Source organism: Anastrepha obliqua, chromosome 1, assembly GCF_027943255.1.
Source record: "Anastrepha obliqua isolate idAnaObli1 chromosome 1, idAnaObli1_1.0, whole genome shotgun sequence".
Lineage (NCBI taxonomy): Eukaryota > Metazoa > Arthropoda > Insecta > Diptera > Tephritidae > Anastrepha > Anastrepha obliqua.
The window spans coordinates 145,460,061-145,748,418 of record NC_072892.1 but is presented as its reverse complement, the minus strand read 5'-3'; the positions used below and the strand labels follow the sequence as shown (position 1 = coordinate 145,748,418).

General features: G+C 37.7%; 1 protein-coding gene across 1 annotated transcript; it reads left to right on the top strand.

Annotated features, from left to right (window-relative positions):
* Positions 1-72,752: 72,752 nt before the first annotated feature.
* Positions 72,753-229,867, top strand: LOC129237636 (polyhomeotic-proximal chromatin protein-like). The gene is made up of 6 exons (XM_054872513.1): positions 72,753-72,842; positions 72,965-73,786; positions 195,677-195,830; positions 197,073-197,187; positions 221,055-221,629; positions 229,698-229,867. Exons 1-6 carry the CDS (start codon positions 72,753-72,755, stop codon positions 229,865-229,867), a joined length of 1,926 nt encoding a protein of 641 aa, XP_054728488.1.
* The last annotated feature ends 58,491 nt before the right edge of the window (positions 229,868-288,358 follow it).

Here is a 288,358-nt window from a genome sequence, read left to right as displayed (position 1 = left end):
ATTCGATTAGTATAATTTTTGACTACTTTTTCCAATAAATCTGATTAATAAAATGTGTCCAATCTGCACAAATGCGACGCAAATGATGGTTATTTGGCTTCAATTCATGCAAACACCGCCTTTTACAGGCATGTAAGCCAAGATCTTTACGTAAAATTTTCCACGTAGTCGAAGGACAAATACAAACACATTGAGAATGACGACGAATCATCACATTTCGAGTGTGGAAGAATACTTCTCTCTATAAATTTCGCGAAAGTTTTTTTCCGAAGTAAATTTCCACAACTTGAAAGCTTTGTACTGGCATCAAACGTTTCACGGTGACTTGGCCAAACCCTACTAAATACAAATGTCAGCACAGTTCGCGATTCTCAGTTGTCAGACCATAGTTATCGATATCGAAAAAAGAAAATTTTTAGAATTGTTTTACCTTATAAGAAAATATCAACGCAGCCTGGGCTTATGATACTTCGCTTACATTTTAAAATTGCCAGATAAAAATTCGTTGAATGTATTTCGCATATGTTTGATTACCCGGAAATTAGCACAACTTACGAAAAATTAGCTGTTTGCGGAATTTAGATTTCTCGTGCGAAGTAGACCTTAAAAATACGCGCAAACACATCCATTTATAATTATTTTAATGATTAAGCTCTTGGCTGTACTCTCCCGAACGCATTTTCCGCAAAAATTCTTCAAAAATTATTCTTCGTATTCCCAAAACAAAATTTGTATATCAGTGCTGTCAACACCCGTAAAAATGATTCGGATTGTTCCACTGGGATTTGCTCCTCATACTAAAGAAACACCAAGGAAACAACCTGAGTGATTGCCGCTTTATCTCAACGTACTTTTTCTTGTCTATTTTATGGTCTCGCCAGTATTTTTAAGTAGCTTTTTAACCATTCACACCACTGTATTCCTGTCATCTGACAGCTTTATGAATTCAAAGTGGAATTGTTGCTCCCAGCAAACCGGCAATGTGGACTCGCTAAAAGCTCGTGTGTGCATGCCTGTGTCTGTATTTGATTGCGGGTTATGTTCAAGGGATTTCCATCATTTGCACTGTCGTTTGTTTGTCGAGGTTGATGTCTTAGTTTCTTTTTTGTTGTTTTCTTTTTTTGTTTTAGGTTTGCTGTTTGCGTTCAAGCAGCCTTTGTCTCTGCCATTTATCACCCTGCTATTGCAACGTCCAAGCCTTTTCCAACGACATTTGTTTATGTGCCTCTTTTTCGCGCATGAATCCATTGCTTTGGAATAACAATATTTGTTCTTGTTAATTAAATTGTGTGAATATTACAATTTTCCATATGACTGCCTGTTCCATTTATTGTCTTTCAATTTGTTTGAAATAACAGTGAAGTGCATGAAAAGAATAACAAGCGCTTTGCGCCTAATGGCAAACAATTCAGGGATACGAGTGTGTGTGTGTGTTTGTATGAGTGCTGTTGTTTGTATTGCGCCTGCAATAATTGTTTTGTTTATGTTATAAAAAAGTTTCTAATAATTTGCATACTCGTACATTTATTTGATCATAAAATATTTAGAGGAGTATTATAAAGTATTAAGAGAGAATTTGTTATTTCGGTGATGCTTCTCAATGGAGGACGATATTATCAGTTGTAAATCGGAAGGAATGGCATATAATAGCCATAGCCAAACAGCTGTTACGCGAAATCAGGAAAAATTGCAGAAATCACTGGAAATGTAATCGTTCGTGTTATTTGTTGCTGCACTTTGACAACTGCTTTTATTTTCATCGCCCATGGTATCATCTTCATTATGAAATCGACATACATTCTGCCAAAAAAATATAGGGAATTGTTCGCTTAAAAAGCGCGCGTTACACATATAACATACATTTTTTGCTGAATTGTTGGTACAACTGTCCTCTATAGTGTCGCAGAGCTTGAACGTGATATGTCAATTTGCTTGTTATTGGCATTTAATTATATCAGTTAACCACAGGTGTACTCTGCGATTTTCACTATGGATAAAAATATCGAACAAAGAATTTGTATTAAATTTTGTGTTTTGAACGGGATTTCGTGTGCCGAATGGTTGAAAATGTTGCAAAAAGTCTATGGCGAGTATGCTTTATCAAAAACATGGATCTACGAGTGGTATAAGACTTTTGCAGAGAGCCGAGAAATCGTGAAAGATTTCTCCCGTTCTGGTCGCCCATAATCATCTTTAACGGATGAAAACGTCGACAAAGTCAAGGAAATGGTGCTGGAAAATCATCACTTAAGGTTGAAGGAGGTAGCTTGTGACCATAGCGTGTCATTTTATATCATCAATTGGACATGAGATGCGTGGTTGCTCGACTCGTTCCAAGAGAGTTGAATTTCTTTCAAAAAAATCATTGAAACAAGGTGGCTGAAGACATGCTTGAGCAAGTGAATTCGGACCTAACGTTTACCCAGCGCTTCATAACAGGTGATGAGACGTGGGTATATGAGTTTGACATGCAAGCCAGTCAACAGTCAACAGGTGGCTGAATGGCACTATCCACATGAACCGAAACTCAAGGAATCACCGACCGACTTTGACGGTCAAAAGTGAAAGCTATGCTACTCGTTTTCTTTGATTATCAGGGTATTGTGCACTCGGAATTCGATACGATGGTTATACGTTAAATAAACAATATTATTTGAGAGAGAATATGCGTAGGAAACGGCTCAATTTGCGGAAAGAAAACTCATGGATCTTGCACCATGGTAACGCACCGTCTCACAAGGTTCATATTGTGAACACTTTTTTGACCAAAAACTCGACAAATATCATCTAACAACCACCGTATTCACCGGATTTAGCCTTCTGTGACTTCCTTTTTCCTTTTCCCAAAACTTAAATTGCCAGTAAACGGAAGCCGCTTTGAGTCGATAGAGGAAATTAAGGAGAATTCGCTGAAGGATCTGAAGAATATCTCCTTAAACGCGTTTAAAAGAGGCTTTGATGACGGGACTAATCTTTGGCATACGTGTATTGTTTCGAAGGTAGCCTATTTTGAAATGTTGATGAGTAAACAATTATTTTACGTTCTATTGAACAATTCCCGTACTTTTTTGACAGAATGTATGTACAGTAAATGTCAAAAGAAAGTATGTGGTGGTGGTGCAGATGTTGTTTGAGTGACACAGCCCAGACCCAATTAGCACAAAAGATGCTATTTTGATACACCACTGCTTTTTATTAGTTGACCCACCTTGATTTGACTCTGAATCAGCCTATGTTGTCTATTTTATTATTTTGAGCAATTTCTTTCAAGTTAACCTTCGGGAATTCAAACAGCAGTCTATATCGTAGAGCACCCAGACTTGGGTTCTTCTTGATTGTAGTTTCTACATTTAGCAGTACACGGCCACCCTATCTTCCTGGCATCGTCTCCCAAGGGCCAGTGGCCGATTATTGTTGACGTAATTCTGAATGTGTCTGCTCGTGGCTTTTATAACAACTCGTCAATTCTAGGTTTGTTGAAATTGGGCCACGTGTTAGTCCATATGCCACTGGCCTGCTTCTGGTACAGTGAGCACAACTCCTTTTTATGCACGCCTTGGGGATAGCCTCTTTCTATATCTTCGGACTCGTTATGGGATGCCCTCTGTTTTGCCAGTTCATCAGATTTCTCATTTCTTTCTATGTTTCTGTGGCCAGGTACCCAGATGAGAGTGATGTCTAAAAGTATATACCTTCGTTCAAAATTTATAGAAATTCAGGAAATTTTCATCAAAATTTTAAACTTTTTATCAGAATTTATCGAAAAAACTCAAGTAGCAGTTACGCGAAGTATATTGAGTATAAGCAATCTCAACTTTTTTTATAAAAATTGAAGATTGATTTGAAAGATTGATTGAGTAACTTATCCAAGAGTACATCGATTCCAAATTATCTCCAGCGCAGCATACTTACCTCAAGGGGCAATCCGCGGAAATAGTCCTACACGAGTTTTTAGTGACTTTGGAAAAATCTTTGGAGGGAAAGCACTTCACTTTGGATATAGAGGAAGCACCCATAATAACATTAGGGCGGAGTCAATTGTCACTGCGTTACATAGAATAGAGATGGAAAGACCTATCTGTCTCCGGATCTCGTCACTGCTTGCTGCAGGAAAGTTAATGCAGTCGCAAGAGGGGCTAAAATCACTAGATTCTTTCACATGGGGACGCCGCAGGGTGCTGTCCTTTCGCCCTTTCTTTGGCTATTTGCTATTGACGAAGTCCTGATAAGGGTGGGGTTAAGTTAGTAGCATACGCCGATGACTGGGTCCTAATGGTATCGGAGCCGTTTACCTCAGTTATGGCCGCGATTTTAGAAAAGTCACAGATTTTGGAAAGGCCTCAGCGTCAACTCTGACAAAACGAAGCTGGTGCTACTTACCAGAAAAAATCGGTTAGAGGAATTCAGTATAGGCTTATATCCCTGCAATGCTATGTTCGGAAAAAAATGGGGTCTCAAGCAACAGGTCGTGCTGGGGTTCTACCAATTTTAAACTGGTTAAATTTGCCTGGTTTGTTGTGAAGCTCTTCGGAAGGGTTATAATGAAGGGTGTAAATGACTGCCTGTATTGGAATTCCCGGAGCATGTAAAACTTGCCTCAGTGCTGTTCTGAATGTCATTTTGCTCATACTTCTCATCGACTTTTACGTTATTTACATCGCAGCCCAAAGCACAACCAGGTTAAAGGCGGTTGGTCTTTGGAGATAAACTTTCAAGGGACATGCTAGCATTTTTAGGCAGTTAACACGACATTTCTCTGAACTTTGTACAGATCCCACAATCCAGTATGGCCGACCCAGTTTGCAAAAGGAAAAAATTATATTTCATTAGGCCAATGCACCTGGTCAGAAGAGCCATTACGACAAAATCCATGAATTAAATTTCCAGTTGTTGGAGCATCAGCGGGACAGATGCATATTCTTCCTGTTTATCATTTGTGCTCTTATACCATGAAATATTCGTATTTCTGAGAATAGTGACTTGTTTGCTCATCATCAACTAGTTTTCTTTATTTGTTGTGGTCTGTAAGACTTTAAGCTCGTCAATTTTAAATTAGATGTGTGCTGTAATATTTTATAAATCGTATGACCTTTTTAATTCCTCTCAACAAATTTCTTGAGTTTTGTGAATTTCATGAATTTCTTCAATATTTATGACACTCACTTTTTTCTCGCTTTCCAAATACGAGCACGCAATATTAAAAGCTTTTTGATTTGTACTTTTACTAAAATTGCTTTTTGACAAATCAAATTTATGTGGGCAAAAAATACAAGAAAATGGCTAAATTGAATGGCCATGCATAAGCAACAATTTCATTGAGTTGTTTGACCATTAAATTTCCCAAAGTGCAACAACGGCATTAAGCAGCACAGAACAATGCAAAGGGGCAGGCAAAAGAGAAGAACCAAATATTATACTTTTATGTACTTATAAGCAGTGGGCACCAGCAGAGTGTTAGAGGTGGCGGCAAAGTAATTGCGTAATGCCCAAAAATTGTCGACATGTTGGCGACTATTGCTGTTGCAATTACAATTGTGCTACAAACACAAAACGCATACACTAAATGTTGTGTGTTGTGGCAATTGTATGTGTGCATGTATGTGTGTGGGGATTTGTGCATGTGTCAGCATCGAAGTGTGTAAGCACTTACTAAGCAGATAATGCATTGCAGCGGCAACAAAGCAACAAAAGCAGCACACACACACACACAGCAACTGGATGACAACATAATTTGAAAGCAATTTTCTCGCCAAAATGCATTGGGGAATTGAATTCAACTACTGCTGGTGCAAGAAATGCCAAAAGCAGGAGCAGTCGTGCACTGAGTAGAAGCCGTTGCAGCTATAAGAAATTGGAATGCATGATACAAGAACAATGCAAAAACCTTTGAATGAAACAAGTGAAAAAGCTAAAAATTAGAAAATGTTGTTTTTTTTGAGTTTTTTTTTTTCTTATGATGCGAAACACTTCTTTGTTTTGTTGATTGTGCGTGCATTGCCATGTGTGAGGATGCCCAGGATGTACTAAATTCACTTGATCTAGATAGTCCCTTTAATACATGTGTAAGCGCATAAGTAAACACATACATATGCACACAGACATACACACGCACGTGTGTGAATGTAATTTGCCAAAAATTCAAATTTTATCGAAATTGTTGCGATAATTTCCCCAAAGAATGTATGCAAGAGTGCAGATGCGATTAGCCTGTAACGGTTTTGACACGCAAGCCAACTCACACACACCATTACAATACAGTTTTAATCCTTTTTTTTTGTGTGTGTTTACTTTTATATTATTGCTATTGTTGTTGTTATAGATTTTTGTGCTACATACTGAATATTTGCTTTGCTGCGTTGTTGCTTGGTGGAAATAGTCACTTTTATTGTCGGTTCCACAAGTATTGACTGCTGGCCTGTGGGGCATGAAATGCAAATGTGGTAATGCAAAATTGCTGTAAATTGCAAGTGCATTAGTGTATTAGTGTGTACATTACATATTGGCTTATTGACTGATGCCACAATAGTTGAACTGTTGGGCACTTAAGCCCCTACAGCCAATGGAAAATTGGTTGTGGCAATAATTTTTTGATACCTCCAAGGATGCTGGATACTCTGTGGTAGTAGTTTATGCTGCGCTGGTAATGCATTTGTGCTACAGTTGCATCCACATGTGCATGTGTAGATACGCATGTGTAAAAAGGTGTGCACATATCCATACATATTTATATTTACACGTATGAGTGCCGCATTAGAGTACTAAGCAAGAATTCTTTATCTGAATGTGGCGCATGAAATTGTGCTGAAGGCTCTCTTGCAATAACTATACAATTTTTAGAAAAATTACTCAAATGCCAGTATTTTTACTGCTCTCTTATGGAAGAAAACACAAATAAAAGTGCAAGGTAGCATACGGGGAAATAGAAACAAAAAAGAGAGGAAACTAATACAAAAAACATACAAATTGCAACATGCCACATGTCACCATACTTTATGCGCTCTTAAATGCCTTTATACAAATACGCACATATGAACATACATTTGCAGATATGTACAAATTTACCTGCTGCAGGCATCTGTAGTAGGTAGAATAATAAGTCTCAAAGGAAGCGGTAAGCGCATGCGCAAATTTATGACAGGCTAATGCATCTCTGCATTGAAAATGACAACAGCAACTGTTATGTTATCAACTGAACACGACAGGGCTTTGAAAAAATATTATAAAATGCTATACAGGGTGACTGAAAAAAATTTTAAAAGGTGCTATAAAAAAAAATAGTATGCAGGGTAACTGAAAATATGTGAAAAAGTATTATAAAATATTATACAGGGTCACTGTATTATAAAATATTATACAGGGTCACTGAAAAAATGTGATAAAGTATTACAAAGGACTTTGAAAAAACGAATATATAATACTATACAGGGTCACTGAAAAAATTTAAAAACACATTATAAAATATTATACAGGGGCTTTGAAAAAAAAATTATATAACATTATAATGCCGGTTAACTTTGATTATTTCTATGATTGTATCTACATTTTCTTTAGCATCAAAACTATATATATATATATATATAATATATATTATACAGGGTTTACTGACAAAGGACTTTGAAAAAAAAAATATATAATACTATACAGGGTCACTGAAAAAATTTAAAAACACATTATAAAATATTATAAAGGGGCTTTGAAAAAAAAAATATTATGCAGGGTAACTGAAAAAAATTTGAAAAATATTATACAGGGTCACTGAAAAAATGTGAAAAAGTATAAATATATATTATACAGGGTTTACTGACAAAGGACTTTGAAAAAAAAAATATATAATACTATACAGGGTCACTGAAAAAATTTAAAAACACATTATAAAATATTATAAAGGGGCTTTGAAAAAAAAAATATTATGCAGGGTAACTGAAAAAAATTTGAAAAATATTATACAGGGTCACTGAAAAAATGTGAAAAAGTATTATAAAATATTATACAGGGCCACTGACAAAATGTGATAAAGTATTACAAAGGACTTTGAAAAAAAATATATATAATACTATACAGGGTTACTGAAAAAATTTAAAAACACATTATAAAATATTATACAGGGGCTTTGAAAAAAAAATTATATAACATTATAATGCCGGTTAACTTTGATTATTTCTATGATTGTATCTACATTTTCTTTAGCATCAAAAATGCCTGAACGAAATCGGAGAAACCAAAAATTTGCAATTAAAATTAAGCCCATTCGACTCCATTGGGGTTCCCTTTTTAATTTTCTTTAAGTCTACCCGACCTCCGAAGAAATATGAGTAGATTTGGTGGTGCCAAGGAGCCAAGGTGGTCGCATCTTGGTGGCTGCAGAAGAGAGTGACAGATCGAGCTCCTGACCAAGGAAGTTGGGCTCAGAGGTCAAGTTTTTCCCAAAGATACCCTTGTACTGCTAGAAAGCTGTCAGTGCTTTGGATGTTTTTGTTTCAACGTGTGACTTCCAAAGGAGTTTACTATCGAGGACTACTCCAAGAGATTTCATTTCTTGGATAGCTGGATTGTGACTCCTTTTAGCTTTGGCAGAACGAATTAATCAAGTTTACTTCTTCTGGTAAAGAGGGCAATACCAGTCAGCCTATAGCCCATTCACACAGCACCAAGTGTCAATCATATCCAGAGTTCTCTGCACTTTTTTATAGAGGTTCTGAAACGAAGGCCCTGCTAGCAAACAGGCAAAGTCGTCTGCATTTGCTTGTGCGTAGACTCCAGCACCATTTAAGGTGGTGAGTAGAGGATCGACCATGCACCAGAACAATGGAGACAGCACACCGCCCTGGGGTCAGCCTCTTGTAGGCCGGATGACACCAACAGATCTTCCTCTGCTCGCACTCTGACGATTCTTTGAGCCAGCATCGAACGAATCCAATTCACTAGCACCCAGTATACGCCGTGCCCACTTGCAGAGCTGCACATACTATCAAAAGTGATTGATAATGTCACGCGCCCTCTATGTTCAAGAAGATGCCCATAGTGTAGTCCCTCCTGTCGATGGCTAGCTTAACCTTAGCAATAAGGTTTTGTAGTGCCAACTCGCAGGATTTTCCACTTTGGTAGCCCTGCTGAAATAAAGACAGAGGTTGAGCCTTCAGACGTATGCGCAATTCCACAAGTCGTTCGAGACTTTTCAGCATGAAAGAAGTCATATTATTGGGGCTGGGATGAAGGCGACTCTCACCATCTTTAGGGATGAAGCCGACCCTCACCATCCTCCAAGAGCGTGGTATATAGGCCTGTGCCAAGTATTCAGGGAAAATTTTCTTCAAGACTGCAGTCACGGACTCTATGCCTTCCTTAAGCATGACAGGATATATGCCAACTGGTCCCAACGACTTGTAGCCGCTAAAAGATTTCCTGGCAAATCGAATGCCGGCCTCATTTAGTACAGATCTGGCAACGTACCAGCCATGACGAGAAGGTTTAGCAGCTCTAACCACAACTTCTTTCAATAAGGGCTGTTGCCGGCGGACGTTTACCTGGTTAACTGGAAAGTGAGAGCTGAGTGCCTCTCCGTGAAGCAGCCATCAGATTACTTAAGTGACCCCAGCTTTGCGGTTGGATCCTGAAAAGTGGAGCCGTGTCACTCAGCGACTCAATACCGCTGCAAAATTCCCTATAAGAAGCTCTTTTCGATTCCCGAATAAGCCTCTTGTAGTTTTTCTGAGCATTACGGTATCGCTCCTAGTCCTCAGCAAGATTAGTCTTGCATTTTCGCCTTTATCAAAGAAAACCTGTAAAATGTACCGAATTTTCTCTTTGTTGACTTCCATTGTTAACACCCTGTAACTCACAACTGCATGGAACAAACAAAACACGGCGAAAGAATTTCTTTAGTGTGAAATGTCATTTTAAAACGATCATAAACTTTCCATTGTTTGATGCACACTTTATGAGTTATCGATTGCTACAGCCAACTAACGAAAAAATAATGGATTTTTTTTCTCCAAACGAATAAAGGGTAGTTAAATTTCAAGGGCCGATGTTGAATGTGAACCACACCTAAACGTCAACGACACCGTTGGACTTCTTTCTTTGGGGTTATTTGAAAGAAAAGATGTACGTCGATAAGCCAGCAACAACTCAAGAGCTAAAGGATGAGATAATTCGGCACATTAACGGCATAGAACCTCAATTATGCCTCAGCGTCATCGAAAATTTGGACCATCGAATGGAGGTGTGCTGCCAAAGACGCGGCGGCCATTTGACCAATATTTTGTTCAATACGTAATTGAGCCATACCAATATTATCATAATAAAGAGAAATGATAATAATTTCTTAAAAAAATGGTATGTTATTCAAAATCAACACCGGCCCTTAAAACTTAACTACTCTTTATATACAGGGAGGTATGTATGTATGTTTATATTGTATAATTTGATTGATATTGACCAAAATCTTTTTCTGGCAAAATGATTCATCTAATTTTGTTTTTGAGTATCTTTTTTACTATATTAAAAAAAATAATAATTTTGAGTGATTGAAATCTTTATAAAATCCTAATACTTCGATCTTTGCCCGGTGTATTGCACGCCTGTTTATACTGCAGCTGTCTACATCATAGGTGCGAAATATGAGCGTAAAAATTATAAATTTTCTGACAAGGTGATTAATTTTGTACCACCTCGTATTTATTTTTATTTATGTATTAATAATTAGTTGTAAATAAGATTTGCAAAATAAATATATTTGTAAGGGAGACTAACTACTCAGGCTTTCAAACAAACGGCAAGCTATTTGACCCCCCACAATCTTTCAACACTAAAGACTCTATTTGATATTGCTCAAAATCATCCACAAATTTGCTTGAGTAATAAAGCTCTATTGGCGTATTTAACAACTTCTTTTCATGTTATTGAAAACACCCCAAAAATCTATATAAATGGAACTATTCTATCCAATTTTCTTAAGTCTCTTTATCTGTCTGATGGCATATTTACTCTTTTTCCTGGTATTTAAATTTCTTGTTCTGAAATTGGTCAAGCATTAATTCGTATTTGTGTTCGAGTATGTTTTTGGCTAACATATTGATAACACAGAATAAAATATTTACGAGCAAGTAAGTGAAAAACGAAAAAAAAACTCAATTTTTCGCAGCTACAACTACTGTCCTAAGACCGCTTGAGTGTGTGCTGCAACTCCTCTTTGCCACATACAAGTAGTCAGTGCCTTTAGAAGTTGCTGCACGAAGTCCATACTTTCTTCAAACATATTTACTAACATATGTAGATATGTATGAGCGAAGTAACTTGCCTTTCTGAACCGAATAAACTTCGACTGGTCTAACTGGGTAAAAGACTGGAGTTTCAACTATATAAGAGTACATCACCGTCGCAAATATCACTTTTACGTAAATACGTATTTGTGCCTTAAAAAAGTTGCTTCACTTCTAAATACTGCTTTGTGCTTATTTTTTCCCCAGCCAGTCCAATAATAGTCAAAGTGTGAAGTTATTGCCAAGCAAGTGAACATCGCACACTGGGGGTTTCTAAGCGCTTTTATGCTCGATTTAAAATAAAACAAACCAAAAAACAAAAAAAAAATTATGTACAAAATTTCTTATTATAGCTGCTTGAAGACGATTAGAAAAAAATGTTGTCCTAAGTAAAAAACAAAATATTTTTCTACATTAACTGCTTCGTAATTGAGTGTCACTGAGTACTAATATCACTTATCAGTCGGCTTCAAAAAATCGATTTTTTTTACTGCAATCCATAGATAATAGGACTATGGTTAAGTTCGTGCGGTTTTTTTTTCGAAATTTGAAACTTTATTGACGTAAAATGGTTACAAATTTAATATTCAAAGTATTGTCCATCGCTTACTACTACTTTTTCCCATCTTTCTGGCAATTCACGGATTCCCTTTGTGAAAAATTCGGTCGGTTTTGCCGCAATCCACGAATCGATCCATTTTTTGACTTCATCGTAATTACGGAAGTGCTGGTCAGCCAGGCCATGTTGCATCGATCGGAAGAGATAGTAATCGGATGGCGCAAGGTCTGGACTATACGGCGGGTGGGGTAGGACATCCCATTTGAGCGTTTCTAAGTATGTTTTGACCACTTGTGCAACATGTGACCGAGCATTGTCATGTTGCAAAATAACTTTGTCGTGTCTATCGGCGTATTGCGGCCGTTTTTCTCGCAGTGCTCGGCTCAAACGCATCAATTGTCGTCGGTAGACATCCCCCGTAATCGTTTCATTCGGTTTCAGTAGCTCATAATACACAACACCCAGCTGGTCCCACCAGATACACAGCATAACCTTCAGGTCATGAATATTCTGCGCCGACGTCGATGTTGAAGCATGGCCAGGGTATCCATACGTTGCCCGACGTTTGGATTGTCGTAATGGACCCACTTTTCATCGCCAGTCACAATTCGATGCAAAAAACCTTTTCTTTTCTGCCGTTGAAGCAGTTGTTCGCATGCCATAAAACGGCGTTCAACGTCTCTTGGCTTCAATTCATACGGCACCCAATGGCCTACCTTTCGGATCATTCCCATGGCTTTTAAACGTTTGGAAATGGTTGATTGATCAACTCCCAAAGTTTTTGCAACCTCTTCTTGCGTTTGAGCCGGATCTTGATCGAGCAATTCCTCCAATTCGGTATCCATGAACTTTGGCGGCGCACCCTCGCGTTCTTCGTCTTCCAAGCCAAAATCACCACTTTTAAAGCGTGCAAACCACTTCTGGCACGTTCGCTCAGCTAGAGCATGCTCACCATAAACTTCCACCAAGATACGATGACTTTCGGCTGCTTTTTTCTTCATATTAAAGAATTCCCCGCAAAAACACATTATTTGGCACGAAATTCGACATTTTCAAGTGTGGTAAAAATATTGTTGTTTACGCTTCAAATAAAAAACTTATACTGACGTTTGTGCCTTACGACAGTAGCTCTCCAATGAATGTTTGGAAATGTGGATCGATAGAATAATAATCAAGTTACGCCATCTGTTGTAAAACCGCAAGGAACTTATTCATAGTCCTATTATGTTATAGGAGAATGTGCCCTCAAAATTTTATAGCGGAATTCAAAGTGATTTCGGAGTTACAAGCCTGTGTACCGTCCGTCGTGTGAGTCTACTGTCTACCTTCTGAAAACTTTGAAACATGTTTTCTCAAAACCATGTTTTTGAAAATGGGGTATAAGATTTAAAAAAGACGTCGAAAGTTATCGTTTCAAACCTGTAATCTATATAAAGGTAATTAAAATGCGCAACTAATTAAATAACAAAATACAAAAATAAAAAAATTATTTTTTAATATTATTTAACACCTTTTTTGAAAAAAAATAGCGAAAAAAACCCTTTTTTCAATAATTAATTGTGTGTTCATTTTTTCATATTTTTATACAATAGACTACCTATTATATGTGGGAAAGCCTTCTGAATAAGACAATGTATTTCTTTTGTGTTTAAGGTGAAAACTACGCCCGCTATCTTATACGCCGTTTTACTAGCGCACAATGAATGAACGCGAGATCCCTCATATGTCCGCCGTTTTGTTTTTTTATTTATGTTAAAAAATTGTTTATTACTCTTCGACTATTACAATTCGATTATTCCTGTGTGTCGCTTTTTTCGCCTCGAAACAAAATTGAGAAAAAACACCTTTTGTTGAAACAACTGATAAGAGGCCTCCCTTAAGTATTATGAGCTATCAAACTTAACCTTGTGTTGCATGCGTAAGAATCGTAATTTTTTCTATGTTGCAAAATGAAAGCTCATATAATAAACTATTTATTGTGAAATTGAGGTAATTTTGCTTAGCTTCTTGCGCTGAAAAGGCGCAACTTGCCATTTTCTTTAGACTGGCGATGGAGTGCAATGTACGCCTGCTGAATGAACTGTAAATAAAAAATAGTTTAAAAAAACTAAAAAACACGATTTTATTGCCAATCGAACTAAAAAGTATAAAATAAATTTTAATGACAAAGAGACCTATAATGAAGTAATAGCAAATCGAACGATCAGTCATAGTCAACTACCTCAGAACAGAATTATAAGAAAAATTAGGTTACAAATAGAATAATTTAAATTAGAGTTAAAAGCGTGGGATGCCTGATATAGTAAATATTACAATCATTCTATTGGCAACTACCTATGTACAGAAGGTTATGAAAGTGAAGCAAAATGCATTCCACGCTTTTAACTCTAATTTAAATTATTCTATTTGTAACCTAATTTTTCTTATAATTCTGTTCTGAGGTAGTTGACTATGACTGATCGTTCGATTTGCTATTACTTCATTATAGGTCTCTTTGTCATTAAAATTTATTTTCTACTTTTTAGTTCGATTGGCAATAAAAGCGTGTTTTTTAGTTTTTCTAAACTATTTTTTATTTTCTACTTTTTAGTTCGATTAGCAAAAAAGCATGTTTTTTAGTTTTTTTTTAAACTATTTTTTATTATGAATGAAAATTATTGTTATCATTGCAGTCAGTGAATTAATGATTCGATATATTCGTGTTATATTTAATTCCTTTCTTATCGACTGTGAGTCTAAAGCTATGCAGTTATCGGCCGTGATAAAGAAGTAATCGGGATGAAGAACTTATTTCGTGGAGGGAGCCTGAGAAACGGCTACCCCACTCCATTGGCCAGTTTTTTTCGATTTTCGTGGTGTGGTGCACTATGAATTCCTTCCACCTGGCCAAACTGTTAATAAGGAATATAATTTGAGCGTTATGCGTCGTTTACGTGAAGCAATTCGTCTAAAAAGACCAGAATTATGGGCCAACAACTCTTGGTTTTTGCATCACGATAATGCACCGTCTCACACTGCACTCGTTCTTTGTGATCATTTCGCCAAAAGTTCCACGCATATCGTTCTGCAACCACCGTATTCGCCTGATTTGGCTCCGTGTGACTTCTGGCTATTCCCAAAACTCAAGAGACCACTCCGGGGAACGCGTTTCGAGTCGATTGAGGAGATAAAAGCTGAATCGAAGAAGGTGCTGATCTCTATACCGGAAATGGACTATTTGGCATGTTTCGGGGATTGGAAAAATCGTTGGCATAAGTGTTTTTAATCGAGAGGGGATTATTTTGAAGGGGATGAAATTGATTTACAAGAATAAATAAAGATTTTTCATTTTACAACCAAATTCACCTTACTTTTTTCCCACAGGTAAAAAAAAGAAAATATTAATCCTGGCAATCCTAATAAGGATAATGGAAAACTTTTATCAAATTATTGCATTGTCATCGGTCCTTGATAGGTGTGCAAAATTCCACGTCGATCAGATTTTTAGAAGCCAGTGAAAATTAAGCTCAAAGATTCCGTTACATACATACATACAACCCGACCTAATAAAAGTTTGTTAAAAAGCATGTTAATTTTTTCGAAAGGCAAAATAAATTCTAAATTCTAAGAAATATTAATTTTCAAAATTTTAGCAGGGCATTGCGGAACAAATAATTCTACAGGCAGAAGAACTTCTTTAGAAAACACACTATAGTGTTTGCGGGCAAGACAGCGGGGACATTTCCCAAGAAAAATTCCTCCCACAGAAGATTCTTCAAGAGTCCGTCTTGGCCTTCCTAATTTTGGACTTATAGATTCCCAGCCCTGCTTTATACAGTTCCCTCCTGAGGGAGACTTAATTCTTTTAGCCCTATTAAAGAGGCGTCTGCACGAATCCCTGAACTCAGATAGCTCAGCTCCACCAACGCGGTTTCTCCTTCTTAGGGAGCGTTCTAAGTGGACAGGAGCTTTTGACAGCCTTATTACAAGCTGAAGTGAAGGTCTCCACCAGATCATCGATCGCTCCCTCCGAGAGATCTAAATTTTCCCTTGGTGCTTCGGGGAGAAGGTTCAGCAGATTCCTGCCGTATGTATCCCAGTCCGTTCTCCTTAAATTCCTGTAGGAGCGTCTTTTTGGACGGGTTTCAGTGAGAGAAAATTGAATATACCTGTGATTCCCTGGTTGCAGTAATGAAAGTGGGGTCCTTACCACTGTTGCAATTAAACAAATCTTCGTTTAAAATAAAATCAAAAAGTGATTCACCTCTTGCATTTATGTTGGAACTTCCCCAACAGGTGTGGTCGGAGGTGGCTCCACCTCGTTTTCATGCGCCATATAGGCCAATATCAGCCACAGCTTTCCCGCAGGGCCCTCTAGGCTCACAGTCACAATGTCGTCATTGCTAAAATTAGGCAAAATAAATGCGTTAAGTTTCTTCCTGAAGAGCATACAAGATCTTGGTTTACCTAACCCGCTATACGCCACCAGTTTATATCTTCTCGTTCTGAGTCCGAAAATACCACTGCTGCTCAGCCACGCCTCCTGGATCAGAACTATATCCACTCCACCTTGTTCAAGGTGGAGCAGTAGATTGGCCGACGCCCCCTTAGAATGCTGAAGATTTATCTAAAGATTAATCATCTTCAATAATCCTCTCCAGCATCCCAAGATCGGTGTCCTTACTTTCCGAGGCCAGAAGCCCCTCCTCCGCCCTATCGAAGAATGACCCGATGCTTATGGCGGACCCTGGTCGTGGGGGGGGGGGGGGGCGTCACCAGCACTGCCAAACCTCCGATGTGATGGAGTCTATCTCCATGTCCACAGGAGCTTCCTCAACTGTGCACCCCCCATCCTCCAGCACCTCCGGATGTGCAGAGGCATCCGCTCTGGCATCGCTTTCCTAGACCTTAAGGACTACCTTTTCGAAACCACAGCTGATAACCCCCTTTGTTTCAGCGAGAGGACCAAGACCTCATTCAGCAGAATCAGCGCTTGCCGATAAGCTCCCTCAGCCCTCTCCACCTTAACCACTTTCCAATTGTGCGTGGGGAGTTTCGGGTTGCATTACCGGAGGATTTCCTCCATTTCCTCTGAAGTAGTAGGTTCGGAAGGGAGCCAGACACGTGCTCGCGGACGCATAGGTAGCTCCTTTTTATCTACCGCCTTCAGTTTATCTCCTTTCCATACCTCTCTTACCAAGGCCACTGCCGCCCGTTCAGTGCAAATGATTCTTTTAAACGTGCCATAGTGCCATCAGGCACACTCACAGCAAGGGGGGGGGGGGGGGGGGTCCAGGGTTTTCCCTTACTACCCTAATACTACTACTATAAAAAGCCTAAATGATTTAAATATTGTTTTTCATTTTTTATTGTAAAACAGATTTTTAAAACACCCTAAATTTTCGAACTCTAATGCACATTTGTTTTTTGTATTTTTTATTTTTTTTGTTTTTGAATTATTCAACTCTTATTAAAAAACCCTTATGAAGTAATTTTTGTGTTATGGCTAAGTAAAAACACTGCAAAAGACTATGGCTTATTTGTGTATAATAAGACAAAAATAATTGCTTTTATTTTTATTTGAAATGATTTTAACTGAAAAAAAAAAAAAAATAACTCTCTTCACCTTCCCGCTGAATTGATTTCGTGTTTCACGGTACAACACCCCACTGTGCGCTGTCTGGCTGCTGGTTATGGTAGCCACTTAACTCTTTGGCTACTTCGCTGCCTAACAACTTGACTTGTTGGCTTAAATGTGTAGAGATGAATTATGGTCTAAACGGGCATGTCTGCTGATGTAAAAATTGGAAAAAAAATTGTGAATTCACTTTAAAGCAAATTATGGCCAAATGCCCTATGCGGATGGTTTATACGACTCTGTATACTTTGATAAAAATATAAAAATTTTAAATTCGAATAAGTTAAGTTTATTTTTTTTATTTTTCGTACTTACTAAATTATGTTTATCTTCTACTAAGAAGCAATTTTCGCTACATGAAATTCGAGTGTGGAATAATCACAAAAATTACTTTCGTTGCCTATAAAATAAAATAAAGTTTCCCTAAAGTACTAAACGTAAATGTTGGTTTTGGCATAGCTGAACAAATATCTTGATAAGGAACACCTGTCCAGTGCCTGTAAGAAGGCTCTATAAAATTTTAGCAAACAAGCATAAAGTTTTAGTCATAGTTTGTGTTGAAATTCACGTACTTTTTCCCAGAATTTTATGTGGCTATTAACTAAGAAAATATTTTCTACTCGAAAGGTAATTGGCGTCCTCTTATCATCAGCAGTAGATTTCTCTCTTTTTCCGAATTTTCATGAATTTAAAATATATTTGTTATTGCTACTTATACAACAGTGCTTTTGACCGTAATGAATTAGCATACAAAGCTTTATATTAATTTTTTTTTTTTTGTATATTTTGCGAGCATTTTAAATGTTAGTTATTGTAAAAAAAAACAGCAATGGCGCTTATCTTTGTTTGAAATAAAGTGCGACTATAGCACTTGATTGGTTTACATCGCTAAGTAGCCAGCTTAAGAACTTGCGCTTACATTGAGCTGCACTGCAATGAAAACTGAACTGAAGCATTGAAATGCTGAGCTGTAGAAATGCACAAGCAGTGGATACACCTGGGTAAATATTAAAAATTGTTCTTGTGCTTTATATTTTGTAATATGCATTAACTTATTTCAGTGTCCGATATTTAAATCTTACCGACCAGACAATTTAATTAAATAACATAAACATAATCAGTTGAAATTTAATTAAAATCAAAAGAGCAGCTGTATAAATTACATAAAATAACATATCTGCTAATTGATTTCTTTAATGGATAATTTGTTGCGTAAAATGTAGAAATATTAGCTAAGTATGACGTGACCCTATCGAAAGATGTTACAATGTTTGCAAATGGAGGCATACGTCAATCGAATTTGACACTTCTTAACTAGACTACTGCAGTATACAAACAGATAAGCGACGGATCACGAGACGTTCCCCGAGAGTATCGCCGCTGTTAGTCCGTAAGCCAGCGACAGATTTTCACGACCAAGTTCCTCTCAGTCGATAATTCGTAAAATGCCTCAGATAGTTGCATTATGGAACGTTGTAAACGTCAGCTGCGGCTCCGAGGGTGGGTGCAGTGGTAGCCGCCCACTCACGTAAAAAAAAAAATTATTTTTAGTCATTTCCTCCCGATTAAAACATTGATCAAATTAAAGTTAGACTAATATTTTGAAGAAATAAAATTGTCACCTAATTATAAAGTGGTGGATTATACGTCAGCTGGTCACACAAATATGAAAAAATATATATTTTTTCAGTGATTTCCTTCCAAAGGAAAATTTATCAGATGATAGTTTATGTATTGTTTTTAATAAATAAATAAGTCAGCTGGCTATAAGTAGGTGGAATGTGTGTCAGCTGATGCCCTGAAGGTGTAACGTAGGAGCTAGTCGGAAGCATTTATAGCCTAAGTAAATGTATCAGCTGACGAGTTTTCCCCCAATATACTGCCAGCTGATTTGTTTTATTATTTACAGGATCATTTCAACAATCCGCATAAACATTTTTTTTCGGGAGGAAATGACGTACTTGAAGTTATTCAACATAACATTTAATGTGCAAACTGAAATGTATAATTTTATGGCAATGTTTCGATTAAATCAAATTTTGTATGGGAACTTTCCGATTCTTAAGAATAGAAATAAATAAATATTTTGTTAAGCAAATCAACTAATTTATAATTTTTCAGTACTTAAATTAATAATGTTTAAGATTTAATACAAAAAGTTATTTAATTATGTTTGGTAATTTTATCATTTTATTTTTTGCTTCTGCTCATCTCACTTTCTTCTCTTTCTGACTCACTGTCAGAGTCGCTGTCAGAGCTGTTTTCCACCATGTCTTCATAATCGTCATCTGTTTTTTTATATTTGTGTGACCAGCTGACGTATAATCCACGACTTTATAATTAGCTGACAATTTTATTTCTTCAAAATATAAGTCTAACTTTAATTTGATCAATGTTTTAATCGGGAGGAAATGACTAAAAATATTTTTTTTTTTTTACGTGAGTGGGCGGCTACCACTGCTGAACCCACCCTCGGAGCCGCAGCTGATGTTTACAACGCTTCATAATGCAACTATCTGAGGCATTTTACGAATTATCGACTGAGAGGAAATAACTGACAAAAATTAGCGCCTGGCTCGCAGACTATGTGGCTCCTGGTGCCGCTGAGAACGAAGAAATATTAACCAGATGACGGGTCACGCTATGGGGCATCACCAGACGGACCATACAACAAATTTTATAAATGTTTCCGTACAAAGTGCAAGTAGTGAATGAGTTAATTCCTACTGACATCAGTCGCATGTGATTTACTGTCAAGCCATTCTCAATCTCAACAAAGAAGAAGACGATTTTCCTTTCATTTCATTTCATTTATTGCCCAAAATCATTTTAACATAGGAGTTTACAAAGTTATGATAAAATTAGATTGTTTAGCATTATTAAAACTTATTTATATTCCCCCAAAAAGAGCTCAAAAAGAGATAATAATAAGAGAATTTTGTGTAACAAATTAATATTTTTTAGTATTTTTAAGTATATTGGTGATAAATATTTTTCTGTTAGAGGTAGTGATATTTCCCTTGCCTTTGACACATATTTATTTACCAGTTCATTTTCTAGGAGTGTCATTTTATCAACAAATCTTATTGACGATTTCATTAAGAAAAAGTCTATGCGTGATATTTTACATTTGTCATATAATATAAGCTTTTATTAGAAATGCTTTCCGAAAAGTACCACTTCTGTAAGGTTGGCGGTTGAGACCGCAACAAATTCTTAAGACATATCATTCAAATCGTGTTGTTCTCTCCATTTTGGTTCGACGAAATGTTGAACCATATCAGATGAGCATAAGATATGATTTGTCTAATTATTTGTTTGTAAATATTTATTTTAATGCAGTTCGATAGGCCACCCTGCCTTCTTACTAAATTACAATAGCTAAAGAACATTTTTTTTGCTTTTGTCAAAATGATATCTACATGTCTTACAAAGGTGAATTTGCTATCCAAAATTACGCCCAAGTATCATATTTAATTTGTTCTTTGTTTTTTACAATATGTTGAGTCCATTCATTGTAATTTCATTTGTATTTGAAAGTATGTATTTAATTCATTTAGGTATGAGTTAACGGCTTCGTTGGCTTTGGTTACGCGTGGGTGAGATCCCAATATAATTATATCATCTGCGTAATTTTGGAACTTAATGGTGGGTCAGGGAGAAGACGATTTTGTGTCGAGCAGTGGGGCTTGGTGAATATGTGGTTTCAACAAGGCGGTGCAACTGGACACACGGAACGGGCCACAATGGATAGTTTGAAGGAAGCGTCTCCTGATCGGTTTTGGCGATCTGGAATATCCTTAAGGAGGGTATTCTACAGGAATGTGGAAATATAGAATGCCGTAAATTTTGCGGCAAATCATGGAAAACATGATAAAATGGGCAGAAATGTGTACCAACACTAGCGGCAGCCACTTGACGGATATCATCTTTTCCACTAAACAGAAAAAATTCTAAAAGTCAAAGTAAAGACTCTTATAATTCAAAATCTTTTTATTATTCAAAGTCATTTTGTTTTATTTACTTATAAAGGGTTTTCCAATAACATTTGTCATTTTGAATAGCCCACTATATATGTCACTTTTTTTAACCCTTTATTAATTGTTTTTATTTCAACTTAAAATATTTACAATTTCTCTTTCCAGTACCACTATATACATTTTTTTTTAATTAATTCGTTATTTAATTATAGATTTATTCATTCTTATTCATATCATTGTAACACCATTTAAATGTGCAGTTCAGTTGGTCGTTTGCGCTTAAGTCACCTCGTCTCGGTTTCCTCTTTTAATGGAAGTTGCCGAATTTCCCTGTTAGAATGTTCTAGTAGCCGATTTGTGTGTCTTAAGGGGTAACACCACTGTAGAAATTTCAAAAAATTGATTTTTTTTTTATAAGCTTAAAAATTCTTTGAACCTTTTAAAATACAGAACAAAAAGTTTTATACGTTACCGAAGTCTATTTCATAAATATTTTAAGTTTTTAACCAAGCGTTAGTGACTGCTACCTAACGATTTCTCCAAATTTTTTCCAAACTTTAAACGCGTTTTTCTCAAAACACGTTTTCTGAAATTGGCACGCAGCATAACTCAAACAATTTTAAATATTTTTAATCAGGTTTTTCACTACGTCTGTATAATAACCTTCTTAAGAGAAGAGCGTAGGGGATTTTCGATAGAATAATTTAAACGATTGTTATAATTATTTAAGTGCCGTTTTTTTAGTCCAAAGTAGAGTTTCTTTCTTCAAATGCTTGCTAATTCCACAAAATAAATATTTTTTAAATCCCCTACGTGTTTCTCTAGCTATTCTTATCTAGATTAAGAAAAAATAAATTTCCTTGTTCCAGATTAAAATTTGCACCCTCTGTGCTGCGTGCCGCGGAGCTCCTTCAAGAGAAACCACATTACAAAAATGTCTCCAATACCGCCATTTTGTAAAATTTTTCGATCAAACTTTGTAGTTTTGTATTTTAGTATATAAGTAATAACTTCCCAAATCAGAGTGATTGTTTTCCCTTTCTTTCTATACAAAAAAATTCTTTTAAAATCGTGTTTATTTTACGCGTGTAGAGTGGTGTTACCCCTTAAGCTGTTGTTGCGTATTTCTTCATGGACTGTCTTTACTTTAAGTTCTCGATGGATATTATCATTTAGTATATACCATTCTGCTTTTGATATTATACTAAGTATCTTATTTTGCGTTTGTTGTATAATTTTTATATTTGTACTGCTCGCAGTTCCCCAAAGCTCTGAGCCATATTTCCATATTGGTATTATAATTACTTTGTATATTAGTATTTTATTTTCTAGTGAGAGCGTTGAATTTTTTCTCAAACTCCAATGAAGTTGTTTAAACTAGTCTTGATTTCGCGTCGTTTTTGTCAAATGTGTAACTTCCAGTTGAGTTTATTATCTATAAACATACCCAAGTATTTTGCCCCTGTGTCGTGGTGGATTTGCTTATTCTCTATGAATATTGGATTGTATTGTTGTTTTCTCTTGTTAGTGTATGTGACGTGGGCGGTTTTATCTTCGTTTATTTTAGTTCTCCGTTTTTCGAAACATTGAGTGGTGTTGTCAAGTAATTCCTGAAGTTTATAAGCAGCCGTTCTTGGATCTTTGTCTGATGCTAGCAAGACAGTGTCGTCTGCAAATGCTGCAATTGGAGAGTTCTTAGTTGCCGGTGTAGGGATGTCAGTTGCATAAAGAAGGTAAAGAAGCGGCCCAAGGACACTACCTTGCGGTAGACCTGCTTCCGTTGTTAATATATCACAATACTTATCTTCGAATTTAACATAAAATTGTCTTCCAGTTATATAACTTTAAATTAATTTGTAGTAGTCTGTTGGTAAATAAGTCAAGAGTTTTTGTAGAAGTCCTGCGTGCCATACTGCGTCAAAAGCTTTGGCTACGTCGAGATATACTGCTTCACACGTTCGTTTTTATTCGTTGTCTCTTTTCGATGCCACTTTTGAAGCTGTAACTTTCTGATATTTGACAAGTAGAAACTACGCTTAAACAAAGCATATAAATAATTAAAACTCACTATAAAAACGGTGAACATTTGGCAGAGGCGGTTCGTAAAACTGAACATTTTTGGGTCATCGTGAAGCACCTTGTCGAACCGCAATACAGAAATTGGTGAAAAAATTCGAGCTGTTGGGACAAATTAGTGATGTGAAGAACAAAACCCGTGCACGTTGCTCAAGAACAGCCGAAAATATTGCTGTTGTAGCCGAAAGTGTTGAAGAAAACCCAGGTTTATCCATTCCGCGTCGTTCTTTGGAATTAGGCATTCCACAAACGTCATTACACCGTATTTTGCATAAAGATTTGGGTCTTAAGGCTTATAAAATCCAGTCAAGCCGGTCGATCATCAACAACGTCGTGTCTTTGCTGATTGGGTCGTTGAAATGCATGAAAATGATCCGGTGGCTTTGTGAACAGCAAAATTGTCAGATCATGATCGTCAGATCGGTTTATGGTCCGACGGAGTCATTGGATCTTACTTTTTCGAAAATAAAGCTGGAACAACAGTTACGGTTAATGGTTAATGGTAGTAAAGGGTTAAGGTATGGCCCTTTAGCACTGCGACCATATTGATCTATTGTGCACCCTATGCTGTCTATTATGCTGTTAAGTATGCTTATGAATTGTACCAGCTCCTTCTGAGGGAGTGATTGAAGGTCTTCATCTGTAAGCATGAACTTGTTTAAAAACCTTTTCCTTCTATGCGTCAACCCCGGACATTCGATGATGAGATGTCTGCAGGTGCTGGTGTTAGTTATGCCTAATTTATGTAGGTGTTTGTTGCAGGTGAAGTGACCCGTGAGGGCGCCTGTGGGAGTGCGAATGCTCTTTTTGTTTAACGTGACCGTGACATGTTAGCTCTTTTAGCGTTGAAACTTAGGAACTTTTTAGAGTGTCTAAGACCCTGTACATTGTTCCAATGCTGATTTAATAGAGTTTTGGCCCAGTATTTTACTTTTTGTTTTAGGCTGTTTTTGTTGAATCCAAACATGGGGCTAGGTCCGATGAAGTTTACATCTGCCCCTTTTTTGGCTTGAAAGTCTGCCTTTTCGTTGCCGTCATATCCCTCATGTCGTGGTCTCAAATTAATGAGACATCGTTTTTGAATGCAGGTTATTGAGTGCTTTATGGTATTCTAAGAGAGTTTTTGCGTTGTAGGCATAGCTATCTAAAGCTTTTAGAACTGATTGGCTGTCCGAGAGTATTTTAATCTTTACTCTCTTGTGGTTTCTACGTTGCATGATGTTTGCTGCTTCCATTATTGCGTAAAATTCCAGTTACGGTAAATGGATTGCGCTATCGATGATTAACGATTTTGTATGGCCGGAATTGGATAGTATTGATCTGGACAACGTTTATTTTCAACAAGACGGCGCTACGTGTCACACAAGCAACGAAACCATTGATCTTTTATGGGAAAAGTTTCCGGATAACACCTCTTATTGGAAAACCCTTTAGTAAAAAAGTGGTTCAAAAACAAAACTCAATAATTAATTTTGTTTGTGTATTTTTGGCGGCTGGGATCTTTTTTTTCTACGGTAAGTTGAAACCACTCTAACTATACTAAATGCTCTTACATTGAGAGCTTGAAAACAAGGGGAAACATTCTCAGATTCTTTGGCTTTCGATTTTTTCTCTTCAAACTTAGTAAAACTTAGCTGAAAGACAGATTTTAATTCCAAGTTCATTATGTTTAAGAATTGCTGTTTATTTTTAGTTTACTATTCGAATCAATAAATAAAAGCTGAACAATTCATTGCGTTTTAAGTTGGAAGATGAAATATTAGACACATGCAATATTGAGTTAAACACTTGTTCTGTCTTTTAAGGGGACAGATACCAGTAAACGGTCATATTTTCCCTGATTTTCAATAAAATTATTTAAAATGAAGAAGTCAATATATATTTTTTTTCAAATGTACACTCAATTCTCAATTCTCATTCAGCCGGCATTGTAGCATCGGCGTCAGTGACCCGAATACAAAAAACCAAAAATATTTTTGTTTACTAATGTCATAATTTCTATATGAATGAAAACAAAATGGGAAAAAAAATCGCGGAATAAAATGCTTCAAAAAAAATAAATTTTGCGGCGAATTTTCCTACTATTTTTGCTTCGAAAAAATTATTTTTTCGAAAAATTTTCGAATTGTAAATTCACATAGAAAGTAATATTATAAAAAAGATGTGTGCAAAATTTCAGGGAGATCGGTCAAGAACTTATCGAGTACGCCAATCCGATGGATTATTCTCTTTGGGCAATTTTGGAGAGCAAGGTCCGAATTAAAAGATTCATCAGTCTCGATGCGCTGAAAAAAGCCATTGTCCGCGAGTGGGTCAAAATACCTGCAAGTCACGTTCGGGCAGCTTGCGATTCGTTCCTGGACCGTCTCATGGCCATAAGCAAGGCAAAAGGGTTATATCGAACAGAAGAAAATTGATTCTTAATTTTGCATTACTTTTCACATACTTTTTAATTTGAGTTGAATAAACGTAATTTTCCAAACTAAATGTATAGCCTTTTTAATTGGTTACACTTCGAGGGCCGGACTGTGTAATTTGTTTGACATTTTCTCGATAAAAAATTTGCTTTTAAATATTAGCGACGCATCAAGAAGGATAGAAATAAGATTGCGCCATCAGACAGTGTGTGACGTCATATTAGTGTAGTTATGCAGTGTTGCCAACTCTTTGCTCTTCGCTATAAATTAAGTGCTTTTTTATTGGGTCTAAACTTAAAGTGCGAACATTTGTGAATTTGGTGTTTTTTTAATTTGAAGCTGCCAAAATTGGAACTTAAAGAAATATATATAAGTAAAAAAAGGCAAAAGGCCACTCTGAGAAGTTTTTAGTGCTATGTTTTATAAAATTTGGTGCTTAGAAATTGCAAATTTCATTTTTGCTCCTTTTGAAGTTAAGCAAGAATATTGGATCTTCTTCTCGTCAACTCTGGTTAACCTTTAAGACCTTTTTATAAACTTTAAAAAGCCTTTGAATTAACTGAATATGAATTACCACTAAGATGTACTCAAATGAAAAAAATAGCTCTCCCTCCTAAGGGTTTTCCAATAACAGGTGTTATTTTGAATGGGATTGCACTATCGAGAGATGACTAACGTTTTTTTATGGCCGGAATTGGATGGTATTGATCTAGACAATGTTTATTTTCACCAGAACGGTGCTACGTGCCACACAAGCACCGAAAATATTGATCTTTTACGCGAAAAGTTTCCGCACCGTGTTATCACTCAAAGAGGTGCTCACAATTGGCCACCGAGATCTTGTGATTTAACACCTTGTGACTTTATTCTTTAAGGCCACGTGAAAGAGAAGGTCTACGCTAACAGCTCAGGGTCGATTCGAGACCTCAAACATGGGAATTGTGAGGCTATCGAGGACATAGGGCACTTTGAAATTCGGTTATGGAAAATTTCATGAAAAGGATATTGTCCTGTAAGCGTGGCCGTGGTGGTCATTTGTTTGATGTTATTTGCCGTTATTAACGACACATCTTCCTCTTTATAATGAAATAAACATCCGATCATTTATATTAAAAAATAGCATTTTTCTTTGAATATAAAAATAACACCTCTGTTTGAAAAACCCTATATTTGTGGCGTGCGCTCTGATGTTGTTCCTCACCTGGAGGGAGTTGCAGTTTTAAGCCGACTCCGAATGGCGCATATTTTTATAAGGTTAAAACTCCGTTATTTCAAACTCTAAATAACACAAAATTAGAGGGAATATAACGGACAATTTTACTAATCACAAATCTTTATTATTGCACTTAAGCACTGGAATGCTGACTCTCTGGCGAAAAAAAAGCTAACCATAGAAATCGGGAGGCACTTGATGGTATTTGAAAGATTAGGTTTAACATTGAACAGCTGGTGGGGCGTGGCATAAATTAGTGCACTCTTCCTCTATAGCAGCGTCAATCTTGTTATACAATAGTTGTACCTCGTATATATCTATGTAAGTAGTCGCTCGTAAGACCTGACAGCGGATTTCTTTGGAGTTTATTACGCCTTCTTCCGTATTTGAACTCCCACCAAATTACACTAGATTTTAGTAATGTACTTTAATTTTAAGTTATCTGCTTTGTCAGTCCACTTGCTCTAGAAGCGATTATTCGCTAGACCATAAGCTTGTTGCTCATAAATTTCGCTAATCTACATGTATTTAATTCCTCATTCCAAGCAACCAGTTTTTTTTTTATTTGTTTTGCATTTTTACACATGGCTAATTCACCTAGTCGCCGTAAGACAGGTTCTTGTGCATCTCAACTTTCCAGCTCCCCATTAAATTGTGTTCCTCAGCACGCAGCTAGGCTATGATGTTTGCCTACAATCACCACCTGTTCGACTGGTAGTCTACCAGCTGTCTGCTATTGGTATTGTAGCTGTACTTTGCTATCGCACAATGAAATTGAATGGAGGTATGAGAGTTGAGCTTCAGCGGAGCAGATACACTGAATTAAATTCCGTACAACAGTTGGGTTTGAGTGGATTTACTGGATTAATGCGTAGCTACTAGACGACACAAAAGTATGGAAACTGTAAACTTCGCCAGGGTGGCGGAAGCAGCGCAGTGAGATTTTGTTATTTTTGTATTTGTGCGCCAATGTCAACTGTCTCTGTTTGCTTTTCATTTCCGCCTCCATTTCAGGATGCAGTTGAGTAGAGGCAATGCGAAAAAAAACACGTCACGACACATTGAAAAAAAGTTCACTTAGACGTAAGAGTATGCGTACATTTGCCTTAGGAAAGGTCGATTTTTTAGTGACAATACTGGCACAAATTCTCTATAAAATTTGTTGGTAGCGAAAATTTCAAGACAATTAGAAAGGCGACTAGACAGACGCGCTAATGATTATGACCGATAAGCAGAGACAAAAATTAATGGTTGGCTGAGTCGAGTCAAGCGGAGACAACTGGGCTTTGTTGTCTCACTATGCTGCCGCTTTGAACGGGTGGCGTGGGCGTATGGACGGTCGATGGTTGATAGTCTGAACGCCTGCAGCGACGACCCGCATCTCTTTTGAAGTGTGCACAAAATAAATGTTTACATTAAAAATCCTTATTTGTATAAATTGCTAAAGGAACCCAAGGCAAGGACAAAGAAAGGCATTGGCGTAAGCGTAAAAGGCGAAGGAGTGCACGCTTATTTAGCTGCAAGTAGAATTCACCAGAAACTTTATCTATTTAAAAGTGTTGCATTGTCTTCTTGTTCTTCTTACTCAAAGCTCCCTTTCCATTTCACCGAATTGCGTTCGTTTTACGACCTAATAAAAATAGAAAATTCATGTACCAGACCAAGAAAATTCTATATTTTGTGGCATACCTGAGATTCCACGCAATTTATGCACCACCTATGGCACAATCAGCAATTTATTGCATGCAATTTTTACTGCTACATATTTTGCTCGGCGTCTTCATTTAACGAGTGATTTCGATACTCCTCGCGTGGATTCAATTAATGGTTGCTGTTTCGTTTGCATTCAATTGCATTGAATTTCATATGTGATTGCATTGCATACTTGCCGTTCAATCTCAGCATCGGTCTCGTGCTTGTTGGAATGTGAAAAATGTGTGCCATGTAATTAATTACGTACCATTTTCTGATTGAATTCCTTGCAAGTTCTACTTCACTACACCCCACTGCTGTTTTTTCCCCCAAAATTGACTCAACAAATATGCGTTAGTATTGGCCTTGCTTCAGTTGCGTAGTTGTATTCTCTTTTTTCCTGGCTTAACAATTTCTATAGTCAACTTCACATTTGTTCGGTTGCTAATAGAATTTTTTATTTCAAACTCCAAGCCCTTCCGGCTTAAAAATGTACTTCTTCGAATTGCGTTTACGAACTACTGTGATTGAGTTGCGTTTGTTTGCGACCGACACAGAAATGGTTTGCTGGCGAATGTGGGCTGCTTCAGCTATTCATGGGCGCTGGTAGTGGCAAAGTGCATGATTACTTGCTTCATTTCAAGGTGAGCAGAAGCACATAAATTTCTGCATTGATTTCAATCCATTTGCTATTATTTTTCGCATCGGTAATAAATTTTATCTTCGAAATTAGCTAATGTGAATATTTTCGCATGGTGCAGGAATTTAAGAACCTACGAGTAACCATTGATTATAAAAACGAAATTTATGCAGAAGTGGCAAACCGCTGCTATTTTCCTTTGTGCAACCACCGTCTATACATGAGAATGAAGATTTCTCTGTACCGCGCAATTAATATTACCACCTGCCAACGCCGGTGGTGAAATCTGGTCACTCAGAGATGCGGACAAGCAGAAGCTGCTGATCTTTGAAAGGAGAATTCTACAAAAAATCGTTGGCGCAATATGTCATAAATACGAATAACGGAATCGCTACAATCACGAACTCGAAAAACTGTGCGCGTCCCGTCTGTAATATCCACAAAATTGATCCACAGGCTGAGATGGGCAGGTCACATATTACTTGCTAATACCGATTACACACCCCAAGAAGGGACACCCGCCGATCAGATGGATTGACGGTGTAGATAAAGACCTTTCCGGCGATGGGGCTGTCTTCGTCTTTTTTGGAGCAGATACACCGGGAGAAATCCATTACTTTGATTGTTGCTTAGTATCTGGTGTGAAATGACGATCCAGGTCTCATCAAGTGGCTCCAAACACTGCTTCGAAGTTAACAGCCGCATTCGTTTGATGCTGCTTGTGAGCAATCGTGGCATCCACCGGACCGACAGTTTTTTTCATCGCCAACTTATCATGTAAAACACTAATTACCGTTTCGGTCGACGCACCTATGACAACTGCTACTTTGCGCACTTTCGTTCGTCGATCAGCATGAATCATGTCGCGGATTTTTTGAATGATTTCCTCGGTAACCAAGTTTGACAGGCGTTTTGGTCACTCCTCATCAAAAATGGATGTTCGCCACGTCTTTCCCCAGCGATGAAGGGGTTAGAATATGCCCGAGGTAAGGTATGCCTGTGGTAAAAGGCGACTAAAATCGAGGTCCACTAGTGTCTGAGTAGCATGGGTACTCAATTGGCAGTGTCTTCGGGTACGTTGTCTCACCGAAGACCATAACTCGGTACCACGGGGAACAGGAGCCCTCAGAGTTCGCTCTGACATGTTCTTTGGGAACGGCCCTTTGAGGAGGTTTTCGTGGTGGCTGTGGTTAAGACCTAAAGCGCGAGTGGGTTTTAGGCCGATATGGAGAGGCATTGCAACCGGGTGCCGAGACCCATAGAACGGCAGAGATATGGGTAGGCCTCGAGCCTTACCAAGGCGGTTAGTGTGTCCATGCCATACTGCCAATTGCTACCAACATTTGTTTAGGTCCTGATCATTGATTATTGATTTTGATCCGTTTGCCTTTGGGTACCGTGGGTTAGAGCTGTCGCCAGCAGGTATATTACAAACATTGGATGTTCGCCACATCTATTCAAAAAATAAAAACAAATTACCGAACGATTCTGCTCTTTTTCCATTTTAGCGAAAATCACGAAACCCGTCTTACTCGAATAGCTGCTAAATCCAAACTAACCTATCAATCAGTCTGAAATTTGTTTTGCCGTCGATTGATAGGTACTAAAATCAACTTACCTCAGAAACGGCCTCTGTCATCAAGCGCGGGCACTCATTGAACCGGCTTCGCATGCGGGGTGATATTGACAACGTCGGCTTTAATATCCGCGCTGTTAGTTCGGCCTTTCCCAAACTGAATAAAAAAAGCAAAGTTAATGGGTCTGGTGGTGAACGAGGACGAAACGAAGTACCTGCTGTCATCAAACAAACAGTCGGCGCACTCGCGTATCGGCACCCACGTCACTGTTGACAGCTATGATTTCGATGTTGTAAAGGACTTGGTATGCTAAGGTGCACGCATTAACACCGATAACAACGTCAGCCTTGAAATCCAACGTAGAATCTCTCAAGCCAACAAGTGCTACTTTGGACTAAGTAGGCAATTGAGTAGTGTAAGGTCATCCCTCCCAAAACTAACACTGTACAAGTCTCTCATCGTGCCCTCCCTAGTGTATGACGTAGAAGCATGGACGATGAAGTATCCCTTGGAGTCTTTGAGAGAAACATTCTGCGAAAGATTTTTGGATAGTTGCACGCTGGTGAAGGAGAGACACTTGCGATGCTTCAGTGAACTGTATGCGCTTTACGGCTTAATAATCAGCAGCTCATAGTGTAACAAATAAAGATCCATGTCGTCCGAATGGATACAAACGCTCCGGCTCTGAGAGTATGCGATGCGGTACCAGCTGGTGGTAGCAGAGGAAGGAGATGCCCTCTGCTTGGTTGGAAACAACTGGCACCGGTTAGCACGAGAAAGAAACGCGCTTTGTTAAACTGGGTCCAAATCAAAAGGAGTAATATTTTCATCCTAGAGCTGAAATTTATTTATAAAAGTATATATATATATGTATATAGATACATGTACATATAATTGGAACTTGCACCCGTTTGCGTGTTTGGCCGAGCTCCTCCTCCTATTTGTGGTTTGAGTCTTGATTTTGTTCTACAAATGGAGGGACCTACAGTTTCAAGCCGACTCCGAAAGGCAGTTATTTTTTTATGAGGGTTTTTTCATGGCAGAAATACTCTCGGAGGTTTGCCATTGCCTGCCGAGGGGCGACCGCAATTCGAAAAAATATTTTGTTTTATTTGGTGTTTCACCGAGATTCGAACCAACGTTCTCTCTTGATTCCGAATGGTAGTCACTCACCAGCTCATTCGGCGGTCGTCGTAGCCTCTTTGAAGACCCTTTATTTCAGATTAAAAACAAGTAGTGCAACTTTTTACCATGGAGCAGATTTTTAATGACAAATTAGAAAAAGGAAGTATTTGGGCATAAGACCTTGCGCAAAAATTAACTTTTGTTTTGTTATCCATAAAAAATTTCTTATGCACGTGAAATGGTATAGATACGATACCGGAAAGTGGTAACAGCGAAAGAGGAGGTCTCCCCTGCATAGGAAGGCCAAGTGGCCATGGACTTTGTTTTACTTGGCATGTCTAATTGCGTTTGTTAACACGTGAAATAAATGACTGGCGCCCTTTGTTGGAGTCAGCCAAAGCAGCTTAAGCGGCTACCTCTCCAATAGAGAAAAACAATTCTGCATACTCAGTTTTTCATTTTCTCGTCAATTTAGTGAAAAAAATAAAATTTCATAGGGGAATAGAGGTAGCCATTGCGTGTACTTCATTTCATAGGAGCAATGTGTATTTATTTTTTTATGTTTTTATAAAACCGAAAAATGAAAGAAACTGGGGTTTCTATATACTTATAATATTCATAAATTTTGTCTCGGGCGATGGTCTTGATGCAGGAAATATCACATTTCAAGGATTTGCATTTATAAAAATTTCAACGATGTAGACGTTGAGAGTTTGCCAGCAAAAGTTTTTAAGAAATACTCCTCTCTATTTTTGCCTTTAACGGTAATTTTTTCATAAGTCTCTATCTTTATTATAGTTTACTGACCACTGAAAAATTGTCTCAAGAATTCCTGTCAATGAAACCAATGTTACTAACGATATATATATATATATATATATATATAAACTATATCACAATTGCCCACTGTTTCGAAATTTTTCGAGTGCATCATTAAAACGAAGCTAACGTTTTTAGTTAAAAGCGTAATTTCCTAAGCAGGCACGGTTTTGTTTTCTCTGAAGACTGCTTTACGATTTTTAAATCTGTGCAGATTTTTCAAAAGCATTCGACAGAGTCTCTCCAAAAAATCTGCTACACATAGTATTCATTATCTAAGTTAGACTCTTATTCGAATTTTCTTGAATATATCCAACCGTGTATGTGCAACAAATGCTCTGTGGTAACATTTGATAATGTAGCTTCCTAATATTTGGAACTATGTACCAATTTAGGACTTTTATTTCTTTTGTTATTTATTAATAACATTTCCCCTTCCAAATTTTGTTCATTCACAGGCGATTTTAAGATATACTCGATAATTAAGAGTTTTGGAGACTGCCAAGTGCCTCAGTGAGAGCTTGCTAAACTAAGCTCTTGGTGTTCACGGAAACTTATGTTCTAGAATATTAAAGAGTATTTTCATTGTACCTTTACTAGAAGGTGTCATCCAATACCTTCGAGGTATTTTATATAGAAGTCAAGCAAGTTACTATAGTTAAAGACTTAGGTCCTTTTATTGAGACAAAATTAAGTTTTTCGACTCATATCAGTTATATCGTTCCTACAGCGTACGCTAATTTAACTTTCGTTCGACGCAATAGTTTACATTTTTAGACCCACATACAGTTAGTAACAGAAGAAAGTATACACCGGATACGTTTTGAATTTTCCCTCAATCGATTCCTTCCAACAACCTAAGTTATAACAAAATTGTGTTTTATTTACATGAATGAAATACAAAAATCATATTTAATCCAAATAATGACAAAATTTTAAAAAGGAACAAAATTATAGCTTTTTATATTAAACTTTATAAAAATTCATGTCTCAAAAGTAAGTATACAGTTCATCATATTATTAATTTGTGAAATCAAAAACATAATTAAAATCAAATCCTAGTATTTGGTAGGATAACCATTAGACTTTACAATCGCTTTAAGTCGTGATGACATTGATTTCACCAAGTTTTCAGTTACAGCTGGTAGTATTTTATTCCATTCCTCTTGAAAGAAGTTTTTCAGTTGTTCCTTATTTCTAATCGGATGTTTACGTATTTGCCGCTTTAAATATTCCTATAAATGTTCGATTGGGTTGGTATTCGGGGACTGTGGCGGTGTTTTCAGCTGTTTTCGCACATTGTATAACAGCCACTCTCGTACAATGTTGGATGTGTGCTTGAGGTCATTATCCTGCTGGAAGATAAACGTTCCTCCAAGGCCCAATTTCGTAGCGCTTTCTTTTAAAATATTTTTCAAAATATGTAAGTAACCATATCGGTGCATAATATTTTCCTTAAATACCATGTTTCCAACCCCGTTCGCAGAAATATATCCCCAAACCATCACAGAGGCCCCTCCATGCTTCACAGTGCCTGTCATATTGTTTTGATTCAATTCCGCGTTAATTTTTCCCCAAACTTTTTCAAGGCCATCAGATCCATAGATACTGAACTTACACTCATCAGAAAATATGACTTGGTTCCAAAACGTTTGGTCATATTTTTCATGAACTTTTACGAATGAAATCCGTTTACTCCGATTGACACTTCACACGATTTTCCTTACGACTACGATTTTTTCTCTGGGACATAAGAGCGGTGGACGCCCACAATGCTCTTTATTAGTGATGTTCCCGCACTTTTATATTTATTCACAATCTTTTGAACTGTAGTAAAACTCCTATCTATCAAACGACCGATTTCTCGCAATGATTTATATTCCTTGTGATATATTATAATCAAATTTTGTAAATAATCAGAAAGCTCTTTTCCTCTTATATATATATAACTGGCGTGTACACCCTTTTTGGGTGTTTGGCCGAGCTCTTCCTCCTATTTGTAGTGTGCGTCTTGATGTTGTTCCACAAATGGAGGGACCTACAGTTTCCAGCCGACTCCGAACGACAGATATTTTTTATGAGGAGCTTTTTCATGGCAGAAATACATTCGGAGGTTTGCCATTGCCTGCCGAGGGGCGACCGCTATTAGACATTTTTTTTCTTAATTTTGGTGTTTACCGAGATCCGGACCGACGTTCTCTCTGTGATTTCCGAATGGTAGTCACGCACCAACCCATTCGGCTACGGCGGCCGCCGTATTTTACTTTAATTATTTCCTTTCAATAGCTTTAACTTTTTTAATCAATACGTAAAAATGAATGTTATGCTAACTGAACAATCGTTTGCTGTATACTAACTTTTGAATGTATACTAACATGAATTTCGCTGCCATCAAAGACAAACCAAAGCGTGGATAACGGTACCTAAAATTTATAGCTAAACTAAGGCGCATATGAAAGCTTATCCCAGTACACAATTACCATGTGTAAAATACAGGGTAGCTGATGAAAGCCGCTACCAAAAAAAATTGAATAACTTTTTTTCTTTTTAAGTTATCTGTTCCATTTTTATTTTAATTTGCAGATTGATCTTTAAAATTTATTAAAATGGATAACTGGGACACGCAAACAAGAATTTGGATAGTCCGCCGCTATCACGCACTGGAGTCCGTAGTTTTGGTACAGAGAGAGTACAGACGGATGTTTGGCGGCGATCCCCCGAACAGATGGACCATAATGAGACTGGTGAATAATTTTGCTGAGCAAGGAACAGTCGCAAGAAGGCCTTATCATCGAAACCCACCAGTTCGGACGGAGGAAACGATCGCTGCTGTAGCTGCAGCTATACAAAGCAATCCAAGGGTTTCAACAAGAAGCTTATCTGCTCAACTTGGTGTCAGCCGACAGTCTTTGCAAACAATAATGCACAAAGATTTAGACTTATTTCCCTACAAAATTCAAATGGTTAACAAACTGAATGCAGCAGACTTGCCGATTCGCTTGGAATTTTGCCAGAAGATCCTGCAAATGGTGGAAGAAGACCAAAACATGTTAAACTGCCTTTTCATGTCTGATGAGGCCCATTTCGATTTAAACGGCAATGTGAACAAACAAAATTGTCGAATATGGAGTACTTCTAACCCACAGATACTCCACGAGACGGAATTGCATCCTCTTCGCGTGACAGCGTGGTGTGCGGTTTCTTCACGCTGTATTGTCGGGCCTTATTTTAAGAAAATGGTCACACCGTTACGGTTACTGGAGACCGTTATTTGAAAATGCTGAAAGAATTTTTCTATCCAGAACTACGCCGAAAGAGAATTCCTTTCAACTCTGTGTGGTTTCAACAAGATGGGGCAACGTCTCACATAGCCCAGACTGTTATGACAGAGTTGCGACGAAAATTTCCCAATAAACTGATTTGAAGAAACTCCGAATTTCGTTGGCCCCCCAGGTCGCCTGACCTTACTGCACCTGACTTTTTCTTGTGGGGTTTATGTAAACAAGAAGTTTATAAAACAAAGCCAACAAATTTGGATGAACTAAAACAATCCATTCGGGCAACAATTGCGGCTATTCCTGTCGCAACTCTCAAAGCAGCAATGAACAACTTTTTACTAAGATGCCGCACTTGTGTCAACGAGCATGGGGGGCATTTAAATTCAATTATTTTTAAAACTAGTTAAGCTACATTTAATAAAATTTAATGATCTTCAACTTGAAAAAGTAAATGAATTCCATACACTAAAAAAAAGTTATTTGAGTTTCTTAATGTAGCAAAATTCATCAGCCACCCTGTATTTTGATTACATATTAAGGAAAGCGGTAGCGTCATACAATTCCATAAAGCAGGCTCCTGTATACTTATTTATGTTACTAACTGTATATATGTATGTATGTATGTTAAAGCTCCTTTGCAGAACTTTAGTAAGATCAAAATTAGATTATACTTCCTCTATCTCGAGACTTTACCGTTCATCAAATTTTACTGAACACCTATCTCTCTGCTGAATCAAGTTGTCAGTTTGATAATCTCGATTTTTTTTTTTGTAGTAATATCCTAAATATTTTAAAAATAAACATTTCAATGTTCCAACTCGTAGCCTTAGACATTTTTCAAAATTTTATGTAGGAACACCCAGTTCAAATTACTCTAAAAATGGTTTTTTAATGAAAATTCTTTCTGAAGCAAATAATATTTCGAATTTTATTATTTTATTACTGATTATTTTAGCACTCATTTTATCAGTAGTGGACTATTGTTCGGTGTACTGTAATAAAACCAAATGCATTTGCGCATTTTGCTTCTCGCTTGGTGCGATAAATGTTTAAGGGGACATATAGCTCTAAACGGCCATATTTGCCCTGATTTTCATTAAAATTATTTAAAATGAAGAAGTTAATATATTTTTCTCAAAATTGGTATACAGTTTATTTATACATTAAAATAATATACAATTTTTTATTTAATTTTAATAATTTAAAATGGCGGATGCACACTCAATTCTTTCAATAATGTCGGGGTTTCTCAATCTCAGCATTGTAGCATCGGCGCCAGTGACCTGAATACAAAAAAACAAAATTTTTGTTTGTTTATTAATGTCATAATTTCTAAATGAATTAAACAAAAATGAGAAAAAAATTCGCGGAATAAAATGCTTAAAAAAATGAGTTTTGGCGCGAATTTTTCTATTACTTTTGCTCCGAAAAAATTAATTTTTTCAAAATATTTTCAAAAAATTGTAAATTCAAATAGAAAGTAATATCAAAAAAAAGGTGTGTGAAAAATTTCAGGAAGATCGGTCAATAACTTTTCGTCACGTCGTCACGGTTCACTATCTATAATATAAGAAATACTTAAATTTACGTTCTAAAATTTTTTTGACATATTTTTAAAGGATTATATTAACATTTTATGAAAAAAAAATAACATTTTTTTGAAGTTTTACAGGTATCTGCCCCCTAAGCGATTTAGCCCGCGACTGGCGCACTTTGAGCCACATTAAGTGAAGCTTTTTCTTGCCAATTCTGAAAAAAATATGTAGTGACGCGTGATCTGTCAAAAAAGCCATATTTTAAAAATTACCTCCAATCACCCCTTAAATGCGCTTGATAAATATATGTATCTAAAAAAATTTAAGAAGGTACACTTTCAATTAATCTTTATAAGCCTTATAGGTGATTGAGGCTGCTACTCATAAATTTTTTTCAACAGCGTACAACTTCTTTATTGTGCCATCGAATACAGCAAACCAGATTTTTTTTTCTTGAAAACTTCTGCTCTATTGTGGCTGTGCCATTGTCACTGGCGGACGCGCCTAGATATCACCATTGATAATGTCATAGTGTCAACGTGGACGCCGGTTTTGTGATGTTGTGAATGTCAAAAGTTTTAGCGACATTGTGGTACACACACACACACACACAAACAATGGCACAGCCACACAAACACATCCATACGTAGTAGTGGCTCAGGAAAGTAAAAACACCTGAACGCGGGCGCAACCGGCTCTAAGCAACGGCCGCCAACCGCATTTCCAGTTGTCCACAAAATCGTCACTGCTGCTATTCACCCAATTCCATTGTCACATTGTCGGCACGAATCGGGCTCGTTGCTGCTGCTGTTGCGGTCACGTGAATGAGTTGTATTGCATTTGCCCGAAACACCTCTTCCCTCACCCCCGCTACTGGCATTTGTCATCACAAAGCAAGCGAAGAACTTCTAAATTGTTGCTGCTTTGTATCGCATGCAATAAGCAAAGCCACGTGTTGGTCGTCGCTGCATTAGCGATACAACGAAACAAGCGAAGCAATAACACAAAAAAACACGGAAAAATCGAAACAAGGACTTGCCAGTCTTACTCTCCCATGAAGCACACGATATTTATACTCGTGTTGCGCTCTCACAGTATTGCTTTCGCCTCGCTTGTATCGTTGTATCGTAGTTGAGGCTGCTGTGTTTATATTTTTTTTTTTACCTCGTCAGCTGTCATCAAAGCCTACGACTATACACTGCACGCTGTTGTTGCTCTGTATCGCTCTTAATAACGTAGTTGTTGTTGCTCTACTGCTATGCCCGAGTACTGAGTGTTATTTATGAATAAACAGAATGTAAACAAAATACAGTGCCGCCATGGTATAATTTTGCTAAAGGGATTTTTTGAAAAATATATAAAAATTTTAAATTTTCCTTCAAATTAATTTACTGCTTTTAAAGTCAAAAGACGCCATTTTCTTTCATTAGATATGTACATCCTTATATACTAAATGCTTTGCCTTATGTACATCGTACAAATTCCACATGAATTGCAAGCACCTCCCCATTTTGTGTATACAATCAAATTCATATGCTTTTCGGATGCTGACTCCGCCTCTGGTGCGCGCGCTGGTGTGTGGCTATGTATTAGTGCTGTGCTTCACAGCCTTTTGCAAAGTCTGCTGTTGGACTAGAGAGAGAGCGTAAAATGTTCGTGCGCTCTCTCAAAGTCTGCAGTGGTGTGAGGGTTTCACTGTTTGAGAAACCATGCGAACTTTAATAGTAGAATATAAAAAAAAACAACAAATATGATGTCACGCTATGCGCGGTCTACACGAAATGAGTAGCATACAAAAGTGCTCTCGTGCTAAGAAAATTAAAAAATGTTTTTTTTTATTATTAAATTAAAGATAGAAGAAAACGTGAAATGCATATAAGAACTTTGTACTACCATTTGCCAAATTTAATTTTCATGTAGCGAAATTCATAAAAGGTGACAGGGGTGCACGAGATAATTACAGAGCAATAACTATCTCGAGTGCAATCCTAAAGTTTTTCCCAAAAGAACTTGCCAATAGAATTGAAAAAAGTGGAATATCAGAAGAACAATAAAATTTTAGTAAAAATATGCCTATGATTGATGCCATTTTTGTGCTTTGGTAAATAATTGGAAAAGCGATAGAATAGAACAAGCCAGCTTATATCTGTTTCGTAGAGCTCTCTAAAGCTTTTGACACGGTTGTCTTGAAAGACATAATTAGAATTCTGCAAAAACGGAAAATACGAGGGGCGTTCACTAAGTACCCGAGCTAGAAACATGGACACAATTTTTCCCAATTTTTTTTTATTTTCCTCTTTCAGAAAGATACAAACCTCTCAACACTCCGACCATTTTTTGAATCGCTCCAAAAAATAGGATTTGTCGAACTCTCCATAACACGCCTCTGGATTGGCGATGACTTTTTCGGTGGAACTAAAAATTTTCCCGCGTGCCATTTCTTCAGGTTAAGGAAAATGAAAAGAAAAAGTTGCGGAGATACAGATCGGGTGAATACGGGGGGTGCGGCAGCAACTCATAAGTTAGCGGCGACAACTCCGGGTAAGTGCTGGATCGTTATCGTGATGAAACAACACCTCCTTTTTCGCCAAGTGTCCGTGTGTCTGCTTAATTTTTTTGTGAAAGCGGTCCAATAACTCACTGTAGGATTGTCCAGTGATCGTTCTTCCTTTTTGTAGAAAATCCATGAGGATGGTGCCGTGGGCATCCCAAAAAACAGTGGCCAAGACCTTTCCTTCCATTGTTTGGATTGTTGCTTAGTTTCTGGTGTGAACCAACGTTGAATGATGAATCCAGGTTTCATCAACGGTAGCAACTCGATGCAAAAATTCCACCGATTCTCGCTTAAACTGCGCCAAACACTGCTTCAAAGGAAACAGCCGCATCCATTTGCTGTTGCTTGTGAGCAATCGCGTCACCCATCGGACCGACAATTTTCTCAATGCCAACTTATCATGTAAAACATTAATTACCGTGTCGGTCGACACATCTGCTAAAAATTCTTGAATCAATGTCTAACTGTGGTCATAGATGGCGAAGCGTCCAAATAGACAACATCCAACTTTGCTTTCATCTCCTCGCATGTTTTCCTATCCCAAAACAAAAAGCGAATTATTAGTAACCTCTGGGATAAGCTGACAGCTTAAGCCCTATGCTCCTTAACTTACTCTTGGAGATGAGATAATAGCAAAGGTCAAAAATGTAGCTCACAAATAATTTACTATGCGGGTGCCCCAGTACTAATATCCGACAATGAAGACGACTCACAACGTCTCCTCTGTGGAGAAACTTTTATTATGAAAAACCCGCATCAACCACAAAATCGCTTACAGTCTCAAGACATACGCCAAGGGACAGGCTAGCGGTGTACTCGTATGACATAGTAATCGGTGCCAATATAACTTCTTCTTCTTCTAAAGAACTTAGTTCTGAATTAATCACGCAAACAAACGAACTAGCGCGTGTAGCAGAGTGATGATTAGAGGCACTATAGGGCGCAATAAACACACCATCACCAAAGCCAAAGTCAGAATATACAAAACGTGCGTTAGATCTACATATATTGACACATGCTATTGAGGCGAGAGCGGATATGAAAACAACTGTTTCCATTTATGACGGGATAACCCTCCGTTAGGAATTCGGATCTGGACAGACTTTTTGGGCCACACTTTTTCAAATTTGCACGTATATTTAACATATTTCTATTATAGCTAAGGACTTAATAAAATTTTACTTTCTAGCGACTTATGGATATCACCTTTTAAAAATTGTCCGGACGATTAAAAAACGGACGATACAACGAAACAAGTGAAGCAATAACACACAAAAAACGTTCTCGAACAGGACGAAAAAAGGCCAGACCCCGGTGCTCAACCCAATCTTTTAAAAAAGGTATCCAAGGGAGGGTAAGGCTAGTTTAAGTTATAGTAATTGTGCAACATGGGACACTCCCAGCCTCGCAGCCTACTTCACAATGTATCAGTGTTTAAACCGTATGGATAACTTCTTCTCATCTGTCCTAAAACCAAAGTAAACAGTTCTGAAAATTTAGAAGATTTCAGATTACCAACGCGCTGGGGTCTCCCGAATCAATGATGCCATACCTATCTTAAGTGGTGAGTCTACGTCTGAATAAAGCATACATAAGGTGCTCTCTGGGCCCAACCTGTTGCAACAGCATGTATCCTGGGCCTACCGTTAGTTGAGTTAGACGACGATGATATGTGACTACATCGCACTGGCAAGGCTGAATTAACTGTTACAACAACAGCAGCAGGTGCATACTCAGTTATTCCTCTTTCCTATTTAGATAGCTTCTGTAGAAGACATGTATGTTCGCGCCTCTCCTCTGGACGTGTCTGCATATTAGACAATTTTCCGTTATAACAGAAAACTGTGAGCCAAGGTTTATGCTTATTTTGGCTTAGCAGGTATGATTTGTGTTTAGCATTGAGAGCCGGCCATAAATGTCGGGCGATTCCACAAATGGATTCATTGCGCCATCTCTCATTCGATATTCTTACAATTTTCCCAAGCTTACATGTAAGTATATGTCTATGTCATTCTCTCATCACTCAGCTTGGTGCTAGGCCGTGCTTCTTAATCTGCCTTACAATCACCATCGATGACGCGGTGAAACAATTAAGCTATCTCGTTAAGAGATGTGCAGCATTTCATGGCATGTGAGGGATTTTATCGACGTCTGGCTATTAGTGAGGATGGCTGTCGCACTGTACCAGATTTCAGTAGTTGGGGAGACGAAAGCTGTAAGATATTTACAGATTTTCAGAATATACACCTCTACCCATCCTCTCATCGAGCTTTGTACGATCCGTGCAAATCTGGATGTACTCACCCTGTCTGAAATCCCATTGTTATTCTTCCCTTAAAGGTAGGTAGATTGTCAGCATTGAAGTTTTAGCTGCAGTCGGAAGTGTATACATAGTTCACCAGCTTGGGAAGCTCCGAATACCGGTTAGGATCTTACTTAAAGTTTACAAACTTATTGAAATTTCAAGACGTACATAGTGGAATGCCAAATGCCTGAATACCCTCATAGATTTGCAAATCCGACTGCAAGGAAATTTTTAGAAATGAATATTCCATAAGTTATTTTCACCAAGTTCAGTTAGTTGTCTAGAACTTTAGCTCAATTTCATTGGCTAAAGAATATTGAAATCAAAGGCTGTATAGCTTATCGTTTCTATGCCTGCTTAAGTCGAATATAAAAAATTGAATAAACATGAAATAAATATAGCCGGACGATATTGTGCTGTTAGCAGATAGTCCAAGGATCATGCAAGGGGAATATATATAAAAAAAGGATTAGCTAAAATATAAACTGCAGGAGCTTTATTCAGATAACTTCAAGTTTATTTATTCAAAATAGTCCCCTCTGGCCTCGATATACTGTATTGCGCGATCTAAAAGCTTTTAGAAAGAGTGTTTCAGTTCGTTGACCGGTACCAGCCTTTTGGATGGCCTCTACATACGCAAAACGTTTTCCTTTCATGGCCCAATACCATTTTCCTAACAAGTAGAAGTCATAGAGAGTCATATCAGGCGGTGAGTGATTGATGTTTAAAATGCGATTTCTAGTCAAAAAATCAATCACATGAGAGGATAGATGAGATGGTGCATTATCATGCAATAAGCGCCACCTTGCGCCTTCGCGATATTCAGGGCGAATTCGACGAATGCGATGCAACACACACTTGAAAACGGCAAGATAGAAAATTGCGTTGACGATTGGGCCCATTGGCACGAACTCCTCGTGAACATTTCCCTTGGAATCGTAAAAACAAATGAGCATCGACTGCATTTTTGACTTCTCCAAACGCGATTTTTTGGTTGGGGGCTTATCTGGGGCACTTTGATGCTTAGTTTCAGATTCATGTTGAAAGCATCACGTTTCATCACTAATTGCAATGTTTTAAAGGAAGTTTTCGTCTTTTCTCATCTCTTTAATGAGGTCTTTCGAATGTTGAACTCTGAGCAGTTTGTAGTCCTCAGTTAACTTGTGCGGAATGAAACGTGCACAGACCTTTCGTAAGCCCAAATGATTAGTTAAAATGTGATGAATCTATGTTTTGCAGATATTCAACTCCGATTCTATGAATTTCAACGATGATCTCGGTTCATTTTTGATAAATTTACGAACAATTTCGATGGAGTTTTCGGTGATTACTGATTTTGGGCGGCTCGTTATATCCTCACAACCATCTCTGAAACGTGTGAACCACTGACGAACTCTGGCACGAGATAGACAATCATCGCCATAAACTTTTTTGATTAATTCAAATATCTCGGTAAACGTTTTACCTATTTTAAAACCAAATTCGACTTGCAGCTCTTTGTTCGAAGCCTTATTTTGTACCGATGACATAGAAGCAATAACTTCGCTTCTACTGAACCGATTGTCATAAAGCTTGCACTGGAAGTCAGCTATGGATGTAACTTCCAACGCACTCATTCATTAAAAAGATGGTGCCATCAAAAATATGTATTTTTATAACACCAGTCTTGTTCATTTTGAACTTCACCTTGTAGACTAGAAAAATATTGCACCGAATGAAATATGGAAGCTAATCCCAGTAAATCGGAAGTTATTATTTTGAGAAAAGACTGCCGGATATCGCAGTTAGTAAAGTGGTGATGCAATGGCGAAGATGTAAGGATTGTAGTGGAATATCGCTATTTGGGTGTCATACTCACACCAAAAATGACATTTGAAAAACATTCGTAAGCCAGAAACAACGCAGCTAAGGCAAGCATTAATTATAACTGGAAGCACTTTCTTGCTAAATCGTCAGCATCGCTAAAAAATGGAAACTTTTTAAGCTGTCTATAGATCCATACAATTTTATATAGCACAATAAACTGCAAGTATACTTCATCAAACCAATCCTAAGAATACCAAACTTCACGCCAAGCTATGCAATTTTGCTGAAACAACAAGTGAAGATTTTACATTGGGTCTTCACATGAAATAAATTTTTAAAGCTTTTGAGGAATATAAATAGAGCAGACATTTTCCGGTATAAACATCTAAATGAAATGAGCTCAGCGTTCGCATTAACTCTCGACAAATGCCTCAAAAGTACACAGTGGCACAGGTTTTGCTTAAAGTTGCTGACAAAATTCAAGGCCAAACACACCAAGTGCATCACGCATTTACAAATACTTAGACTAAACAAAGGGTTCAACCTTACGGATTAGAATATTCGATCCAAATCGTAACAAAGTTTGAAACAAATTTAGCTTTCAAGACGATGTTGTACCATTGCATGCAGGTTGACCAATTTTCACGAAATGCTACTAAGATTGGGACATACAAGTTGCGGTTTCTAAATAACGAGATTACGAGCCCTATGTTTGTATAGAAGAAGTGTGTTTGGATCAAAAGCCCATGAGAGCCAATTCCCTGGCGTGGAGTCCTTTCTATTGAAGTGTGTGCACCTCTCACTTCTGTAATTTTTAGTTATATACTGCTTTCGCTTTGCTTAGTTGTAGGTTAAAAAAAGGATTTTTATATTTTTTGACATTTTCTCAAATTATATAAAAATATGCTATATAGGACCTTAACTTACTTTCTCTTAGGTATCCATTTTTGGTACGATTTTATAATTTTTTTCTCGGATGACACCGCAAATATTTATGGGTAGTAGCATTTTTGAAGGAGTCATAAGTAAGCGTGACATGTGATAAATAAATTAATATTAAAATATTAAATGCCGAAACAAAATAATTCTTTCAGATCGATTCCTGGATTTTTTCGGAAATGTCAGCGAGTCCTCAGCTGCCGTGAATTCATCGTACAGCCTTCGTCGCCATTATACTTTGGGTCGACCATTACGGCGTAAGCCTTCTGGATTCCAGTCTATGCACATTGTGCTGATGTCAGTCGCAAATTTGCGCAATATATGACCAATCCATCTTCACTTTCGCTCGCAAATCTCAACTTCAAAGGTCCTTTGCCTACCTCGGTGGAGGAGCTCATCATTTGACATTCAGTTACCGGGTCACCATTTGCGCAGGATGACTCTAAGGCAGCGATTAAGAAATTCTGAAGCTGTTTTGTTGTTGGTCACAGCCATATAGGCGTACTGATTTTTCGTTGGAGTTAAAAATCCCTAACTTTGTTTGTATAGTTGGCTGTTTGGAATACCAATAACTTTGGAGTGAGGCAAAGGATGCACTGGCTTTAATTATTCTGGATTCATTGTCAGCTGCAGTGCTACACTCAGGGGTTATTTGGCTACCTGAGTTGGTAAAATTGTTGACATCTTCAATAGGTCGTTCAGACAACGTGAATGCGCCAAGTCTGGAATCTTTAATGGCCATTGACTTTGCCTTTCTAACATAACAGATATACGCAACCCAACGCATTCTGATTGTGGAGCTACATCGTTGAGCTTGCATAACGCATGTTCTCTTTGTTGCATTATTAAAACAATGTCATCAGGCTAATTGATATCTTTTAAATGTTCCACACTAATTGAGTTCCAGATAGTGCCTCTGCTATATTGAGCGTACAAGACATTGCCAAGCCTCCGAGAGTATTTCTGCCATGAAAAAGCTCCTAATGAAAAAAAATATCTGCTGTTCGGGTTTTTATTTCTGGAGATGGCTAAACGCATTGAAAGCCGAAAATTGAGGGACTTATCTTCTGACTCACCCACTATAAATCTACCCCTGCCTCGCGCGCCAACCATTAAGTGGTACTTCACGGGTGAGGGAGCGGCCTATTGCCTCTTCAGGAAAATCTGCGCTGTTGTTCAGTGCGACACAGTTTGGTACTAACATGTTTGCCATATTAGTGATAGCGGACCAATGTTCTTCTGAGTTAAGCATGATATCTAGGTTACTAACCATTATTGGCTTCTCAACCCTATCAGTCAAATATTCCCTTTCCAGCTTAAACCGGGGGCAGACAAAGAAGACATGCTCTCCATCTTCAACTAGACTGCCACAAAGATCTGAAACTTGAAGTCCCTCCATTTGTGGAACAACATCAAGACGTACGCCACAAATAGGGTGTACGGGCCAATTATATATATATATGTATTAGGCCGGGTCGATTTGTGGGGAGGCAAAAAAATCGCCCATTGCTCTGTGAAAATCGTATTCTAGGGATCAAAATAAGAAACTTTGCCGAAGGAACCATACCCCTAAAATGAATTCTGATGTCCCCCAATTTGGGACGAACTTTTTAGTTTCTTTTCTCATGTAAAGGTCAAAAATGGTGATATTTTGAAATGATTGTATGGGGAACCCCACAGGGAAGTTCCAGGGGGTGTGCCACTGGCATGGGTGGATCGGCCGTCCAAAGTTAGTGGGGGTCGGTCATACATTTGGACTCGATTGGAGCAAATTGGGGGACATCAGAATTCGTTTTAGAGGTATGGATCCTTCGGCAAAGTTTCTTATTTTGTTCCCTAGAATACGATTTTCACAGAGCAATGAGCGATTTTTAAATCGAGCCGCCCTAATGCATGTATGTATATATGGTCTATAAAATCAGAGAAATAATCAAAGTTGACCGGTTAGTAGTCGTAGCATCGCCTAGAAGCTAAAGATCACCCAATAAATATTAAACCATTTCCGAAAAAAATAATAAATAATGAATTTAAACTTAATACATATAAAAAAATTTAAGGTGCACATCTTCCTATTTTGCCATTTTAGAAACGCTAATGAAAAGAAGCTGGATGTAATATTTTTGTTTAAATGCTGAGGAGTTTATGGTCTCTCTGGTACGGAGTTTATGGTACGGTATGTCTTTTCCAAGTTATTCAACAATCGATTTAACTCTAAAACTAAAATTGTATCACCTTAGGTTTGGTTAGGTTTTGAGAGAAATATCCTACTCTAACCATCGTTACATAGAATTTGTCATTGATCATAAGCTTCTCCAAATTTTGGAATATCTGGAAAACGGACTTGAGAATGTACAACACAAATTAAGGTCAAGATCCCACCACATACGGCGAACTGGATAGATTGGTTAATCGGGTATTGAAAGCCGTGGATAGTTCTTCAGAAAATGGGCGCCCGATTGTACGTCATGGAGGAAAGGTAAAACCACTTTGGTGTATAAAAGAAACAACCTCGTTAGAGAAATTCTATTGTATTCTATGCAATTTGGCCAAGGCAACGAGAAGGTCCGAAGACTGGTTAGCCTACAAAGTTGACTTAAAGATCTTCAAACAAGCAGTTGAACTGTGCAATGCGAATTATGGCAAAAATATTATAAGGGAATTGAAGAAACTACAGAAGCGGCCAGAGTAAGAAGAATTCTTACAAAGACATCACACAACCTATGCTATCTCAAGCGTCCCGGCCTCGGTAGTCGCGGTAATAGCGCAGACACACGAAATTTAGCGAAGTCCTCAACCATCTGTCCGATGCCTCTGTCAGAAAAATGTGAAACACAGATGGCGCGTAGTTAGAAGGCGTTGTTTTTAAGCAACGACAGGTGGGAATTCCCACTAATTAGGACTGGTAGCAGCAGGCTAATCACCTACTCTGTTAGAAATCAAAATAGATTAACGAAACCAACGCAAGACCGAGTCTTGTCAGGGCTCTATGCTCCCTAGAGGAGAGAACAAGAAAAAAAATCTCAAGGGTCTGGGAAGTACATGTACCATGTCAAGTAGGGAAACTTCAGGTCGTCTCCTAGACGCACACTTCCTACGCCACAAGCCGGTAGAGCAAAATTACTTCGCTAAAAATGAGGGGTAATCAAATCTAGAGAAACAAATGGTTTCAAATGAGAAAATTTAAGGGCTATTAGCACTTTTCGTAATGTAAATCACCGAAATCAGATGACATTTATCCAGCAAAGCTACAGTAATGACGGATTATAATTGTGTTTGGTTTAGTTAACATCGAGATTTTTATTTTATAAGAAATCCTAAAAAATGTTGTTTATTTTTTTCTTTTTTATTTCTTCGATTATTATATTAAGGGTCGAGTGGATTCGTTTGATTTTTTTGGTTTCAAATGCAGCGAAATGTTGGTGGCCACAAAACGCATATTTTATAACTATAGATTACATAATTGAGGGTTATTAGGAAATATTTTAATATATCTTTGTATTTGAATAAACAATTTTCCATAAAAGTATTTCAGTAAAAATTTTTCTATAAAAGTATTTCAATAAAAAATTTTCAATAAAAGTATTTGAATATAAATTCCCTTACACCTTCTCTTGGGTATTTGGGGGACTCCTCGTCTTATTAGTGGTGTGCGACTTGGTATTTTCCCATAAATGGAGGGCCCTACAATTTTATGGCGCCTCCGAACGGCAGATGTTTTTTCATGAGAAAATAGCGAAAATACACTCCCTCACTCCCTAGGTTCCTCCATTTGAGGAACAACATCAAGACCCAAGTCACAAATAGGAGGAGCAGCACAGCAAAACTCCTAACAGAAGTATACGCGCCAATTATTTATTTATTTTTATTTTATTTTTTTTATGAATTTCAATAAAAATTGCAGCAAATTGTATTTATTTTGCTTCACTTAATTTTTTTTTATTCTTAAAAAGGCATTTGTGATTTTGGTAAAAAAAATATTCAAAGAAAGGCTTTCTCTATGTCGCTCCTCGTATAATTAGACTCGCAATTTTTCAAGGAATACTCGAATAATTTGAATTGACAACTTGACGCGCCTAAAATTCTATGAAAATATAGGGTACTCGTATCGCCATACGAAATAGTATTTTCTTTTTAAGTAGCAACTGCTCGAAAATTAGTAAAAAAATTAAATAAAAAACTTCTCACTTAAAGTACTGCACTGAAATTTGTGCTACATTACTTTCCTCAACTTTCATCCAGCCACTTGCAAAAGTATTTTTCCATAGTCTCGCAACTAAACGTCGATTCTCAAAATTCAACCACTCAACAGAGAGCGGCGCTGTTTGCATTGAGAGTATAAAAGTTAACATTCAACGATTATACAACAATTTTGTAACCGATATACTCATAAGCCAGCTCTGTGTGCCATAGGAGTAGCAACCAGCAACCGAAGCTGACCACCAACACCAACATAGCCACAGTGGGACGTTCAGCGTGAGCGCTATAACCGGTCGCATTAGCGCCACTTAGTGTTGCGTACATTGTTGAAAATACCTAAAACCACAGCAAAGTAAAGGCACAAGACAATGCTGGTGTCGCGTTCATTTGCATGTCGCGCTCTGCAGTTGGTGGACATACTTTGAACTGGCACAGCAGAAATTAGCATATCTGCTGTGGCTGCTACGCGCAAAAGAGTGCAACGTTAACTCACACGCACACTCGCACACATACCTGTACATATGCAATGCATACTCTCATATGCACAATAATTCGAGCAATTGTTGCTGGCATGTGTTTGTATGTGTGTGTGTGTGCGCGTGTGCCGTGTGAAAGTGGTGGGGTGGTGGTGGTGGTGCGACTGTGGCGTGGCTACACGTAGTAGCTCATATTTTCTATTATTCTATGAGCACAAAATGTGTTTTTGGGTTGGTTACGTATACGCAACGTCGACCTGTCCATCTACATGCACAAGTATGCATGCATCTCAGCTCTACTCAGCTCAGCGCGGCTCTATGGCACTTATGCACAGTTGCGTGTTAAAAGTGGGCGGCGCGCTACTTTATTTTCTCATATTTTTCACTACTCATATTTCTATGGAATTTGATTTGCCTTTTCTTCGTCTGCTGCTTCTGCTTCGTTTTCCTCTGGGTTTTAGTGACGTAGGTATTTTTACTCTTTCACAACATCAGCTACGGCAATAACTGGCGGCAACTTACAGTATTTTATTATGCATTTGAATGTAATTGTAAATGCGTGTAAGTGTGTGTGTGTGTGTGTGTGTACATGTATACTGGGGCTGAGCGAATGAATTTCGCCGCACTGTAAGTAATGTCAACCTCGGTGCGGCATTTTATATGCTCACTCTGTTTCAAGCTTTTTTGGTTTGGTCCTTGCCTAGCGGCCTGTGAATGGTCTGCGTGTATTCCGTTCTTGTTTTTGTTTTTATGTTTGCTTCAGTTGCTCACTTTCTATTATATACCATGTGCGCGCTAGTAGATGTGTGCCGGTGTGTGTGTGTGTATGCGCGCGCGAGTGTGTGCGTGTGCATATTATTGCAGACATCTGTGTTTGTGCGCTTAGCTCAGCATTTGCCCAGCAACATTTCAGTGTTAATTCGTCGATTCGAGACGGCTCAGTTGCGCTCAGATTCATACGTGTGACTATTTGTATCGGATTTTTAGCGTTGCGCTATTTTATGATATCAGTGCATTTTAACGGTAAAAAAGTGTAGTGAAAACTTACGAGTGTAGCTTGTGAATAAAGCTAAAACATTTATTTGATATTCGTGCGCCTCTTAGGCTCCACAAAGCTGCATAGTACGTATCGTATTGCGTTTACAGTGAACTGTTGTTGTTGTGTATGAAGAAATTCGATACAGCTGTTTTGCTGGTGTTAATGTATTTACCGGCGTTGTTGTTGGTGTTGCTAGTCTTGTTGTTTAATATTGCCTTGAGTCAGCCACTGAGTGCCAAGTGTATTTGTGTGCGTGTGTATGTGTGTGTGGTAGTGTGAGTGAGATCAGCGCCTTTTGCTGCAGCGAAATTTTATTTTAATTTGTTTTTGGCACCACTTCGTCGTCTTGACAGCTGGCCATGTGCGCTTTGTTTACTATAAAGTTTTTGTTATTGTTTTGTATTGCAGAATGTTTTGTTTTTTATGTTATTTGTCTTGGTGCCATGTTCAGATACAGAACGAAGAGCAGCGTGTTGAGAATATTCTTCCAAGTGATGCATTATTACTGACGCCGCTATATGTGGAACTCTCTGTTTGTACGCCACTGCGCATGAGTGACTTATATTGCAGTGTAACTTTGTTTTGCCAAACATAATTGAAATTTTACTAATGGCGTGGTTTCATTAATTTGAAGAGAGTATCTTGCAATTAAAAAAAAAGAAAATTCATATAAATTAATTCAATAACCTTTTAAAAAGTTATAAAATAAAGTCGCTGTTCTGAGACCAGCTTTCTAACAACGGCACTACAGCTGATTATAATAACTCAGCTTAGCGCACAAATACCTGTACTTTAATGAAATTTCTGGCCTGACATGTTATTGAAATTCTCTAGCTGAAACAAAACATCATAGGAATCAATGCCTCATTTTAAACCAAACTGAGCAATAAAGGTTTTACAGCCTGGACTGTCGACAAAGATGTTATTTCCAGCAGCTCTTTTACAAATCTTATACCCTATTCTCATTATTTGTGGCTACATTTACTTATTGTCAACTAAGCGCGCTTTATTTGGTCCATTCTTTTGCTTGCCTAATCACTGTAGTGTCTTTCAGGCAGAAGTTATCGACATAAGAGAGGGCTTCTTGCTCCTAAAGGAGAGACACCTAACTACGAGGGCAGTGTGTCCAAAATATAAGGTGACATTTGATTTTAAACTGCGCGCTTTGAAGGATTAGGAGAATTCTTTTTTTTTTTAGGTTGGTAGTACTGTGAGTGACATCTATGTCAAATTTCATGTGAAATATTCATTTACTGTTTGAGATACGCGTCGTTTTGTGAGCTGCTAAAAGTGAGTTTCTCGTTTTTTGCAATGTCGAAATTTGTTGAGCAAAGAATTTGCATTAAATTTTGTTTGCGGAATCAATTTTCGGATACGTTGAGGATGGTGCAGAAAGCCTTTGGTGATGAGGCTATGTCTAAAAAAAATGTTTACAAGTGGTATAGTGAGTTCCAAGCCGGTCGTGAACGTGTCGAAGACGAAGAGCGTCCTGGGCGACCATCAACCTCAACTGACGAAGCTCACGTCCAACAAATCAAAGATTTGGTGTTGAAAAACCGTCGATTAACGATTAGAGACCTTGCTGATGATGTTGGCATATCGAAAGGCTCAGTCAATACCATTTTGAAGGATGTTTTGGGCCTCAAGCGCGTCAAATCTCGACTGGTACCGAAAACATTGAATTTTTTGGACTCGTAATTCGTGATCATTTCATCAAAAACTCAACCCATATCGTTCCGCAACCACCGTATTCACCTGATCTGGCACCGTGCGACTTCTGGCTGTTCAGCAGGCTCAAAAGACCGCTCCGGGGACACCGTTTTGACACGATAGAGGAGATTCAAGCCGCAACGAAGACGGAACTGAAGGCCATCCCGGAAAGTGACTACAACCAGTGTTTCGAAAATTGGAAAAAACGTTGGCATAAGTGCATTGTGTCGGGAGGGGATTACTTTGAAGGGGATGAAATTGATTTGGAAGAATAAATAAAGAATTTTCAAAATAAATACAATGTCACCTTATTTTTTGGACACAGTATTATATATACTTGGATAGTCAGGCAGCGCTGATATCGTTAGAGTCAGTAAAAAACACGAAAAAAATCGCAGTTTAATGCCACAAATTTTTATGCGAAGTATCGCAATATTTTAAAATAAACCTGATCTGGGTGCCAGCCCATAGAAATATGAAGGTAATTGCAAATCAGATGAGCCTACAAGGAAAGGTACAACGCGAAATCTTCATTCAGAAAATGTACTAATAGCGACTCCGTTAGCTACGTGAAAATTAATGTGCTAACATCCGTTAGGGCAATCACCTTTTTGCCAAATAAGCAGGCAAACCGGACTAGAATGAAACCATGTCCACACAAAATCGCTACTGAATTTTAGGAAACAAGGTATGAAAAATACGATAGGACAATAAAGGTTTTACAAAGCATTGTCTAATTGAAGCCATGTAAATAGACTGAGGATAACATATAAAGGCTTCTGTCGAAGCTCTCAGGATATTGAAGAAGAGCAAACCATGTAAACTTGTGTACATGCATTGCTCTATACAGAAAAAGGCCTTCGACGCTCGGATTTACCTCTCTTGACAGCACTAAAGAGGTCTCTCAAATGTGGTTGCCGAAATTAACAAAATTTATTAAATCTGCGGGTTGGTTTAGATAAGATTCAGGAGTGTAAATGACGAGCTACAGTAATATCACAGTGGCTTCAGGCCTAAGTGTGTCGGATGGCAGCCACTCATCCTAATCTAACCTAATCTATTTGATACAGGGATATTTATATTTTTTGTATATTTACTGTTTTTTCTTTGATCCATTGATATTTACATTTTTTGTCTTTGATCCAGGGATATTTACATTATTTTGTATTAAATTAGCTGACGAGATGAAGATGTGTTTCACTACGAAAAAGTACATTGCATAAAACGACGTTCAATAGACCCTCTATTGCTCATAATTGTCTGAAGTGACAGTTATAGTATCATCTTTTTTTAAAACCCCAAAACACACACACAAAAAAAAGTGGCCCAGTAGCACAATTACCACTCTAATTACTTTCTGCGGGTATCTTGTCAGATGCGTTCTTCCAATATCTGCGGGCGACTAATTAATCATTTCATGGGGGTTACATGTGGAAAAATGCAACAAGCTTATCAAGGTGATTGATACGCCAAATTTAGCATTCAAACTGAGCTACCCTAAGATTCAAACAGAGAAGCTGATGATTGTTTTCTCGCAGGTGCTGAGATAATATATGCCCCAGTAATCAAATAATCCGTCGTCGGATGATGGCAATATCCGATGAGGCATCCATTGCAGTGTTTGAATGAAAGAAGAGAGAAGAGTGCAGAAGATTTTTGAATCCATGAACGTTAGCAATGGGAAGTATCGTAGACGAGTGCATAGCAAGCCTACTAGTATATTTCTGCCATGTAAAAGTTCTTCGACATAAACATCTGCCGTTCGGATTGGCTAACAATAGTTGGTCACTCCATTCATAGAAAACATTTTGCAGTTTGTAGAAACAGCTAAACAAGTTTTAAGTGCGAATTATATGTATATATTATCATGATTATGGTCATTATTATTTGCACCATTAGCTTATATGATGTTGTCTAATGGTCCTTCAGAAGCTCTAATAAAGAATACACTTTATGAAAATGAGCAAGAGTCGATTTAAGAGTTCAAACATTAAAGCATAAAGCTCTTGTTGATTGACCGAAAATATTTTGGTAACAGGAGTGACTGTAAAATGTCTGCCACAGCAGTACTAGAAGAATTATTGCGAGCTTTGAGGGGTTATACACTTCGGAAGCCATTTACATTCGCTGTTCTTGCAATTTCTTTAAAGAGAGGTAGGCTACATGCATATATAAGGTTGTCAAAAAAGTCTTGCGGTATTTGTCTTTGCAAGCGCGTAGTTCTAGTTGTATTCGTCGTATCGGTTCACGCTAGAGCTTTTTGGAAAGCTCTTTTCACGTGCTAACACGTGTTCGATTAATTGTTGTTTGCTTTTAGTCGTTCGTGAGTTATAGCGTCGCAAACATGGAGCAAAATAAAGAGAAAATACAGCATATTTTACAGTACTACTACGATAAAGGCAAAAATGCATCCCATGCTGCCAATAAAATTTGTGCAGTTTATGGACCCGATACAGTTTCCATTTCCACCGCACAACGATGGTTTCAATGTTTTCGTTCTAGTGCAGAGGTGATCGAAGATGCGCCACGGTCCGGAAGGCCTGTCGTCGAAAATTGCGATAAAATCGCTGAATTGATCGAAAGAGACCGGCATAGTAGCAGCCATAGCATCGGCCAAGAGCTGGGTATGAGTCATCAAACCGTTATAAACCATTTGAAGAAGCTTGGATTCAAAAAAAGCTCGATGTATGGGTGCCACACGACTTGACGCAAAAAAAACATTTTTGCCCGTATGGATGCATGCGAATCGCTTCTGAATCGCAACAAAAGCGACCCGTTATTGAAGCGGATGGTGACTGGCGATGAAAAGTGGGTCACTTACGACTTACGGTCGTGGTCGAAAAGCGGTGAAGCTGCCCAGACGGTGGCCAAGCCTGGATTGACGGCCAGGAAGGTTCTTCTGTATGTTTGGTGGGATTGGCAGGGAATCATCCACTATGAGCTGCTCCCCTATGGCCAAACTCTCAATTCGGACCTGTACTGCCAACAACTGGACCGCTTGAATGCAGCACTCATGCAGAAGAGGCCATCTTTGATCAACAGAGGTCGAATTGTCTTCCATCAGGACAACACCAGGCCACACACATCTTTGGTGACGCGCCAGAAGCTCCGGGAGCTCGGATGGGAGGTTCTTTTGCATCAACCGTATAGTCCGGATCTCGCACCAAGTGATTACCACCTATTTCTGTCCATGGCGAACGAGCTTGGTAGTCGGAAGTTGTCCACAAGAGAGTCCTGTGAAAATTGGCTCTCCGAGTTTTTTGACAATAGGGAAGCGAGCTTCTATAAGAGGGGCATTATGAAATTGGCATCTCGTTGGGAACTCGTCATCGAACAAAACGGCGCATATTTGACTTAAATCGCATTATTATAACCAATTTTATGAACAATTGAAAATTCAATAAAAATACCGCAAGACTTTTTTGACAACCTTATATTACAATATTACCAGTGTAGTCATCAGTCAACTTGGTGCCAAGTCTCGCTAGTTGATCGGCCTTGCAGTTCCCCTCTATGTAGCATTGGGCAAGATCCATTGATACCTTTGGGTGAGATGACTCAGTCATCTCGCTAAGGGATATGCGCAATATGAATGTCCACGTTATAGGTTGTCGACTGATTTGCGAGGCATTTTATCGCCACCTGGCTATCGCTGAAAATGTAGATATCATCTCCAGGTATCACATGACACTGTACCAGTGACACGGCTTTTATTATTGCCATCAGTTCAGCTTGTATACAGTTTGTTTTACAACGGTCCAATTTCACTCCTCTCTTTAGAGTATGAGGATCGTGCGTGTTGCAGTGGTAGTTGTAGGTGGTAGAGCTTAGTCCACCAGCCTGGGAAGCTTTGAAATTCTTGTTATGGTCATAGCCACTTACTAACTGTTAAAACTTGTTGTTGCGATATATTTTGGAAGGAGCTTAGTGTCGCATATAGTGGTTACGACGGCGTGGTTGACATTACACCGGTTATGAGAACAGATGCGAGTCTTTGAACCTTTTCAGCCCTTTTGATGTTAACACCCTTCTCAAGGGCATTCCATCATACTACACCCTTTTTGGGTATTTGGCCGAGTTCCTCCTCCTATTTGTGGTTTGCGTCTCGATGTTGTTCCACAAATGGAGGGAATTAGAGTTTCAAGCCGATCAGCTTTTTCATAGCAAAAATACCCTCGGAAGTTTGCCATCGAGGGCCGACCGCTATTAGACAAAACTTTTTAATTTCATTCATTTTGGTGTTTCATTGATATTCGAACCTACGTTCTCTCTGAATTCCAAAGGGTAGTCACGCTCCAGCCTACTCGGCTACGGCGGCCACCCATACAATACCTTATTAGTATAGGGTTTTTCAGTAAGGGCGCTTCAACTTTTGAACTTTTTTGAATAAAACACAAACGGTTTGACTTTTTTTTCTATTTTTTTTTTATTATTTAAGTATGAAATTCGATTTCCTTTGCATGACCACCGCGTGCACGTTTACGAAGTCCAATCGTTGAACCCAATTTTCGACCACTCTTTTGCATAAATCGGCCGAAATTCCAGCAATTTCGCGTTCAATATTGGATCTGAGCTCACAAATCGTCGCCGACTTGTTACTGTAGACCAATGACTTCACATAACCCCAAAACGGGACGGCTTGTTAAATGGACCGTAAAATGGCCGTAATGCTCTTAAAGTAGCAGCAACAGAACAATTATTTTCATAAAAAATTTGCACGATTTTCAATCGTTGCTCAAGTGTGTAGCGTTTCATGATGAAATGTATACTAATGAAGTTTACAAATGACATGCGAAAAATAAAAAATATTGCGTCGTTCGCCCTCCCTATCGGAAAAAAGTTGAAGCGCACCTATTGAAAGACCCTATATATAGCAGAGTATTGGCATGTGTAGAACCAATGTATTATTCTGGGTTCCGTCCCCCATTTTTTCCCAATTGCCTTTCTGCAGAAGATTACCTCTTTATGTTACTCTTAGCGATATTTGTTTAGGAACAGAAGTCCTATGTCTTCTATTAAAAAGTGCCATGTCCGTTTTTTCCGGATTTGATTGATTGCTATAGCAAAGTAATAGTTTGTTCAGGCATCTTTGTTTAAGATCCCACAGTGTTGGAAGGTGCTTATCCAATATTATTATTCAAGACCATCAAAGCCGGCGTATTACAGTCGGAATTGCTAGCAGTCAGGTAAACAAGTAAAGCCATCTTTAAAATCATGGAAGTAGGAGCCAAGATAAGTAGCTATCTCCAAGGATAGTCAGCCTGCTATATAGGCGCAACCTTAGAAAATATAACTTTCTAGTATGTAATGGAGTGAATAGAGCAACTCAACTCACTCAGCCAATGACTCGATATCCCTTCAGTATGGGTTCCCGCCCAGAGAGCCACTGAGGATAACGAGAAGGCGAATGAGTTTGGTACAATAGTACTCTTTAATTTCGACTGGAGCGGAACCAGAAGAAGTTCCTTTCAGTGGGATTAAGGCGTCTAGAAGACTTTATCGTATCAAAGGCCAAACAGTTGTTTGGACATAGAGGATCCAATATCTGAAGACTAATCTCTGTTCTCACAAGTCCTTGGAAAGTAATGAAGTACTCAGCGATCACTATCTTTTCCATTGTACAAATTTAGTGCAAGATCACAAGGTGTTGGCGAATCATTTCAATAACCTTTTCTTTTTTTTCTAGACAGAATGAAGTGGAAATAACACTACCAAAATAACAGAAGTGTGGTGTTACAACAGGACTAAAAGCTAGCTAAGTGTCTCCAAATTCACAAAACACAGCCACTCCTCAACTACAACAAACTTCAAAGTGAAATCAAGGGCATTAATATGAAGTTAAGGTCAAAAATAGTTTTTTATAAAGTTTTCCAATAAAGCAGTCTGTGTGTGAGCTATTAGACAAACTCTTTTTTTTTGTTGAAAGGCCCATGCATGCTATTGAATATAGAACAAGGCGGAATAAGGCATCGTTCACTTGCCTATCTCAGCCTTGTGGACTGCAATTTGAAAAAGGGGAGCCAAGAAGCAGCTAGGGATTGGTAACTCTTAAAACACTCAGACTAAAAAGCCAATAGCATTCGAAGCTCTGAAAAACAAAAGGGTTGATAATCAACGAGGATGGAGAGAAGTGACAGAGAGAAAGAGAGAGGATAGAAGCGAAACAGAGACAGAGATAGTTAGTCCTGTGAGAATTTTCCGGGCTCTTTGGTAAATCTGAAAATATCCTCCACTTTCTATAAGCAAGACAGGCAAATCGGGTCCTCAATGAATGCAATGGTGCTCATATGCTGACCCCATAGATTGTGTCCTGCAAATGATACCGACCATCAACTGAACGTCTTTCCTACCAAGTTTTAAAAGAAAGTCCGACAGTTTTGTATTCGGGCTTGTTATAAAACTCTTTGCAGCTCGGCAACATTCTAGACTGGCCCATCGCTTTTTATAGAAACTGTCGACATAATCGCTGATACAATTCATGATTACTGTGGAAATGATTCCGATTAATGGCTCTGGTCCCTGTTGGGGAACCGCAGATCCACGTTTGGCCAATTCAGCGGCGATTTCATTCCCTTGAACACCGGAATGTCCTGGAACTGATATAAGTATGAGCTTATTCTATCTTGCAACATAATTAAGCTTCCTTTTACATTCTTGAACAATTTTTTAGGTTTACTTTGTGTTCTCGAGAGCCTTTAGTGCAGCCTGACTGTCACTAAAGATTCCAATCTGTTTCCCGCTCCATCTCGTCTCGACTTTCAGTATGGCAAAAATTTCCATTTGGAAAACAGTTGCCATTCCTCCCATTGCGGAATGATTTTATTACTATCGTTGAAGTACCATCCGACTTCAGAACTTATTTCATTCTTGGACCCATCGGTAAAGAAATAGCCGTCGAGCCTTCCTGAATACATTCTGTATCAAACTTCCTTCCAAATGAAACTGTGGGTTAATACCCAAGTATTGAGCAGTATCCTTAGGTGCCAAAAACAGTGGATACTGATCAGATAGCATCTTAAAAATTTCTCTGTGACCCGAAGTTCCCTCTTCGTGCCAGAAACCATATTTATGGAGTCTACAAATTGCATTTATTGCTTCCTGATGTATCTTAAGGTCCAAGGGGAGGAAATGAAGCATAGCATTTCGGGCATAGTCAGAAGTTATGATCATGGCACCCGTAAACAAAAGCATCTTTGCAGTCTGTATAGTTCCTGACGTGTGGACTTAACCATTGTCCGTCGCCACCAAACCACAGAGCCATAAGCGATGATTGGTATTATAAGTGCAGTGTAAATCTACAGGACCACAGCAGGTTTCAGATCTCAGGCTGCAGCCTTGTACACTGTCCCTTAGGACACCTGAGGCGATTATGGCATATTGCCATAATTCTGCGATTTCCACATTACACCATGACCACGCAATGTTGCACAGTGCCATGATTATCCATGAATTTTGGACCAATAACGAAACGAATACCATCCAACAGCCATCGAATTCTCCTGATATGGCTCCCTCCGATTTTTTTTTGTTTGATTGAGATAAAAAATCACTACGGCGAAAGCGTTTTAAAAGCCGAAAAGGTGTAACAGAAAAATCGAAGACGGCTCTGGGGGCTATACCAAGGATTCCAGAAACGAGAGCTGTCTCGAACACTGGCATAAGTGCGTTCCAGTTGATAGGGAGTACTTTGGAGGCGATAATATCACTTTTGAGGACTAACTTGTATATAATTTTTCTGAATATATTACAAACTTTTTGATCAAAGTTATGTATACGAATTTATGTAGGCATAGGAAAATACGCCCTAAGGGTTTTTTATCTCATCTCGGTAAAGCCCACCCACTTTAGACTGCCTGTAAAATGTTAACTTTTGGTAAAATTGTATCCTTCTCTCCAGAAGTCTCTCACATTAAATTTTATTTTTGAAAAGCGCCATTATTGATAAGTTCTTTTCAAGACATAGCTTTTATTTTGCTATCAAGCATTGATTTTCTGTGCTCAAGGGATTGGACTGGCTTGTTTGTTAAATTAGTATAAAAATAAGCAACACATTCTCCTCCCTTAGTCGCTTCTGTTCAATAGGTAGTGCTCTATCCCAATTGAAAATATTTAAATTTTGTATATATCATTTTTTTTCTTTCCATAAATAAAATAATAACATAAATAATTAATTGTTTTTCTCTCTACCGAAAGCTATATAGTCTTTAAAGACTAAATTCTCACCCATTAAAAATTCAAACGAAATCCGCCTCGAAAGTAGGAAAAAGCGACGATGAAAAGTGCGGGTACCCGCACTTAACACTTCAAACAAAAAACAACGAAAAGGCCTCTTTGTCAGCGACAATCTGTTGCAGGGTTAATTTTGTGTCGGGCAAAGCAAATGCCGACGGTCAACGGCTGGCAATTGTATGAGCGGATGAATGAGAGCTTTGCGAGCGAGCACACAAAAAGTGTCAAAAACTGTTGGCCAAAAAACATATGGCAATTATTCAGCACAATTGAAGATGAAGTGCGTCAAATGAACAACAACCCACTTGAAATCAGCTACAACAACAACAACAACAATTACAACAAAGTAGTGATAACAACAATAAATAATTGTGTGAAGTAGTAATTGTGTTCCAAAGGGTAGGCAGCACCATGCAAATATACACCAACACACGCGTATGCATACTCACACATACCTATATTATGTTTATGTGCATGTGAACACACATACATACGTAATTTGTACGAAAACATACGTACTTGTATGTGCAAATGTTTGTGTTTGAACTCCGCACTACCTATGGCACTCTCTACCCCTTCCAGCTCATCAACCGGCGCATTGGGGCTGTCCGCCACAGAGCGACCGCCGACCGGTTCGGTGAACGGTCTGTGCTATTTGTCTGGCAACATTGCTGCCGCCACCGCCGCCGCCATTGTGGTTCTACACCTCACTACCCTCAGCACCTTTACCACCACCGAAGTGCTTGTGTAGACACCCGTTGCCACTACTTTGTTGCTTTGGCCAGCAGTTGCTGCCATTTCATATTCAGCTTTTTGCACTGGCACAACGCTATGTTTTTGTTGTTGCAACAAACAATTTTTCGGTGATAAAATATTTAAATTTAATTAAGGGCAACGAACAATGCCAACGCGCGCAAAACATACCCGTTTGCTGACGTGTTGGTGTTGTGAACAGTTGAGTGGGGCAGGGAGAAGAGGATGATTGGTCAGGAGAATATGAAATGTCAGGAGCGGGGCGGCTTATGTCCGACTAAGTTTCACTGTATAACACCACCGCTTTTGAGGTAATTTTCGTGCTCCTTCCGCTACTTTCTGTTTGTCTGTGCTGGATTTATGGTCATTTTTTGCGATTTGCCTTCATTACTTTTGTTTCGGAATATTATTTGTTTTTGTTGTTTTTCGGTACAAATTTTTTGTTTTTACTTATTTTTAAAGTGTTTGCTTTTTAGTTTCTGTCAAAAGAAAGTCTATTTTAAAATGTTCTTTTTTAGGAAATTCCTTTTGATGATTTGCCCTAAAGCTTTTTGTATTCCCTTTGGTTGTTTTTCAAATTTAAAATTCATGGAGATCAAAGGTATTCATTGCTGCAGTGGCTCTAGTTGTAGTAATGGAAACAAACAGCAAGAAATTAAAAGTTTTACTGTTATGATATTAAATAAATATAAGATCAGTGCTATACTTGGTTGGTCGTTACCTCAGACAAACTCTTGGAATCTCTCTTCCGTGTCCCGTGCCACACGCTGGAGAAGTGATGTCGGGATGCTATTAACCTCGCGAACGATATATTTTTTTAGTGCTGAGATGGTCGCTAGGTTTGATTCATAAACTCTATTTTAGAGTTGCCTTCATAGCATAAAATCCATAGGCGTAAGACCGGGCGACCTGGTTGGCCAAGATATGTCACCGAAACTGCTTATCAGTTTGTCAGCAGTATTGCCATGGTATCTCTGATCATATACGGCGTGGCGCCTTCTTGCTGAAACCCTGAGTGTGTGTACTGAAGGAAGGATGTTCTCTTATTATTGGCAGAAAAGAGGCGTTTACAGACACCATGTATACCAAAAATTGCCTGCCCTTGACAATTTAAATAAATGGTCCAATTATTCCAGTACTTGAAAATGCACACCAAATAGACACACTGTCACTTTGGGCCTGCGGCTGTTTGCGAAGTGGCTGTTGATCTTTTAGTAGCAGGTTCTGTCTCTTAAGTAATCAGTAAACACAATTTTGGAATATTTTCATTAAAATGAAAAATCGCTTCAGCTCTCCAAAAGATAATTTTTAACACAGAAAAACAGAAATTTTGGCACGAACTGTAAACCTTCGGCTTGATTAGTAACCTTAAGTGCTTGCATGGTTTGAATTTCGAAGCTGTGAAGTATTAGATTCTTCTCCAATATTTCATGCACAAAAGTTTTTGGAAGATCCACGGCAGTCGCTGTATTGCGCACAGACTGACGCGGATTGTCATGAAAACTAGTAGCGCCGAGTCTAATATTTTCATGCTCTGAATGTTTGGCTAGGTCTCGGCCGTGAGCTGTTTGCCACCGCGCTTGTTGCTCGGATCCTTAGCACACATGAACGAATCAAAACTTCACTTGTGGCAACACGTAAACGTCGAAAATTGTAACGCCAAATAATGTACGATGAGCACACCAGTTGCATACAAATCATTGGCCTGAATAGGCTTTGACTACAAACGCACGTTGTTCACCAGTTAGCTGCGACTTCATGACTAAATAAATTGCTCGAATAACGAAGATAATGCGGCCCCCTACCAGCTCATGCGCTCAGCGGGTAGGAAGAAACTTTATATTTTAAACTTAGTTCTGCTAACGGACAACCTGTAGAAGAATAACTGCTTTTAGCCGGGTTTTCCAACGGACCGAATGGAAGTTACTCACCAATCCATTGGTGTGGACGTTGCAAATACTTCACACTAAGAGAACTATACCAGGAAAACTAAGGTCAAGAGAAGCAGATACTAGTGTTGACTGGGCTATAGTGAGCAAAAGCAAACCGGATCGTTCTTAGATAGGTGAAGTGATTGAAGTATCACTCTAGCAAGTACCACTGCCCAAGTAGCACTAAAGCGCCGTTTTGATACGGTTATGAGACCTCCATCAGGCAGATATCTACAGCCAGCCACAGCTGTTGATGTAATTGAGACGGTTTTGGTTGGAGCTCTGTCCCAGGCTGTCGAAGAAAGGAGCATCCAGTGGCCAGCTGCTAAACCCGTTCATATTTACAGAGAAAGTGCTCAACAGTCTCCATTTCTGAAATGTCTCCAAATCTTCTGCAATGAGGTTTATATGGTAAACTTAGCTTTTCCGCATATGTGTCGGTCATTCAATGACTGGTAAGTACAGCCACAACTCAGAAAATTGAATTGCGTGGAGTCCCTAGGATTTTCTGAGTCCTTCTATTGTACTGAGTCGGAATTGCACATGAACAAATAGAGCTCCATCTTATCTGCACTCTCCTGAGAAATAAGTTTTTCACTCGCCCTTTAACAACAGTCAGGGGGATGCTGTTGACTGGGTAGGAGGTTCTTGAGACCAATTTAGTTACCTTCTTGGGAAGCTCATCAGTAATTCCATTTCTTTCTATGTTCCTATGTCCAGGAACCCAGATCAGAGAAATGTGCAGCTGTATCCAAGAGATTTGATCTCCTCCTCACAGGAGTTGATAAGTATAGATCTGCCCCTTGGCGACATCAGAGCCTTGATCGCCGCTTGACTATCGGAAAAATGTTAATATCTCCCTGCTCCACGTTTCCTAAGCATTTTCCATGCCTGCAGGATCGCAAAGACTTCTGCATGAAAAATACTTGCAGTATTCGTCTGTTTAATCAGTAGATAAATTGTTTCATTTAGAGAAAATCTCTGCTCCGACCTCCGATACCATCGTGGAACCGTCAGTGAAGACGGAAGTACCAGCATCGGTACAGATATTCTCCACGTTCCAATCCTGGCCACTTGGAAAGACTTCCCTGGCACGAACCTTGAGCTCCAGTTCGTGGGTAAAGAGATCTGGAAGAAGTTCAGAGAAATACCGTATTAACTGCCTAAAAATACTACTATGCGCCTTGAGGGATTTCCTCTAAAGTCCAACCTCCTTTAACCTTATTGCACTTTCAGCAGCGAAGGAAATAACAGGGAAGTGGATCGTTCTTAGTCGGGAAGCCAAATAATGATCGCGATAAATTAAAAATGTAGTCTGGCTGTTGTCCGGAGACAACAATGCACAACTCTTGCCAAAAAAGACCGCCTTGTGTTTGCAAAAGCTTTCGAAGCCAAAAGTTTTAAATTTTGGAAAAATGTTCGTTAATCGACGAAACCAAGGTAGATAAAACTGATCGAGATGGACAAACTTTTGTACGTCACCCATCCAATCTAAAGCATATGCTGCACGGTGCGGACGTGATTATTGTCGTTCTCCGCTTATGTTGCATTTTTTCTGCGTCGTGAAGTTAATGTGTCTTTATTTTTGTCCTTCACTTCTGCACATATTCCTCGTCATATTTTTTCTAACTCAAACCTGCGTCATTATTTTACTTTGCATTTTTTAAACTCCCCATAAAGCCATGTGTTTGCGGGCATAAAGTCGAGCGTCATCAGCTCAAAGTGCAATGTATAAAGTGTAAACATTTCACCGACTGATGCGGAGTTCTTGCTAAAATTTAATAATCCCTTCTATTGAAATTCGTGCTTCTCTCACTGTCCCGGATAAAAGTGCTATCTCTACAAGCACTAATGATTTGATATAAGAATCTGCTACTTCTATTAATCAGAGAAGTGCGCATTTAACTACTAAAGAAAATTTTACTCCGCGGCCGACGGTGGTGAAACCGAACTCTTCGACTCATCTTTCCGAATTGGATACTTTGCATAAAGAAAGTAATTTGCATTATGAAGAGCTGACCTCTGCATTTGTTGCGCTCACTGCTGAAATAAAATACCTCCAGGGGAATTTGTGTAGATCTTGTAAAAGTGACAAAACTTCAAGCGAAAAATTGCAAGCCGATGCTCATGTCCAGTCGTTAAGTGTGGATATTTCATCTCTTCTTCGCACCATTACTTCCTTCATTTCTGGTGCAATTATCACCTCTGCTGAGCAATCATGACCTACGCAGTTCTGGTCTGGTGGTCAACTCTTGAGAAAGAAACTTAGATCAAGCAGCTAGACGGCATTCAAAGAGCAGTTAACTTTTGTATTAGTGGGGATTCTGAGGAAAGCACCAACATCTGAGTTAAATGTAATGTTGCTTTTATGCCGACTGACCTATTTTGTAAACAATAAGCCGTTAAAGCGGCTCTAAGATTGAGTGAATCATTAAAGCTTAGAACGAATTACAAGGGACTGGGCATTATGCACTAAACTATTCAAGACAAAGTTGATATGCCTACGCTCTTGACAACATGTAAGCTGCAAAACGATGGATACACCTTAAGTATTGCCAACAATCGGCCAGAATATGAGTCGTACTAGAAGTTTACTTAAATTTCATAGGAATGACATAAGAATAATAGTAGGAGTCATATCTGGGCCCTGTCTTATAGGAAAGCATGCCAGTAGAATTGGGGCATTGAATAAAATTAGCTAGAGCAACCAGATTTATAAAGCCCACCGGAGGGTTTAAAGAGGACCATGTGGAGTAGGGATGGGTTTGTTCCTGTGATAACATAAAGAGCCTCCATGTGCCCTAGGTGCGTCGTAAGACAACCAATTTGTCTAACCTAACCCGACCTTTCATCTCTGCTCAATCACTGCTCACTGGGGAAATAATACTTAAAAATTTAAAAAGGTTAGTCCTCTGGATCTCTGAGAGATCCTTGGCTTTGATTACCCGGATTTTTATATGAAAAACTATCCCGAAAATGTATACTGTATTGTTTGCTCTTATACCATTCTGAATTCAGAGAGAGATCGTAGGTTCGAGTCTCTGTGAAACACCAAAATTATGAAAAACGTTTTTCTAATAGCGGTCGCCCCTCGGCAGGCAATGGCAAACCTCCGACTGTATTTCTGCCATGAAAAAGCTCCTCATAAAAATATCTGCCGTTCGGAGTCGGCTTGAAACTGTAGGTCCCTCCATTTGTGGAACAACATCAAGACGCACACCACAAATATGAGAAGGAGCTCGGCCACACATCCAAGATGGGTGTACACAAAAATCGCCCATTGCTCTGTGAAAATTATATTCTAGGGATCAAATAAGAAACTTTGCCGAAGGAACCATACCTCTAAAACGAGTTCTGATGTCCCCCAATTTCGGTCGAACTTTTTAGTTTCTTTTCTCATGTAAAGGCCAAAAATGGTGATATTTCGAAATAATTATATGGGGAACCCCCCAGGGTAGTTCCAGGGGGTGTACCACTGGCATGGGTGGATCGGCCGTCCAAAGTTAATGGGGGTCGGTCATACATTTGGACTCGATTGGAGCACTCTAAATGGGTCAAAGTGGGATTTTTCGTTCGACCCAAATTGGGGGACATCAGAATTCGTTTAAGGGGTATGGTTCTTTCGGCAAAGTTTCTTATTTTGATCACTAGAATACGATTTTCACAGAGCAATGAGCGATTTTTAAATCGACCCGCCCTAATAGGTAAATAGTTTGCCCTTCTAGTTTATATTTGCGGAGAAGCAGAGAATGACTTTATAACACTTCCAAAATTTGAAAAAGTCCAGTTGAAAAAGCATGAATTAGTATTGGGGTTTTTTACAAATTTCATCATTAATGTAAATTAGTGTTATTGAAAATCGTTTATTAATCAATCAATAATCTCAAAGAAAGTTTAAAAAATTATCAAAAATCAACACCATTGGCTTGAGACTTGCACTTTATTATACCAAAATGGAATGCGCTATAAAACTGCATATCCCAATTTTTTTAGAAATTCTGACTAAAAAGAGTCAAATTTTTATAAAATTGACCATGTCTGAAACTTAGATTTAAATGCTTTTCGTAGGATAATAAACTATATTTTCATAACAAAGTTTTACATTATTAAAATAAGTTGTCAAAAATAGCTCGTAGGTCCCTTGTAGTTATTTAACGCAGTGTACTTGCCTACCTATTTTATAGTTTTTATTGAAACCTCTTTTTTACTCCGAACATTTGATGGCAAAATTATAAGTGAAAAACAATTTACTAAGAACGGTTGCAATCGGAAAGGAATGACGAATATGACAGCCTAATTCTACCTTGAAAGGCCTAACGTTTTTAAGAAAGATAAAAATAAAAATAAAATACTCCCACTATTACACGGCCCGCCCTCCCTAGAGCTTTGCTTGTGAATTGCTGTCTCATCTCGTGTGAGTTTACTAAGCAAACAATTTGCAATGTGGCAAGAATTGTGAAGCAGCCTATCGGGTATCTTTCGCATACATGCCACCTTATTTGTTTTTCTGCTGCCGTCTTGCAACCCCTTTTCGACATACCCTAAACGCACAAATTTTGCAATTTTTGTTTACCAAAGTTTCCATCTGTACTTTGTTTGTTGTTTAATACTTATACGCCCGCTTGTTGCATTGTAACTAGTACTCGCCAATACTTACGCATGAGTTGTGGCAACTTGATTGGCAGCAAAGTTAGCAGAGAGGGCGGCATCGAATATTCGCAACAAGCCTCAAAACAAGTTGAAATCTATTCGAAAATGTCGACGAATTGTTTCAACCAGAGTTTTACAATTGCATTGCGGCTAGTCGTTGAACATTTGTTGTTGTTTGTTTCATAGTTATTGCATTGATTGTTGTTTTTGTGCTTGTCGTTGCATTCATGGTATTTGCTTTGTACGCCGTCTGTTGCTTGACATGAAATGCTGTTCGCTGTTCGCTGTTGCACGACGAATTGCGTTGCCAACGAATGCGCCCCAATGCGTCTTGCCGAAATTTCTTTCCCTCTTTGTATTTGGGTTTTATTCTCCATTTAAATGGAATCGGACTCTTTTGCTTCTGCCGTGGTGAGAAATATATTTAGTGTGTGTTGTGGTGCGTATGTGTGTGTGTGTGTATGAAAGACACATCATCGCAGGTTCTTTAAATTAAAATTCACTCAACTGAAAAATTGGTTTCTTGTTTCTTGGTAAACTTTTCAATGAACTCGCCTTAACGCTGATACTTTGAACAGCGCGTCGGTGTTAACAACAAAAAAATAAACACAGCAATTTGCAATGTATTGTTTTTCTTATTTATTTATGAAAATGATGTGATGAAATGATCACATCACAATGGCTATTATGAAGGGTGATGTGATTGTGTGATGGTAATGCGCTAAGTTTATATCATGGCTTGATGTTATGATGACGTGATAATATTGGGATGCAATGAAATAATGATATGATGATGCGACGATGCGATAATATACAAACGAAATGATTTGATGTCAATGTGATGTATGATAATATCCTCAATGTGATGTGTGATAATATCCTCATACACATTACATTAAATAAATAAATATATAATTGGCACGTACACTTCTGTTAGGTGTTTGGCCGAGCTCCTCCTCCTATTTGTGGTGTGCGTCTTGATGTTGTTCGACAAATGGAGGGACCTACAGTTTCAAGCCGACTCCGAACGGCAGATATTTTTATGAGGAGCTTTTTCATGGCAGAAATACACTCGGAGGTTTGCCATTGCCTGCCGAGGGGCGACCGCTATTAGAAAAATGTTTTTATTAATTTTGCTTTCACCGAGATTCGAACCAACGACCTCTCTGTGAATTCCGAATGGTAATCACGCACCAACCCATTCGGCTACGGCGGCCGCCACAGTACATTAGGTGTAGAAATATGTTGGCGCCACTTTTCCAGACAGCAGCAGTGGTAAGGGCTAGTCTGAATAAGTGCTTTTAAAATATTATACAGAAAGAATTGACAATTGTGACTACAATACCACATAAATGACTTTGCTTGGTCAAAAATTTTAGTTTTTATTCCAGATTTCCGTCATTTATGGATAATTTTGATTTTTTGTTTAATTCGAAGAAACCAGCAGCTGACCTTCACCGTATGTTACTACATTATTATGATGAGGCTGTAATTAAAGAAAAAAATTCTTAAATGAGACATTTTTTTCCACCCACTATACCTCCAAACGTTTCTCCATCCGACTGTTTCACTTAGATCTGACTAACAACAAAACCGATGAATGAAAAAAAGTGGCGAAAATAAGTTCAATCTGGATGGATCGGATGAATATAATTACTAATTCTAAAACTTCAGAAAGGATGAAAGGTACTTCGGTCGACATCACAGCGTTCAAATTGAAAATTGTAGACTACAAAATGACGGGGAAAGAGCTATAAAGCCTTTTTGGAATCATCTTTTCCCGAGATTCGTAAAACATTGGTACCTATTAATTGTGACTTTCAGCAGGATAATGCACCTGTACACACTTCAAGTGTGGTCAAAACTTGGATTGCCCCATATCTGCACTTTGTTCAAAATCTACGGGGATGGCTTGTTCGTAAGGTTTATGGCAATGGGCAAAAATTTTAATACAAATTAATACAAAATTAAGGAACTTTTGTATACGAATCACTAAAACGGCTTGATCCGAAAGGAGGCAGCACGAACTAATAGGTTTTTAATAATAAATGTAGAAAAAACAGTTCGATTGTTTTTTTTTTATTTTTATATTTTATTTTTTTTTGGTTAGTGCCTTTATTTAAGTAAATCATGTAGTTTTTCTGCTAGTTTACCGCTAGATGGAATAATATTTTGATGTATGCTTATTTGGTTGAAGAGTGGTCTTCTACTTTCTAAGAATCTACATTTAAGATTAATTAGAAGTGAGCGGCATTTATATGATGGAACAGGAACATAAAAATTCAGGGAAGAGAGTAGTAGTAATTTTTTCCTTATTTGTGGTGCGTGATGACGTTGGGATACTTTGGTATTCCTCTAACATTTTTTGGAAAAAATTACCCATTTCTCACAACCTTCTCTGATATTCTAATTTTACGGCTAATTTCTCTATTCAAACCTCCATTTCCCTTCAGAATTTTAATTCGACCCTTTTCAACATCATTTAAAAACTGTTTCTTGCTATTAGACTTATTATTAAGTGATAAAATAGTAAAGTAAGCTTAAGTGTAAAAGATGTTCACAAAAAAAAACTCAAAAAGAATGGATAACTTACCACCAGAAGAAATGAATGAGACTTATGATACACTTTTCAGAATTTCGATGCAGTTAGGTTCTTGTTTGGGCTAATATTTGTACTCACTGCTGATTATTTACTAATATGCTTTAAAACATAACAACACTACATAAACAGTTTTTTTTCTCGTTCTGTGTTCGCACTAACCAAATTTCGCTCACTGTATGATGACGTAATGATATGGTGATATGATCATATGATGGTATGATGATAATAAGGCGATATGATATATAATGATACGATGATGTGATGATATGACGACGCGATGATGTGATTATATGACGATTAGATACTATGGTAATATGGTGATATGACGATAAGAGGATATAAAAATATGATGATATGATGATGTGATGATTTGTTGTTATGATGGTGTCGTAATATAATGATACGATTTTAAGATGATTTCATAATATGAAAATATGATGATACGATGATAAGATGCTATAGTAATACGCTGATGTGATGATAAGAGGATATAAAAATATGATGATATGATTATATGATGATAAGATGCTATGGTAATAAGGTGATGTGATGATGTAATGTTGAACGGATATAAAAATATGATGATGTGATGAAATGATTATATTATATAATAATATGATGGTAGAGTGATATTATAAAATGATCAAATGAAGAAATGAGGATATACAAATATGATGATATGATGATGTGATGATTTATTGTTATGATGGTATGGTAATATAATGATACGATGATAAGATGCTATAGTAATACGGTGATGTGATGATGTAATGATGAAAGGATTTAAAAATATGATGAAGTGATGATATGATTATATTATAATATGATCATATGAGGAAAGGAGGATATACAAATATGAGGATATGATGATGTGATTATGTGATGCTATGGTAATATGGTGGTATGATGGTATGATGATGATATGATGATGTGATGGTATGGTGATATGGCGATATGATATGTTATGGTATGATTATATGACGATAAGGTGCTATGGTAATACGGTGATGTGATGATATGATGATGAGAGGATATAAAAATATGATGATATGATGATGTGATGATGAGACGATTTGTTGTTATGATGGTACGGTAATATAATGATACGATGATGAGATGCTATAGTAATACGGTGATGTGATGATGTAATGATGAAAGGATTTAAAAATATGATGATGTGATGATATGATTATATTATAATATGATGGTAGAGTGATATTATAATATGATCAAATGAAGAAATGAGGATATACAAATATGATGATATGATGATGTGATGATTTGTTGTTATGATGGTATGGTAATATAATGATACGATGATAAGATGCTATGGTAATACGGTGATGTGATGATGTAATGATGAAAGGACATAAAAATATGATGATATGATGTTGTGACGATGTGATGATTTGATGTTATGCTGTTATGATGGTATGATAATATGATGATATGATTTTAAGATGATATCATAATATGACAATATGATGATAAGATGCTATAGTAATATGATATTATGATGATATTATAATAAGGGATGTGATGAATAATATAATTAAAAAAATTGAGTGACGTAATGCTGTAGTATTACTAATGCTTGATATCCTTCCTTTTCACTTATAGAGTAAAGTCCTAAGTCAGCGCCGTTGATAATTGCTTCAAAATAGCGACGTCAAATTTTAACGAATCCAGCCCCTTGGGCGGCATGCATCTAGTGGGCTTAGTGCCCTGTGCACTCCAATGTTGGCATGGCCCGAAAGCGCCGAAGGTGAACAATGTCACCGCTGAATCACGCACCAACGCAGCACCCTACACGCTGCGAAATGGCAACCGGACCACTGCTGCAACAAATAAGCCCACAACATGTGCGCAATGCAAAGAGAAGCAACAACAAAAACAACAACAACAACAACAACAACAGCAGCAGCAGCAACACCAACAGCAACAACAACAACAACTACAATCACATGCACAACATCAATCACAGACACAGCAACAATTTCAGCCGCTTCAGTTGCAACAACAGCAACATCAACATGTACATCAGCAGTTACCCTCATTTCATCCACAAATAAATTGCGTTGCTACGCTAGCGTCTGCAAATCACAGTGCCACCTGTTTTGGTGGACACTGCACGGCTGCAACGGCAGTTGCACCGGCAATGTCCACAACGCTCCTTACAATGCCTACTTCATTTACTGTGCCGCCGCCACCTACACCTCCACAGGCTCCGTCTATGCTAGCGATGTCGCAAATACCTTCAAATGCACTTATGCCGAGCAACAACACTTCAACAACACCTACAACCTCAGCTACGACTTTAGCCACATCAGGCCAAACACAACAATACGCCGCTTCAAACTGGTTATGTGGCAGCTACCCTACGCCTGTCACGTCGACCTTGTGTTCGACAGTGGCGACTACTACAAATGCATCAACGAACAATCAAATGTATTTGTTACCCATTAGTTGTCAGATGCCTAACTTTATGCAGGTGCCTACGATGACACCAACAGCGGCGCCCACAGCGGGTGCAACATTTGGTTGTGCGCCACTGGTATCGAACAATGCAGTGCCACCTACTGCTGCGCCTGCGTCGACTCCGCCACATTCGACTGAACATTCCTGTCCGCATGTGCAGCGCCCTGTAGCACCACGGTTACCACGTACGTTACCGCACGTGCGTCCTTTTGCCTCCACACCGATTAAAGGTATAAAGGGTGTATTTGCTCAGCGTTCCAAGGAAGTTAAGCGCAAAGTATTGCCTTTGCGTGAAATTGCAGCAGCTGCCATATCAAAATTTCAAAAGGTAAGCTTCTAATTATTATGAATTTACAGTTTTAGGTGATTGTCAAAATGAGTGAACGTCTGATGAATGCACTTTAGCTGGTGTGAATTTATATAAGCCTGTGTTGCTAGTAATAAAGCTTCGGACAATGTGGCATACTTGAACATTTTCTTTTTTTATAAGATAGTTATTTTTGAAGAAAGAAAGATTATCCTTCTGGAACAACTTTTTTCTCATTACAAATTTTGTGTTTGTGCTACTTCTATCAACCCACCCACTATTGGCATAATCCTTTATTAGTGATAAATACTCCACCGAATTGTCGGCTCTAATTGTAGGCTGATAATAAAGAATAAGTTTATGTACATCTTTAGCGTGTCGAAGCATAAAAGACACTACGAAATCTTGTTTATAGTACAGGAGGGGGAATGAGGAAAGATCCGCAGGCAACAATTTTTTATTGAAAAGAGGAAAAATCGATGGTTTAACTTCTGAGTTAGTACTCAGATGAAGTGTGTGAAATGTGTCATACCCCACCGGCAAGAATATCATAGTGGCGGATGATAGAGTTTCACATCTGCTTGATTTATTACGTACCCAGTTATATCGTTCGATAGAAGGCACTGTAGAACTCTAGTTTGTGTACTAACAGGGCATCACCTAGTTGCAGCGCATGCTTGCACGCTAAATCTAACTCTTAATGATGCTTGCAGGAAATGTAATGAGTCGTGTACAAGAAAAACCTTAGAGCATCTCCTTTGCAACTGTCCGGCTTTCTCGAAAGCTAGACTACATCGGTGCCTTCAGTTTCGAAAGACTAGAATGTATCCCAAACTGATGCTTGAGCGACTCCGAAAATTCGCTAACCGTATACGCATTGTGAGTGATGCATATTTGCGTTAAAATGCTTGGACTTGGACTCTGATCTGATATCGCTATGGACCAAAATGGCATCTGCGTGGCTTCGGCCAGCCAGCATAACCTTACCTGATACATTTCTACTTCTGAGCTCAATTTTTTTTTCCAAATATCGAGCCAATTTAACTCTTATTTTCCTTTGGCTATACACCATTTTGCTTCAGTCGTGAAACCTTGTCATGGCAGTTATAGTACAAGATCTGTTACAAAGAGGAGGAACAAAGAATTAAGAATAACCTCTAAGCGCTTATCGCAATCACTCAAAAAGTAATGCACGAAGAGAAGCAGACTCGGTTGGATAATTCAAATTGCATATTATCCTTTTCACACTCAAGCAAATAAAGTTCCATAATCTGCATTTACTTCGGGAATGCGCAATACCTACATGACTTACACTTAACGAAATTACTTGCAGCTGAGTCCCTTCCCGTACAATCAAATATTAATTTTGTGTACACACTTTTTGAGAGAAAAATAAGGGACTTAAGAGCTTCTGACGGCAATGTGCCCTTGACGTCCCAAATTTAGTCATATCCAAATTTCTGCTGAATTTGTTCAAAATATGGTTTAAGAAGCATTGCTAACTTAAATACGAGATACTTAATCTCATGGGTGGGTTATCTAAGACTTGGATTAAAGACTTAACATTTTATGGCATAAGGCTTTAATACTATGAATGGCTGAATGCTTGCCAATAATGTTTATCTTATTGCGTTGAACAAATTGGTTTTAAAGATACTTTATAATTAGTCTATTACTTTAAGAAACTTGGTGACTTGACGTTCTTTTCCAAATGGGGGATCTGCCGTTTTACACCGTCTTCGAACGGCAGATGGTTTTTTATGAGTAGTTTTTTAATGACAGAAATGTACACGGGGATTGCCATTGTCTACCGAAGGGCGACAGCTATTCGAAAAAAGGGTTTCTACCAATTGGCGTTTCATGTCCGGGGTTTCGAACCTGTGCACATCCAAATGGTAGGTATGTACCTACCTACCTACGGTAACCGCTTAATGCTTAATGGGCATATAAAAAGTCGACTTGGATGGTGTCTATGATCTTAAGGAAGAACAAGTAGAGAAGGATAGAATAGGTGATAATGAAGATTTCAACTAAATGTGGTCTAAGGGAATTTCTAGTTCGCTTAAAAGTCACAAAACCGTCGTTCGAAACGAAGGCGGTACCACTTCGCGACGATGAGAGTTTGCTACCAAAATCAAGCATTTTGATTCTGTTGAATTTCTTTTTATGGAGCTTCTTGAAAGGTTGGGTTTATGCTGATAACCCAAGAGAGGTTTCTGAAGTAAGAAGCGATGCTTGATATTTCATTGATGGGAGTGAGTCAAGACTATTATGAAATTGCACCGTAAATCTCATGAAGAAGATCAGTATCATAAAACGCCTTGCATCTAATATTGTCTCCTACACATAACTTCGATTTTTGTACTGTTTATTAGAGTAATAACATCGGAATTAGGTAATCAAACATTGATGTTTAAGCGACTTCCACTTCGGCGTCCGACTTCGCCATCTTCATATCGTATCAAGTTCTTCCAATAAGACCAACTCTTCGAGTCTTCGAACCACAAGACTAAATACATTTATTCAAAAGTTTTTAGCCCTTCCACACTGAGGTGCACTAACAAACCTTATGAAATTTTTCCTCTTTTTGATTGGCGCGATGACCGCTTACGCCATCGTGGCCCATTTCAACAAAGCGCGCTAGTCGTTTCTTTCTCGTGCTAACCGCCTCCAGTTGGAAACACCAAGTGAAGCCAAGTTCTTCTCCACCTGATCTTTGCGACGTCACCAGCGTGAAAAAGTCCCAAAATCTTCCGCAGGACCTTTCTCTCGCCTCTTCGGATATTATCATCGTCTAAGCTTCTGCGCCATAAAATATGACGGAAATGACGAGAACCTTATAGATTGTTAGTTTTGTTCGCCGTGATAGGAATTTACTACCCAGTTGCCTACTTAGTTCAAAATAGCACTTGTGGGAAAGGCAGATTCTTCGTTGGATTTCAGGGCTGACATTATTTTCGGTGTTAAAACTGGTGCTCGGATAAACTTATAAACTATGAAGCTCAAACAAACAAGTACGCAAAGGCGCTCAGCTCGAAATTCAGGTAACATTTCCGCTATCTTTGGTTCCCTCACTCGCCCTCAGCTAATCAACTCTTAGCTTTGTGTTACACTCTACAGCTAGCAGGGCTCGACGTGTTGATGTCGTTAGGTCAAATGCTTTGTTTGCAGCTGATGTATGAATGAAGGCTAGCAATGTTTATTTTAACGCTTTATATTTTATTCACGTGAGGTGGTCTTGAGCATCATTCACATTTGCTGGATCACCAGTTGAATACCCACTAAAGGCACGAAATATCAGCTGTCTTGCCAAACAGTAGCAAATTTCTGAGCTACTTTCTTTCTTTACTTTATGAAGTTTCTTAGAAAAACTAACTGTTTTTTGGAGGAGGTATACAATTGTGTGGCCTCTTCATGTGTAGTTGATCAATCAGATGCACTACAAAAATTGTTGAAGAAAAGGTTTAGTTCAACACCGAGCGGAAGTTGCATGCACCAATCGACAAGACCAAAGTATTTAAAACAAATAAAAGTAATAATTGGCGCGTACACTTCTTTTAGATGTGGCCGAGCTCCTCTCTTATTCTAGGAGTGGGTCCTGATGTTGTTCCACGAATGGAGGGAGCAGTTCTAAGTCTACTCCGAACGGCAAATGGTTTTTATTTCAAATACAGAAATTATTTAATGTCCTTAGTATGCCTTATTTTCCATTGTAAGTTTAAACCGATTATTTTCATATACTCGTATTTATTCTAGTAGCAACACAAAGCAACAACTTAAAGTTAAAGAAAAAAAAATATTAAAAAATTTTACATGAATAAAAATGTCCAAGAAATTTATTAAAAATTCTACAAGTTTGCAATCTGCATAATTTGTTGCATGGAACAAGAGGTGTTTGTTATTAAATGACATTGCAACACCTGCAGCAAACTCAACGATTGTTGGCTGATGTGTACCTTGAAAGGGGCTGCCGTTGCCGCTGCCGAATATGGAAATGCATGAGAACGGATGAGAATGAGAAAACAAGTTAATGCATATCCGAGTAAGAACATCAACACGATTTTTTACGAACGCGTCAAGTGTACGCCATGCATAGCAAAATGGTCAAAGTGAGGCAAGTGTCTAGGGAAGCACATACGTACACACACACACAAGCACTCACACAAACATACAGACGAGATGTAAACCCGCTAATACCATCCAATGGACAACGGAGCCCTACCTGTGAGCCTCAGTAATGCGATAGCTTGGAAAATGTTTTGAAAATGCCATACGCTTGTTGTTTCTTAATTGTTGTTGCTACTATTTTTGTTGTTTCCCTCTTTTTTCTCTCCACTTTTTGCTACCTACCGGACAGTGTCGCACTCAATGACTTTTGCATTTCATATGAATGGCAGACAAGAATGGCTGACAGCAATGTTCATTGTTGACGCTAGAAATTTAGTAGGCGACGCTAAGTTGTAGAAAGAGCATAACGAAGGAGTAAAACTACTACAGGCGAAAGGGTGAAATGAAGAAGAGGAATTAGTAATAGATGGCCCGAAAAACGTACAAGAAAAAAATCTATATATCTCATGGAAATCTTTGCCCTTAGATTAAGAGTACAGCTTGACACTTTTGTGCAGCGACTTTAGCGTCACTCGGCAATATTTTGTCATTTGCAAGCAAACGGACACAACAGAGTATGCGAAAAATAAAAATGCTACAAGCTATATGAAAGATTTTGTAGGACGCTTCACTGCTTCAACTGAACAGGGTATCTAGAGAGTCACGAGCGACCCAGTCGACGCTGGTCATTGTAAGTACATTTTTTCTTCTTTTTTTCAAGTGTTTCTTAAAAGTGCCCGGTCGGCTTGCTGCCTGGCAAGCTAACTGGCTGATGGTCTTTGCTAGCATTCTGCCTCTTAAGCCAGTTGAGGAAATTTTTTTCTGCTGTTGCTGTTATTGTTGCAGTTGTGCATAGCAGATAAGCATCTATTAGAGGTGAATAACAGGCAACAAAAAAAAAAAAAAAAAAAAAAATAAACAAAAAAAAATAACATCGTCTCTTTTGCCGTGCAAGATCTTCTGCTTAGTGCAGCGAAAGCTCATCAACGGCTCTGCGGGAATGTCGCTCGTGTTGCATTTATTAAGGCGTCATAGTTGTAGGCTATCCAAAGCGGACATTTTGCAACAAATGAAGTGAAATTGCAACGAAATAAAAATATTGGCGTATGACAATGACAGTCAAAATGTGATGAATATACTCGCGAAATGGTTATATAGGGTTCTCAAAACAGAGGTGTTATTTTGATATTCAAAGAAAAATGCTATTTTTTGATATAAATGATCGGATGTTTATTTCATTATAAAGAGGAAATAACATCAGGCAAATGACCACCACGAGCACGCTTATATGGCAATACTCTTTTAATGAAAATTTCCATAATCGAATTGCAAAGTAGCGGCCCTATGTCCTCGATAGCCTCACGAATTCCATCTTTGAGGCCTTGAATTGACCCTGGGCTGTTGTTGTAGACCTTCTCTTTCACGTAGCCCCAAAGAAAAAAGTCACAAGGTGTTAAATCACAAAATCTCGGTGGCCAAATGTGATCACCGCTTGGAGAGATAACACGGTCCGTTGCTTGTGTGGCACGTAGCGTCGTCTTGTTGAAAATAAACGTTGTTCAGATCAATACCATCCAATTTCGGCTATAAAAAGTCGTTAATCATCTCTCCTGTTTAACACCTAACACCCGTTATTGGAAAGCCCTTTTTATAAGTAAGGCTTTGAAGCTTGTAGTCGGATGCAATATAAGAACCCCTAAGTCTAGCAATAACAGCAAAGCGCTCTTTGCTTTGCTCTTTTTCTTTCAGAGCCACTAAGCTTAAGAAAAAGCGTAAAAGTTTCGGCTTCGAAACACTGTGGGGCAGCACAAATGAACACTTCAACTTAGATCACTTTTAAACTCCCAACTTCTGCTCACGCTGGAGCTGTTGTTGACCTAGTCAAGTGATCTATTCCGTCGAATGAGTACCTGCACAGAATTGATATAAGAGGCTTGAGTTAATGTGGAATTTATGTGAGTGAGACAGGATGTAAGTAATTAGACATATACACTCCGCAAACAAAGCGATAGCACATCAACTGTTCCAGCACATCTTGCCCTCCTTTCTGAGCTGTACAGTTAATTCCATTAAAGGTTCACAATGCCCATATTCAATGGGTTTTTGACCAAGCCTACGTAAAGCAAATAGAGGACACTTTCCAAGAATTAAACCACTCATTTACACTGATGTTTTAATGGCTGTACGCGACAAAATGGCTAAAGATTATTGATAAAATTTACTAATACTTGGTTTAATAAAGTTCGTTAAAGCAACGATTAATACTTTCTGGGTTATCATAAATTATAGATATTAAAATAAATTATAAAAATGTATAAAATTTAATAGTCTTTCTTCGTCTTACTTGGTACGATAACCGATTAAACAGTTTTGGGCGCGCTTAAAATCTCCTTAGCGATAAAATTTTATATAAAAAAAAGATAACAGTAATGTGAGCTCAACTTTCAGTAATTCGATAATAGTGGATTTCATTGCAGGTTCTTGAAACACTGTTTCTGAATATGGTTGATTTTACTTTCCCAAAACATTTTGTTTAAAAAAAGATGAAAAAAAACTGTATTTAAACTCATTAATGTTAAAGTATTAATGAAGAAACGAGAAATCGAAATACGTTAGTGCAAGGAACTGGGGATGCTGGCCAATAGGAGAAACGCCAGACAATTCTACCAGAAATTTCGGCGGCTTAGGTGTCAAGGTGTCAAAACCAGGGCGTTTTCTTGTAAGAGCAAAGACGGCGATCTGGTGACTGATATCCAGATAGTGCTTGAATTATGGATGGCACACTTCTCGAACCTGTTAAATAGTGACAACTGCGCACGTCACAGGCGACGGGACTGTCGCCCCACCACCCGACTATGCCGAGGTGCCAATAGTGATAACGCGGCTAAAGAACAACAAAGCCGCATGAGCCGACAGACTGCTGGCTGCAAGGGGCTGGTAAGGTTCAAGCATCAGCTCCTATGCAAAATATGGTTGGATGAATTTAATTATGATCTGCCCAATTCATAAGAAGGATGATTCTACAATTTGTGCATTTGAATCGCTGAATTCATCTTCTAAATATCGCGTATAAGGTCCTAGCAAGCGTATTGTGTGAAAGGCAACTGAATGGACTTTACCATTAGATCTGAAAAATCCACCATAGATCAGATACTCACAATTTGCCAAGTATTAGAAAAGACTCATGTAGGGAAAATCGACACACAATCATATTTTTGTGGAATTTAAAGCTGAACACGACCGCATGAAAAGGAGTGGGTTTCACGGCGAGATATTTGGACTTGGTACCCCCGCAAAACTAAAACGTCTAAGCAGCAGTGCTGACAAAATTGGGAAGGAGCTCTCCGAGCCGTTTGATACCAAACGAGGTTTCAGACAGAGTGACTCGCTGTCGTCTGATTTCTTTAACCTGATGCTGGAAGAGATCATGCGAGCCGAAGAAGTTAATCGCTCAGGCACAGTTTTTTATAAGAGCGGCCTTAACTGTTAACTGCGGCGCTGCTAGCTCTGCCTTTTCCAAACTGTATAAAGAGGCAAAACGAATGGATTTGGTGCTGAAGGAGGACAAATCGGAGTACCTCCTGCCATCAACCAAACAGTCGGCGCACTCGCGTATCGGCACCCACGTCACTGTTGACAGTTATGATTTCGAGGTTGTAAAATACTTCGCATATTTAAGAACCAGCATTAATACCTATAATAACGTCAGCCTGGAAATCCAACGTAGAATCTCTCTTGCGAACAAGTGCTACTTTGGACTAAGTAGGCAACTGAGCAGTAAAGTCCTCTCTCGCCAAACAAAGGTAACATTCTATAAGGTTCTCCTCATGCCAGTCCTAACGCGGAATCTTAGACGTCGACAATATCCGATGAGGCGTCACTTGGCGTGTTTGAGAGAAAGATTTTTTGACGTTGGCGATGGAACAATTCGCTATATGAGCTTTACGACGACATAGACATAGCGCAGCGAATAAAGATCCTGCGGCTACTGATAATTTTCGACGCGGTATTAGCTGGTAGTAGCAGAAGAAGGGGATGACCTCCTCTGCGTTGGAAAGATCAGGTGGAAAAGGACTTGGTTTCATATGGTGTATCAACCAGATCCATGACAAGACTAATCAGAGATGGTCTCCAGATGAAAACTTTCCATCGCTCTACTGGTCATCTTTTGACAATGCGTTTGGAAAGAATTAGTCTCAACAGTTGCCGCACGGCTATGAAAATATTATTTTTACAGACAAAGAAATTTTCACTCTGGAAGAAGTTTTTAATAAGCAAAACGATAAAATCTATACTAAAACTTCTAAGGACGCAAAAAATGTTGTTCCAAAGATTCAGTGTGACCATCACCCAGCCTTCGTAATGGTTTGTTGGGGAGTGTCTTGTAAAGGCGTTGCATCTCTCCTTTTTGCGAAAAAGGGGTTAAAAGTGGGGCAAAAGTGTATCAGGTGGTTGTCTGAGAAGACGTGGTAAAGCAGTTGAACAGTACTCTCTGCAATGGAGAGTGCAAAAATCACCCAGCAGTGGTTAAAAAACGACATTCCTGCGTTCATAATCGCAGAAGATTGGCTGTCTGAAAGACCAGATCTGATTTCATTGGACTACAGTTTGTGGTCAGAAGTGGAGAACATAGCCTGTCGAAGAACTCACACAAATTTGGAGGGTCTCAAATAACCTTTGGTTCGTGCACCCACGTCAATATCCATGGAAACCGTGCGTGCTGCCAGAGCTGAATGGTTAGTCGTTTGAAGGCTTGTGCGTGGTGATTGTTTCGAATGAAAATCTAAATTTTTTGTTTTTAACATTAACATGATGAAATTAGGCTAACTTCATTAAAAATGTTTTATAGTTTCATATCTATAACGGAATTAACTGGTAACAGAACTTATGGTAGGGCTAAGTATATAAAACAAATTAATATTAACCCTTAATGGCCCAGAGCTGTTTTTTGTAAGACTACGGAAAATTAGGTGAAATTCTAAAACGTTTATAAAGATGAAAACTTAAATTAAACATTTAAACTTCTTTATTTAGACATGAATTCGATATATTTACTTGATTTATAATTTTATATGATCAACAAACCAGGGATGTACAAAGTTGCAATATTTGTTAAAGAAAACTACAGCGATGATAAATAAATGAAATGAAAACTGAATTCTCTTCATGTCCCCGTATGGGGGCCTTTCGTTTTCTAACGCATAAGTACTATGTCCCCGTAGCGGGGCATTTCGGTGCATATGAAAAAAAGTAGTTGCTGCTGAATGCCACGTCGATTTTTACAAATCTTCAGAAAAATTCTCCGCGCTTTTAAAAAAGAGCTTCCAAGGAAATAAACCATAAATAAAACTATACGCTTGCAGACAATTCTGTTTTTCCTCATGTTACGTATCCTTTTTGCTAACATTCTATGCACTAAAAATATAATCCAATTCTCAGCATTTTTGATACGAAATGCTTGGATGCTTGGCTGAAGCCTCATAATGGCATCCTTTATTATTTGTAAGTGCATACACAATCTGCTGCTGCTTTTTACTACTTTGGTATTGCTTATAAATGTATGCGTACAAGTAAATATATTGCTCGTCATTGTTGTTGTTATGGCTACTTTTATCCACATCTGAAGATTTTAGTATCCGACATTGTAAAGTTTAACTGTACTGCTGGTACACATGAATTGTTCGTTGGTTATTTTGGAGAGGGTTACATTTAAGAGAATATAAAGATGCAATTTGAAATAGAGATGAAACTCATTCACCCACTTGACCATTAACTCGTTGCGCTTGAGTGTGTATGGATTAGTCAAATAGAAAGCTATGCGGCAACTACCTACGTAGGTACATGTGTGGGTGTGTGTGTGTTGGTGTGCTGTAAGTAGTAAGTGTATGCTCAAGTCCATTATAACAATAAGGAAACTCATTCATAAGTATAAAGTTGGTATTTTGTGAATATGGCTTTGGTTGCTTTTAGGTCTTTTAGCGCCATTGGAACTGCCCAATACATTCATACATCTCGGTATAGTAAAATCTTCTACACCATCAAAGGGGACAAGGTAAACGTTTTTATGATTCGATGTGTGTTTATGTAGGAACGAAGTGCGGCTCAGACTATATGAACAACAACCGCATTGTTATGTTATGAGCACTTTCCTAAGTACAAACGTCTCGGTAACGCAACATATCCGGTAGTAAAGTGAATGGAAGTGAAGTGAAGTGAAGCTTGTCGGTCGGCCAGTCACAATAACCGTTGTTATTCATTCATGGACACTCACACAAAGCGCAAACACAAACATGCACACACGCACACACACAAACGCAAATGCATAAGGCAGATGCACATTATTTGTACATACAGAGCGCAAGATTCTTTAGCCGCACTTTCCTTCACCACAGTTCAAATTTACACACTGCGTGGGTTGATCTTTTTTTCATTGTGTTTTGTTTGTGTATTTGGTTTTATTTTTTCGTAGATGATACTTGCGGTTAGTACCATTGTTTGATTGTTCGCAAACTTTTTGTTCACACACACTCACACGCGCCTACTTAGATACCCAGCGGGAAATCATGAACTAGTGAAGCAATCCCTATATTATTCGTTCATGTAAAGTGGACTAATCTTCTGGCCAGTGGATCATAACATGGCTGAAATCAGTAGAAGGTAGGCACCATCAAAGGCAGACTTGACTTTCATATAATATTAAAAGATTTTCATAGAGAAATGGTTGCAGATAAACAGACAGAGTAGACAAAAAGAGTACCGGCAAACTCATCACTGAAAGGAGCAACAAAACTTTAGGTATGGAATGTAATGATTTTAAAAGCGACATAGCTGTCGATTTGATTATAAAATATCCAGTCAGCGTACGGGGAAATTTAAGAGGATCTATAATGAAAGTTCAAGAGTGGTTGAAAACCAATAAAGAATTAACAAAGTTTGGAAATGCAGTCAAGGGCATAGACACATACATAAACTTTAACATAGGCATAGATATAAGCATTGGCAAAGATATAGACATAAGCTAGGGCCAACATGTGGAATGCAATGTATTGGGTTGTTCGGAAATTAATTTCGTTTTTTCACGATAGGGGATTTAATTGTATTATTTTCACAGCTAACTTCACACTTAAGTCGCATTGACATTATATATTTTGACAGCTCATATAACAAGGCTTGTGTGTGAATAAGTTCCATTGAGTTTACGCAGTAGTTTTTGGTCGATGCCCTTTTAAATATGGAGAGCAATAAGCAGCATTTTCGTCATATTTACAGAGAGAGCAATAAGCAGCATTTTCGTCATGTTATACTTTTTTACTACAGAAAAGGTAAAAATGCTGTTCAAGCTAGAAATAAATTAACCGATGTGTATAGAGAAGATGTGTTGACAATACACCAGTCTCAGAACTGGTTTGCAAAATTTCGATCCGGCACTTTTGATGTCGAAGGCCAGTTGAAGCTGCTAAAGACGCGATAAAGGCATTAGTTGATGCAAACAGGCAAATAACAACACGTGAGAGGTTAAATTTATCAAATTCAACTGTTTATGACCACTTAAAAGGCCTAGGTGTAACCTCGAAGCTCGATATATCCACAAATACAATAGTATTCTTAAGGTTTCGATGCCAGCAAAGGCGCAAACAACTAAGCTGTGGTGGAGGCAGAGCTCACTATTTCAATTGGAGGGCATGATGTCGAATTCCATGCTTTGTTAAATTATCTTAGAGACCATATAGATGAAAAGCTGACATTCAAGGGCCACCTAAAAAGAACTAGTTGCAAGGCAATGAGAGTAAATAACACACTCATACGTATGTTACCAAACGTTGGTGGACCTCAAGTAGGTAAAAAAAAGATGCCTTCAACAGCTACTGACTCTATTCTCTTTAACTCCGCACGAGTAAGGTTAGGGGGATGAACGAGGCGCCTAAAAGAAGTACAGCCAGCTCAGAGTAGCATGTGCGGACGGAACTATGTATATAGGACAATGCAATCTGCGGTAAAGCGAGTAAAGTTCCCTTTGATATACGAGCAGAGGAGCTTAAGCGACTGTATTACTCACGTAGACACAAACCGACGCCTGAAGAAAAGATAACCGGTGGCACATGTTCGATAGAAAAGCGGCAAAACAGATGATCACTCTTCCATAGGCCGCTGGATATACATATATATATGGTACGTTGATTCCCACCACAGATGAATGGATAAATAGAGACTGATTTCTATCTAATCCAGATTCTAAGCGGATATGGTAGATTTCTTGCGTATCTCTACCGTTTTAATATGGCAGATAGTTCCACCTGTCCAAAATGTCACAGCGAAGATGTGAGGGTAGAACACGTGAAGAGCGCTCCGACCTAGCAAATGTTCCGACGTCGTCCCCACGCCAGATAACCTGGTAACAAAAATGCTGAACTCGAAAGAGAAATGGGAGGCAGTAAAAAAGTTTGCAGCAAGGATTGCAATAAAACTACGCTATATAAAGTGAGGGCGCTAAGCGGAAGCAAGACGAATGCGACCGAGTTAGAACAACCAATAGTTTCATTATCCAAAGAAGACATGTCGAAGCAGATCTTCTGTGGGGGTGACTGTATTTATGAACAGACGAAAAACACGAACGCCTGAAGTAAACCTCAAGGCGAACTCAAACAGACGACAAGTCACAACATTATTGCAACTCTCCGATGCCCCATTGGTGGTCACAGAGTAATAATAGAGGCTACTGATAGCGTATAACCTTCACATGTACCTAGAAGAGGAATCTGGATACTGGTACCTGGTGTGTCTAAAAAACTCCACCGTGTTGAAATGCTTTAAGCGGTCTCAGGGTGGAATCAACCGAGAGGGGAGGAATTTTATAGTGTTAGTGGGAGCATACAGCAGACAGACATGACCGAAAAGGAAAAGAGATCGATCGAAAGGCTTGTTAAGACTTAACAGAGAAGTTGTAAGAAACATGATAGGGGTATTAACTGGTCATTGTTGAATAGGCAGCCACGCTAGAAGGTTAGTACATCCTTACTTTGCTTTCTGTAGAATCTATCTTAAGAAGAAGAGGAAACAGTTAGACATCTTTTATGTGAGTGTATAGTTTAAGGATAAGTTTCAGTGTAATCCCCAATCCCTACCTAGTGGGAGCATGTCTGACGTATCACTGGTTTGACGGTACCATTGATGATGTTTCTGACATTTTCGATTTTAATCTCCTCTGACAAAAGAAAGGCATAAACATTGACACAGATATAAGCGTGCATATAGCCATGGACATAAACATAGATAAAATATAATATATCGAGCTTCTTGAACTTTTTTCGTATGATAAAATTATCCTACCTTTACCTATTACCTATAAAAACTGCAAAATCTTAAAGTCTTTTTTGTTTGGTGTCTGTAACATAAACTTTGTATAATTGACCAAATACCTTCTTCCTCTCCAAAAAGTAAAACCAATTACCCAATATAACACACAAGAAATGCTGATTTTTTGGAAGCGAAGAAGCTTAAACGAAAAAAAACATAGAAAAATGTTTTTAAATTTAGTGAAATTTTATTTATTTGACAAATAATTTTAGAGATCTATGTTTTACTTGGCAGCCGCCGTAGCCGAATGGATTGCTGCGTGATTAGCATTCGGAATTCACAGAGAGAACGTTGGTTCGAATCTCGGTGAAACCCAAAATTAAAAGAAAAAGAAAAACATTTTTCTAATAGCGGTGGCCCCTCGGCAGGCAATGGTAAACCTCCGAGTGTATTTCTGCCATGAAAAAGCTCCTCATAAAAATATCTACCGTTCGGAGTCGGCTTGAAATTGTAATGGAGGGACCATTTGTGGAACAACATCAAGACGCACCAAAAAGGGTGTACGCGCTAATTCTATATATATAATATATGTTTCACTTGCCTTTACTTAAAATTTGTCCTTGTTCTTTTATATTCTTGGAACTCCTTCAAACCAACCGATTGCATTATCAATTTCCGGTATAACCTTAGTACCAGGTATGTTGTCACTTCCAAACGACTGTTTTTTCCTAAAGGATAGTTGCACATTTGGGTGGTATATATGTACGTACATATGTATGTATATAAACACACACAAAAAGGTTTAATTTCATGAAAGATTTAACATTCAAATGTGCAGAAAGAGTTTCATTTCTTCTGCTTTTGCACTTTTTTGTATTCGCATTTGTAGGTTTTGATAAATAAAACTACTTAAGCACATGTGAATTAAGCCATGATATCAGGCTTGCTCATCCGCAGGCCAAACACAAAAAAAAAAAAACTGACGCTTGCACATTTATATGTACTATGGATCAGTACAGGGCTATGCAAATATAGCGTTCCAGTTAGAATATTTAATAAAATGTTTATTATTGAAAATAATTAACACTACCAGATCCAGCGGATAAGTTGGCTGCGTTGGATACGAATGCTCCGGCTCCGAAAATATTCGATGCGGTACCAGCTGGTAGTAGCAGAGGAAGAGGAATGCCTCCTCTGCGTTGGAAAAATCAGATGGAGAAGGGCTTGGCTTCCCTTGGTGTGTCCAACTGGCGCCTGTTAGCAAGAGAAAGAAACGACGGTTATCGCGCCGATTAAGAAGAAGATACCGGCGTAAATTCAAATTCTTTGTGCAATCTTTATTAGAACCATTCCGGACATTTGTTTTTCAAAGATAATCCCTTTCAAGCGTTGACCGCAACTGCGCCGTAATTCGGCCATCCACAAACACCAATTCTGAATGATTCGCTGAAGAACTTAACTTCGGATGGTATCTCATGAATAAAAGTTAAAATAAGTTAAGTTAAGTTAAGTTAAGTTAAGTTAAGTTAAGTTAAGTTAAGTTAAGTTAAGTTAAGTTAAGTTAAGTTAAGTTAAGTTAAGTTAAGTTAAGTTAAGTTAAGTTAAGTTAAGTTAAGTTAAGTTAAGTTAAGTTAAGTTAAGTTAAGTTAAGTTAAGTTAAGTTAAGTTAAGTTAAGTTAAGTTAAGTTAAGTTAAGTTAAGTTCCACAAACACCAATTTTAAATGACTTGCTGGAGGACTTCGGCCGGTATCTCGGTGAATAACTTCAGTACTGTTGGCTTCCAATGCTTCAATCAATGCCTTTAGACTTTACATAGCCCCACAAAAGTCCAAAGGTGTGATATGACATGACTTTAAGGCAACCGAGTGTCTTATCTCAGACAAGCAGCCTGAAGCAAGCTCCTCCATATGAGAACTCATGTTTTGAATCTGAAATTTGTTCCTTTTATTTTGCCCGCTAGCTGTCGTTATCTGCTTACACCACAACGCTATTTGTGTAGCACCCAGTAAGTTGGTTCGCGCATAGAAAGTTTGGTGTGAATGCGTAAAAAAGCATTTAATTTTATTGAGGTATGAACGTAAATGTCAGTTGTAAAGTATTTTAGCCTCAATTTATGTTTTTTTTTTTTGTAGACGTGGCGCTTCTTTTACGAGTGTGTTTATGATCTGTGAGGATGTGTTAAAATACTCATACGAGCAGTTCATAGTTCCGCATTGTCTTTAACTTGAACCCGAATCAAACCCTCCACTGCCTTTATACTCATTTACGCGATGCAACTCTCAAGTATAGCGTGTGCTATTACAATTTGGTCAATGGTACTACTGAATAACTGTGACAATTCAGTTTTCTGTTTGCCTATAAAATTTCTAATTTCAACTCTCTATAGATATGCTTGTTCTAGTTTCAACAAGTTGGCGTTACTAGTTAGACTATATTCGTTTCAATGAATTTTTTGCTGCGGAAGCTCCGCTTGGTAGATTTCAATAAAATTTATACTGCTTTTGAAAAACATAAAAAGCTCGTGCCTGATCAAAGGATTTATTTGAAAAATTTCGATTTTTTTTTAAACAATTAATTGTCATTTTTTTTCTCGAAAATCTGAAAAATATTTCCTGAGGCCGCCATATTGTTAAGTTTGAAGAAAAGAGCTTCGATCAGGCACAAGGTTTTCTATTAATAAAACTAATTTCTCTTGTCCGATTGATTTTAATTGAATCTCCAAGGACTTGTGATGATTACCGCAATGGACTTCTGGAGAAACGGGCTCCACACAAGCAGTGATGCAAATTCACAGAACATTGTGTGGGGAAGCAGCAAATGCAACCCCAGAGGTCTCAAGTTACTGGATTTTATCCTTCATCCGATTTGGTCATTCAAAACACTGGTAACAAACCAACTTTTGTGACCAGAAGGAGACAAGAGGTGATTGATTTAACACTTACCAATAGGTCAGTTGGAAATCAAATCAACCGATGGCGAGTTTTGGAAGAGGACTCTCTTTCTGATCATCGTCTTATCGAATTCCGACTGGGAATTGGCACAATATCAATACCTTCCGGTATGAATCCTCGAAATGTGGACTGGGACAGGTATGGTGACAGGTATGAGAGCGATTACTAAACCTGAAAAACTCAAATCAGCAGAAATGATTGAAGATGCTACTAAGAAAATAGAAGGTACTTTAATCAAGTGCTTTGAGGAACTGTGCCCACTGTCGAAGCTTCGCGTACGGTCCAGGAAACTTCTTAATAAGGCCTTGAAGACCAAAACAGAAGAGGACTGGGCTAATCGTCGACTTACATAGAGAGAATATAAGAAAAAAGTACGGAAAGCCAAACTTGAATCCTACAGAAATTTCTGCAGTAACGTCGAAGAAATGAGGGAAACAGCGAGACTTTGTAAGGTCCTTCATTTAGACCGCTCAGTAAGGCTGGATTCCATTCGAAAACCTGATGGTTCATACACCATTTCCAAATCGGAAACGTTTAATGCTCTACTCGAAACCCCTTTTTCCAGGTAGTATAACTCTCTCTGAAGTAGAGAGTGGCATGAACAATAACGTTAGCAACGGTGGAACCTCTAGGTACAGCTGGTATATTGCTAGTCGGATAGTGACAAGGGAATCGATAAGGGTTTCCTTGTCTTCCTTTGAGAACTTTAAGTCCCCTGGACCTGACGGAATATATCCAGCAATGTTTAAAAAAGGGGGAGACAGGCTGACTGAGGCCCTGAAAAGGATCTTCACAACTTGTCTGGCATTTGGTTATGTACCATCCCAATGGCGACGCGTAAGAAACCAGGAAAAGATGACTATTCCCTAGCAAAAAATTTTAGACCTATCAGTTTGACATCATTCGTGGTGAAAAGTCTAGAACGAGTGGGGGAGAAATATATTCGAGTGGGGGTATTGCCGATAAGTTCACTTAGTAGAAATCAACACGCTCACCAGAGTGGAAAATCATGTGAATCAGCCTTACACGATCTTGTTAGTAAGATTGAAGCCGGGCTGGAAGCTGACGAATACACAATGGACGTGTTCGTGGACATTGAGGGGGCTTCTGCTAATGCCACTTTCGGCTCAATATGTTCTTCTGCTGAACGCCACGCAGTTATTCAGACCATTGTGAAATGGATTTACTTCATGCCCTCTGAGAGGCTGTAAACTGCTGGTTAGAACAGTGGCAAACTAATCACCGTCAGGGTCAAGCAAGGACGGTTTTCACGTCCAAGCGTATGCGGACGATGTCTGTGCGATACCATTGGATAAATCCCTAAGGAGGTTTTGCACGAAAGTGCAGAGGATTCTGGACAAAATCGATCACTGGTGGATGAGACAAGGTCTTTCCGTTAATCCGAACAAAACAACCATAGTCTTGTTTACGAGAAAACGGAAATTGGATGGACTCAGTCTTCCAATACTGAAAGGTGTGACACTTGGTGTTTCCAACGAAGTTAAATATCTAGGAGTATTCTTGGATAAGAAGCTGACTTGGGAGACACACGTTTCATTGAAAGCGAATCGCGTATTAAGAATTTTTCAGCAATGTCTTAGAGCCTTTGGAAAAACCTGGGGTCTGAAACATGCTGTGGTCTTATGGATATACACAGCACTTATCAGGCCAATCATCAATTACGCTTCTGTGGTCTGGTGGCGACGGATCATGGTTAAGTCCACAATCCGGGAACTATACAGGCTGCAAAGAAGTGTATGTTTATTCGTTACGGGTGCCATCAGTGCAACCTCCGGCGATGCCATAAATGCTATGTTTGATTTGCTCCCCCTGGATCTTAAGATACAACAGGAAGCAATAAAAGCAATGTGTATAAATATGGTTTCTGGCACGAAGATGGAACTTCGGGACACAGAGAAATCTTTAAGTTGCTGTCGGAGCAGTATCCACTGTTTTTGGCACCTAAAGATAACCTGATACCCACAGTTTCATTCGGAAGGAAATTGGATGTCAAATTTCCATTGCGTGAGCAATGGAGCAATCCAGAATGCATGCAGGGAGGTTTGACGGATATTTTTTTTACCGATGGGCCCAAGAATGAAATTGGGTCTGGAGCCGGATGGTACTTAAACGATAGTAATAAGTATCACTATGCTATGGGGGGAATGGCAACTGTTTTCCAAACAGAAGTTTTTGCCATCCTAAAAGTAGCCGAATGGATAATCGAGAGGAGATGGAGCGGGAAACAGATTGGAGTCTTCAGTGACAGTCAGACTGCATTCAGCTCAATTAAAGTTTGAGATGTCCTTTTGATTTGGAAAAAGTTATAAAAGAAACAAAAATACACTTTTTGAAATATTGATTTTCGAAAAATTTTAAATTTTTTTTCTTTTATGCTAAATAAAAAAATTTCAACTACTTTTTTGCAATTGTTTCTACATGAAGTCGCTCGTGTAAGTAATTACGATCATTTTGAACCCAAAATTATTAAAATCGGTTCATTTTTGACTAAGTTATGGGCATTTAAAAAAAATTTTCTTACATAATTAAAAAAAAATCGAGTTTGAGCCAAAAAACAAAATTGCCGATAACTCTTGAGAAAAATTTTTTTCGGGCGAACAAAAAAATACGTGTCTCATTATTTTGACCAGAGAGCAACATATTTGAGTTACATCGAAATCGAAGAACATGACCCGAATAGCCCGGTTGAATTGAAATGGAAAGCATCCTGAGTGTTTTAGGAGCCACCAAATCTCCTGGTGCTCCTTGGCTCGACCTTTTCAAATTCAAATTCAATTCAATTTTTTTTTTTTTGAATTTTGCTAAAGTCAAGTCGAAGCATGATGTATTAATGCTTTGTTTTTATTTTTGTAAAAGAAAGCAACTGACTAGCAAAAAAAAAAAAATATTGAAAATCATCATTTTTTCGGGTCTCTGACTACCCCTAACCCCTTAAATATATTTCATCATGGCCAAAACGAATACAGTTTAAGATAGACGGCAATTACGTTTTAGACGCAGCAGTTATTTTAGCATACGATAAGACTTATTAAATTAATTTAATAGGTCAATTGGTTGGATACTCTTCAGATGTCGTATAGTTTTTCATTTTTTCAAATTGGGAGAGTGTATTGACTTCTTTCTTTTTGTGCTGTTTTAACTCGTTAAAATATTTTGTTGATATGGTTTTTATTGCCTCGTTAATTGACGGCATTTTCAACATTTTATGGAGGGTATCATTTTTTATGTACTTGTCGAAGTTTGCTATTATGCGTCAAATTATTGACTGTTGACGTTCAATTTTGTTTATGGGAGTTCTATTTGCAGTTCCCCACACCCGAAGTCCGTACGCCCAAATTGGACCGCCTTGTAAAGTAATAGTTTGTTGGAAATGCTAGGCTTCGAATTTCTACCTATTAGCTAAAGCATTTTTTGAATTTTTTGAATTTTTTATTTTTTTTTTATTTTCTGTTTGATGTGCCACCTCCAAGTTAAATTTGAATTCAGCTGGACTCCGAGATATTTTGCAGATGGATCAATCACTAAATTTTTATTATTTTTGCGTCCACAGATACTCCTGCCGTTATTGGATGTAAAGGGTGCTCAATTTAGAATTATCGGATTTTAAATTGAAATAAAACAACGAAAAGTCGAATTATTATTTTTGTAGAGAACTATTCACGAGATTTAGTTTTCACAGATTTTTTTTTCCTTGTTCACTCCACTCGGAAGCATAGGGCCTCCACAAGACTCAGTCTTGCGTTGATTTCGTTAATTTATTTGACTTTCTGGCAGGTTGTAAAGATAATCCCTTTCAAATGTTGGCCGCAACTGCGCCGTAATTTAGCCATCCGTAAAAACAAATTTTCAATGACTCGCCGTAAGACTTCGGTCGGTATCTTGTAAATATCTTTAGTAATGTTGGCTTCAAATGGCTCAGTCGAAGTTGGTTTATCCACAAAGTATTGAGACTTTACATACCTCTACAAATAAGAGTCCAAAGGTGTGATATCACACGGTTTGGTGGTCAATCCACTGGGCCGAGATGAGAGATGAATTACTCACCAAAACGACGGCGCAGTAAATCCATTGCTTCACGGGCTGTGTGGCAAGTAGCGTCGTCTTGTTGGTACGAAATGTTGTGGAGATCATGGGCTTCAATTTCCGGATGCAAAAAGTCGTTTATCATGGCGCGATAACGTTCGCCATTCACTGTCATATTGGCGCCTGCCTCCTCACTGAAGAAATATGGGCCGATGATTCCTCCAACCCATATGCCGCACCAAGCGGTTCTTTTAAATGGATATAATGGTTGTTCTTGAATGGTTTCAGATTGCTCTTTCGTCCAAATACGGCAATTTTGGTTATGGACGTAGCCGTTAAGCCAAAAATGGGTCTTAACGCTGTGCACCATAAGTTGGCCTGAGCGCGCGATTAACTCTTTCCGCAGAGCGTCGATTTTCAAAATACATTTGTCCGATTTGTAAACTTTGTTGAGACGCAAGTCTTTCCATAATGAAATGTTAATGAATACTGAAAAAAAAATATGTTTATTTGGTTTGACATTAGTCACGCGTGATTTGCCAAGAAAACCCTATTTGAAAAAGTGCTTCCAATCTGATCACCATTTACATAATGATTAGATATTCAACATAAAATTACAAATTGAAAATACCCACTAATCTATAAAGTTCAAATACTAGTAATTAAGAAAATAGCTCTAATTTGCTACCCATCTAAACAGTAAAATAAATTAATTATATAATTTCGGCGCCAGCAATCTTTGGTTTTTGCATACTGCCCCTTAATCCCTTCACAAGTACATGTGCAGCCACACTAAAGTAGAGCAACAACAACTTACCAATAAACACACGAAATTCCTTATTTATTTCCTTTGAGTACTTAACACAAACGGCATATGAAAAGAAACTAGTCATTCAGTCCATTTGTATACTCATAGTTCGCGTACTTATAGGGCAAACTGTAGCAGCCTCAGACAACATACAAACATCTATGGCTAGGCAGCTAGCACCCCACGAATAAGCGCTCATCATTATCACTACAAACAAAACACGCTGGTAGCTACAACAACTGTAGTAAACATAACACCATTCAAGCGGTCAACGCTGGGGTGCGACACTGCTGCGCCTAAAAGCAACTACAAAGACCTGGCATAATTTCGCTTACCTTTCATCTCAGTCTACTTTTTGCGTTCGTTTTTCCACGTTACCTTCATCAATGAGTGGCAACCGAAAGCTCTTGAAATGCATTCATTCTGCTTTCGCTTTGTGAATCTGTGAAAGGAAAACAGCAGTAGAAATGTAACAAAAACCAAAAAAAAAGGAGAAACAAGAAAGCAGAACAACAAAAAGTTAAGTGAGTAAAAGAAAATGTTTTCATTTTTTCGATGCGCACAAAGCCAACAAATTCAAGCAAGTGCATATGTGTGTGTGTGTGTGTGCGTTAAGCGTGTTGCATATGAAATATGAATTCACTTACGAATCATAGTGTCCCCCATGGCCATTAAGCGGCGAACTTTCGCTTGGGCTGAAAGGTTGCGTTTGCTTTATGTTCATATATACATATATTTATATATATATATATATATATATATATACTCGTATATGTGTGTATGTGTTGAAAAAAGAGACGGAGGTTTTAAGAGTTAAGGCGAAGTGCTTGTTGTGAGCGAGAACTGGCAAGGGGTGGTGGCTGTATCGACAAGGGACGAACTGAAAAGCATTCTGGTCTTAAGGTAGTGACAAATGTCAGAGAGAGATTGCGGAGGTTGCGGCATGAAATAAAGGAAAACATTGGAAAATAGTACAGGATAATTCAAGTAGTGCATGTGTGACCAACTTAGACAAAAAAGCACACACACGCACACATACAGAGTATGAAGGGGCATTCTTTGCATACTGAATAGGCGTTTCATAACACAGTGTGACACTGAAAATATGCTTTCTTCGAGACTTACGTCAAATTGTAGGTCAAGTCATAGAGAAAAAAAAACATGAATTTACCCTCAAAATCTAGGCTTCGCGTCCTTAAACCTATTTTCTTTAATCGTAGTGCTGTATATAAGCAGGTGGCCAATGAATTATGTCCGCAAACAAAATACTCTATGTACCCAAATCGAGTTTGCTCCTGCTACAACTAATACCTTATTAATAACACAATTTGCACTTATAAAAAGAGGTTGTCTGTAAAGTCGGTTAACTGACGATAGCTTAACGTGATAACGTCATAAGAAAATATTGATGGAATGGTTGCAATTTTCAAAACAAAATTTTAATTTTATTTGTTTGATAGATATTTTGTATGGATATAGAGGAGGAGGTAAATGGAATTGCAATGGAATAGGTCAAGTTACATTTACACAAACGTGAAAAATGACGAAACACTTATCAAGTTCATGAAGGATATCTTCAATTTCGATTGTGCATCAGACGTTAATAAGTCAACAACACCAAGAGGCACCATCATCGATTTGCCTTTTTCAAGACACTTTACACTCGAAACACTCCCTTTCATTTCCTACTTTTTCTATCATCGTCCTATTCTCAACAGAGAAATGGTTCATTACCATGCATACAGGAAGAAGGCATATGCAAATACAAATATGTGAATTTTTATACAAGTGCGCATATACATACATATATACGCTCACTTAAGTAGGAGAGAGCAAGATGTCGAACGTTGCCGTTCGTTTGCTTTGTTCCTTCCGCGCTTTCGCTTGCAGTTCATTCAAGGTAACGGCAATGAGCAAGGTAACTACAAATGAGCAAGGTAACGACAAATGAGCAAGGTAACGACACATTTTTTCGTGCGTGCAGCCAGCTAAATCGAATTATAAGACGTTATCACGTCAAAAACTTTGAGAAATTTACACATATGGTTCAAAGCTCGAAAGCGAGGTGGCCGGAGGTGTATATCCCGAGCATCTGGGGGTCTCCTTCAGTTTTGGCTTCCCAACTACAAAAGTGTCTTTCAGACTGAACTGATGGCAAACATGAAAGTCGTGACACTGGTGCAGTGTGATGCGATATTCGGAAATTATATCTACATTTTCACTCATAGCTAGGCGGCGATTAAATCCCTCACAATGCAGTCGACCACCTTCAAGGTAGCCAAGAAATGCCGCACATCTCATAACGAGAGGCCTGAGTCATTTCACTAAAAGACATAGACAAGCATACACTTGCAAACATGTAAGCTGATGAGGAAATTTTTCGGACAGCGAATGAAAGCTGGCATAATGAAACCACATGCAGAATCGCTCGACAACTGTGGCCGACTCTCAATACTAAAAGCACAGAAACTTTGCTAAGACGAGATAAGCACAGTCTTAGCGCACTGATTTCAGTTATAATGGGACATTGTCTAATCGGCAGGTACGCACAGAGGATGGGTGTCTAGATGAGGAAGAGGAAAAGACGATCCCGCACCTTGTGCCACTCTCCTGCTCTATTCAGACGTAGACTTACCATTTTAGGTAGGCAATTCTTTATTGAATTGGAAGATCTTAGTTCTGTTGAAATCAAGGATCTTCTAAAAAATTCGAAAAGTACATGCTGGTTTTAGAAGAAATACGGACAAGTCCCCACGCGACATCACGATGGGCTGCTTAAACTGATAATACAAAACCGAATGAATTAATGGAATTCATTTTTTTTATTATAATCTGATAGATAATTTAATGGCATTTATTTTTGAATTTTCTATCCGGCATGTGTCCGCCGTGGCTACGAGTTACATAGTTCATTGGATCAGTCCAATTTTTGACTGCTTTTTCCAATATATCATATTTGGTCATATAGCGTCAATGGTGTCTTGAATAATATAATAAACCGATTAATAAGCGCACGGCAGCTCCTTTCCCATTTCGAAAGAAATAAAGTACTGATAATGCAGCTATCGCATAAGCCGCACATAAAATGACCGAAGTTATTTGTGAACTTCGCGAACAGATTAATTTTTTTCAAAATGATTTTCCACAATTTGGAGACTCTGGTTTGGCGTTAAACGATTTATGATGGCTTGCCAATATATATATATGTTTTATTACATATATAAGTGACGCTTACATCCCTTATAGGGTGTTTGGCAGATCTATTTCTTCAATCTGTTGTGTACGGCTTGATGTTGATCCTCAAACGGAGAGACTCACAATTGTGTACCCCTTCCGAATTATTAAAGATAACTTTTTGATGGCGGAAATTTCGTCAAAGGTTTGCCATTGCGTGCCGAAAGGCGATCGGTGTTAGCCGATGGGTGTTTCGTGCGCATAGCGAAATCGAACTGGAGTAGTCATGCACAAGCTCATTCAAAATCGGCGGCCACCCGCATTATAGGTCATGGTTCTTTAGAAAGTCTATTCATAAGAACTTTATATGTACTTGTAAGTGTTATACTTTGCTGAACTCTTCTTAATTGCTTTTTGGTTTTTACTCTTTTCTTATTCCACTTGAGAACATAGGGGTTCAACAAAACATTTATATCTTATTCTATTAACTGCTGTTCTCTTTGCGGCATTCAAAGTTTGGTTAACTGCTTCCAAATCACGAAGGTGAGAACGGCTCCAGGTATTTCGTGGACGACCGAGTCATCTGTGTTCTTGAGGGTTCCATTCCATTGCTGTCCTGCTTCTGATTTCCTTGCCTTTTCTGAGCGTGTGCCCGATCCCTCGCCATTTATGACTTTTTATCACTTTTAGATTGGTTCTTGCTCGGTGATCTGCCACAAGTCCGCATTTCGAATAGTGTTAGGCCAAAAAACTTTACATATAATCCGAAGGCTTTGTGTGTAAATCTTTGTAATTTCTGCGTAATGCTTCTGGACATCACTTTTAATCGCTTAGACGTGCATAAAGCCAATTAATAAATATAATCAAATTTCAGTTAACGGAGGGAAAGTACCCATAAAGATTTTTTTACATTTACATATCTCGCATTGCATGGAATGCTCCATTTACTGTGTATTCACGTATGTGCATATAGAGGTTGCTGTCTACTTGTGCTATCATGCGTTTGGCGCATCTGCTTACCTCTCACTTATTTAAAGTTAAAATATTTATCCGGCGCGCTTTCTTCTCTCGCAACACTTTTTGACTTTATTTTTTAATCTTTTATTTGTCTTACATACGTGCATACATACTCATATTTTCAAGCAGCGTGTTGTGTTTGCTTCTACTGCTTATTATTTATGCTGCACTTAAGTGAGTTTCTATTTTCGGCTTTGGCTTCCATTTCAGCTACTACAACTTCGAATTTCCCAACCGCCTTTATGCTGCCATCGCTGATGCTTTATGCGATAGTCAATTCAGTTTCCCTTCATCGCCGCATGTTAACATTTTCCCATGGCCAAATGTCATTTGTTAGTCCCCGATGGGATCGAAAATTTTGAACTTAGTCCGACAGCAAAGCATTTTCTGACGTTACGCATTAGCTTTTTTGCAGAGGATTTTTGGTTTTTGTTTTTTTTTTGGTTTAAGGTTTTTATGTTCACGATGCTTCTCCCACTGTGCTCATCTTGTGGCAACTTCCTTGCTCGCATATTGTTGTTTCTGTAGTTTTGTTGCTGCATTCGTTGAGTAATCCCGTATTGACGATATCCTGTGGCATTTACCGAATATGATTTTGGTTGCCAATGTCAGTAGCAACAACATTCACAGCACAAGGATTATTTGGTGCTCCTGGCACGAGTAGAAGTAAGGAGATGGTGCGTGAAAGCTTTAGGGAATCGGTGCGCTGGAAAACCCGGAAATGGCTAAATCCATTTGACAACTGACAATGCTCAAGCGCATTTGCTCTCTCATTTCAGCGGAGTTGTATTTTAGAAGAGGTTTACAATGGAAATGTTCGGCATTTTGTAATGGCTGGTTTTCCTATTAAAAAAATACTAAAAAATTGATAAGGCAGATATGGGTTACGGCAAAGATTAACACGCATTTGTACGAGTATATAACTATAATTTTAGCTCTGTGATACTTTTTCCAATTTCATGCTGCCTCTTTCAGTATTGCAAGTTGTTCAGCATAATTTTCTGAAAACCATTAACACCTATTCAAAGTTAGGATACACAAAGTTAAGTAGGATTAGGACTGGTACATTTAAGCCAATTTAAGTTAGTTCAGATTAGAGTAGACTAATTAAGTTAAATCAGTCTATTCAAATTACACTACGTTAATTTCAGTTGAGTTAAGTTAAGTTAGTTTAGAATAAGTAAGATTATTTGCATTAAGTTAAGTCAATTTATTTGGTTCGGTTAGGCTACACTAAGTTAAGTTAAGTAAGATCAAGAGAGTTCAATTTAAATTCAGTTAGGTTAGTGTACATTACCTCATCGTGTTAGTCTCCTTACCGCGGGGATGAGGCTTAAGTGGTGGTTTGACCCCCATATCATGGAAGAGGGAAGCTTCATATGAGGATTGGCCAGCCATCCATCCGCTTTGCGGCAAAATTGGTGGCTATCCAATCACCATATGAAGATCGTACCGACGAAGATCCTGTTAATCCTAAACTCCCATCATCCCATCATTTCCTCTCCTCGCACCGCATGGTGGAGTCCTCTCACCGTTTTTATGGAACGCAGTTGTAAATAAACTTCTGTTAATACTGGAATCGGTGGGCTGTAAGGTGATAGCTTACGCCGATGATGTTGTTATGGCTGTCTCTGGTAAATTTGTATCTACATTAGGACACCTAGGAAACACAAAATCCCTCAGCTAAGTCCAGTTACGCTCAAGGGGGAAGCTCCTGTGATTTCGGAAGAAACCAAGTACTTAGGACTAAACATAGATAGGAAACTGACTTGGAAGTCAAACATCTTAGAAAAAGTCAGGAAAGCGAACCTAGCTTTTTATGCCTGTAAGAGAGCTTTAGGTAAGACCTGGGGAATCAAACCTAAGGTTGCTCATCGGCTTTACACTGCTGTCGTCAGACCCATTCTTCTATATGGAAATGTTGTCTGGTGGTAATTTATTGAATAAGGTGCAGAGATCAGCGGAACTAGCAATATGTGGCGTCATGAAAACCAGGCCATCTATGGCTTTGAACATCATGCTACATCGGCCACCCCTATATCTCTTCTGCAAATACTCAGCGGCCTGCTCCGCTTTAAGGCTCAAAACGAGCTCACAATGGAGGAGTGTCACACATAGACATTCAACCATCTTAAACTCCTACACGGATATACCCAGTGACTGATTATCACCCTCCCATTCTTTGCTTCGAAAGGAATTTCCTAATGAAAATCCCTTCTAGACTGGAATGGCTTGAAGAAGATCCAACACCAAACACACCCGTTAAGATCTACACGGATGGATCTAAAATGGACACTGGTGTAGGATCAGGTTTATTTTGCGAAGAGCTTTCTATTAGAGAATCCTTTAAACTAGCGGATCACTGTAGTGTTTTTCAAGCGGAAATAAACTCGATTCATGAAGCCTTAAAATGGTTAGAGATAAACAGAATGCCATCAACGGGTATCTGCATTCTATCAGACAGCCAAAATGTGGAGGCGTTGGAAACAATTGAACACCTTTTTTCCACATGCCCAGCTCTAGCCAGAAGCAGGAACCGATATTCAAGATCCTTCTTCTTAACGAATATATGTAGGTAATCTATACAATTTAGGTATCAAGAACCTTTTACGCTTTGTCAAAAGCTCAGGATGGTTTAATATGGAGAGGGAAATGTAGCCCAGCCCCCGCGGCTCACAACGGACCCATTTCGTGGTCTAATTGGCATCGTTGTCTCTATGTGCGATGCGGCTGCAAAACCTAACCTAACCTAGCGTAGATTAGCTTAGATTAATAAGGTGAAGTAAATTAATTTAGTTAAGTTTATTTACACTAAGTCAAGTTAGGTGAGATTAGGTTCAATAGGTTTAAGTTAAGCTCCGTTAGTCTAGATCCGTTTAGATTATTTAGGTGAGGTTAGGTATATTTATTTGGGTAAAAAAAGGTCACCCTAACGTAATTCAAGTAAGATTAGTTAGTTTTAATTAGGTTAGTTCCTTTTTTCCGTTTCCCCCTTGTCGCTCAACCACGATAAGAGAAGCTGTTCATTTAAACTACAGTTTTAACTGGGCTGGGGGTTCAGTTCGAACAATAATAGCTGATGCTTTCCATTTCAATTCAACCGGGCTATTCGGGTCATGTTCTTCGATTTCGATGTAACTCAAATATGTTGCTCTCTGGTCAAAATAATGAGACATGCATTTTTTTGTTCGCCCGAAAAAAATTTTTTTCAAGAGTTATCGGCAATTTTGTTTTTCGGCTCAAACTCGATTTTTTTTAATTATATAAGAAAAAATTTTTTTTAAATGCCCATAACTTAGTCAAAAATGAACCGATTTTAATAATTCTGGGTTCAAAATGATCGTAATTACTTACGCGAGCGACTTCATGTAGAAACAATTGCAAAAAAGTAGTTGAAAATTTTTTATTTAGCAAAAAAGAAAAAAAATTGAAATTTTTTCGAAATTCCATATTTCAAAAAGTGTATTTTTTTTTATTTTATAACTTTTTCCAAATCAAAAGGACATCTCAAACTTTAATAGAGCTGAATGCCTAGTAGCTAAAATGCGTTGTTTTTGAGTAATGAATTTTTGAGTAAAAAACCTGTTTCGCACTTTTTGTTTTTTGCAAAATAAAAAATTTTTAACTACCTTTTTGCAACTGTTTCTACATGAAATCGCTTGTGTAAGTAATGACGATCATTTTGAACCCAAATATATTAAAATCGGTCCATTTTTGAGTAAGTTATGAGCATTTAAAAAAAAATTTTCTTATATTATTAAAAAAAATCGATTTTGAGCCGAAAAACAAAATTGCCGATAAAGCTTGAAAAAATTTTTTTTCGGGCGAACAAAAAAATACGTGTCTCATTATTTTGACCAGAGAGTAACATATTTGAGTTACATCGAAATCGAAGAACATGTCCCGAATAGCCCTTTTGAATTGAAATGGAAAGAATCTATATAAGAAATTTTTTTTTAATTACTCATAACTTAGTCAAAAATAAGCCGATTTCAATGATTCTGGGTTCAAAATAATCGTAATTACTTACACAAGCGACTTCGTGCAGAAACAAGTGCAAAAAAGAAGTTGAAAATGTTTTATTTTGCAAAAAACAAAAAGTGCGAAACAGGTTTTTTACTCAAAAATTTATTACTCAAAAACAACGCATTTTAGCTACTAGGCATTCAGCTCTATTAAAGTTTGAGATGTCCTTTTGATTTAGAAAAAGTTATAAAAAAAAAAAAATACACTATTGAAAATATTGAATTTCGAAAAAATTTCAATTTTTTTTCTTTTTTTCTAAATAAAAAATTTTCAACTACTTTTTTGCAATTGTTTCTACATGAAGTCGCTCGTGTAAGTAATTACGATCATTTTGAACCCAGAATTATTAAAATCGATTCATTTTTGACTAAGTTATGGGCATTTAAAAAAATTTTTTTCTTATATAATTAAAAAAAATCGAGTTTGAGCCGAAAAACAAAATTGCCGATAACTCTTGAAAAAAAATTTTTTTGGGCGAAAAAAAAATACGTGTCTCATTATTTTGACCAGAGAGCAACATATTGCAGTTACATCGAAATCGAAGAACATGACCCGAATAGCCCGGTTGAATTGAAATGGAAAGCATCAGCTTAAAGATAATTATATACTCGCCGTTGCTGTTTACAACCTCTTATCGCCTCTCGACCAAGAAGTTGTTGAGCCAGTTTTTAAAGAGCTCTTTGTTATCGAAGGTAACACCCTTCATATGATTCGATAGAGAGTGACAAAGATGGTAGTCGGTCGGTGCAAGGTCTGGAGAATACGGCGGATACTGAAAGACCTCGAGCTCTTGGAGTGCGGCTTTGACGACTTGTGCCACATGGGGCCTGGCGTTATCGTGAAGGAGTGTGGTTTGACCATGTCAATCAGGTATTTTCAGTCGAATAGCCTCATTCACATGGTGCAGCTGGGCAATGTAGAGCTCCTTATTGACCGTGGCATTCTTTTAGAGCATTTTCCAGTGCACCATGCTCTCCTAGTCACACCAAACACATAATGATCGTCATTATTTTTTTTTTTTGGGTGAAGACCCGGCTTGACTCTCGGCTTTGGTGTATCTCCGACAGCCACACTCACCTTTCTTTGCCTCATATTGATATATTGGCACCATTTCTCATTTTTTGTATCGATTTGGTACAAAATGCGCTATTGATGACCACGTGTTGCTCGATGGCGAGCGAGATGCTAGGAAGCAATTTGAAGGTGACTTTATTTGCTTTTTTCGGTGAGCTTGTGAGGCACCCAGGCTCCTAATTTTTCGTAAAATCCCATTGTATGAAGGTGATTGAGAATCGCTTTATGATCGCAGCTAATTTTTTCCGGCAATTCGTGACTGGTTTGGCGACTGGTGCTCCCTCACAAGAGATTTGAGATATTCTTTATCGAATTCAGAAGACCTGTGTCAAAGTCGCCACTTTTGAACTTTGTAAACCATTTCCAGCATTAGGCTCACCTACGACATCTTTTCCATACGCGTCGCAAATGTCCCGGGCAGTTTTTGACCCCTATGAAAAGCAATGTTGATTTTTACCTCCTGAGTATTCCTTTTCTAAGCCTTAAAACTAATAAAAAATGAAATAACTAAGAAATACCAACAACATAGTTTTCAGAACAGAAAGAGTTCTATCGAATGAATACTTACTTTTTCCAAACAGCAAACAAGTCGTTGTAAAATTAAAGAAAAAAATAAAAACGCTATGAACTTATTCCCCAACCTAACATCCGTCGTCTAATTGACAATTAAAAGGTTGGGAGATAATTTCAAGGGACAGGTTCTGTCGGAGGAAGACAGTTAAAGAAGAAGAAGTACTTTGAAAAATGAAAGCAAATAAGCACCAAAAGATTGTCTTAAAACACTCAGGCTCATGAGCCCATTGTATTCGTAACTCTGGGAAGTAAAAGGGTTGGTAGAAAGGAGAGAAGTGACAGGTAGAAAGAGATAGGATGGAATAGAGATAGCTAGTCCTGTGAAAATTTTCCTGAGTCTTTGATAAATCCGAAAATATCTTCTTGATTAAGAGAACGAATATTACTCATTCTCATGACATCGGAACCCAAAATTCGCTGCCTTGTTCTAGCAAAGGCAGAACACTCGCAGAGAAAGTGCTCAGTGCTATCCGCTTCCTCTCAGCAAGACAGGCAAATCGGGTACTCAATGATTCCAATGGTGGTCCCTATGGATTGTGTTCTGCAATAATACCCACCATCAACTGAACGTCTTCCCAACCAAGTTTTAGAAGAAAATCCGACAGTTTTCTGTTATACAGCGCTCTAAACTGGTACTCGTAGAAGTATAGGGTGGGCCATGTAAAATTTGGTTTTTGAATCGGCTATAAAAAAAAACTAATCAATATTTTTTCAAACTTTTTTTTTTATTTTGAAGATTGAACATTGTCATTTATGAATAAAAAATAATATCGTTCAAATGACTGCCACGACTGGCTTTACAGTAGGCCATTCGATCAACCCAATTTTTAAGCACATTTTCGATTGTTTGGGCTCCAATTTCATGAATGGCAACTTCGATTTCGTGTTTTAAAGCATCAATCGTCTCTCGATGGTTCGCATAGCATTTGTCCTTAACGGCTCCCCATAAAAAATATTCCAACAGGCTTAAATCACAGCTCCGTGGCGGCCAATTGATATCGGAATTTCGGCTGATTATTCCGTTTTCACAAACCGAAGTTCCAAACCAAAAGTTCGAGTGTAACTTTGACAGTGTGACAAGTTGCACCGTCCTGTTGAAACCAAATGTCGTCCATGTCATCCTCTTCAATTTTTGGAAACAACTCGTTGAGCATGTCACGGCAACGCTCGCTATTTACTGTAACCGCGGCTCCTCGCGCATTTTCGAAAAAATGGCCCGATGATGCCGCCAGACCAAAAAACGCACCAAACAGTGACCCGTTGTGGATGCATTTGCTTCTCTACAGTAACGTGTGGATTTTCTGAGCTCCAAATCCGACAATTTTGCTTATTGACGTAGCCACCGATGTGAAAATCAGAAAAGAAGAAAAAGACTCACCACTTTGGAAATAGGGTTTCAATATTTCCCAATTTTGTTCAAGCGTATAGCGTCCCATTTCGTAAATGTCAAACCTTTAAGTAAATTATGAATACATTTGACATGTCATTTGTGTTACTATTCTCAAAAAAATAGATGGTTCAAGAAGCAAACGCTATATGGCCCACCCTGTACATTGCTGCCAGATTTTATCTTTGACAAAACGCAATGTATGTATGCACGTGTGTTTGTATACATATCAAATGCACATCAAATACGTTTTTAAGATTGAAAATCAAATAATGCAGTATTTTAGCTATTTCCTCTATTATATTTGTCCTTCCACCTCCTTCACATAAGATATTTGTTTTAAATTTTAATGAATGCATTTGATACTTTCATTTCATTTTCTATTTCATGATTAAATTTATTATTCTACTGCTAGCTGAAATGCATAAAAACAATAATGGTATCATATCAGGTGTGTCAACAGCAACACAAAGATATGATGCAAAGAAAGGAGTTCATAAAATGTTAAAAACAGTCAAAGGTCGGATGAAAGCAAACTATCATATTTCTACCAGATAAATATTTTTATTGGGTGTTCAATTTAAAGTTAAGACTGTTTAGAACTGTACTCTAAGTAATTTCAGTTTTCATTTTATGCCAATTCGGCACGATGACAAAACTAGTAGTTTTGAAGTGCCTCAAAACATCAAATTTCCTAAATCTGTCTATATTCTGTTTAATTACTGAATGTGTTTCAAATTTTTCTGTCAGAAGGATCACATAGATCGTTGAGGACTTCGCTAAATTTTGGTGTGTCTGCGCTATTACCGCGATTATCCGCTTCGTCTTGCTGGCGCCACTGACGCAATATGTAACTGTGTCCTTTTCTTTGTTTTTCGCTTTTGTTTTAGTAGCCACAATGCAAGTAATGCGCTGACTTTTTATACGGGAGTAATGATTAGAAGGATAAGGTTTTTGGGGTTGAGGAATGCATTTTTTTGTTTTTTTTTTGTTTTAGAAACTAGGAAAATAGGTAAGTTTGGAAAAGTGCGAGGAGCGAGCATTACGTAGGATTCGAACCCACAACCTCTAGGATGGTAGGCTAGTGCATTTACGCTAGACTGCCGGATATTATTAAAATAATGTAAAAGCTAGCAGCTTTGAGTAGTAGCAAGAAAAATTATTTTATTTTAAAAATTAATAAATAAAAAAAAATTAAAGCCACTTTTCTTTTGTTAAGAAATACAGAATATTAGAATGAGCGAAACATTAGGAGAGCACCAGAAGTGTACTTACAGTGACGAAACATAAGCTGGGACACTTCGTCCCCTTAGTATAACAATAGCTGTGCTTATAGGCTATTCTTTTTTTTTTTTTGAATTTTTGGATTCTCCATCGTCGATTTTATATGCGGTCAAAATTTTGTCAAATTCTAGTTCCACAAAGTGGGTCAAAACGTCAGTCAAAAAATAATAAATATTTACAGACATAACGAGATTTGAGTGAGAGCTACTTTCGACAAAAAGTTTGAAATTCATTTTCTCAAAAGATCAAAAAATTTATACACTATTTTAATACTAAGGGGACGACTTGTTTGTTCTGTTGCAAGCCTTTATAACTTCAGAACGGTTCAATCAGTTTCAAAAACCAATACAGGATGCGCCATCTTTTATGTCGCTATGAAAACTTTGAATAACTTTGAAAAAAAAAAAACAACTGATTTGTATAAGTGAGGTATTTTTATTTGGTTTGATTATTTACAATTTATTAAAACTATTTTTTTAATACAATATCAATCAAGTGGTCACCTTTATTAGCAATCACTAACTGCGATCTTCTTTTAACCTTGTCAAGCATTTTGCCTTAAGCTGGTCAATAGTCTGCGGCTTGTTGGCGTAAACCTTACTCTTAAGATAACCCCACAAAAAGAAGTTCGAGGGGGGGGACGGTTAAGTCAGGTGATCTGAGGGGCAAGTCGATTTCGCCTCTTTTTGACAGTAGACGTCCCGGAAATTTTCGTTGCAGAAATTCAATTGTTGCATTCGCAGTGTGATATGGCGCACCGTCTTGTTGAAACCAGTAATCGTCTAAACCTATCTCACGGATTTGCGGGCAGACATAATGAGCCAACATCCATCGATTTCAGTTTCCATCGACCGTTTCGTTTTCTCGGTAAAAATATGGCTCAATGATGGTTTCGGTGCGAACTCCGGCCCAAACAGTTACTTTCCGGTCACGCACTGGCGTTTCATGGATCTCGTGTGGATTCTCAGTTCCCCAAATGCGGCCATTTTGTTTATTCACGCTGCCAGAGAGGTGAAAATGTGCCTCGTCAGTCATTAAAATTTGCTTCCAAAAATTGGGTTCAGTGTCCACCACTCGAGCGACTGTTTGGCCGTATTCCAAGCGACGTGGATGTTCTGTGGGCAATATTCTTTGTGTTAATTGCACTTTAGATGGAAACAAATTCAAATCATCCTTTAAAATGCGCCGTATTGTGGACGTCGTTGTATGGATTGTATTAGAGTTTTCGTGACATCTCTTGGAATATTTTCCCACATATCTTCAATGACTGATTTTAGGTGATTTTTATCGCTTGCGCAATTCGCTTTCAATGAGGCCCCACAAGTGCTCAAGGGGATTGAGACCTGTGCTCTGAAGCGGATGGGTGAATACTTCTTTTTACATTGTAAAGCAACCGTTCGCTTACAATAAGTGCAGTATGCTTTGGGTCGTTGTGGTGCATGAAGATGAACGTTGCTGGTAACTGTAATTTTCGACAGTTCTGAGAATGCGCTCCTGCAATATTTCAAGATTACTTATTTTAGTCAAAGTGATTTCAATAAAACAAAATGTGTATTACAACTTTTGAACTAAATAGTAGTATTCTTTGAAGAAAGTGGACTTACGCCATTTTCAAAATCATGAACAAAAGAATGAACATTTTAACAGACTTTTTAAAAAAAATTTAATAAATAAAAAGGCCATAGTAAATTGTATTCATTTTCATCATTAATACATTTTTTTTGAAGTGAAAACTTCTTTAGAATCGTTGGGAGTGATTTGAGGAAAAGTGAAACGAAAAAGCGACCTCTTGGCTACGAAGCGTTTATTATATGTTGATATAAACGTAGCGACGAACTAAATAACTTTTATTTTTTCTTCTGATTCGAACCACGGATTTTGGATCGGAAACTCACATTGCTAGTCGCTCGGCTACCGCGCCATGCTGTCGGCGCTGGCCTAAAAGTTATTTAGTTACGAAGCGTTATATTATATGTTGATATAAACGTAGCGACGAACTAAATAACTTTTAGGCCAGCACCGACAGCATGGCGAGGTAGCCGAGCGACTAGCATTGTGAGCTTCCGATCCAAAATCCTTGGTTCGAGTCACAAGAAAAATTTCTTTTTTATACAGTTATTTTATTTTATTTTATGATATGTTTATGAGGAGCTTTTTTTCATGGCAGAAATACACTTGGTGTTTTGCCATTGCCTACTGAGGGGTGAGCGCTATTAGAAAAATAGTTTTCCTTAATTTTGGTGTTCTCACTGAGATTCGAACTGACGTTCTCTCTGTGAATTCTGAATAGTAGTCACGCACCAACCCATTCGGCTACGGCGTTGTTTAATTTTACTGATGCAAAAATGAGGAAAAATATATGAATAAAGTTTGCTTACTGTTTACACATTTTCCAAAGGTGACGGAGAACCAAAAAAAAAGTCGATTTTCAAACAAATACGAGTGCATATGTGTAATTGTGTTAGAGTTTCGGTCACGCCCCAGCAAAACCTGCGTGCATATGTGTTTGTAACATTCAAAAAAATGTAATTGTGTTAGAGTTTCGGACACGCAGGTTTTGCTGCGGACGCTCATAATAGCAACCGCGTGTGTATTTTTATATTCGTAAATATTTTCATTTTTAAATATTTACCGCAATTATGCCGAAAAATAATGCAGAAAAGTGTCGTGAATATCGACAGAAAAAAAAATTAATAAATAGCATCACGGAATTCATTCACGAAAATTTAATAAAGTATACACCAGAAGTATCGTGGATACTTAGAAAAGATTACGATAAAGTTCCAATGATTTTAAGTGGCGATTTTAACGTAAATTTTGCATTGGACACAGCGGTTCCTTCAATTGACTTTCTCAATACAACATTCAATTTAAAAATGTGTAACAATCGCACTGAATCAACAACACGATCAAAAACAACTTTTGACGCGGTATTTCAAAGATATGTTGACAACATCGAAACCAAAGCATTTGTATCATATTTTAGCTATCATAAGCCACTCGTATCATTTGTTGAAATTGAAAACATTGAGGATGAATAATAATAAAATGAAGAAAACAAAATATGAACTTTATAGCAATATTATAATGAACCTATAATTATCCCGCCCCTAATGCTGCTTTCGTCTCATTCTCTCTCAGTTTGTTTTACGGAAGGTTTCACTTCTATCGCGTCTAACCGTTAGACTGGTATTTTTTTTGATAATGGACCTACACCACTTTCAAATTATATAAATTTATTTGTCCATTTTGCTTTGTCACAAGCTCACACTCAGCATCACTTACGTTACACTAGAAAACGTCATCATCATCAACAGCAGCATTATCCTTTTTACCGCCATTCACGAGTTCTCGAATTCGCCAAATCGCACTTTGTTCTTAGCAGCATCCCTAATAACATCTTCGCATTATGCTACTAACAGTCGCCAAAGCAGCCGAAACCGCAACAACAGTTGGAGCAGATGAAATTATAATTTCATTACATTTCATGGTGACTTAGTCCAGCTCGGTTGTGAACCTTTCAACACAGCATTCGCTCCACTGCATACGCCTCTATGTTGTCCATTGTCTGCCAATTGCCTTGCCTTTCCTTGTGTCTCCAGTTTGTGGTACATCTGCTCTACTCCAGTTTGTTGTTGGTGTGTATGTGTACATGTAACTCCTTTTGACGGCGCTGTTAATGTAATCCGCGCTGTAGTCACTAGATGGCGTTGGCACTTGCTTGCAGTCACTTACATAAGTTTTTGTGTCATAGTGTTAACTGAGTTTGATATGAAATCGAATATTCGCCTTCGCCTTTGTTATGCTGTTAAACTGAGAAGTTATTTCAACATGGACTTCTCCTTTAGTATGTAATTCAAGTGCATTACTGCTGTTACGTTTGCGATTTCTTTGATGTGATTTTCCGAATATTTCGCGCTTTTTTATGTGCATGCATTTTTGTACGTATAAATGTATGTGTGTGAATGGATATGTGTGTGAACGGATGTGAATATGTATGAATGTAATATATATGTGTATGTAGTAGGGCTTTTCATTTGATAATTTCACTCTTTACTGCCATTACTATGAAACATTTATAAAAATGTTCTAGGATGTTTAGCTACATGCTCATTGACTTATGAATTTAATTTTCGGCGTTAGATTTGAATTTCAACTATCATTTTTTTTAAATTTTCCAGCTTAAATAACGGCAGAAATTTTGTTTATTGTTAGAAACTTAACCCTTAACTACCCAGTAGTGTTTCACGGACACGATTTTGATTTCTTACTCTTATAAAAACTAAAGCATTAATATAAGAAAATTCACTTTTTATGTAATCTAGCCAAAGAGTTCTATAAATCTAAAAACGCAATTACAATATTTCCAACAAATACAGTTTAATATTTGTTGACAATAAACGAAAGTACGAACTCACCAACCCAAAAGTGTCTGATAGACACCAAAAGGCGGATTCAACAAAACTTGCGAATTTCCCATCTGTGTAATTGGGAAATTTTACAGAGTGCCTGTCATGAACGCGCTTCCGCTTATGTTTGAATAGGCTTTTTGTGCGTGAGCTGGAAAGTGATGGAAATAATTGTGCTACTGACAATTGTTTTGAGAGTGAAAGTAGCGCGACAGAACTAGCATCTGAATACGATGATGATCAATTATGGAATGAGACGGGTGATATACCACTACCAGAACACGTCACAATTGATACTAATAGAGGAAGGCATGGAACTACTTGAAAGTCTGAACTCGATAGACAAACTCGAACGCCTGGACACAAAATAATTCACGATAGTATCCATAAGGGGATTCTTCTTTCAGAGCAAATTATTATTCATCCGATAGACAGTTTCCTTGTCCTTTTTTTCAACGAAGCGTCTCGGGTATTACAAAATCCATGAAAAATACACCGATAAAATAGAAATACAAGCAGGAAGTTGTGGATTTTAGAGAGTACCGGGATCAATTTTCGGCAATACGATATTTGGAGCTACAATGCGCAAAAAAAGCTTTCTGCTTTCTTACTGCGCTTATTAAGATGTGATGAAAAATTCTAAATCTCTGAGGAATTCAAAAGATATACCAGCAAATGTTAGAGAGTGATGGGAGTACGAGGAAAAGTATCAGACAAAAAATATCTACCCAGCAAACCTGATAAATATGGCTTAAAAATTTGGTGGATCTGCGACAGTAAAACTAGAAACAAATCGCAAGCTACCCGAACGTGACCTGCAGGTATTTGGGCCTACGCGCGGACAATGGCTTTTTTCAGCGCCTCGAGACTGGTGAATCTTTTAGTTCGGACTTTGCTCTCCAAAATGACCCAAAGATAATAATCCATCGAATTCGCGTCTGGTGAATTTGAGAGCCATTGTGTGGACGTTATGGGGATCGGAACGTTATTTGTTAGCCATTCTTGGTTCACTCTGGCTTTGTGAGACGGTGCTGAGTCCTGTTGAAGCGTTCATGGCCTGCCACCGGAATGTTTGTTTGCCCACGGCCTCAAAGCAGCAGGCTTCCTAAGTCTGACTTGTTGCTGCTTTAGTGTGAGATCATGCGCCTTTTGGGCAAGCTTGTAAGGCTTGCCTTACAGACTGACATCAGCTGCACGAGTGGTCTGAAGTTAGTTACACTTCAGCCAGTTACGCGAACCAATCTTCCGAAGTAACAGAAATATTCCCTTGGATAATTATTTTACTAGTCTTGAAGTTGCAAAATCTTTGACATGAAATGGACTCACAGTTGTTGGAATATTGAGAAAAACCAAAGTTTTTATGCCACCAAATTTTTAACCCAACAGAAATCGTGACATCGAATCAAGTGTCTTTGGTGTTTATAAAAAATATGGCATTGGGTTGGCATGTACTGGAAAAAAATCGTGTATTAATTTTCTTGTCTACTATGCATTATTCAAAGGAATCAGATGTGAACAACAAATATAAATTCGAAGTATTGTAAATTTGTATACACTAAAATTCTATAAAAGGGGGCTATAGATACTATCAACCAGATAGTACATGAATATTTACGACGAAAAAGAAACAGATGGCCGATTGCATTCTTTCAAAATTGTATAGATGTTGTTGGCATTCCAAGAGCTAAGTTTATGGAAAATTTTAAATCCTAATAGAAACCAGGGTAAAAAAAATTCCCAGAGAAGACTTTTTCTACATTTTCAATTGCAATTGAATTGGCAACACCTTTTATACGGAGACGAAACAGGAAAGTATTATGTATCACGCGATGTCACTTAGCCGCAATGGAAAATGTAGTAGGATGAAATCAGGGAGATGCGCAATCATCTGAAACTGTGGCCAAGAAACAATGCCACATTTGTCTTTCGAAAATAGCCAGATAATTAGCTGAAACGATGATGTAATTTTTCGCTTAGAAGTTGCGATTTCACTCCATTGTATTATATTTTTGTGGAGCGCCATTAATACTAAATGTTATACCAACTATTCAGAAACGATCCTAGTTGAAACATTTAAGGGGTTAGGGGTAGTCAGAAGCCCGAAAAAATGCTGATTTCAATAAGTTTTTTTTTGTTAGTCAATTGCTTTATTTTACAAAAATGAAAATACAGCATAAATACATGATGTTTCGACTTAACTTTAGCAAAATTTAAAAACAAAAAAATAAAATAATTGTAAAGTTTATCGCTGTGTGTGGGGAACCCGTTTTTCCAGAAGTCCCTTGCGGTGATCATCACAAGTCCTTGGAGATTCAACCAAAATAATTCGGACAAGAGAAGTAAGTTTAAGTAATAGAAAACCTTGTGCCTGATCGAAGCTATTTTCTTCAAACTGAACAACATGGCGGCCTCAAGAAATATTTTTCAGATTTTCGAGAAAAAAACCGACAATTAATTGTTTGATTACATTAAAATTTTTGACAAAAATCTTTTCTCAAGCAGTATAAATTTTATTGAATTCTACCAAACGGTTTTTAAGTTACAGTGTTCACCAATTCAAAAAACATAGTTTAGAGAAAAACGCTTTTAAAGTTTTGCTATCGATTTATGTAGAGTTATACGAATTATTTAATCACTTACCTTGCGTCATCTATTCCTGGGCCATATAATAGTTCTTCAGCCGTCATAGCAGCTTCCAAAAGATCAATTTGCTGTTGCCTACGTAGCATTCCTACCTTCTCGAGGGTTATCGTTAGCGCGCTTATCTGCCACTTTTATACGTTCAGAATCCAGCTACTTGCTCTCGAACACTCCGAAGCGCCTGAGCTCCCTTTGTTAATTGTTGAATAACTCGAAAAGTATTCGTCGGATTCACTTCAAATTTTCACAAAATATTTCTAATATATTATACTTTAAGAAAATTGTTTTCCAATTTTTTGAAAATTTTGACTACCCTTAACTCCTTATTCAAAGTTACGAGATAAGTGGCGTGACAGGCTAAAATTAATTGAAAATTAGGCTTAGTCGCAAAATGGGTCCTTGATAAGAGGTCGCAAAGACCTATCGAATGAAAAAAAAAAAAAATAAAATAAACCAATATAAAAATAAATAATATCAATATATGTAGAAGTACTGAAATGAGTTAAAAAAAAATTTGGTAATACAAAAAAGTAAGATAATTTAATACAAAATTTAATCCAAGTCATATTTTCATGATAAAAATATAGAAAAATTTAAAAAATTAATAGTGACAACGAAATGCACTGAAAAGAATATAAAACTATCTATTTAAAATTAAAATAATTTATCTCAATCCAAAAATAATAAATACAAGGTGGCGCAAAAGTAACCTTGCGATGTTTTTTGGCTGAAATTTAAAAATAAAAATCAAAAACTTTGATTCTTTTTGTGGATTATTTTTATTTGGTCTTTTAATTTTTTTTAAATCAAGTCGAGAATATGATGTCATGTAAATGGCCGCCGCCACAGTTGATTGCCATTTGAGCCCTTTTTATGGCATTTTCCATCACTTTGGCCAAAACTTCCGGCGACAGGTCCTCACATTCTTGACGGAAATTGTCTTTAAGAGCTGCAAGAGTCTGAGGCTTGTTGACATAAGCCCGCGACTTTAAAAAGGCCCACAAAAAGAAGTCTGGAGCGGTCAAATCAGGCGATCTTGCTGTCCAGTGCAAATCGCCAAAACGGGATATTAGGCGCCCGGGAAATGCATCCTTCAGCATATCGGTTGTGGCACGTGCATAGTGTGCCGTTGCACCGTCCTGTTGAAACCACATGTTTTCCAATCCCAATTCATGAAGTTGCGGCAAAAAGAACTCGTTGATCATTGCTCTGTAGCGCTCACCATTCACAGTAACCGTTTGGCCCGCGACGTCTTCGAAGAAAAAAGGTCCGATGACTCCTCCAGCGAAAACAGCACACCATACAGTGACTTTGAGCGAGTGTAATGGCTCTTCGTGGGTTACACGCGGATTTTCAGTGCCCCAGAAGTGTAAATTTCGATTATTTACGTACCCGCTAAGATGGAAATGGGCCTCATCAATCATGATGATTTTCGATGAAAAATCATCTTCCTCTTGGTGGTGATTAAGGATGGCTTCAGCGTATGTTTGACGCGATTGGCGGTCAGCAGCTAACAGCTGATGCACCGTCTGGACTTTGTACGGAAACATCTTCAAATCTTGTACCAAAATTCGCTGTAAAGGCCGTCGACTAATACCCATTTGCGTGGCACGACGTCTGGTCGATGTCGACGGCGCTTCCATGACATCCTCGGCTACAGCAGCAATATTCTCTGCAGAACGGGGTCTGCCACACCTGGCAGCATCTCGTGTTGTGCCAGTCTCTTCGAGGCGAGCGGCTAAACGTCGCAGTCTTTCACCAGTAGGCGTTGGACGGCGAGGAAATCTGCGACGAAATTCACGTTGTGCCAAAGTCACCGACCGACTATTGGTCAAATAAATAGTCAGCAATATTCCGCGTTCTGGAGCAGTGTACAGTGTTGCCAGAACCAATCGCAGCAGCGTACTAAAGCGATGATCAAAAAAGTAATAGATTGCTGTACTCCGTAATAAGAGTCTAAGCAAAATTAAAAAAAAAAAAAAAAAAAAAAAAGCACTTTTCTAATAGCGGTCGCCCCTCGGCGGGCAATGGCAAACCTCCGAGTGTATTTCAGCCATGAAAAAGCTCCTCATAAAAAATATCTGCCGTTCGGAGTCGGCTTGAAACTGTAGGTCCCTCCATTTGTGGAACAACATCAAGACGCACACCACAAATAGGAAAAGGAGCTCGGCCAAACACCTAACAGAAGTCTAATTTTCGTTTAATAATAAATCTGCAAGACAAAATACGGATTCCTTCTTATACATACATGTAATGGTCTATGAATAAGTTCGTTCGGTTTTTTTTCGAAATTTGAATTTCGGATCATTCCCATGGCTTTTAAACGTTTGGAAATGGTTGATTGATCAACTCCCAAAGTTTTTGCAACCTCTTCTTGCGTTTGAGCCGGATCTTGATCGAGCAATTCCTCCAATTCGGTATACATGAACTTTGGCGGCGCACCCTCGCGTTCTTCGTCTTCCAAGCCAAAATCACCACTTTTAAAGCGTGCAAACCACTTCTGGCACGTTCGCTCAGCTAGAGCATGCTCACCATAAACTTCCACCAAGATACGATGACTTTCGGCTGCTTTTTTCTTCATATTAAAATAATGAAGAAGAATTCCCCGCAAAAACACATTATTTGGCACGAAATTCGACATTTTCAAGTGTGGTAAAAATATTGTTGTTTACGCTTCAAATAAAAAACTTATACTCACGTTTGTGCCTTACGACAGTAGCTCTCCAATGAATGTTTGGAAATGTGGATCGATGGAATAATAATCAAGTTACGCCATCTGTTGTAAAACCGCACGAACTTATCCATAGACCTTATAGATATTTTTTTATATTAAATTCTTGTTCATGGTCCATTAAAAAAATAATCCGCAATTATTTCACGTGAGAAAATGTTCAGAAACACTCACCTTTCCATACTGATGTATCAACAGGATTTACCATAATTGACTAAAACGAAAACAAAACACTCACTATCACACTGACATGCTCATCACGGTGACGATTCTCGAACTGAATAAACTTCTAACAAAGCAGTAAAGCTCATTCAGAAAGGCAGAGTCAAATAAACGTCATAACACAGTCAGTAACACAGGATATCACTAATTAACATATATTCTTCCAACATTAGCGGGTTTAATATTTTAAGCCTTTATGGCCAATGCGCACGTTGCAAGTTGCAACGTGTTGTATCGTGTTGTTATATATATTCAAAATTGGCGATGTGCAGTAGCGGAGAAATTATTGTCAAAAGGGCGAATGAAACAAAAATATCTCCAGACATATGTCCTTTTAGTATACATCATGTTTACTTTTATGGCTGCTGCTCGCCCTCTCTCGTTAACAATGGGACTTACATAAGCAGCGATGGATAAAGAAGGTTTCCCAATACGTCTTTTATAGAACATTTTTTTCAAAATTTGGCTGAAATTGTAATTTAAAACATGAAAACTTTTTTCCTGTTTCCTCTTAGAATTGGAAATTGTAATAGATTTCATATGAAGTGTAATAGCGTATTAAACTGAGAACAAATGTAATAGATCTATTACAATTGTAATAGACTGGCAACACTGGCAGTGTAGCGTAACATTGTTTATTAACGTGTATTTCTCATGTGTTTACTACAAAAATGTCAAAACAGAACTGACATTAGGGGCCAATCGCAAAATTGACAGCATTCTCTGATAGGAGGATTACTTTAGCGCCACCTGTTACTATAAAGATAAATAAAGAGCTATCGTTGTAGCGATACAGACAAGTGCAGTTTCATGACCAAATAGACTTTTACGTCGGACTATATAAATCTTGAAAACCAGGAAGCTGCTGTAATATTGGCATAGACGAGTACAGTTTTACGTCAAAATATAGTTTGATCTCACAGCCCGTGGACTACCCCAACCCTAGTCTAGTTGGAACCAAATGTCGTCGATGTTTAGCTGATTAGCTTTCGGAAACAATAATTCAGTCAGGAGGGTTCGAAAGCGCTCGCCACTCACCGCCATATTCGCAGCTACTTTCTCATTTCGAAAGAAATAAGGAATAAAAGAAATAAATAAGGGCCGATGGTGCCGCCAGTGGCTAACAGGCTAATTTAATTCTTTTTTCCAAAATAAATTTCCACAATTTGTAAGGGTTACTCTGGCGTTAAGTGAATCATTTTAATCAATGATTTGCCAAACTTTACTGAACAGAAATGTCAACGCAGTTTGCCATTCTCAAATGAAAAATCATACTTATCGATATCGATAGTTCTCATGCAGCTGGAAAAAACACAACAAATAATATTATTATGTTATATTACAAAATAATATGTAAAAGGTGGGTGTCGCCGTTTAAGCTGAGTGCCGCTGCAAGATTCTTGCCAAAGCCCAAAGAACTGCTGCCCTTCATGTTTCTTCACAGTAGCGCACGATATCAGATGCAGCAGTACTTATCAGCAGTGGCACGATACCGGTAGATCTTCTAGCGAGAGAACTATGGATTCTTAAAAGGGCACAACAAAAGCCGTAGTGGACCACACATGCGCCTGTACTATTAGCGCCAAACAAAAAATTAAAGCACAGCGCTGGGAGTCAGAAAAGAAAGGCAAATGGACGGCGAAACTTATGGCAGACGAGACCAAGCAAAGATAAAAAGTATGGCAGTTAGTACGGAGAGGTGAACTTCTATATTACTCAGATGCTATCTGGACATGAGTATTTTAGAAAATGTCCAAATAATATGAGTCGTACCTATTGACGATACAGATCATACATTTTTCAAATGTGAGACATGGAAATTAAAAAAATTTGTATGAAGGGCGAAAAATTGGCAACTTATTGGCACGAATATAGAAGGAGTCCTACGCGCCAAAAAGCTTCATATGGACAGAGATGCTTAACCGACATGCTAACCTTAACCTGCCTATCTAATTAGAAGATAAGCCGAAAGCATGATGCGCCAAAACTGGTCGCCCTAGAGTAGGGGAGGCAGTCTTAATAAGAACGCCTACTTGGATAAGTTAACACATGACTCCGATGAGTGACATATGAATACCATGTGCCATAGTTTAAATGCATATAAGTTAACACATAATAATTTTTGGCTCATGACAACAACACCAACAATAAATGTAACAATATCCACCATATCCGCAGAGCATGCAATGCAGCAGGCAGTTAGGCAGCGATCCCACGTTCAAGCAGCGAGCGTAAGCCGATATCACCAACATACGGCAGACGCTCTATCAGCAACTTTAAGTCACGCGTTGTCCACATGCAACATGCAATAGCTAAATTTCAAAGTTAGGTATTCAGGTGCAGTCACCGATTTAGTTAGTTTATGTTAACTCGCTCAGCGTTACGGCTGCCCTTGCATAGCAAGGTTAATAAAAATTACATCAAAAACAAATTGGTGTTTTAATAAAACCATAATTGGCGCCCAACTGGCAGAATAACCGAGCACAACTGGCAGAATAACCGAGCCCAACTAGCAGAACAACCGAGCCCAACTAGCAGGACAACTGAACCCAACTGGCAGAACAACTGAATCTAACAACGAAGGATACAATCAACTATTTTTGGAAACGAAAGAAACCTGCACGGCAGAAATGATTGCAATGTAAGTTAAATAAAGTGAAAATTAGTTATTAAGAATTTTTGTATTAATTTAACGAGTATTTGTGAAATGAAAATTTAAGAAAGGATTCCTTAAAAATTATGTGAAAATAATTTAGAAATTGTTGTGAAATTAAAATTTTGATAGAAAAGGATTCCGTAAAAATTGTTGTGAAATTAAAATAATTTAAAAAATTATGTGAAGATAATTTAGAAATTGTTGTGAAATTAAAATTTTGATAGAAAAGGATTCCGTAAAAATAATTTAAAAAATTATGTGAAGATAATTTAGAAATTGTTGTGAAATTAAAATTTTGATAGAAAAGGATTCCGTAAAAATTGTTGTGAAATTAAAATAATTTAAAAAATTATGTGAAGATAATTTAGAAATTGTTGTGAAATTAAAATTTTGATAGAAAAGGATTCCGTAAAAATTGTTGTGAAAATAATTCAGAAATTGTTGTGAAATTAAAATAATTTAGAAATTGTTGCGAAATTAAAATAATTTTAAAATTGTTGTGAAATTAAAACTTGCATAAGCAAGGATTCCCTAAAAATTTTTGTCAGAATTATTTTAAGTTAATAGCGTTTCTAAAAGAAATTTCCCTGTCAAGTGCTCAGTGACAAATATTAAAATGAACGAGGATCAGTTAAGAATAATAGTGACAGCCGCAGTTTCAGCTGCTACAGAAAGGACTAGAGCTTCGTTTGAAGCAACGATAGGACAACTAACCGATAGGCTTAGGATCCTAGAAACCCCGACTAGGGTTGAAGAATATCAACCAGTAATAATTGATCAAACTGTGCGATGTGAAGAGTCCCTAGAAATTGTAAAGTCGCTGCCTGAATTTAATGGCGACAGGACGCGGTATGTTAGCTGGAGGCAAGCAGCATTTGCCGCTTATAAACTCTTTGAAAGTTTCGACGGTAGCTCTAAGCACTACCAAGCTGTAGCGATAATTAGAAACAAAATTGTCGGTTCTGCTGATCAAGTGTTGTCGTCATTCAATACCGTTCTTAATTTTAGAGCAATTTTAGCACGTCTGGACTTCACATATGCGGACAAAAGGCCAGTTTATTTAATTGAACAGGAAATGTCCACTCTACGCCAGGGAAAATTTTCTATTGCTAATTTTTATGATGAGGTAGAAAAGAAGTTAACGCTGGTAATAAATAAAACAATAATGTCACACGAGGGGAACAATGAGCTGATTAGGTCACTATGCCAAAAATATAGGCAAGACGCTCTGAGGGTGTTTATATCAGGTTTGCGTAGGCCTATGAGCGATATAATGTTTTCATCGCAGCCCGCAGATATGCCCAGCGCCTTAGCACTAGCACAGGAGTTGGAGGCAAATCATGCCCGGTATTCATTCGCGAACTCTTTCAATAACAGGGGTGAAATTCAGTCAGGACATAACAACGGAAGGTCATATGTGCCGCAATACTCCCCACATTATACGCAACCTAAAAGGCAAAATCAATATAGGGCAACCCCAATGGAGATCGACCCTTCCATTTCGAACTTCGGACAGAGGACTAGGTACAACCCAAATTGGAGGTCACCGCAGGACTCCTCCAGAACTCGTCAACCGTTTCAGAGACCATTGACCAGTAATAACCAGCAGAATTTACGAGGGGAAGCACACAAAAGACAGCGTGAAAGCGATAGGCAATCGCTTTTACCTAAAATTCAGAGGATAAATCATCTAAACCAGAATTTCAATGAAGGAAATTATTCTGAAAATAAAATGCAAAGCGAGTTTTTTGAGGAAATAAATTTTTTAGGAGAAAGTCGCTCCTGCCATATGTAAGCAGGGAGCTGGCAGGGCGACCGATAAAGTTTTTAATTGATACAGGAGCGGGGAAGAATTACATAAAATATGATGAAAATTTAAAAGGGATTAAAAAAATTGATAAACCGTTTAGGGTAGAGTCAATTCATGGCACCGCCGAAATAAATGAGAAATGTGTAGTGAATATTTTCGGAAGGAACTCGGTTTTTTACCTCCTTCCTGATTTAAAAACATTTGACGGTATAATAGGATTTGATTTTATGAAAGAAATTGAGGCAAAATTGGATTTAAAAACAGGAATTTTGCATTACGAAAGGGGTCAGGAAAAAATAAGATATTACAACTGTAAGGATGTGAATAGTGTAATATTAAGTGGAAATCCTACAGTTAAGTCAGATGATAGTGATATGATTTCACTTATTTTAAAAAGACACTCAAAGGCTTTTGCGAACCCGAATGAAGCATTGCCGTTTAATACGAACGTAGTTGGCACAATAAGAACTGTGGATAGCCAACCGGTGTATTCCAAGTCGTATCCATATCCAATGGCAGCTTCAAAATTTATAAATGAAGAAATTTCGAATTTACTCCGAGATGGAATCATACGTCCCTCTCGATCACCCTATAATAACCCTATTTGGGTCGTCGATAAAAAAGGATTCGACGACAATGGACAAAAGAAAATGCGCATGGTAGTTGATTTTAGGAAATTGAATGGGAAAACAATTTCTGATAAATATCCCATTCCGGACACTTCTGTCATTTTGGCAAATATGGGGAAATCAGTTTTTTTTACAACTCTTGACTTGAAATCTGGTTTTCACCAGATCAAGCTTGCAGAAAAGGATAGGGAAAAAACCGCATTTTCAGTAAATAACGGGAAGTACGAGTTTTGCAGGCTTCCCTTTGGATTAAAAAATGCTCCAGGAATTTTTCAAAGGGCGATTGATGATATTTTAAGAGCAGAAATAGGAAAATGCTGTCACGTCTACATTGACGATGTGATTATTTTTTCTAGCAGCAAGGAGCAACACTATAAAGACATAGAAAGAGTCCTTACGAGACTTTATGAAGCAAATATGCGGGTTTCAGCAGAAAAATCTAAATTTTTAAGAGAAGAAGTTGAATTTTTAGGCTTCATTGTTTCAAAAGAAGGCATCAAAACATGTCCTGATAAAGTCAATGATATAATCAATTATCAAATTCCTAGTACGCTTCGTGGTCTACGATCATTTTTAGGATTATCAGGCTACTATAGAAGATTCATTAAGGATTATGCTTCTATAGTAAAACCCCTCACAAAATATTTAAGAGGAGAAAATGGCCACATAAGGGCTAATCAATCAAAAAATGTTAAAATTAAACTGGACGAAGACGCATTGTTGTCTTTTGAAAAAGTAAAGAAGATTTTATCCTCGGAGGACGTGCTTCTTCTTTATCCAAATTATAGTAAACCTTTTGATCTAACGACAGATGCGTCAGCACATGCTGTTGGAGCAGTCTTATCACAGGGAGGTAGACCAATCACTATGATTTCCAGGACGTTATCATCCAGCGAAGAAAATTACGCAACCAATGAAAGGGAACTGTTAGCAATTGTATGGGCCCTTCAAAAACTCCGAAATTATTTGTATGGAGTAAGGCATTTGAATATTTTTACAGACCATCAACCCTTAACCTTTGCTGTATCGGACAAAAATCCAAATACAAAGATTAAGCGTTGGAGAGCGTTTGTCGAAGAATTTTCTCCAAATTTTTTTTATAAACCCGGGAAAGACAATCTTGTTGCCGATGCGTTGTCCCGGCAACACTTAAATGCTATAGAACATTCCGAAGATTCTACATCCGTCACGATGCATAGCGAAGAATCTTTATCGGAAGTAATTCCAACGGTTGAAAACCCAGTGAATTCATTTCGGAATCAAATAATCCTAGAAAAAGGGAATACTTCAACAAAAGTTACAAAAATTATTTTCAAATCCAGGATAAGACATTTAATCACATTTAAAACATTGCAGGATCTTATAGAGATAGTTGGGGAATGCATTAATCTTGACGTTGTAAATGCTATTCATTGCGATTTACTGACCTTGGGCAAAATTCAAAATGAAATTGTAAGGAAATTTCCATCAGTAAAATTTCGGTATACTACGAAAAGAGTAGATGATATTTTTAATGAGGACGACCAGAATGAAATTTTAATAACGGAGCACACTAGAGCTCACCGCTCTGTCCGGGAAAACTTAAAACAAGTCTTGAATGACTACTATTTCCCAAGCATGCGAAAAAAGTTAAAAGAAATTATATTGAACTGTAAAATTTGTAAAGAAGCCAAGTATCAACGATATCCGGTTAATCCTGAAATGGGAAAGACCCCAGTGCCATCTCGACATGGGGAAATGTTACATATGGATATTTATTCTACTGATAAACACTATTTTTTAACTTGTGTAGACAAATTTTCGAAATTTGCCGTTGTTATTCCAATTAAATCCAGGGCCATTGTTGACGTTAAACAGGCTTTATTACAGATTCTTAATTGTTTCGAAAATACAAAAAATATAACATTTGATAATGAAAAATCTCTCAACTCTCAGACCGTTAGGTCTCTTCTAAAAGATCATTTCGGAGCGGACGTTTTTACAACCCCTCCTTTCCATAGCAAAACAAATGGACAAGTGGAAAGATTCCATAGTACTCTTACAGAAATTGCTAGGTGCGCTAAAATAGAGCAGGCAATAAATGACACTGATGAGTTAGTACTCCTTGCCACTTCAAAGTACAACAGGTCCATTCATTCAGTAACTGGATGGAAACCGATTGAGTTAATTTCTTCAATGCCAACGTGGCTTAAAACTGAAATTAAGGCGAAATTAATAAAAGCTCAGGAAAATAAGTTGGAAACACATAATAAGGATAAAGTGACACGATTTTTCAATCCAGGAGATAAAGTCTATGTTAAGACTAATAAAAGAATAGGCAATAAGTTTTCCAAAGTTTTTATAGAAAAAACGGTACAGAAGGATTTAGGATCCACCGTTCTAATAGATAATAGGAAGGTCCACAAAGGCAACCTGAGGTAATAAGTTTTTTTTATATTTCAGATTTTTTATACTACTTTTAATTCAGGGGTTATACGGTAAAATAACGGACTTTTCAAAATCAAACTATATACCGATATCGGACGGGAAAGCTGCAATTTGGGAAAATTTTGACTACATGACACATTGTACAAACCTTACTACTTACCGTAATGTTGTAGAGGGAACAGAAAAAATACTTCACGTTTTCCCTCAATCTCATATGAAACAAATTCTTCAATCGGACATGGAACACATACTCAGACTGATGGACACACTTCAGATTCATCATAGACATGCACGAAGTATAAATTTAATTGGTACAGCACTCAAATACATAGGCGGAACCCCGGATTTTGACGACTTCAATGAGGTAAAATTCAGAGAAAAAGCGCTCATTGAATCTAATGAACGTCAATTCACTATTAATACAAAGATACAAGTACAAATTAACCAACTCACTGATACAGTCAACCAAATTTTAAGAACTACCAAGGAAAGTAAAATAGATACAGGGAATTTATTCGGATTATTGACGGCAAGAAACAGGGCAGTTATAACTGACTTAGAGAATATAATTTATTCTATAGTTTTAGGGAAAGTAAATATAGTAAATCCTATTATTCTTGACACAAAAGAAATTTCAAAAATATTAATCACTGAGCTCGCTGCAAATGTTAGTATAAGTGATATTATAAGTAATTCTAAGTTGAAAATGTTTCAAAATAATGAATTAATTTACTTTATAATTAAGTTTCCAAGAATAAAAAAACTATGCAGTTTAGTTAGGGTGTTTCCAGTGGCACACAATCAAAGGAAAATATTTTTAGAAACTAATAAAGTTGCGGACTGTGGAGACTCAACCATTCCTGTCACAAATTGCACGACGGCACTAACAGCTAAATTTTAGAGTATAATTAGATTAGATTAGAGTATAATTATAATAGAGTAAAATTAGATGCGACGTGTGTGCAACAACTGTTTAACAATCACAAGGCTACATGTAAAACTACATTCAACCAACTCGAACCAGTTGCCGAGGTAGACAATGGGGTAATTATAATAAATGACCAAACTGTTGAAGTTCAAGAAGCAGACAATTCATCAGTCACGATATCTGGCACCTTTTTAATAACTTTTGATAAAACAATTCACGTAAACGGTACGACTTTTGTCAACGAAACGGCAATAGCAACACTCTACCCAGGAGTTCCTTCAACCCAGTTTGTGAATTTGACGGAAGATTTGGAGATTTTAAGCTTACCGTACCTACACAGAATCAATTTGAAGAATCTTGGATACATTGAAAAATTACATGACGACATTCAAACTCGTTCAATTCAGGGAGGATCAATACTAATTATCATAGTCATCGTTGTTGCCATAATCTTTGTAATCAAAAAATACAAAGCAACCAAAGTAAAAAAGGATAAGATAAAAAGAGATGAGATAGCAGCAAAGATTATAAAAGCGGCCGAGGACGGCCTAAATTTACGAGGGGGGCAGTTAACACATGACTCCGATGAGTGACATATGAATACCATGTGCCATAGTTTAAATGCATATAAGTTAACACATAATAATTTTTGGCTCACGACAACAACACCAACAATAAATGTAACAATATCCACCATATCCGCAGAGCATGCAATGCAGCAGGCAGTTAGGCAGCGATCCCACGTTCAAGCAGCGAGCGTAAGCCGATATCACCAACATACGGCAGACGCTCTATCAGCAACTTTAAGTCACGCGTTGTCCACATGCAACATGCAATAGCTAAATTTCAAAGTTAGGTATTCAGGTGCAGTCACCGATTTAGTTAGTTTATGTTAACTCGCTCAGCGTTACGGCTGCCCTTGCATAGCAAGGTTAATAAAAATTACATCAAAAACAAATTGGTGTTTTAATAAAACCATAATTGATATTCTCTGTCTACAATGAAATGCTACCGTAGTTCCGTGGCAGAGGAAACATCCAGAAGAGGAAGGAGAGGAATTGCTTTAGTGGCACACCAATTGACGCAGCAGACGATGGTCGCTGTAAATGTGAAGGCATTTTAAACCCTCAAAAAAAAACACAAATATGTAAAAGCTGGAGTGCAGCTATGAAATGGAAGATTTATGAAACAAACCTTTCCATACTATAGTTATTTTTAGACTAGAGCTGCCTTACAATTTTATTCAATAACAAATAAAAATACTTTAGTATTGCGCATTCGTATGTGTGCATATCGTCGACATGGAGTTTTCAGGCGTTTGCTTAATCTGCATTTATGTCTGCTATTTAAAATTCATAAATTCAAATAATCCAATGTTTGAACATAAAAGATACGTAAAGCATTTAGGCGTTCAAATAGAGTGAGAGTTTAGGGTCCTACGTATAATCTTTTATGAAGTATCCATATGCGATCATATTCACATACATATACTTATATGTACTTATGTATGTGTGTGTGTGTGTCTAGTGTGCAAACGATAAACCATTAAATTCCTTTGACGAAATGGAAAATTGGCAGAATTTCGAAGAATTTATTTGAAAAGCAAATAAATAAACTATTTCGTATGCACTAAGAAATTTCTATAGATTGCAGTAAAATTCACATTAGTCTCGCCATAAAACCCTTTAGGGAAAATAGTAAAGGAATGGAAAATATTTCGAAATTTCCATTTAGCAATTAAAGTTTATTGGCACTTGACTTTGATGGCTAATTCTTAAAATGCGAAAGGGTAGAAATGAAGAAAAGAAAAACGAGGTGCTTGCGAGAATTAACGAAATTTATTTTTTATTTTTAATTCCTTGTATATCATTACCAAGACCAACTAAATTTCTTATATTTTTATTATAATATATATATATATAATTGGTGCGTACATCCTTTTTGCGTGTTTGGCCGAGCTCCTCCTCCTATTTGTGGTGTGCGTCTTGATGTTGTTCCATAAATGGTGGGACCTACAGTTTTAAGGCGACTCCGAACGGCAGATATTTTTATGAGGAGCTTTTTCATGGCAGAAATACACTCGAAGGTTTGCCATTGCCTGTCGAGGGGCGACCGCTTTTAGAAAAATGTTTTTATTAATTTTGGTGTTTCACGGAGATTCGAACTTACGTTCTCTGTGAATTCCGAATGGTAGCCAACCAACCCATTCGGCTACGGCGGTCGCGGTTATTATAAGCTTAGGCCTAAAAATTTATGTTTTTAATATTTAAACTTTTAGTAATTATAAATGCTTCGAAAATATTCAAGACTAAGCACATATTTCACGGAATCTAAATTAATTATTAAGAAAAGTACAATCTACAGAAAGAAAAAAAGTATAAGACCAATGTTATTATACTTAAGGAGTCACATACGTCCAGAATTTTCAAAAAACGATTTTTTTACAGATTATTATTCTTTATAGTTTTAGGCGTATTTATTTGGAAGTCATTGTAAAAAATCCCCACAGATACAAAGTTATGGTAGAAAATGTAACTGCCCGACGAGATTTTGATGCGAACAGGTAGCTGTCCTTCGTTTGAGGCAGCTGGCCGTTACTTTCAGAGCCTTCCAGCCTGGCGGTTCTTTTGTTATTCTAAAGTATGTATAGGGTTTGATTGAAAAGTAATGAACCTTATTTTTTTAAGCAGTTTGATTAGACCTTTTGGCTTATACAACTAATATTCTTCAAAATAGGACCCTTGAGCGACAATACACCGCTAGTAGCGGTCCTTCCACTGCAGGAAACATTTTTTAAACTCATCCGCCGGAATCGCGTTCAATTCGGCTGTCACAGTTTTTTGGATCGCCTCGATGGAGTCGAAACGCGTCACGCTTTCCCGCACATTGTAGTAAGTTAAATTTAACTCTTCACTGATCTCATGTCGACTAGCACGACGGTCAATCTTCAAAAATTCACGAACCCGGTTCATATCTTCGTCTGTTTGCGTCGTCGAAGTTCTTCCAGATCGCTGTTCGTCCTCGACGTCCTCCCGGCCTTCCTTGAACGATTTGTGCCACCATTTGACCTGGGCACTGGACAGAGATTGGTCCCCGTAAGCCTCCTTGAGCAGCCCAATGGTTTCGGTACTCGTTTTATTTAGCTTTACGCAAAATTTGATCGAGTAACGTTGCTCCAACGATCGCTGCATTTTCGCCACTGCAAAATCCTGACACGCTTTTAAAACAGCTTTCACGCGCGGAGCGATGTTGACTGCACCGCTGTTGCCAGCAAACTGGGACCGATTTCTAGTGGAAGGGGAAGGTCCAACGATCATTTTCCCCACCAGCCGATTCGGTTGATCGCTTGGCAGACGCTCCGTGCGGGAAGGCTCATTACTTTTCAACCAAACCCTGTATAGAGACACCTATAAAACATTATGAGAGTTTGTGTAGGGTCGATAAGCTAAGGCCTACGAAACTAAAGGTGAGTTGTTTTTGATCGTTCTTCTCAAAAGTACTTTTTCCGACACGATCTGCATGATAACTCGTACAGTTTTTAATATTTTTTGATGCGGTGTTTTTTAAATATTGGAAAATGTTTTCTCTATAGTACGTCGAGCTCGATTTTTGATATTTTTATTAAAAATGTTATAAACATAATTAAAGTGTGACATTTATGAAGTACAACGCATACTTTTTTTTAAAATGCCGTAAATTGCAAAATTTTTCAAAATTTCGTCTTGACAGACTATAACTACAACTTTATTTTATACATTTTTTTGACTTTTTACATTTCAAAGAGAAGTGATGCTGACCGCGGAGTAACTTTTTTCATTTTTTTCACGTGATTTTTTATGTACTAATTTTTGTAAAGAAAAATTAGAATAAATTTTTTTGTAAAGTTTAGGTACTATAACGATGGCTTAATATAGAAAAGGCGTATCTACACTTTTCGTTACTTTTCAGGAGAAGGAAAAAACTGAATAAAACCTTAAAAACTTGAGATGCAAAAAACATTTCTATTTCAATTTTTATTCAAAAGAGGTAACAAATTCAATTCTGGTATAATTTTGTTATTATTTTTAATTTCTTTGAAGATATTTGAGATAGGGCTTTTTGTTATTATTTTTCTTGAAAATAAATTTAAGTTAGGGCTTTTTGTTGTAAGTTAAAATTCGGACAAACTATTATAATAGTTCATGTTTGAAGTAAAATAAATAAATAATTAAAACTAAAATACATATTTCAAGGCAGATGTTATTATACTGAGAACAAATTAGGTTTTATAAGGTAAATTATTATAAAAATGGTGGCAATCTGCTAGAAGAAATTTTTTTAGATCTTGAAAATGGGCCCCCTTTTTTTAGATATGGCTATTTTCTCTTTATAAAGACAATCGGGGGACACATTTTTAATCCGAAACTTCGATCTCTGTGGGAGTAACTGATATTCATCTGTTACATTGGTTTTAAAATAAATTGATCCTGACGAGTCATACGCCGAGGCTCGAAGCATGCTTACTGATCTCCAATGTCCCTGCCTGTAATTTAAGAAAAGCTTAAGTATATATATCTAAAGAGTTGTTTCAGTGTGCAATATTCACCTAATCGTATTGATGTGTATATCTTTGAAATATTTTCGAAATTTAAAAAATAATCATAACGCAAATGGTGCACTTGTAGAGGTGCTGGAACTTTTCTAGCTTCCTTAATGAGTTGAACAAATTGAGACGGCAGGTTTATTTGTTTTTTATTTATTTTTCTCTCTATAAGGGAATGCGTTGCATCACATTCCATATGCGTATGACCACTTATTAAAAACTTCTGTTCAATTGTTATTTCAGTTTCCATTGAAAAATTCAACAAGGCGTTAGACAAAACAGTATTACGGTTTTGGTGAAAGCAACCATTCGAGTAAATAAAAATGTGATGGGTGTCGTCCGATCGAGCATGGATCGTTAGCATTTTTGATATCGTTTTGCTTTTCTACACGCATTTTTCCGATTTCTTCTCTTTGATTTTCGTATTGCTCATCGGAAACATTATTAGCTTTATGTGATACGCATAAATTCCACTGATCTTTTCTTGGCTTAAAAATAGAATAATTTAATTCCTTTCTTAATTGCGTAAATATTGGGTACGACAATTTTATGCCTCCATTTTCTTTTTCGGATTCACACTCGTTGACATAAAGCTTGTAAATCTCCTGATATGAGGAAAACTCCGATTCGAAGTAAAACTTTTTGTTATCTTTTCGACAATAATGTCACTCCATTTTTGACAACTCCTCTACCCATTTTTTAGAAAGTCACGTCGGTTTTTGTTGCGTTGACCTATAACTGATGATCGCTTAGCATTTTTGCGCAAAATTAAAGCTTTATCGAGACTGCATTGAGTACTGTGTTTACCGCCACTACTAATCCAATTTCGAACCATCTTTTCCTTTGCTTCTAGTGTTGAATAAAACATTTCACGGCACACTCCTAATCGCTTTGAATTATGACTCAAAAAATATGATATGGACAGATTCCGTCTCGAATTTTCAGACGTTTTCCTTTTTGTTTCAGAAAAGCTTGTAAGACCTGCAACATACTGCCTCTTTTGCTCCCAGGACATCTCCCAAAACAAACTAAAAATTTCTTTTCGTGTGGACTCATTAAACGTTGAACACTTTCTCACCGCCCTTTTTACACAAAATCGTGATCAAAATGGCTCTCCTAATTGCCTAGAAGGTTTTTGATAAAGTTCTTATTTTTGATATACCCAAATATTCCACGCCTTCCATTCTTTTGTTTTTATTTACATTTTGTTTCCATTCGGATTTGTTAGCAGTATTTTTCCTTTTTGGAACAAAAAAATTCGCCAAGTAAAAACCAATTTCTGTTGTGGCGTTGATTGTGTGTCTATTTCAAATTCAACTTTAAATGACTTAGGGCTTTTTTCTTTCAAAAAAAACTTCGAATGAGTTAGGGCTTTTTTTATATACACTATAAATCCGTTATTTGCGATCATAGCCCGCTAATTTTTTAAGGGGAGATGTATTTCACAGTGGTCTACCAGAATACATTAAAAACGCGATTTCGAAAAAAATGTAGATACGCCTTTTCTATATTAAGCCATCGATAAGCAATGTTAAAAATTTTTTCACACTTATTTTTATTGTTATCCCTTCTAAAAATAGTCTTTCTTTTAGCGGATTTTTGGCGCTGCTGGGCTCTTTAATGGGGTTAGTTTATAGTTTCGAGCTTATTAATTGGTTTGTATTCTTCTTGGATTATGACTTTGTTTGTTTGATAATATTTTTGACCAGTCGACATTAATCTCCCTTCTAAAGGACGAGTGCTATAAAACTGGGTGAAGGTAAGCCATTATAAAATTGGTATTTTTTTTTTTTTGCTGTCAAAAACACTTTTGTTGCTTTGGAAGCATAAACGGCCACTTCTCATCGAAATTATCATGAAAAAAAGTAATAAGTACTTCGTCTAGAAGTACTTTTGTGGATATAAAACATATAGACGTTTTGCCTTTGACACTAATAACTGTCCAAACCATGACAAAACCCCAAAATTGCGAGTCTTTTTTCTTTCATTTATCATGCCAATACATTTGAACCCCATCTGATCCGTCCAAATTAAATTTTTTTCTCGCATTCATCTTCCTACAAATGTCAGTCTAGCCAGTGTGTGCCGCGTGGTTAACTTAGGTTTAGGTACTCGGTTTAGATATTCTAGGCTAGGCTTCGCTTGCAAAATTTTTGGCTAACGACGGGTAGTAGCTTCCACATTCAGAGTGTGTTTAATCTCAGCAGGGTTATTTGATTTATTTACAGCAAAACGTTTGATTTTCCGAACATCTCTAGCGTTAAGGGTTTTTACCAATTCTCTTGGTACATCTGTACTTTTTCTTCAACTGGAAGTAATGCCAAACCACAGTAAGGCTTCCTTTAAACTTTGAGACAAACTCTTGCATTACAAGCCTCTTTCTCCATGCTTGAATTTGTCCCTGCTCAAAGTCAGACAAACTTTTCCGCGCGGCATATTTTTTGTTTCTAACCCAAAACAGCCACAAGAATATGAGAACTAGATAAAGCGATCAAAAGCCCTCATAAAATAATATTTTTAATAGAATAACTTACATTGCGCACTTTTGTATTAAAAGCAAACGCTTTTGGTCTTACAATTATTTCGTTTTTTAGGGAACTAGATTTTTCGCTTACTAAAATACCAGCAACAAATGCGGAATAATTTCCGTCATGAAATACTGTTTTAAGCAAACATTCAACGAAACAATATTGGGACATTTTTCTATTATTGCTTTAGTATATTAGATATCATCATAATCATCTTGGAATACCTGCCAAACTAGTAAGGCTCGTTAGAGCAACGCTCGCAAATACACAAGCAAAAGTTATCATTCAAGGGAAGCTTACAGAGTCCTTCTCTATTGAAACAGGTGTAAAACAAGGTAATGCCTTATCAACATTCATATTCAATTTGACGCTGCACTTTGTCGTAAGGGAAAGGAAAGAGGTGGTACCTTGATGACTAAAATAACCCATATATGTGCTCTTGCAGATGACATCGCTATTCTCTGAAGAAATAGGAATGATTTAAAAGAAATTTTCTTAAAAATTAACCAAATTGCGAACGGTATTGGCTTTTTGTAAACGAGGGAAAAACTAAATATCTGTTGAAATCGAGGCGGCCTTCACAGATGCAAATTTTCCATGTCTATACTTTTGAAGCAGTGCAGCATTTTAAGTACCCAGGTGTTACCTTCGCATGTAGCGGGATTCAACTTCCGCAGTTAGGGAACGCATCAACGCTGCCAACAAAGCGTACTACGCCCACTTTTACTTGTTCAAGTCCCGAATTTTGTTTAAAGCTACAAAGTTAACTAAAGGGTTTTCCAATAACAGGCGTTATGAATGGATAAATTGCGCTCTCGAGAGATAATTAACGATTTTTTATGGCCAGAATTGGATGATATTGACCGTTTATTTTCAACAAGACGGTGCTACGTGCCACACAAGCAACGAAACCATTGATCTTTTACGGGAAAGGTTTCCGGACCGTGTTATCTCTTGAAGAGGTGATCACAATTGGCCACCGAGATCTTATGATTTAACACCTTGTGACTTTTTTCTTGGGGGCCACGTGAAAGAGAAAGTCTACGCCAACAGCCCAGGGTCGATTCAAAACCTCAAAGATGGAATTCGTGAGGCAACCGAGGACATAGGGCAGCCGCTTTGCAATTCGGTTATGGAAAATTTCATAAAAAGAATATTGTCCTGTAAGCGTGGTTGTGGTGGTCATTTGCCTGATGTTGTAATAAAACAAACTTCCGATCATTTATACCTATTAAAAAAATAACATTTTTCTTTGAATATCAAAATAACAACTCTTATTGGAAAACTCTTTATGTACAAACCCTTATTCGACCAATCCTAATGTTGTTACCATACCTATGGACTCTTCAGGTTAATAACTGCGCGAAGATTGCTAGCAGCGAAAGAAAAATTGTAAGAAAGATCTTTGGTCCAATAAGAATGGATGATGGCACCTGCAGAATCCGATTGAACTCTGAACTGAACAACCCAACTCAGAACGAGACAGCTGTATATTTTGTTAAACCGCAGCGCATAAGAAGGCTACGTCATGTGATTCGTATGGCTGTTGCCTGTACCGTGAAGAAAGGCTTGACACGAAAGGTAATGGGCATGATGTCCAAGTCAGACCGAGGAACCTTTGGATAGACGCAGTGGAACACGAACTTAAGAAGCTCGGAATACGTAACTACGAAGCAACAGCTCAAGATAGACCGCTTTGGAGAAGCATTTTGAAGGAAGCTTTGACGCACCCTGCGTTGGCACGCTATGAGAGAAGAAGAAGATATGATTATAATCATCTTGGTCTTATAATTTTTTCGTGCGGCTTATTTATCGAATTTTCCATCTCTTATTAGCCTGAAACTTTTATTATTTGCGCGTACTCGTCGATTGTGAATCTTTTCATGACGGTTTGGTATTAGTGAGCGGAGGTCATGAGCTTTCAGTAGAGACTTTTCGCTAATAGGAACTCATATAATATTAACTAAATGAATTCTTTAAGTTAATGCGTTTTGATCTGAAAAAAATAGTTTTGATAAAAAATAAATAAATAATCTTAATGCAGACAGAGTATTTGGAAACTGTTTATCGCAACAAGCACTAGTCCTGAACTATCGAAAGGGGATTCTAGAAGTGAACGCTTCACATTATCTTTCATAGCCATATAAAAAACTACCCAATTCTAAACTTGTAATATGAACTTGGCTTACAAATGAAAATGCGTGCTTGTCTAGCCTGGAGCACCGCGGTAAAATTTCATATAAAATTGCAAATATGTCAATTAAAAATCTAAAATACCTATTATGCTTGGGCTTCCCTGCGCTTATCCTACTAGAAAACTGCCCTGAGATTCAAATATAAAAATGGTGTTAGAAAAAATTTAAATATTGACTGAAAGATTCAAAACTTCATGTGCTGTGGCGGCCACAACAGCATTGAGTTAAGGTAAGGTTGTAATGGTTGCCCAGAGATTGGGCCCACTTGGACGAAAGAAGTTTGGTTCAACCTTTGTGATACCAATGCAAGGGGGAAAAAGAGGTAAAGGAAAAAACGATAGGACGAAAAGGAGAGAGGTGGGGAGGACTGAGTATTTGTGGACTATGGGCGGTGACTAATTTGTGGTTGTGTTAGCCATTTTAGGCTACTGATGAAGTTCATTAGATTTTTCATATCCAGACCTGCTATACAGGTATCAGCAGGCGCAGAAGAGAAGTGAGAACCAAGAAGCCTGAATCTTAGTCCTGCGAGAGCGGGGCAGCTAAGGAGTAGGTGCTGAGACGATTCCAACTCATCCTCCATACAGCTGACGCAAAAAGGACTCGAAGTAATTCCGAGTCTCACGGCATGTATACGCTGCGGATAGTGCTCCATGAGGATGCCCACGAAATTCGAGAGCTGAGATTTTGTCATGCTCAGAATATCCCTCGAACGCCTCCGATCCAAACGCGACCTTAAACTTTCGTGTACTTGCCCAGCGGTCGCTGAGTTGGTGCAAAGCCCATCCTTCCAAGAGTAGAGTGGTTGTTTTCAAGGGGATCCCAATCCTCTCCTTTCGCGGGCACACTACCTTACAGCTCCCTTGTCTTGCCAGCTTGGCCAGCTCGTCGGTTTCGCAGTTTCCAGCAATGTCATTATGACCAGATCCCAAACTATCCTTATGTCATAGAATTCTGATGCAATCGAGAGAGAGACCAGGCATTCCCTGACAAGTTTCGAGTGCACCATAATAGAGAAGACCCTAATTGCCGTTTGGCTATCGGAGTAAATATTTATCTTCTTAACAGTAGTTACGCAAGTAGGTAGCCAGTCAGCTGCTTCATTGATTGCGGTCACCTCTACCTGGAGCACACTGCAGTGGTCCGGTAGCCTGAATTTGAGTTTGATGGGGAACGTTTTGCAGAATACTCTTCATCCAACCCTACCGTCCAACTTCGAGCCATCCGTGAACAGGTTAACCAAGCCCTGCCCCAGGTGTTACCCCCGGTGCACTCCTCCCTTTATGGGATATGGGTAGAGAAAGTTCCGCTTAGACTAAACACTGATCCGCCGACGCGGGGATGAACTCAAAGTTTCTGAGGATGCTTGAGTGCCCATATGTGAGATTGAGCCTATAACCCCTCAGTCTGATTGCGGTACGTGCAGCGGAAATTCTGCCTGCGATGTCTACAGGTACCACATTTAATATTACATTAAGCGCCAGAGTAGGAGTAGAAAGAAGCGCCCCACTGATTCCAATGAGTGCAGAACTTTAAACTCTCAGTAGCTTTTTAACTGATGCCATCCTCTCCAGTGTTGTTGTTGTCGTTAAGGGGGTTTCTGAGCTGAATTGCTCCTAATTAGTGACTACCACTATCTCGTATGATGATGATGTTTTTTTTTTTTTTGTTTTTTTTTGTTTCCAAGTCAGATCCATTTAGTCAGGTCCTAGTATAGCAGCAAATCCAGTGAGTTCTACCAGACAACGACTCCATATAACAAGATTGGCATTATTATGGTATTATAGAACCAAAATACAACTCTAGGCGAAAGGCCGAATCTTTTGCCAATTGCGCCCTTCTGCGCCCTTTCTGCCTTTCTGAGCTAAGCATCATTATGTTACGTTAACACAACCTTAGTTTGTAAGAATCAAAGCAGTGGTTTTCCATAGCGGGATGTTCTTCTGAAACAACCACTCTAAAAATAAACGTAGTTCTCGAATTAGGCCGGATTCACACTATGATGCCGAACCGAGACTAGACCGAGAACGAACCGTGATCGGCACCATAGTGTGAATCTACCCTTAGGGTAACCATATCATATTCTGTAAATTATGCGATTTTTTACGTTTGTATTGCAGTGACTTCTCTACTTAATAAATTCCTTCTATACATCCAATCTAGAAATCCAATAAATTTAAGAATGCCAACATTTCATCCCCAGTTAGGTTTCTTACAGGGAATGTTTCTACATATTTACGTGTGCAATTTAAGTTAAAATGCTCTCATAAATTTCACTTCACTTTGGTTGTTTCACAAATTTTAGAAAATTTATTTGAACGAATTGCATTCGCATGTAAATGAACCTTTTATCCAAATGCTTTTAACTAAAATATGCTGTTATCTATATATTTTTGCATGCCTCAAAAGAATATTAAGAATTTTAGTCTTTAGTGCAATTTATGATTACTCAATTGATAGCTTAAGGCGTGACGCATTTGAGATATACATATTTTTCAATGTTTAATAATAAAGTTTTCTTATACATTTTTTTAGTTTTTGGTATTCCAAGTAGTGCAGCAATTTTCAAAAGCGAAGCTACTTTTAAAGCCTGATTCAATTACTATTCGTTAATGATTTTAAAATACTGAGCCATTTGTAAATTTTGCCTTATGAAGTGCACGTTGGGCTTACACGAACTAATAATTCATATAAACTGAAAAAAAAAAAATAAATAAATCATTGCAAAAATCATAACAATGTTGCTGGAATGTCTGAATAGTATTTGCAAGTTATCCCATTTCTGCCAAATCATATACTCGTTAAGAAACGTAAGTTTCAAAAATCCACCCCTGTATTTAAAACTTATGTTGAGAGTTTCGGTATCATAAAAAAAAATGTTGTGATCGCCCTAAAACCGTCAAAATGGTGTTTTTATTAGAACTTGGTTACTTGATATCTGATTTCCAATTTTATTTGCTTTTAATCAATTTTGCTAAATTTGTAAACAAAAAAGTTGTTACACTTCAACTAATTTCCAATCACCATGTACTTTCAATTTCCTCACATTAGCTGAAGAAATAAAAAAGCTTGTCACGGCTCACAATAATTGACTCCAATCACACATAAGCCCTTTAATCACTGAAATAACTCTCAATCCCAGCTCCTTTAACAGACTGAGGAGGAAGTCAACAATGGACCTTTTATTCTAATAAGCAATCTTTTTAGAAATGGTTCCTCAACTGGGTGCTTTCCCAGGTCTAATAAAATGTTTTAGTTTTAAGTAAAAATATTCTAGAAACCAGATTGCAATAAATAAAGGGATTCAAAAAAAAAACTAAACTAGAATATAACCAAGTTTTAATAAAAAATAAAAAAATATTATTTCATCGGTTTATAGAAGGATAAAAAAATGTTGTTTTTTTGTGGTGCTGAAATCTTCTCAAATAAAGCTTTAAGTACAGTGGCTGACCAATCGTCAAAAATGTTGTCAAAGTAATGCGAGTCGTTGAGTCGAACCTGAGCAATTATTCCATTGACTAGAAACTAAGATTAGCCAAAAAACCTTATAAACGATTTTTTTTTGTCGGGACAGACTAGCCAGTACAGCACTCAGACACAATTAAGTCTATTATACTGCACTCGGTTTCTCTTTTTAATTTTCTTTAAATGGAGGTGGAGTAGCTCCGTAGAAATCTGAGTAGGTTTTGTGGTGCCAAGGAGCCAAGGTGGTCGCTTTTTAACACATCAGTGCTAAATATCTCTAACAAAAAGTGGTCCGCCGTCTCATTCTCCTCTTCAATAGCTGGACAGAGTGCACTGTCTGAGATGCCCACCTTTTCTATGTGGACCCACCAGAAAGTGGACCGTCATCAGTTCAACCAACCTCATACAGTCTCTTCTGCTTAGGGACAGGAGGAACTGCGACAGTTGGTCGGACTTGACTGGTAACATCAGTTTTGTCCATCTGCAGCCTCTCTCAGCTTGTCAGAATCGCCTGTGGGCTAGAGTAACTCGTTTGCTAACCGTAGCTTTGATTGCTGCAGAAGGGAGTGGCAGAACGGCCTCCGGGTCAAGGAAGTTGACCTCAGAGTCCATTCTGGCTAAAGAGTCAGACTTGAAGTGGTTGAAGGCTGTTAAAAGCCATGATCGCTGCAGACACGTACAGATCTGCCTCTCCATCTGTTTTCCACAATAAAGTTCATCGCTTCTTGAATAGCATACACCTCCACTTGAAACACAGATGCATGAATTCCAAGAGCAAAGTGCAGTTTTGTCCCGCTGGATTCCACATAGCCCCCGGAGCTGGAGCCGTGCTCGATCCTGGAGCCATCCGTGAAAATGCGAAAACAGTGTTTGCCGGGCTTATTTTCTGAGTTTGACCCTAATTGAGCCTCTGGCAGCACCACACTATACCTCTTGTCAAGCACGTCTCCGGATGGCATGGAGTCCAGGGGCATGACGATGATCGTTAGATCGAAGTCTATGCCTACTCTGTTGTCCAATGCCGGAATTTCGATTGTGTTTCAGCTTGCAGACCTTCAATGGCTCTCCATGGATGAAATCATCGAGTGGTGGTAGACTAATCAGAGCATCTAATGCCGGGCCTGAAGTAGTCGGAAAAGCTCAGGTGCTACAGATGGCCACAGTGCGTTTTAGTCTCGTTAAGGTCCTCCTGACTCCCACGAGAGGGTGACTACTCATCTAGACCACTGATGCATAGGAGATAATAGGTCTTATCATAGCTGTGTAGATCTATAGGGCCTTGCTAAGAGAAATACCCCATGTTTTTCCAAAAACACCCTTGCACTACTCGAAGACTGTCAGTACTTTGGATGTCTTTGTTTCAACGTGTGATTTCCAGAAGAGTTTACTATAGAGAATTACTCCAAGTTATTTAATTTCCTGGGATAGCTGGATTATTACTACTTTAAGCTCATAAAAGGATAGGCATAATCGGCTCGATCCATTGGTGTCACGCGAATTGCAAAGTAACCATTGAGGCGAATTGATTCCTGCGTCCTTTGGCGAAAATTCTACGTTGGATTTCAAGGCTGATGTTGTTATCGGTGTTAATGCGTGCTCCTAAGTATACCAAGTCCTTTACAACCTCGAAATCATAGCTGTCAACAGTGACGTGGATGCCGATCCCCGAGTGCGCCGACTGTTTGTTTGAAGACAGGAGGTATTTCGTTTTGTCCTCGTTTACCACCAGACCTATTCGCTTTGCTTCTTTATCCAGTTTGGAGAAGCAGAACTAACAGTGCGGTTGATAAGGCGATGATGTCAATATCATCGGCGTACGCCAACAAAAAATTGCAATACGCTCTTATAAAAAATTGTGCCTGAGCGATTAAGTTCTGCGTCTCGCACGATCCTCTCCAACATCAAGTTAAAGAAGTCACACGACAGCGAGTCACCTTGTCTGAAACCTCGTTTGGTATCAAACGGCTCGGAGAGGTTTTTCTCAATTCTAATGGCGCAGTTGGTGTTGAGCAACGTCATCTTGCATAGTCGTATTTGTTTTGCCGGTCTACCAAATTTAGACATCGCGGCATACAGGGAATTTCTTTTCGCACTGTCGAATGCAGCTTTGAAGTCGACGAAAAGATGGTGTGTGTCGATTCTCCTTGCATGGGTCTTTTCCAAGATTTGGCGTATTGTGAATATTTGGTCGATGGTAGACTTTCCAGGTCTAAAGCCACACTGACAAGGTCCAATCAGTTGGTTGACGGTGGGATTCAGCCTTTCACACAATACGCTCTCTAGAACCTTATAGGCGATATTTAGAAGACTAATCCCGCGGTAATTGGCACAAATTGCAGGATCAACCTTCTTATGGATTGGGCAGAGCACACTTACATTCCAATCGGCAGGCATGCTTTCATCCGACCATATTTTGCATAGGAGCTGATGCATGCTCAGCCGGCAGTCCGTCGGCGCCTGCGGCTTTGTTGTTCTTTAGCCGCGTTATCGCTATTCTCGCTTCGTCACGGCCGGAACAAAAATTCGGTCGTCAACGATGGGGTATCGGGATCTTCACATTCTCTGCAGCAGCTATCACTATTTAACAGGTTCGAGAAGTGTTTCCTCCATAATTTAAGTATGCTGGTATGGATGTAAGTTAACAGATCGCCGTCTTTGCTCTTAAAAGAAAACGCCCCGGTCTGAAAACCTGCCGAACTTTCTGGTAGAATTTTCGAACGTTCTTGCCATCTCAAGCTCCTCGCACTCGTGTATTTCGGCCTCTCGTTTTCTCCTTCGGATAATACGTCTCTTTTCGTTTCTTAACTCTCGGTAGCGATCCTGTATGGCTCGCGTTGTGCCCGATCGCAGCGTGGCTCTATAGGCAGTATCTTATCTTTCGGCGGCAGCATGACATTTTTCGTCGTACCAATTGTTTTTTCGGGCTCGCCGGAATTCGATGTCTTCTTGAGCGGCGGTACGTAGAGAACGAAAAATGTTGCTCCATTGCTTGTGCATGCCGGTTTCTCGGGCATGCACTCTCTGAGAGCAGGAGTGAGAGTGGAGTGGCGAATCTTCTGGCTGTCTGTTGTGATTGCAGCTTTTCGATGTCGAACATTCTTTGCATATTTAAATGCACGATTTTCGCTGCACAGAGGCGTGTGCGTAGTTTGGCTGCAACAAGGTAAAGATCCGAGTCGATGTTGGGTCCTCGGATCATACGTACATCTAATACACCTTCCCCATTAAGGGAACGGACATTCCAAGTGCATGCCTTCAAATCATAGTCATTATTTCGTTTGCAGTGGTCGTGATCAGTAAAGGTAGTTCTCATCCGAGGCTTTGCATATATTTTCATTCGGAGGGATTTCTAAGTTGCGGGTCCCAAACCCAGTGCACAAGCAGCTATCCTGGAATGCTTTGTCTTCTAACGTTAGCTCACTCCCGAACGGGGCTTCGGAAGCTACCCAGAGGATACGTGGGCTAATCCCGGGAGTTGTGAGCTGCTTGAACCATATGCAGTGAGTGCGTTAGTGCTGCAGAAAAGAAGATGGCGGATTTCTAGAATATTTTCACAAACGCTAAACTCTTTACGTTCATTTTATTCGCTTGCTTTAATAAAAAAAAAACTCCAAAATTTCAAAGTCACACGGCCACCCAACCAATTTGTATTAGTAATCTTAAGAAGCGAAATACTGGCTGACATTATGGAATTATAATTTTCCTACGACATCAGAAAACTTGTTCTTAGACCGTAAATAAAATCTTGTATTTATCGTGAAAAAAATGCTCAACCCTTCACTTAAAAAAATTATGTTTGCCACAAAAGTGAAGGATTTCCAAAATAGTTTCTGTGCACAACAACGAATCGTAAAAAGATAAATAAGCACAGCCGCATACGGCTCATAGATTTCATAGCCAAAACGAAGAGCCACATCTACAGTAAATGCGAAAGCAACAATTTTGTGAGCACCACATAAGATGTTGTATGCAACATACCATTACATAACGTTCGCACGGCTTAAACGCATTTAGACACTTCACATTGCTGAGCCAACGACTTTCCTGTACTACCTACTTCACTTGTATACTTACACCACCTTCCCTCGATCGTGCCACTGCGCTAGTTTGCCACATTAACTGCAGGAAATGGAAGGATGCAACGCTAGCGATGTTTCGATGGGCTCAAAATGCGAAGATGAGTGCAACCGCGTAGTGGAATGTTGTATCGTGTTAGTATGCGTGTATGCATGTGTGGTGGCAAATATGTAGCGAAAATGCTGCCAAGTGGTACGCGCTTAAGATGCGTGCAAAGGCGCAAAGCCGCTTAAGGCCCGACAGCCCCCCACCGCGGCGCGTACGCTAGCCACGTAGGAGTCTCTTCAGTGAAAGCGATTTGCGCGCGTCAAGCGACAAGTAATGCGGCGCATACGCAATTGGCCGCATTCTTGGCGGAAGTACTCGTGGCTACAATAAAGGCATACATATAAGAGACAACAACCAAAGCGAAGAGATTTTGTTGAGTAAAAAGTAGAAAGCAGAAACATTCGATTTTTTCTCTATTTTGCAAGATTGGATTTGTTGTTTTTTTTTTTTAATTTTTTGTGCTTTCCAGGATTTAGGTCTTTTTTTGGCGTTTTCTTAAAATTTCGTTTGATATGCAATTTTTTGTTGCCTGTCTTGCCAGTTTGAGTTTTTCTGCTTTGGAATTTTGGCAGTTTTCTTACGCTTTTCAATGCACGAACTTTCTAGATTTTCGGTTGAATTTTACACACACATACATGCATACATACATATGCGCATATTTTTTTCTCTCCCTTTTGCTTTATTCTAATATTCTGTGCGTTGGTTTTCTTTGGGACGCAGGCAATCAGTGTTGCATAGTTCACTGCAACTGTTGTGACATTTGGGGATTTCATTGCTTGACAATTGGCTCGAAATTGCAACTGTCAATTGCATTTAATTCGTTTGCTACTTAAAATGTTTAGCGGTTTTGGCCTTAAATTCGTTTGCAACAACAGTGGCAGTAGCAACATCAGACACATTGAAGTTAATATATTTGACATGAAACAAATGGAAAATAAAATGCAGTTAGGAGAAAAAGAAAAATGATCAAAAAAGATAAAGAAAATAATTTGATTTTAAAATAAATAGATTTCATGCAGAACTATACGAAAAGGGAACGTAGGAGAAATGAAATTTAACCATTAAATGATACCTTGTGCGATATACCTCCGAACACTGGTTGATGTTTTCCTCCTACGATATTTTAAAGTTATTAAAGCGAACTCTGGTAGAGCTTATAAGGCTTTATCGGTGGTGGACAATAATTTCTTCAGTGTTAGAAGACGTGCTCTTAATCAGACTCTCAATAAGAGACACCTACTAAGAGGGATTCTCTGCCTCTTACGTTTAACACGCTACTTTTCAGCAAACCCTGCAGAGAAAGCATCTGTATGCCATGAACGAGCTGCTTCAGAACGCCTTCTATCTCGTGAGCGCAACGTCCAACTAAATTATACTCAGTATTAACCCTACTAAAAACCCAACATATACATTTCACTACATCATCTACCCAATCCTGGGTTAATTCTCTGGGTTGATTCTCTATAGGAAGCTTAACTAAAAAAAATAATAATAAATTGGAATAATTTTACAGGAAAGCCATCGCTGTCCTAATTATATACCTGAGAGTTAACCGTAGTGAAATTATAACATCTGAAGCCACACATAGTACAGCGACTACAGAAATAAGCAAAATATGAATGGAGAGACAGGCGGATAAACACAAGTTGGTGCTGTTGCCCTGACCTTCAAACCGCGAAGATGTAAGAACTTCCTCTAAATAATTTTCTAACAAAATTCTATGACAATCTCTAGCCAATGCATTGCCACAGTTGCCAATGCATTGCCGTAGACTGAACGCAATTCTGGTCTAAAAGAGTCTAAGTTTCGTTAACGCCAAATTCTGGACCCTACTCAGACAGACTATGGCGATTTAGACTGCCCCACCGTACGTTCTTGCTTTTAAAACAGATTCTTTATAAAAATTTCAGAGAGAAATGATTGAAAGACCCTCAAGGACTGTGATAAAAGCTTTCCGCTCATCTTCAAAGCTAGTTGGTGATATTTATTAAAGGGTCCCAGCAGTAGAGAGGGCTATTTGGGAGGAGGGAGGTCTCAATAAGACTCAACGCAATATAGTCTGACATTGAGTATCTTGAGTAGCTAGAGTACAGGAGTTCCTAGAATGAGCTGGCTGCGAGGTAAACGTATCACTAAACTCAGGAATATCTCAAAAGAGTGGAAAGTGTGTTCCTCTATATTCGTGTAAACTCGGATTTGAATCGGTTTTCATAAAATAGGCTGCCCAAATAATATAGACTGCCCACGGAATCCACTGGATGATAAGAAAAAATCGATCACTGAAGATCTAAATCGCTCCTCTGTTCGACAATTCCTTCATTCGAGCTTTGCTGGGCACCACACTGGGAACTGTCTTATAGAGACATATGGTATGGCGAATGTAATTTCCCTCAAATTACTTTTGACGCAACTGCAGAGATGCGGAGGAGGTGGGAAGCGCATAAAATGTTTCTTTCACCACCTCGTCTGGCAAAAAGGGACTATTTCGGTCCGGCCAAGTCATTCTTTGATTACTGAGGTATGACATCATTTTATTTCGTATAAGTGTACCTATATGTCGATATTTCATAGAGAGCAGCAGCCGAGATTCTTCCGTACAATTTTCCACGTAGATGAGCTTTTCTCCAAACAATTCGATAATGGCGACGAAGTAACATTTCGGCATCTTCGTCAATACTTCATTCTATGAAATTCGCGAACAAATCTTTCCAAAGTAAGTTTCCACAATTTTGAAGCGTTGTTCTGACGTTAAAGGATTCTTGAATTCATACTGCACAGAAATGTTAACACAGTTTGCCTTTCTTGCCAAGATATTCTGATAGTTCAAGTGAATACACTGCACTTTGCACGAAAGTAAGGTTAGGTTAGGTTGACCTGGCTGGCTGAAAGCCATCACATAAACCTATTGATCCTTAGTGTTACCAGATGGAGCTTGATCCTTACGTTTCTTTGTAGTAGACATCTTGTAATACGTCTGCGTCTTTTGCGAATCTAAGTATGGTAAACTTTGGAGCTCTATCCCCGAAAGGTATTCTAACTACAAATAATGTAAAGCTCCAAAGCATTTAGTTCATTCCAAAATCCGCAGCTATCGTTGTTTGTAATTCCTATCTTGTATGCCTGTTAGCATACCTACAGTAGTTCTGCTTTCTTTTCTAGACAGAGCTAGCACGAATAGGACGTATTTACCTGCACTCTGTGTACACATGATTTTCGCGGTTTTGCAAGTGGCTAGATTAATGCACCTCCTATCTACCCGTATTTTCATGTCCGCAGCGATGCCATTGTATACCGTATTTAAAGGTTTTAGTATGTCGTTTTCTTGTTCGAATTGGCTGTAAACAGCGCTTTTGGTAATCTCATCTACAATTTCACTTTCTGCAATGCTCTTATGTCCGGGTACCCAATAGATATGCAATCGTCTGTCTGCGGCTAATCTCTCTATGGCTTCCCTGCTCTTTAGATGGAATTTCGTATGACTTTATTGCTTTTATCGCCGCTTGGCTGTCAACGTATATATTTATTTTGGAATTGCTTGATGTCTTTGCGAATGCTATTTCCGCAGCCTTACCTACAGCAAAGACTTCTGCTTGAAAGATACTACAGTGCTCAGGAATCTTAAATGGCTGCCTGATGCCTAGCTCTGTGCAATAGATCTCTGCGCCTACTCCGTCTAACATTTTCGAGCCATCAGTAAATATATTAAGAGTATTTGGGCTAGGTTTCATTCCTTTTTTCATCCCTCTTCTTTTATTGTTGTTCAGAATTTCTTCACCCAATTGCATTTCGGAGTCATATAGTCCGTTTGGGCCCTATATCTTGCCTATAGAGCTATGTCCGAATATTTTACAGGTAAATTCGCCTGTCGCGCTGAGTCTTACGGTGGATATAGCTGCTAGATATTCCGCAGCAATATCAATCGGTGACAAGTTGAGTATTCTTTCAAGCGCTGCCGTTGGAGTAGTTCTCAATGCACCTGTTATGCAGAGTGCACCAAGACGTTGAATACTTTCCATAGGCTTTTATATGTCGGTTTTCTTAGCGCAGTTTACCACACCAGAGTACCGTATAGTAATACGATTATTGGCTTTACTATAGCTGAGTAGCACCCATGAATAGACATGTAACTCCCAGCATCTTTTTACATGCATATAGTGAGTTGCTGGGCTTTTTCTTCTTCGTCTCTAATATATTGTACGTAAGTAAACATGCATCAAAATATTATTCCATCAAACGGTATTTCGCAGCAGTAAAACTTCAACAGTTTTTATACTGTGCTTTCTTTATTGTTTCACTTGAATAGAGGCTCTCAGTTAGCCTGTATTATTTGCACATTAAAGCTGTGAAAAGGGATTGTTTTGTTCAGCATTCATTGTGTTTGGTCCAGAAATTCTTAACTCTAATAAAATGGGAAACCAAAAAAGTTTAACAGTTCGCGGAAAAGGACAAATCGATATCTTGACCATAGAGGAACGTTTAAATCGCCAAATTGCCAAAAAGATTGGATCTTTACCTGAAACAAAGTGAACTACAAAGACAGAACTGCGATGGCTTTGAAATTTGAAGGAAATTCCCAAAACCCTTTGCCCTTTCAACAGCAAACACGAAAGAAATCTCTTATTTTGCAGCCAGCAAATCTATCGCTCGAAGGTCTATTGTAAAAGTGCCACATCTAAAGCATAAAAAATTAAAAAAAAAACTACCTCCATTTTCCAAGGCCCCACATGGCTTGGAGGTCTGTTACAAGCAACGATCCCAGTGAATGAGGTAATATTTACTACTGAAATTACTCTTTCCACAACCTAAGAAGTGAGAAAAGGTACTTGAGTCGACATCACAGCCGTGAAGATGGTGTTTTGGTATGGGGCCCAATATCTTACTATGGCGCTTTAAAGTTGAAAATTTTAGACTGCAAAATGACGGAAAACTGCTATAAAGCTTTTATCTTTTCCGGAGATTCGTAAAATATTGGGACCTATTAATTGGGACTTTCAGCATGATAATGCACCTGTGCACACTTCAAATGTGTCCAAAACATGGATTGCGTCATAAAATGTTGCATGTCCACCGTATCGCCCAAATCTGGACATTATTGAAAATTTATGGGGATGGTTTGCTCGTAAGGTTTATAAGAGTGGAAAAAAATTTAAAACAAAAATGCTTTTATTCGAACCAAATTCGAATTCGAATTAAAACGACCTGGTCTGTGATTTCATTAGCCTAGGTTAGGTTAGGTTATGCACGACCAACTCATGTAGGCCTTACAGGTCCGTTTTGATACCATTTACTTTCCTTCGTGGAACCATTTTGTGGCTCTTATGAAACGTATAATTGATCCCAACCCCGCGCCAGAGAACTTTGTAAGAGAATTGAAAAAGTATTTACCTAGACAACCTGCTCTGCTCTAGCTAGGGCTGGACAATTGCAAAGAAAGTGCTCAACTATTTCTTCCTCTTCTTCATCTCTGAAACTTCCAAGGAAAAATACTCCTAGTCTCATGGAATGCCTGCCAAATAGCCAGGGACCGGTGACACAAGCCACGACCTTTGAGATATCCTCTCTTGAGAGGCTAAGCGATTCCTTTGTTCTTTTCTTGCTTATTTGCGGCCATAGTAGCCTACCTGTTACACATTTATTTTCATCTTCCCATGACCTATTGGTCTCTTGAGTAATGTTGTTTTTTATTATTAATTTACTCGTGGCCAAATGTATTCCAATCCTAATTTTATCACGGAACAGTTGAAGAGCAGTACCTTTTCTGACTATCTCATCAGCTCTACAGCTCCCTCAATATATCTGTGTCCCGGAATCCAAATAAGGCTGACCTTGAATACGACGGTAATATCATTTAGGGCTGCTCGGCATTTCTGTGCAACCTTCGATCTTAGTATAGCCCCTTTCATTGATTCGAAAAAACTCCATAGCCAATCTTATCGTCTAGATTGGAATCATCTGTAATGTAATTTCCCCCTTCTCCATGGCCTTGGTGTCTGCCACTCCCTTCTTGACGGTATACTCGTCTTGAGAGCTTGTCGAAGGTAAGTCTAGGAATACAATAGTCTATTTCTTGTGTGTGATTATTCAGAGAGTGCAAAGTAGAAGCATGGCCAAACGCCGAGACGGCGGCCACCTGTTTCCTTACCAGATTTAGTGCAGGTAAATTGACTAGCTTTCATTAGCCTATCCGCAGTAAATATTTGTACAAATCTATTCTTCAACGTATTTTCGAAATAACTTATTAACAAGGTGGCCGCCCACACTATTAGTCTTTGAATAAAAAATGAAAAATATAAGATTTCCTGTATTTGTTATTATTTTTCCCTTTTTGTTTAGTGCCTCTATTCAAGCTGATATTTTACTGCTGCGAAATATCGCCAGATGGAATACAATTTTAATGCATGTTTATTTATTGAGGCTTTCATCCTCTGTTTGGTTGTTTGGCCGAGCTCTTACTCGAATTTTTGGTAGGCGTCCTAATGTTTTTTCGCAAATGAAGGTATCTACAGCTTTATGCCGCCTCTGAACAGCAGATGAGTTTTCATGAGAAGCTTTTTCATGGTAGAAATACACTCGGTGGCTTGGCATTGCCTACCGAGGGGCGACCGCTATTACAAAATATTTTTGGTTCGTTTTATTGTTTCATTTCTTTCATGTCCACGGTTTCGAATACGAACACTACTGAGAGGTAGTCGTGCACTGATCCATTCAGCTTCAGCGGTCGCTTAGGATGACTTTGCCTGTAACTCTGTGTGAGCCAACCCTGCTCTGTCTTCAGTTTAATAAGAAAACTGGGTCTGGATGAGGTACTGTGATGAGTGATGAGAGCACAAAAGGACATGAGGTCGAAGTGCGAACCTCAAATAAATCTAGATCTACAACTTAAACCCTATATGAGCAGTTTAAACGTTTTTTCAAACATTTTTTGCTTTTTTTTTGTTTTTTACTTCGTGCACGAGAAGGCATTTAATTTTGATGGACCGTCGAAAAGAAAAAAAAAACAAGCCAGATACTTACCTATTTCTTTTATTGTTAAATTGTTGGCAATAACAGCGAATACCAAACAACCAGCTAAAGCACACAACTCGTACAATAATAAAGTCAATAGCAAAAACAACTTTATAAGTTTCTGCACCGTTACTGTTTGCCTGCCATCACCGAACACGGCATGACAGTGAAATAACGCCTCTAAGTCTTGCGCCTGTAAATATGCTAACAGGCGAAATGGTAACGGGTGTAGTTGTTGGCTGCACACCCCGTTATTTTGTAGCATTTAATTGAGCGTATAATTGATTAGACTTTTGTACTTATTGTTCAATGTCACTGCTACTTGCCGGCGCTGTGGGCTTGTTTCCTTGAATTCCTGACAACGTTTTTTTTTTGTATTTTTTTTTTTTTATTTTTGTTCGGTCTCTTGTGTGTGTTTGATTTTTTTTGCATTTTCTATGAATTCTTGCTTCTCTCACTTTTCTTTATATTGATTTGTTAAGATTTGAATCGCATTTCTCTTTGGCGTAAATAATTAGTGCTTGTATGTTTTTGTGTTTGAAATAAAATATTTCTTCTGCCCACTCGAGAATGTCCCCTCTTATTGGGCCTACTTCATTCTTTCGGCAACTATTCTCACATGTCTTTTGATCATTTTCTATGCCATTTTCTACATACTTGTCTAGGCTGTTAATTAATTATATTTATCACAGTTTATTGCTGTCAGCAGTGAGTGCTGCTCGGTCACTCCTCCAACAACGGTTTCATTCACCCAGTCGCATATTTTTCAACCTTTGTTAAGATACTCTGCTATGTGTGTGTGTGTGTACGTGGGTGTTTGTTGGTTTTCTATGTGCATGTTTACAGGTTGTTTGACATTAATTGATTTATTTGCCCTTTTAATAAATTAAGCATGTTTATTTTTCATATAAACCCAGACGCATACCACAAAATTCATTGTGTACGGAGTTCGGCAGCGAGGAAACGGTGAGTGTAGGCCGTAGGTTGTGGAAGATAAAGCACTTATACTTAGGAAGTTGTGCTACCGGCTGCACTGGCCTCCTTATATATTTCGTAAAGTGACGCAGTTCACTTTTGGCATAATTTATTGATCTGATAATGAAGTTTTCGGTGGTTGCAAATGCTTAAGGTTATTCCAAAACAATTACCAGAACTTACTTAACCTTCGTCTGGTGTCATAGGGATAATTGGAGAGTATACACTTAACGAAAACAATAAAATTTATATTTTTTATTTATTAAAGAAATTCATGTCATTTGGCTGCTTGCCTTAGTTTTTGGGTGTAACCAACAACAAGTTAGAATGTGCACTTAAATAATAAAAATTAACTAAAAAATTTCCCTGAACGAAATAATGATGGAGCCAAATCGAGAAAATATTGGTTCCCTTTTCTCTACTGGATCATAGGGCCTCAGGCCATCTGGTTCTCTTTTTGCAAGAAGCTTGACTTCATTCCAAGTTCTTCCCGATGTTTCAACTTCTCTCTGGATCGTTCTCATCCAAGATTTTATTGGTCATTCAATCTTGCGACCACCTTTTGGATTCCAGTGCAGTGCTTGACGACAGATTTCATTTGAGTACGCTCAATCCACCTCCTCTTTCGCAGTTTTATCAATTTATCAGCAGCTACTGACTGAATTTTGCACCCCTCGTATATCCTAAGATCAAAAAGTACCGGGAATGTTTAATTTAAACGAACCGCAGTTGGTAGGACTATAAGATACACACCTCCCACTTTTCAGCGTCTTCGGATCATTAGTGTCTGCCTGGCCAGCCAATAACGTGGGCAAACAATTCTTGGATTTTGCATGATGACAACGTGCCATCGCACCAAGCCCAAATTGTGCTGGATTATTTGACCTAACACCAAGTAAATACCATCGTTCAAGCACCGTATTTACCTCATATGACCCTGTGCGCCACTTCGTGGAAGGAGATTTCAGTCGATAGAGGAGATCAAGGAGAATGCGACGAAGGAGCTGAAGGCCATCCCTTCGTCGGCCTACCAGGGGCGCAAGGAGGACGCGTCATATTTTGTGATACAATAAATTTGCCTGAAATTTAACTGTTTTGTTTTATTTAAATATTCCCGGTACTTTCTGGTCATAGGGTAGATCGTCGTTACTTATGACGTTGGACCACGAGATCTACGATATCTTGCATAAGCATCTATTCACACAGTTCTGAATTTTATTTTCAACCCAATAGTTTTTGAGCCCGGTGAGGGTGGTTACACATGGAAGTCCACGCAAATGGGGAACGTTTCTGATCGCCATTCATTTGGGAGTGGCCAGCACGATTCTTCTGCATATGGTTCAAGCAGCTGACAACTTCCGAGCTTTGCCCAAGTATCCTCTCGGAAGCTTCCACTCCGACACATTCCGTTGAAGAGTCTATCAGCATTGCAACGTCCGTTCTCCATGTTAGGTGCGGTTGCAAACGGGCGCCGGTCTTGGAGCAAGCGGCTTGTCTAAATCTTATAATCTGTGTTAGTCAGAAAGGGATGGCACATCCTGCTTTGCGCTTATAATCATAACATGCTAATTACCAACGAATATTAATTTAGCAAACATGAATCAACAGGGGCACTCAAGTTGTGAGGAGTCCCCCTGCTTCGGCAGCACGCACAACGGGTGTGGAGGTGCAAAAATCATGTATACTCAACGAAAATTCAAATATAGCTGAAACCCCAAAATGCACTAAACCAGCTGCGTTTTACTTCAAATTATAAGTACTAACCTATTAAAATTAACGTCAGCATTTCAATATTTTGTGTCTGAAACCTTGGTAATTATGACTTGCTGCAGTTTTTGTCGCATTGAATCAATCAACTCTCTGACGACGTTTTGATCAATTCGACTCCACTCAGTTCGGATTACATCTTTCGGTTGTTTGACATCGTCAAAGTCTCACCCATTGTTGAAAGCTTGTTTTGATGGGATGCTCCAATGAAATGTGTAGAAATAACGCAAATTAGTGTCTTACCTGGATATCCATGAGTCATTCGCGTTTCTTTAGATTTTCGCTTGTCGTGACTATGTGTTTTATAATTGTCGGTACAATCAAAGCAAAGCTTCTCCTCATCATAAATGCTCGTCCCAAAACTGGTATTTTTCTGCAAATTTAAGCTTAGCAAATCTTCGTGCCTAGCATTATGGAAAATGCGGTTCAGCATTGCCTTTTGATAACGCTAATATCAAAATGATCGTCTGCTTTTCAAATTTGCTGCATGCGCCTTACGGAAACTTTGAGGGTAAGTGAGCGCAGAATTTCTTACGAGCTGTATATTTAATTGACGGCAAACTGGCGTAATTCTATATTACTAAGTCTCGTTGAGAAAGAATTAGTTTTTGGTCAGAATTTTTTTTCCCTCATCCATTAAATTTTTTTGTATATTTATTTTTCCAGCTATTCCACGTGCTAACAATCCATTTTCATTAGAAGCCATCACTTTTCCGCATTATTTTTCCGTTTGCTGCTTTCGATATCGCGCTGTTCAATATAAATTTGTATTTCCAGTTCTCACTAAGTTGTAATAAAGTGTAACGAAACCATGGTTTTTGTTGCATATGGGTGAAAAATAGTATTCGATGATTGACCCCATGATTATTTCGCTAAGTGTAGATATTTATAAGTATATAAATGTATGCTTGGCAGTAAACGAAAGTATCCTAGAAAAGGCCATGGAGTTTTTTCTAAATTAGTCATTCGAAAATAATCGGAAAGAACAAATGTTTTCATACGGAAGGCCAAAATTGTTGTGGATAAGCAGCAACTTTGAGCTTCATTGGTCTCAAACTGTTCATTATGTAGCGTAAGAAGTAAGTGCAACTAAATAGAAAACATGCAATTTAATAGAATAAAAATTTTATCGAGCTGATGACGTTGAACTCTGCTCTTGAATATCCTAATAATTACTAGAATATAATTTATAACAAATACCTAAATAATAATAATAATAATAATAAAATTGTATGTAAATATTTGCGGTGCAATTACTCTCTTTTGAAGCTTTCACTTTCTAACTACAGCACTGGCAAGTCCTTCGGGGTAAAGATGCCTACGAAAAACTTGTTTGCAACATGGAGTTGTAAAATATTATAGTAAAAAATAACACTGTGTGACAAAAAAAAAAATTAAATATACTTTTATGGAGACCTAGCACAACTTGTGGCTATAGAAAAACTAAAAAAAATGGTATAGGAGAAATTTCCAATACACCCCCAAAATCTCATTTTATGGCCATAAAACCGTTTTTCAGTAGGTTGATGTGAAGAATAACTCCTAACTTCGCCAATTTCCATCCGATTTCGAATTTGCTTTTTTAGTTCGAAAGAACAAAAACAAGCCTTTTTGACAGTGTGTTGACAATTTTTCTGAAATGACAACTGACGAGACTGTAGACGGAAGTATTTGGAATTTTTTTATTTTTTCTCTATTTTTCGACTTTGACATAATTTTTACGATATTATCCGATATTGAGGATTTTTTTTAGTACACTACTGTTATAGTAAATTTAATTTTGCGTCGAATGAGCTAATATATATTTGACTGTAATTGAATTAAAATTAATAGAGTTGTGTGGGTTTTAAGATTTTTTCTTTTTTTTTACTACGAGATTTGGTATGCGTTTCGAAGCATGAAAATGATAACAAGTGTCATTATACGGTGTGGTACGGTGCTGGTTCCAAACTTAAAAATGCATTGGAAACGCTCCTTTGGAATTTAGTATGGTACGGTACATTTGTCATTCTCTTCATCAGTTTTGAATACTTCTCTGTAAGAAATTCGATCATCATCATTCATCTGAAGTCTTCATCAACTAAACTTCATTGCTTAAATCGAGAAGCGAGCGTTTCAGATTGTCTTCCCGATAGAAGTAAATCACGAGAAAGATCCTGAAAATCTGAATTGGATACAATGTGTCGTTCTGAAGACTTAGAACCAGACGGAACGTACTCTTCATCATTAGGTTTATTGTTATCATATTTCATATTTGTATTGAAAAAAAAAGTGCTATAATATGTCAGATATTTTGGAAAGTTCTAACCAGTTCTGTTGTATGCAGTACAGTGTACTCTTATGTATACATATACATTCCAATAAATATTACGTATCTATAATAACGTATCAAAACACGTCCTTATTCCCATTTAGCGAAGCTATACCTACATACCAAATTAGTAAAAAAAAAAAAAAATCTTAAAACTCACACAACTCTACTAATTTTAATTCAATTACAGTCAAATATAGCTCATTTAACGCAAAATTAAATTTACTATAACAGTGGGGTACTAAAAGAAATCCTCAATATCGGATAATATCGTAAAAATTATGTCAAAGTTGAAAAAATAGAGAAAAAATAAAAAAATTCCAAATACTTCCGTCTACAGTCTCGTCAGTTGTCATTTCAGTAAAAATGTCAACACACTGTCAAAAAGGCTTGTTTTTGTTCTTTCGAACTAAAAAAGCAAATTCGAAGTCGGATGGAAATTGGCGAAGTTAGGAGTTATTCTTCACATCAACCTACTGAAAAACGGTTTTATGGCCATAAAATGAGATTTTGGGGGTGTATTGGAAATTTCTCCTATACCATTTTTTTTAGTTTTTCTATAGCCACAAGTTGTGCTAGGTCTCCATAAAAGTATAATTTCACTGTCGCACAGTGTAATTTATAAATTCGAGGTATTTTTTGAAAAACTTGGAAAATATTTCTTAGTAATATATTTCTTCCCAACAACAAAAATACTTACATAATCATACAAATAAATAATAAAAAACAATTTTCTTCTTCTTTTTAATTGACGCGATAACCGCTTACGCGATTTGGGCCGGGTTTAACAAAGTCCGCCAGTCGTTTCTTTCTTGTACTAAACGACGCCAGTTGGACGCACCAAGTGAAGCCAGGTCCTTCTGAGCCAACTGATCTTTCCAACGCAGAGAAGGCCTTCCACTTCCTCTGCTACCATCAGCTGGTACCGCATCGAACACTTTCAAAGCCGGAGTGTTTGTATCCATTCGGAAGACATGATCCAGCCAGCGTAGGCACTGTATCTTTATTCACTGCGTATACAGTTCATTAAACCATCGCCTGCAATATTCACCGTTGCCAACATGCAAAGGTCTGAAAATCTTCCGCAGAATCTTTCTCTCAAACACTCCAAGCGACGCCTTATCGGGCTCAACTGGTGGAGGGTAAAATTTCGTAAGAAAGAAAAAATTAAAAAATACGTGACTAAAGTTAAAAAACTTTGGAATTTAACATTTTTTATTTATTATACCTAACTTGTTCATAGTTCGATAGCCCCTATTCCTGATACGAATTTTCTTTCTTTTCTATAAATTTTTTTGCTAATTTTCTTTTTAGATTTTTTATCAATTGCTTGCCAGTTACTAAACCGGTGTTGAGAATCGATTTGTTATGTTGGACCATTTTCTGGGTTTATTCATTACATTATATTATTCTAAGATTATGAATGAGACACTCAGTCCGGGCGTATAAAGCAGCAATCTAAAGATAATTGTCCGATTTTTGAACCGGCAGTATAGATATGGTGACCACTATCATCTTATATGACTCTTGTCTGCCAGTCCTCCCTGTCGGATAATCGTATTTTATACTCTCTTTGCAGATCTATCTTGGGAATCAGATAGTCTGTTTTTGATGCATCGTGCCAGTGTTCCACAGATGTCAAAACTGATGCATGACTGTACGTGTTTTATTTAGCATGCCTGCTGCTTTAAACCTGAAAGCAGATTTGGCCGCTATCCCTTTAACATGCATATATATCAATGCGTGGAATACTTAGGATCAGTTTCAGCGCCACCTAAGGAAGGCATCGCTCGGAGCGCACCTGTTATTCGTACACAAGCTAATTGTTGGACTTTTATGAGATTCTTTAGGTAAGATTGTGTCTGTACCGCCTCCCACCACACGAAATGCTCCATAAGTAAAATGGATTCTGATAATCGTATTGTACGCCCAGTGATTGATAAACGGTATCAGGACCCATTTTTTGACAAATGTCCTCGTACAGATAAAAAGGTCATTACATAGTTTCTTCATTCTTTCCTCTGTATGTCTTTTCCAAGAAAGCTTTGAGTCCAGAATTATCCCAAGCTAGTTGGCTTCGTTCGATAGGGTTGGTGTTACTCCATTCGTAGATAGTAATTGAAAACTCAGTATCTTACATCTTCTAGTGAACAAAACTACTTCGGCCTTGTTTGCGTTAGCCATCAAACTGAGGTCGCCTACGTAAAGAGTTCCTTTAACGCTGATTGCATGAGCCCGCTGATTGTCGAGTGAAACTACTTTGCCCTCAACTATCTTGATACTTTTCTTGGTCATTGGTAGCAAATAAGTTTTCGCGATCTAGCCGAAGGCCTTCAGCTGCTAGTATTAGAAATGAAATTTAAATTTGTTATTTATTTACCTTTTTAAATAAATAATAATAAATAAAGACTTCGCTATGAGCCGTCTAGTGGGCATTGGTGTTAGGTGCTGTGTTAATCGTAAACATCTCAGCCGATCTGTTTATTCAAATTGTATCACAAATATTGATTTCAAAATATTTCAGAAAGTAGCAATACATAGCGACTTATTTGGATTCAAGGGCAGACCATTTTTACTTGCCCACTTGTTCACTAGGTCTAAGCCTTCTTTAAAGTTATGAATGCAAAGATTTAATGAGGGAAAGAGGCAGCTCAAGTACAATTGGACATAATCAGAATTTTAGTATAATTCAGTACTTTAGACAGCTCGTTAATATGCAAGCAAACAGCAAGGGACCAAGCAACGACCTTCGAGATACTTCTCCAGATATGGACAGAAAACTAAGCAAACTATTGTTTGCGATGGACTAAAAAAAAACAAAGCTGATTAGGCTTACTGCCGGAGATGAAAAGTGAAATAAATTCTTTAACTTCAGACATATTGTCTTGTGATGGACGGTGTCAAAAGCCTTGGAATGGTCAAGAAGAAAGCAACTTTTGCAGGAAAACCAAATAAATCGAATTTTAAAAATTTCTACAGTATTGAAATCAGTTGATCGTTATCTCAAAAGCAAATGACGTTTTTGCATGCCATCGAATTTTATACACTCATATACTTAGCTCTCAATTGTGGTGGATTCAGTCATATTATATGCTGCTCTATATAGGCAGGAGCCCATACCATCGAATGGTAGACCCGGAGCTCAAGTGCACAGATGAAATGCACTAAGAGTCGCGTGCGCATACAGAACCGTATCAGATGACGCGTTTGCGTCATCACTGGAAAGCTTCCAATAGATATACTTTTGCGAGAAATGGGACAACTTTATGACAGACAAGGACTAAAGCCGATAACTGAAGCAAAAGCTGCAGAACGTCTGCATTCGTTAGAGTAGTGGAGTCTGTTAACGGACGTTGGACCTCTAGCCTTATTCTCAAAATTAGCCAATGGGTGACCAGACAAAACGGAGACGTAGACCAGTATTGAACTCAAACATTGAGCGGTCGCGGATGCTTCTTATATTATCGTTTGCATATAGAGGACACTCTGTTCTGTCCAAAAAAATATCTCTCATGCTCTTAAGAAATTTCTGTTCACTGTTCAATCAATTAAGTCGTTCAAAAAAATTAAGAAAATAATGCATTAAATACTGGCTAAAAATTAAATCCTGCTATTGAAATCTGCGGAAGGAAGTACCAAAAAGCAGCATTCCCCCAGAAAGCATAATAAGGCACCATTGCACCTTTGCCAGTTGTTGGCTTTGTAAAACCATACCGCCAAAGGAAGGTTGGCTGGCAAATACGTATAATATTGAATCTCATTTAAAATATATTTACCTTATAAAGTCAATCACCCACTGTGCCACAGTACATACACACACACATATATACATTTCCCATAACCGCCACTGCCCGAGCGTACCTTGATTATATAATTTTCCATTTTCTAGCAGCAAAAGATGTTGCAAGCTAGAGATTAACTGAAGTGATGTGAGATGTACGTACTTTTGTCAGTTGTTAAAATTTTGACAGCAAAACATGTACAGCAAATTACAACTGTCAAAATGTCGAATATGCGTTAATTACGATTACATGTTCGTAATTCGAAACTTGGTAATGAAGATTAGCGTTGGCTTTACGTGTTTAGACATGGCATTACAAGGCAACAAAGCATACGACTTAATGAAATTGAATTAATGGTTGATGGAAAATTTCTAACAAATGTATGTTTGCACTTCAAGTGAGTAGAAACAAAGCGCAGACCAAATGGGTGTTGATGAACTGGCATGGAATAGGAAATTCCTGAAAGTCGAAGTCTAAATGTCGTACTAGTTTCAGAGTAGAGTGCAGTTGGACTACTAAAAGTAAAACTTTTATAAGGAGTACACAAATTTTCGAATAGCTGGCGCCAACCATTTATACCTATGCAATTGTGCATAATAATAATTGAAAATAATTTCAACAATTTTTTTATACTACCACAAAGCAAAAATAGGCAAAGTTTCGAACTGTGTATAAAATTTGTTAAAATTGGGCAAATTTTCATCAAAATTTCAGACTTTTTACTCAGAATTTTTAGAAACATTTCACATAAGCAGTTTTATAGACTATTGAATTTTTGTATAATGAAGAGAAAGGTTTAAGGGGTTCAGAAATCGCCTTGTTTTTTGAAATATTTTCTGCTGTCGGTATTGGGTGTTTTTGTTTTTATGCCGGGACAGACTTGCAACAGCACACAGAAAACATTATGTCCATTGTACTGCACTCGGGTTATTTTTTTAATTTTCTTTAAATCTATTTGACCTTCAAAGAAATTTAAGTAAATCTTGTGGTGCCAGGGAGCCAAGGTGGTCGCTTCTTAACACATCAGAGCCAAAGACCTCTACATTGATTCGAGCGCAGGCTGGGCAGATGCACAGAAAGTAGTCCGCTGTCTCATTCTCCACAGCAAGGGCAGGGCAAAATTCCCTGTCTGATAATTCTACCTTTTCCAAGAGCATTGCCCATAAAATGTGGCCCGTCAAGTGCCCACAGTCCATTCGTCAGGACAGGAGGAACTGCGACAGTCGGATATCAGTTTTGTCTATCTGCAGCCTCTCTCAGTCTGTTAAGCTCGCTTGTGGGTTATAGTAACCCGTTTGCTAACCGCGGCTTTGAGAGCTGCAGAAGAGAGTGGCAAGTCGAGCTAATGACCAAGGAAATTGGCACCAGAGCCCATCCTAGCTAATGAGTCAAGTAAGAAGTCTCGTTACCTACGATATCCATGTGTCCCTGGACCCATGCTAGCATTAGGATATTTGGTCTACCACCACAGTTCAGCCTGGATTTACAGTACTCAACTACGCACGAAGTTATTGGAGGACTGTCTAAGGCCATGAGCGTAGTTTTGCTGTCGCTGCAGACACATACAAATCTGCCACTCCATCTAATTTCCACAACAAAGTTCATTTCTTCTTGAATAGCATAAGCCTCCGCTTGAAAAACAGATGCTCAAGAACAAAGTATAGTTTTGTCGCACTGGCTTACATGTGGACGCCAGAGCTGGAACCGCGAAAATGTGAAAACAGTATTTGCCGGGCTCATTTTCAGAGTTTGACCACAATTGAGCCTCTGGCAGCACTACACTGTATCTCTTTTCAAGTACGACTCTTGATGGCATGAAGTCAAGCGGCATGGAGAGAATCGTTGGATCGAAATCTATGCCTTCTCTGTTGATCAACCGTACCAGCTCCCATTGTGTTTCAGCTTGCAGATAGCCTTGAAGGCCTCCCCTTGGATGAAAACATCAAGTGGTGGTAATCTAATCAGATCATCTAATACCGGACCTGAAGTAGTCGGAAAAGCTCTGGTGCAGCAGATGGCCACAGGGCGGTGTTGTCTAGATAAGGTCCTCCTGACTCCCATGAAAAATAGTCTTATCCCCAGACCACTGTTGCATAGGTGATTAGGTCTTATCATAGCTGTGTAGATCCATAGGACCTTGCTGGGAGAAAGACCTCACGTTTCCCTAAGGACACCTTTGCACTCCCAGAAAGCTGTCAGTGCTTTGGATGTCTTTTTTTCAAGGTTTGACTTCCAAAGGGGGTTACTATCGAGGAGTACTCCAGAATATTTGATTTCTTTGTATAGCTGGATTGTGACTTCTTTTAGCTTAGTCAGAACGAGTCCAGCAAACTTTCCGGTAATGAGGACAATACCAGTCTGGGTAGGGCTTGCGGATAGCCTATTAGCACGGCACCACGCGTCAATCACATCCAGAGTTGTCAGCACTTTTTTACAGGCGATGTTGGGTGTTTTCTTCCGTAAAAAAATGAGAAAATGCACAAAACCATGACCAAAAAACTTCTTTCCTAGTTTCATAACGACATCTGACATTTAAAAGAATGAAATTTATTTTGTTTAAATATAAGAATTTTTTTGTATTCAATTTATTTACCCGTTCAACTACCTTGTGTTTCCGGTCATAAGCAAGTCAAAGTTGAGACCACGAAAAAGTTTTCGAAAATCATTTAAAGCGGCGGAAGACATGATCAATACATAAGCCAAAAATTGGCACAGCGACCAAATAATTATGCGAAGTAATACTGTTTAATGTTGATATTGAAGTCCTCAAAAACAACCAAATATTTAGCGTCTTCATTTCTTCCAAAATTCTCGACCTCTTTCTAAATATAGCATTAAATGTAAATAAGTTGTTTAATGGAGAGGTGAATGATGTAGATGAAGATGGTGAAGAAGCTAATCCATGGAGGAAAAAAAAACTCACATATTTATTGATAAAACTGCAGAAGGCAGGAGATTGCCAAGCAGTCTAATGAACACCAGCAGCTTTTTGTTGCGGCTTAAATAAATGTGTGTTTTTCATAATAACTCACGCTCGTATACAAAACATAATCAGCCCGTATGTACAGGCCATAAAAACAAGCATTCTCTCCTTCCGCTTCCTGATTATTTATGTTTGTTTGCTTCTTTGTTCGTTAAGAGAAAATGATTTGCGTGCCTTTGCTGCAATCGAAATTATGCTCATTTCCGGCCACATATTTATTTGTTGGAATTTATTAGCAGACGAGGTAGTAGTGATGGCATATATTCGTACATATCTACATCTGTGTATTGATGCACATAGGATTACACACAAGCATACAGTTATGCATGCATAACGGTTTTTCCTGTGTGTTGGGTCCTCATATTGTGCGGAGTTCAGCCAGCCAATTGTCATAGACACTTTGTCGAACTGAGAAATTCATTCAAATTGATATAAGAAAATTGCATCTGAAAGTTTTATGAGGCAATAAAAGTGCAATGCACGCGTAAAATATACTTATGTGTGTAAAATATATGTATGTGTGTGAGTGTATGGTTGTGTGATTGTACGAAATTCGTACAAAACAGCAATGAACAAAGGAAAATGGTAAAAAATATGCATAAATTTCATAAAAGACCGCACTTACAAAGCAAGTAGCAGGCAGCAGGCAGCAGGCAGCCAACAAACAAATAAACAAACAAAAGAAAATGAGTTGACACGAAAGACAGACTCGTACTAACACACATGGATCTATCTGCATGTGAATGTGTGTAATCATGCGTTGTTGGCATCCACAGCTGGTAGTTTTGCAGCTGCATAATTCACTCATTTGAACAACAGCACAACGAGGCAATTTGAATATTGGTTGCATTTGTTTTTCGGTTTATCGGTTCATTGGCGCTTGTATCCGAGTTGTACTTGGCGTATACGCAACTTGAATAGTAGACAAGAAGCACCACCGTACACACATGTTGATTTGCATGTGTATGTGCGCACAAATGGAATGATGAAATAAAAAGAAGGTTGCCTCCAATCTCACATATGCACTTTAGCTACCGTTTGATTACTGTGCGTTAGCTATGGCTCCATACTTGGATACACTGGGCGTGTGTGCGATCCGCTTCAACGTATTCGCAATAAAAAGGTAGGAGGAGGCCAGAAATGTCACCTGGCATAGTTGTGCGATAACGTAACGAATTCAATTGCTACTTATGAGTGCAACAATGTTGCATACGACCCTGAAAGTGGAAGCTGCCGTATCGTTGATATTACCCGTCAAAGCAATCCAATGAATTGCTGCTACCGAATTTCTGCGCTCCTCCCTCGAAAACGCTATCATGCGTTTTGCAGTTGTAGTTGTTCGAAGTGGCGCAATACAAAGTTCCACTTTGCAAGTTTAGCTCTTTCACAAGTAGTTGCTCTTATTGGATAGTTTTAGTGTCAATTACGATGAACATTTGCCTCTTTCCCTCTGCAGTTGGACTACATAATAACCATTTCCTCCCCGTATCACTTCTAGGCATTGGTTGTCATTTTTTGAGCAGGTTTTCCATTTACGGTAAACAAAAAATTTATTGTCTGCTCTTGCATTTGCCTTTGTGCATTTCAGAAATGTTATTTTGTCATCAAGTGTGTCACCAACAGCAGTTATTCTGAGTATTGGTTGCATGCTTGCAGGTAATATATGTACGTATAACGCCATGTGGTAATGCACAACTTGCATAACCCATGTGAAAATACATGGCACACCTTGGTTTCGGTTTAAAATAAAATAAATATTAATTTACCTCGCTAAGCTGTTAATATATATTATATTTTTAGTTTCTACTGCGCGCTTTTGTTGCGCATACGCCTTGGAATCTTTTTTTAGTGGACACTGTTGTTCCGAAATTTAAATAGGACTATGAATAAGTTCGTGCCGTTTTACAACAGATGGCGTAACTTGATTATTATTCCATCGATCCACATTTCCAAACATTCATTGGAGAGCTACTGTCGTAAGGCACAAACGTCAGTATAAGTTTTTTATTTGAAGCGTAAACAACAATATTTTTACCACACTTGAAAATGTCGAATTTCGTGCCAAATAATGTGTTTTTGCGGGGAATTTTTTAATATGAAGAAAAAAGCAGCCGAAAGTCATCGTATCTTGGTGGAAGTTTATGGTGAGCATGCTCTAGCTGAGCGAACGTGCCAGAAGTGGTTTGCACGCTTTAAAAGTGGTGATTTTGGCTTGGAAGACGAAGAACGCGAGGGTGCGCCGCCAAAGTTCATGGATACCGAATTGGAGGAATTGCTCGATCAAGATCCGGCTCAAACGCAAGAAGAGGTTGCAAAAACTTTGGGAGTTGATCAATCAACCATTTCCAAACGTTTAAAAGCCATGGGAATGATCCGAAAGGTAGGCCATTGGGTGCCGTATGAATTGAAGCCAAGAGACGTTGAACGCCGTTTTATGGCATGCGAACAACTGCTTGAACGGCACAAAAGAAAGGGTTTTTTGCATCGAATTGTGACTGGCGATGAAAAGTGGGTCCATTACGACAATCCAAAACGTCGGACAACGTATAGATACCCTGGCCATGCTTCAACATCGACGTCGGCGCAGAATATTCATGGCCTGAAGGTTATGCTGTGTATCTGGTGGGACCAGCTGGGTGTTGTGTATTATGAGCTACTGAAACCGAATGAAACGATTACGGGGGATGTCTACCGACGACAATTGATGCGTTTGAGCCGAGCACTGCGAGAAAAACGGCCGCAATACGCCGATAGACACGACAAAGTTATTTTGCAACATGACAATGCTCGGCCACATGTTGCACAAGTGGTCAAAACATACTTAGAAACGCTCAAATGGGATGTCCTACCCCACCCGCCGTATAGTCCAGACCTTGCGCCATCCGATTACTATCTCTTCCGATCGATGCAACATGGCCTGGCTGACCAGCACTTCCGTAATTACGATGAAGTCAAAAAATGGATCGATTCGTGGATTGCGGCAAAACCGACCGAATTTTTCACAAAGGGAATCCGTGAATTGCCAGAAAGATGGGAAAAAGTAGTAGTAAGCGATGGACAATACTTTGAATATTAAATTTGTAACCATTTTACGTCAATAAAGTTTCAAATTTCGAAAAAAACCCGCACGAACTTATTCATAGTCCTATAGTCCGATCCAAAAAAGATCGGAGTCAAGAAATGTTGAAAAATTGTAGCTGTGGTAGTTCAAAGTACGTTTAAGATTTTGTAACAGGTGACATCCCCTCCATCTTGATGGAATTAAGAATAAACCATTGTCCCAGGCTATCGAAAAAGGGACACCTTATTTACTTTTATCGTGCATCCGCCAAATCTAGAAATTTATAGAGAAATTGCTCAACAGCATCCTTCTCTGAAAGGTCTCCACAACTTCCGCAATGGGGATTAAATGGTAAACCTAGCTTTTTCGCGTATGTGCCGATCGTGCAATGTCCAGTAAGCACAGCTACGAGTTTGGAAATTGAATTGCGTGGAGTCCCCAGTACATTTCAAGACCTCCATCAATTGTGCTGAGGCCAAATAGGTTTTGAAATAGCATGTGAAGATATGGAGCTCCATCTGTTCTGGGCTTTTCTAAGAAATACGTTGTACAATTTCCCTTGAACAACAGTCAGAGGGATACCTATGACTGAGTAGGACGTCTCTGAGACCAATTCTGTCCCCCTTCTGCCAAGCTCATCAGCAATTTCATTTCCCTCTAAGTTCCTATATGCTGGAACCCAAAGAAATATTACCTGCAGACCCAAGAGATTTGATCTCCTTCTTTAAGGAGTTTGATAGTTTGGTTCTGCAACATGGCGTCATCAGAGCTTTGATCGCGGTTTGACTATCGGAGAAAATGATAACATTTCATAATAGCATAGACTTCTGCCTATAATATACTAGCAATATTCCGCTCCTGATTATTTGAAAAGATTGTCCTGGAACGCCCCCCAACTCCAGTATGATAGAGAGATCTATCCGAAGTTAAAAAAAATACAATTCTTGTAACAAGAGCGTTGAAATTAAGACACGCTTTGGTAGGGTAATCGACGAAAATATCTATAAAAACATTAAACTCGTTAAAAAAAATCCGCTAGGCATAAGCTAGAAAAATTGTTTGTAAACATTTGCACAAGCTTCGCATTCCGGTCGAAAGAAGAAGTCCTATGTATTAGTGGTGTATGATTGAAACCCCTTTTAGATCAGTTTGACGCTTTTATTCTGTGTTAATATGTAACGCGGTCGGCATATTTTTGAACCGGGTACTAACTGGCTTTCAGAAATGGACTACTTAAGAGTTCAACAGGCCGGAGTGGTAGTAGTGAAACTGAGACAAGCTGGCCAAAACCATAGTAAAGACCTAATTAACAGGCAAGAAGCTTTTGCTGTGCAAGGAAAGAGTTGTCTTTCACCAAGGCAACGTCATTCAGCACAAATTTTTAACGACAATTCAGAAGCTCCATAGTGGTTGATGGAAGGTTCTATCCCAGCCGAAGTATAGTACAGATCTGCCATTAAACGACTGTCATCTTTCTAATTATTTGCAAAAGTTTCTTTTTAAAAGTTTCGATATTAAACTGGTTTTCATAAGATTTTTTATGTCATAATGAGAAAAAGTATTCTAACAAAATACGACATAACAAAAAGTCTTAAACTTCATACAAATACTCGTAAGTCAAAGATGTTCACCTTTTGTGACCTTTTTGTGATTTATAGAATATTTCTTGGCTTGCAAGTTTATAGTTCGTAGAATTTCAGTGCGAGTGCAAATTTTTAGTTACTACGAAATACTTTTGGTTTTTGAACTTCTATTTTTGCGGTGTTCAAGCAATAATTTTTTGTGAGAAAAGAGGTGTGAGTCACTTAGCGCTACTTTTATAATAGTGATCACAAAAATAACAGGTGAGAGTTCTAAAATTTTTTAATTTGACTACAAGAAAATTTAACATTTTTGGTTACTCTTTCCAGAAGTTCAATACTTTGTTGCTTACTGGGCCTTTTACATTAATTGAACTGAATATTTAAGCTAAATAGTTCATAATAATATGCAATAGTGCAATAAAACTTGTCCTATGGAACATTCAGGTTGCTCTTTTCCAATTTCGAGACTAATGATCGAGAAAAGTTCATATCAATTGAGAGGAACATTTAGATTTGGGTTTAGTGATTGGAAAATTTCACCAAAAAATATGCAAATTTTAACGGTTTCATTTAGAAAGCAAACCACATCAAAAGGCCAAACCCACTACAGAGTTGTGTTGCTATTTTTCATAGCAATGAACAATTACACACACGGAATACCCGTAAAGAACGTTGAAAGTTTTCGATAATGGCAAATGTGATTGCCTATTAGTTTGACCATTTGCATTATTTTGCCATTAATGTTTAAGCACTTAAATGTGCTTTAGTGTACGCACTTACACACACACATACACAATTATGCAACTTATAGCTACAACAACAAATTTACATGCACACACATACATGCATGTAATTAGATGAGGGTGGCATATGGCAAGAGAATGGCGAAGGTTCATTTACCACAAAGCACAATGAAAAAATAAATATTTTTTTTAAGTAATCTTAAAAAGGCATTTCATTTGCCATCACTGGACTAAGCAGCATCCTTTTACCAAGGGAAACTGAAAATCATTACAATTTCGAGCCGCACGCTGTGATTAAAATCTTTGTTAAAAAATGAATCGATACGGAAACCAAAACGTCTGATGAAATATTACGTCTCCTTAAAATTGAAACAATGCTAAAAATACTGCCCAATGGTATATTTGATCAGCACATAAAACGGCTGCCGTTCGGGTCGTTCGTTGCTGTAGTCACCGAAAAAATTTTCAAAAAGTCGAAAATTTTAAACTGACCAACCGTAGAATTAAACTGTTAATTTCTATAAGTTAAACTTTGTCCATGATATTGCAATAGCCATAAATTTTAGGGGTTTTGGTACTTTCCTTGCTCTACAATTTCGACCATTGTCCGTTTGTAAACCGGACATTATCACTGGTATTACTTCCATATAGTCTTCAATGAAATGTGATTTGGGCGAGCTTTTTCCTTTCTACTGAAAGGGCTAGAGATAGTCAGAGGCCCGCAAAAAATTTGTAATTGTAACTGAAAAAGTTATCACTGTTTGTGTGGAGCCCACCTCTCCAGAAGTCCCTTGCGGTGATCATCAAAAGTCCTTGGCGATTCATCTAAAATCAATCGGACAAGAGAAATTAGTTTTATTAATAGATAATCTTGTGCCTGATTGAAGCTTTCTTTTCAAAATTAACAGATATTCGACAAAAAAACTGACTATTAATTGTTTAAAAAAAATAGAAATTTTTGAAAAAAAAATCTTTCGATCAGGCACGAGTTTTTGGTGTTTTTCAAAAGCAGTATACATTTTATTGAAATCTTCCAAGCGTATTTTAAGTTACAGTGTTCACCAATTCAAAAAACATAATTTTGAGAAAAACGCATTTAAAGTTTTGCTATCGATTTATGTAGAGTTATACGAATTATTGAATCAATTAAACTGTGCCATCTATTCCTGGGCCATATAATTGGATATCCAGCCGTCAAAGCAGCTTACAAAATATCGCTTTGCTGTTGCCTACGTAGCATTCTACCTTCTCGAGTGTTATCGTTAGCGCGCCTATCTGCCACTTTCATGCGTGCAGAATCCAGTTACTTGCTCTCAAACGCTCCGCAGCGCCCAAGCGCACTTTGTTAATTGTTGAATAACTCGAAAAGTATTTATCGGGTTCTTTTTTAAATTTTAAGATATTGTGCTTCGAGAAAATGCAAAAAAAAAAACCAATGTACATTTGTCAAAAATTTGAGAAAATCCTTGATTTTTATAGAGCTGTGATCTTCTAACTCATTAAAAATTGCCTACTTAAAGAAACGTATCTTAATCTGAGTAGAATGCAAGACCAATGCATGATCGTCTCCCTCTTGTTCGCTTAGCCAGCTTCTGCAGAAGTCATATATCATATATGTCTAGCCACTGAATGTGTCTTCTTATTAGACAATGCTCCGTTATAACAGAAACCAGTGAGTCAAGGCTATGCTTGTTTTGGTTTAGCAGCAATTGCGGTTCGTTAATCATTGAGCGTCGGCCACAATTGTCGGGCGATTTTGCAAGTGCAAGATAAGTTGCTCACATTTTTAGAGGGATATACCAATATCATTCTCATTATTCTCTTTAAGAATTTAGTGCCGAGTATCGCAGGCCATTGGCTCTACAATTCTCCTCGTTGCAGCAGTGACCAGGAAACAATGCTTAATTTGTGCGAAATTGCTCAGCTTTCTCGCTACGTAACGTTGAGTAAAATTTTATTTTTGCTCCTACGGTCTTTTTTAAGTGCAATCTTTAAAAACTAGCGTTGATTACTTTCATTTCTTTGTTTTATGCAAATGCCCTTGTGCATTTTGTTTTACAAGAAAGTTGTTTTGTAGTAGCCCACAACTTACATTTGTTATACTAAAATTGAATGGGTGAAAAATAGTTGTCATCCCTCGGGAGGCAATGGCAAAGTTTCGAGAGTATTTCTGCCATGAAAAAGCCCCTCATAAAAATATTTGTCGTTCGGAGTCGGCTTAAAACAGTAGGTCCCTCCATTTGTGGAGCAACTTCCAAGACGCACACCACAAACAGGAGGAGGGGCTTAGCCAAACATCCAGAAAAGGGTTTACGCGCCAATTATAGATATGTATATATATATATATCTACATATATATATATATTATAGTCTTTACCGAAAGTATTAGGTACCACATGAATTACTAAATTTTTAGTTTTAAAAAAGTGAAGTACTGATTTTTTATTAATAAATCAGTGCAAATAAAAGGATCAAGAGATAAAAAGTATTAATATTTAGTAGGTCCACCCTTTTCTTTGATACAGGCTTTGCACATTCGGCTGTACTTATGGCGCTCCCCCTGTGAATTAAAACAATTTTTAAGGCTGTTTCCGATGCTATGCTGTGTTCCTTTATTTTATGTTTTCGTGTGTTCTATGGGGCTTAGATCCGAAGACTGTGCTGGCCAATCTAACAAAACAATGTTGTTGTCCCTAAACCAACGCATCGCAGTCGCTGATTTTTTGACAAGCAGCATTGTCTTGTTGGAATTGAACTCTACCTAAATTAGTGCCTCCGAAAATGTGCGTTAGTGAAAAGTTATCTACAATTTCCAATACATTTATGTGAGATACACTTTTGACTGTCCATGCGATCCTCGCAAATGAACTTTTCGCTGACACCCCAGATCGAAATGCTACCTCAACCATGCTTCACAGGGGGTACCAAGTAAACTGAATGGTTTCCTCGGTAGCCCGTCGCCTCACGAACGTCAGGCCATGCATTCCAAATACCTCTAGGAGAGAAAAAAAAAATAATTTCATAAGATTTTTGTTATTTCCTCGAAGTTGAACTAGGGTAAGAAGCTGTTGTTTTTGCAATTTTTAATAATCTAAAGTAAGCCTCCCACGAAGTTCGATTTGTTCTTCTTCTTCATCTTAATTGGCGCTTTTGGCCGAGTTTAACAAGCCGCACCATCGTTTTTTTCTCGTGCTAACCGGCGCCAGTTGGAAACACCAAGTGAATGCAAGTCACCTCTTGATCTTTTCAACGCGGAGGGGATCTTTCTCTTCCTCTACTACCGACAGCTGGTCCCGCATCGAATATTTTCAGAGTCGGAGCGTTTGCATCCATTCGGACAACATAACCCAGCAAACGAAGCCTCTGGATCTTTATTCGCTGCGCTATGTCTATGTCGTCGTAAAGCTTATACAGCTCATCGTTCCATCGCCTAAGATATTCGCCGTTGCTAAAGTATAAAGGTCCAAAATTCCGCAGAATCTTTCTCTCAAACATTCCAAGCGTCGCCTCATCGGGTGTTGTCATCGTCCACGCTTCTGCGCCATACGTTAGGACGGGCATGATGAGAGTCTTGTAGAGTGTTATTTTGCCTACTTAGTCGATAGTAGCACTTGTTGGCAAGAGAGATACTACGTTGGATTTTAAGGCTGACGTGGTTATCCGTGTTGGTACTGGTTCCTACATATACGCGAGTGCGCCGACTGTTTGTTTGAAGACAGGAGGTACTTCGTTTTGTCCTCGTTCACCACCAGACTTATTTGCTTTGCTTCATTTTCCAGTTTGGAGAAGGCATATCTAACAGCGCGGTTGTTAAGGCCGATGATGTCAATAGCATCGGCATACGCCAACAATTGTACGCTCTTATAAAATATTGTGCCTGAGCGATTAAGTTCTGCGGCTCGTACACGCCCTGTCTGTTTGGTATCAAACGGCTCGGAGGGGTCCTGTCCAATTCTGATGGCGCGCTCGTTTTGAGGAACGTCAGCTTGCATAGCCGTATTAGTTTTGTGGTGATACCAAATTCAGACATCGCGGCATACAGGAAGCTCCTTTCTATACTGTCGAATGCAGCTTTGAAGTCGACGAAAAGATGGTGTATGTCGATTCTCCTTTCATGGGTCTTTTCCAAGATTTGGCGTATTGTAAATATTTGGACGAGGGTAGAATTTCCAGGTCTAAAGCCACACTGATAAGGTCCAGTGAGTTTCTTGATGGTGGGCTTCAGCCTTTCATACAATACGCTCGCTAGAACCTTATGGGCGATATTTAGAATACTAATCGCGCGGTAATTGGCACAAATTGCAGGATCGCCCAGGATCGCCCTTGGTCAGAGCACATTAAATTCCAATCGGCAGGCATGCTTTCATCTAATCATATTTTGCATAGTTGCATGGACTTCACCATCTCCTCGCCGCCATGTTTGATAGCTCATCCGGCAGCCCTTCGGCGCCCGCGGCTTTGTTGTTCTTTACCGCGTTATCACTATTCTCAGCTCGTTATGGTAGGGTAGCGGAACGACAGTCCCGTCAGCAACGATTGGAGTATCGGGATCTTCAAACTCTCTGTGATGTGCGTATTAGCCACTTTTTAACAAGTTCGAGAAGTGTTCCATCCATAATTCAAGCAGTCTCTGGATGTTAATCACCAGATCGCCGTCTTTGGTCTTAAAGTAAAACGCCCCAGTCTTGAAACCTTCTGTAAGCCGCCGAACTTTCTGGCCATCATCTCAACCTCCTCGCACTCACGTATTTCGGCTTCTCGTTTCTTCAGTCGGATAATACAAGGCAGCTGCCAGGACCAAAGACGATTTCTACGATCCTTGAGAGACTAGTATATAATTTTACACTAACGATTATTCACACATTGACTACCAAATGTAATGTGAAATTACAGGGTGGGCCATATATAGTAGCGTCTGCTTTTTGAATCACCTATTTTTTTGAGAATGATAATATAACACAAATGACATGTCAAATGTGTTCATAATTTACTTAAAGGTTTGACATTTACGAAATGGGACGCTATACGCTCGAACGAAATTGGGAAATATAGAAAACCTATTTCCAAAGTGGTCAGTCTTCTTCTTCTTTTCTGATTTTCACATCGGCGGCTACGTCAATAAGCAAAACTGTCGGATTTGGGGCTCAGAAAATCCACACGTTACTGTAGAGAAGCAAATGCATCCACAATGAGTCACTGTTTGGTGCGGTTTTTGGTCTGACGGCATCATCGGGCCATTTTTTTCGGAGCCGAGGTTACAGTAAATGCCGAGCGTTACCGTGACATGCTCAACGAGTTGTTTCCAAATATTGAAGAGGATGACATGGAGGACATTTGGTTTCAACAGGACGGCGCAACTTGTCACACTGCCAAAGTTACACTCGAACTTTTGGCTACCGTTTTTGAAAACCGAATAATCATCAGAAATTCCGATATCAATTGCCCACCTCGGAGCTGTGACTTAAGCCCGCTGGACTATTTTTTGTGTAGAGCCGTTAAGGGAAAATGCTATGCGAACCATCCAGAGACGATTGATGCTTTAAAACACGAAATCGAAATTGCCATTCATGAAATTGGAGCCCGGACAATCGAAAATGTGCTAAGAAATTGGGTTGGCCGAATGGCCCACTGTAAAGCCAGTCGTGGCAGTCATTTGAACGATATTATTTTTTATTCATAAATGTTGATGTTCAATCTTCAAAATAAAAAAAAAAGTTTGAAAAAATATTGATTAGTTTTTTTTTTATAGCTGATTCAAAAAGCAGATTTTACATGGCCCACCCTATAGTGATGCCTAATTCAATTTGTTGTTGTAATCAAGCTAAGCATTCTATTGACAGGCTTGCAAAAAACAGCACTCACTTTGATAATCCCATTTGAAATTACTTGTATTTTAGTGGGATGCCTAATACTTTTAGCCAAGGTTTAGGCTTAAAAAGTTTGAAATTTCAATGAAAATTGTTTGTTCCCCAAATTTATATGCTTTTTATTAAAGAATAATCCATATCAAAAAAAAAAAATAATAATAATAACAAGACAATTTAACCTCGAAAAATGCACTCATTTATGCGCTAGTGTAGTTTTTATCATTAAAACCGGCTTATAAACTCCTCATAACTACGGGCCATAGCATTTAATAAAAACAAATCTCAGTACACTTAGCCGATAACCGTCGGGTCGAGCTCAGTCTATTCATTTAAGCTAATTTTGGCGGCACAATGATGAAGTTCCTACATATATGGCGTAGTAAAACACCATAAAATATGTATAATAAAGGCAAAAGCCAGCAGGCAAATTGAAAGTAGTATTAAAGTATGCACTTACAAAAACCCCTTCAGTTTTGTAAGAAACGAAATAAAAGAGAAACTCTGCCCGTTTAGTAACCGCATTTTTTATTAAAACCCGCCATTTAAACTTATGAGGGTAATGTGCGTGAAATAAAGGTAAACATTAAATGGCGAACAAATGCGTGCATACACATGTGCACACACACATGTGTGCATGTGAATGCCTTGTGGTTTTTTGCTTACGGCAAATATAAAGAAATGTATTTAACTCGCATGCCTGCGTGTGTCTTTGCATTGCGGTCACTTTTATTACATCTCCTTATTTCGCGCTCCCTTTTCGCAACGTTTCTGGTCGTGGTTTTTCCTTTTCATAAATAATAAAATGAAAAAGAAAAACGAGATTAAAAACATGCAATTGTTTGAAACATGCTGACTTACTTCCATAACACGGTTTGTCCATATCTCTGCGCCCGCCTGTGAGTTGACGTTGAATTATTGCACGCATTCGCTCAATGCTCGTACGCTTGACGCTGTTTGCATGATTACACGCGTGCGGCCGACTGGCCTCTTTTGCTGCCATCTCAAAGGAATTAAAAAACTTCCACTTTATGTACCTGTGTACGGGCGTGGGTGTGTGTGTGTGTGTGTGGTCAGCACATTTTAAAGGCATTTGGTCAGGGAAATTTCGTCAACGTGGCCAAAAAGCTGGCCAGTTGATTGCATTTCCGTGTAATGAGAAATACAGACATTCGGTTTTGTAAACGAGAGAGTTGGATATTGCAGGAAACTGCATGCTGGCTGTTAGGCTGGCTAGGGTGAGGAGCACTTGCCGTTGCTTGACTATGAAAGTCCTCTTTGTGGTCTCATCTTTGACAGGTACTACGCCATAAGTCATTACATTCACATGTAAAGTTGCGAAGCCTTGCTGGCCACGGTTGGAAAGAAGGTGGTCGAGGGAGCTTCAAGGACACCGCGGAACTCAATTTAATTACAAGTAATTTGCACTTCATTAAATATAAGTCAACGTTAAAGGATTTCAGCTATACAAATAAATCAGTCTATAATAACTAAATTCATAACATGGAGTTGAACAAATAAATAAAACCCTAAAACCCTCTGGAATTATACAAAATGTAGAAGAAGTAGTGTCAGTGTTGCCACTGGCAACTCCTTATATAATATATGTGTAAAGGGTTTTCCAATAACAGGTGTTATTCATCGCTATCGAGCGAGGATTAACGATTTATTATGGCCCAAATTGGACGGTATTGATCTGGACAACGTTTATTTTCAACAAGGCGGCGCTACGTGCCACACAAGCAACGAAACCAATGATTTTTTACGGGAAAAGTTTTCGGACCATGTTATTTCTCTAAGAGGGGATCACAATTGGCCACACCTTGTGACTTTTTTCTTTGAGGCCACGTGAAATAGAAGGTCTACGCCAACAGCCCAGTGTCAATTCAAGACTTCAAAGATGGAATTCGTGAGGCTATCGAGGACATAGGGCAGCCACTTTGCAATTCGGTTATGGAAAATTTCATAAAAAGGCTATTGTCCAGTAAGCGTGGTCGTGGTGGTCGTTTGACTGATGTTATTTTCCACTATTAACGGCATACCTTCCTCTTCATAATGAAATAAATATCCGATCATTTATGTTAAAAAATAGCTATTTTCTTTGAATATCAAAATAACACCTCTCATTGGAAACCCCTTTATATATATATAATTGGCGCATTTACCCTTTTATGAATGTTTGGCCAAGCTCCTCCTCTTGTTTGTGGCGTGCGTCTTGATGTTGTTTCACAAATGGAGGGACCTACAGTTTTAGGCCGACTTCGAACGGCAAACGGTTTTTTATGAGGAGAAGCGGCAGAAACGCACTCGGAGGCTTGCCATTGCCTGTCGAAGGGCGACCACTATTAGAAAACACTTTTTCTTCATCTTGGTGTTTGATCGAGGTTCGAACCTACGTTCTCTCTGAATTTCGAATGGTAGTCACGCACCAACCCATTCGGCCACGGCGGCCGATAATAGTCAAGCTCAAATCAAGCAGAAAATTTATTTGCGTAGTTTTTTAAATCTTACTTCATGCCTTGGACTTTGGAGCTCTATGTCCTTCACGTAAGTATATTTGTAATGCTTTAGATGAACAGATAGATTAGATATGAGGTTTGCACCTCCATCGCACGCCCTTTTGTGCCTTCTGCCCCTTACCGTACCTCATCTAAACCCAGTCCCCTTATTAAGTTTAAAATTAATTAGTAATGCTTTGCTTAAACTGAAAACTTATTCCCAAACTGATGCTGATGGACTTTCAGCAGTTTTGATAAACTATTTTCCAGTCTTGATCTATCGCCTGAAACTAATATTCAACAAATATTCGTCGGCAAGTTTCCTTGACGCCATTAGCGCGTGGCTAATGCAAAACTGAGCTTTGCGGTTAAATCTATAATTTGCGCAAATCAGCATAGATTTTTTGCTATAAGTACTTTCAGTAAGTACTGCATATTAAATCCCCACAACTAATCTACCCGTTCACATTTGGCAGTTTATCTGCAAAATTGACAAACTGTTTTGAAAGGTTGTTCTTCATAGAAATTAGTTTGGTGCAATATTTTGCAGTTTCTGGTTTGTTTACTTACTTTAAACGCTTTGAAAAAAAGACAAGGACAACGAATATCTATTTTATAATGAGCAGGAACAGGCCAACGCGTCTATGAACACACGTAAGCAATTTAAAGTATATCCGATTTTTTTAAAAGTGAACATAATAATCAACGCGTGTCCGTGTATTGTAGGTGAGACACGGCAAGTTCTGGGAGCTATACATTCCTTCCAGCACCGATCAGTTTTTTAAGCAGTGCTTTAGAATGAGTCGGGTTTCCTTTGCCTTTTTATCTAAGGACTTCATTGTGTATGAGTATGGCTGGGCTCCAACATACAAAGGCTACAATCCTTCGTTAACAAATACTTCCGCATCTTCTATAAAATATTCTAGCCGAATACTATCAGCAACGACGTGCTGTAGAGAGTGTCGAATGGGGAGCCATCCTGTGGCAAATTAAGCAAAGAAAATGGCGATGGACAAGACACACGCTTAGAAAACTACCAGATACCATCACGAGAATGGCACTGAACTGGAACCCGTAAAGGTGCAGAGGTCGTGGTCGGCCAAAGGCCACTTGGCGAAGGTCGATGTTGCGCGAACTAGCAGACGGCGACATCTAATGGGACGGTGCGAAAATAACAGCCCAGAATCGCGTACGATGGAAGGGTATTGTCGAGGCCCTATGCTCGCGAGTGCACTGGATAAGGATATAAAAAAAATATAAATATATTCGTATATTATACTCGTATATAATTTGTTAGGTCTCATTCCGAATAAGCTGTTTATATTTAGAAACATGTAGTCACCAAACTATCACGAGAATCGAGCATGTGCAAACAATATTTCCAAAATATTCCTTTCGGTCTCTAAACTTTTTTTGATTCCAAGCTGTCATATTCTGCTCGTCTCATGCTCTCATAAACCTCAAGTCATTAACAACTCGTAGTTCTGTCCTTTACTTATAATATTATTACTTAAGTCATTGATTGCCCCTATTTTCAGGAAAGGAATCGGTTTAATATTCCTTAGCGATCTCTTAGGAACCTCTGCCCCTTTTATGGGGAAAACTTTAAAAGGAAATATGCCAGAAATGCTACCATCACTCGCAGTACATGTGAATTAGAATAGATAGGTTAAATGGCTGCCCTAGCTTAGGGCACACTTGGACTAATATTGAAAATTCGTCCATTGTGATGCCATACATGGGAGAGGAGAAAGGAGAAGGGAAGGAAGAAGGAGCCCTGAGATTAGAGACGATGATGACCATGCATTTTACGACGACACCGACGGTGGCTGATTTGCGTTCGTAGTTAGCCGCAACAAGCTACTACGAAAAACTGAGAGCCCAGATGCCGAAATTTTTGCCAGACGAGAGAAGGGCAGCTGAGATGAAGGTATTGAGATGATTCCACCTTGTCGTCAAGACAGCTTCTGTAGAACGGACTTGAGGTAATCCCAAATCTCACTGCATGAACACCTAACGGACAATGTCCGGTAAAGATACCCTCCAAATTCGAGAGCTGGGACTTTGTTAGACTTAGGAGTTCCCTCGAGCGTCCCCGATCTACCCGTGGCCAAAAGAATCTCGTGACCTTGCATGTTTGCGCATTAGCCCAGCGCTCGCTGAGTTGAGTCGCGGCCCATCTTTCCAGGAGTAGAACACAGGTTCTTAAGGGAACCCCAATTCTCTCATTTTGCGACGAAACCATCTCCAAAGATTCCTGTCTAGCCATCTCATCCGCCCAGCAGTTTACCTCTATGCCGCTGTGACCGGGAACCCAAATGAGCCTGATGTCGAAGTACTCGGATTCAATCGAGAGAGAAGCCAGGCATTCCCCGATCAATCTCGAATGCACAAACAACGAGCCCAAGGCCCTAATTGCCGCTTGGCTATCGGAGTAAATATTTACTTCCTTAACGGTAATTACCGAGGTAAGCAACCAGTCAACCGCTTCCTTAATTGCAGATACCTTCGCTTGGAAAATACTACAGTGGTCCGGAAGCCGGAATTTGAGCTTGATATGAGGCTCCTTACAGAATAAACCCCCACCAATCCTTCCGCCCAATTTCGAACCATCCGTGAACATATTTGCCATGCCTTGCCGCCAAATTTTGCACCCCGCACACTCATCCCTTGATCGAATATGAGTAGAAAATGGTCCGTTTGGACCTAACGTGGGTGCACAGTGATCCAGCATCATGAGGATGAACTCAACATTTTTAAGAATGCTAGAGTGTACGTATCTTAAGTCTAGCTTATTACCCGCACACCTTAGTCTGATTACGGCGCGTGCAGCGGTAGTTTTTCCTACAATGTCCACGGGCGCCACATTCAGTATAGCGTTAAGCGCTAGAGTAGGAGTGGTACGGAGCGCTCCACTGATTCCAATGAGGGCAAACCGTTGCACCCTCTTCAGCTTCTTAACTAATGCCATCCTTTCTAGGGAGTTCCACCAGACAAGAACTCTGTATAGCAGTCGTGTTATAAAGTCAAAAAGTGACTTTAGGCGAGAGGGGCTATTTTTTGCTGATAGTGCCCCTGCAACCATACAAGGCGACTGTTGCCTTCCTAATTCTCTCCTGCACGTAAGACCTCTGGTCAAGGATGAGTCCCAGGTACTTCATCTTGTCAGAGAGCACCAATGGAGTGCCGGCTATTGAGGGGAGAACAACTAGGTATTTTGTATTTGTAACCCTGCATCAGTTCCATTAGAGCATCTAGAAACTTGCCTCTGACAATAAGTGCCACGTCATCCGCGTAGGCAATCACCTTGCAGCCCCTACATGTGAATTAAATTCTAGTTGAAAATGATGTTTTTCTTGATTTTTCGCTTTGAAGAGTTGAGTTTTTAAGTCTTTTGAATTCTATAATGTTGTTGTTTTTAAACATATGTATGTATGTAATATATCAATAGTTGCTTTCGCATCATAGTCTGTAAGAACTGAAATTCAAAGATTATAATATAATGTATAAATAAATAAATAAATCGAGATCGGTAACTGATGCAAATACAGATTCAATCCCTGTTTTCTTGAGCAGAAATATGACAATTTAGCCAATTTGGTTTTTCCTTTTCACATAATCAACGAAGCTATGAGAAATGAATATTTGCTACCTGTGCAGTTTTTATGAATATGTAACGCATTCCCACTCGCATTATTTAATCATAATCGCTCAAGTTTTTATCCCTTTTCTACCCTACTTATTTTTCCTCTCCGTTGAAATATCTGCTATGCAGTAACATAGTAGTGGTGCCAAAACTTTACAGTAGACCCAAGCCGACCCAACCTAGCAAAGGATCTCAGAAATGCCGTTATAAAACCAAGCCTGCTTCCTCTATTTATTATACAATGCCCCAGAGTTGTTTTATTTCCTAAAGAATGTCATATTTACATACACATGTAGGATGGTTTCAAAGCAGACTTAATTTTATTCTTCACAAATTCTTACATTCTAAAGAAAAATTACGTTGTCTGTTGTCATTTAATGTGCGCTGAACCCGAATAAACACATAAACGCAAACGATTGCACAATAAAAAAAAAAAAAAATACAATAATAACATTTGCGCACACGTGTTTATGTAGAGGCAACAAACACACATTTACACACTAGTGGTTTACCCTACAGTGAAAATTTGAAGTACTTAGACTTTTAATTCAGTTCACTCATTAAAGTCTGTTCATAGATCTGTGGTGTGATTTTATGAATTAAATGAATTTGTGACAACAACAATCGAAGTAGAAAGTTTCTTTGGAATTTTATACATTACCGGTTATCACACATTGCCTAATATAGCAGCATATTGGTCCAATCATCAATCTCTAAGTTGTGAATATATATATATACATATATATATTTTTTACGAGGTGTAAAAGCAATTTCAATCGCCAGTTATATTCGTCTACTGTTAGTCTTGCTGCTTTTTATCAATGCCACAGTTGTGGTTGCTGCCGCGTTCGTCTCACATCGTTGCTTCGCCTCCAATCAATGTTGCGAAGTTCCACGATAATTCGAGTTACAAAAGCTTGCACTGCCCTCCATTTTTCATTCGACTCGAGCATTTGTGGAACTAGATTAATGGGCGTCAGAAACACACCAGTTGTTCTTGCTAGGTCATTGTGTTTCTTAACGAACCCGCTACAATAGAAATCCACATGTCCGACCGTCTCTTCCAAGCATTCTGGACAATAAGGGCTACCAGCTAAGTCTAGGCGATGCAGATATTTTTGGAAACATCCGTGTTCACTTAATAGCTGCGTTAAGAAGAAATCAACGTCTCCGTGTTTCCGAAAGCTCCACTCGCTTATCCGTGGGATCAACCTATGCGTCCACCGGCCTTTTGATGACTGGCCCCACTTTGATTGCCAGTCAGCTATCGAGATAGAACGTTCTGCTTGTTTGAATTCGTCTGTCGGTTTCATACCTTGCGAGCAGTACAACCTCTTCTGTAAGTTTGCCCGGATGCTTATAGGCATTTTCCTAGCTATGACGCAGATTGCATCGTCCGACACCGTTCTAAAGGCACATGCGGTCCTCAACGCACTTATTCTACTGACCTGCAGTAGTTCTTTAAAACGACACTTTTTTGCTCCAGCCCAGATTGGAGAGGCGTACAGCATTATGGAGTCTGTCACAGTGGAAAGAATTTTTCTCCTGGCACCCTGTGGTCCTCGTAAGTTCGGTAGCATACCGATAAGTGCGTTGTTAACCTTTGTCGCCTTCACAATAACAGCTTTAAGATGTTCCCTGAATGTTAGTCTGGCATCAATGTACATGCCAAGATATTTTATAGACTTCCTCTGTATAATACTGCAGTACTCTCTGGTTTAAGTAGCTGCGAATGATTCTACAATAATAAAATACTTTGGTACCGGGAAGCTGCTGAGTGCATTCAAACTATTTGCCCAATTGGCCGTATTAAATGCGTTTTTTATGTCTAGTGTTATAACTGCACACTTTTGCGTCGCTCTGGTGCCATTGAACAGCCTTTTTGCCCAAATCAAATACCATCCCTATTGCATCAACAATAGATCTGGCTTTACGAAAACGAAACATATTGTCTGAGAGACCTCCTGGCCCTCCAGATACTCCCGTAATATTTCGCTTAATATTCTTTTGAATACCTTCCCAACGGTATCGAGCATACACAGCGGTCTGTATGACTTTCCCGGTTTTAGCAATAATACTAGACGCTGCTTTTTTCACCTCTTTGGGAATGTACCCTCGGTCAGGCACAAATTATACAGGTTTACAAACACGGCCGGTTTTGAGTACACCGCCGCTTTAAATGCCGCATTCGGTATGCCATCGGGCCCAGATGCTTTGTTGTCATTAATTCGCGCCAATGTGCTTACTACTTCTGGCACTGTAACCGCATGAATCGAATCATTTTCTCCCACGTGCGTGTAAATTCTGCTGCTTTCCTCCTGTGGAGGGAAGAATGAGATGACCACCTTTTCAAGCAGTTCTGGGCAAGTTGGTTGAGGTGCTTGGGGACCTCTGACTTTGTTGTGAATATATAAAGAAATCTATGAGCTGAGACAGTTTTAAACAAATCAAGAAAAACAAAGTGAAGTCTAAAATATTCAAGACTGGCATCAGAAAAATGCGTTTGATGGCGCCATCTTTTTAATGAGTTAGTGCGTTGGAAATTACATCCCTAGCTGACTTCCCAAAATCAGTAATCACCGGAAACTCCATCAAAATTGTTCGTAAGAAGGAACTGGCATGATAATGCACCATCTCATCGATCCACTCTTTCTGATTTTTGGACTAGAAATCGCATTTTAACCATCAATGACTCACCGTATTCGCTTGATATGGCTCCTTGTGACTTCTACATATTCGAAAAGTTGCATTTAACGACATCTTCAAAGACTGAAACACTCTTTCGAAAAGCTTTTAGATCGCGCAAAACAGTGTATTGAGGCCAGATACATCCGTTTCTATTTTAGCTCAGTCTTGTTTATATTGGACTTCACCTGGGATATACACGTTTGTGATAACCGAGGCTTTCAATCAAATTACAAATTTGCTAAAATATAAAAACTTTGTATACAAAGTTCATGCGGTTCGGTGTATTCTCCTACAATTTAAGCATAGATGTTCAGTGAATCGTTTACTATGGACGTCTTTCATGCAAAAAATATTTATAAAAATAGGTCAATCCGATTTGGGTACAAATACTAGTGTTTGACGTTAGGCTACTCCTGCCAATTCATGCTTTATGCTGGTGCAGCTACCAAGCGCAGTAATGATTATAGCCTTGGAGCAAACATTGTTCTCCTATTATTATCCCATCTTGAACGTCTCGAGAGCCACAATGTGACAGCCATAAGTTGATGCGTCGCTTGAGCTGGAATAGACACTGCGCAGCGGACACTGTACGTGATAATCGAACTAATTAAGCTCCTCCTATATGATTTGAAGAAAACCGAGCTTCCTCTGATTTCGTGTGTGACAAAAATAACACAGCACCAGGAGTGATAATTCGGTAATTCTTTGACACAATAAATTTGTTTAATTTTTTCTGCTATAAACTATTATGTATGTCAAACTCTCTCAAACAAAAATCCAAGCCGATCAATCGATTCGATTTCCGTGTGAAAGTTGCAGAATCTTTGGTAACTGGCGTGCGTACCTACAGGGTGGGCCATATAGCGTTTGCTTTTTGAACCACCTATTTTTTTAAGAATAGTAACACAAATGACATGTCAAATGTGTTCATAATTTACTTTAAGGATTGACATTTACGAAATGGGACGCTATACGCTTGAACAATTGGGAAATATTGAAAACCTATTTCCAAAGTGGTGAGTCTTCTTCTTCTTCGACATGCTCAACGAGTTTTTGTTTCCAAAAATTGAAGAGGATGACATGGACGACATTTGGTTTCAACAGGACGGTGCAACTTGTCACACTGCCAAAGTTACACTCGAACTTTTGGCTACCGTTTTTGAAAACCGAATAATCAGCCGAAATTCCGATATCAATTGGCCGCCTCGGAGCTGTGATTTAAGCCCGTTTGACTATTTTTTGTGGGGAGCCGTTATGGAAAAATGCTGTGCGAACCATCCAGAGACGATTGATGCTTTAAAACACGAAATCGAAGTTCCCATTCATGAAATTGGAGCCCAAACAATCGAAAATGTGCTTAAAAATTAGGTTGATCGAATGGCCTACTGTAAAGCCAGTCGTGGCAGTCATTTGAACGATATTATTTTTCATCCATAAATGACAATGTTCAATCTTCAAAATAAAAAAAAGTTTGAAAAAATATTTATTAGTTTTTTTTTTATAGCCGATTCAAAAAGCAAATTTTACTTGGCCCACCCTATACTTGTAAACGATGAATAACCAACCAAAATATAGGTCAACGAGTGGATGGCTTGACTCATATTATGGCGTCAAAACTTAATTATGATATAAAAAGTGTAACGCAGTACTTCGTCCGAATAACTGTTTTTCTGACTCTCAGAATGCAGACGAACCTGATGCAAAAAAGATAAAACGATCTCACTAATAACATTTCATATAAAATACATACAATAAATAAATGTGTGCGCGAAGTTCATAGAGTACGGGCGGCACAAACGGTCTTTATTTGTTTTGAAATGAAGAAGGTGATTCCCTTACGGTGAATAGCGAATGCTTTCTAGCCACGTTGACTGAATTTTTGTTCCAACGGCATTTGGTTCGAACAACACGGCGTAACTTGCTATACAGCTCGCTTAACAATCGAATCCAAGTGTATGCTATTTGTGGCGTAGAATGGAGCGTTCACAATCATTCTAATTATCCTCGGTTGGAATCTTTGGAGAATTTCCACATTTAAGGCTGTCGCGGAATCAACAATTCTACTTTCAAACGGGACTTTGGATTTCGAGTTAAGTAACCAGTTTAGGTTTCTGAACTACATTACCAGAATGATTCTCATCGGCTCAACTAATAATATTGCCATAAAAAAATGTACAAATTTTCATCAAACTTTCATAGTTATTAATTAGAATTTTTTAGAACGTAGTTCAAAAGGTAAATGAGAAAGTACTTATGAAATTCCAGCTACGTTCCAAACTGTTGATTACACAATAAAACCAAAGCACATCCGTACAAGGTGGCATTAGTAGAACAGCTATTTTCGTACAACTTGTAAGTTTAGTTGGCTGATTTGTCAAAGTTACTCTTTTTTTTGTTGTTATTTCGTTTGTTTGTTTACATTCTGTTTAAAATTTTGCCACTGAGATCGTTAAATTGCAATAACAAAGTAAATGTAAAGATAAGTACATGCAAATTTAGTTTTTGTACTAGTAAATAATTGGCGCGTACACCTATTTTGGGTATTTGGCCGATGTAGTTCCACAGATGAAGTTTGAAGCCGACTCCGAACGGCAGATATTTTTATGAAGAGCTTTTTCATGGCAGAATACACTCGGAGGTTTATCATTTCCTGCCGGGGGGCGACGGCTAATAGAAAAAACGTTTTCTTCATTTTGATATTTCGCCTAGATTCGAACCTACGCTTCCACTGAATTTTGAATGGTAGTCACGCGCCAACTCATTTGGCTATGGCGGCCGCCACTATTATTATCATTTATGGATTCCTCTTGATTAAAATGAAACGTCAGAGTGCTGGGTGCTCACATGAAACGAAACAAAAGTGCTCCACTCTAGGTAAATATAAAAATAATCCACTTCGATTGCTCTTTTACTAGTCTGATGCTATAAATCAGCCATACAAATACTTTGACTTCTTGTTCGAGCGAGAAGTGATTCATTTATTACCCCGAAGTGTGTCTAAACTCTTTTCGAGGTTAAGCTAACTTTCAGTGCCAAAATAAAATGCGATCTTCAAAGATACCAGAAATTGGTGCACCGTTTTTTATTATTTGTCAAAAGCTGTTTTCCTTAAATACTTTGAAAACTCATCAGTTTTTGCGTAAAGAAAAAAGTCGTGAACTACTTCGGGGTCTCACATGCACAGAAGAGCATCAGAACTAGTTTGCAACCAGTGAATTTCACTGAAGAGAAAAATATTTACACTCGTCCATGTTTGTATGTACGTATGTATGTTAGATGGGCACGCATACACGAGTTCGTAATTTGGCAAAACACAGGAACGACATTTGCACTTTGAACACCAGGCATTTATTACAGCAAAAAATATGCCAGAAATATAAACATTACCCTTTATTTATCAACTACGGCCCCGCTCAGCCCCTACATTCAGCCTCATTTGCCATTATTGTGCAGCACCTACTCACTTACCCCAACTTAATGTATTTCATCGAAATTCTAATTTGTTGAATTCTTGCGGTTGACCACAATTGTCCTGCTCTGCCAGAATAACGCACTGTATCCCAAGGTAACTGTTTGTGAGAGCCTTTAATTGTGTCGCTGTCACATTGGCAATAATGCCTTTGCTATTGCTAATGTCCTTATTACTTTTGTTGCTGCTGCTGCTGCCTTGTGTTGTCTTGTGCGCAATGGTTTGTGTGCATTACTGTTTTGTGTCATTTACTTAATTTTGTATTTCGTTTTTGTTGTCGCACAAAAAGTTCACCCAAAATGTGCTGGATAGACACGCCCTTTAATAAACTCGAGTAATGTGCACATTAACAAAATTCATTTGCTGCTGCTGCTGCTGCTGCTGCAAATGTCTCTGCTCTGCCCTGGTCTTCATTTTCTGCCTTGGCGTTGCTATGACAAATGTATATGTAGCTGTATGTGTGCGTGCGTGTGACAAATTCAAAATAGGACATACATACAAATGCTTTTCGCAGACAAATGAGCAGGCGTTTGAAGGGCGTTAATGGTCGGTTGGCCAGTGCAGATATCTGACCTCAAACTTATTTCCTGCTTTTCAGCTTCAACGCTCTAATTTCTATTACCCACCGCTGGTTGTTAGTTATTATTACTTTTTGTTGTACTATTTTCTATTGCATCTTAATTTTTTAGCTTCACATTCACATAGTTGAACGTTTGTTTGTAATCTCGAAATTTTATGTCTCGCATTCTTTCATTGGAAATAAAAATTGTTTATTGAGCAATTTGAGTTTTGTCTGTTGCATGCTTTGGTTATTTGTTTTCATTTTCTGACTTTCATGAATTTATTCTATTTTTGCTCAACAGTTTATTTCATTTTATTTCACTAACAGCTGCTAACGTTATTAGCGATTGTTACCCAGTAAGCCAGATAATTTTATAATATTTTTAGTAAAAACTGGATAAAAGGCTGCTTATACAAGAACTCACTTGGAGAGATAAACAAATTCGTTCATTGAGATCCCCATACAGAGAAACAGGGCAAAAAGGAAGAGGAAGCTTTAGATTAGAGGAGGATGCTGAAAAAATGGAAACTAATTACAAATGCGGTAATCGCTTCAAGCTGCTGATAAAATGCACAGGGTTGAGACCCGCAATATTCGCAGGTGTAGCAAAAAAGTGGGAGCCCACATCTCAAAAATCTTTGCCCGGCGAGAGCAGGTCAGCTGAGAAGAGGCCGCTGCAATGATTCAACCTCATCCTTCAGACAGCTGCTGCAAAACGGACTAGAAGGAATTCCAAGTCTCAGTTTCTAAGTTTGTAGTTTTGTTTGAGTCAGATCCATTTCGTGAGATCCAAGTATAGCAGGTAACTTTTTATCTCTGTGTCTGAGCCTTCATTAATCTGCTGTAAAAAAGACTTCTCGAAAGCTTGCACTAGCTGAACCTGGACAATCGCATAAATAGTGGAAAATACTTTCTTTCAACCCAACTGCCTGACAGCTTCTGCAAAGATATTATATACATACATATACATAATAGGCGCGTACACTCTTTTGGGGTATTTGGCTGAGCTCCTCCTTCTATTTAGGGTGTGCGTATTGATGTTGTTCCACAAATGGAGGGACCTCAAGTTTTAAGCAGGCTCCGAAAGGCAGATATTTTTTATAAGGAGGTTTTTCATGGCGACGGCTAATAGAAAAAACTCTTTCTTCATTTTAATGAGTTTCAAATGGTAATCACGCACCAACCCATTCGGCTACGGCGGTCTTTATTAGCCTTAGAAATTTGGCCTCAATAATCTCGCGACCTTGTACTAACCTTGCGCTCACTGAGTTGACGCGAAGGCCTTCTTAACAGGAGCAGACCACTGGGTCACCTGTAGTTTTGGCTTATCAGCTCAGCAACTGCTTTCATTTGGCATCCAATTATTCTGCAATTATTCTGCAAAGTGGCCTCGGCTGTTTCTTTCTCGTGCTAACCGGCGCCAGTTGGACACACCAAGTTGCACCACAAAGTCTTTTTCCATCTGAACTGTTTAAATTAAAGGAGGTCTTATTCTTCCTCTGCTACTTCCAGCTGATAACACATTGTATACTTTCAGCGCCAGGGCGTTTGGATGCATTCGAATGACATGACATAGAAAGCGGAGCCGCTGGATCTTAATCACTACACTTTATTTATGTGTGTGTACATCTCATATAGCTCATTCTTCTATCACCTGCAATTCTCGTAGTGTTCGAAGATCTAAAATTCTTTCGAAAAATATTTCTTTCAAACCTCCAAGGAACACTTCATGCGATGTTGTTATCTTCCAAGCTTCTGCGCCGTAGAATAAGACAAGCACTATGAGAAGCTGAAAAGTGTTAGTTTTGTTTGTCGAGAGAGGTCTTTATTATTCAATTGTCTACTTATTTATAGTAGCAGTTGTTAAAAAGAGAGATGGTTAGGTTAGGTTGAAGCAATTCTCCTGTGGGACACACTCAGGCTCATAACGAATTGTGATGCCGCTTGGGGAGCTTATCTCTATCTCTCCTAAAACCAGCGTGTGCTTTTCAGAAATTTTAGAATATCTCTGATTTCTGCAGAACTGAGATCTTCCAACTCATTAAAAAAATTGTCTACCAAGAATAGTAAACCTATGTCTGGATGGAGCAGGACAACGGCACAGAAAGTGCGAAATTGTCTCTTGCTCCTCCTTATCTAGATAACGCCTACAGAAGTTATGTGTTTGCACACCCATCCTTTGGGCGTGTCTACCTACTAGGCAGTGCCCCGTTATGACTGAAATCAATGTGCTAAGCCTATGCTTATTTTGACTCCCAGAGCGATACTTCGTTAGATTTCAACACTAAGATTATTATCGGCGTTAACACGTAGCTTTTAAATAAATGAAGTGTCTTACTACTACTTCAAAATATAATTATCAACAGTGACGTGGAAATGAATTGACGAGTGCTGTTTGCTTGAACACAGGAGATACTTCGTCTTGTCTAGATAATAGTTAATTAACCAAGTTCTGAATGTAATCCGCCGTCATCTACTTTACGGCTTTTTAATCCCCCTTTAAGCGACCCAACGCAGTATAACAACAAAGTGTCGGTGTCAACCACCCATCGTTGAAAAATTTGATAAATTCTATGGAATTGTTGGGTTGACATGTTAGCATCTATTCTGTTCGCGGAAATTGAGAGATAGCCAGAAAAGCCTTTAGTGAGATTCACAATAGTGAAATGGGATTACAAAACGAATTGACGCAACCTATTTCTGAAGCGTAGGATAACTGGCGTTTGAAATGGAAACGATTACCCAGCGTTCATCAAAGGCGAAGAACGTTTTGCTATGAGATTGATGGTATTGAAAAAGAGGATCATCCACTATGAGTGACTCTCATCAAGCGAAACACTCAATTCAAACTTATACCGTCAAAAACTGATCAAACTGAAGCAGGCGATCGATCAACTAGAAGTGATCAGAATTGGTGATTCATCGAGGCAATGCTAGGGCGCACAGCTTTAGAGAAGCCCGGAAGCTTCGAAAGTTCATATGAAAATTTCTATTACTTGACTATGACTGATTTGTAATGCAAACCGGACAGCACTGACCTGAGAAGATGATCACTTTTTAAGGCATTTGCCAAATATTTTTCATGTTTAAAACTGACCTCAAAACAGATTTCTGAAGTTTAACCGATTAAGTTTCATACAAATGTGGACGAGTACTCTTCAGTCGGAGAATTATGAAATTTTCTCTAAATGAATAAAAGTTATCGAAGAAAAAACAGGAATGTGTGTTGAAGTATGTTAGTTTTATCGTCGGTATTAAGGCGAAAAGTCAGAGCCTCAATAATGTTTCTGACTTCCCAGACAACGGCAGTGATATGCAAGAGCTTTTTAATGTGCAAGACATTGAATGAGAAGAAAAAAATTGCATGGAATAGAAACCTTGTTAACATTCTTCGAAATCATTAAGGAATATTAGATGGTTTTTTGACTCGTTCTTTAAAATAATCAATTTCTTCTTATTCTTCCTGATTGGCGCGATAACGCTTACGCGATTTCTACTGAATTTAGCAAAATACAGGGTTTGATTGAAAAGTAATGAGCCTTATTTTTTTAAGCAGTTTTATTAAACCTTTTGGCTTATATAACTAAAAAATAGGACCCTTGAGCGTCAATACACTACTGGTAGCGGTCCTTCCACTGCAGGAAATATTTTTTAAACTCATCCGCCGGAATCGCGTTCAATTCGGCTATCACAGTTTTTTGGATCGCCTCGATGGAGTCGAAACGCCTCCCCTTCAGCTTTCTTTTCAGGCGCGGGAACAAGAAGAAGTTCGGAGGGGACAGGTCTGGGCTGTGGGGAGGGTGGGGAAGCACCGGAAACACTTCCAAATCGGTGTTCGTCTGACGTCCTCCCGGCCTTCCTTGAACGACTTGTGCCACCGTTTTACCTGGGCACTGGACAGAGATTGGTCGCCGTAAGTAGCGCAATGGTTTCGGTACTCGTTTTCTTTAGCTTTACGCAAAATTTGATCGAGTAACGTTGCTCCAACGATCGCTGCATTTTCGCCACTGCAAAATCCTGACACACTTTTAAAACAGCTTTCACGTGCGGAGCGATGTTGACTGCACCGCCGTTGCCAGCGAACTGGGACCAGTTTCTAGTGGAAGGGGAAGATCCAACCGCCAGCTGGTACCGTATCGAATACTTTTAGAGCCGAAGCGCTTCTATCCATTCAGACGATATGACCTAGTCAGTGAAACCGTTGGATCTTCATTCCCCGCACTATGTCTATGTTGTCGTAAAGCTAACGTCCAAAAACCTTCCTCAGAATCTCTATTTTAAACACCCCAGGGACACTTCATCGGATGCCTGATCGTCCACGCTTCTGCGCCGTACAATAGGATGGGCATGGTAATAGCCTTATAAGGTGTTGGTTTTGTTCATCGAGAAAGTATTTTACTACTTAGTTGAAAGTAGCACTTGTGGGCTAGAGAGATTCTTCGTTGGATTCAAGACTGGCAAATAATCAATTTAAGTACACTTGAGAGAAAAAAAATTATGTAGGAGCAAATAGATACATATCTATCTGTTGGCGCTTATCTCGAATATTTTTCTAGGAGACAGTCCAAAGTGCTACAGTTTTTGCTACGATGTTTAAAATACCTACAACTCATTATTTATCTCGGCACACATAGAAAACACTCAGTGCTATTGCAAATTATTGTTGCAATATTTAATCAAATCTTAAAATTACGCTACTTTTATTCATTGGGTAAACAAGGAGCACAGTGAATACACGGCTCTGGTATTCCGAACGCAATCCAATTGCTGGAATATACGCATACACACGTACTCACACTCCTGCGGTCACAATATTAGAAGTGCACAAAGTTTTGACTATTTGCTTATTTTTTATTTAAAAAAAATTATTGAATTAAATTATTATTTTTTTTTTTAATTTTTTTGAAATTAAATTACATTATTAAAAAAGTATTTTTTTTTCTAATTTGTTTAAATTAAACGTCAGTATAAACTATGCAACTTTACGTTTCAAACTTTTGTAAAAAAATAAAATAATAAAAAATTCATGAGAATTTCAAAATTTTTAGTCAGAATTTGAAAAAAAATTCTGGGTATGCATTTTATAGAACATAGAATTCGGGTATAATCTTTTTCTTTCTAACTTTGATCTGATTTCATTTGGGGTCAGCTCTCCTAGTACGTAATGTCTTCAAATTCTTCGGTCCTCGCTCCTCTCGGTGTTTAACTTCGCACGTTTCAGTTTTACTTTACTTTTGTCTCATTCAGTATGTGGTGATTGACCTGGCTTCCTCGGCATCGTGGCGTTGTTTAACACGTTTTTTGTCATATCTGTTTCAGGCTTTCCTCCGCCCATATCAGTGAAGACGATTTTCTTGTATTTTTTCTCAATCAATTCTGATCGAGGCTGATCATCTCTACATTTTCATTTTTGCCGTTTGGAGTTTTCTTTCGTATGATTTTTTTGTAGGCCAGCATTCGGCCTTATAAAACAAAGTGGGACCAATGGCGGTTTTATATTGTTTGCCTTTTAGTTGCCGCTATTCGGCACGCCCTCATTAACTTCTTCAGTATTTGTTTTGACGGAGCCAAAGTATTTAAATATGGAGACCTCATTTACTGGGCTGCCTTCCTTCGTGGAAAACTCGCAGCGCATAAGCTTTGTCTTTTTTCTGCTTATTTTTAGTGCGGCTTAGATATCGTTTGCATCTTTGCTGACTAGATAATGTCATCTGCGTACAGTGTGCTTCGCGGTTCGTCGCGTTGATGCTGGCGATTATGTAGTCAATGACCAGGTTGAACAGAAAAGGACTCTCTGCGAAAGCTTGGTATACCCTCACTATCACGTCAAACTAATCGCTTAAACCGGCTATTACTCTAAATTTTGTAGTGATATAGTCATGCATTTCCTGTTTTGCTTTTGTAGTATTCGGTATTGCTTTTGTAGTATTCAGCCACTTTCTGTGCTCTAAGAGTCGGCCATTTAAGTTTGCGGAGTATTCTATCGAATACTCTTTTCAGATCAATAAAATTAAAATAAAGGTTCTTCTTATTTCATCTGTACTTTTCAAAGAAGGACCAAAGATCACAGGTTCTCAAGGGAATCCAAGTCGTCTCATTTTGCGATGAAACCATCTCCAGGATCCCGTGTCTAGTCAACTCCTCAGTCCAATAGTTTCTCTCTATGCCCCTGTGACCGAGAACAAAAATAAGCCTAATATCGAAGTATTCCGATGCCATCGAGAGAGAAGTGAGGCGCACATCTGGTGAAGTTCATGAGTAGCTTGTTGCGGCTAATTACATATCAGCCACTGTCGACGTCGTCGTAAATGCATGGCCATCTTCCTCTAATAGCTTTTCTTCGCATTTATCCGAGTTTTGAATATTTATCCACCCAAGCTAGGGCAGCCATTTAACCTAACCTAACCTAATGTCCACCGTGATCCCCTCTACAGATAAAATCCACCAAACAGTCGTTTCATGAATGCCTAATTGTTGAGAGCGTCGAGGTATCGGTGTTAAAGGTTGTTGAGAAACACTTTGCGCTACAGCAGCGTAGTTCTCATCAGAACGTCCAGGTTTTGGTCTACCAGCCCTTTTTTTTTGCTCGACAGTACCAGTTTCTTGAAAATTTTCGCCAACCTTTGAATTGTCGACTCATTCGGACGATTATTTCCATCCAAAAACACGAAATTTGCGATGTGTTAAAGATCGACCATTTTCATAATAAGTTTCAATAAATTTAAAGCGTTGTTCTATGATGTAAAGTTGTCTATCTGTCTACCCGACAGATACCAAAGATGACATAAAAAGGGCATGGTATCTAGGAATTATTCACTACTGACATCTTGTCACTTTTGAAAGAGCCTTTATCTATAACTCATTTATGTCAGCACTTTTGCAATTCTTGAAACATTTCTGAAATTCGCTTTTTAATATGATCTCGAACTCTTCCAGCAATGCGAAATTTATCTATTCAATTTAGGAAAATTTAAATTTTTTCATAAATATTTTCAGTTGTGTGAATAAGTAAAAGTCACAAAGACGTATTGACTGTGTGTGTTGACTGAGGTAATATTTATGTAACATAATAAACAAGGAATAAAGTAAAGGCTGCCGCTATATTTATAACTACTTATTCCAAAATTACGGGCCTTAACTTCCAGCGCTTCACTGAAGAAAGTCATTGCCACCGAAGGAAACAGTGAAAAAAATCTTTGTCTTTAGTTATAACCTTTTTGAGTCATCGTCCGACTAATTTCGAACGCACAAACAATAAGCTTGGCTGTCGTCGTAGATATTTACATGCTTTACGGTAATTACAGAAGCAAGCATCCGATCCACTGCTTCCTCACAGAATACTCCCCACCAACTCTTTCGGCCAACTTCGAGCTATCCGCAGACATGTTTCCCGTACGCTGCCTCCAAATGTTACACCCAACCCATTATTCCCCTGGGGGAATATGAATGCAAAAAGTTTCGTTTGCACCTAGCGGGGGTGTATAATGATCCAGCACCCTGGGGATGAAATCAAAGCTTTTAAGAATGCTAGAGTGTCCGTTGCTTAAGTCTAACTTAGGGCCCTTTCGCCACAATCTGACTGCGGCGCGCTCAGCAGCAGTTTTTCCTGCAATGCCCACGGATGCCAACTCAGGCAGCTTATTATTTATCACTCGCTCACTTCGGGTATAATAAGGAACTAATTTTAAGTGACGGTCCTGGCGTTTTCCGCTACATAAAAAGATTTCGCACACTCGAACTAAAATAATTACCAGAGACCAACGCAAATTTTATGCCCAATTAAAATGGCATAATTTTACATGAAAATTGTTTGGGCTACAAACTGCGTACCCCAAATTTTTCTAGAAATTATTAGGGGAGAATGGGGAGTTGTGAGACGGGTTTTATTTTTGGACCCGTATTACTCAAAATCTTAATATTCTGCATATGTCAACGATGGAATCTTTAGTCAATGAATACTGGAAGCTATTGGTATGGCCTATTTAACAAAACTACAATTTTCCTTAAAATTAAAATTGTATATAATAATATAAAATATAATACAAAATACAAAAATGTGGGGAGTTGTGAGACACCATGGTTTAAATCAATAAAAATTACTTATTTTAGTTGTTAGTTCTTTATTAAGATGAAAAATAAAAAAGAAAAGACAATTGTTATAAAAACGTGTATAAAAAATGCAATACCATCAAACTGATGATTCGCAATGAGAACATGTATAATAACCAGTTCGTAAATTGGCACACTTTAGGTGCACAGCGCGATCGCATACATTGCAATGAATGGAGTTGTTTCTGCTTAACTTTTTCCGCATTGCACCAATAAAAACTGAAATTGAACCAAAAATTTCATGATATATATACAAACAATGCATGAATATTGCGAGGTACTTATGAAAGATGCGTTAAAACGGCGAAAAAGCGGTGTCTCACAACTCCCCACATTTGTTGTCTTACAACTTCCCAAATCGTTTTTTTTTTATAAATGGCCGCGTAGTCATAAACACATCGAACGTTCATGCCTAAGTGAATGTGTAAATTCAAAGCTAATAGGGCAATTAATAATTTGTATATATTAACATTTGCAATTTGCTTCAACAACTGATCGAATGTATCGCAAAACAAATGATGAAAAAAGCTTACCGAGAAATTCCAAAACACAGTAACTGGAGTGACGCGTCGAATGTGTGTAAATATGACCAATGCTAGCTGAAAAGTGAGATCGCATCGAGAACATTTGTTGACGCTTAAAATCGAATGTAAACAAATGAATAATGCCGAAAGGTAACAATGTCTCACAACTCCCTGTGTCTCACAACTCCCCATTTTCCCCTACCAAAAAATTTGAAATTTTGATGAAAAGTTGTTAAATCTTTTCAAATTTTGAAACTTTAAGCTATATAGCTTTCGTTGTCATATTAACTAATATATATAAAACTATAAGTTATAAACTCATAAAAATATTACACTCTTTTTGGGTGTTTGGCCGAACTCTTCCGCCTATTTTTTGCGAGCTTGAGAACTTAAAATGATAAGCAAAACATAAATATTATTCAAATGCATTTTTCTTATAACCTGGAATATAATTTATGGCATATGATATCCGTTATATACCCGAATCAGCTCAATCAGCGAAAATGCGACGCAAACGATGGTTATTTGGCTTCAACTCTGGCACGAGCTGTATTTTTTTGGCACGTAGGCTAAGATTTTTACATAAAATTTTCTAAGTAGTCGAAGTATAAAGGCCACCAAGTTGAGAACGCAAACGAATCGACATTCCGGCGTATTCTTCAACACTTTGCGGACATATTTATTTTCTTCAGAGTAAAGTGCTTATAAAAAAAAAAAATCAAAAAAAAAAAATATATACAAACAGTCAGAACTGTCCAACACATCGCGTTGCTACTATTGTGAACCCAACTGTACATTTGTTCGGTCAATTCTCCTGATGACCGTAACGAAGTTTAATGTTTCAATTAGAAAGAGCGTTGCAGCTAAACTCCTTTTTGCTTTCACACAAACGTATTACATAGCTCGTATATTTGTATGTAGGTCTGTTTATATATCTCGTGTTCTCTTTTTTAGTTCATTGCGAACTGCTTGCCAATGTAGTGACGAGCGGCAAGGTGCAGCGCAGAAGCCGCTCGGGCGTATAAATCACATTTACTATTTATGACCTCGTGTAAATGAAGCAGTGTGTTTCGGTATGTGTTTGTGTGTGCTTATGTAGTCCCCCACCCATCACACTCTCATTTTCTTTTTTAGTACAGCACGTGTATGTATGTATATATGTATGTATGTGTATTCATTTCGTTGTAGTTGCAAATTGTAAATGTTTCATTGCTTTCTTTCATTACCCTTTTTCTTATTTGTTTTAATTTCTAGAATGGAAAATTGGCCACAAATATTCCGCTACTCGAAACGTTACGCAACAACAATTGGCTTGAAGCACTGTCAGCGGCAAGAGACACCAGCAGTGTTGGTCGTGGTGGTGGTGGTGTTGATGATGTTGCAAGCAAAATGAAGGCTGAGTTGAAAAGTGAGTATAGTATGTAAATTTATTTGCACCTTAAGTAGGGTCATAAGGATTCGCTATTCTACAGAAGCTGTGTTAATCTTTCAGAGCTGTTTAATATGCACAAACATGTATGTATGTATGTATGTACGTATTTGTATATATCTCTCTCTCTGTTGGCAGTGGTGGTGCTAGCGCAGTATTCCATTTCTTAAATGGAAATATTTGTGTGTAATGAAAGAACTACGTATTTGCACCGGGTTTTAATGAGTTCGTATAGTGTAAGCACAAACATTCCACTTCTGTGTAAAGTGATGAGATGAGTGGATGTTAATATTGCATTATGTTACCTAAGGGGGCATCTTAATATGGATATTCTTCGTGAAATTTTACATCCTAGCGTCCTGCTTACATCCGCTATACTTATGAGGAAACTTTTCAGCATTTTTATATAAGAGTTTGCTAAGCCAAATACGTAAAAACAAACACTTTAAATGGATGTATTCGCACCTTAAATGGATATATTCGCACGAAACGTTCAAGAAACTAGACTTTGGATTGGATTTTGGAATCGCAGATAAAAGCATCCATACTTGAGGTTGCTACAAAAATATGAATCTTCTTTGTCACCACCAAAAATGTAATTATTCATCTTTTACTCTACTGAGTCTCCCACAAACTAACTCAAATATTGTCGTATAGTATTAGGTGGAGGAAAAAGAAATTATTTTCTCGGTAGATGGCTGTAGTAATCGATATCTTGTAAAATATCGACCAAACAATTTAAAGTTTGTGCTCGTTCTCAAGCTTACATTTCACACTAAAAAAATTCCTTCACAATTTGTTGGCTGTTCCATTCAGTTGTGAGTTACAGGGTGTTAATGGAAGTCAACAAAAAGATAATTTGGTAATTGTGTTTATGGTGCTGAACTGTAACAGGTAATTTCGTGCAATTTTGGTTTCATCGATTCCGTTCAGACATATTGGATGTTAAAGAAAATCTTGGTAATGTCAAAAATGTCGATAAAACAGCGGCTTATTAGTAGTCGTAGCATCCAGAAGCTAAAGATCGACCATAAAAAAATTTATAACCATTTGCGCAAAAATTTTAAATAATGGATTTGTTTTTCCACTAACTATTAAAACAATTAAAAATTGAGATTCTCTCAGCTTTCACCATTTTTTATACAAAATACCATTCCTAACAATTACATGCGTAAAATACAATCATTTAAATGTACACGGTACAAAGTTCTGCCCTCATAGGAATCAGTGGGGCGCTCCGTACCACACCTACTCTAGCACTTAACGCTATGCTGAATGTGGCACCCGTGGACATTGTAGGAAACTTTACCACTGCACGCGCCGCAATCAGACTAAGGTATGCCGGTAATAAGCTAGACTTAAGATACGGACACTCTAGCATTCTTAAAAATTTTGAGTTCATCCTCATGATGCTGGGTCATTGTACACCCTCGCTGTGCACCCTCGTCCGAGCGATGATTTTTCCATTCAAATTCCCTCAAGGGATGAGTGTGCGGGGTGTAACATTGGCGGAAAGGCATGGCAAACATGTTCACGGATGGCTCGAAATTGGATGGAAGGGTTGGTGCGGGAGTATTCTGTAAGGAGCTCCCCATCAAGCTCAAATCTAGGCTTCCGGACCACTGTAGTATTTTCCAAGCAGAGGTAGCCGCAATTAAGGAAGCAGTGGATTAATTGCTTACTTCGGTAATCACCTTTAAGGAAGTAAATATTTACCCCGATAGCCAAGCGGCAGTAAGGGCCTTGGGCTCGCTGTTTGTGCGTTCCAGATTGGTCGGGGAATGTCTGGCTGCTCTCTCGATTGCATCCGAATACCTCGACATTAGGCTCATTTGGGTTCCTGTTCACAGCGGCATAGAGGGAAACTGCTGGGCTGATGAGCTGGCTGGAAAGGGAGCTTTGGAGACGGGAACTTTCGTCGCTAAATGAGAGGATTGTGGTTCGATTAAGAACCTGTAGTCTACTCCTGGAAATATGAGCCTCGAGCCAACTCAGCGCACGCTGGGCTAGTGCGCAAACGTGCAAGGTCGCTAGATCCTTCTGGCCACGGCTAGATCGGGGACGCTCGAGGGAACTCCTAAGACTAACAAAACCCCAGCTCTGGAATTAGGTGGGTATCCTTGCCGGACATTGTCCATTAGGTGTTCATGCGGTGAGACTTGGGATTGCCTCAAGTCCGTTCTGTTCTGCAGAAGCTGTCTTTGAAGACGAAGTGGAATCATCTCAACACCTTCTTCCCATCTGCCCTGCTCTCGTCTGCGCACAAAACGTGTTTAAATATCAAACATCTGGTGAAGTTCATCAGTAGCTTGTTGCGGCTAATTACACCGCCGGCGTCGTTGTAAATGCACGTTCATCTTCTTCTCTAATAGCTTCCCGTTTCCTTTCCCCTGTATGGTATCACAGACGAAAATTTGAAATTCGCATGGAAAGAAGTGGGACATGCAAAATATGCTTTTATCTCATCAAATCTATTATTTTAAGCTTTTGAAATGTAAAAAAAATTTAATAATTTGGTTAGTATATACATCTCGTTGTGCAGGTACTCTATACGACGCTTTTCAATGTTGATTCATCTCTCATTTCATATTCACCGGAAAATATACGATCTTATAAACGAACGAAAAAATCGGAAATTACATCTGCACTTACTCATTATTCAGGGTTAAATTTGGACATGAAAATTTAAAAAATGATCCATAAGTAAAACGAAAATGAAAGGAAATGAAAAGGAAATTTCATGGTTGGATGTGTCCTTTCTATGTTGACACCTATGCACAGATACAATTGGGAACTATCGCTTTCACCTAAGAACCATGACACGAACAGAAGCTTGAATGACACAATTCGTGATTTATTTGCATTAAACTTACACCTCAGCAGCTGTAGAAGCGAGTGTGGCACTCTTTTACACATATAAATACTTAGTCTTGCCACACACATGCATACACATTTATATTATTTTATTATAGCATAATACATACACGAGTAGAAATTTAATATTTTTTGCGCTAATACGCGAAAACTTTTCATCAGGCTAAAAAAGCATAACAAAGAACAAAGAATAAAATGCCAAACGACAAACTTTGTTCACTCCTCGGCCAGTCATAAAAGTATGCGAGTATCTGCATGCAATGCTGCCATCCCTGCTACCGATGCTTCTTGCACTCTTATTGCTGTTATTGTTGGTATTGCTGCTGTTGCGGTTGTTGTCGCCGTTGTCCAACAATCAAAACTGTCACCAAAGAAATCTGAACAATTTTTCAAAGCGGCGGCATTTCATACGCAGCTGAAACAATTTCATAGCAGCCTGCAATTTTAAGTCATTTCCACTACCACTCGCGTGCCAGAGTCTGTAGGCAAAATTATTTTGGTAAAAATCTTGGTAAATTACGGCGGCTACCGCAGGCAAGAGTGATGTGATTGCATAGATCGTGCCGGCAATTTTTAAAAATAAAAAGGGTTTTTTCATAATCGTCGATAGGAAATGGCAAACATTATAATAACGGAAAATGTTTGTTGTTATGTTTGTTATTAAAATAAGAAATTTAAAATTTTAGAATCTTTCAGGTTTCACTACTTTTATTCAAAATTTTGTGACGTCAGTTCGGGGGATGATTTTATTATTGAACCAGAATTAGCCCATGCATTTTTTCCCCGTCATATGAATTTTAATATCGACCACTGTTCCAACATTTGTTCATGTTTTTTGCTTGAATAGGCATTGAACCCACTACGTTCTTCTTTTTATTTATAAAAATTCTTGCTTTATACCTTTACATTTCATTTCTTTTCACAACTCTCTTCCATTTTCCGTACCGAACTTTCACTTTCAAATGGCGCGTTTTATCTCAACGAGTCCAAGGATTTTGATTTATACCACTCCCGGATACATACATACGTGCCGCCATGAAAACTGCATAACAGTTATGCGCATAAGTTTGTATGTATGTATGTACATATCCACCTGTAATCCGCCGACTGACTTGCTTACCTCTTTTGCATTTCATTTGCGTGCAAACTCAGCTCTGCCTGAGTGCCATGACATCGCTTGTATGTACTTACCAGAAATGCATGCAATATTGCGGCCACATGCATTTGCTGCTTGCCAGTTATACACACACATACACACTCGTGTATTTGCGCACAAGCGAACGAACATCCATATATTTTACCCGGCGCTTCACTCATTTACAGCCAAATCTTACGGACTCTTAATCGCTTACGTGATTCCAGCATACAAGACGAACCCACAAGAGAGCTACGCTGCTGCATTTACTTTCTTGCGATACTTTATGCCAACCTGTATGCATGCGCAACTATGCATGTAACTGCTCGTACGCTTTAAAAAAGAAATATAGAAATACATTTGCATGTGTGTGTGTGCGAGTGCATGTTTTCACAACTTTTGCATTTTTATCAGCCCAAGCGTGCATATTCGTTTGTATGGATGTGTATGTGCATTGGAGGGTGAATTTTTATCATGCCGGTGCGCCTGTGAGTGCTATTGTTGTTTTTGCTCGTAGCAGCGTGTATGTGATTTTATTGTAAGGATCATTGCACTTGTAATTCATAAGTGGAAAATTGTTGTTGCTATGGTGATTATTATCATAGAAATCGTAAGAGAGCTTCAACTGGCAAGTAGATAATTAAAATAAATAAATAAATGAAATGCAGTGAATGAACCAATTAATAAAACTTTACGTATAGCAAATCGATATAGCAGCATTTGTAATTTTGTTAACCCCCTTGTCTACAACCAACTTTTTCGCCATTGTTCTATAACCGGGGTCCCCGGATACCGACCTTATATAAAATGCGTTTATGCGTATTTAGTGGAACCCGCGGGTTTTTTATTGTTAATATATGTATACATAATTGAAAGATCCGCAGCTGTTTAAACAAGTACAGTATTTTTTCTTTGCATTTTCCCAGGTTTATTCTTATAACGTACCGGCTTTTCGGGTAGTCGCACGCTCCCCTACAAATGGTAGGCAGATGTGCGACTACCCGCACCCTATGACGTCAAGAACTGAGGTCATAAGGTACATGGGTTGTAATGTGACCGCGTCTTTAGCGTCTATTCCATTTAGTATTCGCTGAGTAGTTGAGAAGTGTAAACGATTTCAGTGTGATTCAAAACAAAAAACCTAATTAAGAAGAAAATGGAAGGACTATCTAAGCAAGAATTCGCAAGGTAAACTTATATAAAATAAGCATTTCGGTATAAATTTACGACCTTGATGAAAGTAAAAAAAATGATCTATTATGTATTTCATTATTTGGTTGACTGCTGTAGAGAGGTCAGCGTATTTGGCCGCGTTACTGGAAGATGAGTCATGCCCTGAGAGTTCCACGTCAGATAGTGAGGATGAAGAGTAGTTTCCGTTAGCGAGAGAACAGTCACAACGTCAAACTGAAACTTCTGGCAGTGGAGAGATACTAGGTGACCGTGATAGCGAAGTCGAGCAAGAGGAAGATGACGACAAGCCTACTGAAGTAGACACATCACATGAATCGGCGCCTGATTTTCTTGTGGCCAAGGACAGTACAATATGGAATAAAACAGCAACTTCCATCCAACGTCAAACTGCAGCTCGATATATAATTCGCCAGAAATCTGATCCTCATCGAAGCACGGAGACATTGTCAGTCTTGCCCACTTTCACTTGTCACGAATGAAATGGTTGATATTATTATACGACACACTAAAATAAAAGCAAACATGGAATACCAGAAGTATAATGAAGCAAATCCTGGAAAAAGAAAATAGTATGTGTGGAAAGATTTGACACCTACAGAGCAATGCAATTGAAAGTGTAATTGGACAACCTCTGGCACCTCCGACTATTGCATCGACCAGTCAACATCAACCACAAGCACTCGATAATTTCAGACGAAAAATATATATGTTATAAAGGTGAATTTAGAAAGGGGAGGAAAACACGAATGTTATAAAGGTGAATTTAGAAAGGGGAGGAAAACACGAATGTAAAAAGCCTGTTTGTGACGAGCATTCAAAATCTATTTGTAAATGTCTTGAATGTTTTAATGTTCAATAAATATTTTTCATAAATTTTTTTTTATCAATAATAATGATTTGTATGTAGTAATTATAGATACCCTTTCTCCAATTTTACTCGTTCAATATTGATTATGTTATAATTACAGCACGAAAAATACACTGGAATCAAGTGGGTACCCGGGTATCTTGATTATTGAACAAGCGCGTTAATTAGTTTGACCCCCAGGAATCAAATGTTATTTTCATTAAAAAAAAGTTAAAAGCAGAGATCGATGTAGAATTGACCAAATAAAGAGGATGCGGGTGGAAAAAAATTTGTATCAAGCAGTGTTTGAATTGTACTATCTCTAAGATGGAAAAGGGTACCCGGGTACCTGGTTATTGACATAAGGGTTAACAGTTTTCTTAAATTTAAATTTGATACTTTTCCTATTTTTAACTCGCCTGTTAGCAGTGTTGTACTGAATGCGTAATTGAATCAATAAGTAAATAAATAAATTCATTTTAAATTTCCTACAACTTCACTTAGCTCGTCATCTCTTTTGCAGCTGATTTACTTTTTTTCACTTTAATTATCCGTAATTGATCCTTTTCCATTCTTCGCTTTGCTTTTAATCGCTCTTCATTGCATTCTCCATTGTTTGTGGCCTGATTTAGATCTTCGACCCGATTTTCTTTGTTTTCGCGGAACTGAAGTTGTTCTTCATACGAAGTAACCAGCACACAGACTTAGCCAACTTACACATACACAAAGGCGCTTTAAGAATATTATATCGGTGAGACAATTGACTTGCTTAAGTGGCAAATTAGGTAGAAGTTAAGTGCGAAGAAAACAAAAGTGTTACAGAAGGCGTTCAAGTGGATTATTGGCTTTGTGGTCGAATTAATGGGGTATTTAATTTCTTGCACGGTTAGACGATTCACAAGAGTTTACTGCTTTTAATATTTAATTTTAAATTGTAATGCCACTATTGAGGATATGTTCGAATAGACGAAGTAAAAAGTTCTCAACGCTTTTCGCATTTTATATTCACGATAGAATTAACTGAGTCAGTTGCATGCTTTTGAAAATGGTGCCAAAGAGTTTTGTAACTAATCCTTAATTCCCGAGCAATGGTCTAAGTGCTCATGAAGTGGTCCAACTCAATGAAGTCCACGATTTCTGCGATGATCGCTCATGTTTATAACTTTGCCGCGAGCTACATATGAAATTTCACGCATATTTCATGGCATCGTAATTTGTATCGATTTGGTGGAAGTTAACGTGGAAGGAAAACTAAGTAGTATACAAAAATTAAATAAGTAATTGGTGGAGCTCCTTCTCCTATTTGTGTTGTGCGTCTTTTTGTTGTTTCACAAATGGAGGGACCTAGAGGGTTAACTCCGAACGGCAAATGGTTTTTATGAGGAGCTTTTTCATGGCAGAAATATACTAAGAGGTTTGCCATTGCCTGCTGAAGGGCAACTGCTATAAGAAAAAACTTTTTCTTTAGATGATCATGCACGGAGATTCGAACCCATTTACTCTCGAATGGTACGCACGCACCAACCCATTCGGCTCTGTTGGCCGCTTATTAATAATAAGGTGCATAAATAGTCCTGGTGCTGTATATTGTATCCAGTTTGCTCCTCCGCAATGCTACGTTTGAAATAATGTAGGAGGGACTTGATGTCATGTACATGCACAAGGGGGCACATAATTAATCATCCAATACTTTTTTCCTAAATAAAAAAAAATGATTTTGAGCGGTGTGAATCTCTATTTCGACCAGCTGTCTTATTCACAAGTACCAAATATGATTGACGCAAAACGGCATTTGCAAATATTATAAGTCTTCCATTGGGGTGAGCAATTTTGCGCCGCCCTATGCATAGCTTATTCTTCCGGTTCTTAATCTCTGGTGGAACATAGGGTATCACCAATCGTTTTCGATAGCCAAAAGTCGCCGATGATACTGTTCTCATCCGAGGCTTAGTTGATATTTTGTTGGCACAAACATTTTGAAGAAAACAGGGCGCCAGTCTATTTACCTCTATCCTGGTGGTAGAACTTGTCCTCCTTATAGACTTCGCACATCCTTAATTTACCAGTAATTCGCTTCTAGTGCTTGTAAGGCTACCGTTGCCTCACAAGAGGCTCATTCGCGCCATTTCCATATGGCCAAAGACCCTAGTGTAACCCTTAGCACCTATCTTAACCTCGACTTCAAATATGTTGAGGAACCTTCGCCCTTTGAGCTAAAGCTAATCATTCTGTTGGGTTCAGCCGCAAAGATCGTGCACCTCTCCCTACAGCTACAAACTTAAATTACTGCACACTGCTGCCCCGACCTCGCAGACCATAATGTCGTTCATCGCCCGCTGCATTGACCAGTGTGTGCCCGCGCTACGTCCGTAAGCGCTTCTAGGAAGCAGAGAGCAGGACTTACAGCCCAACATGACTCAGTAAAGACATCTAACTGGAAATATTCAGCACATTTTACTTTACCCAAAATAATACAGATGGTTGAACGCCTCTCAATTGCAATTAAAAATATTTGACAGCAGTAATTTTGTGCAAATGAATTTTATGATAGCGCAGTTTATAATTAAGTGAAAATAACGGTACTTCATTTAATTTTCAAATTAATGTAGTAGCCCAACAATTAAATGTTCATATATACCTATTTGCCAACAAATTTTGCAAACGCAATGATACTTTTTCATTTAACTGTGAGCTGCCATATAATTTTTTTTGGAAAGCAAAGAAGCGAAACTTTAAAGCCACTCATTTGAGAAAATTTCAATTGTTGAACCTTCGTCAATACCAGGGCTATGAGTGTCGACCACAATAAAGCAAGACATATAACGGTTGACGCGTGTCCGGTGTAATTTGTCGAAAGATTCAGCCACCTCGACTGCAGTATCATAACAGACGGCGGAGCAGTTCAAAATGTCAGCTGCAGGCAAAACAAAGTAAGGACCACCTTCGGGCGAATGCATACAGTATGGGCGAGTTCGCAAATCTGCAGACGCACTAAACTGAAAATATTTAGAGCATTTGTGGAGCCAGTATTATTGTATGGGAAGTGAAACTCGTCTGGTCTCCAACACCATCATACACTTTCGTCAACAAATGCCTCTGCATCATCTATAGAATATTCTGGCCGAACACCATCAGCAATGACGCGAAGTGGAGATCAATGAATGAAGAGCACATAAAATGCAGAAAGTGACGATGGATAAGTCACACCTTTAGAAAATCACCAGTTACCAACGAGAACGGCACTGGACTGGAACCCGCAAGGGAGCAGCAGTCGCGGTCGGCCAAAGAATACTTGGCGAAGCTTGATGTTTCACGGCGCAAAAACAACAGTCCAGAACCGTGTACAATGTAAGAGATGCTATGTCCCTGAGCGGAGTGAACAAGGATATAAAAAACCTTGCCGTGATGCCAATTTTTAACTACATAAACTGACACTATCTTCAATGACTTCCATATCGCCAATTTACTTAAAAAGTATAATAATCGAAAAGAAAACTTTGTTTAAGAAAAGTATGCAGAAATGATCGGAAGCTTTTCTTATGCTGTGTAAGAAACTCATGGCGATATCTATCAAGGGTATTTCACTATTTCCATAATTTTATTGAGGGAGGCATAGACAAGAAATTGAAAATTTTAAAATCGTTTTTCTTCACATTTTGGTTTTTTTGTTTTGTAACATTCTTGAAGTACAAAAGCGATATACATATAAATACACTCAGTTTTCCTAACTTAAATACACAGACAAGTATGTTAAATCTTGATCGTGATCAAAATTTAGTTCAAATAATATACTAACCTCCATAAGATTACCTATTTTTTGATTTTAGGTTTAAGTACAGAATGACGTATGCCATAAATGCTGAAAACGGCAAGTGCAGCTAGAGATGTTTCATATTTAACTAACAATCAAAAATCTAATAATTTTGCTATGAGCTATTTAATACAAAAATAAAAAACATAAATTTGGGGTTACTCTCATTTAACTTTACTCTCAAAAGGAATTTATATGGCTCGAAAACTGTTTATAACCGCATTTCTTGTGCAAACTAAAAATAATATTTTTAGAAAGTATATATGAATATGAAGCATTAATATTAGAAGATGAATTACAAAGGACTCATTGGTTTTTGATTTTTATATGAGACAATTTTCCCATGTGTTTTTATGCGTGATCGTATTTCTGCTGCCCAAAAGTGCTCACATTACTCACACTTAAAAAAAAACTAATAAAAAAACAAAACATGAATAATTAAAAAAATGTTAATAAAGGTTTAGTTAATCAGTGACTCCAAAAGCTACCCCAGATTTCAATTTGATGACTTCACTAAAAATATTTAGCTGGCAATCACCATTTTGAGTTTTAAAAAATTTGAATCGGATTTTTAATCAACGAACCCAAAAGCTCGAGTTTTGATTTTTATGCAATTTACCAGTTGCAAATCCAACGTTGTTGGACCTCTTAGAAAACCTTCGGTTAGGCACCCGGGTTTGACCAGCCCCCTACTACATGCATTTATATGGGAATATGTGGCAAATGCGCCACATTTATAATTCATTTTTAAGTATAACAGGTATATATTTTTTAATTTCTGGTTAGTTTTCACATGCATTGAACTCGCTACAAAAGCAAAAATAACACTGCACAACAGCATTTCTGATGACTGGGTTATGATACATGTTTTTAGTCCAATTTTTAATGAGAATTTCAAATCTGTAACTGAAATTCCTGTATCAGCTCTATATAACTCTATATGACACATTTGACTTTTTGTAATAAAACACTATAGATTTAAAGATTATTTTATTTTATTGCCTTCTTAAGTTTAAAAAAATTTTCTTTTATATGATTTCCTTGCTGAAGTTGAAGGCATAGAACTGTTGTTAATGCTCCAACAATAGTTGGTCATCATGTGTGTGTTCCAGTAACCTTGATAGCGTTCATCCATCGTACGAAGGTCCTGGTGGAATCGCTTGCCCTGTTCTTCGCTGAGATCCCCAAGATTGGCTGGAAAATAGTCCATATGGTTGTGAAGAAAGTGTAACTTAATGCTCATATTACATCCAACCCTTTGGAAGTGACCCATTAGTTGTTCGACGTGCTGAGAATAGTCAGAACTTTTCTTATTTGAACAAGCCAAACAAACTCATTCCATGCCATTTTCTCAATCACTGTCATAGTGTCTATGAAATTTGAGTATTTTATTAACGACCTTATCTGTGGCCCGTCAAAAATACCCGCTTTTATCTTTTTTGCACTCACTTTTGGAAACTTTTAAGACAGAGAAGGAAAACAATTTCCATTTTTGTCAAGAGCTTTAACAAATTGTTTTATAAGCCCCAGTTTTATATGTAACGGAGGTAAAATTATACAATCCCTTGATACTTAAGGTGGTTCTGTTGTCCTGGTAATAACGCTTCCCGAGCAAACCAATCTTTTTTGATCCAATGTTGATTTTTACTCTACTATCCCTTAAGCAAAGAAAACAGGGAAACTTTGTGTAACCACCTTGTTGGCCTATAAGAAAGTTTACCATTTTTAAATCAATATATATGAACCAATTGTGTTCCGCGTATTTAATTTTGTCTAAAACCAGAGCAATAGTTGTATATTCTTCTTTTACTTTAGTAGAATGTGCAATGGGCAATTAGCCCAATTTGTTCCCATTGTGTAAGAGAACACATTTTAAACTCCGTTTTGAGGAATCTATAAGTAAACCCCACTAGAAACGTAATTTTGTAATCCCATTGCAGCCATTAAACCAGGTACATTTTTACAAAATACGAAGTCATCTTCTTCAGCAAAACATACAAGGAAAGTTTGTTCTCTTCTGCGATAGTAAGAAATTTTAATCTCTTTTGTGACTAAGTTTCTTTCTTTTAATCTAGACGCCAAAATTTCTCAACCAGTTTTTGACAGTCCCAGATCTCTAATGAGGTCGTTTAAATCATCTTGGTTAAATGGTTTTGGTGTTCCCAGGTCACAATCAGTCACTATCGCTATTGTCTGTTTTTGCCTCAAAATGTAAAGGTTCTTCCTGTGAAGCACCAGGTTGGGGTTTAGATGACATCGTAGGGCTCAAAACACGTCTATGTGCCGATCATATGGAAGGATATTCCCATTTGCCTCGATTTTTTCGGTTAATGCCAGTTATTTTTACCATACAAAAATAGCAGTCGTCGTGGTGGTTCACAGGCTCAATCCAGATCATAGCAGTTTCGTATCTAAATTTATTCCTTTTCTTATTCGTCCACAAACGTAGAAACTCAACGCATGTTTTGCATACCTTTTGTAGAATCCAAGGCTTATTTTTCATTTCCATTGGGTGACCGAAGTAATTTTTGTACGCCTTATTTACGAACGATGTCACATTCAAACGGTTTTCTTGAAACATACATATACTCTTGAAGATGCCATAACAAGTAATATTAAGAAAACTTAATACAGGGTGGCTGATGAATTTTGCTACATTAAGAAACTCAAATAACTTTTTTTTTAGTGTATGGAATTCATTTATTTTTTTTTTTCAAGTTGAAGGTTATTAAATTTTATTAAATGTAGCTTAACTAGTTTTAAAAATAATTGAATTTAAATGCCCCCCATGCTCGTTGACACAAGTGCGGCATCTTAGTAAAAAGTTGTTCATTGCTGCTTTGAGAGTTGCGACAGGAATAGCCGCAATTGTTGCCCGAATGGATTGTTTTAGTTCATCCAAATTTGTTGGCTTTGTTTTATAAACTTCTTGTTTACATAAGCCCCACAAGAAAAGGTCAGGTGCAGTAAGGTCAGGCGACCTGGGGGGCCAACGAAATTCGGAGTTTCTTGAAATCAGTTTATTGGGAAATTTTCGTCGCAACTCTGTCATAACAGTCTGGGCTATGTGAGACGTTGCCCCATCTTGTTGAAACCACACAGAGTTGAAAGGAATTCTCTTTCGGCGTAGTTCTGGATAGAAAAATTCTTTCAGCATTTTCAAATAACGGTCTCCAGTAACCGTAACGGTGTGACCATTTTCTTCAAAAAAATAAAGGCCCGACAATACAGCGTGAAGAAACCGCACACCAAACTGTCACGCGAAGAGGATGCAATTCCGTCTCGTGGAGTATCTGTGGGTTAGAAGTACTCCATATTCGACAATTTTGTTTGTTCACATTGCCGTTTAAACCGAAATGGGCCTCATCAGACATGAAAAGGCAGTTTAACATGTTTTGGTCTTCTTCCACCATTTGCAGGATCTTCTGGCAAAATTCCAAGCGAATCGGCAAGTCTGCTGCATTCAGTTTGTTAACCATTTGAATTTTGTAGGGAAATAAGTCTAAATCTTTGTGCATTATTGTTTGCAAAGACTGTCGGCTGACACCAAGTTGATCAGATAAGCTTCTTGTTGAAACCCTTGGATTGCTTTGTATAGCTGCAGCTACAGCAGCGATCGTTTCCTCCGTCCGAACTGGTGGGTTTCGATGATAAGGCCTTCTTGCGACTGTTCCTTGCTCAGCAAAATTATTCACCAGTCTCATTATGGTCCATCTGCTCGGGGGATCGCCGCCAAACATCCGCCTGTACTCTCTCTGTACCAAAACTACGGACTCCAGTGCGTGATAGCGGCGGACTATCCAAATTCTTGTTTGCGTGTCCCAGCTATCCATTTTAATAAATTTTAAAGATCAATCTGCAAATTAAAACAAAAATGGAACAGATAACTTAAAAAGAAAAAAAGTTATTCAATTTTTTTTTGGTAACGGCTTTCATCAGCCACCCTGTATTTGTTTAAATATTCGTCAATTAACACTTTATTAATTAACAATTTTTTTGTGATTGCTATAACTCGTAAACAAGAGCTGTTACAAGAAAATGAGGGTATATTTAGAATCAGCGTTGTCAAATTAGTAAACATCAAGTATCAAAAGTCATTCATCAGACAAAAAGTGCGATTTTTCTTTTGCGTAATTGCCGAAAATATTTTGGCTTGCGAGAAAAAGAATTTTTTTTTGTTCTCTATTTTGAGTCGTTTCGAAGAAGGTTGAAGTAAAAGAAATTGATTATAATGAAATTTATGGTAAATATGAAACGACATTTATTTGTGGCTTGTTTTTGAGTACTTTCGACGGAATTTTTGCATACCTAAAAATAGAAGCGAGTTTTTCAACGAAGCTTTTCGCCTTCTTGTAGACAAACACAACAATATCTCTTCGCTTTGAGTGTATCGGCCCTTGTTCGTTGGTTGACTACAATATTTCCAAGTATAGTAATTGGTTTACTGAGAAATGATTCCATAGCCAAACGAGTAGTGAATTGAGAAATAACGGCTGGATTATCATACGATTTTTGTCGTCTGAATATTTCGTTTCGCATCACTTTTACTGAGCCCATCAACTTTCACGCAAATACAAAACGTTGCCAATGCCATGACATCCAACGTGTTGCAAAAGAAAGCAAATATCCATCGACTTGTTGACCACTTAGTTGTGAAATGTTCGACCATTTGATCCAAACAATTATCATAAATAGGAAACCACAAGAAATGGAAAAGAACGTATCGAAAAGTTTCGACTATTTATTTCTTTCTTCATTTAGTGTTTTTTTTTTAATTTTTTATAAAAGTTTAGTTCATACTACAATAAAATCCATGTAACTCAAAGTTACACATTTTTTGCCAAATTTAAAAATAATGAACCGATTTTCATCAAAGTTTCACGCTTTTCAGTCAGAATTATTGAAGAACATCTGAATATGAAGTTCTATAACTCATTCAATTTTGGTTTTGCAAGTTTCAAGTAGCTCAAAAAGTAGCTTTGTTTTGCTAATTTATTTACTGACTGTGTTACGCATTTTTTCCATGCTCGAAACACCTTTGATGTGTAGAAAATTCATTCTCATATGAAAGAAAAAATATTAAAAAAAGAGTGAGTTTTTTATTTAAATTATTATTACAATTTTTCATTATACAATCTTAATTTATTAGTATTTTTATCATTTTCCTTTTAATGAATTCTTACAATTTTGTATGAGGAAATATGGGATTATTTTCATAATCAAAAATATTAAAGCTATATAATTTGACTACTTTTAATGCACCGAAAATGCAACAAGTTCTTCATGCCCTTACCCTTAGGTATATTTTATTACAAGCCTCCTAAGTAACTGTGTTTGTGCTCATCTCATGGCTTTTAAAAATTTACCAATGCAGTTCTCGAAATTCGAAAATAACAGCGAATAAGATTTTTCCCATAAAAGCAGACATTCGAAAAATCTTAGGGCAATTTCGAAAATTTTTCGCCATGCCTCCGTATAACAGTTACAAATATTTAACTCGAAAAGTATATCCCACCACAAAGGCAAAACTCCCATTATTAGTAGTGACCCAAACCTATCGAACAGACTACAAATTATTCGTGTTTTCGAAAAACGAATCGTCCTTTCTACTCAACACGATTCCAAGCTCACTAGTTGTAATTCATACGAATGCAAAATTTGCAGTTCGCCTGTGTCTATGAGCATTCGGCCGAAGCGATTCATGAGAAACTCATGAATATACGAAACACTGGAGGAAGTTTGAAAGAATCCTTTGCATTTACGAAACACAACTTTGCGCTTGCCTGAGCAGCACCAATGTTTTTATTGGATCAGAGAGATTTTCGAAGAGCAGAATCAAGAGAGAAAAAGCGAGAGGCAGCACTCAACACAAGCATTCCAACTAAGCGTGTAAATTTTCAGCTGTGTTGGCAGCCAATATCGTTCGCTTTTTCACCAAACGGTAAATATAAACGAATAAGCTTTGTGGGAAATGGCGACGACGCCGTCAACGACGTTGCACGCCACTCACACACGCACAGACACTCGCTAACTTGTAGCAGATGGGACTATGCCGCCAACTATGATGGCGATTACGAAGACAAATGCCGCCACTACTTCGCATACCAATTTCGAAAACGATGTGTTGCACGCTGCCGACAGCTACGTTGACAGCGGCCAACTGGCATTTGGCAGCGTCGACGCTTTGTCCTCGCGATTTTGAGTATTTGTGAAGGCGACGTCGGAGCTTCGCATTCAGTTTGAATTGTGTCCTCGTAAAGAAAGGATATTCGTTACATTGTCGTTAAGTTGTTATTATAATTTTGAGAAGAAGCAGAATTTGAATAAAAGTCTCACTTACCACAAATATATAAAGAAAGACAGCAAGCATAAATAGCCAAAGCGCAACTAAAACCAAAAAAAGAAAAATATATACAAATGAAATAAGCGAAAGAAAAGAAGCGGAGAAGAGAAATCAAACGACGAATCAAATGTCCCCCCCTTTTTTGAGAAAAATATTAAATTTAATTGCATTAAATAAAAAAATAAATAACGCAAGCGATATTTAAAACTACCAACGTGCATATAAAGTGAATTTTGCTGAAACGCGAAGAGTATCAAAAAACCAAAAATTTGCAGGAAGTAAATAAACAAAAAAGAAAATTACAAAATTAAAAAATTGAGTACAATTATTTGAATGAATATCTCAAAAATAAGTGCAAGTTCGCGTAAACGAAAGTGTTAAAAAATTTAAATTAAATTGTAAGTGGCTATACAAAACAAAAAACAAAAAAAAAAAAACGAAACAACAACAACAGAAAGGGTATATATATTTATATATGTATAATAGTTTTCTATTTTGAGAATGAAGTTCTTATACTCTGAAGTGGCCGGAAGAAAGTGAAAGACCTCGCACAAATGTGGTTGGTGTAAGGAAGTAGAATGAACTGAAATTTAATTACTTTTTTCTTTTACTAATTTACTTTGTAAGTATGTAAATATGTGCAAGTGTTGGCATTTATGTTTGCTTATATTTTTATAGGGTTTAGTATTAAGTGTTATGTAAGCCGCATAAAGGGATTTTTGTGAATTAATAACTGTAACTAGGAAGCAAGGAAATGAAAAATGAACTTTCCCTTTACTGCATTAGAACACTGAATGACTCCAAAGCAAATTAGTTCCACTATTTATCTATAAAATGCTAGGTAATTTGGGTTACGCCAATTTTTATTAATTGCCTAATTTTTCTTAATCTACGGAAAATTAACATACAGACTTCCAATTTGTGAGTGGACAAAATTTTTGATAAGAAAATTGTAATAAAAGGGGCGGCTTTTGTTAATAAATTGAATTTTTCAAACAAAGAAATTATTGGATGTGGAAGTATAGATTTTTTGTTATTAGCTATCACACGGGAGTAGTTTCTACAATAGTGAAAAACGTAAAGAGTAGAAAGGAAATTTAAATCCGTCGTACTAAATATTTTTTGAACTACAACAAATAAATAATTTTTTCAACGCCATAAATTGAATTAATGAATTGATTTAGTCAATATTATAACAAAGGATCCCACTTTCTAAAAAATATACTAAGCTTTTCAGTTATTGGCATAGCTGAGTCTTAGGAAAGGTAATTTAAGATTGGAGTATTGAAAAGAAAAAAAATATTTTAAAGTAGAAAGTAAATAATGGAAAGTATTTGATTTTTATTAAACTTAGTTTTTTTGGTTAATAGATAAGTAAAATGTTGTAATAATCGTACAAACAAATTGTGAAAGAGTTTAACAAAAAAATTTAAATGAATATCAAAACTGAATTGAAATAAGTTTTCAAATTTAAACTAAAAATGACTTTGAAACCAAATTAAATTCGAAATCGAAATTATTATAAAAATTTGAATGAAACTAGAATTCTAAAATGAAAAAATAATTAAAATCAGTATGAAAAAGAAAAATTAAACTAAAATTTAAAATAAATTATAATTAGTTAAAATTAAAATTTAATTAAAATGTACTCTAAAATAAAAATTAATCTTAAAACCAGAAAAGATATGGTAAGAAAAAATAATATCAAAATTAAAATTAAAACTAAACTCAAATTAGTATTAAAAATAAATTAAAATACGATTTAGAATAAAATCCAAAATTAAAATTAAACTAAATCTATTATTAAAATGTATATCGAAACTAATCCGAAAAACCATAATTAAAGGTAATACCAAAAATGAAGTCAAACTTGAAATTAATATTAAAATAAAATTTAAAATTAGAATTAAATTAGAATTAAAATTAAAATAATAAAATAAAACTAATAACAAAATTAACCAAATAATTAAAACCAGTATTAAGATAAAGCCTAAAATTAAAATTAAAAAGTAAAATTAATATCAAAATTAAGATTAAAATTAAACTGTAATCAATACTAAAATAAAATTGAAGATTGAAATAAACAAAAATCGAAATTGTAATTTTAATTAATATCGAAATTAAGGCCAAAAAAATAATAATAATTACAGTTAATACCAAGTTCAAGTAAAACTTAAAATTAATATTAAAATAAAATTTCAAATTCAAATTAAAATCCAAATAAAAATAAAAAATTGGAATAAAACCAACAGTAAAATTAATATTAAAATAAAAGTTAAAACTAAAATTTAATTGATAGCAAAATTAAAGTTAAATTTAAATAAATATTAGGGTGAAAGTTAAAATTGAAATTAAAATTAATTGCAAAATAAAATTTCAAATTAATATCAAACTCAAAATCACAACAAAAATGAAAAATAAACAAAATAAAAATCGCAACTAAATTAAGATTAAAATTAAAATAAAATGAATATCAACATTGAATAAAAAACATTGATGCAAAAAAAATTTAAAAATAAATTAATATTAAGAAAAAATTCAAATTAAAATTGATAATTAAAATCAAAATTAATGTTAAAATTCAAATAAATAGTAAAAAAAACAAAAACTAAAAATTAAAATTAAAATTAGCAGTAAAAGTAAAATTAAAACTAAAATTAAAATTAAAAGAAAAAATAAGATTAAAATTTGTTTTAAAATTAAAATTAAAATGATAACTAAAATTGAAATTAAAATTAAAATTAATATTAAAAAAAAAAACTAAAATTAAAAGTGATATTAAAACTTAAAATTAAAACTAAAATTAAAATTAAAATTAAAATTAATATTAAAATTAAAATTAAAATTAAAATTAAAATTAAAATTAAAATTAAAATTAAAATTAAAATTAAAATTAAAATTAAAATTAAAATTAAAATTAAAATTAAAATTAAAATTAAAATTAAAACTAAGAAGAATAAAAATTAAAGGAAGTTAATACTGAAATAAAATTTCGAAGATGTAACGCCACTCTGAAGTAATGCGAAAGCGGTTCCAGGGTGAGCGGCGGTTACAAACGGGGGAGGGTTTTATAATCTAGAGACATACCATTGCTTTAACTTCGATGAGGCATTAAGCATTTGAAACCCCTTCATCTTGAAAAAAAATAAATAAATAAATAAATAAAATATAGATATAAAATTCAAAATAAAGTTAAACCTAAAATTAATACTAAAATAAAATTTAAAAATAAAATTCGCTTAGAATAAAAATTAAAACCAAATTAGTATACAAATTAAATATAATATTAAAATTAATTCTTTTATAAAATTTCAAATTAAAATTTAAATACAGTTCGAGTTCATAGTTAAATTTAGAATTAAAATTAAAATAAAATTGAAATTAAAAATAAAATTAAAATTAAAACTAAAACTAAAATTAAAATAAAACTAAAATTAAAATTAAAATCCAAATTAAAATAATAACTAAAATTAAAATTAAAACTAAAACTAAAATTTAAAATTAAAATTAAAGTTAAAATTAAAATTAAAATTAAAATTAAAATTAAAATTAAAATTAAAATTAAAATTAAAATTAAAATTAAAATTAAAATTAAAATTAAAATTAAAACTAAAATTAAAATTAAAATTAAAATTAAAATTAAAATTAAAATTAAAATTAAAATTAAAATTAAAATTAAAATTAAAATTAAAATTAAAATTAAAATTAAAATTAAAATTAAAATTAAAATTAAAATTAAAATTAAAATTAAAATTAAAATTAAAATTAAAATTAAAATTAAAATTAAAATTAAAATTAAAATTAAAATTAAAATTAAAATTAAAATTAAAATTAAAATTAAAATTAAAATTAAAATTAAAATTAAAATTAAAATTAAAATTAAAATTAAAATTAAAATTAAAATTAAAATTAAAATTAAAATTAAAATTAAAATTAAAAGTAAAAATAAAATTAAAATTAAAATTAAAATTAAAATTAAAATTTAAATTTAAATTTAAAATTAAATAAAATATAATTAAATAAAAATTAATTAAATAAAATTTAATTTAAATTTTAATTTAAATAAAAATAAAAATTAAAAAAGTGAGCGAAACTAAAATCAAAGTAAAAATTAAAATTAAAATTATATAATATTTGTAGTTACACCAAAACAGTAATTTAAGTTAATATTAAATATTGGAATTGAAAAGTATTTTAAAAGTTATATTGCAGTGTATCCAAATTATTCTTCAGCGTATTCAATAGGAATCCACATACATACATTAAAATTCTAGCAAAAAACAAAGCAACAAAAAAATGTCTTCCAAGTCAGCGCGTGAAAGTGAAGCACTGTGATTTTTGTATTCAACAAATATGCTTCCTTCCAAGAAGATTTATTTGTCTCGCGCAAAAAGCGTGGACGAGTACTTATACAGAACCTCTTTAAGTATTATCTTTTAAAATTAAAAAAAAAGCTAAAAAATTCAAATTCAAAAAGTTTCATTTTCAAAGCCATCCAATCCCTGCACATTTCGTGTGAGCTTCCACAGGATTTCTATTGCCTTCTTGCTGTTGAACAAGCTTTCAAAAATAATTTTCACACTTTAATTTCTGCTAAAGATGACTACCACAAGCGCGCAGCCGGATTGCGAATCGCTGTATTTAGCCACACAAACCCACTCACATCTCTCACACCATGAATGAATGTGCGTGTATTCTATATATCCATATATGTGTTTAATTTTCGCATATACTCGTACATGATTTTAGATTTTGTTGCGTTGCATATAAATGAAATCGATTTTCTCAGCTGTTGACATAATTACACACACTAATACACCAGCACGCAGCCGGAGAAATTATGTACACTTACACATGCACGTTGATGCAAAGGGCGAAGCGTTTGAGTGGAGTTATTTTTAAAGCTGTATGTATATGTATTTATAATGTGCTTTCCCACATATACATATACAAATACAAATATATATGTAATAGCTGGCATATTATGTAAAATTTCCTTATTTTTTTGTTTTTGTTTTTCTGGTGTGCTTTCATCACTTGTGTATGCACGATCGTTAAACGAATCTGTAGCTGAATCCGCTTTCAGCTTCGTGTGGAAGCGGAAAAGTCATTAAATACTTTTTTATTTTGTCTTTTCTGTTTTGTGAAAATCAAGTGCACAATAAAGTAAAAAAAAAATACGCAAAATATTATATGTACACAATGCGAAAGAGGAAACTGTGAAGGAAGATAGTAAAAGCTGCACAGATGAAGTTGAGAGTTCCTTTCTTATTTCATTTTGCACTTTTTTATTGAACGCAAAACGCAATCATATTCGCTAGATTTTGATACATATTTGTGTGTGTGTGTATGCACTAAAATTTATATATATTTATCTGTGTACATGATATGGCATAAATGTATGTGTGTGTATGCGTGTAAGTAATTTTTTATGAGTCTACTTGAGACTTGTGTCATTAAAGACGGAAATGCGGAATTTTCGGCAAAGCGAATATTTATCAGGCTGTGAACAAAAGCAGGCTGTAGAAGAACAAATCTTAAACGCGAGATATGAGAGATACAGGAAGTGTTGCCCATAAAACGATGCTTTGCTTAACTTTTTATTTTCTTTTCTTTTTTGTGAATATTAATCTTAATCTCAACACAACGTTTTTATATGAAAGTGAGGGCGTATAGTGAATTGAAAAAGGATGAGGTTTGCAACCTTTGTGCCTTGTGAGTGTAGAATCCAATTCTTGGTGTCATACTTTACAATTTTCATCAAAATTCTTTGTTAAGTAGATAAATGTTTGACTTGGAATGCTCTATTCATTGCTAATTTGTACTTCGAAGAATTTAATACTGCTTTGCTTACCTTTCAGCACTTGAGTCTCTTTGATAAGTATTTAAGCCTTGAATGAAATTTATATTTTTAGGATGGCAAAGACTTTCATCCCCAAAACGACAACACCCACTTTTAAACTTATCTCAGATCGCACCTAGGCTCAAATACCATATAACCAAAATGCCACTTTTTATGCGTAACCTAAATTCAATAATTTCAATTCTTGCTCATTTGTTGTAATATGGTATTAAATTAAATTATTAGTTTTAATTTTTTCTTTTTTTGTTTGATTCATAGCCTCTGACAAAATTTAATAAAAAAAATTTGTTCTGAGCGTTTCTTTTATGCTTACAACTAAAATAAAAACTTTGTTTAACAAGTTTTAAGCTTCATTTTGCACATCAGACTCTACGGTCAATTTTTTGCTCACCACACAAGCTTTTTTGACATTCGACATATGAAGATTCGGTCAGTCGGCGTTTGGATGCTCAACAAATCGCGCACATTTTTCTTTGTCTATTAGTTGCCAACTCTCCATTTATAGTCTCATAGCAGCCATTTGAATAATTCTCCCGACATATCTGAATACAAATTTCCCATACCTTTCTTATTGGAGCAAATTTGTCTGCTGCAACCTGTATGCGTACTGCTTTATCATCAAATTGCGAGCAGCACATTTGAAATTTGTATCTGATTTGATTCGGATTTCTTTTTGCGTGTGGTGCCGAAGGCGTCATCAAAGCTTGCCGTCAGAGCAGCAATAGTATGTCTCTAGACTAAAAAACTCCCCCTCGTTTGAAACCGTCGCCCACCCTGGAAGCGCTTTGGCATTACTTCAGAGTGGCATCTCATCTTCCTCATTACAAGGTCTGTCTGCTTGTGCCTGAGTTCAGATCCCGTTTTTTTATATGGAGAATTCTTTTCGCAAAAGCACTGATGATCTCCCACATTTCCTCGCTGCTTAGCATCTTGTCGATTACAATTTCATTGGTTATGGGGCCGACTGTATTCTCGAGCGTTCGACGTTCTTGTTCCCAACGCATGCATTAGAAAAAGGTGTGTTCAGCATCATCTCCGACTGCGTCACCGTATATGCATGTGGGGTGTTCGCTTATTCCCTATTTTGAAGTGGTATTTCTGGAAATAGGCGTGCCCGAAAGCATTCGGGTGGTAAAAAAATTGACTTCATCGGAGTTCCTGCTGTGGAATGTGGCGGCATCTTTTACTAATCTAGCCGTCCACCTGCCACGTATTCCGTTTCTCGAGCAGTCTTACCATAGGCTAGGCGTTTCGTCCTTTATTTCGTGCGGTGCAAGTTTGCTAACTGCTTCTACCATCCCCTCGTTTTTAATGCCCACAACTTTTTCTCCTCAAAGGCTAGTAAATATATTGGTAATTAACCGCTTATCACCTGAACAGCTGACCTACTGTGCGGTAGGCGGACACAACTCTCAGAGCTGCCGTTCATTGTACCAATGCTAGGAGCTTACAGCGGCCGCTTGCCTTTAGCACATCTGCCCGCAGTTCATGCATGCTAATTTCTAAGCGATGTGCTTACTGGTTAAAAGTATAGGGTTTTTCAGTAAGAGCGCTTCAACTTTTGAACTTTTTTGAATAAAACACAAACGGTTTGACTTTTTTAACTAATTTTTTTTTTATTATCGAGAAGGTGGAGAAGGACTTGGCTTCACTTGTGTCCAATTGGCGCCGGTTAGCACGAGAAAGAAACGACTAGCGCGCTTTGTTAAACTCGGCCAAAATCGCGTAAGCGGTTATAGCGCCAATCAAGGCAAGAGAAAGAGAAATCTAACCACGCTTGTATCCGTATCATTACTTGGTTAAGTTTCCGACAAGCTTCTTCAAGTTGTCGAGCCTTGGTGACTGCGACGATATCATCTGCATATCCAGTTGCAGTCCATTATAAGATTTCTCGTTTCAGTTTAAAATCGGTGCTGATCGATCCAAGTCCTATCGATGTTTATTAAATTATGCAAATAATCTTTTTTATTCTATCTAAAATATTCCAAATTTTCCCTCGATTCACTAATTTTTCGAATGGCTCTTTCTTAAATAAATAAATCTTCATTCAAATATTTGCCACTGCACGATATTTGGCTCCTTGTATTCAGAAAAATACCCTGACATCACAACTTCAAATGGTTTATAAACAGAAAATAATTTGAAGTATCGAAAACTTTTTTTTGTCATATTGAAAAAAATTGCATCTTAAGATCGATTCCTTTACTTGTTAATGCTTCTCTATTTAGTCAATACCTTTTAACCATTCTGTAACACCTTCATTGTGCGACTTTTGTGGTTTCTTATTTTAATTTTGAAAATAAGTCTTCACTTTCAGATTACTGCAGTCTGACCATAAAACTATTTTTAAAGTATACTAAGGAAAAATGTATAAAAATTTTACCAAAAGAACTTTTTAGTTTAAAAAAATTTTCTTAAAGTATAAAAACGACTTTTTTGAAGGCTTTCAAGAAGCAAGAAACCCTAACTATTATCTTTCGTCATTATTTCAAATTAAATTGATTCACTTTCTTCCGGCTGAAGTCCACTTTAAGGTAACTAATAATAAGTTTATACTCATCTACCTATGCTAAATTGAATCTTTTGTTATTTCGAAGAAAATTGAATGGGAACTAGAATTATTGGTCTGTGATAAGTAAAAGTCGAGTAAGATTTTTATAGCGAAAATAAAAACTTTACTAAAAAAGCATAATAAACTTCAAACTTTAAAACGAATTCAACATTTGAAGCGTGCGAAGTTTGCATTGGTCCTAAGCACATAGAACTCATCCATTTAGTTCGGTTTCATACAAACAACAAACATTGAAAATCTTAGCGAAATAACAGCCAAGTGTAAATAGAATCCGTTATAACCAAAACATATAAATAAAAAAGGTCACCAAAACCAAGACTTTGCTAAAAACCCGCGACACGCTAAAACAACAAAAAAAAACCATAACTAACTGCCCAGAATTGGCGTTTAGCGAATTGTTAACAGCACCAGATTACCTGCTGCGCTGCGATAATTGCGTGCAGCTGCGATAAACAAGCGTTTCGTGTGTGACCAGTAAACTAAAACTAAACTACCGTTTAATAAGCAAATAATTAACTAATCGTTGAGTAAAAACGTTTGCTCATCCACACAATCACAACAAAGCGTTACAACCCGAACAGCAACAGTAGCCACTGTCGCGCCAGTAAAAATGTTGGCGATGCCGACTCTCATGATGCCAGCCACTGCACAAATGACGATCAGTAGCCAACCGTTGTCGGTGGGTGCGCCGCATGCCAAGCCCTATGAAACCAAACTGTTGACAATCCATCAATCGCATATGCAGCAGACGCATCATCAGAATAATGCTGTTGTCGCTGTCAGCAAGCAACAGCAGCAGCAGGCACAACAACAAGCTGCTGCCGCTCAGCAAATGTCAGCCAATCAACAGGCCGTTGTACAGCAGCAACAACAACAGCAACAGCAACAGGCCGCACAAGTGGCACATCAGCAACAACAAGCAGCTGTTGTGGCACAACAACAGCAACAACAAGCTGCTGCCGCTGCAGTAGCCCAACATCATCAGCAGCAAGCCGCAGCCGCTGCTGCAGCAGCTGCTTGTGTGGCACAGCAACAGGCATGTGTAGCAGTGCAACAACAACAACAGCAACAGCAATATCAGATACATTCGCAACAACAATCGCCGCAGCAGGTGATGAGTAGCAGCTCGCCAAAGCAAGGTAAGAGTAAGTCAAGAAGTGGGAAAAGTGTAGAAGGGGGTGCAAATTTTGAAGTATTGAGCTTTTTCACAATTTACCCAAGGAAATGCGAAAGGGTTGTACTAATTCAGTGAGGTGTGGAAAAAAGTCATATATGTAGCATATATACATACGTGTAACTGTACAATATTTTTGAAAAATAGTAAATCACATGCAGTGGTCCCTCAATAAGTATGATTTTATTTAATAAATTTAAAATTCTACTTGTAAAAGAAAACAATATTATCCACCAAAATCTCATTCGAAATAAATTTCTATTCTAATAAAAAGTGAGTAAATATTTGCACTTTTGACAAAGTCACTTATCTGTCTTTAGCAAGTCTCGCTAAACGATTGGTAAATCGTGAACTTTTCTAAAAAAAAATTTAGTCAGCTGCAAATTTCTCAGAGTTGTAATAGAACTCTGCTTATCGGGGTTGGCAGACAGAAAACTTTCACTCGACTTAAGTAAATTTATTAAAAATTCATATAAAAATATACTGCTATACGAATTAAGAAAGTTTGGAGAAGAGTAGTGAATCCCGTGATTACGCTTTTCGTGACAATAGAAACGCTTGACTGATTATGAATGTGGGTTTATAAATTTTTCTGCCAGTACATATATAATTTAATGCTCCAGAAAAGTTTCTTTCATTTTTTGTTATTAGTATCATTATTATGAACGAATTTAGCACAGTTACCCGAGAGATCTATTGTGACTCCTTCATACAGTGTAATTTTCAGAGCTTAACTTATTCAATAAGTTTTAGTGTTTGCCCTATTTTATCAAGTTTTATTTCCTCATTGGTAAAATATGTTTACCCGTATGTTTGCGCCTCCAATGCATCAGTGCTGGGCACGATGCCCACACATATTTTCACATATTTCCAGGCAATTATATATGTTTCTGAATAACTCAGAACAGCTGATCGGTTACAAAATAATATAATAATGCTTCTAAAGTCCGGTTTAACCTGTTCTCCAACTTCTGTAAAATATACCGAGCAACATGGGGAATATCCATACATTACGGCGAGGGACTAGCAATATTTGAAACAATTTCTTTGATTGCTTATGTGATTATTATCATTTTAATTTGTTGTTTTTGGTGAGGCTGATCGCTGGCATTCTTCTGTAGCCATTGACATATGTATCCAAAAACAAAAAAAAAAAAAACAATTGGTTGCTCACCAGCCGCACGCCTTTTACAAGAAGTTCTTATAGAAGGAAAGCAGTACAAATGTATCTGCGTATTACTCTGAGAAAAAAAAAGGAAAAATTATAAATCATGTACGATAAAAGGTATCATTTAGTTTTTTTCTTTTATTCATTCCTCAAAATATGCGTATTATATTCGCAAAATTTTATTTTTTGTGAGAAATATTGTAATAAAATCTTGACATACCTTTTATATTTCCAAAAGTTCTTCCAACATTAAAGTGAACAGTTAAAGAATTCAAAAAGTTGGAACGTGAGCCGGGATTCAAAAAAGTTGACCAATAGCTGAGAGAATATTTAAATGATAGAACGTTTGCTATAACTGAAACAGGAATCAACACAAAATATTAATTATTTTATGTATGGTGGACTTTCGGAAAACATATACGACTTTTATCAACTTGCTTTGTTTCAACTGGTAAAAATAATGTTTAAACTTAGTTCTCCAATACCCAAGACAAACTTAATTGAAAAAACTTTGGTTTTGAGTCAAAATTTGTAGTAAGTTCAATGGCAAGAAGGACAAAAAAAATTATAAACTTAAAAACAAAATTTTTTTGTAGGAAAAAAAATTTAAAAAATTAAAAAAAAATTTTTTGTTGCAAAAAAAAGAAAAATAAAAAAGCAATTGTTTTGTTACAAAGAAAAGAAAGAATTAAAAAAAAATTTTAACAAAAAAAAGAAAAAAAATTTTTGTAAGAAGAATATAGAAAAATATAAAATATAAAATATAAAATATAAAAATATTTTTTTTTAACTTTTTTTAGGAAAAACCAAATCTTTGTTTAAAGAAAAAAACAATTTTTTAAGCTATTTTTTAGGAAAAAGCTAACTTTTTTGAGCGTTTTTTTTTAACTTTATTTTTTCTTAATGTTTCTCTCTGCACAAAAAGTAAAATAAATTAAAAAAATTTTAAACTTGAAAAAACAAAATTTGTTTGTAACAAAAAAAAAAAAAGATAAATTAAAAATAAAAATTTTTTTGTAACAAAGAAAAGAAAAAATTAAAAAAAAAAACATTTTTTATATTGTAACGATACAAAAAGGAAAAATTAAAAAAAATTTTAATTAAATTAAAAGTATTTTTTTTAACTGCTTTTAGGAAAAACCAAATCTTTTTTTAACTTTGTTTTAGGGAAAAGCAAATTGGTTAAGCTTTTTTTGAGACTTTATTTTTTCTTAATATTTTTCTCTGAACCAGAAGTTAAAAAAATTAAACGATTGCAAACTTAAAAAAACAAACAACAAACTTGTAACAAAAAAAAAAGAAAAAGTTAAAAATAAAAAATTTTTTGTAACAATAAATAAGGAAAAATTAAAAAAGAAATTTTAAAATTGTTTTTGAAGCTTGTTTAAGGAAAAATAAATTTTTTTAAAGCGTTTTTTTAAACTTTATTCTTTTTAAAGTTTTGCTCTGAATCATTTTTTAAGAAAAAAAACTTTAACTTGTTTTTTAAGCAAAAAGTGTTTTGTTCTACCAAATAACTTTTATTGCACGCGAACTTCTCTTTAAAATAGTATGGAGAAACATTTTTTGACTGAAATGTAAGATGTAAGATTAGTGGATATTTTTGTATTTAAAAATTGGTGTTGGGCAAAGTAGCATAGAAGTGTAGACAATGCTTTTGCTACTCTCGAATAGCAAGACCATTTCTTTTTTGGGCATAAATACGACACTTTTTTTCATTGAAATCTCATGCGCCCAAATAGTTGTTGCTCTGTTTTTTGTTTTGTTTTTGTTTTATTGGAACATTAAAAATCTATTTATATTCCAGTTAATAAAAGTAACAAATAATTTTTTTTTTTTCAAAACATAGAAATATTATAACAATGGATGAATCACAAGCTCCAGTGGTTTGTTCCTGAAATAAGTAATGAAACAAATTTAATTTTTTAAAAAATGTGTCAAAACTAAAAAATAAATATTTCTCTTGAAATAAATACCTATTAAAAAAATTTGTGAAAGCTGAATTGAATTTTCTTTACACAAAGTAGTCGATGTCTAAGCGCGCTTATGATGCATATTTCTGCTGCCATGAACTTTTCTTATACAAATCTGGCTCTCTTTCAAGTACTTGTAGAATTTTAAGCAACTTTGTTCCTAATTACGTTCATGGAACAAGCCAGACCTCAGCGTTCTGAGTTGAGAGAAGGATTTTTTTTCACATCCAAAATCTTCTATCCACCGCAAAGACTCGTTCGACTGTCGTGTATGCCCCTGGTACAGCAAAAGCATGCCCAATGAGCACCCCGAATTTAGTGAAGAGTGCGCCGTTTTTCGAAAGTAACACTAAACCTAGCGTTTGTCAGATAACTTGCCTTCTATGCCACATTTTGAAAATCTTCCTTCTTTGAAGATTCAGTGGGTGCTATGGAGGTTAGGATTTGCTCAATAGGTCAGTTTTTCACACGTCCCAGAACAAATTTAGTTTAAAAAAAATACTTTTTTAGGGTCTAATAAAATAAAATAATAATAAATGTTTAATAAGAGGTTTATAATTAAATGAATTAACGGCGTAATTTGTTTTTGAAAAAAAAGTCAACGCTTAAGTCGGCACATTTGAGCGCCACACGATGTACAATGCATTATGAAACCGTAGTCCTGGGACTTATTGACAAGTTTTTAATTGTTTCTTGTTTAATTGTAACATTTTTTTCCTATATAAGTAAAGCTCATTTCCCATTTAGTATTATAACATAGAAGCGCATGTATTCAGCTATCATAAACTATTTCTGCTTTTACTAGCTTTGCTTCATAAAAATTCTCAGCTTGAATAAAAATTTGTGGCATCAAAATCCGATTAAAAGCAGACTAAAAAATTTTGTTATAAGCGCGAGTTTCCAAATAAAAATTAATTTATGTACATACAAAGGCAGCAAAATACCGCGAAGAGTTGTGGCATCATAGATCTTCTTCTCATGATGGGTTATTCAGCCTTAAGCCCCTAGTACTAGTTCTGCAGCTACCGGCGTACCACTCACTTTTTTGCCGCTTGCAATTCTCGTTCAGCTGTCACATTAGATTAATCCGCTTTTTGGAACCCGCTACGCAATACAATTGGCGAGTTTTTATTTTTATTTAACTTTTATTTTTTATTTTTGCAAAGCAATATTCATCAACATGCTCTTAAATTTAAATTAAATCAGGCCACATTCACACACGAGAAATTTGTGCAGCCACGAGGCAAAAGATTTCTGAGAATGAAAAACCTTGCACTCATCCCACAAACCGCTTAAATGCCAGATTAAAATCGGTAAGAATTTCACGTACAATCAATGTTTGTTAAATCAACTGATGCCAAAATGCCTGTGTACCAACACTCGCCCCGCCACCATAGCTATCGAGCTGGCGAATGTCTGATTTTTAGCCATGGCACACTCGCTCGCCGTGGCTGCAGCGGCATTAACGAAGCGAAAGCTGCAGAACACTACACGGCGGTATTTACGTGTAAAGCCACCCACATAAACCTATGCACATACATACACATATAGGTACATGTGCAGTGGTAGCGCTGGCTGGCTGACTGTTTGTTTTGCCTGACATGTGGAAAAGTAAACGAAAATCAATTTGAAATTATTGTCGATTTCCAGATGCTATTGATTTTGGGTAGCCGATTTTGTTAGCGATGGCATTAGTGTTGGCAAGGCATCAATGGCTGGAATAAGCGATAGAAATCCTAGTTGGTTACTTGGTTGGTTGGTTGGTTGGTTGGTTGAACTTTACGAAAGACAAACGAAAACAATTCGAGGAAGAAATAATAATACAAATATAGCAAAGTAAGAAAATCTGAAGTCAAAAGTTGTGGCTTCTCCTAAGAAAAACTGTGAGTAAAGTGAATTGAGGTCGTCGGCAGAGTGCGGGTGAAGTAAAAACATAACAAAAGAAAAAAAAACAAAACTTAAAAGCTGGTGAAAGCATTCGAAAGCAAGTGAAAGCCAGTCAACACAGCAGACAAGCCCAGTTAAGCCAAGTCAAGTCCATAGCAGGTCAGACCAGACCAGAGCAGAGCAGAGCAGAGCAGAGCATGCCAAATTCAATCGCAGTGAAATACATGATGAAGTGTATGTAGCAGGCGAGCACAAGAAAAGAAGAAAAAATAACTTAAAAGAAAACGGAAAAGTAGAAATAGGAAAAAAACTAAAGTAAAAATTTGATTGAAAGAGGCCAACGGCATAGAAAAGAGAGGGCGTGAGCCCAACGAGTGGGTTTGAATTTCATTTGTCTGAGCATGGATTTTTTTTCATGTCTTTTATTTTCGAATACATTTTTTTCTGCCTTCCTTTTTAGGGCAGCATATGTTGACCGAATTTAACATTGCGCTCGAGCATGCCAGATTGATGCTTAACGGTAATTTAATTTGCAGTTCAATGGGATTTGCCAGCTACTAGCACGAATGCTGAGCACACAGACGTATGAGTAGATGTGTCACATGCATACGCGCGTATTACACACACACACACAGTACTGTGTACGTGTGCAATGAAGAGCTAGGCTGCCTAATTTCCGAGTGCGCTCTCTGCCTTCATTGGCTGCCTGACTTTTCTTGTTTAGTGTATTTCAAGCTGCTTACTGCTAGCTGCTGCTGGCTGCTTGCTTCCTTAGCCTTCTCGCATTGATATCTCTACCGTTGGCTTTTTTTCGTTTTTAAAAGGCTTTGCTTGAGTGCTTACATAAATTTAGCATAATATGTATCGCTTTACTCTTCGATGCTTGACATGATTGCACTTGAAATGGAAACTGAAATTGTTTGCTTACCTAGACATTTGCAACAAATACATACACGAGTGTATTATTTTCTTGGTATTTGTATCTCTACATGTGGAAAAACTACTGCTGTTAGCTTTGCTTCGTTAGATGCTATTTTATTGTATTTATTATCGTAATACATGCATATGGGTGTGTGTGTGTGTGCAAGCACAAGTTTGTCTCTTAAAAGGAAATCAATAAGTTGAGGAATGAAACAACAAAATCTTCAAATAAATACATGTTTACAAATGCATCAAAATCCAGTAGAAATATTCGAAAACCGAAGTACAAGCAGCTGTTAGCTTTCAAATACACTTGTGCAGCAATTTGCTGTCAACCAGTCATTGAGCATTGAGTATTGACCAAAAATGTTGTTAGTCCCAAGTACTTACATAACCAGAGAGGTATGTAGCAAAATTTTCCAGGAATTTTATTTTAGTATTTCGTCAAAAATATTTCCAATGCATGCTAGTAAATATTTGTAAACTTCAATACTTGAGTACTTTGATATGAATGCGTAAGTGCTGAATTCGAACACTGTGCATGTGTGTGAGTAAGCAGCGCCTGCTAGCTGACAACATGAGCATGTTGATAAGGCAAGTAAGATAAGGCAGCAAATAACAGCAAATAACAACAAATGCAACGACATGCTGTGCATTGTAGCCCGAAAATTCAGTTATGCTGCCAACATCCCATTTATTCATCAAATCTTCAACTTGGTTGCTAGATCTCATATGAGGCAACTGAAATAGCAAAGAAAGGACATTGATTGACCAATGGACAGCCAGGCTGCCTTCCTAAACCTAACTACAGTTAAAAAAAAGAAGAGAAAAAACAAAAGCAGTTGCCAGAGATGCCACACATCGATGGAACTAAAGCCCATAATAGTTTTATTGTGTTTTGCGTCAATTCTTATATGACGAGAATATAGGCAAAAGTTGCACGCTTAGTATGGTGAGAGAATAATCTATTATTGCACCACCAGAGAACTACGAGTGAGGTGGAATATGCAGCAAGTGCAACACGAAACAAGCAATATGACGCATAAAAAACATAATGGTTGCTTGGTAAATAGGTACATCAAATCAGCTTGTGCGCATCAAAATGTATTGAAAAGCTGACAAAAGTACTTCATTTTCGTCTGCTTGTCGAGCTGCATATGTGACTAATGTCCAAATTTTAATTATTTTAATTATTAAGCTTGCAAGACAACCTGTATTTTTTTTCACACAACCCCATACCGAAAAAGGCTGGCGCCGTAGACAAATAAGTTGGAACACCAATTCATATAAGTCAAAAAGTTTTTTCCAACAGCGGTCACCCCTGAGCAAGCAATGACAACCCTCTGAGTGTATTTCCGCCATGAAAAAGCTCCTCATAAAAGGTCATCTGCCGCTCGAAGGTTCCTATATTTCGTGGAACAACATCCAGAAGCAAACCACAAATAGGGAAAAGAGCTCGGCAAAACAACCAAAAAGGTTGGGTATTTATGTTACAGTTTGCGGAAAAAATAAATCCACTATTTTTGAGTAAATTTTTTGCGTAAATGATTTAAAACTGTTTTATGGTCGACAATTAGCTCCTGGGCAATACTACTTCTATGCCGGTCAACTTTGATTATTTCTGTGGTCTTATCAACATTTTGACATTTTCTATAACATTAAAAAAGCCCGAACGGAATCGACGGAACCAAAATTGCACCACATGTCTTCTAACTCCAGATTTTCTTCACAATTTTAGCGATCTGGTTTGCATTTTCGCCTTTATCAAAGATGTGAAACCTACCGAATTTTCTCTTTGTTGACTTCCATGATTAAGACCCTGCAACTCACAACTGAATGGAACAGGCAAAAACTTGTAAAGGAATTGTTTTTAGTGTGAAATGTCACCTTGACAACGAGCATAAACTTTACATTTTTGGTTCTATACTTTACGAGATATCGATCGCTAAAACTATCCACAGAGAAAATAATGAATTTGTTTTTCCCCAAACTTTTATAATAATAAAAAATAAATAACCTTCATGCTTTTTACTCGACTGTATTTATATTATACTGAGATTTATGTCTTTCTAAAAAATTCTTAGTCTGGTGGCCAACACTCGAGAAAAGAACAACAGTAAAATGCCTAGAAAGTATACAAAGGGGTGCTAGTCTCTGCATAAGCGGGGCACTAAAGACTCCGCTCACGGCAGCGATGAATGGCATGCTGCACTTATTACCGATTGAGGCTTACTGCAAACAGCTGGCGGCGTAATCGGCCCTTAGTTTGAGAGAATCCTCTAACTTAGCCACTAATAGAAGAGGTCACTCAAGAATACTAGATGAATACCCCTTCCTACATCAAACGACAGTCTTTTGTAGCTCAGTGGAGTTGCATTTAAACACATCCTTTACCACAACTTTCTTAACGAGAGAAGATTGGAACAATGGGGTAATGGACAATAGACGCTGAATCAACATCCATACTGATGGTTCCAAGCTAAATGATCAAGTAGGCGGAGGCCTTCATTCTGAAGAAATCTCATTCTGGTTACCGGATCACTTCAGTGTATTTCAAAATGAAATTTTGGCTTTAAGGGAGGTCTGCTAGCCCTAAATAAAAGTGTTCTCACCACAAGAGATATAAACATATATTCAGATAGCCAATCGGCTCTGAAAGCTTAAAAATCGCTTAATATTAATTCGAAGACATTAAAAGAAAGTATCGACGTTCTGACAGAACTATCACAGTACTTTGTAATAAACTTGCTCTGGGTGCCGGGGCATAGAGACATAGAAGGCAACTGTAAAGTAGATGAACTAGCGAGATTGGGTACCACATTGCCGATCCAACCAGGCAAAGCGATTATACCTATACCTTTAGCAACTTGCAAGTTGCTTATAGATAAACACACTATCAGTGCCGCCAACAGGCTATGGTCTCAGGGACCTGTGCAACTAGCAGAATGACGTGGCTGGAATGAAACATGGGCCGCACAAACCGACTGTTGAAACTTTGCAGGAAAAACATGAGAAATCTTTTCGGGGTCCTAACAGGGCATTGTCTGATTGGTAGGCATGCCAAAAGACTGGGAGCACCCTATAACGACTATTGCAGAAGCTGTAACGACATCGAAGAAGAAGAGACTATAGAACACTTGCTATGCGGGTGCTTGGCTCTGGATAGAAGAAGGTTCAATATTTTAGGAAAAAGTTCCCTGAATAACTTGGCAGAAGAAGCCAATATAGAAATAACAAGTCTTGTTAGATATATCAAAATATATTAATTTTTATAGAAAATACTTAACCCTCAAAGAAGTCAAAAAGAAACAAGAAACAAAAGCCTACTCCATCACTTTGCCAATAAATTTTTGGCAAATACGAAATAATGGAAATTTTTCTTGAATGTTTACTCGCGTTCTGTGGCCTAAGTTAAGTTTAACTCGCCGTCCATCGCGTGGGGCGAAAAAAGTGGCATTTCAAGAATTAACTTAGGGGCCTACCTATAGCTTCCGGGATGCTATGCTTAGCATATCCTGCGTAGTTTCGCTCAGTTATTGCCTCACTGCAGTCGTTTTAAATTTCATTGGGTATCTTTTCGCCACATGTGACAGTTTATGTTACAGCGTTAATTCGTTAACTTTTACTTTTGGCAACAAGAAGCTAGCATATGGCGGTGGCTAGAAGAGTAAAACGATAACGAAATAATTGACGGCATCGATGGTGACAATGGTGTGAAAAACGATACACATTTGAATGTATTTCCACATTGTCGCATAAAAACTTTCAGAAATTATCGAATTTCACAATCTTACTGATTGCTCATATAATATTTGACACCGAGTATAGAGCAGAGTACAAAACACATGGCTTTTATTAAGCCTTTGATATTTTTCCTAATTAAAACTCATCTTGCTTGTCGGAGCACAATTAAAACATTGCCTCGGGAGTTGCTGTTTCTCATTTTATACGGGTTTTTATGGGTTAAGTACCTGAATATGTTTTTTATTTAAAATATATGTAAATAAAATTTTTGCCAAAAAAAAGGCGATAATAAAATCTAAAATATTTCAAATGCAATCAATTTAAATTTCAGGTCATAAATGACACGCCGGAACAGATAATATTCGTAGTAGTAAAAATAATATGCCAAATGGCCGGTTAAGTCTACAAATATATTTCCAAACGCTGTTTTTAACAAAAAATATTCGTTGTGCAACTAAAAAATTTATAATAAATTTGAAAGCAAGTTTTTCTGCTGGTTCGATAGACTTATATTAAAAATAATAATTGACAGACTTGGACGCAATGCAGTAATCTTTGATTGCACTGCACTTTTAACTATCACACGAAAGTATTTGAGCAGAAGGGGATTCAATGAAATCTAACTTTATTTTTTTTTTTTTTTGTAAGTATAATTATAAATAATTGCATTGTAATAATAATGTAGCTGAGGCTATCAGCCCAACTTGAAACTTATTTGGTTGACTGTAATAAAGGGTGGTTAAATTTCAAGGGCCGATATTAAATGTGAACCACACCTAAACGTCAACGACAATGTTGAACTTCTCTCTTTGGGGTTATTTGAAAGAAAAGATGTACGTCGATAAGCCAGCAACAATTCAAGAGCAAAAGGATGAAATAATTCTGCACATTAACGGCGTAGAACCTCAATTGTGCTTCAGTGTCATCGAAAATTTGGACCATCGGATGGAGGTGTGCCGCCGGGGTCCCGGCGGCTGTTTGGCCAATATTTTGTTCCATGCATAATTGAGCCATACCAATATTATCATAATAAAGAGAAATGATAACAATTTCTAAAAGCACTTCTAATTTATTTAAAATCAATACCGGCCCTTAAAACTTAACCACCCTTTACTTCTCTCAACTGCGTAGAGAGGTAAAAAATCATTCTGCATGTGTTTGATAATTGTAATACCTCAATGCCGTACTCTGTCACTGTCGAGGGTCTATTTTTTTCTTTCGTCTCATTTACTTAGCATTTTCTTGTTGTCCTTGATCCAAATTTAATTCGAAAGTCTTCTAACTCCAGATTTGTTTGTTAGGCGTGATTCTGGGACATCCTAGGAACGTTTTTCCGTCAAAATCAAAATGGATTTTATTATCGTACTCCAAATGGCTGAAATTCTTTGGATCGGCCAATCGATAATGGAGCTAATATTTGAAGCTTTTTTCGATATTTCATCTTATAGATAATATTTGTTAAAATTAATATTAAAAATAAAATCGTTTATTTAAAAAATGCAATAGCAAGAATTTTTTTCTAATAAATATATATTAAAAGCCTCATACTCACTATCAGATTGTGTCAAGTACTTTCATATGAAAATTATTGACCTTAACTTTATGTTTTTTCCACACCACTTTGAAATCAGAGTGCATAGATTCCATTGCCAGCTCACTGTTTTTATCTAAAAATTACTTCATCGAAAAATTTATGAACGACACAAAATATGGTAAGGCCAATACTTCAGCCAAAATATTGCTTTTGTTGCTCAAGTAGATGCTTAGAGCTTCTATTAAACCTCTTTCAGTCACTTAACGATTTTCCAATACGATATTCTACATTTTTTTTACGATTTCTGGTGCTGTTGCTGTTTTTGGACGTCCTTGACGTGAATCATCTTCAAGACTTGTGCGACCACGTTTAAGTGCAGCAACTCATCTTTCTATTGTACGAATTGATAACGAAAAGTCTTTGTACACTTTCAACATTCGTTCATAAATTTCCGTTGCTTTTAACCCTCCCAAAAATAAAAACTCAATCATTGCGCGATATTTGATTTTTTGTCGTTGTAGAAAATACTCTGACACGTCGATACTAAATGGCTTGTAAACAAAGAATGAACTGATAGATTTAAATGAAACTTCAGAAGCGTTCGTACATATGAAGAGTGCCCTAACATAGCAAAAAAAAAAAATTGTAAATGATTTTATTAAATTTTCTCAAACTCCCTAAATTATGCAGTCGCTTTTTATAGTCAAAGTGTGATGCTACAAATTGTGACAGGTCGCAATGACATTCGTTTTCATTATGCAGACTTGGACGTTATACAGTAACTTTTTTTCAAACTACCTTTTTCTTCAAAAATTACTTTCGAAAATAAAAATAACAATAAAAATAAGGAGATTTCACGTGTGCGTTCACTAAGTGTTTCATAGTATTATGAAAGTGCATACACACATGACTCACAGTGGTCCAATTTGCAAAGCTAGGGTGATTTTATATAATTTTTTTTTTCTAAAACATGATAATGGTATACATTTAAAAAAATTGTTCCGTACGACCTTTTGTTATAAACAAAAAAAAAAAAAAACAAAATCAATCGAATTAATGCGACCCACCATTAGTGCCTAAAACGCGTTTTTTTATTTACTATTTATTTTTGGAAAATGTTTTGCTAATACATCGCAGCATTTTTGAGTGATACAGAGAAGCAAAGATACACATACGTGTATATACATATAAACACAATAGAGTTTTCCAGCATTTTATGAATTTCATTCTTTTTCATTTCATTTATTCAACTTGCACGTGCATTTGCAGTGAAGTATGAAATTTATGATGCTCAGGACAATGACATTTTCTGCTTCAATGATTTTTGTGAATACAATAAATTTATATGTATGGGAGAATGTTTTTGTATATATATATGTGCATTCATATGCAAGTATCTATGTATGTATATAAAAATAAATCTGTTGTGATATATGTATATACACATACATATATACTATTTTATATATATACACACTTACATAAGCTTCAAAACTCAAATGGAAACGTTTAGAAATAGCTTTTTGTTAGTTTTGTTGTTTTTGTTATTTGTGCTGTTTCGTTGTTAGTAGTAGTGTACTTATATATGTATGTGTCTAAAGCATCAGTTTTTGCAATTTCATGTGTGAGTAAACGGTAAACTAACAGTGAGCGCAGTGAGAAGAATGGAAAAGAAGGACGAACTCAAGAGGAAATGTTGGCAAATTTTAAATTATGTAAAAGTTGAGCTATGTATCGTTGTATTGTACAGTGCTGAGCAAAAGTTTAATGCCATAAGAGTTGAAGTTAACAATATTAAATTTTTTATTAATATTATTTTTTAATTTTAAATAAAAGGTCAGTCCATAAGTTCGTACGTTTTTAAAGGTGATTTTAAAATTAATAAAAAAGATGTTTAAAGTATTTATTAATCAATAATATATTCTTCTTCATTATTTACAATGTCTTCCCACATTTAGGCAAATTTTTAATTTCCTGCTCAAAAAATTGTTTGTCCTTGGAGCTAAATACGCTTCGCATCCCTTTTTATAGCTTTTTTGAGGAGTAGTTCTTGTTACTCAAATGGGATTGAAGTCCACGGAAAAGGTGATAATCACAAAGTGAAATATCCGGCGACTATGATGGACGCGGCATTAGCTCCCATCCGAGCTCGTTCAGCTTGCCTAATGTTTGCCTTGCGGTATGAGGTCTTGCGTTGTCGTGGTGAAACGGCAGTCGATTTTTGTTAAGTGCCTCATTCAGGTTTGATAGCTGATGGGAATAATAATTAGCAGTTATCGTCCGGTTTGGTTCTAGAAGCTCATAATAAACAATACCGGCCATATCCCACCAAATAGACTGGAGAATGTTCTTGGGGTGAAGGCCATCTCTAGGGGTCGGTTCTGGTGTTTCATCTTTATCTAACCATTGGCGTTTGCGAACAGGATTATTGTAAAGCACCCATTTTTCATCATCAGTAACGATACGACGGTTCAAAAAGCTTTCATTTTCACGTCGTTGCAGCAGCTGAGAATACACATTCACTCTATGCTGAAGGTTGGCGACGGAAAGTCTATGCGGAACCCATTTTCCCAGCTTTGAAACCTTTTCCAACTGAACCAGGTGCCTGTGAACTGTTCCATGCAATGAATTTAACCTCTCAGCTGTCATATCGATTGTCAAATTTGGCTCAGCTTCCACGAGTTCGAGCAAGGCGTCGGAGTTAAAGACTTCAGTGCGACCAGCGCGCGGGGCATCCTCCACTTCGCAGTTACCACTTCGGAATTTTGAAAAGCACTTTTGCGGAGTCCCTACACTCACGGTATCCTCTCCGGAGGTAAGCATTTTTGAAAAATTTTTTTATTGTTGTTTTTCAATTGATAATTGACCAATCTGTAGGAATATTGAGCAAAATAGCAAATTATCAAAAAGCTTGAAGCAAACCAACTTGTGTGTAATAAATAATAGAAGATATGACTTAACAAAATCAGTAAATCGAAGTCCAACCTCAAGGTGCCCACTTAAAACTATAGCATAGGATAAGCCTTCGGTGATTCTGTGTATTGGAAATAAATAGGTTTGCTAGAAACCGTAGAATCAACAGCAAATTTTACAGCATGCCCTGGTAGAGAAATTATATTCGATGCTCATTTTCGAAAGCTCCTCTATAGTATACATGTAGGCCATTCAAGTCATCTTGCGGTTAAAAATTCTCACTTATTGGGTAAACAAATGGATAAACCACACAGCTTGATGGTGATAACATAGCTGGTGTACTCTTCATTAATGGCAAAGTGTCTTTTGATCGTATGAAAATATAACGCATGCGCGTCGGCTGCAGAAAGAGCGATGCCATCCAAAAACAAGTTTAAGGAAGGATTTAGAAAATTAAGTTAAGATATCTTTTCAGTAGTATATATATATCTTGGCATGGATACATACAGCTACTCATTGTTTACGGCATGATTAGTAAGAAGAAACCGTGAAAATTGCTTGCTGTTGTGTGATGATGAAGAAATGCCTTTGCAAAAAAAAAAACACCAAAATAACAAACAAGACTTGCTATGCGCTGTTTTTGTTTTCCTTTATTTCATACTCAAAGCTAATCAAGAAAAAAAGTTTAAATTCTAGAGTCGACACCATCAAAATCGCAATAAAAAATGTGTGTACCGGTTTGTGGTGAACGGATTGCTAGCGGGATTCGTAGAAATATTTCTTAATTAAAGTAAATTTTAGTTGACGACTCTTGGCAACAAAATAATCGCTCTATGCGTGACTGCAAGTCAACCAGTTTAACATATCCTAACCTGGGCAACAAAACCTAAGAAAAAAATCCCCAGTGAACTCTCACTATGGAGTTCAATCTGCTTCACTTCTCTATGGAGTTCACTTTTCAGATTATGAAAATCAATTATATATCTTTAATGATCACATTTCTTCTTCAGAAATATTTTCTAACCTTTTCGATGTTTGAAGAGGCAGCCCACATTTGAAGCCACTCTTCTCTGATTAACTTAACTGATACATAAGTCAGTCTATGGGATAGCTAATAGCTTTTATTTCATGCGTGAAATACTTATTTCTCAGGAATTTGGTGAAATTATAAACTTTTTAATAAAGTGTTAAGCCTTTTTGTGACAAAAAGAATGTACACATACAAATTAAAATGGGTTTAATAATGCAGATTTTTTCCGTCTGCGAATTAAATACCTATGAAATGAGACTTTTTTTTAATTTCAAAATGGTTACAAATTTAATCTTCAAAATAATAGCCATCGCTAGCGACACATTTTTCCCATCTCTCAGGCAATTTGTGGATGCCGCGTCAAAAAAATTGGCCGTCTTTGGCGGCAAACCAATCATCGAACCATTTTTTTGCTTCTTCGCGCTGCTCGGAAAGTACGTGGCCCATCGATGCAAACAAATGATAAGCGGAAGGCGCCAAGTCTGGTGAGTAAGCCGCATGCACCAGCGGTTCCCAATCGTACGTCTCCACCATTTCCCGGGTCGCTCTTGTTCGATGTGGCGGTGCATTGTCACATTGTCAGTTGATGCGGCACCCATCTTTCGACCTGTAAAATCATGCCCATGTCTTTCAAACGTTCGGAAATGGTTTTTTAGGTCACTCTCAACTGCTCTGCCATCATTTCTTGCGTCTGACCGTCATCTTCATCCAACAATGCTTGCAATTCGGCGTCCTCAAACTTTTTCGGTGGCCGGCCATGGCCCTCGTTCTCCACGTTAAAATCGCCACTTCGGAATTTTTCAAACCACCTGAAGCACTGTGTTCTACTTAGAGCAAGTCCACCATAAGCTTCTATAAGCATTTGATGAGCTTGGGAAGGTTTACAAACACTCCTAGGTATATCTCTACGTAGTAGAAACTCCAGCCATCTAAAAAATGGGAATTATGTGATTAAACTTCTCACTATTTATATGAAAGGTGTTCCTGATATTAAATAAAAGTTGAACTAACTCCACGAAACATAATATGTTAACTTCTTCTCACGTACTCTTGGAAAATATGCGTAATTTACAAAAACAAAAAAAAATTCTAGTGGCTTTACATTTCTGCACTGAAACTAGATCAAGGTGGACATAAAGATTCTTATAAAGCATAGCGAATTCCCTAAATTCCCTGAAATTACTTGCCATATAAGCTACATCCGTCTTAAATTTTTGCTCACAGCTGTATAGGAATATGAATTTTCATATCTTTATAGAATAAATCGTACAAACGTGTCCTACATACGTTCGCATATATTATATGTATATGTGCATGTACATATAGGTGTATGTGTGTATGCATGTTTAAGCCTTTCGCTCTTTCCGGTTTGCATAATATTCAAAGTGAAATATAAGTAATAGTTGATTAAATATTAAATGGTGTATTTAAAATTTAAATGTTGCATTATTATTGTTTAGAAATTAATTTTTGATGTCTCAAATGCAGCTACTAATGTATAGTTGTCTGTACTCACAATAATTACGTGAGAAAAACACTCCACTTAAATATGTTAACACAAATATGCACATATACACATATATGCTTATACACATACATACAAACATGCACACATACTGTCAGCGTCAAAATAGAGTGTACACCACATAAAAATTCGTTGAATTTTCAACAAAATCTCAAAGTTGTTGCTCAAAAATCGCATTGATTCTTAGCAATTTTTTCTGCTGAGTGTTTTGGGTGTTTTCTTCCATATGAAAAAAAAAAATGTGGAGTAGGCGTCAAATTCAGATAATGTACAAAAGCACGTTCAAAACAAATTCTCAAAAATCATAGTATTTTTGTTGTACTTAAAACTCGTATTTTATTACATCAAAATTCAATCCTCTATAAAACTGCGTGCTTCAAGTTTTACTTAAAATTCTGAGTAAAAAGTTTGAAATCTTAATTAAAATTTACTGAATTTTAACAAATTATATAAAATGCACCACTAAATCACTACGAAGAAATTGGTGCAAGAGTAGCTATCTTTTATGGCGGTCGAGCAGCTGTTAAAGCCGTAGATTACAATTCCAATTCCAAGCCATCCAAACTAGTTTTACAGTACAGAGTGGAACTAGAATTGTTTGGTTATTGGCCTCAAATTACTCTGATATTGGTTCCCGATCATAGAAATATAGAGGATAATGAGATAGCAGATGAGCTAACAAGAAAAGTGTCGGTGGTATTTGCTACCCCATTCAACACAATAAAAACAGCCATTGCTTCACACTACTCTGCTTCAGCCGAAAGAAGGCACAAGAAATTAACTACATGCATTACAAAAAGAAATATGTATATGGCCCTCGTGGAACATCCAGAGGGCGAATTACCTATTATGATGCCCTCGCGCAAGCATCTCACGTATGACTGTAACCCTTACAGCTCATTTGAAAGTAGGAAATTATGCAGTTAGACGTAAACTTCCTTTCAATTCCATCTGCAGAAGGTGTCAGGCAGAGGGGGTGAAAGAAGTCTTTTTCACTACTTATGCGAGTGTCCAGGTCTAGCTTTAGCAAGACTTCGCTTTTCCGGTAAGCTTTTCTTACAGGAAGTTAATCATCTCAGATAAGTTTATGAAATCTCAGAGATAATAAGTTTGCGCTATACGCAAATCTGACGAAATGGGTCTGAATCAATAAAAAATCAAGAACAAAAAATTATCACACGAGCAAAACGGCAGGAGTCGCTAATTAGGGTGGATTATTTCAACAGAAATACACAACCATTTCAACAACAGAAACAACATACAATGTGCGAAATTTTGCCTTATAGGGTAATTTGTTTAGTACAGGTCATATTTTTATAAAAAAAATAATTCAAATGGTGGTATACACTTTTCTTTGACGCATACTGTGCATACCACTCTAAGGTTAATTTGTACTAGTAATTAAAATTATTTTGATCTCACAAAATTCAATAATTTACTAGGCATTGTGAAAGTAAAATTTGTACATGGAAACCATTAAACAACTCCTGCTCCAAACAAATCCAGCTTATAAGTAATTAAGTGAAAAACAATAATTAAAACCATACCATAATATAAATTGCGAATTAAGTACCGCTAGAAAATGTTTTTTAAAGCCAGCCTAAATTGTGGCATTTAGAGTTAAGCTGTGAATGCATGAAAAGTTAAAAAAAATATACATTTATAAAATTCCTGGATTTATTAGTAGCTATGGTAAAAGTTTAAACCTATTGAGTTTCGCAAATTGAATTAAATTATTTATGAAAGTATAAAATATTTGGCCTTAATTTGGAATCATACATATCTACGTGCTTTGTAGAGATTTGTGCGTGTTACTGCTGCTTTTTGCCAATTTTTATTTCGCACAAAATACCTGCTGTTGCGGTTGTGTGGTTAAATGTTTAGTAAAAAACTTATAATTAATACAAACTGCATGAGTATTGCAGAGAATGGTTAAGGCTTTAATTTTTGTTTTTAATTTATTAAACTCACAGATACACATGCAAACCCCTGTCAGTGCAATATTGCTGTGGGTTAGACACATATGACTTTGTTTGACATTATTACTAATTAATGTGAATTTTTTTTCTTTTATTATTATGGTTTTGTGTTTTTTTCTTATTATTTGTTTTTTTTGGATTTTTTTTTTTGTGATGAAACTAGTGACACAACGAAATAACATACCTTTAAGCCAATGACAATAACACTCGTCGAGTTGAAAAAGAATTTGCGGTTTTCGTGCTAAAATGCCAAAGCAAAAAAGTTTCTGCTGCTTTTAAATAGTTTAAAAAAAATAGTAAAATGCGTGCTTTTGCGCTATACTGTTTCGCTAAATTAAATAAGTTTATATGTATGTGCACAAAATACCTGCTCTCTGTTTCATTAACATTTAATTATATTAGTATGCATGTGCTAAGCTTTTTTTTGCATTTAAATATCTGCGAAAGCTTTGGCCGACGTAAGAGGTTTTTCCAGTTAGTGAATAACAAATAGTGAGTACTTTAATTTGATATTGTTAGCCGAAGGCCTTAGCAACCAGTGCCTGTTTTTTGGATTTCTCTTATAAGTCGACTAATTATTTGAAATTATTATTCTTTTCATTTGTGGGACAACAGCAAGACCCACACCACAAATAGGAGGAGGAGCTCGGCCAAACACCCAAAAAGGGTGTACGCGCCAATTATATATATATATATATTCTTTTCAATGAATAAATGCAAAAATACCACACTAATTAAGGTGCAGCTGGGCGTATGAGCAACTTGCAGTTGATACGCGTTCGTGAGCAGATAAATCAATAAATAGCAAATTTTTAGAAAAATCGAAATTTTTTTTTGCTTCCACTAGAAAGTTATTTTGATAGCTGAAAAGTAAGGTACTTAAAATAATAAAATTTCTGTCTTCATGCCCTAACCTTGCATCGACTAAACATCATTACTTTCGCAACATTGACCCTCTTGAAATATTAAAGAATCCAACCGAAGTCAACATATCTATATTATATAACTATCTCTAAATTTTCAAGATTTTAAGTAAACATTTTTTTACATATTCTTGAATATATCTGCTTTAAAAAATCCAAAAAAAAACCACGATGTTTTTTTAAAATCACGGTGCTATTCTCCCTTAAACCAAAACTATGTTTTTCAAGTCTTTAATCTTCCGTTGGACACCTTTCTTAAAACCTTGGGTTGAGCAGCCGGGTATGGCCTTTTTTCGACTTGTTCGTTCCGTCCGTTTTAAAAGGTTATATCCATAAATCGTTAAAAAATTAAATCTTAGGAAGCTACCTGGAAGTTCAAATCGTTAGCTATAATAGATATATGTTAAATTCATGTACAAAGTCGAAAAAGTCTGGTCACAGCCGAGTGCCCAACGGAAGGTTAAACTGGGATGCACTGGGCTCACAGCATATGTGTCGATTATAGAGAAGAAACCTGTTTGAGGAATTCACGGCAACTCGCTGACATGCCCGCAAATAATGCTTAAAGGCCACAAATCCAGCCCAATGAAATTTTTTATTCCGGCACTTTGCGCCTCCAGACAGCGTGCTTGTTAATAATAATGTTAATATTTTTCAAGTCTATTGGTTGCGTAACCCAAATAAATCTTAGCCAAGTGAATTGAAATTTTCGGTGAAGTAAAAAGTGCACAATATTTTTTCGCTTTATTTCTACCGTGAAATTATCATAGGAATAAATTTTGTTTATTAATTATTAATTATTATTTCTGCTTCTCTTAAGTTCCCTCACTAAGCTTTAATACCGCGGAAATGGAATCAGACATGTGGGCAGATTGTGATTTTTCCGGCATGCTTGATGTTTGGTCTAGGAGACGGTGACTTATTTTCACCATGCGCGTCACCAGAACGGCATTGTTGGCACTTTTGCTCACCTATTCCATTATGGTTTTTGGAAATTTCGTCGTACGATAATCATATTTGACACTTGTTAACTACACAGCTGCAGTATACAAAAATACAAGGAATCATCTCATAGAAAACATCTTTCCTTGCAGAACTGAAGTCTATATTATATTTTAATTGAGAAAAAATTGGTTTCTCACTGCATGTGCGTTACTTTGAAATATTTACCTGACTCCGCCTACGTAGAATTCGATCTGGTCCAAAATATTTCATTACTGGCCGTATTCGGCGTGCGTTGCTGCAGATTAAGGTGGCGTAATGTCAAATGAATAATCAACAAATTTGTTTTAGCTGGTGACTTACACAGCGGTCATAAATATATACCGCTCGAATATGGAAAAATCGAGCTAAACCGGACCAGAAATAACATTTTTCGAAAATGCTCAAGTTGAGTGGGACCTAGAAAGCAAATTTTTTTTGGAAAAGCATTTGCTTTCACCTTACCAATATACGTTTTGAACCTGAGTCGAAGTGACCATTAAGGCAATTTTTACAAATATATACTTCGATACCAGCGCCACCTGGACACTATTTTCAGGATCAGACATAGTCTGGCCTACTCAGAAAACTATCTGACCTATTTGCAAAAAAGTCCTGTGAAATTCGACTCATGCCTTAAGGGGTTTAAAGCGCATACAAAAAGGTAAACAGAGGAACGGACAGAAAAACTTTTGGCTCTTATTCTATTCTCTTACACTTCCTCAATATTTCGCAGCAATTTTAAATTTTGTTTTTTAGATGATGGGATTACAGTTTTATTATGGCAAAAAGTTAAGGAAATCTTTAGAAAAATGAAATTTTATAAATTACTTTTATTGTTATCAGCTGCCAGCATTCGTTACACTTAGCAGCTAACGCGTTGTTCATCTTCCAAAATGCTTTATTAGAAGTGTACTGATAGAAACTCGTTTACCGGGAAAAGTGATCTTTCAATCCATCTGCTGATTAAGTTCTGAGCAAGTTCTGAGTCTGACATTGATATCCGCATTATTACTATTACCTCTTTTACTGTACGCGAGTCAAACAAAAACGAAAAAACGCCAACTGTTTTGTTTTCAGACATTCATTACTTCACTCACTCATACCTGTATGAATTTGTAACCACTACAAAATCAGCGTGCAACTACATTACAATCGCGTAAGAATACCAAATATACCAACATCAGAATCGGTTATTGATACTCGCATTTGAAAAAAATTACAGGTTAGCAGAAAAAGGGCTACGACGTTGGTGATTTCTAAAATGTGTAATTTTCCTTGCCATTAAATTTTTCATTGCTTGCAAGTGAGCTCAAGGAGGGTTTTTTACTGTATTATTAAAGGTAATCTACATTACGTTTGCGCGCCAAAGTATCTATTATCCATCTGTTAACATGCAGATACACAAGTGCACATGCATACATATAAACACTACATATATGTATTCTCTTATATACGATAATTTCTATCTGCCCTCTATGCATGTGCGGTGTAGTAAAGTGAAAGGCAAAAAAATTAAATGAAATCTGTGGAGTAAGAAACAACCACTGGGGAATATGCTTTCGTGTCCCATATTTCGAAGCACATAGAGTTCATCGCATCTTTGGGTATAAACAACTATAGAAGAGTCTAAATTCGCACGAAGCCGGTCCCTACTTATATATACTCAGCGCATGTTTCAACTTCAAATAAGTCGTATACGCTTAATAATGCTTGGCACTCCTCTTGGTGATTTCATCATTTTGCAATTATTGCATGAAACTTTTCCTTTTCTTTTGCCATGAACTGTTTCCTCCTTATTCACTTCATATGAGCAATTTTGACGTAATCTTTTAATTTTTTCCATTTAGAAAAATTCATATAATCATAAGTGTATCTGTGCATTAGTGCACTCGTAAGGTAACGCTGTAGAAAAATGGTAAATTACCAGTTAATGAACTGGTCATAAAACTAGGCCGAAAGTGACTAGAATTGTACCAGTTGTAAAACTACTAATTACAATATATTTTTAAAATATGTTTGTTGGTTTTATTGCTATGTCTTTCAATTGTAATTCTTTACACATTTTTTTATAAAGTTGCTTGTATGTAGTTCTAGAATCTATAAAATGTTTGGTTGGTTAGAGTGGTGATTCATCCAGAATCCAACTAGCGCTTCCGCACCATTTTGTTGCCACATCCTCGTTACCAAATTGTTTAACAGTTATTTGCAGCAGGACTATATCCAGTCTGTGCGGTTTAGGAACCTTATTAGGTTGTTGACGTCTACGCCAGACAGTTGCTCGAGACTTTCGAACAGCGATTTGCCCAGGGTTAACATTCTGTCCTTCCATAAGGCAGGGCATTCACAGAGGAAATGGAAGATTGTTTCTTTTTCCTCCGGTTGTTTACAACTATGACAGTATGTGTTGTGAGGGATGCCCATTTTGGCGGCTTGTTCTCCGATAGACCAGAAGCCAGTTATGACTGCCGTAAGTCTGCAGGTGTCCCGTCGTTTCATGTTTATTAATGTCAACGATTGCTTGAGTTTGTAGGTGGGCCATAACGTTCTGCTGATTTTGCATTTCGTCTGGTCTCTCCATCTACTATCTGCAATTCGAAGGCATTTTAGGGAAATTGCATTCTTGACCGCGCCTAGTGGAGTGAATACTGGTACTGCAAGAGCGCTATTCATGGCAGATCCCCCTCTTGCCAGTTCATCAGCTTTTTCGTTACCTTCTATGTTCCGGTGTCCCGGGACCCAAATCAAGGTTACTCTATGGTTTCCACTCAAGTTGGTGAGGCTATTCCTACTTTGCTCCACCACTTTAGAGGTTGTTATAGTCGCGTCCAGCGCCTGGATTGCGGCTTGGCTATCCGAAAGAATAGCGATAAAATGTTTGAGTATATAAAATTTTAAATTCAAAATCATGGGATGGAATCAATCGAATAACTAATTTAAAATTGGGCAAAACGTTGTTATAATAATTCAATGTATAATGAAATATTTTTTTTTTAATTTCATTTAAAACAATTTCGTTACCTTTTTCAATTCCCCCAAAACTGGTGAATTGGACTAGAATTTTCTTTGTCAACTATGAATTATTTCTTTTACTGGTTTTATATTAGTCATAAGGTAATCCAGTTCATAAACTAGCCCGTGCTGGACAAAGCCATAGTAACTAGTCCGCAAGTAACTAGAAATGTACTAGTTACAAATTGACTGACCAGCGATGTATGCAAAACAAATATTTTTCTAAAGTTTGTTGCTGCATTTGTTGGCTTTTTAAATCGAAATTTTTTTTATTTGAAGTCGTTTTCATTTAGTCGTAGACCAATCAAATTTTTGAAATATATTACTATGCAATATGCAACTCTTGAAACTAAAATCATCGAACCGAATCCGTCGAAGCACAAATCCAAAGATAAGGAAATACCTTTAATAATATTTTAATTCATAACAAGATATATTTCTCAAATTTTCATTCATTAATTTTAATATCTTAACTCGTCCGAAACTGATGATTTTCGGCACAATTTTAACCAGAATTCACTTTGTCAACCATGAACTGGTTTATTCACTGGTATTAGACTACTCAAAAAACATGGTACTCCATAAACAAGCACTAGCTGGAAAATCATAACTAACTAGTGTTCAAGTGACTAGAATTCTACTAGTTGCAAAATGACCAATTATACGTGTATGCAAAACAAATATTTTTCTTTATTATTTGTTGTTTTTTGTTACGTTTTTGAATGAGAATTTTTATAAATTTTTTAATTTGAAATCGGTTTATTTTATTTATTTGAAATCGGTTTTATTTAGTTCTTAAATCAGTAAACTCTAGAAATATGAAATATCCAAAATGAAGTCATCAAATCGAATCTATCGAATAGCGAATTTAAAAATGGGAAACAATTTTTTTTTTTTTAATATTTTAATTCATAAGAAAACATTTCTCTAACTTTCATTTCTCAATTTTAATACTCTTCCTCAAAGCGCCCAAGACTGGTGATTTTCGGCATAATTTGCACCAGAACTTTCTTTGCGAACTATGAACTTATTGATTTTCTGGTCTACTCAAAATTAAAGTTTACTTCTGTTCCTCGAATCTAATCTATAATACTCATTTTTTCTAAAATTAAACGCCATTTGTGGAACAACATCAAGACGCACACGAAAATTGGAGGAGGAGCTCCAATTATATAGATATATATTAGGGCGGGTCGATTTAAAAATCGCTCATTGTTCTGTGAAAATTGTATTCTAGGCACACCCCCTGCAACTCCCCTGGGGGGTTCCCCATACAATCAATTCAAAATATCACCATATTTGGCCTTTAGATGAGAAAAGAAACTAAAAAGTTCGACCCAAATTGGGGGACATCAGAATTCGTTTTAGAGGTATGGTTCCTTCGGCAAAGTTTCTTATTTTGATCCCTAGAATATGATTTTCACAGAGCAATGGGCGATTTTTTTGCTTCCCTACAAAAGACACTAAAAGTTCGACCCAAATTGGGGGACATCAGAATTCGTTTTAGAGGTATGGTTCCTTCGGCAAAGTTTCTTATTTTGATCCCTCAAATATGATTTTCACAGAGGAATGGGCGATTTTTTGCCTCCCCACAAATCGACCCGGCCTAATATATATATATGATATTATATATTGTATATGAAAAGCTCAATGTCTCTCTTCAGATGCCATCCCACTATTCTCGTGGTAGACTTTCAAGCCTCAAATTTCCTGTAACTTGAACGTCTGTCTATTTGCTTAGCTTTGTTTTTGACCTTTGTTTTTTTCACGGGATTGATTAGTTGTTCAGATCTTAAGTAGGTATGTTAGTTAAGCGCTTAGCTTAGGTTAGGTTATGGCGGTAGTCGGTTGGTCGACTATAGACCTTACAGGTCCATTGTGTAACCACTGTGCGACACGCAAAACTCATTTATTTATCTTCGTGGAACGATTTTGAAGTTTTTATGAAGCGCATGATAGATATCATCCCCACGCCAGACAGTTCCGTAAGGTAATTGAGAAATCATTTTCCCTAGAGAACCTGCTCTGATTTTAGCTAAGGCTGGACCATTGCAAAGGACGTGCTCAACTGTTTCTTCCTTTCCCTTATCTCTACCCCTTCAACAGTTTTCATGGGAGAAAACTCCATTTTCAAGGAATACCTGCCAAATAGTAAAGATATACCCTCTTGAAAGTCTAAGCTGTTCCTTTGCCTTCTTTTTATTTATTACTTGCGGCCACTGCCTGTTGCGCATATGCCTTCATCTCTCCACACACTATTGGATAATGTTATTTTTAATTATTAATTTCCTCGTGGCCAATACGATACGTGGCTCCTATCCCAATGGTATTTCTATCATTAAGCAGTTGAAGAGTAGTACTTGCCGGGTTAGCTCAAAGGCTTTACGATTTCTCTTAATATATCTGTGCCCTGAAATCTCAAGATATGTGTTAATGCGGACTTTAAGCTCTTACATTCACATTTACTTCTTGCGCCAGAGTCTTGAGCATTAATTTAATTTTATGCCATATTAAAGGGATTAAAGAAATATTTTTCTTTATCCAGAAATACTTCCAAATCGTCTCTTGAATATTCCTTCTCATAGATTAGGTATGTATTTTGTGGTTTACCTTCGCTTAATTTTGTACTCTACAGCTGATGCTATAGACTAAATAAATTTAATTGATTTGAATTATGATTATAGAAGTTTTCAGTTTGCTGACTGGCGTAATGTCGATGTAGAAGGTTTTTTCTCCAATCGCTTTATTTACAATCTGTCGGTTGACAATAAGTAAATGGTAATAATACATGTAAGCACGTTGGTCCTTGCTGCTTCGTGGAACTCCGGTCCTTATATCGTAAATATCGGAAGTTTCTCCCGGTATATTACTCAAGTGCCTCTGGCTTATAGTTATGTGTCATCAGAAAAAGGTAGATAAGAGTGGATTGTATCTTTTTTAGTTTATGTAACAGTCCTGAGTGCCATACATTGTCAAACTCTTGCTGTATGTACAAAAACATTGCGGATCAATACTTTTTCTTCTCCAAGCATTCAATTAAGGTTTTAGCAACCCGATGACGTTGCTCCGGCGTATCGTGCATCTGCCTGAAACGAAATTGATGAGCAAGAATGAGTTTCCAGTGCTGGTAGTAATCTTCGAAGAATATTTTCCAGAACATTGCGAGCAGGCTAATCGACCTCTATGAGGATAACTCACTTTCAGGCGTGTTTGGCTTAGGTATCATTACTATTTCAACACATTTCCACTGAGTTGGAAAATGGCTCAGGCTAATGCTGCTATTGAAGAGCAAAACTATATACTAATAACCAACATTTGGGAAGTTTTTCAATTGTCCAACCATCAATATTGTCGTAACCAAGGGACTTTTTTATTCGTGTTATTTGAATCTGGACTTCAGATAGTTTCACCCAGGGCATTGATTAGTCCACAGGGCAAGGGCAGTCAAGATGTGATTCGATACTCTGATGGTCCCGGCTAATGATGAATGTGTAAAAAGTTCATTTTAAATGGTTGGCAAAAGCGAGCGCTTTGCTCTTATTTGACATGCGTTGGTGACATCGTTCACGGTAACCAGGCGTATTGGAGGTTATTTTAAGTACCTGGTGGCCTTCCAGATGGCAATTAACTTTTTGTGAGGCATCACCAACTTTATTGGCGAATTACTTCAACTGGAAGTACGGTAGTTTAAAAGTAGTATAATTAAATGCAGTGAATGTTGTACATAAATAAGCTGATATTTAGAAAATTTTGAGGGTCTACCATGTAAAATATTCTAAATCACTACGACAAAATGTTTCTTCTTCTTCTTAATTGGCGCGATAACCGCTTACGCGATTTTGACCGAATTTAACAAAGTGCGCCAATCGTTTTTTTCTCGTGCCAACCGGCGCCAGTTGGAGACACCAAGTGAAGCCAAGTCTGATCTTTCCAACGCATAGGAGGCCTTCCTCTTCCTCTGCTATCATCAGCTGGTTCCGCATCGAATACTTTCAAAGCCGGAGCGTTTGTATCCATTCGGACGACATGACCCAGCCAACGTAGCCGCTGGATCTTTATTCGCTGCGCTATGACTATGCCGTCGTAAAACTCATACAGCTCATCGTTCCATCGCCTGCGATATTCGCCGTTGCCAACGTGCAATGGTCCAAAAATATTGCGCATAATCTTTCTCTCAAACACTCGAAGTGTCGTTTCATCGGATGTTGTCATCGTCCACGCTTCTGCGCCATACGTTAAGACGGGCATGATGAGAGCCTTGTAGAGTGTTAGTTTTGTTCGTCGAGAGAGGAATTCACTACTAATTTGCCTACTTAGTCCAAAGTAGCACTTTTTTGCAAGCGAAAGACAAAATGTGTCTACAATTCAGAAATGTGCCAGGCAATAGCATATTTTTGCACATTGTCGTAAATTTTCCCTATTCACAGTTGTAGTAAAATGTCCCGTTTGTCATACCCCTCCTGTACACTACCTACTAAAATATATTCCACATGTTTTATATTGAAATGATTCACTGTTAGTTCTTTTCTCCATTATCTGTTGGGTTGCTCGCTCTTTTGCTCCATTCAATCCTTTGATGAACATAGTTCCCATGGGCTTTCGTTTGGTTTTGCTGTTCTTGTTGATATTGTTTGAATGTCTGTCGTGCATCGTGTCATTATCATTATTGTCGCCATTAAGTTTGTCTGCTACACAGCGTCGCGGAACAGTTTGCTTGCATGGCTGCGAGTATCTTCTGCCTGCCAACCGCCTTTTCGCGCTGCCTCCTTTCACTGAGCACACACGCTTCCATTATCTACCCATAACACTGACCGCTCGCTCTGTGCCATCATAGTCGCATGCAATGAAAGGCAAGCACACACACACACATGCACTCGTGGTTGGCTGTCAGGGCTTTATACGCTTGGCCACATGTATGTGGGTATGTGCATGCATAGTTTCTGGGCGCCGCTATAGTTGCTTTGCTGCCATATCAGCGATGCCTTACTCAGTACGCCCACTTTCAATTAATTTTGTGCCTTATGTTTGTGTGTTTGTGTGTGAGTGCAAGTGCTTATGTGCGTGCTTATCTGTAACAGCGGGTCCTTTTTCCACGCCAACGTGTCTTTTTTCTGCCAATATGTGTCTTTCCACCCACGCCGTTCTCTTTTGCCTGCCGCATTTGCTTACCTCCTTGCAGCTTCGGTTGGTTGCATTTTTTCCATGCCACTGACACTCTGCATGTTTGTGCTTCAACTACGCTATCTTGCCATGTGCGCTGCTACATTTTCTACTGCTATATTTATTTGCCACTTGAAGCATAAAAATGTTGCTGCCTTTTCTTCTAGTTGTTGCTGGTGATTTTTTTTTTTAATTTTTTTTTTGTTTCAAATTGAAAGCTATATATCAATTGGCGCGGCTAAAAGCAGTCGATTACTTTTTTTCTTAACCCATTCTCGTCTTGTTGTCTTTATGTGTATTTGTTAGTTTGTCCTTATTGTTGTTTATCGGTTTGTTTCGTCGTCGTCGTCGTCGCTTCTTTGGTACATAATTTATATTTCAGTCTTCTTCTTTTTTAAGCTTTTTTTGTACTTTTTTTTTTTGCGCGCATTCTCACGCTGTGTCATTATTTCCTCTGTAGCCTTGTGTATCTTATCGCTGTGCCCCCTTGGTCATCGATGTCAATGGCGTTTGCTCCCTTTTAGCCGTAGCTCTTTTCACGCAAATACGTTGCGAGCCATGCTTCTGCTCTTTATTGACGTTTGTGTGTACTTTTCCTTATGGGATTTCATTTATTTGCTATTAACCTGTCATTGTTCATTTTTTATTGCGTGGTTAGTTGGACATTTTCGTTTTCTCAATTTAATTTATGAGTCTGCCTCTTTCTTAGTCGCTAAACGATTTTCATTTGCAGTCACATTTTGTACTCTTGAAAGGGTTTTAAACTTTAAGGTAAAGCCAGAGAAATGATCGTAGAAAAGGAGATGATTTGAAGTTATTCTAATGAAGTGATATTTTTAGTTTAATTTTAGGAAAAGATTTACCAGAACTGTAGACTTATCAAATTTATTTCCATTTGTGCAACAACTTCAAGACGCGCGCCACAAATAGGCGGAGGCGCTCGGCCAAATACCTAACAGAAGTAGTCGCGCCAATTATTTATTTATTTATTTTAGATTTACCAAACACCAATGAATTTTTTTTAAGGGATAGCGCCATGGCCACGCCGAACGGCAGATATTTTTTTTATTTTTATGAAGAGCTTTTTCTTGGAAGAAATACACTCGGGGGCTCGTCATTGCATGCCGAGGGGCGACCGCTATTAGAAAAAACTTTTTCTTAATTTTGTTGTTTCACTGAGATTCGAACTTACCTTCCCTCTGAATTCAAAATAGTAGTCACGAACCAACCCATTCGACTACGGCGGCAATTGGACTCTAAAATACGTCTCAATTCTTCTCGATAGCCCGCTTTCGCTCTATGTTGTGATATTCTCATCTTACGCATGTCGTCTTCTACGTATTGCAACCATCATGGCCTTGGCCGCCCTCTGCATCTTACTCCTTGAGAAGTTACTTCAAATATTTGTGTGGTCACTCTTTCACTTCCCATTTTTACGACGTGCCCATACCTACGTTTTTTTTTTTTTTTTTTTTTTTTTTTTGTCGGGACAACTAGCAAGTGCAGCACTCAGACATTAATTGAGTCCATTGTACTACACTTGGATTCCCTTTTAATTTTCTTTAAATCTACCCGATCTCCGAAGAAATCTGAGTAGATCTTGTGGTGCCAAGGAGCCAAGATGGTCGCTTCTTAACACATCAGTGCCAAAGACCTCAAACCTGATTCGGGCGAAGGCGGGGCAGACACACAGGAAGTGATCCGCCGTCTCATCCTCCTCTTCACAAGCTGGGCAGAGTACACTGTCTGAGATGCCCAACCTTTCCATGTGCTTTGCCCACAGAAAGTGGCCCGTCATTAGTCCAACCAGCCGTCTGCACTCCCCTCTGCCTAATGACAGAAGGGTTTGCTACAGTCGATCGGACATGACAGGTAACATCAGTTTTGCCCATCTGCAGCCTCTCTCAGCCTGCCAAGCTCGCTTGTGGGTAGTAGTTACCCATTTGCTAACCGTGGCCGTGATGGCCGCAGAGGGGAGTGGCAAAGCGGGCTCTGGGCCAAAGAAATTGGCCTCAGAGCCCATCTTAGCTAAGGAGTCAGAGGTCTCGTTACCCGCGATACCCACGTGTCCCGGGACCCATGTTAGCATCAGGCTGTTATGTCTGCCGACATAGTTCAGCCTGGATTTACAGGACTTCACTACCCCTGATGTGGTTTGAGGGCTGTCTAAGGCCATAAGCGCAGCTTGGCTGTCGCTGCAGACACATATAGATCTGCCTCTCCATCGTTTTTCCACAACAAAGTTCATCGCTTCTTGAACTGCATACACCTCCGCTTGAAACACAGATGCATGCATTCCAAGAGCAAAGTGCAGTTTTGTCCCGCTGGATTCCACGTAGACCCCAGAGCCGGAGCCATGCTCGGTCCTGGAGCCATCCGTAAAAATGCGAAAACAGTGTTTGCCGGGCTCATTTTCTGAGTCTCCCCACAACTGAGCCTCTGGTAGCACTACACTGTATCTCTTTTCAAGTACGACTCTTGATGGCATTGAGTCAAGGGGCATGGAGAGAATCGTTGGATCGATGTCCATACCTTCTCTGTGTTCCAATGCCGGACAAGGGCCGTACCAGTTCCCACTGTGTTTCAGTCTGCAGATGGCCTTCAGGGCCTCTCCTCGGATGAAAGCATCAAGTGGTGGTAAACCAATCAGAGCATCTAGTGCCGGGCCTGAAGTAGTCGGAAAAGCTCCGGTGCAACAGATGGCCACAGTGCGTTGTAGTCTCGATAAGGTCCTCCTGACTTCCACTAGGGATAGTCTACTCATCCAGACCACTGATGCATAGGTGATAATGGGTCTTATCATAGCTGTGTAGATCCATAGGACCTTGCTAGGAGAGAGACCCCACGTTTTCCCAAAGACACCTTTGCACTGCCAGAAAGCTGTCAGCGCTTTGGATGCCTTTGTCTCAACGTGTGATTTCCATAGGAGCTTACTATCGAGGATTACTCCTAGATATTTAATTTCCTTGGATAGCTGGATTGTGACTCCTTTTAGCTTTGGCAGAACGATTCCGTCAAGTTTCCTCCTTCTGGTAAAGAGGACAATACCAGTCTTGGCGGGATTTGCCGACAGCCCGTTCGCACAGCACCAAGTGTCAATCCGATCCAGAGTTTTCTGCACTTTCCTGCAGATGTTCATAAGCGAAGAGCCTGTTACCAAACAAGCAACGTCGTCCGCATATGCTTGTGCGTAGACTCCCGAATCGTTTAAGGTGGTGAGTAGAGGATCGATTACCATGCACCAGAGCAACGGAGACAGCACACCGCCTTGGGGGCAGCCTCTGTTAACCCCAGATGACACCAGCAGATCTTCCTCTGCTCGCACCGAAACGATTCTTTGGGCCAGCATCGAACGAATCCAATTTACTAGCACCCGGTCTACGCCGTGCCTACTAGCAGAGTTACACATACTATCAAAAGTGGCATTATCAAACGCCCCCTCTATGTCTAAAAAGATACCCATAGCGTAGTCCCTCCTGTCGATGGCCAGCTCTATCCTTGCAACAAGGTTTTGCAGTGCCGACTCGCAGGATTTTCCACTCTGATAGGCATGCTGAAATAGAGACAGAGGGTGAGCCTTCAGCGACTTCTGACGTATGCGCAGTTCCACTAGTCGTTCGAGACTTTTCAGCATGAAAGAGGTCATGCTGATTGGTCTAAAGCTTTTGGGGCTGGTGTAGTCGTCTTTTCCAACCTTTGGGATGAAAGCGACCCTCACCATCCTCCAAGAGCGTGGTATGTAAGCCAGTGCCAGGCATGCCGAGAAGATTTTCTTCAGGGCTGCTGTCACGAACTCTGCACCCTCCTTCAGCATGGCAGGAAATATGCCATCTGGTCCGGGCGACTTGTAGTCGCCAAAAGATTTGATGGCAAATCGAATGGCGGCCACATTCACCACAGATCTGGCAACGAACCAGTCATGCCGAGAAGGTGTAGCAGCTCTGACAACTGCCTCTATCAATAAGGGCTGTTGCCGGCTGATGCTTATCTGATTACCAGGAAAGTGAGACTCCATCAGCAAGCTGAGTGTCTCACTTTTCCGCTCCGTGAAGGAGCCATCAGATTTCCTAAGTGACCCCAGCTTTGCCGTTGGGTCCCTTTTCAGGATCCTAACCAACTTCGCCGTGTCACTCAGAGATTCAATACCGCTGCAGAATTCCCTATATGAGGCTTTTTTCGATTCCCGAATAAGCCTCTTGTAGTTCTTCTGAACATCACGGTATCGCTCCCAGTCCTCTGCAAGGTTAGTCTTGAGGGCCCGGTTTAGGAGTTTTCTCGACTCACGCCTCAACATCTGGAGCTCTTGGTTCCACCAAGGAACGGGAGTCCGGCTCGGGAGAGGTCGAGTTGGACAGGCTGACTCAAAACAGTCGGTTAGGGCAGCGTTGAGTTTCTCAACAGCCGCCTCAATGGCCTGTTCTTTTCGAAGTCTTGGTGGCGCAACGTCAAGGTCCCGCAACGCCTCCCTAAACTTCTGCCAGTCTGTTTTTCTTGGGTTTCTAGAGGGCAATGGCATTTGTGCCTCCTCGCCACACTGAAACTCAATGTACCTGTGGTCCGAGCACGAATCTTCGGCAAGGACTCTCCAGTTCTGGATTGACCACCCAAGTTTTGAGTTTGATAGGGTTAGATCAATCACCTCCTGTCTTCTAGACGTTACAAACGTTGGCTGTGAGCCCTTGTTTTGTATGTCTAGGCAGGAGGACGCGATAAATTCGAATAGTCGAGAGCCCCGTCCATTGCACTTGCTGCTGCCCCAGATTGTATGCTGGGCATTAGCATCGCAACATAGGATGAGGCCCAGACTGCGCCGCTCACAGAACCTCACGAGACTAGTGGCCTTCCCGGGTGGTGGCCCTTCCAGAGCATCGTAAGGAAAGTAAGCAGATGCAATCACAAACTTCGACCATCCGCGTCTACCTCTATAACACACCTCAGCCGCTACCAGGTCTTGGCAACAGAATTGCTCAAGACCCGTCACAGTGAGATGGGATGATACTATAAGACCGGTCCTAGGTCTGCTAGAACTCCTGTCATATAGTAACGTGGCCCCTTTCAGCGCACTTAAGCCACAGAGACGGCCCCTAAAGACCCAGGGCTCTTGCACTGCTGTTATGTGGGGTAATGTGTGCAGCTGGGAAAGCCTTCTACTTAGTAGTGCAGTAGCGGCTTTGGAATGCTGCAAGTTAATTTGCGTCACCGTCAAGGGACGATAGCTACAGGAATCGTCCGAGTCAATCATTTGGGAAAGACATGAAAGCTGGCCGTCCCAAGGAAGAGACTCAGACGGTTCCCGTACCGTGAGCCCATGACATCAACACTGGCCTCGTCCACTCGCACCACAAGAGTAGCACCTTCCTTCCCGTCCCGGTTTTTACTCTTGGTGTACGAGACGACTCGCCAAAGCCTCGTGTTGATGCCCGGATTCTGGGCACGTAGACAGGATAGGACATCCGCCGTAGACAGGTCTGGATCCGGAATCCAGCAGATGGCCTTCCTGAGGGGTACACTCTCCTCGCTGTAGACTGCGAAGCGAGTGGTCCCCATGGGGGGCACGTTATTGACCGCGGTCCTGATCCACTCGAAGTTGGCCAGAGACGCGCACGTCACCTTTATGGTGCCGTCCTTTGTCTCATAGCCCTTCGCGTTGGCTTCCGGACCGGAGGCAATAACCCGACGCATCAGCTGGCTTTTGCAGTATTTGATTTCTGCATCCGTCAGCTGATGGTCGGGCCCCAGTTTTCCAACCACAGCCACAGGTCGTGGGCCAGCAGCCTTCTCGCTATAGGATGGCTTGGCCGCACCCTTGGATGTGCTTGGGCGAAGGTCCAGCTCCCGATCCTCCACTGACGAAGATTTCGCCGGGCAGACAGCTGTGCTGGACTTTTTGTCGAGGCGCCGATAGAGACGTGGCTCAGCAGAACCTTTTCCCGCCACATTGACTGGCGCCAAGACCGCGCTCGTACCTTGGGGGGTCGTGGCTCGGTCATTGGCGGCAAGCGCAGGGCAGGGAGGTGTGCTGCTTTCAGCCGCCGTCTTTCTCCGCTTGCCTCGAGAGCGAGACAACTTGGGAGTGCCTGTGCCCACCGAAGACTCGGTAGCTTCCGTGGGTGTCACTTCCGCTGACCGAGGTCGTTTGGAAGACACAGACACAGAAGGGCCGGCAGAGCCACATGAGGATTTCTCCCGCATGAGCTCTGCCCGCCGCTTTCTTCTCTTCCTCCTTGCCGCGCTCTTCGATTTCCCAGCTTCTTTGGGAGGTCGTGCAGCCACCGAAGAGACCTCACAACTCAGGCCCTCAGAAGCAGGGAAACGTTTTTCAGACTCTGAAGGAGAGGAGATTGCGATAGCAACCCCCGTCTCCTCCAGGATGCGCTCTCGCTCGTAGAGCTGAGAGACTTGGGTAATGGTTGGGGCCTCCAGAATCCATGCCCCTGCCGCCGAAGCGGGTGGATTGCCACTTGTGTGGATTCCACCTGGAGTAATAGATCCTTTGTTTTCCATTACCTTTTTTTGGTTTTTTTCGGGACTCCTCCCTAGCCAGTTTGGTTCGCGGATGGCACCCTGATTCTATGCCACCTTTGAGTCATCACACGAGTGTTGAACCCACCCCAACAGGGAAGGCCACTCTTGTGATGCCAGGGCTCCCTATCCACCACCTGGGACGCGCCCGATGGGAGATCAGGCAACTACCTACGTAATCTTCTCGACTTTCTGAACCGCGTTAAATTTCGTCCCACGGTTAAAACACTAAGCTCGTCGTTATACCAGATACGGTATGTACCGTCTTCTAATCGTGTAGATCCGTGTATTTTTCTGAGATTTTTTCTTTCAAATCGTATCAGCAAATTCACGTTTTTAACTTTAAAGGCGCATGCTTCAAAGTCGTAGCTAAGAACCGTTTTGTACATCTGGAGCTTTTCTTCTTTTCCAATCAATGAAGACTCCATAAGTTTGATGTGACCAAAGTATGCTCTGTTAGCTGCCTGAATGTGGTCTTGTATTGATAAAGATGGATGCTTATTTATGCTGTGTACTACGCCTAAGTATCTAAACTCTTGCATGGGCTCAAAAATATAACTTCCAATGCTGATGTGACTATCTTGAAACTATCGTACATGGTTACGTCTTTTTTTTTCATTTATCTTGTGGCCACTGGTCTTGTAGCTTGCACTGGCCACATGAAAGCATTTTGAAGAGCCTCCCTTCTTTTCTTTAGTCTCTATATTTTTGTAGGTTTCTTTCAGTATATTTTTCGAGGGAGGCTTTCCTTGCATCTATCGTTTTGCTTTATTGAGCTCACTACATTCTGCGTAATACCCGGCTTGCCTAAGACCTTGTCATTTTGATGTTATATCTGCTTCTATAAAAGTTTCATTGATATCCCCTAGTTTACGCTCAACCTTTTTTGAGTCATATTTCTTATATTTTCCTCATCTACAAGTGCACATAATTCAGCTGGTCCTACGGATTTATATTTTCATGTAGCGTTTATTACATTTAACACCTTCCCTATTGTTATGCTTTGTGCCGACAATATATCATTTCTGTGTTGTGTTAAAAAGTCCAAAGTCCGTAAAAGTAAAAAAAAAAAAAACAAAAACAATCGGTAGTACCCATCTATGATATCTTTTATCCTAGTTGTCCACACTAATTTTGAGCTTGTCTCATACCGTAAAAGCTACGCAGAGGCATGGAAATCAAGTGCATAGTTGCTTTCGCGTCCATTTTCCACACTACGTCACCTGCACTCATATTCTAAAATCGATGAAAAAACTATGAGCAACGACTATGTCCACAGTCATTATTACTGTCATATACGCCTGGCAACGGCTGCCTAGCACTCGACGTGTGTAAGTAAAAAATGCGCACGCTCACATGCTCAAAATGGCTTGGCAAGCGCACATAATCTGAAGCTAAATTCATCTGGTAGTTGATGTTGTCCGGCAACTACCTGAAATGTCGTTCATTCACAGGTTGCAGTAAAATATGCCGGTTGTCGCATCACTGTTTTCACAAAAACAAAAAAAAAAAAAGAATGACAAAAAAAAAACACAAAAATGCAAAGATAAAGGCTGTAAGAGCGCTAAGGTATGTAGGAAAAATTAAGGAAACTGGAAAAGGCAGAACAAGCACATTCCTTCATCGAAATACGTATTTATTTATAGCTACGCCATTCATATACATGTGTACGTATGGGTATACGTACATGCAGTTATGTAAGCATATATGTTTGCGAGCTTAGTCATTTACGCCTAAGTCCTCGCTTCCACATGCGTTGCATTGCTGCTTCAACGGTTGGTATGAATGGTAGGAATGACAGACATTGACGACATGACGCTGCCAGAAGTCAGGTTGAGCAGCCGAATAGGGTTACCATTCTTATAGTCAGCCAACTATAAATGGTTATAGGAGTGAACAATGTCAACGACAATGAGGTCGAAAATAGCAGTTAACAGTGAAGGGCGCAATGACAACGGAAGCAATTTTTTCATTAACCAGCAGCAGCAGATGCAACACTGAATGCGAGTAGAGCTGATGGCTGCAGTTTAAAGTAAAAAGTACTCACATATGTATGTATGTATATATGTATATATGCATGTATGCATTTATGTATGTGTGTGCTTACGCATGTATGTATTTATGCAATACTACGCTAACTTAGTAAAAGTAATAATAGCATAAGCCTGGCGATATGTTTATATTTGCAAGTATGTGTTTGTGTGCACTCATATGGCTAAGTGCACATGTATGTGTATATGAATATGCGACAATGATAATAGCGTGGATTGTAGCCGTCGAGATAAGTTGGCTTTGATATATAATTAGAACATAGATTCCTGTTAATTGCAAAGGAGTAAATTGTCGAGGGGAAAGGCGAGAATGCCACAGTGTTCGTAAAAACTATGCATAATTATGTTAAGCCATAATAAATGGAAAACAAGATACTAACACCATTTATGACGTTAGATAGGTTAGGTTAGGTTAAGTTAGCCTGCTTGGCAATAAGCCACGCATAGACCTTTTGGTCCCTAGCGATACCAGATGAAGACCGACCTCTATGAATATTGAAAGTAGACATCATGTAGGATGTTAACACTTTTGGCGAATTTAAGCAGAGCTGGGAGATCCGCTTTTGAGACGTCCTCTAGATCCTCAAACAACGGGGCTTCTAGGTATTTTAGACGCGTATAAATTATAATGCCGGGCATACGCACAGAAGGTGTTCTAAAGTTTCCTCAACATCCTCTCTGCATTTCCTGCATTTGTCCGTGTTAGTAATCCCTATCTTGTACGCATGTGCAGCCAATAGATTATGACCTGTTAGCATACCTACGAGTGGTGCCTTTTATATTTCGGGACAAAAACAAATTTTAATCATCCAAAATCACTTTATTGTTTTTCAAAATATTCTCCATGAAGATCTATACACTTTTGCATGCGTTTGAACCAATTGTCGAAGCACTTTTGCCGCTCTGAATGAGGTACCTCCAAAACATGCATTCTGAATGCCGCAACCGCTTCTTCAGGTGTCGAAAAACGTTGACCTCTCAGTTTGTTTTTAACGTACGGGAATAAAAAGAAGTCATTCGGTGCCAAGTCAGGACTATACCTCGGATGACCCAATAATTCGATGTTTTGGGTTTGCAGTTGCAGTTGTTTGAGCCGTTGTGTGAGAGCTCGCATTGTCCTGGTGAAGAGTGATCCGTCTTTGGCGATTGGTTTTCCTAATTTCTTGGAAGACAACTGGCAAACAAATGGTTGTGTACCACTCAGAATTTACTGTTCTGCGTTGTTCTAGTGGTACGGTTGCGACATGTCCAGTTTTTCCGAAAAAACTGGCGACCATTTGCTTGGAAGTGCTTCGTGCGCGAACAACTTTTGTTGGATTTGGCTCATCTTGAAACACCCATACAGTCGACTGCTGTTTACTTTCGGGCTCATACGCGTAAATCCATGATTAATCACCTGTCACGATGTCATAGACGTGTTTCGAAGCCCCGCGATCGTATTTTTTGAGCATTTCCTTCGACCAATCGACACGAGCCTTTTTTTGAGCGATTGACAAATTGTGTGGGATCCAACGCGAAAAAATTTTTTTGACAGTCAAATGTTTTTGCAATATTGAATGTATGCTGGTCCCACTAATGCCTAAGATTGGCTCAATCTCACGATAGGTCACATGACGAACTTGCAATATCAGTTCGCGCACAGCATCAATGTTTTTCGGAACAACAACTGATTTTGGACGACCTTCACGAAATTCGTCTTCGAGTGAACTACGACCACGATTGAGTTCACCATACCATCGATAAACACTGGTCCTTGATGGAGCTTCATCGCCAAAAAATGAATTAAGTTCATCCATGTAATGTTGCTGAGTTAATCCACGTCGGAAGTTGTAAAAAGTAATCGCACGAAAATGTTCAAGTTTTAGTTCCATTTTTGGACCGAGATGAATCTTTTAAGTTACTGTAAACAACACTAATAGTGCTGGTATTTCAAAACGTTCTGAGTACGTAAAAGCCAAAAAATGTCAAACTTTGCGATACAGCTGTCAGTTGCCAGATTGCAACACCAGGGTTGCCAAATCCTGCCAAATAAAAGACATCCCTCGTATGATAGTTCTGCAGTCCTTTCGCGATAGCTTAAGTACGAATTAAGTCAGTTTTTTGTTGCTGGTTCTGCACATGACTTTTGCTGTAATGCATGTGGTCAGATTGGTCCACCTAGCTTCCACTCGCCTTTTCATGTAGTTGTCCATTTCATTGTATATAGTATTTAGCGGTTTTAGAATGGTAATCTAACAGCACTTTTTGCTATCTCATCTACTATTTCGTTCCCCATAATGCCTTTATGACCAGATACCCAATAGAAATGCAGCCTACTGTTTGCCCAAGGCTTTCTATATCCTCCCTGCTCCATTGAACATTTTTGGACTTAATACAATATGAGCTTGTTGCTTTTATTGCCGCTTGACTGCCCACGTATATATTAATTGTTGAGTTCTTTCTTGTTCTAATGTAGGCTAGCTCTGCGCCTTACCCCACACCTTTGTTAACTCCAACAGAAATTCTGGGGAAGCAAACTTTAGCAGTTCACAAGGTATTCTATCTTCTCAAGTGTGAGCATTAATTTTGATATACGAGTAAGTTCGTTGGACTTATCAAAATTACAACAATTCATTGCTGATATCACGTTATATTACAGTCATTCACGTCGAAAGCTATAGAAATTTTTCACGAAAATGTTAGCGATTTACTTTCATATTTTTAAATGAATGCTTCAGGTGTCGGTAGACAATGCAAATACTACTCATTTGAAGAAATCTTCTGAGTACGATTTATATATATGTATGTAATGGCGCTTACATCGTTTTTATGTGTTAGGCCGAGCTCCTCCTCCTATTTGTGGCGTATGTTTTGAAATTGGAAGGAGCTACAGTTTCAAGCCGACTGCGAGCGGCAAATATTTTTTATGAGGAGGGCTACGATTACCAATGGAAATTTCATATTTTACAATGCCAGTGTTCGATTTGAGATATTTGCATTGGTGTTGTCATAAGTCAAACCTTAAATAGCAACCCAAATGGTAAAATAGCCTAAAATGTGTTCACTAGCTTCTCATTTAATTTGACTTCAATTTCATTCAGAAGAACTTTTAAGTTGTAAAGCACACGAATTTTTGCATTTAAATGCCGAAATTTGTGAATTTTTCTTCGTATTTCATGCCATTGAACTTTTGAGTTATACACCAAAAAGAGACGCAAATTTCGCTGCTAGCACAATTGTGCTTTTTTAATGCTATTGTTTTTTTTTCTCGTTTTTGTAATTTTCTTTTTTTAATTTCCATTGTTGTTCTGTTGGTTGCGGCGGTTGATATATTTTTCTTTTACCCCACTTTTGTTGGTCTTATTGGTGTTGTCCTTTTGACAGCAAGCGTTGCGTTGGCGGGGTGGGCACTCTGTGCGGCAAGTGTCAAGCAATGGCTTGCTGAGGTCGCTGCAATGACATTATATACATTTGTGCATCCGCATACTCGTATACATACACACATGGCAGCAATGTCAGCTGTAGTAGTTGGTAAGGGCACAAAAAGCCGCTGCCATCATATTTCCTTGTCACATTGCCTTTTCCCTTTTCCGCCTCCAATGCAGAGCTGCTGTGCATCGCCTGCTTCTTGCTTTTATCAGTTGGCGCTTTCCAAGTTAAATGTTCTTCATTGAAGCGACACTGAGCTACTTTTCTCTTTCACCAAACTTTTATATTATTTTTTTTTTCAACGTAGTGGTGGGTTCTTTCATTCCTGTAGTTCGGTGGCAGAAAGTTCGTGAAATTTCGTTCATTGCTCTCGTATAGTATTTTGCATTTTATAGTTTATTTATTCAATTTTTTTTTTTGTATATTATAGTGCACATTTCTTGGTTTGTTGTTTTTATGCTGCAAATACTTATATACATACATATATAAGTATATACTGTACACATATCCGTATCGTTGGTTCGGTGCTTGGCTGAGCTTCTCCTGCAGTTTGTGGTGTGCACCTGGAAGTTGTCCTACAAATGCGGGGCTCTGCAGTTTAATGTCACCTCCGATACTTTATGAGAAGTTTTTTCATGGCGGAACCGCACTCGATGATTCGTCATTGCTTACCAAGTGGCAACCACTACTAGAAACCAATTTTGTCTATCATTTCATATTTCCTGTTCAAAGCATGCATCGAACTCGTGACTATTAAAACGAGAGTCATGCACAAGCCGTGCGGCTAAAAAGTCCATTCGGTAGCAGCATATGTATACATAGTATATATATATACCTACATACTATTTATGCACACATTTTTGTGTAAGATCAACAACATTGCATCAGCAAGCAAGGACAAGCTCGTCGCTCCCGGCAACAATACAAGTTGCAGCTGATATCCTCACCAAGAATATGGCATGCAAATGCTCACCACTCCTCCTTCCCCATTGACTCTTGGTTCCATATGCGCCACCGCCTTGCACATACTTGGTTGTAATGTTATTTTTGTTTTTGTTGTGGTAAAATATATATCTTACCGCCTGTTGTTGTCGCTATGATTACTCAAACTCAGTAGCAGACAGGGTCACACAGTGAATTTGGCTACTCTGCAGCTGCTCCCGGCGCAAAATATTATATGCGCTAGCAGAAATACTATAGACTACATAAAGATTTGTATTTACACACATACATATACTCGTATATACATAGTACATAGTATATATTGTTGCATTTTCTATAGCGCATCTCTCAGCAATACACATGCATAGTAACCAACACGTATTCGCATGCATCCGCCAACATTTTGTCCTTTCCCTTTCTCAATCATTTGCTCCTGCCATATAATTTCCGTTGTCCGTTTGCTATCAAAAACGCGGCATATTTATGTATAAAATACATAGAAAAACAAGTACGTGTATGTGTGAAAAATATGTGTGCATGTGTGTGTGCGTACAGTTATGTGGAAATTGAGGGTCATTTAGTTGTGCGCGTGCCATCAACCCCCACTATAATTCGGTCTCATCTCCGTCTGGTGATTCCTTCAACACCCAAAAATGCCTCCCCAATGCAGCTAACATCCTACTCACTCTCCCCTCCTGTTTACCTACCTAACACTACTCAGTTTACTATGTAGTCCTTTTCGCCTGCAGCTATTTATGTTTCAAAATTATATATTTGTCCTTTATCTTCGGGAGATGATCACATGCGACGCCGCCAACTCTACGCTATTATCACAATGCTAACAACAAAAACATTAAAAGCTTTGCTGCTGACGTCACTCACGAATAGGTATGCTTTAACATGTAGATGTTCTTGTGTGCTAATACCACTGAGGTCCCAAAGCGTGATCTCTGAAATCTCCCTTGCCAGTTCTACTCGGTTTGAATTTTAAAAGTTTTGCGGTAAATTTTATAAAGTAGATATAGAATTCCACATTTTCGCATGTGGTTTTCTGGTTTAAGTTTACATTTGAAGTTGATTAAATTTTACGACAGTGCGTAAATGTTTTGTTACACATTTTTAGGGGAAAATAGTTTGCACTTGTTGTTATTCAAGGTATTTGGTAGAGAGCCTTGTTTGGCAATTTAAAACTCATTCACCTGAGAGCCCCACTGTTTGAGGGTCTGGAAGATGTGTCAAAACCGGATCTCCCACCTCTGCTTAGATTCGCCAAAAGCGTTGACATCGTCTACTTTCAGGATTCATAGAGGTCGGTCTCCATTTGGTATCGCTAGGGACCAAAAGGTCTATGCATGGCTTAATGCCAACCAGGCTGACTTAACCTAACAGTAGGTTACAATTTTCATGTTTAAATCTACAATCATGACGGGATGTCAATTCCGGGTTCTCGGTATTTTTACGGTCCAAGAAATTCTGTGTCTTTTGTTTGAGTATGAGTATGAAAATAGACAAGCGCGTAAAAACGCGTAGAGGTAAATAAAGATTTCAATCACTCAATATAATTTTTGGTTTTTATTTAGTAAACGAGTTATTCAGAAGTTAAATATGTTGATTAATTTTGTACCACCTTATATAAGAGCCTTGAAGTATGATTTTTGTAAAATGCTATCTTTGACTGCAATTAATCCTCTGTCGCATATGAACTCATATGGTATGGTATTGCAGGTTTGATTCAATTTTATTTTTAAATTAAGTATTATAAAATAATTCGAGCTATTTTAATCCATCAGATGTATATTTAGCAATAGTAAAACGTAAAAAAATTGTCTGAGATTTTATGACATTTCTAAATAACCTCACTTTTGGGCAAGTGGGTGATAAAGCAGAATTGTAATTTCGTTGAGTCAATATACTCATCTTTAGCGACGGATAATCATTTTTCAACTTTTTCTACACTTTACAACTAGTTTATATATATAGTGCCGTAAAACAAATTTTTTTCATTATTTTTCTTATATGTATGTCTTATTATTATTTAAATAAAACTATTTTCACCTTGAAACCATTTTTTTTAATGCATTATTAATTCATGTAGCAACAGGTTAAAGCTTTAAGAACCCCATTTCAATTTTTAGCCTATTTCGATGTATGTAAGTTTACAGATTTCTGTTAACGCCTGCTGTTAAATGTTAATGGTGGTTAAAAGCGCGAGTCGGCTAAAAAAGATATTCTATAAGCTGTTCCATCTCGATTTTTTTGAGCGAAAAAATTAATTAAGCTTTGTCAATTTTTTGTGTACTTGAACATATTTTTAAAAGTTGCAAAGAAATTATTTCCAGTTAAAATAACTCATAACATTTGAATGGCATGGACATTTGTAGAATAGTGCAACGCTGGAGTTTCCTAATGGAGTGAAAGATACAGAAAATTTGGAATAACTCAGAAAAATCATAAAAATGGAAAGCTTCGAAAATGAGTTTTAAAGTTTTGAGGTAAGCACCACAACTACCTTACGTATGAAAGCACTGAGGGTTAGCTTCTGAAATTCTAAATGTTTATATTCTCATAGATATATATGTGAGTATATAGTCCACGGCCTTGGGAGCTAGCTTGGTAACTACCCTGCCATCCCATAGGCTGTGGGTTCGAATCACACGTAAAATGTGGTCCTCGCACTTTTCCAAACTTAGCTACTTTCCTAGTTTCTAAAATAAAAATCATTCCTCAACCCCAAAAACCGTATCTTCCCAACCCTTACTCCCGCACAAACCGCGCAAAAGTCAGCGCATTACTTGCTTTGTGGCTGCTAAAACAGAGAAACAAAGAAAAATACACAGACATTGACTGCATCAGTGGCGCCAGCAAGAGGAAGCGGGCAATCGCGGTAATAGTGCAGGTACACCGAAATTTAGCGAAGTCCTCAACCATCTATGTGATCCTTCTGACAGAAAAATTTGACACACAGATGCCGCTCTAAACAGTTAAAAGGCCTTGTTCCTAAGCAACGACAGGTGGGCTACTCAGGACTGGTAGTGGCACTTTAAGCTTTGTAGAAATATAGGTTTAAGTTTTTATAAAAATATATGTCATTCTACAACAAATATAATTTAAACCAAAGTTTAAAATTTTTTACAAAATTTAGAAAAAACTCGAAAAATATTCATCGACATTTTAAACAACTTAATCAAAATTAAAAAAAAAACTACAAAATATCGAATGTGCGGCACTTTGTTTATATAGAGAAACTGCACAACTCCGTTAGAAGAAGAGTTATTAAAAATCAGGAAGAATTTTGAGCCGCTTTAAGCTTGCACTTTGTTTATTAAAATTTAATAGGCTAAAAAATGCGCAAACGTTTTTAGAAATTCTGGTTAAAAAGTTCAAAGTTTTGCTAAAAATTCTTTGAATTTTTATAAATTTTAAAAAGTTTTAAGCTTTAGTTTGTATGATAAACTGGAAGATATTTAAAGATTTGCCAAAGAATCTGGAAAATTCGCACATGACTAACTGCCTCTATCTATGTCTTTATGCTTTCCTATCTCTTTCTCTGATAATTTTCTCCCTCCCTCTTTGACTATCTACCGTTGTTCCAGAGCTTTAAATACAATGGGCTTTTTAGCCTGAGTGTTTTAGGAGCCACCAAATCTCTTGGTGCTCCTTGGCTCGACCTTTTCAAATTTCAATTTCAATGGTATTTGTAGTAGAGTGAACTATGTTGTTATAAAAAATTAATGAAAATTGAAAGAACCAAAAATGAGTAGCCAAAACTGATCAAAATGTTATGGTGTTTGTATAGTTTTTATTGTGGGTTCCATTAGGAATTTATTGAAGGGGAAAAAGTGGATTTTTTACCGTTTAAATCCGGCTGACTAAATGAATAAAATCGCTTCAGTTTAGTGGAACTTTTAGATTTCAGCGAATTTCTTTTATCCACTATCAACTGTTTTTTTAAAGAAGTTTTTTTTAATTTGTGATGTGGCATTGAAGTTCTAAGACTATATTATAACTTCCCATACAAAAATCTTTTGAAATCAGTTAAATTTATTTTTTGTGATAAAAGCAATGTTGTATAGTTTGCTGAATTGTTTTTTAGTTTATGAAATAAAAATCACTATTTCGCTAGGTTAAACCAATTGTGTTACTTGCGAGCTCGTCTTGTATTTAGCAACACTATTTTTTTTTAAATAAATTAAGAAATCGTTGAACTTGCCAAATAAATCATTTACTTTGTAAATTTGCCTTCCCTTTGGTACAAAATATTCAAACCTTTCTAAAACCAATTTCTTTTATTTTGCATCATATTGTGAATTTGACATTCAAATTATAATAATAAGTGAAATATGAGCGCACTCCACGATTATGTGGCAGTTTGCAAACTTTTAGTTAACAAAACTAACTTTTCTAATACCTTCCAATGCATGGCCAGCAAAGAGCTGCCGAAAAGCGAGGTCAAGTTATTGACATCCCCTTGCTATCCATATGCCATTGACACATGCGACATATACTATATATTGATTGCGAGTATGCATGGGGTCAACCGCGTGTGGGAGAGATGGATAATAAAAATTGAAAGCAAATCAATGGCTAGTGTGGGCAGCTACAATTCAAAATGTTTGAAAGTTGCAGAGAAAGCTAGAAAGAGGCTAGTGCTTTTGTGAGTGTACTTGTCAAAGGAAAATACGAGTATTTCCATACATACATACTTACATATACATAGAATACACACTAGGAGCAACTGACAAATTTGCGGCCTGAAGTATTTAATGAATGAAACGTGCGGTTTTTTTTATTTTTATTTTTCAATGTAATCTCCTTCAAGCGAAATATACCTTCAACGTTGTGCAAGAAGTGCTTTTAAGCCACTGAATCTTCCTTTTTTTTTTGTAATTTTTCTTCAAGGGAGCGTCCTCCTGCCGCTTTAATCTCACAGTTCCTCGAAAATCTTCTTCGTCATAACTTTTCTTTTTATGTAAATATGAGGGGAAAGAAAGATCACTGGAAACGACGTCTGAACGGTTGCATGTTTTCATAGCATCGCTCGCAACCAGGGTTATGTAAATGGGAGCGTTGTCTTGCAAAAGTATTTTGATATTTTCTCGGCGAAGGTCAGAACTCTTAAGAGTCGATGATATTTCGTGGAAATTTGTTGCAGTATATTTCGTGTTTTTAACAAGACAAAGAGTTTACTTATTGCGCAGTACTTAGTCTTGCATAAATTTCCGGCTTTCATTAACTTTAACCATATTTTTTTTTTATTTTTTTTTATTTTTTTTTATTTTATATATACAGGAATACTGGAAATATATGTCTTGGATACTTCAAGATATTATTACACATGCCATTTATGACTAATTTGATCACTTGATATCATGTCTCAAACGCAACAGTTTTTGAGATATTCGATTTTAAAAATTATGAGAAAATAAAGTTCACTTTCGCTTCTATGCATGTATTTATATCTTAGTTCAAGGCCCCGATTTTTTCTCCTTATAGTTAAAGTGTTTCCTACTTCCCATAGATAAAACTGATACGTCTTTTTAGCTTTTCGAAAGGGCACACTATTTTAAGAACAAATTATTTCAATAGACTTATTTGATTATCCAACATATGAAAGTACAAGGTGGCGTAAAAGTAACCTTGCGATGTTTTTTGGTTGTAATTTAAAAAAAAAAAAAGAAATACTTTGATTCTTCTTGTGGATTATTTTTATTTGGTCTTTTAATTTTTTTTACATCAAGTCGAGAATATGATGTCATGTAAATGGCCGCCGCCACAGGTGATTGCCATTTGAGCCCTTTTTATGGCACTTCCCATCACTTTGGCCAAAACTTCCGGCGATAGGTCCTCACATTCTTGACGGATATTGTCTTTAAGAGCTGCAAGAGTCTGAAGCTTGACATAAACCCGCGAGTTCAAAAAGCCCCACAAAAAGAAGTCTGGAGCGATCAAATCAGGTGATCTTGCTGGCCAGTGCAAATCGCCAAAACGGGAGATTAGGCGCCCGGGAAATGCATCCTTCAGCATATCGGTTGTGGCACGTGCAGAGTGTGCAGTTGCACCATCCTGTTGAAACCACATGTTTTCCAATCCCAATTCATCAAGTTGTGGCGAAAAGAACTCGTTGATCATTGCTATGTAGCGCTCACCATTCACAGTAACCGTTTGGCCCGCGACGTCTTCGAAGAAAAAGGTCCGATGACTCCTCCAGCGAAAACAGCACACCATACAATGACTTTGAGCGGGTGTAATGGCTCTTCGTGGGTTACACGCGGATTTTCAGTGCCCCAGAAGCGTAAATTTTTCTTATTTACGTACCCGCTAAAATGGAAATGGGCCTCATCACTCATGATTATTTTTGATGAAAAATCATCTTCCTCTTGGTGGTGATTAAGGATGGCTTGAGCGTATGTTAGACGCGATTGGCGGTCAGCAGCTAACAGCTGATGCACCGTCTGGACTTTGTACGGAAACATCTTCAAATCTTGTACCAAAATTCACTGTAAAGACCGTCGACTGATACCCATTTGCGTGGCACGTCGTCTGGTCGATGTCGACGGCGCTTCCATGACATCCTCGGCTACAGCAGCAATATTCTCTACAGAACGGCTACTCCGGGGTCTGCCACGCCTGGCAGCATCTCGTGTTGTGCCAGTCTCTTCGAGGCGAGCGGCTAAACGTCGCAGTGTTTCACCAGTAGGCGTTGGACGGCGAGGAAATCTGCGAAATTCACGTTGTGCCAAAGTCACCGACCGATTATTGGTGAAATAAATAGTCAGAAATATTCCGCGTTCTGGAGCAGTGTAGCGTAACATTGTTTATTACCGTGTATTTCGCATGTGTTTACTACACAAATGTTAAAACAGAACTGATATTCGGGGCCAATCGCAAAATTTATAGCATTTTCTGATAGGAGGATTACTTTAGCGCCACCTGTTCGATAGTCCCAGATTCCAAGCACTATCTGTTTAGTACCTGGAATAATTTAATCAATTGAAAAACGTCCGGTGAACATTTTGATGATTGAAGATAGGGATTGATAATCATGATGATCAGTAATGATTGCTGATCGTGATTAATGATGATGATTGACTATATTGATTAGTAATTGAGGATGGTGATAATGGAAGATGTAGACTATTGATATTGATTGATGATGATTGATGACGATGATGGAAATAATGATTTATGATGATGATGATTAATGGTTGATGATGGTGATTGACGATGATTATTAATAATTGATGTTGATGATGGTGATGATTGATAACATTGGTTGATGATGCTAATAAATGTAGATAATGATGATTGATAATGACTAATGATTGATGATTATTATTAATAATTAAGGATAATGATTGATGATGATAATTGATAATGATGGCTTGTGACTGATGATGATTTGTGATTAATGGTGATTATGACAGTCAATAATGGTTGATGATAATGATTGAAAATGATAATCATGATGATTTATGATTGATGATGATTATTAAATGATTGATGATGATGATTGATGCCAATGATTGATGCTAATGATTGATGATGATGATTGGCGACAATTAGTGATTGCTGTTGGTTATTAATAATTGATGGTGATGACTGATGATAATGATTGATGACCATGATTGCTGATCATTGTTGATGATTGATTATTGAGTATGATTATCGAAGATGGCTATTCATGAATATAATTGACGATTGATGCCTCACTGTTTTTTAATCGTTATTTTTTCCCCCTTTGGTAAGTTTTTGCTTATCACCCGTGTCATATTAACCAACAAGTCACGCAATTACTAAATGTTATCAGTATGAAAATGACGAGAAATCACTAAATACCTTGAATCGAGTCTTTGTATTTGTAGAAAAAGTACATGCACAGTCAAATTTATAGAGAACATATATTTTTGAATATGAACGCAAAGACACATAAAAGATTTATGCTAATAAGGATGACTTATTTTCCTCAAACTTCCCCCATTCTTTTTTTTAATCCTGAAAGCTCTGTTGTTTTGCATTTTTTAGCATCATCTTGAGCTCTTCCAGCCATGCGGCTTTTATCTCCACAATCATCTCTGTTCTATAATGGGACTTTCTAGTTTTTGTGTTGCGAAAAGGTCGTAAAGAGCCAAGTTCGTTGAATACAGCTGCCGAGGCAAGGTGCCGGTGTAGTTTTTATCCACAAATTTCTTCATTTTTTGTATCATTTTCCCTTCATAGCAAAAAAATCGTCAAAAACACCAAAACAGGTCTAACTTTCATATTTTTTTATACACAAAAATATATATATATATATAAATGCCAACTGGCTGATAATATCGTCATAAATATGTTGTACGTACCAACATAAATAAAATCGAAAATTTGAAAATCGATTGCACGTATCCTGCAAAATTTTCAAAGTGACCTTTTGCTGAAAAAAAAATCGTATATATCTACTATAAATATGAAAGCAGGAATGGTATGTATGTATGCCCATCTTCATTTACACTGAAAGTTTCCTTGACCCTTTCTCTCTTACCTCTATGCATAGGCAATAATTCTTCATTCATTTGCTTTCGCTTAGCCTCTTTTTACTGACCACCATCAGCGTTCTTATATTCAGCATCAGCATCAGCATCAGCATCAGCATCAGCATCAGCATCAGCAACATTCATCGCCAACATGCGATCGTTGCACCGTCCAGAAGCGGCTGCCAACACAACTTCTGTTCAACGGTTAGCCTTAGTCTCGCTACCCTCTGGCATTATGGGTACATAACAGGAAATGAACATGGCCAAGCGTTGTACTTTACTTACTTATTCCCTTAATTTTTTTTTGCATTATTTTCATTTTGTTTGCCGTTTTAATTCTGTTTTTTTTCTCTTACTTTTAATTCAAGTACTCTTGTACTAGCCGAGGGGTCTTGTGATGGTGCAGAAATTTAAAATTGGTTTGTTGGTTTTTTGTTATTTATAAGTTTTACTGTTATACTTGTAGTTGTTCCTACTGTATGCTGCTGTGACCATCGCACGTCATTTCTGCTCTGCCATTATTTGTGGCCGTGTACATAGCTGGTGGCTGGCTAAATGCCTGGCTATGCTGGTGCTTGCTCGATGGCTTGGTGACTATGGTTTGTTGATCGTGGTGTTTAGAGTTGGATCTGATGTGGTTGCTGCTGTTGTAACCATAAAATTGTGAAATGCATTTCGTTTGTTTTGTGTACGCTTTCCTTTCTTTTCCCTTTCGCAATTGCTTTTGTGGTGTTGCACAAATTGTGTTTTTGTTATTTTATTGATGTTGCTGTAGCTAACCGTTGTCAACGTTCGCAATGTGGCTGTGGTTACAGCTATAAATATCACTGTCATTCTGGCAGCGCGTTTTTTTTTTCTTTGCTGTTATTTCAATGATTTTACTTTAGTTCTTGAATGTAGTTGTGGCTTTTATCATATTTACTGTCGTCACGGCTGTCGCCTCGCTGACAAATTTTGTGCAGTTATGAAGTAGATTTGTTGGTACGTTAATTTTTATTTTTTTCTACTTATTGTTGCCGTGTTCCTGTGACATTTTTTCTTCTTAAGTAAAAGATATTTTATAAAATTATTTTAAATTCATTATCAGCAAATTGTTTTTGCGGAGAAAATTATATTTTCGAAAATTTAAAATAGTTTTGAGCGAAGAAGTTTTAATTTTTCACTTATATATACAAAAACATATTTTCTTAAATACTTTCAAAAATGTAGCAGCCTAGTTAAGACTCCACGTGCAGACAGAATAAAACGGCCGCATTGCTGTTATAAACATTAAAAAAAAAAACTATTCTCTCGCTTTGAACACTTTAGCGCCTCATTATTTCATTCCATTCCATCTAATTTCAATTCATTTTAAAGTCTATTTTGGTCACGCATGCACCGAATGGCCGTCACGCAATTGGCTACAGTGATCGCTGTAAGGGAACTTCTGAAAGTATATTTAAGTTTGGAAAAAGTTCGCTTACTATCCTTCTCCTTTCAACGAGTTTCAAGGCCTGCCGGTAAATACCAGTATATGCAAATATATTCAACCGGTGAGAGGAGAAAAAGTAAATAAGTAGTAGACAGATTTTTAACTGCAAGAGTGAATGAGGCAAACATTTAAATTGGCCGCTTATATCTAATTTCTCCCAACTTGAACATTTTCTCTTCGATTTGGGTATTTTTAAACCTCAAATATTTGTAACAAAACTGTCTTTAATTTCAATGGTTTTAAATATTTTTTAGAAAGTTTATCAGCTATAAAATAATACAATAACAATTTTTTTTTTTAAGCCCTAGAAAGTTTTTATTTTTTCAATTTATTTCCCTGAAACTCAAAAAGGAGTATTCCAATTGGCACGAAGGGTATTTCAGCGGAAAGGAGGGAAGCATAGCTTCGATAGCTTCATCAAAGGTTAGTTTTGCTCGCTTTTCTGGAATTTCGTTTGGCAGTAACTGCAAAAATACCTAGCAAACTTGCTTATATCTCAAAAAGGCGTCTTTGAAAAAAGTATGTTAATAATTAAACTAATTTTCGCATTCAGTGACTTTAAAGTACTCTAAAACACGATCTCTTAAAGGCACACCACTTTTTAGAGGCTGCATGTCTGATGTCAGTAGTGAGTACCACTTAGACAGTGTCTTTTTTATCCAATCTTTAATATTTATCAAGTAGAAAGATTTTCAATTTTAACTATGGATATTTGCAATAGATAGAACAACCCGTTAGAATTATTAATACTTAGTCTGAAAATGATGCTCAGTCCTGGACTGTTATTAAGAGCTTTCGAGAGATAAATTCTTCGGAAGATCTATGGTCTGGTTTGCGTCAATGATTAGACGGAACCACGCGCAGATCACTATCAACGCGGAAATTTTGTAAGTTGGTTCTTTGCAAATGATGCTGGTTTTTCTCCTCAAAATCATCTTTAGTGTTGAATCTCATTCTACACTGGATGAAATGGTCAACATACAGAAATGCCACATCTGGCGAGAAGAAAACGCTCGAGCAGTTTTAGAAGAATCACTACCTCCACTAAAATGTACTGTTTGTTGTGGTTTGTGGGGCTGATCGAAGATTTATTGTGACCTGAGCTTGAAGGGATAGACTACTACAACGATTTTTATTTACATTTCATGGCTAAACATTTCATTATTGCGATCGAAGTTTCCAGCTCGATTAATATTGCGTAATGGTGACATAAACTGGCCACCTATGTCATGCGATCTAAATCCACTAAACTACTTTTTGTGGAATTTTTTTGAATAGCAAAGTTCATGTGAATTAGCCAACAAATATTTCAGATCTGAAACCCAACATTCGGTTTGAGATTAGTAAACTCAGAGCAATAAAGTGTGAGCGAGTCCTTGAGGATTTTAATATTCGTATGACAGCCTGTAGATGTGCCCACGGTGAGCATTCAAATGATGTTATTTTTACATATAATTGCTAAGAGCAATATTTTTAGTGAAAATAATGAAACCTGAAAGACTCAAAATTTGTTTCTTCCTTTATTTTGAAACAAAATCTATGCGGGTCTTATGAAACACCCTTTATTTGTATACCAGTGTAATCAGTAATATTCATTATACACCTCTGGTGAGCAGCTGCTTGTATTTTCATAGCTAATAAGCAAAAAACCAACAACACTCACCCACATCAGCACCTTTAAAAGTAAATAAATTATCTTGACTATAACTGTGTGTATGTATGCGTGTACATGTGCTTGTTTGTAGTAGTTAGAATAAACAGAAAATCACTGATAAAAAACTGTCTAAAAAATTACCCTAACATATTTTCCTACGCGTTTATAATAAAAATCTGAAATATGCAGTGCCACACAACATGCGGCATAAATACTATGGAAAATATTTATTACGGAACACATTTGCGCAGACACACATACCATACATACGTATATATGGTAATGTGTATAGAATATATGTACAGTGGTCTTCACATTAATAGCAGCGCGACATATTGCAAGGCTTTTATTATTTATTTTTTATTTAATTTTTTGAATTTTTTTTAGTGAAATACAGTTCATACTATACACATTACAATGTAAGTTTTCAAACTTTGTGGAAACAAACTAAAAACAAACAAAAAAAATTTCGTAAAAATTTAAAATTTTTTTGTTAGATTTTTTGAAAAATTTTGGGCACGCAGTTTTGTAGACCATTACATTTTCGTATAATAATCTGCCAATTTAAATTAGCTCCTTTTTATGTCGGGACAACAGCAAGTACAGCATTACCGGGTTCCCTTTTCATTTTCTTTAAATCTACCCGAGTAGATTTTGTGGTGCCAAGGAGCCAAGATGGTCGCTTCTTAGCACATCAGTGCCAAAGACCTCAAACCTGATTCGAGCGAAGGCGGGACAGACGCACAGGAGGTGGTCTGCCGTCTCATTCTCCTCTCCACAAGCTGGGCAGAGTACACTGTCTGAGATGCTTACCTTTTCCATGTGCTTCGCCTACTGAAAGTGGCCCGTCATCAATCCAACCAGCTGCCTGCAGCCCTTTCTGCTTAAAGACTGAAGGATTTGCAACAGTCGGTTGGACATTAGCCCATAATTCATGCTGTTTTTTGATAATTTTTTTGTTGATGATATTACGCATTTTCATGCACACAATTTTTTATATGATATATAATATAAAAGGACAAAATCGCCAGGAAAAAAATTGTTAAAAATCAACGCAATTTTTGAGCTACTTCAAACTTACACTTTATGTATAACGAAGCACTAATTTTTTTTTTAAATCCGGAAAATGTATAACACAGTCGAGAAAAACAGTATCTAATAATCACCGCAATTTTTGAGCCACTTTATTCTACCAACATTGATTGGGCTATCAAACTGCCATACAAAAAATAAAAGAAATTCTGCTTATGTATTTTATTTTGACGAAATTTTTCGAATATCTTAGAATTTTGAAGTTTGAAATTTTGACTTACATGCTTTTATCGTAGAATAATGGTAATGATTGTAGGGGTTAGACTACCACCTTTGCGACCAGATTCATCTACTGTGCGCCCCTAAGTGCTTAATTTTAATTATTTACAATTGCGAGCCAACAATCGAAACAGCTCCTTAGGGGGGAGCATTTTTACGTCTTCATTTACTAGTAAGTACGAGCCCAGTATTTGATGTCCCCTGTGGCCAAATGCTTCATAATTGGTGATCAAGTTTTCCAGCGATTGCTTCTCATCACAGCAGAACGTGCATAAACTAGTGCTAAATAGTCTTATTTTATTGTAATGTTTATTGCAGGCGTAATGGGCTTAACACATGGGCCGAGCCCGAGTCCCGAGCTTAACACATAGATGGCACTAATTTTGTTGCATTCACCTCTTTCAAAGTTAGTATTCACCTTAAAAAGATAGCTGTTCAAGTTTCATGATATTCTATTCATTAGTTCGTGAGTTATTGAGCTATTAGTGAGTGACGCTAGGCCCGGGACTTTTCAGCCCATATATTAAGTGCTCCATCGGGTAATCTAAGGCCTTCTTTTAAGATTAGAGCAGGTTTTACTCTGTGTGTATTAAAGTTCAAGAACTTTTTGGAGTGATTAAGGCGGTTTGTGCAGTTCCAGAATTCCTTGGTTTTTATTTGGGACATTTTTTGGTTTCCTGTTTTAAGTTATTTTTGCTAACGCCGAAAAATGGGGTTGGATCATTAAATTACCATTCCGCCGCTTTTTTTTGCATCAAAGTCTACCCTCTCATTTTCTTCGTATCCCTCATGTCTTGGTACCCAAATCAGGGAGATCTGATTAAGAGTTGGCAGTTTGTTGAATGGACTTACTCTGTAAGAATTAAACCTAAGGCTATTTAAGGCTTTGAGGACTGATTGACTCTCCGAAAGTATTATGGAATCTTGCGGGTGTGTGGATTAGTTGCACCGATGGACGGTATGATGTGAGTGGTGCAGTTTCCACCCATCGGAATGTCAAATTGTTAAGTCAATATGTGCGTGAAGTATTCAGACGGCGAAGAAATTTTTAGGCGTTCAGTTGATTAGCTTTAACTTGTGTGTGCTCTTGTGCGATTTGGGATATGGCCAATAGTCCAGAGCTGTTTAAAAGCTCAACGGCTCTTGGCTGCGAAGTTTGACTGGAGACTTAAATCTGGTATCACGGGTAACAGGAGCCTTCGAAGCGGTTCTTGAGGATGACTCCTCGTGGAGAATCGCGGTGGTTGTGGCTTAACATCCAAATACGGGTAAAACCTTTTTGATTCGGTTGCATTGCAACCGAGTGCCGGACCTGTAGTACAGCAGTGGGTTAGACAGGCCTCGAAGTCCACAAAGGTGGTTAGTGTGATCATTCTATACTGCCAATTGGTACCGTAAATACTTTTAGCGTTTTGGATCAATGCATTGATTTGATCCGTTGTGCTCTCGAGCACCGTGGCGTCGGACCGTCGCCGGGACGCGTTTAAAATATCGGACGCTGCTCAAAAGTATTTTAATTTTTACTTTTCCGAACCCTTTTTAGGATACGATTTCCATTGCTGCCATTATGGCGAAAAGCTCCACATAAAAAATTTGGGTATTTGTCCTCAGTGTTAAAGATTTGCGCGCTCTAGGCCCCGGTATTCCTGCTACTACCCCCTGGAACGTTTTGAATCCATCTGTATACGGTTTTTGCGATTCATCATGTAGCCATGTTGGGCTAGTGTTCCATTCTGTGTAAACTGTATTTCTATAAAAACTAACAAAAAAAAAAATAAAAAAAAATAAAAAAATAATAAAATTAAATAAATAGTTAAACGCTGCTATTTTTGTGAACACAGATGTATTTATCTCATATATAGTACATATATGTATATATATGCGTGTGTGTGCAGTTACAAGTGAGAATGTAAGTAAATATAATTACTCATGCATGCATGCTTTGTTGTTGTTTGGAAAATTTCACGCGCACCTACACACACCAGCAGAATTAATAAAATATGAACCGTTAACAGGCAAAAGTTTTAGGCGCCTACTCGACAGCGATGAGCCTGTAGTGGAGCTGGTGCAAAGTGTTGCCTGTTGTTACCGCTAAATTGAGATGGAACAAATGTTTTTCTTTTTTGTTTACTGAAAAATCGTAACAGCCGTTGTAATGACTCAAGAACAACAACAATCATATTATATGAACCACGAAGGCAACTAGCGCCATTAAGGCAACAACCAACAAGCAACAAGCAACTATATATGTATGAACACAAGTGTACGTGGGTATCAGGAAATGAATAGCTACTACACCCACACATGCGCAAAAAGTTATAGGGACATAGCAGCAGCAGCAGAAGCAGCGGTGCTAAATCAGAAATTCATATAATCATGAGTTTTTCTTGTTACATATGCACATTCCAAGCATGACGCAGCGGATACTGTTGGCTGAAAAAGAAAAAAACAAAAATACAAGCATGCAGCTATTGCCGGCTTTCCGCTACTCTCTATCTATCCGTCTATCTGTCTGGCAGTCAGTGCCGGTGTAATCGGCAACAGCAAGCAAAAATTAATTTATAATAGGCTTCCTGCTTTCCGGCTTATGCCGCAACAAACAGACACATATGTGCCTTTACACACACACACACACACACACACACGCACACAGCCAGATGCAGGTTGGCGTTGCTAAAATAAATGGCGGCAAAGTTCGCGAACCAAGCACACTTTTGCAAACTTTTTAAGCGCAAAAGCAAGCAAACATATCAATGCATCAGTGTCTATGGTCATGTTGTTGTTGTTGTGCTTTGTGCTTTTCACTAAGTGTATATTTAATACGAACTTCAAAGTATGCGTGGGTGTACGTTTTTTGTGGCTGTGTAAAATTATCTAGCAAATGGCTAAATTACTTATCTGTGCCAAACGAATTTTCAATTGCGCTGTTTCATTTTGTTTTTGCTTTTTTTTTTGGTTAATCTTTTTTAAAATTTTCGCAAAATTTTGCTGTAGTTTTTGGGAGTGAGTGCGTGGTAGATTGAAATCATCTGAGCCATTGTTTGGTTGTTCAACAGAGTGGCATTGCAATCAGTAAAAGGCGCACATCCAAATATGAAAGACGGTGCGAGAATACTTTTTTGGCAAAGTTGCGAGGTATAGAATTTAATTTTAATTAATCGAAATTATATATTTGATATTCAATGACTTTTAGATGTTTTGGTATATAACTTGAAAATAAGGCTGCCACAAGGGGTGGCACATATTGTGGCAAATAGCGCAGAATAATACTGTAAATATGTAACTTCATGGCCTGATATCCTCATATGACTCATATTGTCAGCAGGTGATAATTCGGTTGAGTATAGAGTTTACAACTTTTTGCGTATTCAAAAACGCCAGAATTATGTAAAGTAAATCGTACTTATTATTTTTCTTTAATTTGAAGAAAATTTCATAATTCCGTGATCAAAGCAGTTCTTGCTGTCCTTATTAGGAAAAAACTTGAAGAGGGACTCGATTCATGTTCCGTGCCCAAAAGAAAGGAAACGTTAAAATATTTTCATATGTTACTTTTCTTTTCACTGACAATTTGTTTGTGAAAAAATAGAGGAGGTCCGTGGCAAACGTGCAAGCGCGAGTATAGTTGCGTGGCTACAAAACTGTTGGGTTGGGAAATAAGTTCATAGCGTCTTTATATTTTCTTTTATTTTACAACGATTTGTTTGCTGTTTGGCAAAGGGTAAGTGTTTATTCGATAGGACTCTTTCTGCTCTACGCAACTGTGTTAATTCCATTTTTGAGTTATTTAATTTTTTATAAATTTTGAGGCTTAGAAACGAAATACTTAGGTGGCAAAAATTAACATTTTCGACAATTGCTCTTCTTTGCTTTTCATCGAGGTCAAAGAGCTGCCGCAGCAGCACGTGGCATTTGCGACGTGCATGGAGAAGTTGTCATAGACGAGTCTACATCACGGAAATGCTTCGCAAAGTTCAACAATGGCGATTTTGACGTCGATGATACGTCCCACATCTGAAGGCCTTCTGAATTCGATGAAGAACCTCTTAAATCACTTTTGAAGGAGAAAGATTGCCAAACCAGTCGTGAAATGGCGAAAAAAATCCACTGCATCCATAAAACGATTCCCAATCACTTTAATGTAATGGGATTTACCGAAAAATTGGGAGCCTGTGTGCCTAAAGAGCTCAACGAAAAAATCAAAGAAAGTCACCTTCAAATGGTTTTTCACCATCTCGCCCGCCAACGCGCAGCACGCGCTTTTTGTACCGAATCGTCACGGAAGATGAGAAATGGTGCCTACATATACATCAATATGAAGCAAAGAATAGAGTGGGTGGCTCCAAGAGACACGCCAAAGCCGAGAGTCAAGCCGAATCTTCATCCAAAAAAGATCTTGATTGGTGTTTGGTGATACTGCGAGGTTATGGTGCACTATAAAATGCTCGAAATGAACGCCACGGCCAACAAGGAGCTCTACATTACGCAGCGCGAATGAGGCTATTCGACTGAAAAAGCCTGATCGACACATGGTCAAACCATACTCTTTCACGACAGTGCCGGGCCACATGTGGCACAAGTCGTCAAAGCCTGACTCCAGGAGCTCAAATAGGATGACGTTTAGCCCCCGCCGTATTCTCTAAACCTTGCACCGACCGATTACCATATTTTCTGCTCCTTGTCAAGCATTCGATAACAAAGAGCTCCTTAAAAACTCAATAACTCCTTTGACACCAGACCAGGCGATTTTTGGCGGTACGGCAGCAACAATTTGGTCGAGAGGTGATGGGAGGTTCTAAAAAGCAACAGCGAATACGTAATTGATTAACTTATTGCTCTTTGTTTAAATAAAAGTCATCGGTAAGAACGCTACGACATTATTCCCCAACCTATTATTTATATATCCGTAAAGTTTGTAAAAATTTGGTTCAAAAAATTGAAGAATTTGATGAAAACTCGAGATGTTTTTTTAGCTTGCACAAAGTTTTAAACTAGGATTTTTACGGTTTTCGTTGTAGAATGAGCTTTACTTTTATGGAAGTCAAAATCGAGTCAATTCCTCTATCTATGTCAAATTAAACTGTTTTTTTTTTTTAATTATTTATAGACATTTGATTCATTGCGTAAATTAATTTAAAATTATTCTGCTGTATTTATTTGAAAAACTGGCTTAGCTTTTAAGACCTTCTCACGTTTTTTCACAGTTTTTCTGGTTTTATAGTTACAAAATTACTATCAAACTCTTCTTTTTCCCGAACAGTGTTTCAGTGTGAGTTGTAGCTTTAACCGGGGAAAGTTGTTTGTGGGTGTGTGTGGATGTTGCTGGTAGAATAAAGGGGTGTCAACTAATATATTGACTCAAGCAATTAACGAAAAAAAAATTTTTACACGAAAAATGTTATGAAATATTTTAAAAGAACACAACTGACCACTTTATCTATTTATAATTAATATTTACGACTAATATTTCTCACCAAAAAAAAAGAGCTTACTTGCTGCATTTTTCTTTCAAGCTTAAATATTTTGGTACAACTGAATTACCTGTAAACTACACATTTAAAAAAATACAGTTTATAAACAAGGTTTTTGTACGAAATGAATGGAAAAATTAAATTAATATGAATAAATTTTATAAGTGAATGTTGTTGGTAAAAGCATCTTCCAATATTTGCAAAAGTTGTCTTTTTGCAATGTTCAAAATATCACGATTTGAAATATGAGTATTTGCAGGAGCACTAACATGAACCTCAGGTTCCTCAAAGTGCTCTAAATAAATCTCATCGGTGATGGATTTTGTCTATCGTGAAATGAGCGTCTCAGCACTATAAACACATTTCTATAAATATTAAATTATTTTCAAAATAAGATTAAATTTAATAAAAATTGTTATCTTACCTTTTTCAATCAAAAACTCTTTGCTCCCAATGAAGCAAAATAATTATTTACGACGTATTTTCTTCAAATTTACTCTAGGTTCAAAGCAAATGCCATTTAAAGTTTGAATAACTCAAAAGTTTCATGGCAACAGTGAAAACGGAACATTTTTATTATGACACAAACGCGAATTGCAAAATAATCGTTTGTGAAAGTACAAAGTGAAAATGAAAACTTTTTTTCACTTCACGTTTACACAGAACGGGAATCGACCCCGTGCTCAGTTGCCTAAGATAATTTTGCAAGTACTTGAGAGGATAGTCCCAAACCACCCAATTTGGAATTCACGTTGAATGTGATAGGTCAGACTGCACTGAAGGGCCTGGAACACGTAAAGCAAACCTCAAAGCAGAAGTAGAAATCCGTACAGTTTTTGTCTTTGAAGCAACTACTCACAGGCAAAAAATCATCTTTCAGCCTCTCTCAGCTTCAATTCGTTAGTTACTCATTGTCCACACTTCTGAATTGATATTTCAAAATTTACCAATGAGTTAGCGTTTTTTTTTTTAACTGATCCTTAACGGAGCGATATGAAAGTTTATATGCATATAATCACACATATACCAGGTTCTTCAATGAGTACTCCGGTTCGATAAGAAAAGCACAATTTTATGGTTTGATTTACACTTTATTATTCAGTAGAGTCACTCTGAACATCCCTCAATACATTAATTTCAACGGAATTCCAATTTATGAATTCCGTTCCTGAAGTGAGAATCTGAAGGGCTGCAAACTACGAAGCCACAGTTGCTGTGAGCTCATCTTTGATGAAAAACGCTTTCCAGGCATGCAATTTTTTAGGTTTGGAAACAGATGAAAGCCGCTAGGGCCCAAATCTGGTGAATACGTTGGATAGTCCAACAGATCGAACTTTAGTTCAAAGATTTTAACCATTGTCAAAATGTTCTCATGACACGGTGCATTGTCCTGATCAAAAAGAATTTCTTGCTTCTGCAAACTGGTTATTTTTTCACGAATTTATTCTTTCAGCTGCTCTAAAAGGATACAATAATATTCAGAATTTTTTGATTAGCAGGATTGCAAGTAATCCACAAACAAAACTTCTTTCGCATCCCAAAAAACTGATGCTGCCATCTTTCTTGGCCGATTTCTGGACACGAACTCGTTTCGAGCCGTAGAACCAAGTTCACACCACTCATACCCTTTAGCCTCTTGTTTTGATTTGGGATCATTGCGATAGACCTAAGTCTCATTCATAGCGATGAATCGACGCACAAAATCCACTTCATTAAAAAAAAAATGCTCTAAATGTTGCTGAGAAAGTCGCAGTCCAATGTGTTTTTGTTCCATAGTATGGAATGACGCACCCATTGTGCACTGCACACAACTTTCGAAAGCCAATACTTCGGCCAAAATATTGCTTGCACTGTGCAATGAGCTGCCTAGGGTTTATATTAAATCTCTTTCAGTCACTCAACGGATTTCCAATACGATATTGTATTATACGGTATTGTTGCTGTTTTCGGACGTCCTTGACGTGGATCGTCTTGAAGACTTGTATGACCACACGTAAATTCAGCAGCCCATCTTTTTACCATGCTAATTGATAACGAAGCGGCCGCGTTGCCGAATGGGTTAGTGCGTGATTACCATTCGTAATTCACAGAGAGGTCGTTGGTTCGAATCTCGGTGAAAGCAAAATTAAGAAATCATTTTTCTAATAGCGGTCACCCCTCGGCAGGCAACGGCAAAACTCCGAGTATATTTCTGCCATGAAAAAGCTCCTCATAAAAATATCTGCCGTTCGGAGTCGGGTTGAAACTGTAGGTCCCTCCATTTGTGGAACAACATCAAGACGCACACCACAAATAGGAGGAGGAGCTCGGCCAAACACCTAACAGAAGTGTACGCGCCAGTTATTTATTTTTTTTTATTTTAATTGATAACGAAAACTCTTAATATGCTTTGAGGATTTGTTCATAAATTTACTTTGCTTTTAAAAATTCCAAAAGTACTGTGACATGTACATGAATTGGCAGATTGCAAAGAAACTCATTTCATCAATTCACACGAAGAGTGTGCCAATATAGAAAAAAGTAAAACTTAGGCTAGTAGTTCTCTTGTCGAACCGCAAAACAAGTCACAGCGTATGTATTTAATGAGCCAAAGCCGCAGTTTTCTTCGCATGGAGTGAGATTATTCAAACCATCCAGCAAAATACGGCAGAAGCGAATTTGTACTCTTCATAAACCAATATAGCAGAAGCGAATTTGCACTCTTCATAAACCAATTTATCAATTTTAGAAAATTAGATATTTTTTATAATTTTGAATTTGTCAGAGTCACTTATTTAGGTTTCCCTTTACAAGTTCCACCAAGTTTGAAACAAAGCAAAATTCGACCACTTTTTTTCTTTTTCCCAACCAACAACTTGTGGCACATTTAATCCACTTAGAATCACACCCACACTCCACGAAATACCGGCAGTAAAAGCAGGCCGGCACTATAATTCAATTTTAATAGCTTGTTATCGCTTTATCCCTTTCTGCTGCAGGCTAAATTTATTGTAGACCACAATGAAAGCAAAAAAAAAGAGGAAAAACGTAGAAAACGAGGCCACATTTTCCACCCCAGCAGTGCAGAGCCCAGACAATGAAGCGCACGCATACACACATCTATACACACATACGCATGTAGTAGTAAAAAGAGGGAGAGACATAAATAAGCGAATAGAAATTACAATTGCAAGTGCATATTGCAACAATGTCGCTTGAACACCTTAGAAAATATGCGGGTGCTATTTGCCTCGAGTATTGACACGACTGAATGGAATGGGCGAATGGTCGTAAAGAGAGAAAGTGAAAAGTTCAAAAATAAAGTAGATAAAATATAACAAAGTTGATTTGATAATAAAATATAAAGTTGCTACAAATAGCTGGAATGGGGCATTAAAAAAAGCAAAAATAAGACATTTCAAGTTGTACAACAATTTTTCTATTACAAAATTGCAGCAACAAATGTTTTACAGCCACATCTAGCCACAAGATGTATTTTGTAATATTCGAGTAAATAACAACAAAGGCAGTCAGCACTTGCAACGAGACATAGCAAGCGAATCGCTGACTCGTGTTGCAAGCGGGTACAGCGAAGAAACGAGCAAATAGGCGAGCAAGCGACGCACCACCAACCACCACCACCAGTAGCAATGAACTGGCAGCAACAAAATGCGGCAACAATAATGCATTGAATTTCTAGGAGTTGTTGCAACTAGTAGTTTCGAGCGCAAAGTTGTTGCACTCACGGGCTGCATCCTTTCCGACCACAGTACCACAGCTACAACTACCAGTCAACTATCAGCCTTTGAAGGTATTGAGCCATACGGGCTTTCAGGCAACTCGCTAACGGCTTCAACAACGACATTAAGTGTTTACTTTATGCATTTGTGTGTGTGTGTGTGTGTTTCCATTCACTTGCCGGCAATGGTGGTGGGTGGGCGTTTATAACAACTAACAATAACAAAAACCAAAAAAAAAGCAGAATAAATAGTTAGAATGAAAACCCTTCAACAGTGGATGTAGCGGCAAACGGAAGCTGGCAACAACGAAGTTGCAACGACGAACACGAACGCACGCCAACGCCGATGTGTAACGATGACGCTGTAACGCTAAATACGATGTACCAAACAACAACAAAATGCAGCTATTACAACACAAAGTAGCAAGAATGTGGGAATATATGTAATAGCGGAGCGGAGGAAAAATGGGAAGGCAGACGCTCAGCTGGTGGCACATTTTAGGGTTAAAGTGCTAAGGAATGTCTCAAGTACGGGCTCTCTAACGTATGTACATACATACATTAGTATATAGGAATAAATGCATATGGATTTCTATTTACTTCTTAGACACATACACACATACACAGTCACCTATTTACATATCCCACGCGCTTCTATGTATTGGATGCGTTTGTATGTGCGACGACTTGGATTTAAGCTTGCGCGAGGGTAGAATTGGCACACATTTCCAACAGCATACAACTAAATTAACGCACTTATGCCTTTGCAGCGAAAAACTAAACTACTCAGTAAAAACTTCTGGTTCATAAGCTGGTATTTTTTGGAAAAAATCTCACTTGTTCGTAAGTGCCTACAATCGTACTAGTTGCAAAATGACAAACCAGAGGTGTACGCAAAAAATATTGAACTATTAGATTAGAAAAAAGGGTTACTTTTTGGAAAAAATGGTTAATTTTTGGGGAAAAAATAATTTTAAAAACTAATTTTATTAGCAAGCTAGACTTAAGCTACGCATACTTTGGCATCTTCACAAACTTTCAGTTCATCCCGATGGTGCTTAAGGAATGTACATCCTCACTGGTTCCGAGCGGTAGTTTTTCCATTCACATTTCTACGAGAGGATATATTCTGAAACAAGTGCACAGCATTTGGAAACAGGGCTTGGCAGTTGGATGGAAGAGTTGGTGGAGAGGTATTCTACGAGAAGCTGAAATTCAGGATTTCGGACCCATGTAGCGTTTTCCAAGCAAAGGCAGCGCAATCAAAGAAGTAGTGGATTAGTTGCTTTCCTCCGTAACTACTGTAAGCGAGATAAATATCTACTTCGATCGTCAGGTGACAATTAGTGCTCTGGGCTCCTTGTTTGTGCGTTCGAAGTTAGTGATTTTTCTCTCGACTGCATCCAAATACTTCCATATAAGACTTACTTGGGTCCCCGGTTACAGTGGCATAGCGAGAAACTACTAAACTGATGAGTTGGCCAGTTAGACGACACATGAGAAAGTTTCAGCGCAAAACGAGAGGGTGAGTACCGGTGAACTGCTCTTGAAAAGATAGGCCTCTTGTGAACTCAGTGAGCGCTGGGTTATTGTACATACGTACAGAGTCCCGAGATCCTTCTGGCGATGAATAGATTGACAGCGCTCGAGGAAACATCTATGGCTAACAAAGGAGCAGTTTTCAAATTTTGTGGGTACCTTTACCAGACATTGTCCTTGAGGTAATTGTGGCGTCAGCCTTGGTATGTTTCAAGTCCGTTCTGCAACAGCTTTCATCTCAGCATCTTCTCCTCAGTTGTCCTGGCTTCGCTGGGTTAAGATTCAGACATCCGGACTTTCCTTTTTTTGTTACAGTTATGGATAGAGTAAGTTTAAATATCATACAGCTGGAAAATTTCATCTGTAGTTTGAAGCGATTAACGGAATTGTAATTAGCCACCATTTGGTTGTCACCCTCCTCTAATCCAAAGCCCTCTCTTCCTTTCTGCCTCTGTTCTGTACCACTTCCTTTTCTAAAATTTGTTTAGCTTTTTCGCTGGGCACCCTAATATATAGTATCTTCAGTATATACCTTCTACTCAAATATGAACGAGACGTTATCAATAAAACGGTCCGCGGATGACATATGGCAAAAATAAATTTTTTGTTTTTTGGTAGGACTATTATAAGCTTACATGGCAAATTTCAGCGTGATATGTCACATAGTTTGTTTTCTCTGCTACTGTAAACAAGTCAAGCTCGAGTGTGTTCTTCGAATTTAACGTTGGAAATTCAAGTTGAACAAAGAATTGGTTTGAAATTTTGTGATTTCAACAAAATTTCGGCTTCAGACGTCTTAAAAATGTTGCAGACAACCTATGGGGACTCTGCTCTATCGCGTGCACGTGTTTTACAGTGGTACAAATCGTTCAAAGAGGGCCGTACATCAACCCAAAAAACCACGCCAAAGTCTCTCAAAAATTAAGGTTATGCTGACTGTTTTTTTCGATTACGAAGGTGTGGTACACTCGGAGTTCCTGCCGCAAGGCCGATCGGTTAACGCTGAATATTATTTAGACGTTTTAAAGCGTTTGACGAGAACATTCGTCTTAAAAGGAAGGAATTGTGGGACAACAAGTCATGGTTCTTGCATCACGATAATGCACCAGCTCATACCTCACGTCTTGTTCGCGATTATTTGAACAAAAATAATGTTAATATCGTTCCGCAAGCACCGTATTCGCCTGATATGGCTCCATGTGACTTTTTCTTGTTTCCCAAGCTCAAGTTGCCGCTCCGTGGAAAACATTTTGAGACAATTGAAGTCATAAAAGAGAATTCGAAGAACACACTCGAGCTTGACTTGTTTACAGTAGCACAGAAAACAAACTATGTGACATATCACGC

Excerpts from the sequence above, each read along its gene's own strand:
- LOC129237636 (XM_054872513.1), top strand. The coding sequence starts at position 72,753 with ATGTCACCGCTGAATCACGCACCAACGCAGCACCCTACACGCTGCGAA. Across the intron at positions 195,831-197,072 it reads AATGAAGGCTGAGTTGAAAA|GAATCAGTGGGGCGCTCCGT; the intron begins GTGAGTATAGTA and ends CTGCCCTCATAG. Across the intron at positions 197,188-221,054 it reads CGCGCCGCAATCAGACTAAG|CGTTACAACCCGAACAGCAA; the intron begins GTATGCCGGTAA and ends ATCACAACAAAG.